Source organism: Schistocerca serialis, chromosome 6 (genome assembly GCF_023864345.2).
Source record: "Schistocerca serialis cubense isolate TAMUIC-IGC-003099 chromosome 6, iqSchSeri2.2, whole genome shotgun sequence".
Taxonomy (NCBI): domain Eukaryota; kingdom Metazoa; phylum Arthropoda; class Insecta; order Orthoptera; family Acrididae; genus Schistocerca; species Schistocerca serialis.
In genome coordinates, this window is record NC_064643.1 from 143,166,525 (window position 1) to 143,454,882 (window position 288,358).

General features: G+C 44.2%; 1 protein-coding gene across 1 annotated transcript; it reads right to left on the reverse strand.

Moving 5' to 3' along the window:
- Window positions 1-73,522: 73,522 nt before the first annotated feature.
- On the reverse strand, window positions 73,523-226,799 carry LOC126484695 (uncharacterized). Its single transcript, XM_050108291.1, has 5 exons — window positions 226,583-226,799; window positions 87,867-88,256; window positions 85,252-85,629; window positions 76,682-76,842; window positions 73,523-74,038 (listed from the first exon to the last, which is right to left on the reverse strand). Exons 1-5 carry the CDS (start codon window positions 226,797-226,799, stop codon window positions 73,727-73,729), a joined length of 1,458 nt encoding a protein of 485 aa, XP_049964248.1. The 3' UTR covers window positions 73,523-73,726.
- Between the last annotated feature and the right edge of the window lie 61,559 nt (window positions 226,800-288,358).

Here is a 288,358-nt window from a genome sequence, read left to right on the forward strand (position 1 = left end):
TTGGAGGAACCCTCTGATAGGCACATAAGTGTGAGTTGCAGCGCATCCATGTAGATTTAGATAGGTTTCCATAACGTACGCGGCGCATGCGCCGCCTATCACAATTGCTGCCCACCAAGGTTGCCGCCTTTGTAGGACCCCGGCGGCATCAATATTTCGCACTCAAAAACTATTTTCAGATACTCGGGCTAGCCGCAGAGAAGATCTGTTCTGATGCGGGATAGTACACGATTCCACGTCGTGCTAAGAGGAAAACCATTAACTCTATTAATTAAATTGTCTCTCAGCCTAATTTCAACTATCTGTTTATAACCACTGTTCCCAAAACCGAAGGTGTTGGCACCTATCTCAGACCGTGCCCTCATTTAAGCGATGTTCTGCTACCGGCGATTTTGACGGCTATTGTATCCTCGTATGAAGGCGACGTTTCACGCACTAGTCCTGAACTATGCGAATCGAACGGCCGACGTAACACATCCCACACAATGACACGGAATTTCATTTGTGCCGGGCTCCCTAAGCCTTAAATCGCCTTTCACAAAGTCAGTATTGCCCTAATCTTGAATGGTAAATGGAGCACATTCCTAATGTTAAAACTCATTAAAATTCCTCCAGTCTTAAAGGATATATCTCACGTACTATGCTGTTTAGTTACATGTACATTCGTTATTCGCAGCAAGGAAACATAGAGGACGAGACTGATTACAAGAAAGTCATGATGAAGGTTTTGATTACTTTGATTGTCCATAAGGCATCTCTGTCCCATGACAGAACGTGCTACGAATCACTGACAGATCGACTCATTACTCAGTGCTATCCAGAGACGTACAGTACAATACGATGGAGCAGTACCGGTACAGTTTCACAGACGTCATCGACATGGACCTCGCTGCTGAACGGCTGTACACGGAACGATTTGCTAACAGGAATCATCCGTAACGGCAAGTGTTTATTTCACTCGATGGACGGATGCGGGAGATCGGTTCTTCGAAAAGAAGAATGAGGGACCTGGCAACGTGAGGTCCATTCGCACACCCAATTTTGAAGAGGAGGTGCTGGAAGATGTTTTAGCGGACCCCTCTTCATCTAATCGTGAAATGGGCGCAGGACATACTAGCGTGTGGATGGTACTCCGAGATCACAGTTACGCACACATCACCAGCAATGAATTCATGCAATGCTTGTGACTGACTTTGCACCAAGGGTCGCATTGTGTCAGTGGTTTCTTCAACAATGGATTGGTCGACCAGATTTCCTCCAATCGGGCTATTTAATGACGAGGCCTCATTTGATGGTGATTCTATTTCGAGCAGCAGGAATAGCCATGTATGAGATGAGGAAAAACTTTACGCTATAGTAGGGTCACACCTTCAAGTACGTTTGACTGTGAATATCCGGATTGGTATTGTAGGCGACAGACTCATAGGGCCATATCTTTAAGCTGTTCCTCTGAATGGCCACCTAGACTTTAGGTTCGTGCAAAGAGTTCTAAATGAGTTGCAGGAGAAGGTACCACTGGCTGATTGTAAGAGGATGTGGCTACAACAAGACGGCGCACAGTCTCTCTTAAGGGTTGATGTCCGAAACCGTCTCAATGCTGTATTTCCTGGTCGCTGGACTAGGAGGAGACATCCTGTTCCGTGGCCTGCGAGGTCACGTGACCTCAATCTCTTTGATTGATTACTACGGGGGTGTCTAAAGTCACTCGTGTATGAGACCCCCGTGGATACGGAGATGGAATTAGTTGTCAGAATTGTAGCTGCCTGTGGTGTGATTCAAAACGCACCAAGGATATTTGATAGCGTGCGTCAGAATCTTGTTCGCCGTTGTCGTGCTTGCATTGAGGTTGATGGCCATCATTTTTAGCACATTTTTTTAAGATACGGTACAAATGGTACGTTGACTGCGCCAATAATGGTGTTGGCATTTAACTGTAACTAATGAAACTACTGACACCTTTGGGAGAGCCAGTCCTGACAAAACTCTACCGTCTGGTGAGCAAGATGTATGAAACAGACGAAATACCCTCAGACTTCTAGAAGAATATAATAATTCCAATCCCAAAGAAAGCAGGTGTTGACAGATGTGAAAATTACCGAACTATCAGTTTAATAAGTCACAGCTGCAAAATACCAACGCGAATTCTTTACAGACGAATGGAAAAACTGGTAGAAGGCGACTTCGGGGAAGATCAGTTTGCATTCCGTAGAAGTGTTGGAACACGTGAGGCAATACTGACCCTACGACTTATCTTAGAAGAAACATTAAGGAAAGGCAAACCTACGTTTCTAGCATTTGTAGACTTAGAGAAAGCTTTTGACAATGTTAAATGGAATACTCTCTTTCAAATTCTGAAGGTGGCAGGGGTAAAATACAGGGAGCGAAAGGTTATTTACAATTTGTACAGAAAGCAGATGGCAGTTATAAGAGTCGAGGGGTATGAAAGGGAAGCAGTGGTTGGGAAGGGAGTGAGACAGGGTTGTAGCCTATCCCCGATGTTATTCAATCTGTATATTGAGCAAGCAATAATGGAAACAAAAGAAAAGTTCGGAGTAGGTATTAAAATCCATGGAGAAGAAATAAAAACTTTGAGGTATTGTAATTCTGTCAGAGACAGCAAGGAATTTGGAACAGCAGTTGAGCGGAATGGACAGTGTCTTGAAACGAGGGTATAAGATGAACATCAACAAAAGCAAAACGAGGATAATGGATGATGCTGAGGGAATTAGATTAGGAAATAAGACACTTAAAGTAGTAAAGGAGTTTTTCTATTTGGGGAGCAAAATAACTGATGATGGTCGAAGTAGAGAGGATATAAAATGTAGACTGGCAATGGCAAGGAAAGCGTTTCTGAAGAAGAAAAATTTGTTAACATCGAGTATAGATTTAAATGTCAGGAAGTCGTTTCTAAAAGTATTTGTATGGAGTGTAGCCATGTATGGAAGTGAAACATGGACGATAAATAGTTTGGACAAGAAAAGAATAGAAGCTTTCGAAATGTGGTGCTACAGAAGAATGCTGAAGATTAGATGGGTAGATCACATAACTAATGAGGAGGTATTGAATAGAATTGGGGAGAAGAGGAGCTTGTGGCACAACTTGACTAGAAGAAGGGATCGGTTGGTAGGACATGTTCTGAGCCATCGATGGATAACCAATTTAGTATTGGAGGGCAGCGTGGAGTGTAAAAGTTGTAGAGGGAGACCAAGAGATGAATACACTAAGCAGATTCAGAAAAATGTAGGCTGCAGTAGGTACTGGGAGATAAAGAAGCTTCCACAGGATAGAATAACATGGAGAGCTGCATCAAACCAGTCTCAGGACTGAAGACCACAACAACAACAATGTAAATAAATAAGTTCACAGTAATGTGACTTTATTCCGATTATCTCGTTAAACTGGCTTCTCCGGTCCCAGGTTCCCTAAGACTCCCGCTCACCAGCTGATAGGACATCCGGTCGTGAAAGCCTTCGTTGTATGATTATGACTGCAGTGTTTTGTGACCGAGACTCCTGGTCTTTTGTACGTGTCCATGGTCACCATGGTAACGCTGTGTTGTTGTTGCTCCTGCGCCACCGGAGAATATTGGAGAGAGAAGGTAACGCTAGCGGTGAGAGTGCCAGGCATTACCTGAGAGCGTCCGCTCATGTGCGGTGGAGGTCGTGCAGCACGCGACGCTCGGCGCCGCGACGCTCCGCCACTCGGCCGGTGGTAATAGAGTCCACGGCCCATCCAGACACGCCGTGAATGCTAATGGCCGCCGGACGGCCGAATAAATTACCGCCGACGCTGTTGTCAACCGGCATGCGACCGGCGCGGCGACTGCACTGCGCGGCTGCCCACTACACGCCCGCCTGCATAATTCCGGCAAAACGGCGTCCCTGGGCAGGCGCCAGAACTGAACCACCCCCCACAGGCGACTCGTGGCTGTGGCTATCTCCTCGTCCGCGTCTCACTAGCTGTTACGGCCCACTCTTGCGAAACTTCTTCAGCATCCCATCACGCGGCTGGACAAACCCACCGTCGCCGGCACATATTGCTGGGCTTTTTAATTTGGTTTGGCATGGAACCAGAGTAGTCAGCACGTCTGACTGCCACACTGTGATCCAGGCTTCGATACCGTTGCTTGGTGATGATTTTGGAACGGGATCTAGTCATTGTAGTGATATCTATCAAGGACCTATCTGAATGACAAATGTTGGCTCAAAGCTATGGATAACTGACATGGGCCGGGAGGGCGCTGTGCTGATTACATGCCCGTCCATACCGCATCCTAGTGAGCCATATGGCACAAGAGTACAGAGCGGTCGGACGACATTACAGAGTCTCAAACATCTTGAAAAATCCCCTGCTAACATGCAGGGTCCTCGGATTTATGAGGTTGTCTCCACACACGTATATCGATATAACTAAAACGAGACTCGTTCGACCAGTTCTAACAATACCACCACTTCCAAAGTAGGTTATAAATCAGATTAATAATCAAAATATCCACGGGTGTACTGCCGGTCTACAGTGTCCAACGGGCACAATATTTCGGCGATCATACATGTCGCCATCATCAGGTGAACTGACAGACTGAGCTCCTGTGAACGTGCCGGCACGGAGATCCGTACGCTATGGCTGCTCAGAGGGAACTGGGTTCGGTTGCGGCGGCGGCCGATTTAAATACCCTCCGCCCGCGGCGCGCTCTCTCCGCTGTCCGCGCCACGGTCGCACGGTGGAACAGATTGCGACGGCGTCTGTGATGACGTCGGAGTGATGGCTCTGTCCGCCGTGGTCGTCGCAACTATACGTTTGCTCGATTTACTCTTGATTAACCTAATCGCTGGTTCCCAAGCCGTGCTAAGTTTATAGCCACAGTCACGGTTTATGAGGTCGTCATTGGTGCGAATTTCGATGGCCTCTCTAACAACGCTGTCCCAGTATCTCGACGTCTGTACCAGAATCCTCGTGCGTTCATACTCCATAGCGTGATTTTCCGACAAACAATGTTTAGCGACCGCCGACTTGCTCGGATACATCAGTCGAGTGTGCCTCTAGCGTTCACGGCATCGATCCTCGACGGTACGCATCGTCTGACGAATATACGACTTGCCACATTGACACGGGATCTGGTACACGCCGGCCTTCCTCAAACCGAGGTCATCTTTGGCGCTCCCCACCAGTGCACGAGTTTTATTCGGAGGACAAACCACAGTTCCGACCCGGTGTTTCTTCAAAATGCGGGCGATTTTCCCCGAGAGTGCGTATGTATATGGAATAAACGCAGTGCCTACCTCCTCCCTCGTGATTTCATCCATCTCCACAGGTTGTGCTGTAGTGGTTGGGCGGAGAGCACGTTGAATCTGCCACTCTAAGTACCCATTTTTTGGAAATACAGTTCTCAGATGTACCAATTCCTGGGGTAGACCCTCTGCGTCAGTGCGCGCCATATGTACTAGAGTTTTAAGTACCCCATTCCTCTGTGAAGGTTGGTGGCAGCTGTCTGCGTGCAAATACAGATCAGTGTGCGTTGTCTTCCGATACACCCCATGACCTAGGGTGCCGTCAGCCCTTCTCTTGACCAAGATGTCAAGGAAAGGTAATTTACCCTCCGTTTCAGTCTCCATAGTGAATTTGATGCTGGAGCTCAGGAGGTCAGTCCGTCAGTTCACCTGATGATGGCGACATGTATGATCGCCGAACTATTGTGCCCGTTGGACACTGTAGACCGGCAGTACACCCGTAGATATTTTGATTATCAAATACGCCAGGAGAAACTGTAGAATCTGATTAATAATGTTGCTCACGCAGCATAGTTTCGCTTTATCGGGCAACAACAAAATTATTGACAGTGGATGGTATCGTCAGAATGGAAATAATGAAGTCACTGTAAAAAAGTCATTAATTTTGGCACTTATCTTGAATGGATTGCCACGTAGATTTGGTCGAAGTTGTTATGGCTCATCTTGTTGATTCTACGGTGATTCCACTTTGACTGCTAGAAGGTTCAAATATGTATTTTAGCAATATTTGAAGACCTAAGAAATGCGTTTTTCAGGAAATTCTTAATGATCAAACAATCCCAGATCAGAACAATGGAATGGTAGAAATAATTTTTGACTTGGTGTTCACGATCCACATTTTTATTAAACTTCTTGTAAATTCACATATACTTCTTCTTAATTGTCACATCATCAAGAAAACAGTTTTGTATCAATCTTCATATATTTAATTTCCTATTTAACCAAACACAAGACTTGACTCTTCTTTTACAAAGCGAAATAACAACTTAGCTTCAGCAAAGTGAAATAAAGACTGCTCTGTGCGCATTCGCGCCAGAACGGTTACAAGTAAGTCAAAGATTATGACAGTCTCACAGAAATGAATACACACAAGAATCATATCACTGTAATATATCGATACATCGGAGTACCTACACATTAATAAAACCAAATGTGAATATTGTCACAAAAATATGTCTGTTACTTCGCAGAAAAGTGGTACGATATTACTGGTATCGAGAACTGGGGTTGGAGTGCCGTAATGGTGACGTAAAGAAAGAACCATTACACAGTCGACACGTTTCTCGTCATCAACAGTCCAAGATCAGTGTCGACAGGCTCAGACGAGGCGTAAAGCTTTGTGTCGTGCAGTCATCAAGGGTGCACGAATGGGCCTTTGCCCTTGAAAGCTGATAACTATGAAATTTCATTGAATGGTTCGCACACTGACACTTGTTGATGGCCCAGCATTGAAATCTGCAGCGATTTGCGGAAGGGTTGAACTTCTGGCACGCTGAACGATTCTCTTCGGTCGCCGTTGGTCACCCTTTCTTGCAGGATCTTTTTCCGGCCGCAGCTACACCGCCGATTTGATGTTTTACCGGAGTCCTGATATTCGCGGTACACTCGTGAAATGGTCGCACGGGAATATCCCCACGGGAATATCCCCACTTCATCGCTGTCTTTGAGATACTGTCCCCATCTCACGGTACACACGTAAAATGGTCGTACGCGAAGATCCCCACGTCATCGATACCCCATCGGTCATGCACCTACTGCAGCACCACGTTGAAACTCACTTAAATCTTGATAACCTGCCACTGTAGCAGCAGTAACCGATCTAAGAACTGGGGTAAACAGAATGTTCGTGAAATTATTTTCAAGTTCACGTTTCTTAATTCCGCAACTGTCAGGGTGGGACTGATTATTAACTCGAAGACACAGCATACTTACATGGAAGGCTGTATTATTCTTAATAGTTTATCGATACCTTTTCAGAATAAATAGTGATACAGAAAGTTCTAAGTCCTTTTGGCAATGCAATGGTTCTAACCATTATTCTGCCTGCTCACGAAAAAGGCAACTATCAGTGCTGAGGCGAGTATCGATATTACGGTATACTTTCAAGTTCTCCTATTGCGATTGGAGCACGGTGTCGGTTAAAGGTAGACTATGTGATCCATAATATGTGGATCCCTGTGTAATGCGGAATTGACCACTAGATGTGACGAGAGGCTGACTCGGCAGTACAAAAGGAGGCGGGGAGTACTGTGTTGTCAGTAGAGGAGCAGTAACACCAAAGTAGGTCGATCAGGAAAGCTCCATGACTTTGAACGTTGGCTAATCACTGAATGTCACCTGAGTAACGCATCGAATGGAACATCTGAAGGCTTCTAAAGCGCTCAAGTTGATTGTTGTTGACGTGACTGTAAAGTGGAAACGCTCAACGAAGACATGGAACATCTCAGGAACTGACGGCCCGGGAGGAGGGTGGTTGTAAAACAAGGCACGAAGTTAGAGGAAAGAACAACTCGTGAGTTCGAAAGTGCTGCCAGCAGTCTATTGTATTGTATTGTGTTGTATGTTAACCGGGGACCTAGAAACGACGGAGAGGCTCCGTCCCCGCCGCAGCCGCAGTGGTCCACAACCCCACGACGACTACCGCAGTCCACTTCACCCCTCCGCCACCCCACACCGAACCCAGGGTTATTATGTGGTTCGGGCCACCCCCTAGGGAACGTCTCACACCAGACGAGTATAACCCCTATGTTTGCGTGGTAGAGTATGGGTGGTGTACGCGTACGTGGAGAACTTGTTTGCGCAGCAATCGCCAACATAGTGTAACCGAGGCGGAATAAGGGGAACCAGCCCGCATTCACCGAGGCAGATGGAAAACCGCCTAAAAACCATACACAGATTGGCCGTTTCACCGGACCTCGATACAAAACCGCCGGGATGATTCGTGCCGGGGACCAGGCGCTCCTTCCCGCCCGGAAAGCCGTGCGTAAGACCGCACGGCCAACCGGGCGGGCGCTAGCAGTCTAACTAACACAATGACTGTGCATAGCGGGTTACAAAGAATGGCGTACAACGGTCTATCACAACCTCATCAGCCACACATTTCTGTAGCCGATGCCAAGGACGCTGGACGTGGTGCAAAGAGCGACGGCACTGGACAGTGGATGATTGGAAATGAGTTATTTAGAATGATGGATCACCCCCTATACCCTGCAGCAATCCCATAGAAGGGTTTGGGTTTGGCTAATGCCTGGAGAAAACTACTTGTCATGATGTGTATTGCAAACAGTGAGGCGTGGAGGAGGTGGTGCTTCGGCGTGAGGGTATCTTTCGTAGTTAGAATTTTTTTTCTTTTTTTTCTTGAAATTTGTACTATTGGGCCAGACTGCTGAGATCATCGGTCCCTTGCCTCACACACTACTTAATCTGGCTTAAACTAACTTACGCTAAGGACACCACACACACCCACGCCCGAGGAAGAACAAGAACCTCCGACGGGGCAACCGCGCGAACTCTGGTAAGGCGCCTCAGACCGCGGGCTGCCCGAAGCGCCGTAGTTAGGGTGTGGTCCGGATATTGCGCTGAAGAAAACGCTGGATTAGAAAGGATATTACCACGTCTTGCAGCACTGTAAACTGCGTACAGCAGAGGAACAGTTCGAGGGCGATGATTGTTTCTATAAGCATAACAATGCACCCCATCATAAATCAGTACGTGTTAGGTAATGATTTGTGGATAATTACACTACTGAAATGGACTGGCCTGCCTAGAGTCCCGACATTTAGCCAATGGCACACGTTTGGTAGGGATAACAACGTTAACTTTGATATGAAACTTCCTGGCAGATAAAAACTGTGTGCCAGACCGAGACTCGAACTCGGGACCTTGGCCTTTCGCTGGCAAGTGCTCTGCCAACTGAGCTACCCAAGCACGACTCACGACCCGTCCTCAAAGCTTTAATTCCACCAGTACCTCGTCTCCTACCTTCCAAACTTCACAGATGCTCTCCTCCATGCCCTGCAGAACTAGCACTCCTGGCAGAAAGGATATTGCGATGACTTAGCCACAGCCTGCAAGGTATGCAGGAGAGCTTATATGAAGTTTGGAAGGTAGGAGACGAGGTATTGGTGGAATTAAAGCTGTGAGGACGGGTCGTGAGTCGTGCTTGGGTAGCTCAGTTGGCAGAGCACTTTCCCGCGAGAGGCAAAGGTCCCGAGTTCGAGTCTCGGTCCGGCACACAGTTTTAATCTGCCAGGAAGTTTCATATGAGCGTACACTCCGCTGCAGAGTGAAAATATCACTGTGGAAACTAACTTTGCTCTAGACCCTAGCGTCCAATATCATTACCTTCTGTAGTCTCGGCTCTTGAGGAAGAACGGGCCGCCACTCCTCCACAGACATTCTGACACCTCAGTAAATAGGTCTCCTGCAGTGTTCATGAAGCCGTCATGTAGTCGAACGGTAGTCGGGATACTTTTCATCAGGTAGAGTATTTTTATTTCTGTTGCTACTTCGTTACTTGTCCATAAGGGTTTGAGCGCCGTATCCAAAACTCATCAACTTAAATTCCGCAACGATACACCCGTACGTCAGGGGACCAGAAAGGGAGGAAGTGTGTGAGGCGGTCGAAGCAAGCGTTTGCAGTGCGTATGCAGACGCGCCGCTCCTGCTGACTCGGTTTTCCGCGCGCGGGCACCTCATGGGCTGTTAGCGCCAGAGGTCCGGCGATGCAATTACGGTAATAAAGTCAGCAGGGCGCTGTTGGGGTAATAAAGTCAGCGCGCCGGCAGGTGGCCGGGTCAGCGGCGGGCCACGCGAGGGCGCAAACCGCTCCACTGTGTGGGCAGCGCCAACGGCGGCGGTGTTTCCGGCGCGTTGCCGGCGAGCGGCAACACTGACATGCATCGCAGTCAGTGAATTGAACCGATGGCATACTGGATGGCGCGAGGTTATTCCGCGAATATCTACAGAGGGGAGAGGCGTGTATTTGTTACCGCTTCATATTCAATAGGCGGTATAGTGTATCGTCCTTTTTCTTCTTCCTCAGTGTTTGTCCCGCAAAGTCGTTCTTTTGGCTCTCTCTACACTTGGCGCGATCTTGTGCTTGGTAAGGGTGGAGACCCGCTGTACTGAGATCTCTATACATTGACAGCAGATGCGTCTTAGTGAAATGGAGGGATGTCCCTGTGGCGAGAGATTTTCCCCAGAGCACGTCGTTAAATACCGCAAACTTTTCACACAGGCCAGGTGACTAGAGCACACGTACGAGGAGTTGTACAACGCTAATAGAGGCGAAACAGCATGGAAAGAAATAGAGAATACGGAAGAGTCCATCACAAGGGCCTAACACTTCTACGAGTTGCATTCAAGTTCCAAGGCCTACAATTTTTTTTCTTATTAACTACTCACCCGAAATCGATGAAACTGGCGTTACTTCTCGACGTAATCGCCCTGCAGACGTACACATTTTTCACAACGCTGACGCCATGATTCCATGGCAGCGGCAAAGGCTTCTTTAGGAGTCTGTTTTGACCACTGGAAAATCGCTGAGGCAATAGCAGCACGGCTGATGAATGTGCGGCCACGGAGAGTGTCTTTCATTGTTGGAAAAAGCCAAAAGTCACTAGGAGCGAGGTCAGGTGAGTAGGGAGCATGAGGAATCACTTCAAAGTTGTTATCACGAAGAAACTGTTGCGTAACGTTAGCTCGATGTGCGGCAACACTGACATGCATCGCAGTCAGTGAATTGAACCGATGGCATACTGGATGGCGCGAGGTTATTCCGCGAATATCTACAGAGGGGAGAGGCGTGTATTTGTTACCGCTTCATATTCAATAGGCGGTATAGTGTATCGTCCTTTTTCTTCTTCCTCAGTGTTTGTCCCGCAAAGTCGCTCTTTTGGCTCTCTCTACACTTGGCGCGATCTTGTGCTTGGTAAGGGTGGAGACCCGCTGTACTGAGATCTCTATACATTGACAGCAGATGCGTCTTAGTGAAATGGAGGGATGTCCCTGTGGCGAGAGATTTTCCCCAGAGCACGTCGTTAAATACCGCAAACTTTTCACACAGGCCAGGTGACTAGAGCACACGTACGAGGAGTTGTACAACGCTAATAGAGGCGAAACAGCATGGAAAGAAATAGAGAATACGGAAGAGTCCATCACAAGGGCCTAACACTTCTACGAGTTGCATTCAAGTTCCAAGGCCTACAATTTTTTTTCTTATTAACTACTCACCCGAAATCGATGAAACTGGCGTTACTTCTCGACGTAATCGCCCTGCAGACGTACACATTTTTCACAACGCTGACGCCATGATTCCATGGCAGCGGCGAAGGCTTCTTTAGGAGTCTGTTTTGACCACTGGAAAATCGCTGAGGCAATAGCAGCACGGCTGATGAATGTGCGGCCACGGAGAGTGTCTTTCATTGTTGGAAAAAGCCAAAAGTCACTAGGAGCGAGGTCAGGTGAGTAGGGAGCATGAGGAATCACTTCAAAGTTGTTATCACGAAGAAACTGTTGCGTAACGTTAGCTCGATGTGCGGGTGCGTTGTCTTGGTGAAACAGCAAACGCGCAGCCCTTCCCGGACGTTTTTGTTGCAGTGCAGGAAGGAATTTGTTCTTCAAAACATTTTCGTAGGATGCACCTGTTACCGTAGTGCCCTTTGGAACGCAATTGGTAAGGATTACGCTCTCGCTGTCCCAGAACATGGACACCATCATTTTTTCAGCACTGGCAGTTACCCGAAATTTTTTTGGTGGCGGTGAATCTGTGTGCTTCCATTGAGCTGACTGCCGCTTTGTTTCTGGATTGAAAAATGGCATCCACGTCTCATCCATTGTCACAACCGACGAAAAGAAAGTCCCATTCGTGCTGTCGTTGCGCGTCAACATTGCTTGGCAACATGCCACACGGCCAGCCATGTGGTCGTCCGTCAGCATTCGTGGCACCCACCTGGATGACACTTTTCGCATTTTCAGGTCGTCATGCAGGATTGTGTGCACAGAACCCACAGAAATGCCAACTCTGGAGGCGATCTGTTCAACAGTCATTCGGCGATCCCGCAAAACAATTCTCCCCACTTTCTCGATCATGTCGTCAGACCGGCTTGCGCGAGCCCGAGGTTGTTTCGGTTTGTTGTCACACGATGTTCTGCCTTCATTAAATTGTCGCACCCATGAATGCACTTTCGACACATCCATAACTCCATCACCACATGTCTCCTTCAACTGTCGATGAATTTCAATTGGTTTCACACCACGCAAATTCAGAAAACGAATGATTGCACGCTGTTCAAGTAAGGAAAACGTCGCCATTTTAAGTATTTAAAACAGTTCTCATTCTCGCCGCTGGCGGTAAAATTCCATCTACCGTACGGTGCTGCCATCTCTGGGACGTATTGACAATGAATGCGGTCTCATTTTAAAACAATGCACATGTTTCTATCTCTTTCCAGTCCGGAGAAAAAAAATCGAAGGCCTTAGAACTTGAATGCACCTCGTAGTACATAAAAGAACGACAAAATAGACTTGACATGCGACTCAGGACACAACAAATAATCAGCATGTCAGGTACCTAAGGAGGTGATGGCTATACTGACTCTAGCAACAACACAGCCGTTAATGACGACTTTCATTGGGCAAATCATCCAATGTACAGACCGTAACAACTGTATCGTACTTACAGCTATGTGAAGTGTATACAACAGATACGGACACATAACTTACTAATAACAAGAATCAGTGAAAGTTGCATGGCTCAGTGCCATTCCAGTGTGTCTCTTCACGACTCACCTCTAACTTCCCTATTCTCTTCAAATTTCCGTCAGTTTCAACGAATTAATGACATTCTTGTTCAACATCCGTTTCTGTAAACTAATTTAATTTTCCTTTGTAACTCAGTATTATCATTCTTTTTTTACTGAGAACAATTTTTGTTTGGAATTGGGACAAGTAACGTTATCACATGAAAAACTGTAAAATGTACGACTGTCTTTAAAATCCTAGGACTAGCCAACGGAAAAAGAAACAGGGAAGTGCGAGTAAGACTCACGCACTGAAGGTCCCGTACAAGTTTAATTATGTATATAGATACTCACCTCTAGCATTTGATGAGTGAATTTGCGAGTATCAGAGTATATGACATACACTGTCGTATCTCCTGATTGCATTGACTTAGAACTTTAAATTTGTTGCATCGCTAAAAGACCATAGACCGTAGACCTTAGCATTTGACACAAATTTATACTTGGTACCTTCAACTTTTCCAAAGAAAAAGGGGTCTCAACATACTGACAGTAAGACCAACGGACAAAAAACGGGCAAAAATACATTTCTATGTAATATTACTACAGATTAAAAATTTTCAGATGTTTCCTTTACTTTTTCTGTGAAACTCTCCTTCCAGCCAGACTTCATGATTTAAGGTCACTGGGAAGTACCCTATAGGTTTTGATGAATGAGCTTGCAAGTGTCAAAATATGTAACATAAATGGCCTTATCATTTATTTCATTGACTTAGAAGCTTTAATTTCTTACACCGCCAAGGGATCGTAGACCTTAGCATTAAACGTGTATTTCAACTTCGTACCTCTAACCGTTCCCGGGTAAACGACATTTTAACAGATGGATAGTTTTGTATCCCGCCTACTCGTCAAATGTGGAGTGCCTAGGAAACTTGATTTCTCGGATCGCTAGACAACAACTCAAGAAAATCGTATTAATGAGTTTTTATTACAATAAGATAAATGACAATACCTAACTTTGAGAAAGACTTGGATGTGTCGCAAGCAAAGGACGACATGTAATATAATCAATGTCCTTCAGTATAACGATTCCAAGACAAGTGGATGCTTCTATGCAGGTCGCTAGTCTTGACGATTCTGTAGAACTGGGCCACGATGAGTCGGGAGAGGCGCTTTTGTTGTCCCGCGTAGAGACCGCTGCCGTCGCTTTGTCGTCCTAAGGAGGGGTCGGTCAGCATGCTATTGGCCGACGTCTTCTTCATAGCCCTCTCTGTTCTAACGCTCCCGGCTGGCTTGCCAGCGTTTGACCTTATGCCCTGACAGATGGACAAGAAAATAATCCTTTAAAGCTTCCGTTGTTACAAATGGTTCAAATGGCTCTGAGCACTATGGGACTTAACTTCTGAGGTCATCAGTCGCCTAGGACCTAGAACTACTTAAACCTAACTAACCTAAGGACGTCACACACATCCATGCCCGAGACAGGATTCGAACGTGCGACCTTAGCTGTCGCGCGGTTACAGACTGTAGCGCCTAGAACCACTCGGCCTCCGTTGTTACAGACTGAAGTAGAGAACCCTAAACATAAAAGAATGAATGATGTAGCCAACTTTACGTCGCTCTTTCGGTAGGTACTATAAAGATTCAACGAAGACCCGCGTTTTCCCATCGTACCTCTGTTTGCTCCAAGTATTTGTCCAGGTCACCGTAGGCGGTTTCCCCTCATCTTGCCAACGATAGCTGTCTCACAGTACCGCATGCGTATTTGGTTACTGATTACCTTACCTTGAAGTGTTAGGCTACATGTGCACCCAAGCATTTTGGTTTCCATTTACTGTCAGTCATTGCTCTGCTTCTTTTATTGCGGGCCAACATTCTGCACCATGCAAGGCATCTGGGGATATTTTCTGTTTGAACCACAAAGCACGCCAGTCGTTGTCCGCCATTTAAGCTGTACATTGACGACGCGGTTTGTGATTTCATGAACGAGTATGCCATCTGGAATGCTTTTCGAGCCAAGGTACTCAAATTGTTTTATCTTTGGCAGACCTATACCGTCGATCTTGATTGTATCCGGGTTTTTTTTTTTTTGCATCTGCAGACAGATATTCAGTTTTCTTTATGTTAAATCCTATTCCGAGGTGCTATGAGTGCATCTTCCATGTTGGGAATTGCCGCTGTGGCTCTGTCTTTGCTTCAATAGCCGGTAGAGCACCATCAGCATACAATAGGATATGAGGTGCTAATTTCTGAAGATTTCTTCCCTAACCGTGTCCACTATTACGATGAACTGAAGGAGAGAAATAGCAGACTCCTGACACATACCCCTGGAAACAGCAAAGCCGTCTAATACCCTAGAAAAAGAAAGTACAGTACTTATTTCAGAGCAATTTCTGCAGAAAAACGCGAAAAACTTTCGCATCGTCCAGTGAACAGAATGAAGAGAATGTTACGTTTCACATATGTAGTAATCAATGGTAAGTAATTTCCCACACTTTTCTCAGCTTCAGTGAGGCCGGCTATCCAAGAGAACAACTAAGGTTACACTGATTTGAAAGACCGACGTAAATGCGGATCGAGATGGTCCGAATTTTTTAATCATCAGTAAGTTGCTAAGGAGACAGTGAAAACGCACTGTAGAAGATCAGCAGTCGTAAGTTGCTCATAACGACAACAATATTAACAAGCCTTACAGTCAGAACAAAAGTTTTTGCGCTGTAGCTTGGAAAAAACAAATGACGTTTGAGTGCTTAACGATATGCATATGCCGGCCGAAGTGGCCGTGCGGTTAAAGGCGCTGCAGTCTGGAACCGCAAGACCGCTACGGTCGCAGGTTCGAATCCTGCCTCGGGCATGGATGTTTGTGATGTCCTTAGGTTAGTTAGGTTTAACTAGTTCTAAGTTCTAGGGGACTAATGACCTCAGCAGTTGAGTCCCATAGTGCTCAGAGCCATTTGAACCATTTTTTTTTGATATGCATATTTTAGTTTTCACAAAAACGAAGTGAATCAAAGCTCCAATATTCGTTCCATTGACCACAACATTCACAGTTAACTATTAGCTTCTCAACATAACACAACAAGGCCTAATAAGAGCGATGTTGGTCTCGAATCTGTAGTTTTATGGGTCACTAGGATGATGAAAGACAGTTTGGACGAAGTTACACCCGAGAAGTGTAGGTAGGGATGAAAAGTAGAAGGAAATGACAATAAGAATAATCGAAAGCGACCGATGTTAGTGCCAGAGCGATAGTTTTCGTGACCACTAGTCTGAACTGTGAAAGCACTGATATCACTTGATTCTACGTTTAGTTTCTGTCGACCGTCCCTACATCTTAGCTAAAATTTAACTTGTATTTTGGTACTGTAAAAGTGTCCATCTTTCCATCCACTGTCATACAAATATGCACTTTCTTCGGGGGATTCTTTTGTAGCATACGGAACGGCGCCTAGACAAAGAGCAGATCATACAGAGTCGCAGACCCATTTTTACGTTTGGTCACCAGTAAAGTTTTCGGTTAAAAGGAATGTCCGCTGGAAACAGACTACAGCTGGAACAACAGCCAAGATTTATTGTCGGAACGAAAAAGAGCATAGGAGACTTCCTTGGCTCATACTGATAGTACTTGGTGGATACACAGGGTAAACAGAAAACTTTCGCACGCGGTCACTAAAGCGTGATTCCATGCAAGCTAGCAGTGCAAATACGTCCGTAACAAAATTTCATTACGGGCATATTTTTGATAGAAAATGAACATCAAAGAAGGGCAGTTCGCCAACATTATAATCAAAAGAACGTCAAGTTCCTCAATTCAATGCAGAGTAGCTTTGCTGCCCGGTTAGTGAACTGAGTACTGCTTTTATTTGGTAAGTTTGACTTTGAGAGTTCGATTCCAGGTTAGATGTAACTTTTTTTTATTCCAGACTGTATTATATGGTAGCTTGCTTTTTAATCGTCACGGTACACTTTATACAAAACACGTGGAATTGTTTAATACTGGCACAGAAGAGAATGTGCAATAGTTTCTTTCTATTATTCCGCTCTTAAAGAAGACTTTGAATGTTTGTTGACTTCCAAATACTGCAACTCCCCTCCCCCCCCCCCCCCGCCCCCCACGCCCCCCCTGTTTTCCTGTCGATTGTTAGTCTTGCTTCCCTTTTCTTCAATTACATCCCTTCCCCCCATAGAAGAATAAAAATATTTCGACTCCACGCCCGTCTTTCTTGTTCTATCCCTGTTTCTTTTACCCTGCATAGATCCTCTGCAACCATGCAATTAGCATCTTAATCGAACACTACTTCACTTGCACTTGAACCCATTTTCCGGTATGAATTTCTATAGTTAACTACTTCATAAACAACATTTCAACCCAATTTCCACTATGCACTCGTGCTATTAGCTCAGGCGATCAGCACCAGTTGCCATGTTTCCTATTTTTATGTTCATTACATTTCTGTAGTACATCTCATCAGCAGTAGGGCTTGCAACGCGCATGAAAGGTAATCACGAAATTCTGCCACTATTTTTATCGATATCGTTATCGTTATCCGCTGGATAGGTCAGGAGTCCACTACACGCAACAAGCGGCTACACGGGTAGCAGGGGTTGTGTGGCGTGGGCTGGGCGGTTTTTTAGGTTAGATGGCCTTGGGCAAGTACAGAAAGGGCAACAGCCTCAACGGGTGCAGGGCAAAATCAGGAAATGCGGGGACCAAGCAGCAATCGGTATTGTAATTGTAAACTGCCGAAGCTGCGTTGGTAAAGTATCGGAACTTCAAGCGCTGATAGAAAGCACCGAAGCCAAAATCGTTATAGGTACAGAAAGATGGTTGAAGCCAGAGATAAATTCTGCTGAAATTTTTACAAAGGTACAGACGATGTTTAGAAAGGATAGATTGCATACAACCGGTGGTGGAGTGTTCGTCACTGTTAGTAGTAGTTTATCCTGTAGTGAAGTAGAAGTGGATAGTTCCTGTGAATTATTATGGGTGGAGGTTACACTCAACAACCGAGCTAGGTTAATAATTGGCTCCTTTTACCGACCTCCCGACTCAGCAGCATTAGTGGCAGAACAACTGAGAGAAAATTTGGAATACATTCCACATAAATTTTCTCAGCATGTTATAGTCTTAGGTGGAGATTTCAATTTACCAGATATAGACTGGGACACTCAGATGTTTAGGACGGGTGGTAGAGACAGAGCATCGAGTGACATTATACTGAGTGCACTATCCGAAAATTACCTCGAGCAATTAAACAGAGAACCGACTCGTGGAGATAACATCTTGGACCTACTGATAACAAACAGACCCGAACTTTTCGACTCCGTATGTACAGAACAGGGAATAAGTGATCATAAGGCCGTTGCAGCATCCCTGAATATGGAAGTTAGTAGGAATATAAAAAAAGGGAGGAAGGTTTATCTGTTTAGCAAGAGAAATAGAAAGCAGATTTCAGACTACCTAACAGATCAAAACGAAAATTTCTGTTCCGACACTGACAATGTTGAGCGTTTATGGAAAAAGTTCAAGGCAATCGTAAAATGCGTTTTAGACAGGTAGGTGCCGAGTAAAACTGTGAGGGACGGGAAAAACCCACCGTGGTACAACAACAAAGTTAGGAAACTACTGCGAAAGCAAAGAGAGCTTCACTGCAAGTTTAAACGCAGCCAAAACCTCTCAGACAAACAGAAGCTAAACGATGTCAAAGTTAGCGTAAGGACGGCTATGCGTGAAGCGTTCAGTGAATTCGAAAGTAAAATTCTATGTACCGACTTGACAGAAAATCCTAGGAAGTTCTGGTCTTACGTTAAATCAGTAAGTGGCTCGAAACAGCATATCCAGACACTCCGGGATGATAATGGCATTGAAACAGAGGATGACACGCGTAAAGCTGAAATACTAAACACCTTTTTCCAAAGCTGTTTCACAGAGGAAGACCGCACTGCAGTTCCTTCTCTAAATCCTCGCACAAACGAAAAAATGGCTGACATCGAAATAAGTGTCCAAGGAATAGAAAAGCAACTGGAATCACTCAACAGAGGAAAGTCCACTGGACCTGACGGGATACCAATTCGATTCTACACAGAGTACGCGAAAGAACTTGCCCCCCTTCTAACAGCCGTGTACCGCAAGTCTCTAGAGGAACGGAAGGTTCCAAATGAGTGGAAAAGAGCACAGGTAGTCCCAGTCTTCAAGAAGGGTCGTCGAGCAGATGCGCAAAACTATAGACCTATATCTCTGACGTCGATCTGTTGTAGAATTTTAGAACATGTTTTTTGCTCGAGTATCATGTCGTTTTTGGAAACCCAGAATCTACTATGTAGAAATCAACATGGATTCCGGAAACAGCGATCGTGTGAGACCCAACTCGCTTTATTTGTTCATGAGGCCCAGAAAATATTAGATACAGGCTCCCAGGTAGATGCTATTTTTCTTGACTTCCGGAAGGCGTTCGATACAGTTCCGCACTGTCGCCTGATAAACAAAGTAAGAGCCTACGGAATATCAGACCAGCTGTGTGGCTGGATTGAAGAGTTTTTAGCAAACAGAGCACAGAATGTTGTTATCAATGGAGAGACGTCTACAGACGTTAAAGTAACCTCTGGCGTGCCACAGGGGAGTGTTATGGGACCATTGCTTTTCACAATATATATAAATGACCTAGTAGATAGTGTCGGAAGTCCCATGCGGCTTTTCGCGGATGATGCTGTAGTATACAGAGAAGTTGCAGCATTAGAAAATTGTAGCGAAATGCAGGAAGTTCTGCAGCGGATAGGCACTTGGTGCAGGAGTGGCAACTGACCCCTAACATAGACAAATGTAATGTATTGCGAATACATAGAAAGAAGGATCCTTAATTGTATGATTATATTATAGCAGAACAAACACTGGTAGCAGTTACTTCTGTAAAATATCTGGGAGTATGCTTGCGGAACGATTTGAAGTGGAATGATCATATAAAATTAATTGTTGGTAAGGCGGGTACCAGGTTGAGATTCATTGGGAGAGTCCTTAGAATGTGTAGTCCATCAGCGAGTGAGGTGGCTTACAAAACACTCGTTCGACCTATACTTGAGTATTGCTCATCAGTGTGGGATCCGTACCAGATCGGGTTGACGGAGGAGATAGAGAAGATCCAAAGAAGAGCGGCGCGTTTCGTCACAGGGTTATTTGGTAACCGTGATAGCGTTACGTAGATGTTTAACAAACTCAAGTGACAGACTCTGCAAGAGAGGCGCTCTGCATCGCGGTGTAGCTTGCTCGCCAGGTTTCGAGAGGGTGCGTTTCTGGATGAGGTATCGAATATATTGCTTCCCCCTACTTATACCTCCCGAGGAGATCACGAATGTAAAATTAGAGAGATTAGAGCGCGCACGGAGGCTTTCAGACAGTCGTTCTTCCCGCGAACCATACGCGACTGGAACAGGAAAGTGCCCTCCGCCACACACCGTTGGGTGGCTTGCGGGGTGTGGGTGTAGATGTGCAGATGAAACGACTAATTATGTCTTCCACCTTTCAGTCAACTGGCCACTCTTTCTGAATGTAGTGTGTATGGTAACATCTCGAGGTTTTTAGATTATTCATTTTAACTGATTATAATTAGTAGTCTTTTTGAATATTTCTGACATGTGTGAACAATAGTTGTTGTTTTCAACGTTAAAATTACTGTGTTGTAGTGTAAGGATCATTTAAGATGGGGCGGACCAAAATTAGAAAAAATAAACAAAGACCCGGAATCGAATTAAACGTGCAGCGTAGCAGATGGGTACCGATTTACGATATTTGTTGTACATATTATTACAGCATTGCTAAATTCCACTTCTTTGTCATAAGCCTTATATCGAAATTATGCAAAGGTCGAAACTTTGTCAGAGACAACTTCGTACTGTTATTATGCACGGCATCAAGCAGTGACGTCTCGTTACACCAATTTTGTGTTAGCCTGTATACAGTGGAAGCATGTCACACGAGTGCGATATTACTCATCGTGTAGCTCTGCCAGGCGATCCTAGAGAATGGGTTATCATTTTTAAACTTCCGGCCCTCTTTCTCTTGGTTCACTAGTATGATGCGACCAACGTGCGTCATTTAGACGAAGCAGCGCCATTAAGTATTTACAACGTAGTTATCTGATGTGTGAATTAGTTTTAGATTTTTTAAATTTGTCGTTTGTGGGCCAGAGAAAACTAAAAATTGTTACGTAAATATCGGTTTGCGTGAAAAATGGTATTTAACATTTCGATTACAGAAATGTCTGTAAATTGTTTGATGTTCACCACACACCGAAAAGTAGTGCTGTATATGCGAGTAGTACTCGAGAGTGTATGGTGGACAGTTGGTTACGCGGTTGTACACGCAGATGCTCATGGATTCATTATTGTTCACCCAACAACTACTGTATTTTTTTTCCACAGTAAACTTTTGATTATCTCACCGTCAACTTCAGTGCATTTGTGCACTCTTTGGAGAACATAGTGTGTTGCTAGTCTGAGTGCCTCATAACGTTATCTAATGAGGGGAGTAGCGTCCATGATGCGATCGAGTACTTCATTTCGCGCGTTCACCTTTCGTTTGTACGCCTGTTCATCCAACACAGTAAACAGTAATCCCTTGTAGTAAGGTCTAGCGATCTTCATGGCCAGTTGTACTACCAATACCAATCCAGTGATCAGGGGAAATGAAGCTGAAATGTTTCCTTACACGTCTAGTAAAATGTGGAGGGGAATCGTGATGCTGGAAGTACATTGCAGCCCTTGCGGCCCAAGGAACACCCTCAAGGTGGTCAAGAAGCTCATTTCCCAAAAAATTCAAATAATTCTGTTCCGTCATTTGATCTTCTAAAATGAGTGAAGCAGTCAATATGTTACCGATCATACCGCACAAATCATTTATCGAAAAACGAACTTCGAAATTGTTTTCCACTGTAGAGGTAGGACTTTCCTGCGACCATAGGTTATTATTACGTGTGTTGTTGACCCATTCCGTATAGATATGACTTCGTCAATGAACAATATTAACGGAAGCAAATGACACTTGACATTTAACCAGTGACAAAATTCAGGCCGTGTGGCAATACCGCCAATGTGAAGGTCGTGAATACGATGTATGTGAATGGGTACAAGTTATCCGCATGTAGTATTCGCCATGCACCTGTTGCTGGGGCACTGATACGTGCATAAAATAGCCATCTGCTGGCAGTAGGACTACGCTGCACCATTTCTATAGTATGAAATTACAATGAAATCCAGACCATTAATTCCTTACAGGCGTTGCGTTGATAAATATCAACGGGGACAGTTGTGTGTTCCCTACCGGGACTCGAACCTAGGAGATCCAGTTTACGTGGCAGGCGCTCTATCCGACTGAGCATCGAGGACACAGAGTATAGCGTGACTGCAGGGACTTACCTCAGGCACGCTTCCCCTGAGACCCACACTTCGAACTTACTGTCCACACAGTACATTTGTAGTGCCCGTGCCCACTATACTCATTACTCACGGCAATCTACCGATTCCCATAAGAGTTTGAGCAATGTGAGTTCATCCACACTGAAGATCATTGGCCGGTAAGTAATATCTATATGAAGATGATTTCTGTTCTTTCGACATGTCCGAAAGATCAGATACTATCTTCACGTATTTCTATAGTAGGTTGCTGTGCCTGCACAGTCTGTTCGACCATACCTTCGGGAGACAAATACGAACTTGGTGGTCACGATGATAAACTCTCAGTCCCTCCTACCACTTTACTCACAGCACACTATGGGGACAACTTCGCGTTAGGCTAGCTACTTGAATGGCTGAAAGACATCCTGAGCAAAGAGATTGAAAGTACCGAGAGAAGTTGGGCTAGAATAAAACGTGAACTGTGGGAAAAACGGAACGGAAGAGAATCGAACCGGATGAGATGTGTTACTACCGAAGAATGTTGAAAATTAGGGGAACAAACAAGATGAGGAATGAGGAGGTTCTCCGCAGAATGGGTGAGGAAAGGAATATATGGAAAAGACTAACACGAAGAAGGGACAGGATGACAGTACGTGTGTTACGACATCAGAGAATAACTTTTGTGGTACTAGAGGAAGCTGTAGAGGGTAAAAACTATAGAGGAAGACAGAGATTGGATTACATCCAGCAAATAATCGAGGATTTAAGTTGCAAGTGGGACTCTGGGATGAAAAGGTTGACCTAGGAGAGGAATTCTTGTCGGGTGGCATCAAACCAGTCAGAAGACTGATGACTCAAAAAATAAAACGCCTAAGCGGCGAGTGGGTAAGATACATACGAGGTGTGATTGGAAAGTTTGTATCCGCTACTGCTTACTGGCGGGCAGGTAGACGGAGGGTGGGGAGTGAGCTATTGCCTTGTCCTTGGACGTCTTCTGACAGGAAACTGCATTTCCTTGATTCAGTTCGTTGTGGCTGCTGGTTGCGTGCGGGTCTGATAGAGCTTGTTGTCGGATTCTGTCTGCGTGAAAATGGACGTAAGCACGGAGCGAAGAGTTTGTGTGAAATTTTGTTTTAAAACCGGGAAATCAGCTTCTGAGACGTACCAACTATTGAAAACTGCTTTTGCAGATAATTGTAAAAGCCATTCAAATGTTTTTGTCCGGTTCAACAGATTTAAAAATGGGCGCGAATCAGCAGAAGATGAACCACGGCCCGGCCGTCCTTCCACCTCAAAAACGAAGGAAAATGTAAAAGTTCGCGACTTAATGCGCTCTGATCATAGACTTGCAATTAGGGAGATGGCTGATGAAATTAATTTAAATTTCTATGCAGTTCAGTCAGTTTTAACTGAAGATATGACCATGCGTCGAGTGTCCACAAAATTCATTCCAAAGTGTATGTCAAATGACCGGAGACAGTACCTGCTTGAAGTGTGCCAAGAACCGATTAATCGGGCTAAAAATGACCCATATTTGTTAAATACGGTAATTACAGGTGACGAATTGTGGGTATGTGGATATGATCCTGAAACCAAAGTGCAGTCTTCGCAGTGGAAGACTCCAGGTTCACCACGACCGAAAAAACACGGCATAGTTGGTCGAAACGGAAGACAGCGTTGGTGATTTTTTTCCCTGTTCTACCTGTATTGTACATCATGAATTTACCTCTGGAGGACAGACAATTAACCAGGAAAACTATAAATTTGTCCTTGAGCGTTTGCGCTAAAAGGTGTGGAACAAAAGGTCAGCATTGTGGAAAGACATGGATTGGATGCTACACCATGACAATGCTCCGGTTCATCGACCCTTTCCATCGTTGAATTTTTGACAAAATTCAAAATTCCTGTGCTTCCACAACCGCCATATTCCCCTGATATGGCCCCTGTGGACTTCTCCCCATTTCCTAAACTGAAGTTTTCACTGAAATGGAAGCGATTTGACTCGATTGAAGTCATCCCGGCAAATACGGAGAGCGTCCTTAACACACTTTAGGAAAAAAAATGTCCAGGAATGTTCCCAAACGTGGAAACACTGTTGGAGTCGGTGTGTTCAGTCAGAAGGGGACTATTTTGAAGGAGATCCATCACAGTAACACCACTGTACAATTACAAGCACATTCTTAAAACTTTACAATCACACCTCGTATGTGCGTGCCTCTAGCCCAAAGACAAAAATACAATAAAAGTGTTCTCTCTCGGAAGACATTCGAAATAGTGCAGATGTTCTTAGGAGCGTCCGTGTCATATCCCTGAATTCAGGCCATTCCTCCCGCGACACCGTGTATAGCCGCCGCTGTACGGGAGGCAGCGCTAGGAATTGTCGGACTGATGCAGAGCGTGCGATGTCGGCCGCCCCCCAAACGCAGCCGCCAGACTGCTAATGCAAGTCGCCGCTCGGCGAGGTCAGGTGCGCCAACGGGCCATTTCGGCGCCATTTTCCGCGGCTGCAGTTTTATTCCCTCACCGCGGGACCCGGCAGATGCCGCAAGTGCGCAGTTTAAGCAATAAAGTGGCGGGGATTGCGATAAAACTGCGCCGCACACTCGAGCACTCCGCGCTTTTATAGCTTTTACCTCGTCTTTTACCCCGTCACCCTCTCTCCCCGTGCTTTTTTTTTCTAGTGAAAGAGAAACAAGGCCGTAGAACAAAAGCGACAGAACTAAATACTCCTTTGAAACCAGAAATGGAGATCTGCGCGCTTCTCCTGTCCCCCCCCCCCCCCCCCCTACATCCATCCCAACTTATCTCAACTGGTACCCCCTTACACACGTTCAAGTGACAATAATGGGAAAGAAGAGGCGAGGCGGGGGGGGGGGGGGGGAGGAGTATACGGACCTACAAAGAGAGCGCACTGTTTTGGTCATTGCCCTCAGAGGGACTGTAAAGCTGGCGCCGCTTTCCAGCAAGACATGAGAGATGGCGAGGTTTCGACACAGGCAGGTACTCCGCCTTAGTTGTCAGCCCTACATATTCGTGAGGAATGAATGGTCAAGCTCGCAAACAGCCTGACCGAGTTTTAGCAACCGACTGGATTTTACCTGTTTCCACCACATTCGTCTTAGACTATTTCAGCAAGATTACAAATCAGCGATGATGAGCATCTCTCTCTCTCTCTCTCTCTCTCTCTCTCTCTCTCTCTCTCTCTGTCTGTCACACACACACACACACACACACACACACACACACACGTACGCACGCAAACACACACACACATACACACACTAGATATTCGAGAACGAAACAAATAATTTACCTTTTGGCGTCAAGACCAACAGTAGGAACTACTGCAGTTTGTAGAAAAAACTCCGTACGCCCTGTTGAGCGTACACACTTTGGTATCCACCTACGACCAAACAAGCCACAGTACCTCAAAGTAAAGCGTGGCAGAGTTCGTGGAAACTGTTGGACCACTGAACAAAAAGACAAAAGTCGCTCAATATACATAACGTGATTACAATGACGTTACGCCTGCAATGAAGAGAACAGAAGCTACGTGAAAACACAAGGCTCTCAGTAAAACGATGTTTCTGCGATTTATTGTGTGTTGTTCACTGCTTACACTAACGGGAGTAAAAAAGTGAGGAAAAAACAGGGTGTTCAGAACGCCACAGATAGCTTTTGTGAGGCACAGTAAACGCCACACTAAAAGCGGTAGTTTCTTTTTTTTATTTGGGTAGAAAAATAACCAACCATATCCGAAGTAGGGAGGATATAAAATGTATACTGCCAATAGAAAAACAACGCGTTTCTGAAAAGAAGAATTTGATTACACTGAACACAAATTTAAGTTGGGTAGAAAAATAACTAATCGTACTTGAAGTAGGGAGGATATAAAATGTAGACTGCCAATAGAAAAACAACGCGTTTCTGAAAAGAAGAATTTGATTACACTGAACGGAAATTTAAGTATTAGGAATCCTTTTCTCAAGAAAATGAAACGTGGACGAGAAACAGTACACACAAGGAGCGTTTGAAATCTCGTGCTTCAGAAGAATACCGAAGATTAGATGAGTAGCTTAAATAACTGGCAAGGAGGTACTCAGTCCAACCGGAGAGAAAGAAATTAGTGACACAATTTGACTAAAAAAAACAATGAATTAATATGGCACATCCTGAGGCCCCATGAAGGTGTCAGATTATTAATAGAGGGAAGCATGCAGATGGTAAAAATTGTAAAGAGCGACGAGGGATTGAATACATGAAACAGGCACAAACGGACGTAGATTTCAATGCTTAAGAAGTGGTGAAGAGTCTTCCGTGGGGTAGACTAGCGTGGAGAGCTGCCTCAAACCGTTCAGAGTAACAACAGCAACAAGAACAAACACAGTTACAGTCGCAATCGGCTGCAACAATTATTCTCTGATAGGCTAAAGAGCTTGATCGTACGAAATGGGTTAAGGTATTTGCCCAGAAGAGGAGGAGCGGAGAAAGGGAACTGTTGACTGGGAGATGCCAAAGGCCAATTTCAGCCACATAACCGGACAGGGCTATCTCTCCCTGTGCTCAGTAAGGCTCTGAGCACTATGGGACTTAACATCTGAAGTCATCGGTCCCCTATAACTTAGGGCTACTTAAACGTAACTAACCTAAAGACATCACACACAATCATGCCCGAGGCAGGATTCAAACCTGCGACCGTAGCAGACGCGCGGTTCCGGACTGAAGCGCCTAGAACGCTCGGCCACCGCGGCCGGTCCTATCGGTGTCTGAGTTCTATTTTAAGTGTGCTGAGTGCAGGCATCTCTAATGTATGCAGCCGGCCAGAGTGGCCGAGCGGTTCTAGGCGCTACAGTCTGGAACCGAGCGACCGCTACGGTCGCAGATTCGAATCCTGCCTTGGGCATGGATGTGTGTGATGTCCTTAGGTTAGTTAGGTTTAAGTAGTTCTAAGTTCTAGGGGACTGATGACCTCAGAAATTAAGTTCCATATTGCTCAAAGCCGTTTGAACCATTTTGTAATAAATGCAGGTTCTTGGGTGTCCAGGCATCTCAGATTGAACCAAAGCGATTTTGTTCGGACATGGAAAGAGGTACAGAGAGACAGGAACTGTCGATGACATGCCTCGCTCAGGCCGCCCAAGGGCTACTAATACAGTGGATGACCGCTACCTACGGATTATGGCTCGGAGGAACCCTGACAGCAACGCCACCATGTTCAATAATGCTTTTCATGCAGCCACAGGACGTCGTGTTACGACTCAAACGGTGCGTAATAGGCTGCACGACGGGCAACTTCATTCCTGACGACGATGACGAGGTCCATCTTTACAACCACGACACCATGCAGCGTGGTACAGATGGGCCCAACGACATGCCGAATGGAACGCACAAGATTGGCGTCACCGATCACTGTCACATATGCCATCAACCTAACCAGACAGTCGTCGGAGACGTGTTTGGAAGCAACCCTGTCCGGCTGAATGCCTCAGTCACACTGTCCAGCGAGTGCAGCAAGGTGGAGGTTCCCTGATGTTTTGGGGTGGCATAATGTGGGTCCGACGTAGGCCGCTGCTGGTCATGGAGGACGCCGTATCGGCTGTATGATACGTGAATGCCATCCTCCGACCGATAGTGCAACCATATCGACAGCATATTGCGAGGCATTCGTCTTCGGTGACGACAATTCGCGCTTGCATCGTGCACATCTTGTGAATGACTTCCTTCAGGATAATGACATCGCTCGATTAGAGTGGCCAGCATGGTCTCCGGGCATGAACGCTATCGAACATGCCTGGGATAGATTGAAAAGGGCTGTTTATGGACGACGTGACCCACCAACCACTCTGAGGGATCTACGCCGTATCGCCTTTGAGGAGAGGGAGAATCTGCACCAAAAATGCCTTGATGAACTTGTGGATAGTGTGCCACGACGAATACAGGCATGCATCAATGCAAGAGGAAGTGCTACTGGGCATTACAGGTACCGGTATGTACAGTAACCGCCTCTGAAGGTCTCGCAGTATGGTGATACAACATGCAATACGTGGTTTTCATGAGCAATGAATTGGACGGAAATGATACTTATGTTGATCTCTCTTCCAATTTTCTGTACAGGTTGCGGAATTGTTTGAATCGAGATAATGCAGAACTTTTTTCGATGTGTGTACTAACCAACCTAAAAAGTACTACGATAATAGCTCCTGGTATTAGTCTGCAAATGAAGCAAATACTGCTCATGCGTTGTTATTTACATCTTTGAGTGGGTTCAGTAACATCTCTGAGCAGAGGGACTGTGTCTGTGATACAGTATCCACAGTCGACGTCTATCTTCAGGAGTTCTGGGAACTGGTGTGACGCAAAACTTTTTTTGATTTGTGTACCTACAAGTACATGTGGTAATAGCAAACCATTAATACTTATATTCTCGTGGGCAGCAGGTCAGGTGTTGAAATGTGGACGCTCTAACGCAGAATGGTTAGTCTACACTGACAGGCGTAGTCCACTTAGTAGTGGAAATTGAAATGAGCGTTTGGCGACATTGGTCCGGTCGCCTTGGCGCAGGTCTTATTACATTCGACGCCACATTGGGCCACCTGCGCGCCGGATGGGGATGAAATGATGACGAAGATAGCACAACACCCAGTCCCTAAGCGGAGAAAATCCACGACCCAGCAGGGAATCGAACCCGGGCCCTTAGGACCGCAATCCGTCAAGCAGACCACTTAGCTATCGGGGCAGACCACTTAGTAGTGATGTTACGACTGTGCAGAAAACATCAGATAGTAAACTATGTGATGTGTTTTTGGGAAGAATGTTAACACACTGTAATGAGTACATATTAAGGTACCAATAATCGCAATATCTATACTTGTACCCCTAACACGCTGTATAGTGTGGGGCTATGATGTACGACGATGAGAGAAGGGAAAGAGTGGAATCCGGTCCTGCCATACAGCATATCTCTTTAGTATCGCTGGAAAGCGGCGGCCTCAGGGTATACATCTCTCTCTGATGGACAGGTCGCCTTCAACCGTGTGATATGTTCGAAAAGTTTTCGGGATTGCAGCCGATCGTCGTGGAGTGAAGTTAACGACTACCGCCTGCAAGCCCGAAATCTCTTCGAACATTAAATCGCCGCGAAAGTTTTCAATTTACAACCGCGCCATATATCTTCAGTCCATGGGAAACGGAGGAGAGGTTTGAAATTTAATTCTGGATATTAGCGCGAAGCCTACTTCTGGCTGTATACTGGCGGCAAAATTTTCTTCTGCTTCCATTATTTGAAGCGGCTTTCTCCCGAGTGGTTTGCCTCCACATAGGCGTGGTTTGGCGAGCTCGTCTATGGAGGCGGATGGAAGAAGGAAGGGTAAGAAGTCGCAAGAGGTACAAAAACCGGTGACGATGTCTGTAGTAGAGTTCAAGAAACTAGTAGAAGCGAGATTCTGGAGGTGCGTCGTCGTACACCACTAAACGTTTTAAGACGTACGTCGCCCATTTATCAGAGGTGCGAGGAGCATTCAGACTGACCAGAGCAGTTTGCTCGGTACTTGCGAGCCCGTTCCAGGTACTAGGGCGGCAGTTGTACTGCGTCGGCTGTGACAGGTTCGCGGAACTGGAGACGTCACGCTTTCCGAGGCCTTCCTGGAATATTGGAAACCGTCCCTCATTCGTTATCGGCTCTGCACAAAACCCATCACCGTGAGTTTCCTGCTGATGCCACCCTTAATGTTTCGCAACCGAATTCTCCACTTACCGGAGCTGTGCGCTCTCAGTAAACACATTTACTGTACGCGATGAACTCTTTTTATAAACTGACCCGCTTCGCAATTCCTAAATATGTATGCATCACATCCTCCCCCACCCTCTGTCCCTTTCTTCCCCGCCCCAGCCCTCCCTCCCTCTCTCTCTCTCTCTCTCTCTCTGACCTAGAATCTGTTTCCTTTATCGTAGCACACAAAACTTTGACTGGGACTGAAGTCACTTACAATGAATGGGTAAATCAGTTCGGAAAGCTGGAATACGGGACGTGAAAGGGACTTCTTCCGCTGTTGAATCTTTGGGGACAGCTTCTTTATTTTGTGTACTTTAATTCTTAACGATTCAGGTTCCGTTGTAGTATTCTAAACATAAGCCAGCCAATAGGCTATAAATAGAGCTTCCCTGTTTTCTGAAAAATCAGTGGCGAGGAAGACAACAAAGCAGCACATTGCTGTGTATGCAACTTTTATTTGAAGTTATATGTAAATAGAATGACTGTTTAGGGCAGAAATAATTTACCTAGAGGTTTACAAGCCCTACTATCGTAATTGAAACTGAGTGCGAGCACAACGTTTTCCTTCCCGCTGTCGATTTTACGGGAAGCCTGTACATCATCGTTTAAAAAAATATGTGGCCGATGTCCGTCGGAATGTTTATTAGTGCATCGTACAAATATTTAAAGTAAATCGGTCAAAGGCTTTTCAAGATCTTTTCTAACAACTTTTCCCTTTTCTATAGTAAATATAAATTTTTTATTGCATACAGCAGAAACATATAGCCTGACTCCCTCTGTATTATCATTAGACGATGATGTAAAAATGTGTAGGAAATCGGCCAAGAACCTTTCGAGATCTTTGGCAACAACCCTTTCCATTTATATATTGCATATAAATTTATAGATTATATACATTAAAATATATAATCTAAGTCTGTCCCAATAGTCTTTAGTGTCTGTAAAATTTAGAAGTAAGTCTGTCAAATTTTACAAATCTTTGGTAACAGCATTTCTGTTCTACATATTACATATATATTATACATTAAAATATATAACTTATGTTCGTTCGTAAGTTCAATAGAGTATTGCTTAAAAATCTTAAACATATCAGTTAAGAACTATTCGAGATTTTGGTGACAACCTTAAACAACGACTTGGCGTTATGTACGAGAGTTGCCCAGAAAATAATGCACCCTGTTTTTTTCACCAACAATTCTTTATTGAACATAATGAGAATTACACACACGAAATGGTTCAAATGGCTCTGAGCACTATGGGACCCAACATCTTAGGTCATAAGTCCCCTAGAACTTAGAACTACTTAAACCTAACTAACATAAGGACATCACACACACCTATGCCCGAGGCAGGATTCGAACCTGCGACCGTAGCAGTCCCACGGTTCCGGACTGCAGCGCCAGAACCGCTAGACCACCGCGGCCGGCACACACGAAAGAATGGTGTTTTATCTACACACCCTATTTATCCTGGTAATATCCATCCCGTTCTGTGGCCTTCCTCCAGCGCGAAACAAGGCGTGTATGCCCTGTCAGTACCAATCCTCGTCCCGGTGACGGCGCCAGCGCTTCACTATGGCAGTCATCTCCTCATCGTCCTAAAAATGTCTTCCACGAATGGCATCCTCTATTGGCCTAAACAAGTGGAAGCTAGCTGCAACATGTCAGGTGTGACAGCCATGGATGGTGTCCCCGACCACTGCAAATCGCGGAGCTCCACCGAACCGCCTTCTGGTAACCTCACCATCCGTGCTCAGCGGCTAACTGTACTTCTGTCGACAGCAGATGCTCCATAGACTTCTCACAAGCGTTTGTGAATATTTCCCACAGTTTCTTTCTCTGCAGTGAGAAATTCAATGACGGCACATTGCTTGTAACGCGCATCACCTGCAGTCGCCATTTTGAAACTGTCCTGCAGCTACACTAACCGTCGTAAGTGACGGAAACTTGGCGCGTTCACGCAGGAGACTTCAGCTAATACATACGCATCGTTTAGCATTCGTAGCCGGCCGGACTGGCCGTGCGGTTCTAGGTGCTACAGTCTGGAACCGTGAGCCCGCTACGGTCGCAGGTTCGAATCCTGCCTCGGGCGTGGATGTGTATGATGTCCTTAGGTTAGTTAGGTTTACGTAGTTCTAAGTTCTAGGGGACTGATGACCTCAGAAGTTCAGTCGTGCTGAGAACCATTTGAACCATTTTCAGCAATGGTAGCATTGTTTTTGGCTGAGAAAAAAATGCGGTTCATTACTTTCTATGGAACCGTCGTAGAACTGTAGTATTGATGTCCATTTTAGAATAACTTTTGTATCTTTGTAATACATTGTAAGGATTGGAAAATGATCACCTGAGGCGGACTGTGAGCCTATTAAATGGCTGAAGTTCGCCGGCTGCCCGACAGACACACTGCGAAAATTTGTTGAACTGAAACTAGACTAAATCTGTTAACCAACCCATGAAACTCTTTCGTCTTTAGCTTTGTGTTCTACTCCATCACAATTAAATCATAACCATATGAGAATGCCGGCTTTCTCGGCGAATCTAGATGATAAAATTTTCGGGGTTGACAGCCGAGTCAGTGTGTTGTTCTCCAGCAACGTTTTAGCAAGTATCTTACTTGCCATCTTCGCCTGAAGATGGCAAGTAAGAAACTTGCTGAAACGTTGCTGAAGAACAACACATTGACTCGGCTGTCAACCCGAGAAGATTTTATCATAATCATAACCATTGTTACAGGAACGTATTGTCTTTTTATCAAAAGCCACAGAAGCACACAATTTGTTGAGAACAGAGTGTAGACAGCTTTAGATTTGTCATTTGTTTCATAGCCCCTGTATTCCACCCTTTACACTGTTGAATCACGCTATTACATTAACTCAAAATCAGGCGGCATCACTTAATGCGTATATCACGTGGCTATCATCAGATTTCTAGGAATGTGTTACCATCGCTATAGGAAAAAGGCACGTGAGGCTAAAAATAAAAATTATTAAATTATGTAGCAGAAAGTCATATTTCCAAACTGCTGATGAGAATAGTAAACATGAGAAGAGACAGAAAACTGAAGATGTCCTGGATTAAGATGAAAGATCTATGAGCATCAATTCTGAAGTTGTGCTTTATGGAAGGAGGCATATGAAGAAAAATTACGATATCTTCCTAGCGTTTGTGGACTTAGAGATAATCTTCAACAGTGGAAGGCGGAATATATAAGCGTAGGCTTCCGCGACCATTGCCACAGCCAATAAAATTTTTCTTTGGTTTTTAGCGCATTGTCGATATGTAACTGAGTAAACAAAAACACTCTGAAGAAGGTCACCAGCAACAGTGATCGAAACATCGGTAGTTTTACCAAACATAGAAAAATTTTACTAACGAACGCAGAATATGTTTAATCCTTAGAAGATTAGAGCTAATGTAGACGGGCAGATGGATAATCTACATCTACAAAACCCAAATGAGAATTATGTAAGGTCAAGAACGACATCCTCATGTCAAAGAGGACGTAAAGCAGGGTTGCAGCTTGCCACTACTGACAACTGCTGTTAAACTATTACGTTGAAGTAGTGATGAAGGAAGTGAGAGAATACTTTTCAGAGGAACAGAGCTTCAAGAAGAAAATATATGTTTTGCAAAGTGTATGTATAGAGAGAATATAGTTTTTCAGAATATAAGTTTTGCCAACTACATGGCCCTTCTGATCGGAAATAAGGAAGAATAAAATCAGTTGAAAAGTCTGGAAAGAATGTTGCTACAGAATAAGCAAAGCAAAGAGATATTGGATGAATAGCACTGAAGGAGGAATAGCGAGTTACTTAACGTCTATACTTCGAGCGACACAGAAAGAAAGAAACGATGAAATTCTCCTGTCTACGAAGCACGATTACGAAGGATGGCCGAAAAATGATGATATCGGAAGGAGGCGGGTGCAGGAGAAAAAAATTTGGTTCAGAGAACGCATATCAGATACTGATATGGAACTGGAGAAGAAGTTAGTGAAACTTCCCTTCTGAGGCAGAAGATTTGTGGTAGTGAAACATGGACCATCTGAAATCTGGAGAGGAATAAACTGGAAGCATTTAAAATGTGGTACTACAGTAAAATGTTGAACAGCAAGTTGACAGGCATAGTGTGAAAAACAGAAATACTAAAAAGAGTGGGCGGGGGAAAATTGGTGGAAGACACCAACCAGCAAAAGGGTCACATTAGTAGTACATCTGCCATGGCAGCCAGGAGGAGTTAACTTGGTGCTGGATAGAGCAGTACAGGGGGAAATAGCAGTGTCTGATAAAAAGAGTGAAGCACCCAGAAGGAGACGAGAAAACGAAACATCACGAGCTGAGAGGGTGCGTGATGTTATATTAGCGATTACGTAATCGAGTCAAGTAGAAAAAGAACTTAGCAGTCTGAACTCGCTATTGAATATGACATTGTACTCCCCTCCCAACTCCCTTCCCCAAGGCCTGTAAGCACGCATTGATGCGGTTAGGTAGGGTGGCATAAAGCCGTTGTTTATCCTCCTGAGGCAAACTGACCAACAAGTGTTTAACTGGTCCTTTATATTCTGGGTACTAGCACTAGGAAGGACGTCCGAGCAGGTCGCACACATGTTCTATCGGGGACAGATTTGGAGATCTTGCTGGCCACGAGAGTACTTCAACATCACGCAGACAATTAATAGAGGCGCGTCTCACGTGTAGACGAGTATTGTCCTGTTGAAACATGGCAATGTGAGACTGTCACGTGAGACGTAACACGAAACGACCTAGTTTGTCCGTGCCGCACTTTTGTGCTGTCAGAGTTCCCACAAACACAACCAACCGCGACATGAAGTCGTAACCTACATTTGGGTCGTCTCGTTGTCACTATAGACCTATACCACGGGAAGCAAGGAGAGGGTGTTTTTTGGTGGCCGGTATCCTCTTTCTGTAACACAACTGCATGCATGATTGACTGGGTCCCTTATTAACATAAACAGAGAGCAACTTATCTTAAGCTGGTTCAAGATCTTCTGTAACAGTCCACGTTAGCCTCCCTGCTGGTGAAGTACAAGTCCCACTATGTACACTACTGTGGTAGCTATCTGCTGCCTGAGACTGACACTCTGATTGCGACTGCGACTGTCTGAAACTACAAGTGAGTCGACTCAGTGACTGACTGGACGACTGACTGACTTGACCGTCCAGTCTTCAGTGGTGATCTAAATACTGACTGTCGAGAGGGTGTTGGCGGCACGTTTCTTGCGACTTTGTCGTTGGCCTCTCTCCTGATAGGCTCGCTTGCTCAGCGATTTTCTCGCAATCTCTTTGCCGCCTAGAGTGCTGGCGCCAGCTTACGCTAGCACACCTATGGCCTCTCACACCAAGACGCGAGGAATAACACCTCTCTGCTACCCCCAAAACACTGGAAGGAAGAGTCCTCTTCCCAGGCTACCACCATGCTCGGCGACGATGGTCGTCATGGGTAGTGTAGGACCGCTAGTCATCACTAAACACTATGCATTGCCATTCATGAGTACTCCATGCTTCCCTATCAGGGCACCACTTCAAATGCAGTCGTTACTTTTGTAGTGCAAACGGCAGTCTACACATGGGACGGCTATTTTCACGATCCAGCTGTTGCCTGTCTCCTACCAAAGGTGCGGGATGACACACAACGTTGCAGGGAGGCCATACTTGGACGGTAGGTGCAGTTGTAAGTAGGCTGTTTAGGTTTTTTTATTGGTAACGCCACCTCTGTATGAAAATCACTGGCTGTGCTGTGTGCAGTCTGTGGCTGCTTTGCATTGTTGTAATACTCGCCATTGTAGTGTTAGGCAGCTGGCTGTGAACAGCGCGTAGCGTTGCGCAGTTGGAGGTGAGCCGCCAGCAGTGGTGGATGTGGGGAGAGAGATGGCGGAGTTTTGAAATTTGTCATGAACTGCTATATTTGTATATGATGATATCAAGGTAAATACATTGTTTGTTCTCTATTAATATCTTTCATTTGCTAACTATCCCTATCAGTAGTTAGTGCCTTCCATAGTTTGAATCTTTTATTTAGCTGTCAGTAGTGGCGCTCGCTGTATTGCAGTAGCTTGAGCAGCGAAGATTTTTGTGAGGTAAGTGATTTGTGAAAGGTATAGTTTAATGTTAGTCAGGGCCATTCTTTTGTAGGGAATTTTGAAAGTCAGATTGCGTTGCGCTAACAAAATATTGTGTGTCAGTTTAAGCACAGTCATTTGTAATTGTTCAAAAAGGGGATGTTTCACAGTGAAGAGCTAACCATGTGTTTGGTGCATGGTACTCCTTTGTGGTGGTCGGGCGTGGCCGATCACAACTTTGGTGACGAGTGTGCCACCCCTCATGTTCACATTCTGCCCAACATTGGGCCACCATCACGTCCGAGTGCCTCATAAATGTGCATATTGCACGATCGACCAACTGGCCAAATGAACAAACGCCTCAGAACTCACTGATCGCATCATTTCCGTGTACTTTACAATGATCACTCAGTATCTGATTTTGTTCACACCTATTATATGCTCTATCAGATCTGGAAACTACACTAAATACGAAGAGCACTTAGGCTGTCCAATGTCCGCTCTACCTGTCAAGCGGAACTGGCAATTCTCAATCATTTACATCCGCACCGATTGTGTGTACATGTATGAAGTTACATTGTCATCCGACAACGTCCTCTGTATGCTTCACTATTTTTATCAGGTACTGCAGCAGAAGCGGACCAATACTAGAAGTGCAAAAGAGATTAGAGAGTATGTTGATTGTAGAAGTTACGTATGGATGCAAGGATGAGCAGAAGACGGGTAATTATGAGAGGGCAGCATCAAACCAGTCGAAATACGAATGGCACAAAAAGCAAAAATTAATTTGCTGACAGGCGGATAGTTTCAGCAGAGCTTGGCTGATTTCGCTATCGCCGTACACGTACAACAAGTACTCCGTGATAACCGTGTCGAGCGCATCTGATCAACCGAACGCCTATCAGCAACGGAGATGCGAAAGTTAGCCGCTCACGTTTTCTGCAAGTGTCAATTGTGCTGTCGCCGCTTGACTTCCGGCGTTTAATGAGGAGGTAGTGAGGCGCGAAAAGACAATACCTCTCAAGGTCAAGGCCAGGCTACAAATACCAGCAGCCTTCAAATGCCCTACCAAGGGTAGGGAAAACGTTATGTCTTCCACCGTGTAACCTTAATTGGTTTTTGCAACGCCCCAAGCCGTTCCTGGTAACTCGTCTCGGCGCCCGTAAAAGAAGAAATCATTACTGTTAACGTAGTAAGAGATCACATGAATACCAATAAAACGAGATGTTGTTAAAATTTATAATCTCTCCAAACTGTGAATCCTGTATCACTGAAGAGAATCTTAATAGAAAGTGGTAAAACCATCATCCTTGACCAACAACCCTGTACAATGTTTTGAAAATTAAAAATGGATTTTCTCTTAAAGTAGCTCCTAGTTGATGAATAGATCTGTTGCCAAACGAGTTTGCCATTTTATCCGTATTGCCAAAAGTGAAGCTTTTAAGCTAATTATATCATACAGTTATTCCCTTGTCTTCATATAGTTAGGTTATATAATACACTCCTGGAAATTGAAATAAGAACACCGTGAATTCATTGTCCCAGGAAGGGGAAACTTTATTGACACATTCCTGGGGTCAGATACATCACATGATCACACTGACAGAACCACAGGCACATAGACACAGGCAACAGAGCATGCACAATGTCGGCACTAGTACAGTGTATATCCACCTTTCGCAGCAATGCAGGCTGCTATTCTCCCATGGAGACGATCGTAGAGATGCTGGATGTAGTCCTGTGGAACGGCTTGCCATGCCATTTCCACCTGGCACCTCAGTTGGACCAGCGTTCGTGCTGGACGTGCAGACCGCGTGAGACGACGCTTCATCCAGTCCCAAACATGCTCAATGGGGGACAGATCCGGAGATCTTGCTGGCCAGGGTAGTTGACTTACACCTTCTAGAGCACGTTGGGTGGCACGGGATACATGCGGACGTGCATTGTCCTGTTGGAACAGCAAGTTCCCTTGCCGGTCTAGGAATGGTAGAAGGATGGGTTCGATGACGGTTTGGATGTACCGTGCACTATTCAGTGTCCCCTCGACGATCACCAGTGGCGTACGGCCAGTGTAGGAGATCGCTCCCCACACCATCATGCCGGGTGTTGGCCCTGTGTGCCTCGGTCGTATGCAGTCCTGATTGTGGCGCTCACCTGCGTTGCGGCAAACACGCATACGACCATCATTGGCACCAAGGCAGAAGCGACTCTCATCGCTGAAGACGACACGTCTCCATTCGTCCCTCCATTCACGCCTGTCGCGACACCACTGGAGGCGGGCTGCACGATGTTGGGGCGTGAGCGGAAGACGGCCTAACGGTGTGCGGGACCGTAGCCCAGCTTCATGGAGACGGTTGCGAATGGTCCTCGCCGATACCCCAGGAGCAACAGTGTCCCTAATTTGCTGGGAAGTGGCGGTGCGGTCCCCTACGGCACTGCGTAGGATCCTACGGTCTTGGCGTGCATCCGTGCGTCGCTGCGGTCCGGTCCCAGGTCGACGGGCACGTGCACCTTCCGCCGACCACTGGCGACAACATCGATGTACTGTGGAGACCTCACGCCCCACGTGTTGAGCAATTCGGCGGTACGTCCACCCGGCCTCCCGCATGCCCACTATACGCCCTCGCTCAAAGTCCGTCAACTGCACATACGGTTCACGTCCACGCTGTCGCGTCATGCTACCAGTGTTAAAGACTGCGATGGAGCTCCGTATGCCCCGGCAAACTGGCTGACACTGACGGCGGCGGTGCACAAATGCTGCGCAGCTAGCGCCATTCGACGGCCAACACCGCGGTTCCTGGTGTGTCCGCTGTGCCGTGCGTGTGATCATTGCTTGTACAGCCCTCTCGCAGTGTCCGGAGCAAGTATGGTGGGTCTGACACACCGGTGTCAATGTGTTCATTTTTCCATTTCCAGGAGTGTAGAATGTTTTATATTTTATAACGAAGTCCGACAAATACGCTGTTTGTTTCATCATGTATCATTACGATGTATGTTAAAATGGGCTTTTCCTGAAACCAATTACAAAGAGAGCAAGTAAGTAGCTATGAAAGATTCGCATATTTTGTTTCCTTAAAATGTTGACAGCCAGTGTGCCTTGTGTAGAAATATTTCACGTTTTTCATCTGCCATACATCACAGTTGTTTTTAGTGAAAGGAAATAGCACTGAAAATTCTTCTAGACATTTATTTTACAGGATTAAAGAGCCGTATTTAATTTTTGTGTTTTGAAACGAACGCTCAAAATCGAACTTCGTACGTGAATGGAAAAACGTGAATTGAAAAGAAAGGCAGTAGACATTTTTTTCCCTACGAAATGGTCGTCTAAGAGGAGAATAACTGGCTACGATTATCATCTTGTATTTTCTACAGGCGTGAAAGTTATGGTGCTGAAATGCACACGAAGTTTCTGAAAAAACAGATATAACAAATTTAGATCCTTCTCGTAGGAATAAAAGCTTCTGTTACAACACAGAGTTAACGTTCTTTTCATTTTAACACGAGTAAAAATTGCACAGTAATTATTATCTGTGACAGAACATGTTGATAGTTCTTACAAACATTACATTCACTCACTGCTGCTGAAATACTGCGAGTATGATAGTTACGTGATGGAGTGGAATCGGAAATTTCTTTTATAAGTAAAAGTCAGTTAAAATTTTTGAAAGCGTACAGAAATTTATTGGTGCATTTTGACTGCGATTTCCTGCTCGATCAAAGTAATTAAGAGTTGTCTTAATTTCAATTAGAATGATAGCAGTAATAAGAGTAAATGCCACGCTGTGGTTTTGTACGTTGTGGAAAGACTGTCAGAAAAAAAAACAAATATTTTTACTGGCCGTAATCACTCATAATGTGATCCCATTACAAATTGTTGGAGAACCAATACATCCAGAGCTAGCATATTAGCAAATAAACTGTTATTTAAACGGCAGTCGGCCAAACACAGCATCATTTTTATCTGCATCCATAGAAATATGAATTACTGTTGGATGCATTGCGACAGCCACGATTTACGTGGTGTGCCTTAGTGATTTAATTACGCGCACAACCGAGCAGATGTTTCCACATTATCCAATGTATAACAAAATATACTTTGCCATGGCTGAACACACATGCAAGGTACAGTTTTGCAAACTCGCACAGAGGCAACCGCAGCGCCGTGTTTGTATATTGTGGGCAACCACGACGTTAAAATTTCTGTTTGTCCAATCTCCAATTTTTTTATTTACTACACTGTAAATGGGTAAGAAAATCTTAAATATTCTCTTACTGTAGGAGTTCATACATTCTCTTAGTACGAAAGTTACTCAATTTTAAAAGTCTATCACACGATGTTGTGTGAACTGTTTTGAGTGCCACAGCTTTCACAGAGTTTTCCTTATTTGTAGTTGATTCTGTCATGGGGACTACTATGCCTGCTCGTTTCCAATTTATGAATTACTCAGCTAGTGCAAAAATTGCTTTATCATGTAAATTGTCTCTCTTGAAAGAGATAAGTTTTTCATTGGTCAGTCAGGCAGACATATGGCAACTAGATTGTCCGAAAGTAAACGCACCTGGAGGTTGCTGGACTTTGACTCCACATTTGATGAGCGTCTGTACTGAATGAGGACTGTTGCTACCATACACTGACCCATTCCTCCACTTACCAAAGAGAGGAAAAAAACTTAAAATTTCGGAAGCCTTGCAAATCAGTCAACATATGGCACACAGTTCTGACTTAATACTAAAAAATTAAACACAGCTCACTATTTCTTCTTAACTAAACTTCGCTGAAGCCCCACATTTTTCCGTTTCTTTGCCGGCCGATGTGGCCGCGCGGTTCTAGGCGCTTCAGTCGGGAACCGCGCTGCTGCAACGGTCGCAGATTCGAATCCTGCTTCGGGCATGGATATGTGTGATGTCCTTAGGCGTCGTGTTTGAGTCTCTTCCTCCTTTTTCCTATATTTATTTATTTGTTTTACTGTGACTGTCTATGTACTCTACGTAATCTTCTGTTCTGTTATATGTACATCTTCCCCACAGGAAGAGAAATTCCAATGATATATAGTTTAGTTCAAGCACTACCTGTACGATTCTCAGTTTCCTCTTATACATATTTTCTGCATTATCTTACGTATGTACTACTTCATCAAGCTATTCCTCAGTATATTTGCATTGCACTATTTTATTGTGCTTAATAATATAATTTAAATTCCTATATAATCTATCAGGTTGTGTTTTCTGTTCAGAGTAATTCTTTGACAATGTTACACTCCACCTCTCCCACTCCTCCTCTCCCACCTCACATTCACACACACGCACGCACGCACGCACACACACACACACACACACACACACACACACACACACACACACAGTGACAGTCTTTTTTATGTTTAGTGTTCATGGTTTTCTAGTTTCTGCCCATTATATTTGTTTACTATTTAACATTTTGAACTTGGAAATTTGTGGTAAGATCCTTTGGGACCAAGCTGCTGAGGTCATCGGTCCCTAAGCTAACACACTACTTTAATCTAAATTAAACTAACTTACGCTAAGGACAATACACACCCATGACCGAGGGACGACTCGAACCTGCGACGGGGCGAGCCGCGCGAACGATGACAAGGAGCCCCCCTAGACCGCGCGGCTACCCAGCGCGGCGACATTTTGAATTATGTAATTATTACTCTGTCAGAAATGACATTCATTGTCCACGTGTAGTATCTCTTGCAATGTTGTTAACCAGTATTGCATCCTCTTTGACGACGATAGTCTGCGTCGCCTGGTCACCAACAGCTGTTGCATGACGATTTGATTCACGGATCCAGTTATATGACTCATTCCGTGTATAGCGAATTTACATCCATGACGTGTGGGGCCTGAAGATGGCATCAATGTAATGCCGAAACTGGTAGTACATAAGAAGTTCATAAAATAAATTTCTACAATACATATACCTGTTGGTAAATTATTGCATCAAGAAATACATGCCAGCCGTTGTCCGATGGTCCATAAAGGATCAACGAAGATAGTCGGACAATGTCCTTGAGAACCGAAAACGAAATAATGTAGAACATGCACAACTTCCTTCTCTTCACTTACATCAAAATTTTTTGGGGATTTCCGACATACGTAGTGACTAATCGTGCGCTGGTTCTTGAATCCATTTTATACACAATATTTCGATGAGCGACACAATTGTATTCTTCAGGTGCTGTTAGCTATATGGTTTACGCATACCCGCTCCCTAGACTGCAGTACAGCTAACAACTCGCCTGTGCAATGGAAAGTGCTGGATTAATTAATCGCACCGAGATAACCTGAATAATCATGTTAGAACCAATAATTTAACCCTTGCATAGAATGTTAGTGGTGTGCAATAATTGCAATAATTTAACCTCTTTATAGAATATCGTTCGTGTTAGTCGTTAGCAGTTACTCTCTGTTGTTGAAAAATCTCTTGAGTAAATACTTTTCTTTCGTCTAAAAATGGTTCAAATGGCTCTGAGCTCTACGGGACTCAACTGCTGCGGTCATCAGTCCCCTAGAACTTAGAACTACTTAAACCTAACTAACCTAAGGACATCACACACAGCCATGCCCGAGGAAGGATTCGAACCTGCGACCGTAGCAGTCACGCGGTTCCAGACTGTAGCGCCTAGAACCGCTCGACCACTCCGGCCGGCCCTTGTTTCTTCTGTCGAAACATTTTTCAAGTCTGAAAATATTTTCACGTAGTTACGTAACTTCAGAGACAGTATCGTTAATGCTCCAGTGTTGCTATGAGTGTACTTTAAAAAATTATTGTCTAATTTTCTCGGCAAAACAAAAGGTAAACTCGTGTTTCTTTATTTCACGTTCCTGGTTTTTACGAAAATCACCACATCTTCATGGGAAGGGTTCGTTTATTACCAGAAGAGACGTCTAGGAATCAACATCTACATCTATACTACAAAAGCCATGTTGTGGTGTGTGGTACAGGGTGCTTTGTTTACCGATATCACTTTGCACTCCCTTGTTTCATTCGCATCCGGCACGCGAGAAGATCTGTTCTTGGTAAGCCTCCATAAGATCTCGAATCTCTGTGGATCATGATCCTTAAGCGAAATACACTATCTGATCAAAAGTATCCGGACACCTGACTGAAAATGACTTATAAGTTCGAGTCGCTCTCCATCGGTAATTTTGGAATTCAGTATGGTGTTGGCCCGCAGCCAGGTTTCTTCGGGAATGGTAGCCCATTCTTCACGGAGTGCTGCACTGAGGAGAGGTATCGATGTCGGTCGGTGATGCCTAGCACGAAGTCGGCGTTCCAAAACATCGCAAAGGTGTTCTATAGGATTCAGCTCAGGAATCTGTGCAGGCCAGTCCATTACAGGGATGTTGTTGTCGTGTAACCATTCCGCCACAGGCCGTGCCTGATAATCAGGTGCTCGATCGTGTTGAAAGATGCAATCGCCATACCCGAATTGCTCTTCAACAGTGGGAAGCAAGAAGGTGCTTAAAACATCAATCTAGGCCTGTGCTGTGATAGTGTCACGGAAAACGACAAGGGATGCAAGCCGTGAGAAACTCTATCACACCATAACACCACCGCCTCCGAGTTTTACTGTTGGCACTACAAACGCTGGAAAATGATGTTCACCGAGCATTCGCCATACCCACATCCTGCCATCGTATCGCCACATTGTGTAACGTGATTCTTCACTCCACACAATATTTTTCCACTGTTTAATCGTTCAATGTCTACGCTCCTTACACCAAGCGAGGCGTCCTTTCGCATTTACCGGCGTGATGTGTGGCTTCTGAGCAGCCGCTCGACCGTGAAATCCAAGTTTTCTCACCTCCCGCCTGTCATAGTACTTGCAGTGGATCCTGATGCAGTTTGGAATGGTCTGGATAGATGTCTGCCTATTACACATTACGACCCTCTTTAACTGTTAGCTGTCCCTGTCAGTCAACAGACGAGTTCGGCCTTTTTGCTGTACGCGTCCCTTCACGTTTCCACTTCACTATCACATCGGAAACGGTGGACCTAGAGATGAAGAGGAGTGTGGAAATCTCGCGCACAGACGTGTGAAACAAGTGACACCAAATCACCTGACCGCGTTCGAAGTCAGTGAGTTCCGCGGAGCGCCCCATTCTGCTCTCTCACGATGTCTAATGACTACTGAGGTCGCTGACACGGAGTACCTGGCAGTAGGTGGCAGCACAATGCACCTAATATGAGAAACGTGTGTTTTTCAGAGCGTCCGGATACTTTTGAGGCCGGCTGGAGTGGCGGTTCTAGGCGCTGCAGTCTGGAACCGCGCGACCACTACGGTCGCAGGTTCGAATCCTGCCTCGGGCATGGATGTGTGTGATGTCCTTAGGTTAGTTGGGTTTAAGTAGTTCTCAGTTCTAGGGGACTGATGACCTCAGATGTTAAGTCCCATAGTGCTCAGAGCCATTTGAACCATTTGATACTTTTGATCACATAGTGCACATAGGAGGAAGCAGTGTATTGGTTAGCTCTTACAGGAATGCACGCTCTCGGAATTTCAAGGGTAAATCGCATTACGATGCGCAACGTCTGTCTTCTACCATCTGCCGCTGGAGTTCCGTTAGCATCTCCGTGACACTTTCATGTTTACTTAACGAACATGTGGCGAATCGCGCTGCTCTTCTTTGGATCTTCTTTGGAACCATCCAAACAAGTCCTCCTCCATTCACTGTCTTACTGCTGAAGTGTGATTTAATGTATAAAGCTTCGCTTCGGATTCTTGTTACCCAACATGTTTCAATAGCAATCTGGGTGGTGCAAGATTTCTCTGGATTCGCGTCTTTGTTGCCAGTGTGTTCTGGGATTCCGATTCATGGAAAGCAGATTTTGCGATGTGTAAACGATACCTATAGAATGAGTGCTCAAGCAATACTGTATCGTTTCGATTATATATAACAATTTATGCGCCTGTTGCCATTCGTACCTACACTTAATAAAACCTCTGAAAATGATGGTGCAAGCCCGAAACGTAATGCTCTAAATATCAACACTGATAGGCTCGAGTGGCGTGGCACAGTGGTTGCAACAAGAGAGTGGAATCCAACCATGTAGACTTAAGTGCAGGAGTGGCTCCTTTGAAAAATACACACGCAGTTCCTTTCGTTATCCGTCCTAAAAACCGAAGAGTTGCTCTGATGACCCTGTCGTCTACTGTCTACACTTCCTTTATACTGTAATAAATACTTCTTTTTCCAGTCATCGTATTAATGAACATTAAATATTAATGTGTGCTAGCCTGACCAGGATTTTGCCACGAGTCAAAATCACTCGAACTGAATTACGAAATTTACCCTGACCGTCCCATATAATTATTTGGTGGAAGGCTGAACATGCCGAGTCAGATGACCAAGAACCTTGGTGAAGGGCCTACGTTTGTGAAGTGGCCTGAAGGTGCGCACATCGAAACAAGGAGAAAGGAAGTTTGTCAGCGTTTACCACGGGTTCTGATGCGTGGACCTAACCGTCGCACATCATTCCACGATGCCAGGAGGACCTACATTTGTTTCGGTGTGTCTCACTAAGAGGACGACATCTCTTGGAAGAGATGGCAAGTGCTCTGAGCACTATGGGACTTAACACGTGAGGTCATCAGTCTCCTAGAACTTAGAACTTAACTACTTAAACGTAACTAACCTAAGGACATCACACACATCCAACCCCGAGGCAGGATTCGAACCTGGGATCGTAACGGTCACGCGGTTCCAGACTGAAGCGTCTAGAACTGCTCAGCAACATCGGCCGACAGGATGTAGTGAGAGGGGGGGGGGGGGTAACAATGGAAGTGAAGATACCATTAGGTCCAGATTTTTCAAATGCAGCAATCTTTGACCCCTTCTGCAGATCACATCCTGGAGTGAATGTTTGTCTGGGACCCATACAGATTGGTTTAGGCTCATTTTTGAATAGTAAGCAGTGGGACGAGTCTCCCAGTTGTAAAGCGTTTAGTGAGTAACACAACACATTAATTTCCAATGGTAATCGGTGCCAAGAAAGTGTGGTTGTTGTCCTGATTTAATAGCTGGTTCAATTAATTAAACATTATTTCCCTTCATTAACAATATTGAGAGGTGGCCTTCAGAGGATTAGCCTGAAATAAATTGAAGTATACGTGCCTACTATAAATGATTCATTTGTTTTCGCTGGCGGGAGTGGCCGAGCGGTTCTAGGCACTTCAGTCTGGAACCGCGCAACCGCTACAGTCGCAGGTTCGGATCCCTCCTCGGGCACGGATGTGTGTGCTGTCCTTAGGTTACTTAGGTTTAAGTAGTTCTAAGTTATAGGGGACTGATGACCTCAGATGTTAAGTCCCATAGTGCTCAGAGCCATTTCATTTATTTTCAAAGAACCACATTTTCCAAAGTATTCCGTGTGCAATTATGATTCATGCACTAATAGCAACGTAAACTCGCCAAGCTAGCATTTTGCCTTCTACAGTGACTATGCGTCGCTGAGCTATTCGAGTACTCTTGGTAGTGATGTACGTCACACGGTCCTCAATCTATCCTTAAAGGAAAAGTCACAAGACGTTAGATCAATCAAACTGGGGACCAAAGGCAACAGAGCCACATGATCTTCACCGCTACATCGAATCGTCATAATCTTTAGGTTGTAAATGTTTTACGATCACCAGGCGGTACTGTTTTAAACCGCCGTCTGACAAAAAGAAAATCAAGTCAGCATTCGATGGTAAGTTGGTAATTATATTACTAATACTGTGCTGGATTCTCACTAGGATGCAATATCGTATAGGCAAACTAACTCCGGCGCAAGAACAGTGTAAGCAAACTCACAATGCTGGGAACATACACCAGCTACAGAGAGTGCCGACATGGTTAAGCAAACTGTGCATGTCAAAATGACGCTGCGCGACGCACCAAGTGTCGTAGATGACAGAGAGGAACGACGGCTGCGGTGATGTGTACGGGCGAATAGACGTGCAACTGTTGAGCAACTCACCGTATAGATGAGCCAAATATGTGAGATAGTGTGACAGAAATGATACAGGATTTGGGCTGGAAATCATTGAAAGAAAGGCGTTTTTTGTTGCGAGGGAATCTTCTCACGAAATTCCAATCACAAACTTTCTCCTCCGTATGCGAAAATATTTTGTTGCCACCGACCTAAATTGGGAGGAGCGATCACCACGATAAAATAAGGGAAATCAGAGCTCGTACGGAAAGATATAGGTGTTCATTCTTTCAGCGCGCTATACGAGATTGGAGTAATTGAGAAGTGTGAAGGTGGTTCGATGGACACTGTACCAGGCACTTAAATGTGATTTGCAGAGTATCCATGTAGAGATGTAGATATGAAGATAATCCTTTAGTCAGAGATTGTGGCAGGTCCTGGACAAAATGGACAGAGCTACTTCAAGAAAAGTTTGGATAGTACGCTACCTTATCAACCGACTCCCGCCCACTGCGTTACGCAAGCGTTGTGACAGGACATGGAGCAACAACGTAGCGAAGACAGCTGAGGTCAACTTTTGGGGTGACGAGCAGTTAACAGCCCATGCATGGCGATCATAGCAACACAACAACGGCAGCGCGTCCGTGGGGTGTGTCTCGCCTCCAAAGGTATTACGGGGGTTACTGGAAAACAATTTCTCCAAATTCTTTTAAATACAGTCACATTAAGGTGGCCAATTGTCAGAAGCCTAAATAGCCACCTTTTGCTAAGCGGACGTGTCTCGCCACCAAAGATACTACGAGGGTGAACTGAAGAACAAAGTCTCCAAATTCTTTATGTGAAACACTTAAAACTCATCAAATACACAGTCACATTAATGTGACCACCCGTCAGCCGCATGAATAACCGGACCGATGCGAGACGTGTAGGAAGAGAGTCCACGACCTTCAGCAAAGCACCGATAGGGGTGTGGAGCCAAGACGACTCCAGTGCTGTGGCCTTCTACCCTAAGTTTCTCGACTGAGGATCCATTACACGAACAGCCTGATCGAGGTGGTCCCACAGATTCTCGATTTCGTTTAAACATGGGGAGTTTGGGGGCCAGGAAAATGGAAATTAGCGTTTGGCGTCATTGGTCGGGAGGCCCCTTGCGGGGCAGGTCCGGCCGCCTCCAATGGACATGGTCCATAGGGTAGATAAATATTTATTTCGATCCACTGAGCCTTCTGTTCTAGAATGACGAGATCACCTAGGGAATGGCAAGAAAACATTCCTCCAGACCGTAATGCTTCCTCCTGGATGCAGGGTTTTTGGTTTCAGACGTTTCCCGCCGTACACGCCAATGGCCATCTGTGCGAATGAGCTTAAAACGTGATTAATCTGAGAAGGTGAACACTTTGGACGTCCTGTTACGTTACTGGCGTGAAAATTCAAGCCTTCGTCGCCGATGAACAGCAGTCTGCATGGGTGCATGAGCCGGGCATCTGCTGCATATCAAAAAAATGGCTCTGAGCACTATGGGACTTAACATCTGTGGTCATCAGACCCCTAGAACTTAGAACTACTTAAACCTAGTTAACATAAGGACATGTGGCCTGTAATTGAAAAAGTGTCATGATGATCTCTCCATTGGCAAAAGATTCCTGAATAGTCCCCCATTCGGATCTCCGGGAGGGGACTGCCAAGGGGGAGGTTACCATGAGAAAAAGATTGAATAATCAACGAAAGGATAACGTTCTACGAGTCGGGGCGTGGAATGTCAGAAGCTTGAACGTGGTAGGGAAACTAGAAAATCTGAAAAGGGAAATGCAAAGGCTCAATCTAGATATAGTAGGGGTCAGTGAAGTGAAGTGGAAGGAAGACAAGGATTTCTGGTCAGATGAGTATCGGGTAATATCAACAGCAGCAGAAAATGGTATAACAGGTGTAGGATTCGTTATGAATAGGAAGGTAGGGCAGAGGGTGTGTTACTGTGAACAGTTCAGTGACCGGGTTGTTCTAATCAGAATCGACAGCAGACCAACACCGACACCGATAGTTCAGGTATACATGCCGACGTCGCAAGCTGAAGATGAACAGATAGAGAAAGTGTATGAGGATATTGAAAGGGTAATGCAGTATGTAAAGGGGGACGAAAATCTAATAGACATGGGCGACTGGAACGCAGTTGTAGGGGAAGGAGTAGAAGAAAAGGTTACAGGAGAATATGGGCTTGGGACGAGGAATGAAAGAGGAGAAAGACTAATTGAGTTCTGTAACAAGTTTCAGCTAGTAATAGCGAATACCCTGTTCAAGAATCACAAGAGGAGGAGGTATACTAGGAAAAGGCCGGGAGATACGGGAAGATTTCAATTACATTACATCATGGTCAGACAGAGATTCCGAAATCAGATACTGGATTGTAAGGCGTACCCAGGAGCAGAAATAGACTCAGATCACAATATAGTAGTGATGAAGAGTAAGCTGAAGTTCAAGACATTAGTCAGGAAGAATCAATACGCAAAGAAGTGGGATACGGAAGTACTAAGGAATGACGAAATACGTTTGAAGTTATCTAACGCTATAGATACAGCAATAAGGAATAGCGCAGTAGGCAGTACAGTTGAAGAGGAATGGACATCTCTAAAAAGGGCCATCACAGAAGTTGGGAAGGAAAACATAGGTACAAAGAAGGTAGCTGCGAAGAAACCATGGGTAACAGAAGAAATACTTCAGTTGATTGATGAAAGGAGGAAGTACAAACATGTTCCGGGAAAATCAGGAATACAGAAATACAAGTCGCTGAGGAATGAAATAAATAGGAAGTGCAGGGAAGCTAAGACGAAATGGCTGCAGGAAAAATGTGAAGACATCGAAAAAGATATGATTGTCGGAAGGACTGACTCAGCATACAGGAAAGTCAAAACAACCTTTGGTGACGTTAAAAGCAACGGTGGTAACATTAAGAGTGCAACGGGAATTCCACTGTTAAATGCAGAGGAGAGAGCAGATAGGTGGAAAGAATACATTGAAAGCCTCTATGAGGGTGAAGATTTGTCTGATGTGATAGAAGAAGAAATAGGAGTCGATTTAGAAGAGATAGGGGATCCAGTATTAGAATCGGAATGTAAAACAGCTTTGGAGGACGTACGGTCGAATAAGGCAGAAGGGATAGATAACATTCCATCAGAATTTCTAAAATCATTGGGGGAAGTGGCAACAAAACGACTATTCACGTTGGTGTGTAGAATATATGAGTCTGGCGACGTACCATCTGACTTTCGGAAAAGCATCATCCACACAATTCCGAAGACGGCAAGAGCTGACAAGTGCGAGAATTATCGCACAATCAGCTTAACAGCTCAAGCATCGAAGCTGCTTACAAGAATAATATACAAAAGAATAGAAAAGAAAATTGAGAATGCGCTAGGTGACGATCAGTTTGGCTTTAGGAAAAGTAAAGGGACGAGAGAGGCAATTCTGACGTTACGGCTAATAATGGAAGCAAGGCTAAAGAAAGATCAAGACACTATCATAGGATTTGTCGACCTGGAAAAAGCGTTCGACAATATAAAATGGTGCAAGCTGTTCGAGATTCTGAAAAAAGTAGGGGTAAGTTATAGGGAGAGACGGGTCATATACAATATGTACAACAACCAAGAGGGAATAATAAGAGTGGACGATCAAGAACGAAGTGCTCGTATTAAGAAGGGTGTACGACAAGGCTGTAGCCTTTCGCCCCTACTCTTCAATCTGTACATCGAGGAAGCAATGATGGAAGTAAAAGAAAGGTTCAGGAGTGGAATTAAAATACAAGGTGAAAGGATATCAATGATACGATTCGCTGATGACATTGCTATCCTGAGTGAAAGTGAAGAAGAATTAAATGATCTGCTGAACGGAATGAACAGTCTAATGAGTACACAGTATGGTTTGAGAGTAAATCGGAGAAAGACGAAGGTAATGAGAAGTAGTAGAAATGAGAACCGCGAGAAACTTAACATCAGGATTGATGGTCACGAAGTCAATGAAGTTAAGGAATTCTTCTACCTAGGTAGTAAAATAACCAATGACGGACGGAGCAAGGAGGACATCAAAAGCAGATTCGCTATGGCAAAAAAGGCATTTCTGGCAAAGAGAAGTCTACTAATATCAAATACCGGCCTTAATTTGAGGAAGAAATTTCTGAGGATGTACGTCTGGAGTACAGAATTGTATGGTAGTGAAACATGGACTGTGGGAAAACCGGAACAGAAGAGAATCGAAGCATTTGAGATGTGGTGCTATAGACGAATGTTGAAAATTAGGTTGATTGAAAAGGTAAGGAATGAGGAGGTTCTACGCAGAATCGGAGAGGAAAGGAATATGTGGAAAACACTGATAAGGAGAAGGGACAGGATGATAGGACATCTGCTAAGACATGAGGGAATGACTTCCATGGTACTAGAGGGAGCTGTAGAGGGCAAAAACTGTAGAGGAAGACAGAGATTGGAATACGTCAAGCAAATAATTGAGGACGTAGGTTGCAAGTGCTACTCTGAGATGAAGAGGTTAGCACAGGAAAGGAATTCGTGGCGGGCCGCATCAAACCAGTCAGTAGACTGATGAAAAAAAAAAAAAAAAAAGAAACCTAAGGACATCACACACATCCATGCCCGAGGCAGGATTCGAACCTGCGACCGTAGCGGTACCGCAGTTCCAGACTGAAGCGCGTAGAGCCGCACGGCCACACCGGCCGGCCTTTTTGCATATCATTCGCGACTCAAACGCGATTCTGTGCAAGAGAAAGTGGTATGCAGAGTACCCTTTGCACATACCATAACATGACTTGCGGGGTATAGAAGCGGATTTAGTGCTAATTATTACCTGTCTACCCTCGCCGTCGACTTTTTCAGGACAAATTTGACCAAGCGATGCATCACAAAAGATTTTTCTAGAAACTCAAATATCGCAGAGTGCTTCCGATTGCGATAGGAATCACGGTGCGAGGTTTTTACCTGCTCCGCACGTCGCACATAAAGACCGCGTTCGAAAAACGCCCGATTTCGAAGTAATTCTTGCCGCGCGCAGTGTGTTCGGGCGTAAGCGTTACAAAGTAGGTCGTAATATCAAACGAGATAAATAGCCGCGATGCAGTATTGTGCGCCGGCTGGCGATTTTATCTGTCGGAATTTACGCCCCGATAGAGGACGGGCGTTATTGCGGCCGCTCTCTCATTATTCTTCGGCCTGTTAACTGTTGCGCGCATACCGCGCTAGACTCCGGGCGGGAGGGCGCGCGCCCGGTTACGTTTTTTGTTTAGAGAATCCTGACCGACCGGCCGCGGCCGGTCAGCAAAAGGGTCGGCCGGATGACAGATTTCCCGATTTGGAACGGGACAGCGCGAATAAATCACTCCGTCTGCGTGGCGCTGCGTGCCCGCCGGCGGATGCGTCGGCGTGACAGGTATTCAAAAGCTGGCTGGCGCGCGGGCGTTCGGCGCGCCGATTTACATTAAAACGTGAGCACGCGACCTGGCGACGCCACAGTAACACCTTGCTGCAGCTGCGGGTGCAATGACCCACACACTGCGCTTTCTGTCGCATTACTGCAAATCAGTCGCGGTTTTTTTTTGGACCGGCATTTCCATCAGCCATCTCACGCCCACGACAGGTAATGTCTGTGCTTAGGATTAGCGGGTAAAACACGCACAGAGGTCTATCAGTTTTCGGGCGCACTGCTCGACAGTAATTAATTTTACTTCCAATATTTCGTATGGAAATCGTGACAGGTATTGCCGAGGCTAATAGCTAACTGTTTAATGACAGGAAAATTTATTCCCATTTATACACTGAGACGGCAGTGAGCGTCGTTCAAAGAGGACACAGGGACGACTCACAGACGACAGTAGCACAACAGTCAGAGGTAGCATCAGAGGTGAAATGGTGAAAGCTGAACCACTACCACCAGCTTTCTGACTGGTGTGATGGGGCCCGTCATATATTCCACACCTTTGCTAATGTCTTCATCTCAGACTAGCCCTTGAACACTACGTCCTCGATTATTTGTTGGATGTATTCCAATATCTGTCTTCACCTAGGGTTCTTACCCTCTACAGTTCTCTCTAGTACCATGAAAGTAATACCTGACGTCATTTTCTTTCGTCCTGTATCTTCAGTGTTTCCCGTATGTTCCGTTCTTCGCTAATTCTGCCTAGAAATCCGTCATACCTTACCTTACCAATCCATTTAACTACCAAGCAAGGTGGTGCAGTGGTTAGTACACTGGATTCGCATTTGGTGGGACGACTGTTTGTATCTGCGTCCGACCACCCAGGTTTAGGTTTTCCTTGATTTCACTAAGTCACTCCAAGCAAATGCTGGTATGGTTCATTTGGAAGGGCATCCTCCAATCATTCTGGAGTTCCGCTCTAATGACATCCACGTCCACAGGACGTCAAACCCTAATTGTTCCTTCCTTCCTACGACCTCACTTTCAACGTACTTTTGTATCACTACACATCAGCTGTTTCGATTCTCTCCTTTTCTGGTTTTCCTGGAGTCCATGATTAGCTACCATAAACGCTAGGCTCCAGACGTACATTCAAAGAAATTTTTTTCCTTAAATTTACGTCTGTGTGTGATACTAGCAGACTTCTTTTGGCCAGGAATGCCCTCTTTGCCTGTGTTAGAGAACATTTTAGGTCCTACTTCTTTCGTCTTCTTCCAGGGTCGTAGAACTGCTGAACTTCGTCCACTTTGTGAGCACAAACTTTTATATTAAGTTCTCCACAATTCTTATTTCATCTGCTTCTCATTATTTATGTCTTTCCAGAATGTAATTTCCGCTCTGTATCGGAGCGTACTCTGGTATGATACTTTCTAACATTAAAACTGTGTGCCGGACCGAGACTTGAGCTTGGGACCTTCGCCTTTCTCAGGCACGTACTCTTCCATCTGAGCTGCCAAAGCACGACTCACGACCAGTCCCCACAGCTTTATTTCCACCACTACCTCAACTACGCCCTTTCAAACTTCACAGAAGCTCACCTCTGAAACTTTTAAGTCCAGCCCTTGTGGAAGAAACGGTAATGCTGAGATTTGGCTTAGCCAGTGCCTGGGGTATGTTTCCAGGAGAGATTCTGTGAAGTTTGGAAGGTAGGAGATGAGGTGCTGGCAGAAACAAAGCTGCGAGGGAGGGTCGTGAGTCGTGTTTGGGTAGCTCAGACGGTAAAGCACTTGGCTGCAAGAAGCAAAGGTAACGAGTTCGAGTCCCTTTCCGGTACACAGTTTTTATCTGCCTGCCAGAAAGATTCACTTTTGCCTTTCTTTGGTTTACTCTCAGTCTATATTCTGTTGTCAATAGACTTCATTCCATTCAATAAATCCTGTAATTCTCCTTCATATTCGCTGAGGACAGCAACGCCATCAGTGAATCTTATCACTGATATCCTTTCCCCTAAATTTTAATCGCACTCTTCCACCTGTCTTTTATTCACGTCATTGTTTCTCCGACGTATAGATTGAACAATAACACCTCATTAGAAGCAGAGTGGGCGTTCTCTCTCTCTCTCTCTTTTCTTTTTTTCTTTTTTTTTTCTTCTTCGTAATAAGGCAGAGTGGTTCTAGTTCCAGTTCTATCTCAAGCTAAAGTCCCTCGCAGTCCAGAGAACTGAGCCACATGACAGTCAGACACGTTGACCACCCATCTACGGAGGTCGACTTCGTCCCGTATTGCGCCTCAAAAACCTCACAGGCATTATCGAGGATAATAGGTGCTTGTTTACTGACTGACATGTTATTAACGTCCGAGCACACTTCATTCAAAGATAATTTACTCTGTGATTTGAAGCATGTTCGTTAAAGATGAGAGGGTAGCGCCACAATGACAGATAAGGTTACGCAGATTAATAAGGAATGCTTGAAAGGTTAAACAGAACGAGGACCATATATAGACACAGATTTAAATTCTTAACTACACTATGTGATCAAAAGTACAGTGACACATAAACGCAAACTCCGCCCACAGGCCCTAGCGGGGCAATCGGCATTGACCGACCGTCGTGTCATTCTCCGCCAATGGCGTCACTGGATACGGTATGAAGGTACGTGTTGTCAGCACCCCACTCTCCCGGCCGTTGTCAGGTTTCGTGACACCTGTCAGTGGGCATTAACATGCGATGTGTCCACCCTCCGCCTATATGACGGCGTGAACTCTGCTGCTGAAACTTTCAGTGAGATGGCAGCCCATTCTTCAGTAGCCGAAACAAGAGAAGATAGTCATGTTGGACGCTGGCGTCTCCAGGAAGTGGACGTTCCCACTCATCGCAAAGGTGTCCCAAAGCGTCCGCCGGCGGGAGTGGCCGAGCGGTTCTGGAACCGCGCGACCGCTACGGTCGCAAGTTCGAATCCTGCCTCGGGCATGGATGCGTGTGATGTCCTTAGGTTAGTTAGGTTTAAGTAGTTCTAAGTTCTAGGGGACTGATGACCTCAGAAGTTAAGTCCCATAGTGCTCAGAGCCATTTGAACCCAAAGGGTCCAGGTCAGGACTCGGGGCAGGCCACACCATTTGGAGAATTTTACAGTTCAGAAACGGTTGCCCTTCAGACGCTGCTTTGTGAGAAGGTGCACTGTCATGCTGATACAGAAAACCACCGTCTGCGAACTCTTGCTCTACTGTACGCTGTACACGAGGCTGTAAAATGGTTTCATATAGTTTTTGTTACGCACAATAGGGGACCGCACCCCAACAATTAAAAACCCCTCTATACCGTAAAACCAGCCCCTATGTAGTTCTCTGTTGCTACTACACATAATGCCAGGTAAAACACTTCCTCTGGATTGCCACAGAATATAAGGGATCACAACAAATCGCTCGTTTCTAGTAGTCCACTGTCCAGTGAATCTTTTTCTACGTCATCCTGCTTCGCTTAGTATTGACTTTAGGACTGTATGACTGATGAGGAGCTGCACAACCATTGTACCACATTCTTTGTATCTCCCCATGCACAGTCATTGTGCTAGCAGGACTGTTGGTAGCACTTGGGAACTCAAGAGTGATTCCTTCTGCTGATTTCACACATTTTTTACAGCCCTCCTCCGTAAAGCTCGACTCTCCCAGTTCGCCAGTACATGAGGTTTGTCTCGTCTTTGTATAGCTGTCTGAGCCGCGCTCTCTCCCAACTATGCGTTTTAGTGAACTTCGCTGTTTGTCTGTGTTTGCTTTCCCGCCCTTGTCGCGGTTACGTCGTGGTTCTTCTCCCTTCTACGTGTAGCAGCAGTGAAGTGTATCGATATTTGAGCCGTATACCATCTTTGGTTTGGTGCATATAGTTTCTGGCAAGGGAGCCTGGAGTAAGTCGGTCGGTTGTTGCGGATGAGGGAAGTTCTCCGCGCGGTGCAGTCGGCTGGGGCCGCTGGCAGTCCCTTCGCAGTGTCGGAGCGTGTGTGGAGCTGTCCGATCGCTACGAGCTTCGTGGTTCCCCGACTCAGGACGTCAAAGTTGAGTAGTGTTTCTGATGTGTTGGTAAATGTGCCAACACCTTGTAGATAGAGGGGGGGCCGAAATCTAACGCAGACGGGCGTGAATTCTGGAACAGGATAAGTATTGAATTCTAATAAGAAAAGTATGCAGCTCCTCGAATACTTAACTTTATTCTATCCTTGTGGTACATCGCTCTTGATAATACAAATAAGACTATCTTCAGATACGGTTAATGGCGCCTTGCTAGGTCGTAGTCATGGACTTAGCTGAAGGCTATTCCAACTGTCTCTCGGCAAATGAGAGAAAGGCTTCGTCAGTGTAGTCGCTAGCAAAGTCGTCGCACAACTGGGGTCGAGTGCCAGTCCGTAACTCGAGACCTGCCTTGTGGTGGCGCTCGGTCTGCGATCACACAGTGGCGACACGCGGGTCCAACATGTACTAAATGGACCGCGGCCGATTTAAGCTACCACCTAGCAAGTGTGGTGTCTGGCGGTGACACCACATTTTCAACTACCCAAGCCACGTATATTCATGTTGTGGTGGTTCGCTTCGGTGGTTTTCTGTTGAGGAGGTTTTCCGGTGAGCAACACCGAGTGGTTCTACTGCCGAGATTTAGCCGTCATACGGTGCAATTAACTATTTTGGTCGACTACGATTTGAGTGCACCAGTGGAATTTTCTGTCTTGTGGCCGTTAGTGATCTGGTTACCTGCCTTGGCACTGACGTAAATTCAGGCAGTGTTCTTTTGAGCGAGTTAACTATTACCGTCTTTCAAATTCAAGTGTGCCAGCGGAATTTTCTGCCTAGTGGTCCTTAATGTTCCGGTTACCTGCCCTGGCCACTAACGTAATTTCAGGCAGCGTCCTTTCCTCACCTGTTGTCGCTGTCCAACATGGTGTTTAATTTTGACAGCTAATACGTACTCCATTGTGGATTGTCATGTTTGTAAGATTGCCGGTTGGGGTTCTCATGTACTGTTCGACGGGAAGCAAGTTGTTGTGTCGGTAGGTCTGTGGCTGCCCCCTGGTTGGGCTCCGACGGATCACGTATAGCTGGGCTCACCACCTGTCTCACCTAAGTGAACAAGGGCAGGCCGACCTACCTGGAGGCCTTCTGAGTGACACCAGTGTTTAATTACCTGTTGTCAGCTATTTTAATTTTTAGGCTTATCATTATTGTTTGTTTCTTAAAATCTTGAAAATTAATTTTTAAATTTATCTTTCAAGCTTAAACACTGTGGCCTACCTGCCATTAAAGGTTATGGTAATATATTTTGAAATTTTGAAGTTTGATTGTGGCCCTCAGCCATTGGTATTGCACCTCGCGTATGTTGTTTCTTTACATTATTTTATTGCTTTATTAATTGGATTTTTATCTTGTTGATTTTTAAGATTTCTTGTTGTTAAACATGCTGGCCTTCTGCCTTTAAAGGTCTATGGTAATATATTTCTGAAGTTTTGAAATTTAGTTGTGGCCCTTAGCCATTTGTGTTGCATCTTGTATATGTTGCCTTTTGGGTTTTAAATTGCTATCTTAATGGAATTTTTGATTTTTTTTTAAGATTTCTTGTTGGCCTTCGGCCTTTAAAGGTCTATGGTAATATATTCTAAAATTTTGGAAATTAATTTTTGCCTTCAGCCATTTGTATTGCGCATCGCATATGTTGTTTTTTGAATGATATTATTGCTATCTTAATTGAACTTTTATCTTGTTAAGATTTCTTGTTGGAGGCCTTCAGCCGTGAAAGAGTTGCTAAATCACAACAAATGACAATTAGAAGCAGAAACTGACTTCAACCCTTGGCCCTTTCCACAATCCTATTATTCGTTCTGCCCAGCGTGTTTAGCGGGCGTTTCACCGTCGTTGTTCCTCCACATTTCCGCATCACAGCTGAAACACCACCAGTCGACTTGGGCAGCTTTCGAAAGGAGTAAATGTCCCTGATCTACTTGTTCTCCAAATGACATCCAACGACCAGTCCACATTCTAAGTCTCTGACCTTTCCTGACCAACCCATACCGCTGTTACCGATTCTCTACTGACAACGCAATATTCCTCGTCTTCTTCTGTGTTGGTAGGCCCGTCTCTCGTGACATCTACTGTTCAATTTCGCATAAGATACGAGTATCCGCTTACTTTCAATCACGTGGTGTTTTCCTATGTTGAATAATTCATCCTAGAAATGCGTTTGATGTAACGGGAGGGAAATTTGCCAAATTGGTGTAAAGCTGGAGGGTGAACGCGCGTCGCAATATTCGTGGAATGCAGTTGCCGGCGGCCGTTTAATTAGAGCTTAGCTGGTAGAGCCGCTGATCGCTGGATCAGCGGGCTGCTTTTTCACACGCATTTGGGCGCCCACTGACATCTGGTCGCTCGGATAGGCAAGTTCGGGGCGTCGTCATTCTTCGCAGCGGTCGTTTTGCAGAGGCGATGAGGGAAGAGGCGCGACTGAAGGACGCAGCTAGGTTAAGGACGGGACACCGACATCCGTTCGTGAAATGTGCTGTCTTGCAGAGGAGTGACTCGTTTCAACTGTGGATGTGTTTGAACTAACAATTGATGAGCTTACAACTAAAGTAGCCCGGCTTAAACTGTTACAATCGAAGAAAAATTATAGGATGGCGCAGAGCAGCTTGCTTATATAGAAATGCGTTTTACAAAAGTAATTTAGCTATATATTTAATTCTTTGAAGAGCATCAAGTACGACACTTAAATTTTATGTTTATACAGTTTTAAAGATGGTATCAGGCAGGAGCAGTCCATTATTCGTAACGTATTGCCTCAATCGACCTCGGAACTTCCCTTTATCTCTTTCCAGTACATCGAGGGGTATGTTGGCGACATGTTGACGAATGTTGTTCTTCGGGTGAGCCAGGGACCTAGGACGATCGAAGTGTTGCCGCAAGACGGTGATTGACGCATGACTGTGTGTGTCGCGACACTGTCCTACTGGAATCACACCTCCCTCCACATGCATCTCATTGACTGTTGGCAGGAAACGCTCTTGAATCACATGAACATAACAGTCAGAAGCCACAGACATTTCCCATTCGTTTTCTTCAATAAACATAGACCATTTATTCCAAATCGCTATGCTACGCACTTTTACGGCGTTTAGTCAGCGCTGGAACGCCAATCGGGAACTACAGAGAAGAGACGGCTGCGAGAAGAGGTCAGCCAGTCGCACGCTGACTGACCTCCCTCCAGGACGACAACGCAACAGCAGCGGCCACTAGGTGAAGAGGGCGTAAACGCCGCGCCTGACTGGTAGCGCCCACTTCGATAGCAGCTTCACTTCGTTAGCCGAAGCATTGTAGCCTCCACCATTAGCTATCTCTACGTAGCACAGACTTGAGTTTGTCTGTACTGAAGAAAGCTGATTTTTTGTATGTCGACCTTTGCTTGCGACACATCTATCGAAGTTAAGTATTGTATTTGTCTTGTTATAATAAGACTCATTAATACGAGCTGTTTGATTGTTTGTCTAGCGTTCCGAGTATGCAGGATTCCTAGACACAACTTGCACCGGACAGCTGGAACTTCGTGAATATAGGGAGCACTGGTGAAGTTGACTTGGGGGGGGGGGGGGGGGGGGGGTTCAGGGGTCCAATAGCGCATGTTCTGCTTAATTACAAATCAAAAAAGATGGAAGTGAGCCTCATCAATGAAGAATACGAATGTGTCCTGAGGCACGCCAAGAAGTGCCTCACAAGCATTTTCTCGAGCAAAAAAATCGCATGGATTAACTTCCTGCACCACAGTCAATTTTGTAGAAACGTAATGTTAGTTCTTCTTAAGAATTCACCCAACACAACGCGCTAACCCAGCAGCAGCTGCTTGTTTGCGGTTCGCATAACTTGAAGCCTTACCACGTCAATGTTTTGGAGTGCCCTTACTGTTCGTGGAAGCCCAGGCTTGATTTCTTCACATTTCTTGAAGTTGTTTTCACGCAATACAGTCGACTGCTGGCCAGGAACACTTTCAGGTGGTGCAGTATTGAAATGGGTACGGAATGCACGTTGCGTGGCAACGATTGGGCGACCTTGACGACGAATGCGCGCTCCACCTTCGTCCACTCCAAAGATAATATCTAAACCAAGCGGACCTGCCACTCTACGCTCCACTCTCTCGGGGCGACCGTCACCTCAAGCCGCCATATCCAAACAACCACGCTGCTCTGCACAACACCGCATTTTATAAAAACCGATGTTCTACCAAGCGTAAAGATCGTTTCACTCTGGATTTGTGTACAATCGATGATTGAAAATAGGACTCTGGTGAGCTGCAATTTGCCTACAGAAGTGATTATATATAGAGTGGACAAAATAATGTTGGTCCGTATTTCATGTATCTCAAGATACGCAACACAACGTACATCATCCATCCCAGGTGGCGGTAATACTCTTTGGGTTGTCCGGCTTAAAGAGCGTGAAATGTTTTATGGGCCAGTTTTACTTCGCCTGACCCGAAGAAACATAGTTACAGACCATATTAGCATATTAGAATTATGCTCATGGCTACGGAACTCATATCAGTTTGCACTAGCGGGAGGAGCATGTCATGTAGAACGGCTTGTTAGATCTTGGTGCGACAGGGTATAACATGCAAATCGGGCGAGAACTTGCTCGTAATTCTGCAAGGAGCATCCCTTCTTCAGCTGCCTGTATCCATCCCTCAGCGATCAAGAAGAGAAAATGAGACAAATAACATCTTGCACAGAGGTTTACAACTACTTGCTTTGAAATAGGATTTTAGAACATACAATGTGTACGAACGTTATGAAGCATCTCGAAGGGAACGACCTGATGTCACGTAGCATGGATTTAGACAATATCGTTCTTGTAAAACAACTGGCTCCTTATTCGCGTGGTGTGATAAGTCCTATCGCCAGGGTTTCTCAAATCGATTCCATATTTCCAGAATTCCAGAAGGTTTTGATGCCGTTCCTCACAAGCTACTCATAATAAAACTGTATTGTCGTATCTCGAAAGACATCATGTTTACGCCAGTGACTGTTAAACTTTTTTATTTCCACTATTGCAATTTCGGCCTTAGGCCATTATCAAGGGCAGTTGTTTTGGCTTTAAGCCATGTCTACTTTACATTTATATGTCGTTGTCATTTGCTATATACTAATGACAACGACACATAAATGTGTCAGCTTGTGTAAAGTAGACATGGCTTAAAGTCCAAAACAACTGCCCTTGATAATGGCCTAAAGCCGAAATTGGAATAGTGGAAATAAAAAGTTTAAAAGTCAGTGGTGTAAACATGATGTCTTTCAAGAAATTTCACATGACTGTGAATCCCAGTTATGAATAGTTAATGTATTGTCGTAGTTGTGTGACTGGATCGCGATTTCCTGGCAGAAGGGTCCCAGTTAGTAGCAACTGACGGTAATCCATCGCGTAAAACAGAAATGATATCTAGCGTTCCGTAAACAGACGTCACAGGCAGTATGTTGTTGCTAATCTATGTAAACTATTTACGGGATAATCCGAGCAGCCCTCTTAAATTTTTTGCAGAGGATTCTTTATTTGTGACTATCACAAAATTGCACTGTGTCACAGAGGGGGTCTAATCTCGATAACGTCGTATATCACAGTTAACGCTAATTTTAACGATTAATGAAAACCACCTCCGTTGTGTTATTACAAACTTACTGAGCTACAACCGGATTCGTTCTTAGAATATCTTCAAGCTGCCAAGTTGTGCTAAAATCATGTAATAAATGGTCTGGTTGTCGTAAGTAACGTTAAAGACCAAAGCTAGAAACAATGATCACGAACATTCTGCCGACTACCTGGCTGAAATATGGCGAGCATGTACGGCATATTGCTGCGTACAGTAAACCGCCCAGACAGCGGCTGTTCTCGAGAGAGGTAAACATGTAAACATAGTACTTAGCGGCCTCTGTCGAGTGCAGTGTGACAGTCGACTATCGCACCCGACAGAGGCTGCCAGAGTACTGTGTTTACATGTTTGCCTCTCTCGTGGACCGGCCCTTGTCTGGACAGTTAACTTAACGCAGCACGCCGTGCCTGCTAGCCATACTTTAGCCAGGGGGTCTGCAGAATGTTCGTGATCATTGTTTCTAGTTTTGATCTTTAACATCTCGTACGATAACCAGTCCATTTATACCATGACTTTAGCACAGCTCGGCAACCTGAAAATGTTCTCGTAACAAAACAGATTGGAGCACAAAAGGTGTGTAACAACACAATGGGTGTGGTTTTCATTAAATGCAAAAAAAGTAAGTGACTTTGTAATTCCGCAATCTGCATCGCCACCTCGCAGAAATGGGTTCGCGTTAATCTCGTTGCCTTTGTGTGTGCACCTCGCCGATGTCCACCAGTTATCATCACCGCGCGCCGAATCTCCAGCGCTCAGCTGGAACGAGAAACTCTTGTTTGCGCAGCTAGAGCGATCCGACCCAGTGCAAATTAGGCGGTCACTCGTTTAATTGGATGAACAGCAGATTAATTTTATAATTAAAGCTATAATGATTTAATTGAAGCCTACAGATAATTAATACGAGAACTGCGGGCGGGGGTGCGTGTGAGTTGCGTTTTGGACGTGCGCCGGTTCGTTCAAACACGCATTGCACAGTGGGTGGCGAATGTTGCCGCCAAGCGAAGGGAATTTCATGTTGCGTCATGGTGGCTGCAGCAATACTGAATACAGATTATTGAAAAATTCGGCCGTAGCTCGAGGGGACGCAGTTTACAGTGGAAGGAGAAAAGAAACAGTAAAGGAGATGTGTGTCTCATTAACAAGCATGAACAAGTGCTCATAGCTCCTCAGGTATGCATTTTAGAGCACATGTTCAATGGACATTTTTTGTTGTTTTGTACGGTACTACCACCTCTGAAAGTTGGCTACCCAACAGTCTTAACAACAAAGTACCAGTACATGTACTTCACTGTCAGAGGTGTCAGAACGATTTTCGCTTTTTGTGCTTTCAACATTGCAGCCCAGTCCGCAATCGTGATAATCTAATATATACGAAACTATCAGCCTCGATTGTGGTAATGAAACCAACCTTTACCTAGGTTTCAGAGCAAATAATTGTGCTTTCTTCAGAAGGTATACCTGAATCTAAAATGTGTCTAAGAGGGTATGATCTAGAAATAGGCTGTTTTACTTTTATTCCTAGACCATGCCCTCTTAGACAAATTGTAGATTCAGGTATATCTTCTGAAGGAGTCTCAATTATTTGGGCTTAAACCTAAGTAAAGGTTGGTGTCATTACCGCAATCGAGGCTGATAGTTTCTTATACATTTTCGCTTTTAACTTTCGGCTCGTTCGTTTCCTGTACAGGGACCCTTACCTCAGTTTGGTACATTTATGTCTCATCCGAGAAAGTTTGTAACATCATCACATTATCCTATATACGCATATATTTACAAGCGTCGGAGCCTATAGCTTTGACGCTCTGTATCGTCGATGGATGACGTTTCTGGACGTGGGTTCCTATGTGTAAGTTGATCTACTAAGTCCCCTCTACAACCTCCTGAAATGTGTAACATAAATTGTAAAACACCCTGTACAAGTGCTTTCAACGTTGGTGAGAACAGTTAGATGTTAAGCCTATCGTTATTTTATCAGTACTGCTGTTTGCAAAATGTGTTATGAATAAAGTTAGTAGTAAAGAAATAATGAATTAAAAGTCATCCGTCGTGCTGAAAGTTTATTGCATGAACAACGAAAATACAATAAGCGATAGACTTTTGCCCTTAAAGTATTTCTGGAGGAGTTCAACGACAAAAACTTTCGAAAACGTTTGAAAATGGAAGTCGTAAAATTCTCTCATTCTCAAATAATGGACGAATTTAGTCTGAGTGATTTGCGCATTGTGACCTGTGATTACTTCACTTTTTGTGTTAAATCTCTAACGAAAGATTGTGCCTTTTTATATATTGAGTATAAAAATATTTCAATTTTTTTTAAATCGGACAATAATTAGATGAGATACTTGAAACAAAAAATTTCGACGAATTTGGAAGCCGTACGAAAGGCAACCTGCAACGGTCTGGGTGACCAGGTTACTGTTTCAGCTCTTTATTAATATAGACAATTATGTCTGTGTCTGACGTGTCAGAGCTTTATGTCTACTTATTTCTGGAAATGTTGTAGTCAATTGTTAATTTAGAGGTTTACTAGCTGAGCACCTGGCGTTGCGTGGGCACTTATCCTAGTTTTCTGTTAGAAAGGAGTCAGATGATTTCGCTATACCATCTTCTGTGTTCTTCCTCACACACCGTCCTCCTTCCACCTGCCTCCTCATATCCTGTTTCTCTTCGACCTGCCTCCCCACACTCTGTCCTTCTTCCATCTGCCTCTTCACACCCTGTCACTCATCTAGCTGTCCCCTTTCCACCTGCCTCTTCATTCCCTGTCCCTCTTCCTCATGCCTGCTCCCACCCTGTCTTCTTCCTATCACCTTATCACACCTTGCTCCCCATCCACTTGCCTCCTCAAAAACTGTCCCTTTTCGACCTGCATGCTCACAACCTCATACCCTCTCGACCTGCCTCCTCACACTATCTCTCTTTTGTACCTGCCCACTACCCCTCTCCATTTCCCACACGCCTACAATACTTTCTCAAGCTCACACTTCTATCTACTTCTCCCCCCTCTCTCTATCTCTTTCCTCTCTCTCTGGCCATTCTCTTCTCCTACACTCTCTCTGGTTATCTCCTCCTCCCATCTCCCTGCCCCTCTTTCCCCACGTCCTCTATTCTACTGTTCCTCCTGTCTCTTTCCATCTGCTTCTATTCCCTCTTACTGTACATTTCCACCTCACACTCTGTCTGTCCATTTCCACACGTATTTGTCACCCTTTTTCAACCTTTCACACACACCCCCTCTCTCCTATGAGAGATAAGTGGCTCCTACACCACAGTATGTATTTGAATACAATAAGTAGTATGTGTACCATTTTTTGTTGAAATCAATCCAGTGGTTTAGGAGTTGGGGAACATACACAGAATATGTATTACATTTTTAACATTTGTTTTGAAAGGGTTTTTACGTGTTGTGAGATTTTTCCACAGTTTGCCGTGGACCACTTAGTGCAACCCAACATGACGTGGCTTATACAGGGTGTTTCAAAAATGACCGGTATATTTGAAACGGCAATAAAAACTAAACGAGCAGCGATAGAAATACACCGTTTGTTGCAATATGCTTGGGACAACAGTACATTTTCAGGCGGACAAACTTTCGAAATTACAGTAGTTACAATTTTCAACAACAGATGGCGCTGCAAGTGATGTGAAAGATATAGAAGACAACGCAGTCTGTGGGTGCGCCATTCTGACGAAGTTTTCAACGGAGGTTTAATGTAACCAAAGGACCGAAAAGCGATACAATAAAGGATCTGTTTGAAAAATTTCAACGGACTGGGAACGTGACGGATGAACGTGCTGGAAAGGTAGGGCGACCGCGTTCGGCAACCACAGAGGGCAACGCGCAGCTAGTGCAGCAGGTGATCCAACAGCGGCCTCACGTTTCCGTTCGCCGTGTTGCAGCTGCGGTCCAAATGACGCCAACGTCCACGTATCGTCTCATGCGCCAGAGTTTACGCCTCTATTCATACAAAATGCAAACGCGGCAACCCCTCAGCGCCGCTACCATTGCTGCACGAGAGACATTCGCTAACGATATAGTGCACAGGATTGATGACGGCGATATGCATGTGGGCAGCATTTGGTTTACTGACGAAGCTTATTTTTACCTTGACGGCTTCGTCAATAAACAGAACTGGCGCATATGGGGAACCGAAAAGCCCCATGTTCCAGTCCCATCGTCCCTGCATCCTCAAAAAGTGCTGGTCTGGGCCGCCATTTCTTCCAAAGGAATCATTGGCCCATTTTTCAGATCCTAAACGATTACTGCATCACGCTATCTGGACATTCTTCGTGAATTTGTGGCGGTACAAACTGCCTTAGACGACACTGCGAACACCTCGTGGTTTATGCAAGATGGTACCCGGCCACATCGCACGGCCGACGGCTTTAATTTCCTGAATGAATATTTCGATGATCGTGTGATTGCTTTGGGCTATCCGAAACATACAGGAGGCGGCGTGGATTGGCCTCCCTATTCGCCAGACATGAACCCCTGTGTCTTCTTTCTGTGGGGACACTTGAAAGACCAGGTGTACCGCCAGAATCCAGAAACAATTGAACAGCTGAAGCAGTACATCTCATCTGCATGTGAAGCCATTCCGCCAGACACGTTGTCAAAGGTTTCGGGTAATTTCATTGAGAGACTACGCCATATTATTGCTACGCATGGTGTATATGTGGAAAATATCGTACTATAGAGTTTCCCAGACCGCAGCGCCATCTGTTGTTGAAAATTGTAACTACTGTAATTTCGAAAGATTGTCTGCCTGAAAATGTACTGTCGTCCCAAGCATATTGCAACAAACGGCGTATTTCTATCGCTGCTCGTTTAGTTTTTATTGCCGTTTCAAATATACCGGTCATTTTTGAAACACCCTGTATCTCCACTACCTTTTATGCGTTCACTGCATGTGGACTGTCCCTTCCTATTGAGGCTCCATCTTAATTCGAATAACTGACGCCACATACTTCCTCAGCGGATCCTTCTGGTTGCCCCACGGTATTGTTATTATAATGTGCTGGATCGCAACGTACATAAAACACTTATCCTCCTGCGATTTATGCCGCTGCTGTTCCACTACAAACTTCTCTCTTTTCTTCAAACGTGGTGAAAGTAGGATATCTGCAAACGCAGACCTTATCACTGCCGTTACATTCTTTCTTCGTGTAATACTCATAATATACGGAGCTCTTGTTGACATGAAATGTCCTGTAAAGTACAACCGAGCCACTTCTGCACGATCACCGTACCGTTCAGACGAAAGTGGTCGCACCGAATGCCACAATCAGGGCTGGTTTAACCCTTTCGTTGGGGCACATATTTTTCACCAAAATAATACGCAGTTTTGAACGTTGGAACGACTGTATCTCACATCTGTCATGTAGCGAGACACTTTCGGAAGGTAGAGAAAAATGCCACAGACCATGGAGTGGATGTATTTAGGGCTGTGAGAGTTCAAATGGGTGACGTGTGTTTACAGTATGTGTATTTCATGAAAATGAAATCACCGTGTTCTCCACGTCAAGAATGTGTGAAGTGATTAATTGTTTTCTTAAATATCTTACACGTTGTTTTGAAACACTACTCCACGCGCCTGTAATAATGGTTCAAATGGCTCTGAGCACTATGGGACTTAACATCTATGGTCATCAGTCCCCTAGAACTTAGAACTACTTAAACCTAACTAACCTAAGGACAGCACACAACACCCAGTCGTCACGAGGCAGAGAAAATCCCTGACCCCGCCGGGAATCGAACTCGGGCGCGGGAAACGAGAACGCTACCGCACGACCACGAGCTGCGGACTGATAATGCTGGTTTGTGCATAATTTGCATGTAGTGGACGTATATGTGCCGGAGAACTTCATAGAATGTAGAAAACGATGGTGTGTGGTATGTCAAAGACATCTCCAAATGTTGTGTAGAAAACTTGTGTGCAATATTTAGTGTTTATTCATTGTCAGGAGAATTAATGTGTTTCGGTACTGATTTGTTATACTGTTTCCATAATTGCCTTCCTGATGAAATCATTGTAAAATTAAGATTTAGCTCTGAAAATCGTAGGTTAGGTGAAAACATGGGTGTAGTTAGGTTCGTAAGACACATGTTGTCCCACTTCACCTGTTTATGTCCGTATCTAATGGGCTCATATTGCACCCAAGCACCTCGGTATCTTAACAAGCATGTTAGACATCACAATTTACTGGAGAGTTTTCGTCACATGTGACATACAACTTACAAAGCTTAAGAAGAGAGTGCTAATATAGTGATGGTAGATTTTAATGCACAGATAGGCAAAGACAGAAAGGGATTTGAGCAAGTGTTGGGATGTTTTTGATACGGAGGCAGAAATGAAGAAGGGGAAAGACTCCTGGATTTGTGCCAGAGGAATGGAAGAAAGTAGCAAACAGCTGGTTTCTGAAGAGAGAAAGTCATGTTATCACCAGATACAGTTGGGATGGAAGAACCAAGAATGTAATTGATTATATTCTAGTAGATATGGAATAGGGAAAGAAAGTAACAAATGCGAAGGTAATTCCAAGTGTGAGTGCAGATGGAGACCATGGATTACTGGTGGGACAATGGAAAAGAATCAGTGTGTGAAAAACACAAAACAGGAGAACGTGATGAGGATACGGGATTGGAAACTGCTGAGAAGTATAGAGATTTAATCACAAAAAAAATTCTGAAAGAAGTTTTCCGCGATGTAGAAAAAAAATGGAGTTTATTCAAAGACATTTTAGGCGAAGCAGCACAAAAGGTATGTAGTAGAACATCTGGAAAGGAAAAAGTAAGGTAGACAAGTTGGGGCATGGAGAAAGTGGTGGAAAACTAAAAATGACGAGGACCATAAAAGATATATAGAGGAAAAGAAGTGCAAAGAAATAGTGGAAACAGCAAAGAAAAAGGCATGGGCAGAGTTTACAAAAAAACTTGAAAAAGATGTGAAAAGCAATAAGAAATGTTCTATAAAATGATGAAAAATAAAAGGAAGGCTTCTGAAGTACCAATAAAGATGGAAACAGGGGATGGTACTGTGATGGAACATCCAGGGAATATAAAAGATCTCTGGAAAGAACATTTTAAGAAACTGATTAACGTTGAGGAACAGGTACTCGAGGAAACAACAAATAATGGAGAAACTAAGATAATTTGGGAAGCAGAATTAGTACAAATTACACAGGAAGAAATGGAAATAGCTCGAAGAAGATGAATGGGGGGAAAGCCCCAGGAGCTGATGAAGTATCAGTGGACGTGATATGAGCAGCAGGTCCTGTGGAAATGCAGTGGCTGTATAGAGTACTATCAAGTGTGTGGAGAAATAGTACAATACTTGACGATTGGATGAGACATTGTTCATATCTTAAAAAAAGGCAATAAAAAACTTTGTAAAAACTACAGAGGAATAACCCTAATGAGTTATAAAGCCAAGATTTTTGAAAGAATTTTACTAAATCGAATAAGTGAAAAGATAAAAAAAGGAGCTGAATGAAGAACAGCATGGGATAAGGAAAGGAAGAAGCACAATCGACTTGATATTTTCTATGTGTCAACTGATGGAAAAAAGTTGGGAGTATAACAAAAGGATGATGGTTTTTATAGACATAGAAAAGGTATATGACTGAGTTAACAGGGAAAGACCCCGGGAAGAAATGAAGAAAATAGATGTAGAAGATGGATACATTAATGTAATGAAGACAGTGTACAAAGGACACAATTGTAGAATTAGAACATCATTGGGGAACTCTGAATACCTCGAAATAAGACAAGGACTTAAACAAGGAAGTATTCTATCTCCTGCACATTTTAACGTTGTGGTGGAGGGAGTGAATAGGGCAGTTAAAGATATAGTAAAGGAAAAAGACAAAAAGATGATTTTTGCAGATGGTATGGTATATGTACAGGTACAACTTGATGCGTTGAAGGAAATAATTAAAAGGTATGGATAAAAAATAAATAAAGATAAGAGTGAAGTAATGGTATTTGGAAGAGACAAAGGGATCAACGGAAATATTACTCTGAATAGAGGACCCCTCAAAGTGGTAGACAGTTTCACATACTTCGGGAGTGAAATATCTAGTGATGGAAGGATAACCAACGGAATTTGCAGGTGGTTGCAGAGGGGAGGCAATTTCTACCAAACAATAAAGCACCTGATTTGGAATAAGGAAGTTTCTGAAAAGCAAAACTCCTTATGTATAAGATTTATTACTTCCCTATTGTCACCTATGCAGGAGAAACATGGACATTGACAGAAAGGGACTGGAGCAGATTGCAAGCAGGGGGGAAATGAAATTTCTCAGAGGAGTTAAGGGAAAAACAAGAATGGTCAGAGTAAGGAACACAGATATCAGAAAGGACCTTATACAAGAAAGTATGAGAGAAGAAATTGGAAAAAAGAGATTAAGATGGTACGGGCATGTTAAGAAGATGTGTGGGCAGAGACTCCCCAAAATTATGGAAGAACCAAAGATGGATGGAAAAAGACCTGGAGAGCGCCCAAGAACAGAGTGGAAAACGGGAGTGACAATATCTGTGGAAAGGAGAGGTGTGACCTGGCAGTAAGAGGAAGAAGAAAAGTGGTTGGAGGACCGAGCCAAATGGAGAGGACTCGTCTGCACCTAGCCCCGGCAGTAGCTGGAGCGGGATCTGGATGTAGATAAATAGACACATAGCCACACTAGCAATAAAATCAATGGTCTCTCATGCAACGTTCATCCGTGGAGAAGGCTAACGTTACGGAAGCTTGTAATGTATGTATTACGATAAGACTGCAGACGGGTGAAGTTGAGTGAGCGATGGTGATCAAGCTACACGCATGGCTGCAATTAAACTCTCCAACAGTGATATTGTAGTCTATTAATTGTTTTGGTATATTGCTGCGTAAACTCTCAGCGCACTGAAATTCTACTTCGCCTAGAAATCATCGCCGGATTTTTTGGTGTCTCTGTTCGGACATACTAATGTTTTTTTCAGTTCTTTAGCAAGTCTCCATTGTTACGAAGCAGCAATACACGAATCATCCATTACAGTTTGGCGACTCCTTTCATCTACTTAGTAAAACATGAGATGAACATATTTCCGATACAGTTATGTCTCTGAAATTGTTCGAGTGAAATATGTGTGGACTGACTTCGTAAGTGTATTTGACTTCCAGCCTATTTACGGAATGAGGTAAGACAGTGTTCAAGATACTTAATTGGCTTTGGGTAGAAAATGAGTCAAATCTCCATCGGACATCCAAAATTGAGTTTTCTATGGTTTTTTTTCGAATGCCGCCATCGTGCTTTTAAAGAAACCACGTCCAATTGATTTTCTCATCGTAATGAAATCGACTTTTGTCCAAACTGTCTCGCTGTAGACTAGACGTTAAACCTAATAATTCCGTACTTATAACCTTTAAAAACCATAAAGATCGTTTCGAAAGTATTTTATATAAGGTTAGGAAACTTTCTTCAGTGACTCTTGTTCCCTATTGTTACGCCTGATTCCGCATGAAGCCGATGTGCTGGAATGTGTGTTCGATAGAGGTAAATCCGCGGCACCTGCAAACGATAACAACATGACATGGGTGCGGCCAACCAGGTGCCGCTATAGCTTTTTTGCATCGTACCATGTCGTTACGATATACGGGCATTGTGTGCGCCTTTAAAGTCTGATAATTGAATAATTTTTCATAGATCCAACTGCGGGCACCAGATGCAAATGCAATTATTGGTGAAAGCCATCACGTTCAGGGTTTCAATTATTTTCTGCAGCGTCACACGGGCAAAAAGTGTAATCACGGGCAATTCCGTTCGCAATCGCGGTTATATAAAACACGATAGATAGGATAACAGAAAGCACACCATGAGACGTTATTGTTTCTGTGGGTACTGGAATAGGTAGTGATTAATTGAAGCAAACTTTTCTTCTGTTGTTCAAAATCGTTCTTTATTCTTTGTCATTCACTTGCATTATTTTAACAAATTTACAGAAAGATTCCTCTTCACATCAAGCACAAGTCTGTAGGGAATACGACGACGTCTTTAATTCAGAAACGATAGTCAACAGAAAAATATGTTTGAGAATTTGCATCGGTTGTTGCTCTCAAATCATGTGAGACCAGTTGTATATGATCTTCTGCCTGTCACAACTTCATTTATCCTTACGCCGAGTGATATACACATGTTAGTATATGAATGGGATGAATATCACCCGATGGAAGACAGCCCGACCAAGCAAAGTGTGTGTTGTTTAGAAAGGCGTTGGTTGTCTATAAAAGTACATAACACGCACTACCCCAGCGAAGTATTCGTTCTCCAGTAATATATATTTTCCTGTAAGAAAATAATAAGGCGAAATGAAAACTTTATACTCAGTGTTGTAATTTTTTTACGGAAGTCATTTTGTTCCGTACATAATTCATTTACTATGAAACGGACACTTTGTTTAACAATCAGTTACTTTAGCACCCTTGGACATTATCAAGCTAAATAAAAATAAAAATTGGCATACTGAATCACTGTTCCACACAACGGTACAGGGAATTGCAACATGTGATAGCCTCACTAAAATGCATTATCGTAAATATTGAAGTGGCAACACACATGGCCTGATCAGCGTTTTAAAATCAAGTAGGATGCAAATCAAGGAACTTAGCGGCACTACTCCACTCCGTTCAAACACGCCTCGGAAGGCCTAACAGTACCATCCGACCGCCGTGTCATCCTCAACCGACGAGCATCAGCTGATGCGGATACGGAGAGGCATGTAGTTAGCGCACAACTCTCCCGGTCGGTGTTAGTTTTCGTGAACGGAGCAGCTACGTCTCAAGCAAGTAGCTCCTCAATTTCTGAGTGCACCCCGCTTGCCAGAGCCGGACGGTCACCCATCCATGTGCTAGCCAAACCCGACAGTGCTTAGCTTTTGTGATGTGACGGAAACAGGTGTTACCACTGCGGCAAGACCGCTGGCGCACGAACTCAGCAGCACTATAATTTTTCTTGCGGTATTACTCAATAGTGCCCAAGGGAGCAGCAATATTGCTTCATTTAAGAGATTTACACTGGCTGTGGATCCAGAGGTACGTAAGATCGTTTTCGTTTGCCCCGAGTACATGAACGCATAAAGTGGCTCGACAATCCACAGTGCTGTTACGATTTCGAGACACTACTTTGCGTGATCGGCCTATAGAATTTCATTTGCTCGGACTGACGGAAGCTAATCTTTGTAGTGGAGGCAGTGAGAGAATGGACAAATTGTTAATAGATCTGAAGAATGTATATTTGGGCAAGACTTGTTAAGCTTAGTGCAGTGCACTAAAGACGTCTAGCACCTCAAACAGTAGAGAAGACTGTGTGGACTGGAACAGACCACAGTCTAGACAGCGTGATGCGAAGAGTGCCTCTGGCGGGGTTCCGCTGTATGTACACGTTTTCCGCGGCAGCAGGTAACTGCCGGCCCTAGTAGTAACCTCCGACCCCGCCGTAACCGCCCTTGGAGAAGCCCTGGCCGTACGAGGCGCCGTGCTGGCCGCCGAACTGCTGTCCCTGCTGCGCCACCTTCTTGCCGAAGTCGTCGTAGGCGGCGCTCTGCCCGTAGCCCTGCTCGCCGCCGTAGAAGGCCTGCTGGCCGCGCGACCCCTTGTGGCCGGAGGCGTCGTCGACGGCGAAGCCGTGGCCGAAGCCGCCCTTGCGCGCAGCCTGCTCGGCCGCGAAGCGCGCGTCCTCCAGCTTGCCGCCGTACTGCGACCCGTCCTGCACGCCGAAGCCGCCCTGTCGACATGCGAGACGCGCCACCTTTTACACTGCTGAAGATGAGTCACCGGCCGAAACGTTTCTGCACTTCTTAAGGAGGCAGCCGGGGAGTGGACTAGAGTAAGGGGACAGCAGATTGATTATTTTGTTCATCTGCATTTTGTAGTGTACGAGGCGTGTTAGTTGAGCAACGGCGATTTCATAATTCTACATTCTGTGTTATTTTCGCGCGATTTTTTTGTTGTTCCGTTGGTAAACGCCTGGAAAATATCTACATCGTTAACCATATCGGGTACTTAGCCTGTTGTTGGGTGTCCGAAATGTTACATGTGTTTTGACAGTTTCGGCATGTGTTTTGACGGTTTCGGCGATTATTTTCTACAAAAATGGATCAGTGATTTATTAGAAATGTAAAAATTGCTTTTTGTGAGTCTGCTATCAGTAAAACAAGGATTTGTGAGTGATATAAGCGTTTCGAAAAAATGGTCATGAACAATCAGCAAGGGACTGATGACATTTGCGTATCAACTGGCTCAAACCATGACATTTTTTGTGATGTTTTGTGTACGGAACGTGTCACATCATAATATGTTAAAAAATTGTTGACTTTGAACAAAAAAGCGGCGAAAGCAAGATGTTCATGAGTACCTATGTGAAGTGAACAGCAGTGCAGACCTACTGAAGTGTCGTAACAGAAGATGGAACATGCGTTTATGACGTCGAAACTATGGCCATAGCTGGCAAACAATCATGCTTCCCTTGCTCACCAGTCGAATGCCAAACTAGGGACTCCGGAGGGTTCCGTAACCTACTGGGATGTTTGGCCGAAAATGGCGAAATTTTGCAACAGTCCACCCTAGTCTCATGAGCTATCATTCAAAGATGTAATAATATAATATCTTTATCATTGCTTTGTGAACTGTATTGCTGATTTAGTGCAAAGGAGGTGGTATGAAGTAATAGAATTTTTAAAAAGAACAAACCTCCAGGTTAGGTTAATGCGGACAGTGCTACTGGCAGTAGCGAAGTTGTGTGCGGAAACATATCAGCACCAACAATAGCCGCAAAGGAACTTCATGAATCTGAACATTATGTCAAATCACATTGTTCACAGTTCCATTTTGACTTTGTATGATTGTAAAGTTGTGTGCGGAAACATATCAGCACCAACAATAGCCGCAAAGGAACTTCATGAATCTGAACATTATGTCAAATCACATTGTTCACAGTTCCATTCTGACTTTGTATGATTATAAAGTTGTGTGCGGAAACATATCAGCACCAACAATAGCCGCAAAGGAACTTCATGAATCTGAACATTATGTCAAATCACATTGTTCACAGTTCCATTCTGACTTTGTATGATTATAAAGACATTTCTTCGTGAAATGTAGTGTAGCAAATACGTCTGAAAATTGGCTTTATACCGTCCATGACAAATTATTGTGGAATGTGGCATTGTGTATAAACATGGGCTGATCGTTGCTATGTTATTGTATTTCCTCCAAGTTTTTCACCCCTTCGGTCATATTCCATCTATAAGTAAATGCAGGAATTCTGTAGATGGAGTATATTATGCTCTGCATACTGGACAATATGATGCTGTTGTCATCAACACCAAAGTAAATATTAAGTGTCATGCGCTCTGGAATCGATTAGTGCGTGCAAAGACGGGAGGAAGAAGGATGGTAAAATGAAGCAGAAGTATTTGAAGAGGCAACCGAGCAAAATACGAAAGCTGTTAAAAGAATAGGTGAGGAGTTGTCTAGTGACACAGACAAATTCTTTCATAGTCAGGGATTTCATTAAAATGTTGTTGAAACTTCAAACACCACTTCAGGTAATGTGATTTCTTGCTATTTTCAAGTGAACTGTTAGAGATATAAACTTAAAATTTTCAGTGTACGTACTACTTATCGCTTTATGTATTTTATCATAGCCTCCTCAAAATATATGAAAAATAAAATATCGGTGCCAACAGAGAGTGGAGAAAAAGACGTTACAATTTATTCAGCAATAAAAAATTAACAATTATGTTTGAAGAATAATTTCCAATATACTGAACTCACTTTGACAAATTATGTCATATTTACCCACCACGACAGTCCCAAGAAATATCTTAATAGGCAGATGGTGTAAGAGAAAACGTTCCTTAAATTGATCGCGGCAGGTATAGGAGGGTGCGGGTCCCCTTAATCAGTGTACTGGATTTTGTATCGAAATATATATCGTATAAAAGACACACAGGTGGAGTCTCCTCCCGTATCTTTAATTGCATCCTTAAATTGCGAGTAGGGAATGGCGACGAGAAATGAAAGGAGTGATGGAGACAAGAGAATTGCAAGCGGACAGTGTGGCATTTGCGTACGGTACTTCAATGTCGCCGACATAATTGGAAGAGGAGACTAATTGAACAACCCAGCACCAGATATGAGGGGCTATAAAGTAAGTTATCCGTTTCAGATTGCTGTATGTTTTTAGCGTAAATATTCTTTTCGAGAAGAGCCAGTTAAGCGAAAAGATACCTCTCGGGAAACGAAAGAGCAGAGAATGTGTAGTTCCACGTAACATTCAAATGGATCAGACGTAGCCTCTGAGTGGAGCCCTTCAGAACCGCAGCGCAGACTACGAGACTACTGTACGGGTGGCGCCGGTACTCACCTGCTGGCCTGTGTACTTGAAGTGGTCACCCTCATCGCTGGCCTCGTCGAAGAAGGTGGAGGTTTGACCCGACTCGTCCTTGTGGTGGTAGTTCTGGAAGCCCTTGCTGCTGTGGCCCTTGCGATGGCCACCTCCGGCCTTCACCGCGCCAGCGGTGAGGGCTGAAAATAAAAGTGAGCCCACTAGTTACAAGATTGTGAGATACGCATGTCGCTTCAGCAAAGCACGATTGTGTAAATAGCTTTCCTGAATTACCTGCGGAAGTTACGTCCACTGTCAAAGCGTTTCAGGGGGAGGCACTTGTAAAAACAGTTCTTAGCAGTTTCTAACGAATCCCAAATTTCCTCCACACTATTTAACATATTTTTTTTTAAAAATGTATGGATCTATTCAGTAGGTTACTAGGGTACATAAGCAAGGTTATTACAAACAGTACAGACAGACTGCTTATTTCCTATCCCTCGGTCTTGTAGCATTATCAGTCAAATCATTTCACACTAACTCCATTTCTTTTTCTCCCCTTGAATCACTGTTTCATCGTACAATCACTATGCAACGGTTTCAGTGAAATAATCGAGCTAAGCCGGCATGTGGCCGAGTGGTTCTAGGCGCTTCAGTCCGGAACCGCGCTGCTGCTACGGTCGCATGTTCGAATCCTGCCTGGTATGGCTGTGTATGATATCCTTGGGTTAGACAGGTTTAAGTAGTTCTAAGTCTAGGGGACTGATGACTTCAGATGTTAAGTCCCATAGTGCTTAGAGCCATTTGAATCGAGCTAAATATTACGAAACAGCCATTCCCATAACTTCACGCGTTACTGTTATCATTAAGATGTGTTAGACCCGCCTCAGCATTTCAAAGGTTATCTACCCTGAAAGTTTCTGAGCTCCTGTGATCCTACAATAAAAATAAATACGAGTATATTAAAGATTGTCTGTTCCGCGCGTTGCCTGACGTAGACCTCACGCTCCTCGGTTTCTCTTTCAACTTGAGTAATTTTTCCGCCGTGTTACAAGAAATACTTAGCATCTTGTGCTGAATCTCCCCCATATTTTGTATTCCAGTCGGTCTTATTCTTTTCCTTGGCGTTCTTCATAAGCCCCTTAGCTATCTTAAAAAAAAGAGGATTACTCACTGAGGAGCTTGTGATGCCACGTAACCAAAAGCAAAAAAAAAAAAAAAAAAAAAAAAAAAAACGAATAACGACTATGCTGGTTGTACGCGAAGGGCCGTCTTTTCAAAATAATGAGTTGCATTGTTTACTACAAAACTAAAAATATGATGTCTGTTTTAATAACTGTGCGCTACCTAATTCTGTTTCTTTGTTATCGTCATACCAGTCTCGAATCTTAGACATGACATCCTCTTCTAGAGCTTCCTACATTTTCCTCTACACATACGGGTATATTGCGCAACGCACTGAACGTCAGCCACTGTATATCAGCCACAGTCTGACCAGTTGCTTTGGCGAACATAGCGAGTTTGTATTTTCATTTTATCCTCCCGCCATTTCAGTTGCAGCACTGGCGTGCAAATTCCAGTCGTTTCCGGCAAACAGCAGTCAGCATAGGTGCATGAATCAGGCGCCCGGCGCTGAGGCCCATACACAGCAACATTCGCTGAATAGTCGTTCAGGAGAAACTGTTGGTAGCCCCTTTGGTTCATCGGGCAGTCAGTGGCTCAACGGTTGCGCGTCTATTAGCCCATACGCCTCTCTGCAACCGTCATTCACACCTGTCATCAATGGTCTGCAGTGCACCACATTTACGTCAGTTTGGATACCGCCATTCCACCGTACACGGTATACTTTAATCACGGCGGCAGGCGAAATGTTTACAGACTTAGACGTTTCAGAAATGTTTACATCCTTGGCCCGAAAACCAATGATCATTTTCGCTCCGCTTCCGCATTATGAAAACAACTGCACTGTTATCTGCATCCCCTCGACAGCTATTATATACCCTCCACGGCTTGTGATGCCACAACCAGCCTGGTTAGCCGAGCGCGCTAACGCGCTGCTTCCTGGACTCGGGTAGGCGCGTTGGCCCCGGATCGAATCCGCCCGGCGGATTAGCGACGAGGGCTGGTGACCCGGCCATCCTGGATGTGGTTTTTAGGCGGTTTTCCACATCCCCCTAGGTGAATACCGGGCTGTTCCCGCCTCAGTCACACGGCTCGCAGACATCTGAACACTTTCGCACTATTCCGTGGATTTCACTCGTCACAGACAGTTGCAGTACACTAATTACTTCCCGGCGAGTACGGGGTGGCGGCAGGACGGGAATCCGGCCATCCCTTCAACTAACATTGCCACATCCGATTAACCATGCCGACCATGCGTATCCGCGGGCAATAAGGCACAAGTAAAAGAAGAAGTAAGACTGCTAGTGCTGCCATCTCCCGCCTGTGTTCGAGTGATCGCTGCTCGTTGACGTCGACCATAGGGGAGGTCACATTAATGTGACTGGAGCGAGTAGACTACCGGATGATCTGCGAAATTTTTGAAGTTGTTGGTAATTGTACGCCAGGTGACATACTGAGTAAGACCAGGAGTAATCGCACTTACACCCTTGTTTAATCAAATGATCGTACTTTGGTTAATGAGTATCGGTGTGTTGTAGACTCGACAGCTTTTTGGAAGGCAAGCAATACTGGGTGCATACGCTTGCCTTGACCAGGTAGTCAGACTGACAGCGATGCCTCCTGCTGTGCTGACGTGACCATCCCCACTGCCGCTGTTGGGTGACAATCCGCTGGACGAGACGTCTACTTTTCCCGGCCCGTGCTGTGCTGTGCTGTGCTGCAATATAGCCCCTGGCCCGGGGCGGCGCCGCCCAGAGATAGGGCGCGCGCCCCCACTCCATCACCGCCGGACGTTCCCCAAGAATAGGCGAGTCCGGCGCTATCGTTAATATTCGGGCGCCGCCCGGACCGCCACGTAATTTGCCGCCAGATGAGTTACGTGAGGTGTTACCACAAGCGCCGCGCGCTAACTAGTTTGTTATGCGCGTTCTTGCCGCCGGCCGGGGGCCGCGACGCTCCCGAAAGCGGAGGCCAGCGCCTTAAAAACCGCGTCCGTCTGGAGCAATGTTTTCACCTGGTGGCTGTTCTTTTATCTCGCAGATGTAAATCTTGAATTTGCTCCCGAGATGGCTCTGTATATGCGAACCTTTAAAAACTTGGCGCGAAGCGAAAATACAGGGTGAATCATATCTCTGCCGACAAACTTTCAGAGATGCTAGTATGGATCAAAACAAGAAAAACATGTCCGGTAACCATGGAATCTAAAATGCTTACCTTAAGAGTTATGAGTACTTGTTCATCTTTGATAGTGTAACGTCTTTCCTTTCCATGTTTTCAGACGAGCTAGTATGGACAAAACCAAGAAAATAAGTCTACTAAACATGGGCTCTAACGTGCATACCTTATGAGTTAGAACCACGTTCAAATGGCTCTGAGCACTATGGGACTCAACTTCTGAAGTCATTAGTCCCCTAGAACTTGGAACTAGTTAAACCTAACTAACCCAAGGACATAACAAACATCCATGCCCGAGGCAGGATTCGAACCTGCGACCGTAGCGGTCTTGCGGTTCCAGACTGCAGCGCCTTTAACCGCACGGCCACTTCGGCCGGCTTTAGAACCACGTGTTCACAGTAGTGAACAAGTGATTGTAGCTCGTAACGTATGTGCGTTAGCGTCCATGTTAACTTGATAGTTTTCTCCTGTTTCCGTCTACGCCATCACCTCTAAAGACAAGGAAAGTAAGGAGCTTTGCATAGAATGGATCCGTTTCACAGTAACGAAGAAGAACAAGTACTCACAGCTCTTACGATATGCACTTTGCACAACTCTTCTGTCTTGTTTTAGTCCATATTGCCGTCTCTGAAAGTTTGTCGGTGGTGGTCTGGTTCAGACTGTGTACTGGCCACAGGTATGCGGTGACAGAGCTGTAGTTGTGCTCAACTGTACCGGAAATTTAAGTTTCCGTACTAGCGTGAAAAGTTACAGCAACTCTCTGTACTTTCTGGGAGTAAGAGTTGTGAGGAAGGACTGATTCAGACAGAAATACTCAGCATCAGCTCCAGATGGCGTTCGCGAGATAATTGCGGAAGTGTGGGTAGAAGGCGAAATCGGCTAGTACTAGTTCGTACAAATGTGTTTGAAATGTAAACTTCCTATTAAGCCCACATCTAATTGAGCTCAAAACCAGTCGCAAGTAATCGTATTTTGAAGAGTGAAACGCCGTTGAATTTTTTTGGGATTGCGGTACTAGCACCAGAAACTCCATTTGAAAAATCTTAAGTTGATCCCAATATCTCTGTAAAGAGACTAGTCATTTGGTCCCCACTTTTTCGCAATTCGTTTTGGTGAAAATGGAATTCTAACACCTTAAACGGTTCTGGGAAAACGCGAGGTAAACAGCTTTGCTGACTCAGTCTGTTTGTATATGGCTATCTTTGACAGGGATCACCATTTCACGTGTCCTGCCGACGTGGAAATGCGTTAGCTTGTTCATTGGCTTATTACAAGGGGCTTCAGGTCCACCAGATTTACAAACTGAAGACCATGAATACGAAGTAGAAGAGGAAAAATTAGTAGAAAACACTCATTTTTAATAAGACTCCAAAAAAAGAATCTTTTTATAATTTCTTCTCCAACATTGCATTGTGCCGCACGCTGTCCATAGTGGTCAGTATTTGGCTGTTCTTGGTTCAAATGGCTCTGAGCACTATGGGACTTAACATTTAGCAGGCCGAAGTGGCCGTGCGGTTAAAGGCGCTGCAGCCTGGAACCGCGAGACCGCTACGGTCGCAGTTTCGAATCCTGCCTCGGGCATGGATGTTTGTGATGTCATTAGGTTAGTTACGTTTAACTAGTTCTAAGTTCTAGGGGACTAATGACCTCAGCAGTTGAGTCCCATAGTGCTCAGAACCATTTGAACCATTTTGAACTTAACATCTGTGATCATCAGTCCCCTAGAACTTAGAACTACTTAAACCTAACTAACCTAAGGACATCACACACATCCATGCCCGAGGCAGGATTCGAACCTGCGACCGTAGCAGTCGCGCAGTTCCGGACCGGCTGTTCTTACTACGGAGGACCGTGGAAATGATCCTATAAGGGGAAGGTACCATTTGTAATGAAATTATTTTTGGTACTATCCTTCGTCATTACAGAACAGTAAAAGCAACTGACATTTCGACCGTCTTTGCAGCGGTTCTCTACAGGACGACTAACTGAAGGGGTCAAAACTTCAAAATTTTATATACTTGGGAAGACGGGTACCGCCAGACGTTTTTCGCTCTCTGGCTCATAATAACGTACCCAGGTTCTGTCAACTGTTAGAACACATGTCACCAAGCCGCCCACGTTCGGCCTGAGTTTAACTATACTGAATAGACTGTGGAATGTAATATACACACACGCTTCGTCTTTTTTCATCGAAGACGTCTGCGAAGCTGACTGTTTACAGAGATCGTGATTCTTCACACCAGCGATATGAGCAAATCCGATACTGATAGTCGGTTTCGTGACCCAAACCAGTTAAAGAAACAGGTCGATAGTTAGCCATCATGGCGTCAGGCCAGATCCACAGTCTCATGTGGCGCAAACTTCTAGAGAAGACACATCCATGGCTTGTCAACATGTACGTCCGCTGATAAATCAGTCTCTTGCTAATGAGACTGTGATCATGTCTTTGTAACATTCTCCTATGAATTACTTGAAATTTTAGGTCCCCTCACCACATAAATCTTACTTTGAGTTTCAACTCTCCTAGTCAACATGCAGGTGTTTCCATGTGCTGTCACACTGTCAAACGTTTCCCGCACTGGATTTTGAAATTGAGATGTCCGTCTCGTGTACTACTGTAAATTTGCTGTCACTGTCACACCTACGTACTTGCGCGATGGCTGTTAACTGAAACGTTAGCTAATTATAACGCATTCTGTTTCGAAAGTAACAGGACCTTAACGTCCAATCCGTCACTGTCGGCGTTGGTCTCGTTCCGAACACATGTTTCCCGTTACGATACTGGAAAATCACTTACGTTACTAGTTTCTGCGCTGCTGTCATTCTCACGTGACAAATGATGCTAGCCATACACCTGAAGCCATATGATGTAGGCAATTTGTCTGACGGTATCCGAGCTTGCCATTACATATTGGCCTCTGTATCGAAGCTTCCGTGAAATGTGACACGCTTCACTAAATGAGTTTCTCGTATATTTATGAATATGTGGTTCAACGACATCATGCAGAATACGTAATAATAGCCAGAACCAAACATTGTGCGGGTGTTTGAAAAGTTTCACTGAAGCTATCGACATACCTTCAAACCACCCTCATGTATAGGAGTAAAATAGCAGCTACTTTACTTTGGAGTCTGAAGTAAATGTATGGCATCGCGTATAAAGGCAATAATCAGAACCAGGGGGCTACTGGCATTCTTAAAATATCATATATTACACTTCCACACAAATATGCCAAACGATATTGCGCGGAATTTTTTTCCTCGTAGCTCAACGCTCTGTTGCTTCACAACCGGTCTACGGAGGAAAAGGGACCCACACTTCAATGCGGAGTCCTAGCTACGTGTCGTTCCTGGCCAATTTTCTCGTGATTGGCAGGTGAACGCTAGTTTGAAAGCAAACTGAAAATTCCATGGTCCGGCCGGGATTCGACCCCCACAATATTTCAGTTTTTAGACTCACGGTTTACCACTTTCTTTGCTCTTTTGTTCTATCCGCTATTTTCGTCATTTTTCTTCAGCAATTCTGTGTGTGTGTTACATGAAATCTGTCAGATCCAATCGATGGAAAGTTCAGAACTGTTATTACAAAAATCACGACTCGTTGGACCATATTAAACACTTCCATCCAGCTACTGTCAAATCTCTGTGTGTTGTGGCCCATTGAAGGCGTGCAGCTTCGTGTCCCAATTTGGGAAATGGCGTACTGCGAAATAACCGACTCGAAATGTCTGTTACATTCTGTTACTCTGGAAACTTTCGCTCAGAAACTTGTGAAGGTAGACTTGCAGTTACTGACAGCACCAGTTCCTGTCACGGTTGAAACCTGCTGCCGTCGACAAGATATGAAACTGCTCGGCGGTCCCTGTCGGTTAAGTTCTGTTTACGTACAGATCTCTTACGCCATGTTAGCTGGCTGCGATTGGTACATGATTCGATGTAGACACGTAACAAATAGTGCAGTTTTACTAACTTTCGAACACTATAGCTCCTTTCTTCCATACGAAATCATATTCACATTTGCGAATATTGCTAAAATTTAGCTGCACTATGCATTGGTGACAACGAAAATAGGTGCACGAGGCGGGACTCGAACGCGGAACGCGGATCTTCCACTTAACGCATGTTTTCGCTTTGATCGCCTCGGCCACCCGCACACGCTCCTCATATCGGCCCAAACTTCCATACGTCACCTCTTTAGTCTAAATCCTACACTCGCACAGATGCTAAGAGTCCCTTACAGGAACAGACATATAATTAGAGATGAAGCCCAGTTATTTGGCGTGAAATACTCCGTGCCTTTTTTGTTCTTATGTACTTTGCATGTATGTCAGAAGGACACGGCGAAGTGCATTAGAACAATACAAGGACAGCAGTACGATATCCATCCTGCCATTTTGTGACGTCTCCATGTCGATCCAAAGTACTGCAGTAGTTCCATGCAACCACCTGCCTGACTCAACCCACTTACCTTCCATGGCTTAAGGTTCAAATGGCTCTGAGCACTATGCGACTTAACTTCTGAGGTCATCAGTCGCCTAGAACTTAGAACTAATTAAACCTAACTAACCTAAGGACATCACACACATCCACGCCCGAGGCAGGATTCGAACCTGCGACCGTAGCGGTGACGCGGTTCCAGACTGAAGCGCCTTTAACCGCACGGCCACACTGGCCGGCATTCCATGGCTTAGGTCAGTAGGTCAGTAGTGGGGGGGGGGGGGGGGGTGACATGACGGCCAAGTAGCAGTTTAGGGGTCTGCCTTGGTTAGTAGCGCTTTTTTAAGTTCGTTTTGTGTAATTTCTGTTCCATACCTCAATAGGTATTCAAACGCCTTGCCGCAGTGGTAACGCCGGTTCCCGTCGTATCGACGAAGTTCAGCGCTGTCGGGCTTGGCTAGTGCTTGGATGGGTGAGTGTTCGAGTCTGACGAACGCTGCTGGCAAGTGGAGTGTACTCACCTTTGTGACGCCAATTGAAGTGCTATTTGCTTAAGAAATAGCGGCTCCTGTCAAGAGAACTGGCAGCGGCCGAAAGAACGGTCTCTTGACCACATGCCCATATTAGCATGTGGTGACGCCTGTCAGCTGAATATGACTTGGCGGTCAATCGTTATCGTTCGACCTTCCGACGCCTATTCAAACCGAATCTAGTGTAGCCTATCCTATGCCAACAGCCTATCCCTTGCCATTTGACGTTCAGCCAACTATCGGGCGAGGTGATGGTGGGGCGTAGAGACTCCCAGCTGGGAACATTTGGCAGTGGTTTTGCAGCGTGCTGTTAATAACCTGCCAGAGGCCTGTGTGAGGACTCACCCTGCTGGCCGCGAGCCAGGCCGTGCTGGAAGGCGCCGCCCTGGTTGTAGTTGTTGAGCCCGCCGGCGGCGCCGCCGTAGAATCCCTGGTCGGCCTTGTTGACGGCGCGCGCGCCCTGCCCGCCGGAGAAGGCGACGCTGGACAGCGCGCCCGCCTCGCCCTTCTTACCGCCGCCGGCCGCGTAGCCGCCGCTCTGCGCCAGGCCGCCGCCCCCGGACAGGCCCCCGGCGTAGCCGCCGCCCCCGTAGCTGTTGAGCGCCTTGCCGGACACGAAGCCGCCGCCGCCGCCCACGCCGCCCAGGCCGCCGACGCCGCCGACGCCGACGCCGCCCAGACCGCCGACGCCGTAGGCTGCTACGGGGTAGTAGCTGCCCAGACCTGCGACCGAGCGGTTCTGACAACTTGCCACAGCCAGCCACATAACTACAAAATAGTCTGTGATTCCATTACTTCACAGCTTTCTATCACTTTACATCTTCTGAAAAAAAAGGAAGCAAGTGTATGAATTTCAAGATGTGCAGGTGGCAAGCAAAGAATAGAATGCAGAAGGCTATTAGAAATACGCAGAAGGTAAAAGAAACGAACTTGAGAACAGTTTTGTAGATAGAGAAGTACGTGAAGATGACATGGAAGATACGTGAAGTCAACGATATACCCCCAGAAATATTGAGATGTTTGGGAGACCCAGCCTGATAGGCGTGAATTTCACCGGACTATCAGCTTAACACGTCATGGTTGGAAAATACTGACACGAATTACTTATCAATGAACTGAGAAACTAGAGGAGGCATGACAGGTAGATCAGTTTAAGTTCCAGGGAAAGGTGGGAACACACGTGGCAATGCTGACGGTTCCACTTATCATAGAAGATAAGTTAAAAAAAGCTAAACCTGTATATATATTTAGACTAATCCTTTGACAACATGTCAACAGCAGTTCTGCAGTGGTAACACCGGTTTGCTTCGGATCACCAAAGCTATGCGCAGTCGGGTTTGGCTAGCAGTTGGATTGTCCAGGTCTGCCGAGAGCTGTTGACAGATGTGGTGCCAGTTGAGGAGCTACTTGACTGATAGTGCCTCCCGTAGCTAAAACTGACGACAGCTGGGAGAGCGGTATACTGACCACATGCTTTATCCATATCCACATCCACTGAGTACAAGAAATGAGATTAGTGATAAGCTTAACATGATATGCAGGGACCACGAAGTAGATGATGTATGGAATTACAGTACCGTGGAAGCTAAATATCTTGTAACAGCAGGAGGTAGGTCATAAAAAGAACACTACCAGAGGTAAGGAGGACATTACTGCTCAAGAGAAGTCTACTATTATCAAATATGGACTTAATTTAGGAATGAATTTGTGACAATGAATTTTGTGAGCGCAATATTGTGTTGGGAGCAGAAGAGAATACAAGCGTTTGAGATATAGTACGATGGAAAGATGTTGAAAATTAGGTGGCGTGATTAAGAAACGCGGAGGCTCTCCGCAAAATCGTCGAAAAAATAGCTCGTGGAAAATACTGAAAAGATCAACGGACAGTTTTATGCGACATCAGGGAATGAATTCGGTGGTACTAGAGGGAACTGCACAACGTAAAGCTGTGGAGAGGAAAGTGGTTGAATTGTTAATTACGGGAGCTAGGGTAGATTCAGATGAAGAGGTTGGCAGTTCGTACGGACCACGTCAAACAAGTCAGACGACTGATGAATTAAAAATATAGAAATTGAAAAGGCAGTACAGTTGAATGGCATGCATGCATACATGCGAATACTGTAACTGAAAAATTTCAGTCGCCTGATGTAGACAATTGTAATGTGCTGCGAATAAATAGAAAGAAAGATCCTTTATCACTTAGCTACAATATAGCCGGCCAGCAACGGAAAGCAGTTAATTCCATAAATTATCTGGGAGTAGGCATTAGGAGTGATTTAATATGGAATGATCATATAAAGTTAATCGTCGGTAAAGAAGATGCCAGACTGAGATTCATTGGAAGAATCCTAAGGAAAGGCAATCCGAAAACAAAGGAAGTAGGTTACAGTACGGTTGTTCGCCCACTGCTTGAATACTTCTCAGCAGTGTGGGATCCGTACCAGATGGGGTTGATAGAAGAGATAGAGAAGATCCAACGGAGAGCAGTGCGCTTCGTTACAGGATCATTTAGTAACTGCGAAAGCGTTACGGAGATGATAGATAAACTCCAGTGGAAGACTCTGCAGGAGAGACGCTCAGTAGCTCGGTACGGGCTTTTGTTGAAGTTTCGAGAACATACCTTCACCGAGGAGTCAAGCAGTGTATTGCTCCCTCCTACGTACATCTCGCGAAGAGACCATGAGGATAAAATCAGAGAGATTAGAGCCCACACGGAGGCATACCGACAATCTTTCTTTCCACGAACAATACGAGACTGGAATAGGAGGGAGAACCGATAGAGGTCCTCAGGGTACCCTCCGCCACACACCGTCCGGTGGCTTGCGGAGTATGGATGTAGATATAGATGATTTGCACAACCGAAACAGGCAGGTGTAATAAACATTTCTTTTCACGGCACCTGATGGTTCAGTGTGTCAGTAATCCTGCAGCGCCAGAACATCGGCCCCACACTGACTCACCTGCTCCTCCCAGTCCTCCCCCGTAACCTAAGCCGAGCCCGCCGACGCCGACCCCGACGCCCACGGGGTAGCTCTGTGCGGTGGCGATGGCCTCGCCCTTGTCGGGCACCTCGTGGATCTCGTAGACGATGCCGCGGCCGTTGGTGGTGGCCCAGGAGGGAGCGACCAGCGCCAGCAGGAGGGCGCTGAGGGCAGAGAGTGGCTGCATGTCTGGAGGCTGCTGGCTGGAAGCTGAACTCTGGCGGCTGGAGGCGCGCCGCGCCCTCTTATAGTGGCGCGGAGGCGACGCGCTGTGAGCCGGAAGGCCGGCGCGGCTGGCACGGCGCGGCCGGCCTTGGAGGCGGCGGATGTCTGCGCGGGGAGCGGCCCGCAAAAACGCCGGCGTGTCACCTGGTGGCACCCACCAGCCGACAGCCGACAGCCGCAGGACCCTACACCCGCGGCGCGACCTTCGGTTTCGGTGCCGTGCTCGCGTTGCGACAGTTGCGTCTCAAGGACTCTCCAGCTTACTTGCTACATCTAGATCACACCTACAGAACAAAGGCTGAATCTTTCGAAGTGGTGTTCCTAGTTTACCACAGTTAAGGCTCTATGAAACTTACTCACCGGTTCGATACGATCCGTACGATTTACCCCTCTTCAACAGAACCTCCCACTTACACCCTACGTAATTGATTAATCATTCATCCACTGTCATTCCCCACAGCAATACTCTGTAGTTGCCTCTGCTACCATGGAATTCGTTCCTTGTCACATAAACCTGTCCCTTGTTTTTGTCAGTGTTTTCAAGTGGCTCTGAGCACTATGGGACTTAACTTCTAAGGTCATCAGTCCCCTAGAATTTAGAACTACTTAAACATAACTGACCTAAGGACATCACACACATCCATGCCCGAGGCAGGATTCGAACCTGTGGCCGTAGTGGTCACGCGGTTCCAGACTGTAGCGCCTAGAACGGCTTGGCCACCCCGGTCGGCTCAGTGTTTTTCATGGGCTCTTTCTTCGTCGATTCTGCGGAGAACCTCCACATTCCCTTTGTCACACAACCAAATTTTCATCATTAGCAGCATCAGGGACTAGGCCAAGCACAATTGTGCTCCAACGTTCCGCCGGCCGTTGCGTCCGAGCGGTTCTAGGCGCTTTATACTGGAACCGCGCGACCGCTACGGTGGCAGGTTCGAACCCTGCCCCGGGCATGGATGTTTGTGATGTCCTTAGGTTAGTTAGGTTTAAGTAGTTCTAAGTTCTAGGGGACTGATGTTCTCAGATGTTAAGTGACAGTGCTCAGAGTCATTCGAACCATTCTAACGTTCCTTAGTAGCTCTTCGATCTTTTTGAGGAGCCTCCCAGTCTTCCTAAAATTTCTTCCCCTTCCGTTACGGCCAGCTAGCTACCGCGTGATAATTTCATTACTTGCGAACATTCGCCTTGCAGTAGATCGGGGAACGACAGCTTTTAGGAGAGCTTGGCATAACTAGGAACATGTGCTTTTTTGTTCGATACTTCAGTCCGGTGACTGATTCTACACTACTGGCCATTAAAATTGCTACACCACGAAGATGACGTGCTACAGACGCGAGACTTAACCGGTAGGAAGAAGATGCTGTGATATGCAAATGATTAGCTTTTCACACAAGTTTGGCGCCGGTGGCGACATCTACAACAAGCTGACATGAGGAAAGCTGCCAACCGATTTCTCATACACAAACAGCAGTTGACCGGCGGTGCCTGGTGAAACGTTGTTGTGATGCCTCGTGTAAGCGGGAGAAATGTGTACCATCACGTTTCAGACTTTCATAAAGGTCGGATCGTAGCCCATCGCGATTGCGGTTTATCGTATCGCGACATTGCTGCTCGCGTTGGTCGAGATACAATGACTGTTAGCAGAATATGGAATCGGTGGGTTCAGGACGGTAATACGAAACGCCGTGCTGGATCCCAACGGCCTCGTATCACTAGCAGTGGAGATGACAGGCATCTTATCCGCATGGCTGTAACGGATCGTAGAGCCACGTCTCGATCCCTGAGTCAACAGAGGGGGACGATTGCAAGATGACAACCATCTGCACGAACAGTTCGACAACGTTTGCAGCAGCATGGACTATCAGCTCGGAGACCATGGCTGCGGTTACCCTTGAGGCTGCATCACAGACAGGAGCGGTTGCGATGGTGTACTCAACGACGAACCTGGGTGCACGAATGGCAAAACGTCGTTTTTTCGGATGAATCCAGGTTCTGTTTACAGCATCATGATGGTCGCATCCGTGTTTGGCAACATCGGGGTGAACGCACATTGGAAGCGTGTATTCGTCATTGCCATACTGGCGTATCACCCGGCGTGATGGTATGGGGTGTCATTGGTTACACGTCTCGGTCACCATTGTTCGCATTGACGGCACTTTGAACAGTGGACGTTACATTTCAGATGTGTTACGACCCATGGCTCTACCTTTCATTCTATACCTCCGAAACCTTACATTTCAGAAGGATAATGCACGACCGCTTGTTGCAGGTCCTGTACGGGCCTTTCTGGATACAGAAAATGTTCGACTGCTGCCCTGGCCAGCACATTCTCCAGATCTCTCACCAATTGAAAACGTCTGGTCAATGGTGGCCGAGCAACTGGCTCGTCACAATACGCCAGTCACTACTCTTGATGAACTGTGGTATCGTGTTGAAGATGCATGGGCAGCTGTACCTGTACACGCTATCCAAGTTCTGTTTGACTCAATGCCCACGCGTATCAGGGCCGTTATTACGGCCAGATGTGGTTGTTCTGGGTACTGATTTCTCAGGATAGATGCACCCAAATTGCGTGAAAATGTAATCACATGTCAGTTCTAGTATAATACATTTGGCTAATGAATACCCGTTTATCATCTGCATTTCTTCTTGGCGTAGCAATTTTAATGGCCAGCAGTGTAGAATCACACGAAGTAACGTATACTAGAAAATGTCAGAAGCAGTTACCGCTTTTTTTGCAGTTTTCGTTGTTGTTAGACAATATGTTATGTTTTGTGCAGTACTTGTAAATACGTCGCGTTCAGCAATTTAAGTGCTGTGTAGTACATTAAAGCTATTTGAAATTTTTTGTTAATTCTTCAGGTTCAGAATTTTATAGTGAGTAAAATGCTATAATTTACGGAAATGTTGATGTAACATGTGGACGCTTAAGTCATATTTCATCGACCGTGAACCACCTTGTATGTTGAAACAGAATAGTCTTCTACCATGCGTTAATTCCAAGTGAACTGAGTTACTTTAATTTCTTAACAACTTAACTATCTCGAAAAAGGCAATATGTATTGATTCCCGACGCCTTATATTTCAGAACGTGTTTAACATGTAACTGGTTTCTGATAATATTTTCCTTAATTTTATTTCTCTTACTGATGATTGGTGTGTAGTAGGGTGATAACGTTACAGACAGGCGATTAATCAATCACAGTTCCGACAAAAATTTCTCCAATGCGAAGCTTTCTAATTTCAGTGCGACATTTTCTCACAGGTACATGACCATGCTAACCTTGCAAAATGTTTTGACATTTGGAAAAATTTTAATTTTACGGAGTAAATTTTATAATTTTGGTGAAATATTGCAGCACATAAAAATGATTGCTATCATTTAAAAATGCAATATCAAAAGACGTGTAACTTCTGTTACTGGGCTGGCTAGAGGCGAAAGTCTAAAATGTGAGCCACAGTACAATACACACTCGCACTATATCTTTATGCAGGTGGAATGGTACGTTCAGCTGTATTTACGACGTCGTATTTTATTTGCAGTCAATTTCTGTCCCCTGAATACAAGAAACAAATCTTTGTGAAAACTGTCTAAAATTTAGTACCGTACTATGTGTAGCTATTTTAAACATGCAGGGAGGAGCCAAAACATTATAACATTATAACCACATGCTTAATAGCAGAATGCATAATGGAGGTATGTGGTTTTGGATATCTACGCACGGGTCATGTAATTCGCGTAAATAACGAGCCGCTGATTTGCGTACGCGATGATGCCGCCCGATAGCGACCTAGATGGGTTCCATAGCATTACGTCAGGCGAATTTGGTCGCGGAGATAAGTTCACTAAAACGCTCCTCAAACAACTGTAGCACGGTTCTGGCTCCGAGTAAGGAACAATTAGACTGCTGAAAAATGACGTCGCAGTCGGAGAAGACGTCAAGCGTGAGTGGTTCTCAGATGTCAGCATGTCTTGGATTACTATTTTACGTCCCATGCAAGGTACAGCTTCCACCACCCTACATCTGCGGCGCATTGCGCGTTTAGAGCCACCGTACATCACTGTTCAAATGGTTCAAATGGCTCTGAGCACTATGGGACTTAATATCTGAGGTTATCAGTCCCCTAGAACTTACAACTACTTAAACCTAACTAACCTAAGGACATCACACACATCCATGCCCGAGGCAGGAATCGAACCTGCGCCGTAGCGGTCGCGCGGTTCCAGACTGTAGCTCCTAGAACCGCTCGGCCATCCCGGTCGGCCCTTTCATCACTGTCGCAGCGTTTGTGGCCACTACCATCGACCCACTTTAGCGAAAATGCGATTTACGCAAAGAGCCGATGCGTTTCAATTGATCGACGGTCAAATTCCGGTGCACACTGTAATCTTACTTGACGATGCCATAGAGTCAACATGTCAACACGAAGGGGTGATCTGCTGCTGAGCTCCATGTTCAACAATTTACGATGAACGGTGTCCTCCGAAACACCTGTGCGTGCACCCACATTGTGCTCCTTCGGCAGAGATGCCGCAGATAACCGTCTATCCTACTTTACAGAGCAGATAAGTCTTCGAACGCCACGTTCTGAGCCGCGCGGGATTAGCCGAGCGGTCTCAGGCGCTGCAGTCGTGGACTGTGCGGCTGGTCCCGGCGGAGGTTCGAGTCCTCCGTCGGGCATGGGTGTGCGTGTTTGTCCTTAGGATAACTTAGGTTAAGTAGTATGTAAGCCTCGGGACTGATAAGATTTCACACACATTTGAACATTTTTGCCACGTTCTGTGAAGACTCGTGGACGTCCAAACATTTAGCGCCTAGTGGTAGTTTCACTGCCTTTCTACCTCTTTCCGTAGATGCTCACGACAGTAGCACTTCAACATTCGACCGTTGTCGAAACACTCGTTCACAGGCTTTGCGTAATAATAATCCACGCTTTGTCAAAGTCGCTTATCTCAACGGATTGCCCCATCTACAGCCCATATCTTTGCTAGGGTGATCCCCGTCCGTGTCTTCTCTGACTACGTACTGATGTTACCGCGTAACGTGCCCGCAACACCACGAGGCGACATCGAACGTCGTGGTGGGCAGTGATCGTAATGTTTTTGCTGCTCAGTGTAGGGCCTGCTGAAAATAATAATTTTAATAAGACATCTTTATTCATGCCTTTTGTTCCACATAGTTGCCCTAGAGACGAACATTTGAATGTCTGACTTTGTTGACGGATCCACAACCACGCCTCAGCCTGTACCGCTTCATCACTATCAGAGTCAAGTCCTTGGAGGTGTTCTTCAAGTTTTGGAAACAGATGAAAATCGGATAGGGGCAAGTCGGGACTGTATCGAAGATGATTGATGACAGTGAACCCAAGGCGCCGAATTGATGTCGCAGTGCTCGTGTGTGGTCTGCTGAAGAAGAGGATGCTCCATGTGTGGATGAGGTCCTCGAACCCGTGAAGTTTGGGTTACAGTATGCTCTTTATCACGCGCTGACATTATTGCGTTACACATCACTATATTACGGGCTATAGTTTGGAGGTCTTCAGCGACAGAACGCTGCAACTTGCGTCAGCGAAACTGGGAAGTCTACTGAATAATATGCATGCGTATAATATCGCAACTGATACTGAGAACAGAACAAAGACTTCGATGACATTATTTTTCAGTTCATCCCCATAATTCCACTAAACTAACACAATTTCAGTTGTAATATGTGACCACCAAGCGTTAAAACGTTAACATGACATGAGGTAAGAGCTATGCACTAAAATGAGAAACCTTACGGCAAACAGTTACGAGCAGACAAGGCACACAAATTGAATGAATGTTCATGAGATTATTCAGTAGGGTGTAGAACTATAATGGGCTTCATATACTTTACGAAGGGGGCTGTAGTAGTTTCTTGTCAGTGGGTAAAACTGTTCAGATGGTGAGGCGCATACTGAGGCACTTACATGAGGTAGCACATAAACACATCATAAAACACAAATGTTGTGCACACCCAAGGTAGCTAAATCATGTAATAGTATGGTAAAACCATTAATATAGAACATTTAGAATTTCTTCTTGATGCAATAATTTTCCATCACCCGTATATATTGTAGAAATTTATTTTATTTTATGAACTTCTATGTGGTACCAGTTTCGGCATTACATTGATGCCATCTTCAGGCCCCACTCGTCATAGTCGTAAAATCGCTGTACACGGAAGGAGCCATATAAGAGTCTGTGTCGCCTGGCCACCAAGGGCTGTTGCAGGACGATTTGATTCACGGATTCAGTTATATGGCTCCTTCCGTGTGTAGCGATTTTACGACTATGACGAGTGAGGCTGAAGATGGCATCAATGTAATGCCGAAACTGGTAGCACATAGAAGTTCATAAAATAAAATAAATTTTTACAATACACACGGGTGCTGGAAAATTATTCCATCAATATGTTCATGCCAGCCGTCGTCCCACGATCCATAATGGATCAACGAAGATTTAGAATTTCAGTTCCTTTTCCGAGGTCTAAGTTTAGGTTTGATCATGATGATCTGGACGTGCAATGGCAAAACTAACCAATGTACATGCGAAATCTTAGCTTTGGTGAGCTTCTGACGTTTAGCGAAGCCCGACATCTATGTTAGGTTGATTAGCGTTTACACGGCTTTGAGTTAGAGTAGCCAACGAACGTAATGTCATGAGACTAACTATGATTTTTATTATGGATCTAATGATTTAAGGGAGGACAAAAGAAGACGAGCGATAGCGGCAGATTAAGTATATTCCCCACTACGACCGCAGGAAGTTTCACTCCTGCTGCCTCTATTTGTTTCACTTTGACACATGTTACGGTCCACTCTTGCTGCATCTAGATCAAACCTATGATACAAATGCTGGCGAGAACGTAGCAGTGGCCCTAGAGTATCACAGCTGCAGTCCTTTTAACGATCCTGAATGTGTTGCTCATCATTCTCAGCGTCCGGGCTGAGGGCAGGCGTGTAGTCGTGTCCGGCTCATTGCTTCTTTCATCTTTTCCAGGGGCGTCCCTGTCTTCTTCGACTATTTTTCATCACTGTTTTGGCCATATAGGAACCACGTTATAATTTTAGTTCCTTTCCATGATCGACGTTCGGTTGGAAATTGACAATTTAGAAGTTTGTTGCCGAAGAAGTGAATAGGATATCTTAATTGTTGTAATATCTTTACCTGACATCTACATCTACATCTACACTCCGCAAGACACTTTACTGCGTGTGGTGGAGGGTACTTTCTGTGTCAGCTGTCACTTCCCATTTTTCCTATTATAGCTTAACGGTAAGAAATATTGGTAAGACATCGTGTGAGCTCGAATCGCTCCGATTTTAGGTTCATGGTAATTTCGTGAGATGTACGTAGGAGGAAATATGTTGGTTGAGGAATGCCCCTCTCGCAATTTAAACAGTAAACCATACCCTGATGTGTAACGCCTCCCTTGAAACGTCTGCCACTAGAATTTGTTGGGCATCTGCGTAACGCTCTCGTGCTTACCAAGTGAACCTGTTACGAACGCGCTGGTTTTTCTTGGACCTTCCGTTTCCTCTATCAACCCTGTGTCAGCAGAAAAGTGTTGTCGGCGTGGTTTGTCGTTCGGCGTCAGATGTTGCAGAATTTACTCTTTCTAAGCACACATACGAAGACACTGGTGAACTATACGATGCAGTCTTGATCGAGGTACATCAAATTGCCTAGATGCTTGACGAACTGACGTACGAGGGCTTCTGAGAAACGTTTGTCTGATGTCTCTACTGTCTCATCTAAAAACTCCGTAACGTGCACCGCCAGAATGTTTCAGAACACTTCCTGTTGCCCGAAACTTCCTGTACAATTTCTTAATTGTTTTCACATCAGATGGATCACATTCATACACACGAAGATAACTTCTTTTCACAGTAATCGGCGATTTTGCTTCTGCAAACCACACTGCTGCTTGCGCGGTGCTGTGGAGTCGCCATTTTCACTTCATGCGACCATGCTGCACTCTGGCGACGATACTTGGCACTTCTGATGCTGGAGTATAAATTCTTTGAGGTGCTGTACAATGTGGTCCATTTTTCGTTGTCGTTTCTACTGGTGTTTTTCTCTCCTGGGTCCTTCAAATCAGGGAGGTTTGAGTGGGACACCCTGTATTTTATGCTCCACCGGACAGATGGCCATTTGTGTGTAAGGCTCTGCAAGAATCGTCGGAAGGGCCCGGGACGGAGAAGTGAGCGATATAGTCTGGGGAATGTTTTCGTGGCATTCTGTGGGTGATGTCAGCATTGTGGAAGGCACACTGGATCAACACAAGTATGCGTCTATCCTTGGGAACCATGTCCACCCCTACACGCAGTTTGTTTTTCCTCAGCACGATAGTATCTACCGGAAGGACAACGCAACGTGTCACACAGCTCATGACGTACGTGCGTGGTTCGAAGAGCACCAGGATAAGTTTACCGTGTTCCCCTGGCTGCCAGCGTCTCCGGATTTTTCCCCAGATTTCAACCGATTCGAGAAACTGTGGGGCCACATCTATCGGGCTGCTCACGTGGTGTGTCCTCATCCAAGAAACCCTATTGCAGCTGGACACAGTTCTGCAGTCTACATGGCTACATATGCATAAACGGTACGTTCCAGAACGTTGCTGACTCCCTTTCTGCACGTCCGCGCTGCAAAATGTGGTTATCCGGGATTCTGACAGATGGTCACATTAATATGACTGGACCATGTACAAGCTTACGATATTTAAGACAGCATTACACTAACTATAAATAAGCATACACTGGAGTGGTACTGTGTGCACAGAGATAGTTAAATTGTGTAATTAACAATTTATGAATTAAAACATTAAGGTTCTCCACCTACATACATGCTGTAAGATTGTCTAAAAGAGGTGCGTAATTGAGTTCGCTCATTCAGTAGTAAATGTGGGGGTACACACACATTTTTTTATTTATAATATTTGTGAATCAGCGAGCTTTGCGCCCTCTCCTATCTAACAATACCACCACTTGCAAAGTAGGTTAGAAATCAGATTAATAATATTGCTCACGCAGCATATGTTCGCTCTATCGGTCAACAGCAAAGTTATTGACTGTGGATGGTATCGTCAGAATAGAAATAATGAAGTCACTGTAACAAAGTCATTAATTTTGGCACTTATCTTGAATGGATTCCCACATCGATTCCGTCGAAGTTATGGCTCATCTTGTTGATTCTAGGGTGATTCCACTTTGACTGCTAGAAGGTCCAGATTTGAATTTTAGCAATATTTGAAGACCTAACAAATGCGTTTTTCAGGAAATTCTTAATGATCAAACAATCCCAGGTCAGAACAATGGTATGGTAGAAATAATTTTTGACTTGGTGTTCAAGATCCACATTTTTATTAAACTTCTTGTAAATTCATATATACTTCTTCTTAATTGTCACATCATCAAGAAAACAGTTTTGTATCAATCTTCATATATTTAATTTCCACTTTAACCAAACACAAGACTTGACTGTTCTTTTACAAAGCGAAATGACAAAGTGAAACAAAGCCTGCTCTCTGTGGGCATTCGTGCCAAAACGGTTACAAGTAATTCAAAGATTATGAGAGTCTCAGAGAAATGAATACACACAAGAACCATATCACTGTAATATATCGATACATAGGAGTACCTATACATAATTAAAACCAAATGTGAATATTGTCACAAAAATATGTCTGTTACTTCGCAGAAAAGTAGTACGGTATTACTGGTATCGAGAACTGGGGTTGGAGCGCCGTAATGGTCACGTAAATAAAGAACCATTGCACCTACAACTATACGTAGTAACTCTACATGTATTCTTTAGTACTTCGTAAGTTGTGAGTGAAATTAACAGAATATTTTTGGAATGTCGGGAGCTGTCCGCTGGTGAAAGAAGTGTGTGTGTGTGTGTGTGTGTGTGTGTGTGTGTTTGAGAGAGAGAGAGGGGGGGGACGGGGTGAGCGGTTAATGGCTAGTGAGTCAGTGATTGTGTCTGCGGTTGGGTGCAGGTGGTAGCGGGGGGTTCACTATCGAGAGCACAGTGCTGAGAGGGAGAGAGAGTGAGAATGGGGACAGAAAGGGGATTGGAGGAACGGCTGGACAGAGGGCGAGTGTACACAGGCCTGCCGCAGGTTGAGCAAATGAGCCTGAAACGCTGCCAGTGAAAGGCCGGCCGTCCAGGCAGCCAGCCAGTCCGCCGGCCGGTCAGCTGCCAGCGGCGGAGACTTTTTCCGCCCTCGCGGTGACGGCTGTACAGTGCACAAAGCGCGCCGTGACGCGCCACCGGCCTGACAGATCAATTATTGCCCACTGTGTGCCGCCGGCAGCGGCTGTGGCGGCCACGTTTGCAGAGCTCCGTTCCGCTCGCGCCAGCCTGCCGCCAGATTGCCGCGGCCATCTTAACCCGTGCCAAAGTGTCCCCGACTGAAAATCCACAGCCCAGTTAGCAGCGCCACCTGCGAAAAGTACTGCAGTCGGAGAGCAATGTGGCAATTTTTCCTTTTCGAGTTTCCGTAGAAAGGTCGTGGTGTCATAACAGTGACTACATGTCCGGGGCTGCAGCAGGGCTGCTGTTGCGCACGTGGAACAAGTCTCAGCTAGAACTGAAAGTAAAATATCGATACATCGATACTTTTTCCATAAATGTCGATATAAAAACATACATTTTTTTACACTATCTATCGATGTATCGACCCGATTGCCGCGGTCCTCTTAACCTGTGCGAAAGTGTCCCCGACAGAAAGTCCTCAGCCCAGTTAGCAGCGCCACCTGCGAAAAATACTACAGTCTGAGAGCACTGTGGCAATTTCTCTTTTTCGAGTTTCCGTAGAAAGTTCATGGTGTCATGACAGTGACTACATATACGTGGAGCAAGTCTCAGCTAGTGCCGAAAGTAAAATATCGATACATTGATACTTTTTCCAAGAAATATCGATATATATAACATCGATCCAGAATTGGCGATGCCTAGTGCCGATCTTTTTATTTTATTTTAAATTTTTTTCGCAATTTTCGGAAAATATTTGAAATTGTAATAGAACATAATTGTATTTTCACTGTTTGGAGGAGTCTTAGTACTTTTTGAGCTTTCATGCCGTCCAGTCTTTCTCTCTGACAGTGTGAAACAAATATAGGTGCCACAAAAGAGGTAGCCCGATTGCACTGGAGGGTGGCGGTGTGAAAGGAATAACAAGATTTCCGATGTGAAGAAACTGCGCATCAGTTGTGTTACAAAACAATTTTTACGCAACTAGTGTGCCATTTCTTCACATTGGTATTCTTCAAAAACAGTTACTGAAAGTGGTGAGCAAAAATCTAAATTACAAACCTGGTCTTTGCCCTGGGCGGAGGTGTGTGACAGGAAACGCTCAAGGAATCGGCACTCGGCGCTACCAACAGAAACTGAAACGTTTGACTCCACCACGCAATTTTGAAACTACAGTTGCTGGGTCGCTGGCGTTTGCATAAATAATAAAATAAAACGGAGGTTGACATGAAGTGTTCCAGACAAATCCGGCATGTGATGAAATCTAACATTGGACCCATCAGACACCTTTTATTGTGCCATTTACATGCAGTTACCATTGATAGCAAAATAGTTATGGTCAGGCGTGAACCTGCATCGTTTTACTTTCAATTCTTGCTATAACGGGGATACGCAGGGTTCTAGCTTGTTTATGTACAGAATATGGTTCAAATGGCTCTGAGCACTATGGGACTCAACTGCTGAGGTCATTAGTCACCTAGAACTTAGAACTAGTTAAACCTAACTAACCTAAGGACATCACAAACATCCATGCCCGAGGCAGGATTCGAACCTGCGACCGTATCGGTCTTGCGGTTCCAGACTGCAGCGCCTTTAACCGCACGGCCACTTCGGCCGGCATGTACAGAATATCTAATAGTAAATCAGTACAACTTTGAACATGGCTGTCGTTTGCGGCAACCGTATACACAAATTTGAAAAATATGTAAAAATCAGCCAACCGGTTGCATAGGTTATCTATATTCCTTGACCAGGTTTCGTCACCTCTAAGGGTGACTTCATTAGAAGGTAAGGTAATTACCTGAAGAACATATCGTCAAAGATGTAGGGTTACACCCGGACCGCCGTACTAGGTAAGGTCTTAATGTAGGTGGTTTGCCATTGCCTTCCTATGACCGTAACGGGGATGAATGATGATGATGGAAACGACATAAGAACATCCAGTCATCTCGGGGCAGGTGAAAAATCCCTGACCCCGCCGGGAATGGAACCCGGGACCCCATGCTCAGGCAGCAAGAACGCTACCGCGAGACCACGAGCGACGGACGTTCTTAAATATGGAGCTCTAAAATTGCTGTACAACGTGCAGGCGATATTTATATAGGCCTGTACGTCGATACCTTTTCTCTCGATACATCGATATTTTTCCTCGATATATCGAGGGACGATACAGGTATGTTTTTAAATATCGATGTATCGGATTCTCAATATTTTTAAAAATATCAACAGGTCTTTCAACTGCATTTTTGAGCACGCTGCTGGCCTTCAAAACCGCAAGACGGAATGTAACAAACGTGAATTTGGCGTGAAGTGTACTACATCTCAGATATCCAAATATTTAGCATTTCAGTATAACCCCACCCAGTAGGTATCAGCAATGCCATCAACACTGCTGAACAACTGCTGAAGAGCAACTGACACTGGCTACGGAACACCAGACATTTCCTACCGAACAACCGACAGTTTCTGCGCAACTACCGACAAATGCTGCGGAACATCCGACCAATGATAGTAAAAGGAAATGTATAGGGCGGGACCTTCTAACCGCAACGAAGCCTGTAGACGAACACTCTAAATGCGTTCGACAGATCATGCAGCACATTGTCAGACGAAGGTGGTTGTGGAACCAATTAGCGCGACATTCCGTGTGACACGGCAACATTTGTGCCACAACAATCGATGTGTCCGAAAGTGTCATCTCGCGATTAAAGGGGACCATTGAAGGCTGAAAGGCAGTTTGAATGAATGCCGCTGGTCGTAGACCCACGGACACACCGCATCGATACGTAGCTAGTGGCGAAAAGGACCAGAACCAGTTCGTGGTGATTAAATCGGGCTGGTTTGTACATTTGGTAGCCTGTTAAATGCATCCCACTTCAAATGCGCCCTCGCCGAGGAAGAGTTCTTGCTGCATGGAGCATGTCGGTTGGGGGTCAGCAGCAGTGGTCCAGAGTGATGTTCTCTGACGAACCCCGCTTCACACTGGCAAGTGATTCTGACCACCAGTTAGTGTGATGAATGTTCATGAACGACATCGGTTTGGCCTAGGCCTTATGGTGTGAGCAGGCATTATAAACAAAAGTCGAAAACCACTGCACATCTTTGCACGAGGCACCGTTGCAGGGACATTATCTGGTAACGTGTCCCTCTGTTCCGGGGTGCGGTAGGATCCGACTTCCCGTTTATAGGCGACAGTGCCCACTCACATAAGACTGCTGTGATGTCGGACACACTGAATATACTGAACAGATAGAATGGCCTGCGTACTCCCCGGATTTAAACCCTGTAGAACATGACTGGGATGCTCTTTGCTCATGTGTTTCTCAACGAATACTTCCTCCCGGAGCGGTTTTAAGAAATGAAAACTGGCTTGACAGAGATGTGAGACAATGGCACTCAAGGACTCCGCAACTGTTTGGTACCAGAGTGAATAACGGATGCTAAATGTGCATTAGTATCCGAGGAGGGCATATTCCTTACTGAGACTCCGATATCAGCCTTTACGTTGGGAGTCTGATCTGTGTCAAACATGAACGTTATTTATATCTGTTGTACTGTTTTTTCCATGTGGTGTAATCTGTACCACTGTATGTATACCAATCAACCTGTGTTACGTATGAACTGAATTTCATGTCTTCCATCATTTCCTTTGATTAATCATGTCCAAGAATGTCTCCGTCCCTTAGCAGCTGCCAAGTAGCGTGTATTCTCTATATGAGGAAAGATTATGCTGCTAGTCTCTTTGCCGGCCGGTGTGGCCGTGCGATTCTAGGCGCTTCTGTCTGGAACCGCGTGGCCGCTACGGTCGCAGGTTCGAATCCTGCTTGGGGCATGGATGTTTGTGATGTCCTTAGCTTAGTTAGGTTTAAGTAGTTCTAAGTTCTAGGGGACTGATGACCTCAGATGTTAAGTCCCATAGTGCTCAGAGCCATTTGAACCATTTTTTGCTAGTCTCTTTGTGGTATCGATAGCTACGATGCCACTGCTTAGGTTGGCACTACGAGAGACACAGACGACAGCGCCCTCTAGCCGGCACTGTCGAGGTCTACGAGCTCCGCGACTGCTTCAGCCCATTTGATCAGGTGTAGCCAGCCAGAACACTTTGCTTCAGCATCTCACCTACGTACAAAGTTATGTAATCGTTTACCACCTTGTTTTTGCACCAGTAAACCACGTTCTAGCAGTACCGACGTCTATTAACTTTTCCCGTTCTTACCCACGCGCCGCCTCCCAGGCGGGATACAAAACTCTTATTCAGAAATTTGTATTTTAATGTTGTTTGTTTCTGAGAAGATCGTTAGCGCTATACGGATTTGGTAATGGTTCATGCGTCCACGTGAGCTTTCAAAATTATTTTGTAGGCAGGCATGTTATATCTGAACACACCGGTTATTAGGGACAGCCTGACATTCATGTTTTATGAAAGCTTGACAGGATGTCAAATGCAGATAAATGCGCGATAACTGAATTATATGTGGTATTTGTTTTTATAGTGATTAACCCCAAACCATTGCTGGGCTGAAAACAGCCACTCAGAGGCCAATGATAGCATCGATGTTCCGTCTCTTCAGTGGATCATGCAGAATTTCGCTATTCGTCTGCGCCACATCATCGTCAATGATGACAGTCACATCGAACATATCATAACCTAAATCCGAATATCTGGAGCGACGTTTACATGTTGAATAAAGTGTGTGCGCGCCTTAGTTTGTAATTAATTGTTTCATGTAGTTCAATAACTGCCACGCTGTAGAACAGAAACGGCAGTTATGAAGCATATTTTGCCCCTGCCCTCTGGAGCAGAGTTCAGAAAAGAGCGCCCTCGTCGGCAATGGTCACCCACCATCCAAGATCGAGAGGGAATGGCTGATTCTGTCAAAGAGACATTGCTTTCGCCAATCTGTACCAACTGTTTTCCTAGGTATCCTACAAAGCACTTCTGCCCCGTCCATGTAGCCCGTAACTTATAACATTGGAATTGCCTTCTTTTTTTCCAAAACTGGAGGTTTGCGAACGTACAGTTGCAATATCCCGCCGTGTGGGAGATTTTGAAACCGATCTGAGTAATGAACCTACCCAGACTCGTTCACACTCCTCTTAAGACCCCACGTTAACTGTAAATTACGCAAAGGAATAGCTATCTTGAAATTCCCTAAAATAGATTCATAAGGTGGACAAATGCAATAATCCTACTTTATAAGTATCCATTCAGTCAATAGAATAAATCAGTGAACTGAAGGGAACTACGCGCTCTTTCAAATAAAAATGAAGCAGAAACATATTTATTATTATTAGTTATATATTTATTGTATTAATCAGTTACAAAGTATCACCATCAGCGGTCTACGAAAAAAGAAACGAAATTAATTGTTGACGGCAACTAAACGGAGGAATGGTTAATGTGTTCTGGCTGCACATTAAATCATTATTCCAATACAATCCAACGATTAAGTTAGAAATTCCAGTTGTCGATTGGATAGCAAATGAAACGATAATAAGGCATGAATTGGGTTTAGCGGAGCTGTAGTGACGGTACGCTACATGTGTAAACATTGACCCCTATCTAATGAGTAGTCCTCCTGTATACTCTCACCTGTCTGTTGTGACGGTAAGTCGTAGGTCCGTGCTCGTAGAGGAGAATCGGAATCTCTCTCGTTAGGACTCGGATACTTCCAAGCGCCACGAAGTCTCGAACCAGCGACCTGGCTCCATCGACCAACAAACCAAGAGGGCAGCTTCCTCTTCCACCAGCTCCCGATTCGGCGATTTGCGCCAGTCTGACCGGGAACGCCAATCAGGAAACTGTTACTCTTTTCCACCAATAGCGTGTCAGTGCCACAGTCAACAAATCCCCACGCTGGAGTGTCAGTCATGGGCCAATCCTCGCTAGTTCGTCCTAGGAATTTCCTTCTGATGTTAGCCGGCGATGGGCGAATCAGAGTATAGTTTAAAACTTCTGATTTTCCTTAGGCCAAACCATATTCCCAGACTTCTGCCATAAATTGTAGTGTCCCAGCAATCACTTGAAACTGTAGCCATCGACCATCTCAAGAGACGAGTCGTGCCATAGGCCGCTAACCCCGACTTAGTGAAAAGGCCGGTAGGTTGATTGAGCTTCCGTCGGTGGTCACTGGACACGCACAAGCCAGCACAAAGCTTTGAATGCCTACGACGCACCTGCCGCATCCAGAGCAGTGTGCAACCTGTGCATTTTTCACGTATTCACAGACTGGAACTATTAGCTGCCTCACCGAGGACCATTGAAATTTTATAAATTCATGTGTCTGTAATAAATCAACATAATGAGACGGTAAGTAGATATAAATAAAGTGTCCCGTCTACCTTCAGTGGTGACAACGGGCAGATAAACTTTATACAAATAGAAGGAGGCAAGCCAGACGCCTTGTAACCTTCCACGGTGACTTCCTGTACATACTAATCATACCTACTTGACAGAAAAATGAAAAATATCTGAATGTCTTTGCAGGATAAATGTAATTAGTGGGTAGTGCTCCGTTTTTATAAATGACGATACACTGGACTGATTTTAAAATTTTGCTTGCATAGTTTTGCTGTGAGCGGCGCCTAGTATTTTGGTGTGAGATAAACATGTTTCACACCGAAATACAGAGTTTCTAGAAGTCAGAGTTGTTAATAACATGAATAAAATGCCTTAGGTAAGTTATTTCTGCGTTTCTCGCTATTTAAACGAATATAATAAACGCTCTTGTTTGAAATAACACGGTGTAAACACGTGTAACGCAGCTACACATAATGGAATGAAGCAACCGCTCGTAACACAAAGGTAGAAAAGGTCACCAGACAATTACCCGCCAACTGCGTGCAAATAACCTTGTGATAACAGCGAATTTCATCGCTGCTCTGTCGCAGAATATACTACGACTGTCTCGCTGGAGGGTAAAAACTGTTGGCTATAAATTTGCTTCTATTGAGGAAATGGTGTGTAAATTTGTATAGTGACATCAAGTGGTAATGGCACAAAATATCATGGGAGCCCCTGAGGCCGAATGACGCTAATGATTAATAAATTACATGGTGAGTAAGCAAAAATTAGGGGTGAAATATGGTGCCTGGTGAGCTTCATTTATTCAGAACCCACAATGTAGTCATCCCTTGAACATTAGTGCGATGGCGTGATGCCAGTTTCTGCATAGCCTATGAGCCTCTTATAAAAAATGGGTCAAATGGCTCTGAGCACTATGGGACTTAACTTCTAAGGTCATCAGTCCCCTAGAACTTAGAACTACTTAAACCTAACTAGCCTAAGGACATCACACACATCCATGCCCGAGGCAGGATTCGAACCTGCGACCGTAGCGGTCACGCGGTTCCAGACTGTAGCGCCTTTTACCGCTTGGCCACACCGGCCGGCCGAGCCTCTTATATTCTGGATCATTACCGACACAGTTATATTCATATTTAGGCCACTATCTAACAAAATCCATTTTATTACCAGTGATCTGGAGTCTCCAACGACTTGAATCACTACCGTAGAACACTCATTCCACATAGAAATTGCAAAACCAGCTATGATTTGTGTGCTTGGGGACCCATACAATAAAGGGGAAGCCACCCATATTCGGTGTAGGCACTGAATTCTCTGGATATTTATCCGTTGCGCGGTCTCACAAGGGAATGGGTTCAGTAACTTATTGTAGTAGCAAAACATGTCACTGCTGTTTACATGTTACTGAAATATCAAGATCGTAAATCTCAGGGAAGGTGCTTTATTTCACCCTCGTTTGCATGAAACCAGTTTTAAACATTTATTAACGTGGGAACTGGTTCTTAATCATCTTGGAATACGTAATTTGTGATGTCTTCTGCGCTGTTCAGTCAACCTGCGCACCTGCAATGGTTTCGGGACAGTATCAACAAGCTTTTAGATGACCATATGGTCCACCGAAAACACCGAATGACGGTCTAAAAAAATTGAACAGCTAAATCATTCTTCATAGTTGCATAACGAATTTTTGGACTGGATGACTTCCGATGTAAGACACGAAAAACACTCGTCGCGTCACATTAGGAGTTTACATTGTTTAGTACTCCACTCCGCGTTGTAAGGGATAGCCATATGAAAACCAGACAGATGGAAAAAAGTAAGGAATCTGTCGTTATGAATCTGTCGTTATTTCAAAATTAATTCCGTAACTGTAAACACATTTATCCCACTGTGAGAGGAAAAAAGAAGGAAAAATGTTTGCTATTGCCTATGGAACTATGATTGTACCCAGGCGTGCGTCTCATCGCCCGAAGCAATTTGACGTCCACGAATGTCTTTCTTCAGGCTTGTAAAAGTACGAAGATCACATGGGAAATGATCGGAAGTCAATGGAGGACGTGTAAGGGGTTCCCAGCGAAACTTCTGCAGAGTAGTCGACACAACTTTAACAACACATGCGCCCATTTAGTTGCTTGCAGACGCTTTGCTGGGAAGCCCTTACACATCATCCACACGGTCCCGATTTCCCCCAACGTGATATCCATATTTTGGGCAACCTGAAGAAAGACGTTCGTGGCCGCCGTTTTGCTTCGGACTAAGAGGTACACGCCTAGCTAGAATCACGTTTCCGTAGGGAGCCACAAACATTTTTCCATGAAGGCACTGGTCGTCTTATCTCACAATGGTATAAATGCCAGTAGCGCGCTGGTCCACCTCTTGCACTCATGCAAGCAGTTATTCGACCTGGTACTGATTGACAGAGTTGACGGATGCCCTCCTGAGAGATGTTCTGCCAAATTCTGTCCAATTAACGCGTTAGATTATCAAAATCTCGAACTGGATGAAGCGCCCTGCCCATAATGCCACAAACGTTCTCAATTGGGGAGAGATCGGGCGACCTTGCACGCAGTAATTCCTCGGTTCAGTTTACAGTGATAAAAGCTATAGAAAGAATAATTTAAAATTAAGAATAGCATTTTTAGAGGGGAAAATAGCGTAGAATCAGAGTTCGGTAATTGCAGATCAACGTTATAGTATATCAGCAAGTAGTTTAACGTCTAAGTACAGCAAAGCCACGGAAGCTCCGTCATGGAGAAGGCAGTGACGTTAAACTCTTGTGATGACAAACTTATAAAAAGGCCTGATCGTCATTAATGCCGCCTTTTTTCCTTGATTGTTTCGTTAAAGGGCGGGGAACCCGTGTCAGTCAGCGAGACAATAATTAGATTGGACTTTATCGTGTTAAGATTCACGATAAACTGTTAGAATATTACGGAGATTAAAAGTGATGTAGTGTACGATCTCTGACTGTTGGTAGCAACGGAGTATTAAGAGGATTTTAGGACTTAAGTGCTAGATTGGCGCTTTACGGACATGTAGACGACAGAAACTCAAATTATCTGCTGATACGAGTGAATTCAGAGGTCCCGGTATTCATATATTAACGTGTGGACTTTTGAAAGTGTCGTGTGCCGTTAGTTACGAATCTGGACGTAGAGCGCGTGCATATCGGCATTTGCGGACTATTTAGATTCCTCGAGGCTAGGAACCTTCTAAATAGACCATCATCCATCACCATCTTAATCCTTGAATATAGAGTGAAAGTGAAACACAAGAGTGTTGTACTTATTTCATTTACCTAGTACTAATCAGTGAAGGTTTTACGGAACCAAAGCTATTCAGCAGTAAGTCAACACCATCTAGCAGAAAGCACAGGCATTAACTAACACGCTAACTGAAGTGAACGTTTACGTGTTTTACGGACTGCTTAATATGATCTTTTGTGACTCTTTGACGTCCCCACTCCCTCCGAAAGGTGGCGCAGGCCGTCTTAATCATAAAAGGGGTGAGTTTTAGCCGGGCAAATTACTAAATAAAAGCGATATGTACAAGACTCGCAGTAATAGCAAAACGCAAGGCCCGCACCTCATCGGAGAGTCATCGCTGTCACGTCGGGAAGTAAAGCCTAAAAACCTACCGACGATACGTATCTACGACCAGACGTCGACGTGGAGTACCTAAAAAGGGAACGACAAGAGAGTTGGGGATGCTTCAACGCCAAGGGAGGAGTTACCAAGTACGAAGACAAGCAGTAGAAATTCTCGACGTGTGTGGCCGGGCATTGTCTTACTGAAATGTAGACTCAGGATGGCTTGCCATAAACGGCAACAAAACAGGATGTATAATATCGTCCAATGAAATGAAATGCCATCCTGATTTCAGTCAGTATAACCGCCGCAGTCAGGTTGGTACCCCATAGCTTGCCGAGGCGTCTCCAGACACGTCTGTGCTGGTCATTGTGGCTCAATTCAAAGCGGGGCTCATCGCTGAAGACAATTCCGCTCCAGTCAATGAGATTCCAGGCCGAATGTGCCCAACACCGCTGCAGAAGGTGTTGTTGCTGTACAGAGGTCAGTGGCAGTCGGCGCAAGGAGCGTCGGGAGCTCCCGTTTCTGTGAGCCGCCTGTTACGGGGAGTTGGAACACTCTGTCCCGACAATGTTGAATTTAGTGACTTGGCTACCCTGTATTTCAGGAACTACTCTAGCCATTGAGAAACATTTACAGGACATTAAACTGTATTTTTGAGTCTATTGAAGTACAATAATTGCATTTCAGCCACTGCTTTCGGAAATACAATTTTTTAATTACACAGTTAATTTTTTTTTTGCACGTTATCCTAAATAATTCTAATTGTACATGACATTATGTTCTTCCTTTAGTTCAGTAGACATAGGATATGTATGTTATTACTCCCTGAAAATCTGAATACGCCGCTCGAAGTGGTTTCTGAGATTTAGGGAAAATGCAACAGAAAATTTTCAGGAATGGCTTCCAAAGTTTCAAAAGAATGTAACTCACTTATAATATGTTTTTTTTTTTTTTACTTTTAGTCACTCAGAAGCACCCTGCACCATACTGTATATTACCCTTTTGATCTTTTTCCAAGTTTTTTCTTCTTTTCTTCTTTCTGGAGTCCTTAGTGGCGAACTGTGCTGCATACTCTGCTTTATCAATGCGAACCTTGTCCCTCCATTAAAGTTCTCTGATGCAGTTTTCTCCACCAGTACACTTTCCTCGAGGTTTGTTTTATCAGAAGTAGCCTTATTCGTTTTCATATTACCTAGTGCAACTACCTAATTACGAAATCTTTCTGCAAGTACACTCATAATTCTTTGATAGTTACATTCCTTTATTTTCGTATTATATATTCATCGGTGGGAAACGGGTAGTTCAAGTATTCCACTTACGAACGTGCTTACAAAACATGGCCCAGTATGCTGACGGTGAACCTGCACTATGGGTCTGTTGTGTTTATCACTGTTCTATAACCACTTTTCATCTGTTGCCGTTACTTGTGTTGGATATAAGTTCTCTATGTTTTATAAATTACTTTGGGAAGACAGACATATCTACTAATTTGCGTAATCATATTTTCACGGCGCAATGATTGTTCCATAAAATTTCGGGCACGCAGCAGCACAAATTTCATTTGTTCTTCTAACATTTAGGCTGCATATAGTGCAGCCATCTTCGGAGTGAGCCGAGGTGACTGACGCTCCAACACTTGGTCCGTCCTTTTACACACGCGGTCCGCCTACTGTGCATGAGGCCTCAGATACAGTGGCACCAGAGACGCTGATTGGCGGCAAAGAGGTATAACATATGTCTGAAATTATATCTATGGCTGCGCTGTCGCTCCACACGTGATACCGCTATATCACTGCGAGCTACACCGTCGCGACGTCTTCGTGTCTTATAAAAAATGCCAGATTGCATGATTTGTCCAAGCTGAAGCCTCTATCTCTATTAATTAAATTCGCCGCCAACCGAATTTCAATTGATTCTTTCACTACTGAGCCCAGAGGCAGTTGAAATTACGTTGGCGACAAATTTAACTGTCGGGGGCAGCGGCTTCAGCTTGGACAAATCTTGGAATCTGGCACTTTCTGTAATAAATTCAAAAGACGTCGCGACGGTGCAGCCCGCAGTGACACATCGATATCGCCGTGTGGATCGACAGCGCGGCCATGGATCTAATTTCAGGCGTGTGTTACACCACAATTGAAAGAAAATCAGCCCTCGGTCACTATTTTTAACAAATTAACCTTGTTTCGACACTGCTAGGAGTGTCTTACTCCGAATTTAAAACAAAGAATGGTCTATATTCTATAACATGGTCACATAATTATGACTAAAAATGTATGATTATAAGTACGGAAAAACTGGCAGTACTTATATGTCATTTATTAAATAATAAATATGCCAAAAGGGCATTAGTCACAAAGATATTTAAGATAAAGAAAACTGTGATGGCGAACCAAAGGGCTGCTCGTTACGTTTCGCAACCTCCACCACGCAATGTAACGTGCAGCCCTTAGTCGCTCGCCATAACAGTTTTCTTTATCTTAAATATCTTTGTGACTAATGCCCTTTTGGCATATTTATTATTTTATAAATGGCATATAAGTATTGCCTGTCTTTCCGTACTTATACTCTATCATACATTTTTAGTCATAATTCTGTGACCACGTTGTAGAATATAGACCATTCTTTGTTTTAAATTCTGAGGACGACACTTCCTAGCAGTGTCGAAACCAGGTTAATTTGTTAAAAATAGTGACCGAGGGCTGATTTTCTTTCAATTGTAACTATTCACGGTCTCTGAACGTGCAGCCATGCAAAAGATTTTGTGATATGTTACACCTCTTTGCCGCCAATCAACGTCTCTGGCGCCGTTGCCTTTGAGGCCTCGTGCACAGAAGCCCAGTTGGCGGGTTTAAAAGGACGGAGCAAGTGCTGGAGCGTCAGTCACCTCGGCATAATCTGAAGATAGCTGGATGATCTACAGCCGAAACATTAGAAGAAGAAGAAATTTATGCGGCTGTACGCCCGTAGTTTCATGGAACATATCTAGAGATTGTCAGATAGATGGAAGCTGTCATAATAAAAAGGAAAAAAAGGTTTTCTGCAGAAATTACTACTACTGGTTTCCCACACTATTCGTTACCACCGATAATTAAACTCAAATATTTCGTAATTCATTATGAAATTATCGAAAACTTCATTCCCAGATTGGTAGCATAAGCATTAAAACGGAAGCATGGATACTTCATTGTTTCAGTGACATCGGAACGTGCCCGCTTACCTGAGGTGTCTCTTACTGGCAGAACGTGCACGCACGGCTCAGAGCGGGCAGTTCGGAACAAAAGCGAGTGGGCAGACTTGGGTGCATACAGCACGGTATCCGGGCCGCGTGTATCACGAGTGGCCGGTGTTTGCCGATGGCGAGTGAAAACAGCACGCAGCGGCTGCGCGGGTCTGGCTATGCATTTCAAGTAGAGTAGCGGAGGCAGAGTCGGCGGTGGCACCGGCGGTCGCTGGTGGGTGATCGGCGACGAGTCGCCAGCTCGTACTGTGCGGATAGCAACGCGCCACTCTGCTGGACGGCAGCTGTGACTGCGCCGCGATGAACTGCCGTCAGCCCGCCGATGGGCTACGAGGACTGCAGGACGTTCGGACGCCGTATTATTACCTATATGAAGATGGCATCTGTTCTTTCCGACATGCCCCAAAGAACAGATGCCTTCTTCATATCGTTGAAGGGGGGTAGGACGTCAAACGGGCCGACTTGCAGCAGAAGAGGCACCACAGGACATTTTAATTTCCACTGTCTATACTTCTACAAATAAATTCATAAAACTTTGTCAGCATGACCAGGAAGGATTCAGAATTCACACTCATAGCAGTGGAAGTTCGAAAACATAACGAAGTAATTTTTTTTACATGTGAAATTTCATCTTTTTTTTCCACTTACTAATGGCAGCATTTGTTGCTATAAATACACTTTTCTTCATAAGTAAGAGAGATGCTTCGATGAAGTTTGCACAGCATACAAACCATACTTAAAGGTGTACGAAACTCTAGAATTTTCGAAATCTATTTGTTATGTACATATTTCCGCGTAGACAGCGCGTACACAACTTTCCCACTAGAGCGCGCCCCGCTAAGCACAACAGCGCAGGCGCAGCGCTCGTCCGTGTCCGCACTACGAGATGGCGCTGCCATAGAGACGGACCAAATTCTGCTTCCGCCGATACGCGTATTAATATGTAACGCAGCCAATGAGAGTGCTGCTAACGTAGAACCTTTTCTCCTCGCGGATCACACTCGCGCAGTGGTACCTGAACGCGTGAGGTATTATAATGAGTGTACAGGCCTCCGATTAGTCAGTCTGCATTTGTCTGCAGCAGTCTCTACCAGTCTACATTAGTCTGTACCAGTCTATAGTCAAGTTTCAGTCTGCGCCTAATAAGATTACCATATTCCCCATGAAGATAAATGACTAGACACATTGTCAAGTATCAGAGAGATGTGAGAATAAGATTAACGTACCAAGACCAAAGGAACTTCAGATTGTCAATTGTAAACAGCATCCAGAATCAAGTTACGTAATGTCTACGCTTTTTATTATTTTAATAAATGTGTGTGAAAATTAATCAAGTTCTGTTTAAAGTTGGTCACCGGCAATCTGCTACTCTAAGCGTGCAAGTGGCATTTCTATCGTCTGACCTAACGGCAGAAGATTAAACACGCCACGATAAGACCACGACACATACTGCTGACACTCGCCTACTTCGTTAGAGCGACAAGTCAAATAATCTGATGGTGTGTGTGCCGAAGGTCTTACAGCACGCACACCACTGTGGTAAAAATTGAGGTAACTAACTATAAAATTTGTGTTTTTTTTATCATGAAGTTTAAAATATAACAGCTCATTTGTTTTTTCATAAATGAAATAAATTCTAGAGTTTCATTCACCTGTAAATATGGTACGTATGCTGCGCAAAATTCATCGAAAATCTCTCTAACTTATGAAGAAAAGTGTACCTATAGCAACAAATGCAGCCGTTAGTAAGTGAAAAAATGATGAAATTTCACACGTAAAAAAATGTTTTCGAACTTCCACTGCAATGAGTGTGAATCCTAAATCCTTCCTGGTGATGCTGACAAAGTTTTATGAATTTATTTGTAAAAGTATAGACACTGGAAATTAAAATATCCTGTAATGCCTCTCCTGCTCCAAGTCGGCCCGTTTGACGTCCTACCCCCCTTAAGGCTAACGGGCCGATGACCTTCTTCAGTGCGGAAGCACACGAATTTCCTGAACTCTTACGGAACTCGGTGGATTGTCTGCCGCGAGTAATGGGCATAATGGCAGGGACACTACGAATGTAGTGTGTGGACAATAAGTTGAGAATGTGGGTCTCACGGGGAGCGCACTGGTGATAAGTCCCTGCAGTCGCACTATCCTCTGTGCCCTCGGTGGCTCAGATAGATAGAGCGTTTGCCATGTAAGCAGGAGATCCCGGGTTCGAGTCCCGCTCGGGGCACACATTTCCCAACTGTCCCCGTTGATTTATATCAACGCCCGTCAGCAGCTAATGGTGTTGATTTAATTGTAATTTCATATTATTACCTTTCTCTGAAATCTGAAGGAAGAAGGAGAGAAAGAAGGAAGGAAGAAAGGAGGAAGACTGGGTTTAACGTCCCGTCATTACAGAGGAGAGTCTCGGATTGTGTCAAGAATGGGGAACGAAATCGGTCGCTCCCTTACAAAGAAAGGCCGGCCGAAGTGGCCGTGCGGTTAAAGGCGCTGCAGTCTGGAACCGCAAGACCGCTACGGTCGCAGGTTCGAATCCTGCCTCGGGCATGGATGTTTGTGATGTCCTTATGTTAATTAGGTTTAACTAGTTCTAAGTTCTAGGGGACTAATGACCTCAGCAGTTGAGTCCCATAGTGCTCAGAGCCATTTGAACCATTATTACGTACTAATACCTAATCGGATAAACAATCAAAATTAGCTAGAATGCTATGCCGCATTACTTCTGGCTATTCAACGTGAGCTTTGCATTTTCTTTTTTGTACCTAAAAATTTCTGTTTCCTGTCATATATTCAGAATGTGCGTTTTTTCGGTTTTATGAAACATTTTTTAAAACTGTGATGCTGTGCCCACCTTCACGTAAGTGCCCTGTTAATGCAGATCAGGTATTTTTTATGTTAAGGTTTTCCTCAAATCTTATTCGAAATGACCTACCGGTTTGCCTTACATATTTCTTAGGGCAATCATTACATGTAATGCAGTATACGCCCGCTTCATTATATTTATTTACCACAGCATTTTCCTTGTGGCTGAGTTTTCAACGTAGTTCCTAAAAAGTGAATTAAGCTTGAATAATGTCTGTTGGTCTCATACGTCTGTCTAGTTTTTTTCGGGTACTGTATCCAGGTACAGTGTTGGACAGCGTATCTACATCTAGTATAACTGGAGTGGGTTTATTAAATATTGCCATGAAATAATGTAGATTAGTTCAAAATGTTTTCTTAATTCGCCTTTTTATTTGCTTCTTTGCAGTTTTCTCATGTCACGCTGCTTATTATGGTGTTGTAGGTCTTCTTGCCCTTAAAAACATTTTCTCGTAGCTTCTCTTTCTTCCTCTGTTGATGACAAATGAAACAAAAGCAGCAGCAGAAATATAACTTCTAAATCTACTTCCTAATCGCTCGAAAAATATACCAAAATGAAAAAAAATATAAGCGATACTGCAAATCATGATATTTAATGAGTTAATTTTCGTCCCTACAGGGGGGGGATAATATGACAATACCCAATCACTCCAATTATGCTAATCATGTAACTAGTAGCATATCGTATAAGATTATTTTTTAATTGTTACTGCTTTGAAGTGTTTAATCTTCGGACCAATCTGTCCCCTACGTTTTGATACATTGCAGGCCGAAGTTCTTTACGTTATTTCTGAAGGACCCCAATTCTGGAAGAAGTTATCTGCTATGAAACCTCCGCTTTGTTTCATCTCAGTTGTGGGATCAGCTTTGGTGGTTATGAGTCACCTCTACATTTTATTCGTCTTACTTCTTGCTAAGCCTCGTCGTAGATCATGACTGTAATTTATCCAAAATCATTGTTTTTCTTTTTCTGATGACACCACACTGTATCTGCGATACTGCAATAACAGTAGATCCATTGCAGCGTTTCTTGCTTGTCTAGCAATGAGATTTTTCAACCAAAAATTTCTCAAAGGGTGACAATAGGTGACAATTCACAAGATAAGTGATCTTTACCAGAACTAACTGTTGCGACATGGCGGCAAGCCACGTTGTTGATGGAAAATAATTTCTTTTAAACGCATTGTATGGTGCAGCTCACAGAAACTTCTGTAACTCTGACTGACAATTTATTCTACTGGTCCATCATCTAATCACTTTTGTTTTATAGCCGGGGCCGCATCAGGCCATTGAGTAGGTTTGTAGTTCTTTGACGGTGGTAACCGATCAAACCCACACGACACTCGCGATGAAATGTTAGGCACTGCAAGGGAAATGATCGAATAAAATATCCCAGGGGCGTTCTAATACAGAGGCAGTTAACGAAAGAGCACGATTAATGTTAGACCGTTGTCCCCTGAACAGTTCGCTTCCATCCTCTCAGATTTCGCTGCTGAAAAACGTTAACAATGCAGTTCAAATTATGTACAAGTGTACAATATTAGGAGACACGATGGTTGTTCTCTTTAAACAACAAACTCGACAAATTACTGTGAAACAGGTAATTACCAAGCCAGCACATGATAATTGATACTAGCTTCATGTTGACGGCACAAATTCGCTCGAATGCAAGTAGTGGTGACAGATCGATGACAAATGAATGAGCCTCTTTTACTTTTCTCAGCGACATTAGTTTAACATTTCTTCAGCTTCTGGAAGTTTCGATTTATTTAGTACAATTATAAAAGTGTTCGTTGATTGTAGAGAAGTACTAACTTTATCAAATAACTTTTATGAATAAATTGTCCGCCTATAGAATATCATTACAGACATCAGTTAAATGAGGAGAAACTAAATTAAAAAGGGGAAACACTTCACCATTACGCTTTCCTTACACATGTTTACTGTGATGACATCAGAGAGGTACACCAGTAGATGAAGACGTAACGTCAACGGTGCCTAAGGAAAGTGTGTTGGGAATCTTGCTGTTCATTTTGCATTTTAATGGCATGACAGACTATGTTAATAGTGACCTCATATGTTCTGGAGATAAGGTATTTATCTACAGTGAAGTAACAGCGGAAAAGAGCTGTACAAATACTTAGACAAAAGTTGATAAGATTTCAAAGTTGCGCGAAGATTGGCAGCGTGCCTTAAATACGTGGAAACTTAAAGCTTTGTGCTTCACAAATTACAAAGAAAATGGTATCTTATGACTGTGCCACTGACTCACAAATCAATCAACTCATAGAAAGAGCCGCTTGGAGCAGTTTCTGGGAAGATGAAATTTGAGGACCACAGTTGTAGGTACCGTAAAGCAGGTAGCTGACTTTAGTTCCTTAATGGGATATTAGCAAAGTGCAGTGAGTCAGCTAGAGAGGTTGCTTAAAAAACATTCGTGCGAACCATATCAGAATACTAACTACTAAATCGTGTGGGACCCTTAGCTTGGATTAACTGGAGATGATGTACGTATACAAAGAAGAGCAGCACGGGTGGTCACATGTTTGTTTGGCCCACTGCACAGAGTCAAGGAAAAATTGAGAAACCTGAACTCGTAGATACTAGAAGATGGACGTCAACTATCACGCGAAAGCGTAGTTACAGAGTCTATTGAGTGTAGAATCTAAGAATATATTACAACTTCTTATGTATTACACCCGTAGGGACACTAAGCAGTTTGTTATCCCCACGCTACAAACTCAAATGGAAAGGGATGAAACCGTACTTTCCGTCGTGCGCTATTAGTATTTGTTTGCAGATTGTGGATATACACTCCTGGAAATTGAAATAAGAACACCATGAATTCATTGTCCCAGGAAGGGGAAACTTTATTGACACATTCCTGGGGTCAGATACATCACATGATCACACTGACAGAACCACAGGCACATAGACACAGGCAACAGAGCATGCACAATGTCGGCACTAGTACAGTGTATATCCACCTTTCGCAGCAATGCAGGCTGCTATTCTCCCACGGAGACGATCGTAGAGATGCTGGATGTAGTCCTGTGGAACGGCTTGCCATGCCATTTCCACCTGGCGCCTCAGTTGGACCAGCGTTCGTGCTGGACGTGCAGACCGCGTGAGACGACGCTTCATCCAGTCCCAAACATGCTCAATGGGGGACAGATCCGGAGATCTTGCTGGCCAGGGTAGTTGACTTACACCTTCTAGAGCACGTTGGGTGGCACGGGATACATGCGGACGTGCATTGTGCTGTTGGAACAGCAAGTTCCCTTGCCGGTCTAGGAATGGTAGAACGATGGGTTCGATGACGGTTTGGATGTACCGTGCACTATTCAGTGTCCCCTCGACGATCACCAGTGGTGTACGGACAGTGTAGGAGATCGCTCCCCACACCATGATGCCGGGTGTTGGCCCTGTGTGCCTCGATCGTACGCAGTCCTGATTGTGGCGCTCACCTGCGCGGCGCCAAACACGCATACGACCATCATTGGCACCAAGGCAGAAGCGACTCTCATCGCTGAAGACGACACGTCTCCATTCGTCACTCCATTCACGCCTGTCGCGACACCACTGGAGGCGGGCTGCACGATGTTGGGGCGTGAGCGGAAGACGGCCTAACGGTGTGCGGGACCGTAGCCCAGCTTAATGGAGACGGTTGCGAATGGTCCTCACCGATACCCCAGGAGCAACAGTGTCCCTAATTTGCTGGGAAGTGGCGGTGCGGTCCCCTACGGCACTGCGTAGGATCCTACGGTCTTGGCGTACATCTGTGCGTCGCTGCGGTCCGGTCCCAGGTCGACGGGCACGTGCACCTTCCGTCGACCACTGGCGACAACATCGATGTACTGTGGAGACCTCACGCCCCACGTGTTGAGCAATTCGGCGGTACGTCCACCCGGCCTCCCGCATGTCCACTATACGCCCTCGCTCAAAGTCCGTCAACTGCACATACGGTTCACGTCCACGCTGTCGCGGCATGCTACCAGTGTTAAAGACTGCGATGGAGCTCCGTATGCCACGGCAAACTGGCTGACACTGACGGCGGCGGTGCACAAATGCTGCGCAGCTAGCGCCATTCGACGGCCAACACCGCGGTTCCTGGTGTGTCCGCTGTGCCGTGCGTGTGATCATTGCTTGTACAGCCCTCTCGCAGTGTCCGGAGCAAGTATGGTGGGTCTGACACACCGGTGTCAATGTGTTCTTTTTTCCATTTCCAGGAGTGTAGATTAGTGGTGGTGGTAAGTTCCTATGGGACCGAACTGCTGAGATCATCGGTCCCTATGCTTCCGCACCACTTAATTTAACTTACGCTAAGGACAACACACACACCCATGCCCGGGGGAGGACTCGAACCTCCGACTGGGGAGCCGCACGAACTGTGGCAAGGCGACCTAGACCACACGGCTACAATGTACGGCACTAGATTAGTGAAGTTCCCGCTGCATTTAGTATGTGAATCGGGAACCGTGGTATTCTCGCTCGCTATTTTGGTATTCTGTGCAGTAAACCTCTCGTTGCGCGTCTACACTTTCCTTAGCTAATTTATAATATTTGGCAGTATAGTTTCTTGAACAAATGTACGAAATAGTCTTTCTCTTTCGACGTAAATCTCTTCCAGTGGTCCGTCTCCAGGCAGCACGATGTCGGCGCCACTCCAGCCCCCTTCGTCATCCTAATTGAGATTTTGCATGTCACTCTAGCAGGAAACGGAACTGGCTCTGAAAAAGAATACCCAATCAGTTAGGGAGATGCAGAATTTCACAGTCATAACTTGATTTCACGTTTATTGTTAGGACACTGTGCTACGGGTCTCTCTGGTTGCGTAGAAGACTCACTCTGCTGACTAAGCGAAAACAAGCACAAACGGGCACGTCACTGCTTCCTCCCCCTTCTATCCCCCTCCCCCCCTTTTTCCCACCGGTCCATGACGCCATCTCGCGCCACTTGTTACCCCACTCTCTCTCAGCCACGTTAGCAAATGCACGAACGTTGTTCGCCACACTGGTACTATGTGTTGGCCTAAGGCGTTAGTGCGAGGTGGATTGGCGTTGTAACACATGAAGTGCATACCTGTGGCGTTTGTGACGTAGTTTCTCTTCTATTTGTGACAGTTCCATATCCAGTTTTCTTGCAAGTCATTAAAAATAACTTTGGACACAGAATACTGTTAACGTGGCTGAAACTGGTCCTCGACTGGCTTCAAAAGTGAGCAGCTATTTTCAGTGCAGAGCCAGGTTTCAAACATGAAATGGTAAGCCATCGCTATTTTATTCTGGAGGTGTATAAGCAGCCTATAAGCGGGAAAGATACTACTCGTGTGAGAAAGAAGAATGCGACGTGTTTATTACATTCAAATGAAAAAGTAATCTTTCAAGTGTTCTCGTTAAGATTAATCGTCTCCAGAATTTGGAGAAGTGAGCCACGTACATCATATTTCATCAGCTAGGCAGCTGTCTAGTTGAGGTATTTCTAGCTCAAAGCTAGATCGGTTGCACTGGCACTTGCTAATGTCTAGTGCAAATCGACATGAACTTATTTGTATCTCTAAAATCTCGAGATTAATAAAATCAAGCATGTTACTATCTCTAGTTTCCTCGCTTAAGATCTTTGTACATCTGCTGTTTATCTGAAGTTCTTATTCTGACGACGTTCCTGCGGATGTTTCTTCTTTCACTGTTACTAAGATGTTATTTAATACAAATGTTTTTCCTACCTCTAAGCTCACAGCGAAAATTTATCCTACAGTTGTACGAATAGACTGTAAATACTGTGCTATAAATTAATGAATCCACGGAGTCTTCAAATGGTTACTATTTTTCATTGAAGAGATATCCTTTTAACACAATTTTTTCTGTTGTGCTGCGAGTTCTTACTTAACATTAGATTTCATGGATAAAAATTTTACATTGCTCATCTAGTAAACTAAATTCTTCATTAAGGTGTTGCCAGTCGCCCCCTCATTTTTCACGGTTCAAACAGAAAATGGGATAAAGCAAAATGGTGACAAAAGTACTCTCCATTGTTTAACATATTTTTGATAATATGAAATGGGAAAAGTGAAAACATTTCTTTAATTGTTTATTCCTCTTAATAAGTCGTGCTTTAAACACCTGCGCCAAATGGGGACATCAACGTGAGAAAGGCACTAATGAATCGGCGCTTTGCACTTAAGATTAACCTTACCTTTTTCGAACTGATTCAGTAGAAAAGGAACGTCTGAAAGTTGCCTGTGCCATTCTTTGAATTTCTTATGATGAAAATGGTTATAGTTCTTTCTGAAACTGTTGTTGATAATTTATGTGATAGTTTTTCAATGAAAATAATAAACTGTAGACAACAACGTACTTGCTTTAAATTGTTGAATATCTGTATTCTCGTAGGCCCATTCTGTACTGCGGTCTCTCGTTCACAGCGTCAGAGGATTTTGCGCAACAACTTGCAATATTCAGTCATCCAAAAACTATGCAGAGAATTTGTCAGTGCAGTAATAGTTGTCTTGTGCTGATTGGGGACGTGGGACAAGATTTCTCAAAGTGAAGTGTATATTATTTTTTTCATCGAAAGTTTATGTAATAAAAGTTGATAGTGTAAAGTTTGCAAGTTCGTATCCCTGTACCCTATACACACTGGCAACTCCTTTTAGGCAAAAGCAAAATAAACTACAGCGATTTACTTAAAATTCTCTTTACATCTGCTTTTCCCCTCTTGCTAGTAATTACAACTCCAGTTCTTAGGTCCACAAAAATTGAAGATGGCTGAGCCACAACAAAGGATTTTAAAGTTATGTCTCCCAAATCGCAAACTCGACTCTGCTCCACACCGTCTGACTATCCCGAGACGCAAAGAGTATCTAGTGTTCCACAGAGTAACTATTCGCGCTTGCATTCAAAAATAATCGTGATCCGCTACACGTAGCCGTCCCACTGTTTCTTCAGCGTTCACAATTAATTCGATGGCTGACCCCACGGAAAGCCTCTTTTCTGTTTACTCCCAGTGAATGTGATATACGACAACGGCACACTAAAAGATTGCTTTCTGAGAGTACTTACTGATGTAGATGAGTTCTCAGATGCTCTGAGCTGAGTTAAAATGTAATTCGTGACCTGAATTTGAAGCAAAAAATTTAATCATTTGAATGTGACGGTAATAGTGCACTAGCGGCTGGCTCATCTGATGCGACGTCGAAGAATCTGTGCACTGGCTTTTGAGTATTGGCAGATTCGTACAAAAGATATGCAAGGCTAAAGATTTCATTTAAAAACATTAATTTATTTATATTCATAATTTGCTACTAGTCATTTACAAGCAACATGTTTCCGAAAACTGTAAAGCGTGTGTTCCTCAGTGTTAAGTGTGAGGCTTACAACGGTAATGTGATTCAGTAGGAAAGTCTCGTATGACGCGGACCCTACGGCGTGTATAGAATCTCGATCTATGGTTCCCAGTTTCTTTTCCTTCTTGTAACTGTCGATCCATTCACTCCCCTCGTACAGCCTGAGAAGCTACAGACAGCAAATGTTTTGCGGTTACACTCATAAGTGATATTTTGCCATCATTAATATTTCATGTTGTTGTTGTTGTTGTTGTTGTGGTCTTTAGTCCTGAGACTGGTTTGATGCAGCTCTCCATGCTACTCTATCCTGTGCAAGCTTCTTCATCTCCCAGTAACTACTGCAACCTACATCCTTCTGAATCTGTTTAGTGTATTCATCTCTTGGTCTCCCTCTACGATTTTTACCCTCCACCCTGCCCTCCAACAATAAATTGCTGATCCCTTGATGCCTCAGAACATGTCCTACCAACCGATCCCTTCTTCTAGTCAAGTTGTACCAAAAACTCCTCTTCTCCCCAATCCTATTCTATACCTCCTCATTAGTTATGTGATCTACCTATCTACTCTTCAGCATTCTTCTGTAGCACCACATTTCGAAAGCTTCTATTCTTTTCTTGTCCAAACTATTTATCGTCCACGTTTCACTTCCATACATGGCTACACTCCATACAAATACAAAAATATTTCATATAACAACGTAATTAAAATGAGTGTTTCCTTCTGAAAGTTGTTATTTTCTAGCGGCCTGAGGACACTCATACGTTTCGCGGCATGCAGTTCGTCGTTCCCACGAAATAAACGAGGTTTCATTCAGAATAAACAGTTTTGTTATTTGACAGTGAGCTCTGCACAAGTAAAAACAGTAATCTTCGTTTACTCAGTGTATCTTTTTATTTGCATATTTATTCGAAACTTTTTAACGCAAATGAATTTAATTAGCAGATGTAATATCACTGTTGTTTACCTAAAATCAAATGGTCGGTTCAAATGGCTCTGAGCACTATGCGACTTAACTTCTGAGGTCATCAGTCGCCTAGAACTTAGAACTAATTAAACCTAACCAACCTAAGGATATCACACACATCCATGCCCGAGGCAGGATTCGAACCTGCGACCGTAGCGGTCGCTCAGTTCCAGACTGTAGCTCCTAGAACCGTACCTAAAATCTTTGCTACGTTCTTCTCCTCAGGTTTTATTACATCTAGCTTAAAACCTTTCCGTGAATCGATGATTGTCAATTAGAATTCCTTTACATCAGCCTAGCGTTAGTCCCCTTTCATCAGTCAAGGATTAGTTATAATGCGGCTACAAATTTCGGTCGCATTTTCCTAAGCGTGTTGGCTGTCTTTGCATGATTTGGGAGATTTTATTTTCGTCCCCTTGTACTTAATTTCTACCCTGTCTCATCGTGTAATAATTCAAGTTTATTACAGTGTACTCTTTTATTCTTATATTTGTAATATATTTTTCAGATTTATTAGTTTCGAGCTCTTAGTAAGAATTTTACCGGAAGCAGCGGTGCATGTAAACAAAAGACTCACTTAAAGCTAGAGGTAAAGGAATAACTTCACACATCCGTTCTTCGCTGAGCGTTACTTCCAGTGTTTTACAGAAGCCTCACCAAGAGAAGACAATTGGCGAGAACTGTTACGTAGACTTTACTGTAATATCTGCAGTATAAGAGCACAGGGACCCGTTGCTTACTTTAGCATTCATACGAAATGGTAAAGAGTGGTCTAAAAAATACTGCCTAGAAAAATATTTCTTCATTTACGTCAACATACATATTCTGTAAAACAGTGTGAACTGCGTTCACTTTCCATTTCTTCTTCCCGTTACATTCACGTACGCAGCTCCAGAAGAATCGCTGATTAAACGTCTCTGTGCCCCTGCGAGAACGATACATAGGCGGTTATAGTATATTTCTAAATGTATCATTTAAAGCTAGTTCTTGCAACTTTGTAAGTAGGCATTTACGGGATAGTTTGCGTGTCTTTTCAAGATTCTTCCAGTTCAGTTTCTTCAGTATCTGTACGACACTCTCCAACGGGTCAAACAAACCTGTGACCATTCGTGGTGTCCTTTCCTGTATATGTTCAATATTGTCAATTAGTCCTATCCGTTACGGGACCCACACAGTTGGGCAATATCCTTGGATGTGTCGCAGGAGAGTTTTGTAAACAATCTCCTTTGTAGACTGTGTTTTCCTAATTTTCTACCAATAAACTGAAGCGGACCACCTGCTTCGACAACGACTATTCCTGTGTGATCATTGCATTTCATATACATATGAACAGTTACACCCAGGTTGATACTGAATCATAGGATAATACGTCTTCTCGTAATGTGAAGAACCGAGCGAGGTGGCGCAGTGGTTAGACACTGGACTCGCATTCGGGAGGACGACGGTTCAATCCCGCGTCCGGCCATCCTGATTCAGGTTTCCGTGATTTCCCTAAATCGCTCCAGGCAAATGGCGGGATGGTTCCTTTCAAAGGGCACGGCCGACTTCCTTCCCCGTCCTTACCTAATCCGATGAGACCGATGACCTCGCTGTCCTTCCCCAAAACAACGCAACGTAATGTGAAGAGCACAAATTTACGTTTGTGAAGATGTGAAACAATTTGTCAATCTTTTCGGTGCTGTAAGATCTTGTCAAGATCTAATTGAATATTTATACAGTTTTCTTTGAGACAGTACTTTATTATATATCACTGCACTATCCGCGAATCGACTCAGGTTACCATTAATGTTGTTTGCAACATCATCAATATGCTACATACACAGCTAGGATCCCAAAAAATTTCCTGGGTGACGTCTGATGTAATTTCTACATCTGTCGATGAGTCTCCAGCTAATACGCCGCGATGTTCCTACTAAGAGATCCTCAATTCAGTGACAAAGTTTTCTTGATGCGCCATATAAGTTGGTTTCACGTGATCGATGTTTCCGGAGTCCATGCTGGTTGTTATGCAGGAGGTATTTCTGTACGAGATACCTCATTGCCTTTGAGCTCACACGTTTCGTAGTCTAAACAGCAATGACATCATGTGTCAACCATGGCCAGTCTCAGTAACTTCTAAAGAGCGTATCTTACACCTCTCTTTATTGTACTAACTTTCAATGTTACACTCCCAGAAAACATACAAACCTCAAATGTGTGACAAAATAATAGGCCTACGGTAAACATTTACGAGGAATAGCTTTACATCTGCCCAAATGAGCAAGAGATGGCAGTAATCTTGTTACCAGTCAGGTGGCGCAGGAACGGTAACAGCAGAACCGCAGCCCACATAAATAAATGTACTATTTTCTTCTTCCGCGTGATCTGAATGCATCCACCTTCATCACGACAAAAAACTTAATGATAAAAATCCGTCATGTGTTTATGATGTAAGGTAGTGACTCGCAGATTACTGTGTGGCGAGATGACTGCTGGTTCTGATGCTGCTGATTTGTTAGACGCAAAATTATTTTAAACAAGGGTCAGCCTGTTATTACAACACGTGGTAAGCTCTTTATTGTGTGTCGTCGGTTTATTACTTCGCACAGAGTAGAGGCCTACAGTGGCTGGGCAAAAATACGGAAATATCACAAACCCAACACTTTATAATGCCTATTGCGGTGTAAGAAAACCTTTCGTATTCAAAGCTGCTTCCTGTCTCCTCTGAATGTATAAATATAGGTCATGTTTGGTTTTCAAAATGGCTCTGAGCACTATGGGACTTAACTTCTAAGGTCATCAGTCCCCTAGAACTTAGAACTAATTAAACCTAACTAACTTAAGGACATCACACACATCCATGCCCGAGGCAGGATTCGAACCTGCGAGCGTAGCGGTCGCGCGGTTCCAGACTGTAGCATCTAGAACCACTCGGCCACCGTGGCCGGCTTGGTTTTCAAGGGAAATGGTCACAAGTTCAGGTAATGATAATGGAGGTGGCTCGGGATCGCGCTGCTTCCCTTCCAATGCGGCCACAGAGGCCCCACAATAATGAGATTTGGTGACTGCAACTGAGTCTGATTGAAATGTACACTTGGGAAATCGAAAGCAGCATTCCCTGTCGGGTTTCGAAACGTTTTCCATTGACAACACGAGACAATCCTCAGCGGTCCCTGCACGCTAGGAATCTTTTTACCTTCACTGTTCTTACGCCGTCATGCATGGATGCCAGTGGTACACGGTTTCTTGTACACGAATTGAAAAGTCCACGTTGTTGTTTGTTTGGTTTTCAGTCCAAAGACTGGTTTGATGCTGTTCTCCGCGCTACTCTGATTTCTGAATAACCGCTGCAATCTGCGTCCATTTGAGCCTCCTCCTTTTACTCGTGTCTTGGTCTGCCTCTACAGCTTAACCATGAAGCAGAGCTGCACGTCCTCGGTAAAATGTCAGCTATCATTTCTGCTTGGTTTCAGTCGTTTGCAGTACCACTACAGTGGCAAATGTAACAAGCCCACGTCAGTAACTCATCTACCATAGAGCGTTTGCCGGTGAAACTGCTGGGAATGCTGCTGCCCCTCTTCAGCCTGACCTCTCCACAAACACCCCTCCGTTGTGTATGTCTATTTGTATCGCATAGGCACGCAAGCAAACCCAGTTCCGCTAAATCCCTGGTTCATGGTGGTAGTCCGCGTTGATACACCAAGAAGTAGCGCAACTTCATTCACTGTGTGGCCATGGGCAAAGGCAAGCTGTAGTTCCTTTGAGCCGCTCAGTCGTTCATGCCAACCCAGGCATATCACTTCACTGTCGTGCATCAGCTCTATTCCAACCTTAGTGCTGCAAAGCGAGCAATGTACTGATACGACACAGAATAGTAAAAAGCAGAGATTATAAACCTTTTTATTAAAACTTATTCACACTGCCACAGGGAAAGTCAAGTCATACCAGATACAGAGGCGAAAGTAGGAAGTGAGACAAGCATATTTCTTAACTCGTGATAAATGTTGCAAGAGACTCTTTCATAAGAGCACATAGCGAGAGACAGACACAGCAGTTAACAGCTTGTTCATTGAATATAGCAAAATAACGACACATTCGGTCATTACGAGCCGAGCCTTGTGTCAACAGCCTCTTGCTAGCTCCGTTTAAAAACTCGTCGTAAGCTGTTCATAGGGAAGCAAAGAAGGAAGATTGTTATTAATGTCCTATCGAGATCGAAGACACTGGATACGGAGCACAAGCTCAAATTGAGTCAAGAATGGGAAAGAAAATCAGCCGTGCCTTTCCAAAGGAATCATTCTGGCATTTCTGTGGGGCGATTTAGGGAAATTACGGAAAATCTAAATCTGGATGGCCGGACGTAAGTTTTAATCGGCGTCCTCCCGAATGCGAGTCCAGTGTGCTAACCATTGCGCAACCTCGCTCGGTGTTCATTGGGATCGATAGCAGTCACTGTAATAACAGTCGATTCAGTTCCTATGATATTGCTGTGAATCTGTGTCCAAGATATTCCTGCTCAGCCTATGAAATAGCGAACGGTGTGCTGAGGGTGATGGCCTTCGCCTGATAAACTTCATGCTGTTCGTCGCCTACCATTTACTGACGGAGAAACTGTCTTTCGACAACGCCCCATCTTAGGGGGCTGCACGTGCTGCACTTCAAAACGGAAGTCAGAAATAGGGCCTCTTGAGGGCCACGTTATTGTTCAATAGTCGGTGCCTTCGGGTGCTGATACTTAGCCGGGATAGCAAGGAGACGAACCGACCACGCGGCTACCGACACCATCTACATCACGGATGGGCCGTCAGTGGTCATCGTAGAAATCGATGTGGGACGGAGTACACTCCAGCAGCTGGTCCGAATCGGCCGCGTCTGCTCGCCGGCAGTCCGCCATGGCGCCATAGTCGCAGACATCATCTCTTGGGGGTGAAACCGCTAAGCTCACTTGACGGATATCGGCTAGAATCCAACACGCCGCTGAATGAGCAGCAGCCGAAGCTGGCGCGAAAGAACGACGAGTTGTAAATATTGTGAGTAAATAACTGAACTCTAACAATGTTTTACGAACGTCGTTGAAGCTTCACAGGTTCCCTGACTACATGCACAGCTGTCTCCGCTCGGCCCTCTGTAATGCTCTCTTAACGCGGTTTACGAAGATTGTTGTCCGGTGAGCTGATTGCTTAGGATGCACTGACACGCCCGCTAAACCCGCTGGGCAGAACAAGTAATAAGGTTGTGGAAAGGGCCAAAGGTTGAGGCCAGTTTCTCCTTCCAGTTGTCATTTACTCGTGCGGTTCTGGGCGCTACAGTCTGGAGCCGAGCGACCGCTACGGTCGCAGGTTCGAATCCTGCCTCGGGCATGGATGTTTGTGATGTCCTTAGGTTAGTTAGGTTTAATTAGTTCTAAGTTCTAGGCGACTGATGACCTCAGAAGTTAAGTCGCATAGTGCTCAGAGCCATTTGAACCATTTTTTTGTCATTTACTGTAATTTAATAACCTTCACAACCAAAGCGGCACATAGCCAGACCTTTACCGAATGCAACTCTTTCGCGGCTGAAGGCCTCCAAACAAGAAATCTTGACGATCAACAAGATAGAAATCCAAACAAGATAGAAATAAAATAATTTAAAAAAAAGAAACCGGAAAACATATGCAAAGTGCAATACCAGTGGCTGAGGGCCACAATTAAATATCAGAATTTTAGAAATTACTACCATAGACTTTTAAAGGCAGAAGTCCAGAATGTTTAGCAGCAAGAAACGTTAAAAATCAACAATATTAAAACGCAATTAAAGAAGCAAATCAAATCAAATAAAATTAAAAAACGTAGCACGGCTACGTGGAAAGCCTTAAGGCTAAGCATATAGAACATACATGTGCAAGGTGCAATACCAATGGCCGAAGGCCACAATTAAGTTTCAAATTTTAAAATATATTACCATAATCTTTTAAAGGAAGAAAGCCGCAATGTTTAAGCTTGGAGATAAATTTAAAAACTAATTTTGCAAAATTTTTAAGAAAATAAAAACAAATAATCATAAGCCTTAAAATTAAAGTAGCTAATAACAGATAATTAAACACTGGTTGCACTCAGAAGCCTCCAGGGAGGTCGGTCTGCCCTCGTTCACTTAGGCGAGACAGGTGGTGAGCCCAACGACACTTGATCTGTCGGAACCCAACCAGGGGACAGCCACGGACCGACCGACACATCAACTTGCTTCCCATCAATCAGTACATGAGAACTCAAGCAGAAAATGTTACGGACTTAATTATCCACAATCGAATATGTACAAACATTCGGTGTTTGTCACAGGAAAACCTCCCGAACAGCGAACCACAACATGAATGCACGAGGCTTGGATACTTAAGCCACACTCAACTTTGACGTCTTGGGTCGGCGAACCGTGAGCTCGTAGCGATCGTGGAGCTCCACACACGCTCCGACACTGCGCAGGGACCGGTAGTGGACCCAGCGACTGCACCGCACGGAGATACTTCCCTGGTCCGCAGCAACCGACCGACTGCCTGCTGGTCCGTCGCGACTGCTGCTCCGTCGCAACTGCACTACTGGTGCGTCTCCCGTTCGCTTCCAGACACACGACGGTAGAAACACTGGCTCGGACCCAACCATGCAGAGGAAACACGCCCACTGGCTAAACGACACCCCTGCACCAGGAAAGCACCGACCCAAGTTCCACAAGACGGTAATTGAACGGGCCCAGAAGCACTCGGAGAACCAGTTACACGTCGCCCGATGACACGACCGACCTCTCAGAGGCAGTACGTCGACAACATTTAAGATAATTTGTGAAGGAAATAACGCCAACTACACACACAACTTGAAAAACACTTGGAAGAATACTTGAACGATACCCAACAGTAACTAACAAGGGAACCTCCCCATCGCACCCCATTCGGAAGGACGACGGTTCAATCCCGCGTCCGGCCATCCTGATTTAGGTTTTCCGTGATTTCCCTAAATCACTCCAGGCAAATGCCGGGATGGTACCTCTGGAAGGGCACGGCCGACTTCCTTCCCCATCCTTCCCTAATCCGATGAGACCGATGACCACGCTGTCTGGTCTCCTTCCCCAAACCAACCAACCAACCAACCATCGCACCCCCCTCAGATGTAGTTATAAGTTGGCACAGTGGATAGGCCTTGAAAAACTGAACACAGACCAATCGAGAAAACAGGAGGAAGTTGTGTGGAACTATGAAAAAAATCAGCAAAATATACAAACTGAGTAGTTCATGTGCAGGATATGCAACATCAAGGACAATCTCTCCACAGGAGCGCCGTGGTCTCGCGGTTACAGTGAGCAGTTGCAGAACGATAGGTCCTTGGTTCCAATCTTCCCGCGAGTGAAGATTTTAATTTTTTATTTTCAGACAATTATGTGACGTACATGCCGTCACCAGTGTCGTATAGAATATATCAGACGTGTTTTCCTTTGGAGGAATCGGTTGACCTATGACCTTGCGATCAAATGTTATCGGTTCCCATTGGAGAGGCACGTCCTTTCGTCTACTAATCCCACGGTTTTGCGGTGCGGTCACAAAATACAGACACTAAACTTATTACAGTGAACAGAGACGTCAATGAACGAACGGACATAACTTTGCGAAAAAAAAGAAGTAACTTTTTCACTCTAGGGAAGACTTGAACCAAGGACGTTTTGTTCCGCAGCTGCTCACGCTAACCACGGGACCACGTCCCTCCTGAGCTCACATTGTCCTTGAAGTTTCTTATCTTGCGCTTGTATATTTTGCTTATTTTTTTCACAGTTCCACACAATTTCTTCCTGTTTTCTCGATTGATCTGTGTTCAGTTTTTCAAGGACTATCCACTGTGCCAACTTATAACCAAATCTGAGGGGGTGCGATGGGGAGGTTCCCTTGTAAGCACGCACGAAGACAAATCGGGAGTCGATGCAAACACACACAGCTGACTCACGAACGATCGGCGAGCCAAAACGCGTCGTCCGGTTGGACGACCGACTGACGATTCACCGAGACCGCTGCTCGGCTCAAGGGATGCGTGGGGGCAAAGGTCGGGCGAGCCAAGTCGACGCAGACCTCACTACTGCTCCAACCTGACTGCACTAGTGCCGCATTGCAACTCACCGACTGGCAGGTCCGGACTGCGCTCTAGACGCCTTCCAACTGACTGGGAGACCCGAGCTCGCTATCCGAACACGCAACCCGAACTGACCATCCGAACTCCCGACGAACTGGTTTATGACAGTCAACGACCGGGAAGTAATAGCAGACGAGCAGATACTACGAGAGGGGATATACGCGCTGCTAGCGCCGGTCACGGCCAGGCAAAGCAGCAACTCAGTGACGGCACTAATTTAAATTAACGTAGTGAGGTGGAATTATGTTAAAATAGGGTCTGAAATAATTGATGGTGGGAACACGAGCCACGCACGGCTCACGCACCGTTACACGACCTCGCTGTGAAACACATTAGAAGCTGGAAACAGCACGGCAGCGGGTCAGAGACCTGCAGACGGCCGCGCCTGCTCGCGACACGCCTAATTACCGAGTGGCGATTGCTCCGGGGCTCCCGACTGCCCGCTGCCTAATGAGACAAGCCGTGGAGCTGTCCAGGTGCCGCCCACAACCGGAGCGCCACCTGCGAATCGCGCCCTGGTAATGGCGGCCGTACGTGTTGATGCGAGTGTCCGGCGCTGGGTCAACGGCGCAGCAGTGGCGGGCGGTGTACACCGCCAGAATGTCTAGCGAATCGTCGCCAGAGGGGAAGCACCTGCTTCTGCTAATGCTGGACTGAAGTGGGATAGAGGATTCTGGAGAGTACGGTCCAGCGTCCTGATGATGGCTAGGTCCATGAACACAAACTGAGACTGGTTAAATATGCGTACCGAGATATACAGTCTGGGCAAAATAACACTGTTCTGGAAAACATTTTATGCACCTTAAGTCAAGCAACACAATTTATGAAACTTCCTGGCAGATTAAAACTGTGTGCCGGACGAAGACGAACTCGGGACCTTTGCCCCCCAAAGGCAAAGGTCCCGAGTTCGAGTCTCCGTCCGGCACACAGTTTTAATTTTCCAGGAAGTTTCATATCAGCGAACACTCCGCTGCTGAGTGAAAATCTCATTCTGAACACAATTTATATCATCCACATGTGGGCCGTAGGATGTAAGTTGGGTTGCCTATCTTAAGGTTCATGAAATATTTCCCCAACCCAACAGCTGTCCCTATTCGCCCTTGACGTCGTTTAGTGTGTGTGTGAAATCTTATGGGACTTAACTGCTAAGGTCATCAGTCCCTAAGCTTACACACTATATAACCTAAATTATCCTAAGGAAAAACACACACACCCATGCCCGAGGGAGGACTCGAACCTCCGCCGGGACCAGCCGCACAGTCCGTGACTGCAGTGTCTGAGACCGCTCGGCTAATCCCGCGCGGCGACGTCGTTTAGAAACATTTTAAGTTCTGTTGCATATAAACTGATGGCATTTTTATGTTATATCGAATGCATAATTTATATTGGCTAAATTTGATCCATTGTTGCTATATACAATACATACTTGGAGGAAAATCGGCTTATTGAGAACGACTGGCACGGGTTTTCAAGTATATGACTAAACGTTGTGTGTTCAAAAAATATAGGGAATTTCGTAATTTCGCGGGTTTATTAGTTCGATTCGCGGGATTTTTCGTTTTTATGTTGGCAAACATCTCTGAGACGCATTGTACGCAGGTAAACGTATTGGATGTTTAGCCTGTTGTCAAGAAGGTTATACGTGTTTGCCTAAGAGTCGCCAATGTTTATTTGTTTCAAAAATGGATCAGAGAAATTGCATTAAATTTTTCAAAAGATTGTATAAAATGAAAGAAAGTTTTAGAAATGTTGAATATTGCTTTTGGTGAGTTTTTTATGTGTAAAATAAGGGTTTGGGAGTGGTATAAGGGTTTAGAATAAGGCCGGGAAGAAGCCGAAGATGACGAACGTTCTGGCCGCCCAGCACATGAGCAACCGATGGAAACGTGAAAAAAATGAAAGGAGTGAATATGAACGATCGACGAATCACTATCAGAGCACTTGCTGATGGTGTTGGTATATCATCTGGCTCATACCATGAAATGGTTTCAGTTGTTTTGGGTGTGAAACGTGCGACAGTCAAATTTATACCAAAAACACAGCGACTGGAATTTTCTCAAGAGTCGCTAAATGAAGACAACTAATATTCAGAGCTATTGGAACGTATGATAACAGGTGGCGAAACTTGCGTGTATACGTATGACCTTGAAGCTCAGTCGTGTAGGTAGTCTGGATCACCAAGAAGGAAAAAAGCTTGGCAAGTGCGGTCGAATGCGAAAGTTCTGCTTACTGTTTTCTTCGGTTTTAACAACGTAGTACATCATGAATTCTTATCAGACGATCAATAAAGATGACTATCTACATGTTCAACAGCATTTGCAGTAAGCAATACAAAGAAAACCTTCGTTTTTGGCGAAACAATTCATGGTTTTTGCACCGCGACAACGCACCTCCTCACACTTAATTGCTTGTTCGTGAATTTTTAGCAAAAGCAATAATGTAAGGACGCCCCCGCCTCCTTATTCGCCAGATGCTGTTCCACGTGTCACTTTTGATTTTTCCAGAAGTAAAGAGAGCCTTAAAGGGCCGTCGTTTTAGAAGCTTGGGTGAGATTGAAAGCGTACATGTCAAAGAGCTAAGTGCTATCCCAAATATCACGTTCTAGGAGTGTTTCGGGGACTGAAAAAAGCGCTGGCGTGAGTGTGTAATATCTAATGGGGACTACATTGATGAAGACAACATTAGTGTCAGGGATAAATAAATTTGTATCCAAGAAATGAAAATTCCCGATAATTTTTGAAGTGACCTCGTACAAAATGTTAAACGTACGTTCATCTCAATTTCCTTACCAATAGATGGTGTGCAACAATATTTATTCAGTAAATTTCAGCTTATTGACAGCTACAGAATAACTAAGTTCCAGTTATTGTAGGTGTCTATCGACGGGTCGCATTGTCAGGCAGGTTAAGCTTGCAGTTGGCAGAAATCGAGGCTGGCTGATCCTTAGGATTTCGATAATTATGAAATCGGGAGAAGCAAATCGTTTTTCCCGAGTATAGCGCAATCTCTTTCGGACTCTTGAGATAATTATTCTGACGCTTTAGCGTCATATGACACGTTAAAAAAAAGAGCCTAAGTCAAAACGAAACTTCGTTAATTAGAGGAATCTAACATCAGTGCCCAACTTTATTACAATAACTACGAACTACTTGCAACAAAAGTAGCGCCTTCAGTTTCGAAGTTTAATATTACCGGTAGGGAAAGCAGCGCGCTTCTCAATTTGTATGGCAATACTGCCACAGTCATTAAAAAACAGTACTGTTCGTCCTGACTGCTTAGTGCTATAAACTGGTAATGCAAATGAATTTCAAACTATATTATTTTTCTCTCTATTCATTAAAGTCTTTTAATTAACCACATTATTATCTCCAGTTACATAAGGCATTATTCTTGTTTGTTAGAGGAAAACCTGTTATAATCTTTTATTTAATGCCGGCCGGTGTGGCCGTGCGGTTCTAGGCACTCCAGTCTGGAACCGCGTGACCGCTACGGTCACAGGTTCGAATCCTGCCTCAGGCATGGATGTGTGTGATGTCCTTAGGTTACTTAGGTTTAAATAGTTCTAAGTTCTAGGGGATTGATGACCACAGATGTTAAGTCCTATAGTGCTCAGAGCCATTTGAACCATTTTTTTAATTTAATATCTGCATTACAAAACTCCTCTCTACAAGACTCCTCTCTAACAGCTTTTAGTGGAAACAAAAATTTGATTTTAAGAATTGCATACAAAATTGAAAAATTTCAAACGGGATAATTTATCTACACAACATTCATTCAATATTTGACCATGAAAGCACCCCGCGGCTTTCAACAAACTGTACGCACAGTTTTAAAATTATTTCCCGCTGATACCCACCAATGAAAGAAAAAAAAAAATGGCTTACTACATTTTTGCTATTCATGGAGTAGAACTTAAGTATCATGCACTACGTTCTGATTTATTACTTCTTTACTGCTAAATATATTTGCAACAAATTTTTCAGACATTATACACGTATACCTCTGAATGTACCTGCAGAATTGTATCATTTTATGACAGGCATTTCAGAAACTAGAACGCCATTAACGTTGAGACGTGTTAAAAATTACCTTTTCTTAAATGGAACGCAAATTACTTCGACCGTAAAGGTTTTACGTGCTTAACAACATATTTAACAGATTAACTCATTTGTAAATTAATTAGACGTTTGAAGGTGTTTCATACATGAGACTTTGTTTCTTCAAAGAATGGCAACTGGCAGATGGGGCCGGCGGCATGTGGATGAAACACTAAATGATAATTTCATTTTCTTTCCTACAGCACTAAAAAGTTATGTCATTCGGCGAATTTCAAATGACTGTAATGAGATAAGGGAGGAATTAATTATTCTAATAGATAAGGGAGGACTCTATACACAGTGGAACACTGTCGCCGACTCGGAGATTTCGGCCTCTGACCCATGATGCGCTTCGTGTCGGTCAGTGTCTCCATCTCGAGATCGGCCTTTCAAGGCGAACCCTTTGCAAAATCTTTGAGCAGCTACGGTGCTAGGACGGGAGTCTGTGAATCGAGCGTAGGTATCTGACGGGCCCATTTCATTACATCGTCGTCTGTGTCACAGCCGGTGTCGTCTGCATTCAGCGCTGCTACCTGAGTTATCGCCTCAAAAGTCGGCAGGTGGCGCGAAAGGAGGAGCTAAGACGCTCTGCCTCTCTCTAACATTTTCTGCTTTCTGATCATTTTACAGAGCACGCAGGACTTGCGTCAAAAAGCGAAGTGTAATCAACAAGAGAGGGTACGTCCGCTCAAAAGGATTTGAGAGTTGGTTGAGATGAAACAACAGTTATGTCGCCAGTCATCTAGCACATAACATGTGCCTTAATAGAAGATAAACGTACGTAAAAATAAACAGAGAAAAAAGGAAAATGTCTTTAACACAGGGATGCTGTCTATGAAGAAATCGTCAATTAACAGTCGCTGCCATGCCATACCAAGGAGCTGGAAGAGTCGTTAAATGATGGCTTCAAATTCATCTTCTAGAGCATACCCGAAAAATTCTACACCACTGAATTCCAGGATTCACGCTGGTCAGTACGAATGGTACGCTTTTTCGACGGAGTAGTCGGTGCCGACTTGCATTAGAAGAAAGTAAGGACAGTTACCCCCACGAAAAGAGCAATCTATGTAAACTGCCTTCCAAAATTGTGCCTATCTGATGAAAAGTATACGGATTCCCGTTAGTGAACACTAATATGGAGTATCCGCGCCCTTAGCCTTAATGACGGTTTGAACTTTTCTGGGGACACTTGTAATGAAATGACTGAATGTCTCCGGAAGAATCACAGTCCAGTCGTCCACAAGAGCCGGAGCCAAACAATGCTGTGATGTTGGCCACTGGGATCTCGATATTCTGACTCATTCACAAAGTGCTTCATTGGACTTAGAACGGCACTCTATTTTCGGTAATGTCACTGTCTACACAGAATTGTCTCACAAATGTTCCTTTACGGAACGGTGCATCCTCATCATCGCCTCCAAAATTTTCCGCTACTGCACGCCGTGCACAATGCTGCAACATGTGTTCATATCTTTATGAATTCAGATTTTTCTTAAGCAGAATAATGGGACCACATCCTAAACTCGAAAAAGATCTCCATATTGTAACACTACCTTTCCCGTACTTCACACTTGGTGGTATTAATGTTGGCACGTAACGTTCTCCAGGCTCCACCAAACTCAAAACATTCATCGTATTTTGGCAGAGTATAGCGTGATTAATTGTACCAAATCACTCATTTCCAGCCATCTACTATCTATGGGTATCGTTCTGTGCACCATCAAAGTAGTTTCTTAGTACTGACTATAGAAATGCGCGGTTGACAAGGATTCGCTCCACCACTGCACTCCATTCGTTTTAGCTCTAAATACAGGGTTATTACAAATGATTGAAGCGATTTCACAGCTCTACAATAACTTTATTATTTGAGATATTTTCACAATGCTTTGCACACACATACAAAAACTTAGTTTTTTTAGGCATTCACAAATGTTCGATATGTGCCGCTTTAGTGATTCGGCAGACATCAAGCCGATAATCAAGTTCCTCCCACACCCGGCGCAGCATGTCCCCATCAATGAGTTCGAAAGCATCGTTGATGCGAGCTCGTAGTTCTGGCACGTTTCTTGGTAGAGGAGGTTTAAACACTGAATCTTTCACATAACCCCACAGAAAGAAATCGCATGGGGCTAAGTCGGGAGAGCGTGGAGGCCATGACATGAATTGCTGATCATGATCTCCACCACGACCGACATGACTTCGTCATCGGGTGTCAGGGCTTGTAGCAATTGTAAACGGTAAGGCTTCTGCTTTAGCCTTTTCCGTAAGATTTTCCAAACCGTCGGCTGTGGTACGTTTAGCTCCCTGCTTGCTTTATTCGTCGACTTCCGCGGGCTACGCGTGAAACTTGCCCGCACGCGTTCAACCGTTTCTTCGCTCACTGCAGGCCGACCCGTTGATTTCCCCTTACAGAGGCATCCAGAAGCTTTAAACTGCGCATACCATCGCCGAATGGAGTTGGCAGTTGGTGGATCTTTGTTGAACTTCGTCCTGAAGTGTCGTTTCACTGTTATGACTGACTGATGTGAGTGCATTTCAAGCACGACATACGCTTTCTCGGCTCCTGTCGCCATTTTGTCTCACTGCGCTCTCGAACGCTCTGGCGGCAGAAACCTGAAGTGCGGCTTCAGCCGAACAAAACTTTATGAGTTTTTCTACGTATCTTTAGTGTGTCGTGACCATATGTCAATGAATGGAGCTACAGTGAATTTATGAAATCGCTTCAATCATTTGTAATAGCCCTGTACAGTCAGTCCCTGTCCCTCAGCACACGTGATCTCCCCGTTATTGGCTTAGCTCTGATCGTTCCTTCGCATTTTCATTTCATAGTCACAGCACGAGAACTCGACTTTCGCAGTCTTAGAACAGTCACAATGGAAATCAGCGTATGGCTTCGTTGGCTGGGAGTCCCCTATTCGAGGAAGTTCGGTCGTCAAGCGCAAGTCGTATTTCATTCGACGTCACATTGGGCGACATGCGCGCAAGTGATGAGGATGAAATGATGATGAGGACAAAACAACACCTAGTACCCGAGAGGAGAAAATCTCCATCCCAGCCGGGACTCGAATGCGGATGCGCTTGCCTGGTAGGCGAGCGCGTTACCACCCAGCTAAGCAGGCGGTTACAATGTCCTCGGTGGATTAGTTACTCATGTGACACCCAATAACTACTCCACGTTTGTAGTCACTCAGATCCATGACATATTCTGTTGTTACTGCTTCTCTCCTGACAACACAATCACCTCTTGTTATATTGGCAGCTGACATCAGCTGATCATTTCCGCATTGCATGGGTGTCTCCATTTAATTTCATTCAGATATTCTATATGTTATATGTTGTGGTGATATCTTTAACTCTGGACCTCTAATAGAACGAAATACAATTACTAATGCCGCAACTATTTTGTTACCTGAAGTCGAATATAAGTTAGTATGTCGCCTTTGAGAACACGTGCTCCTGGAGCAGTACTAACACTATACAGTGACTTTCTTACAGAAGTGTTGATAACACGACACACTAAATTCACTGAGAATTACGTGTGAATTAAGTTCCAAAATAATATTACATTCTCACAACGAATTTTCACTCTGCAACTGGGTGTGCGCTGGTACGAAAATTCCTGGCAAATTAAAGCAATGTGCTTGTTTCAACTCGAACCCAGGAACTCTGCCAGTTGCTGGCAAGTGGTCTTATCGACTGGGCTGCACAGGCACTACACACAGATATGCTTTCACCAATACCTCTGTCGTACTTTCCGTGAGAGGCGAAAATGACGGTTTCCAGTCCCATTCTGCACACAGTTCTAATCCTACAGGAAGTTTCAGTATTTTTTGATGAATTTTTGATTAACAGTGCAGGACTAGTAATACTAATTGTTTGAAGGCAAACAAAAATTGCGCCAACACATACACAAGCACATGTGACTATTCGTGATGCACTGTAGATTAGATTAATTGCAGTTCACCCGCTCAGTACTCCACTCAATTATCTTTCTTCATAGAATTACAGTCCAATTAAATTGTCGGCACGAAAATAGGTTTTTCGTATTACATCAGTTAATGGAATCTCAATGTCGTACTTTAGAGAAAGATTGTTTAAAACGCTGCTTGAATTACTCATCAAACAGTAAGTGAGAGCAGACACACCCGTCAACCAATTTCTATCTGCCCGAAGGACAGAAACGTCAATACTCGCGCCTGCTGGCTGCATGCGAAGTGTTGGACGGGGTGGGGGGCGTCGAATGGCCTACCTATCCCGCTGGCGGGTAGGTATCAGTGGATGGGTGTGTCTGCACAGAGACATTTTTAAAGTGCTGGATAAAAGCATGCTGTTGGCTCCGCGAATGTAGCCTAATTTGGCGTGGTTGGCGGCAGGGGGGAGGGAGGAGGGGGAGGGAGAGGGGTAGTGGAATCTGAGGGACGCACAGGTGTTTTATTCACGCGTCAGTGGCCCACTCCCACCGTGCAGACTCCAAAGGAGGGCGCTAAGAAGGAGGGATGAAAAAGCGTAACACCTTTTTCTGACGCGGATCGTGTACAAAATTCGTCAAATAATTCTGAACGTATAACAACGCAAAACATTGCGATCACGCTGCACTCCAAAACCACGTTGTCCATAGAGAGGGTTTGAATGGTTGGGGGCCTGCCAGCAGTGTCAAAGGTTTCCGCGGACGTCGCACTGCTAACTGTCGTTTTCGAGGTTGAAATGTGTGAAACAAAGGCCCCCAGGGGAACGGTGGTTGCATTCACGAACTTTAGGACACCTCTGTTCCGCGTCGATTCTGAGTTGCAGTGTGGCCGATATGTTTTGCTAGGCCACTCAAGAAAATCGGCTGATTTCAACCCTAGCCGTCGCGATTGTGACCTCCTCCGCAGAGGTTTCAAGAGGAGGGATAGGATGTGGGTAAGGAGAGATGTGACTACGATCCCATCGTGTGACATGTCTAGGATGACCAGACGTCCGGATAAATCCGGACGTCTCCTCTTTTTATCTGCTTTTCAGGAGTCCGGGCGGATTTGTACACTGTCCTCCTTTTTCTCAAAGCTCACCGTGATAAAATTATATTTGCAATTATTCCCGCTGTGTTGCTCTTTTCTTAAATACCTTATCTACAGATGGCAGCAAGATCGTCGATTTTATCTATTTTTCATTACTGATCATAGATCTATAAGTGAATGCAAATATCGTTTATTTAAAATTTCCGTTCCGTATTTTCAGTTCCAGGTTCAGATTGTCTTGGATTGGCGTTATATGTTTCACGTGACGTATTCAGTACTGTTTATTGACAGTCTTTCTATTGATTTGGAGTGTCTCCGTGAGAAAGAAGTTAAACTAGAAAGCAGAGTCGCTCTATCTATCATGCCATGCATATTTAAAAGATGGATCTGCATGTTTAACGACATTTACCGTTTCATATGGATGTCTCTTAAAAAAGATCTTAACTACAGTGATGCTGAAAAACGCCTTTTGTGTTTGCAAGGTGAATGTAAAGTTTTTTATATTGAAAATGTAAAATGTTTTGACCAATTTTGAAATTTTAGGCAATTTCTGAAACAGAATTTAGTGGCTCTTGGCTCTGAGCACTATGGGACTTAACTTCTGAGGCCATCAGTCCCCTAGAACTTAGAACTACTTAAACCTAACTAACCTAAGAGCATCACACACATCCATGCCGTAGGCAGGATTCGAATCTGCAACCGTAGCGGTAGCGCGGTTCCAGACTGCAGCGCCTAGAACCACTTGGCCACTCAGAATTTAGTGGGTTTTCTTGTAGCAAAAATTGGGCCGATTATGGTTGTGAAGGTATGTCTGTTGATTGTCGCCGGCCGGAGTGGCCGTGCGGTTATAGGCGCTACAGTCTGGAGCCGATTGACCGCTACGGTCGCAGGTTCGAATCCTGCCTCGGGCATGGATGTGTGTGATGTCCTTAGGTTAATTAGGTTTAATTAGTTCTAAGTTCTAGGCGACTGATGACCTCAGAAGTTAAGTCGCATAGTGCTCAGAGCCATTTGTTGATTGTCACTCAGCCGGCCGTGGGGGCCGTGCGGTTCTAGCGCTGCAGTCCGGAACCGCGGGGCTGCTACGGTCGCAGGTTCGAATCCTGCCTCGGGCATGGATGTGTGTGATGTCCTTAGGTTAGTTAGGTTTAGGTAGTTTTAAGTTCTAGGGGACTTATGACCACAGAAGTTGAGTCCCATAGTGCTCAGAGCCATTTGAACCATTTTTTTTTTATTGTCACTGAGAATTGTTAAAACTTGACGAATAATTTTTCAGTACATCAGGACACAGCGAAAATGCAGAAAGAGTATTTTCGCTCATTACAACTTAGTGGACTAATGAAAGGAATAGGCTGAACCTAGAAACTGTTAACGGTTCACTCGTGGTCCAGTATAATTTAAAACAATTTTCATGTCTATCTTTTTACAACTGTCTTCTAAGCAATTCCACACTTGTACAGAAAATTTGATCTTAAGAGAAGTACCAGTAAAAGTTAAGGAATGTATATTAAGTCTGTTAATTAATTCATTTACTAAATTTGAACGTCTGTTTCCGAGTATTCTCTTTTTTCCAACTTTGTTCCGCATTTTATATATATAAAGTCTGCCTCTCGTTCTTAGTCATCCTAGATATGTCCCCTGTGGCGACGGCCATAATTGTAGTGAAACCTGCCGCCATTCTGACATCATTTTCCCGTCTTACACCTCACATGAACTTCTGAGCAGTGAGCTTTTACCGGGTGATAAAAAAGTCAGTATAAATTTTAAAACTCGATAAACCACGGAATAATGTAGATAGTGAGGTAAAAATTGACACACATGCTTAGGATGACATGGGTTTTTATTAGAACAAAAAAAATTCACAAAATGTCCAACAGATGGCGCTGAACAGCAAAACTGCTACAGTGACTGGTGAGATTCACGCCGATATGTTACAGAATCGCATCGCTTCATCCCCAGCCTGGCTGATAAACACCTGCTGGAACATACGATGTTTATGCAGGATGGCGCTCCATCCCATATTGCTAGACGCGTGAAAGATATATTGCGCGCGTCGTTTGGTGATGATCGTGTCCCCAGCCGCCACTTTCGTAATGCTTGGTCTCCCAGGTACCCAGACCTCAGTGCATGCGAGTATTGGCTTTGGGGTTACCTGAAGTCCCAAGTGTTTCGTGATCGACCGACATCTCTAGGGATGCTGAAAGACAACATCCGATGCCAATGCCTCACCATAACTCCGGACATGCTTTACAGTGTTGTTCACAATATTATTCCTCGACTACAGCTATTGTTGAGGAATGATGGTGGACATATTGAGCATTTCCTGTAAAGAACATTGTGGTGTGCGCACTGTAAGACCTTCGGTACACACACCATCAGATCATTTGACTTGTCGCTCCAACGAAGTAGGCGAGTGTCAGCAATATGTCTCGTGGTCGTATCGTGGCGTGTTTATCTTCTGCCGGTAGGCCAGACGATAGAAATGCCACTTGCACGCTTAGAGTAGCAGATTGACGGTGACCAACTTTAAACAGAACTTGATTAATTTTCACACACATTTATTAAAATAATAAAAAGCATAAAAATAACTTAACTTGGTTCTGGGTGCTGTTTACAATTGACAATCTGAAGTTCCTTTGGTCTTGGTACGTTAATCTTATTCTGACATATCTCTGATACTTGACAATGCGTCTATACATTTATCTTCATGGGTATGTACAGGAATATGATAATCTTATTAGCCGCAGACTGAAACTTGACTACAGACTAATGCAGACTGATGCAGACAAATGCAGATTGACTAATGGGAGGTCTGTACACTAGTTATAATACCTCACGCGTTCAGGTATCACTGCGCGAGTGTGATCCGCGAGGAGAAAAGGTTCTGCGTTAGCAACACTCTCATTGCCTGCGTTACGTATTAATACGCGGATCGGCGGAAGTAGAATTTGGTCCGTGTCTAAGACAGTGCCATCTCGTAGTGCGGAGATGGACGAGCGCTGCACCTGCGCTGTTGTGCTTAGCGAGGCGCGCTCTATTGGGAAAATTGTGTACGCACTGATTACACGGAACTATGTACACAAAGAACATCATCTTTGCTTTGTCTTACTTTGTTGTGCTAATTATTGATATTCTGATCAGATGAAGCGCCATCTGTCGGATATTTTTTGAACTTTTGTATTTTTTTGTTCTAATAAAATCCCATGTCATTCCAAGCATGTGTGCCAATTTGTACCCCTCTATCTACATTATTCCGTGATTTATCCAGTTTTCAAATTTATATTGACTTTTTGATCACCCGGTATTTTTTGTACGTGCCGACACCTCTGCTTGAAGCGTCTCCGACGCAGAGGCTGTCTTAACAAGATGCCACGTTATTGCAGCACAACAGTCAGCTTGTAGACACCGAATGTAGAAGTTCTGTGCTGCAATGGGAGGAAATGACAGGGTTTCAAAAAAAATGACTCCACAGTGTTTTGCGCAGTGTAATATAAATTACGCGTCTACCTGTATAAATCGTCTGAATTCCGGGGACTGTGCGGCGTCCAGTAAGATGTTTGAGGTTTCCCGTGGCCACTGGCTGGCTTGTCTGCACCCAGCGCGTCGATCCGCCCCGAACTCTGCCCGGTAATTGTGTTAGGCGTGCCTTCCCTGGCCTACCTGTCACCTGAGCGACCGCAGCGCCGCCGCCCGCCGTGGCTGCGGCTGCAACTCGGCTCACTAACGCAGCCCAAACTTGTGCTCGGCTCTCAAGTCACTGGCCGCTGTCCGGCTTTACCCCTCTGCGACGTCCCAGAGAGCACCCCTGATTCCCTCCCTCCATCACCCCCCCCCCCTTGGTACTCACATTGTCACCCCTCTCCCCCTCCCCACTACACTGACCAACTCGGAAATTCGCGACTGGGGGTGAGCTTATAATTATATCATAGGCGCCAACTTCGCTTTCTCGCCGACGCCTCCACAACGTAGAAATTTCGCTGCTTTCTCTGGCCTGCTAATTTACGTATCTTGCATGCCGACTGATCAACGACTCCCAAAATTCCATTTCGCGAGAGCATCTGTAACTTGTCATCTTTGTGACATTTGCACCTGTAATCGGCAAGACAAACTGCGAAAGCCTGCCACTCATTTTCAAATAGGATCTTCACCCAAGATTATGAACCTGGTTTCTGCCGTGAAATATTCCGCAAGACACTGAACATGATCCATTTTTAAATGAATTTGACTACTATTGCGAACTTTTGGAGATGGCAAAACTTTTGCAAAGAGCAAAAAGAGGTAGTTAGTCGTAAGAAACACAGCTGAGATTTACATCAGAACACTGACTGCAGAACTCGTATTATACTGTCTCAGAGTGCCCTATCGGCTCATTGTTGCTTGGGGGGGAAGAGACCAAACAGCGAGGTCATCGGTCTCATCGGATTAGGGAAGGACGGGGAAGGAAGTCGGCCGTGCCCTTTGAAAGGAACCATCCCGGCATTTGCCTGGAGCGATTTAGGGAAATCACGGAAAACCTAAATGAGGATGGCCATACGCGCGATTGAACCGTCGCCCTCCCGAATGCGACTCTAGTGTGCTAACCACTGCGCCACCTCGCTCGGTTTTATCGGCTCATTTTACGAGTGCAGGAAGAATGAGTATGTCATTTGTGACTTTATGACGTACGTTGCTTAATAACGTGAAATACGAGGTTAAGTCAATTGTTATCCACAAAGTAGTTATAACATTTTTTTGTAATCAAATAAGAAACTTAAAAGAACAACATTTTTCGACATACTCTCCTTGCGTATCAACACACTTGGTCCTGATGCCCTCATAAAAGAAGGTTCTCGGTTGAGCTGCGAGGCAGGAATGCACCGCTTCTTTCACTGCTTCGTCCGAGGCAATTCGACGGCCCCTTAGTGCCTGTTTGAGGGACCAAGTGATAGTCAGAAGGGGCAAGATCGAGACTATATGGAGGATGGCCCAGTACTTCAAATTTGAGTTTCTGGAGCGTTTCAGCAGTGTAGGCAGCAGTTTGCGGACGGGCATTGTCGTGCAACAACACAACACCTTTTGACAGCAGTCCTCGGTGTTTGCTTCGAATTGCATGCTTTAGCCTGGCAGTAAGCATTTTACTGTAATATACACTGTTTATTGTTGTGCCCGTTTTCCCTTAATGTTCCAGTACTGGACTTGCGTCCCAAAAAACCGTAAGCATCAGTTTTCGTGCCGACGGCTGGGTCTAGAACTTTTTCTTGCACGGCGAAATTTGGATGTTTCCATTCAATACTCTGCCGTTCACTCTCCAGCTCGTAATGATGGATCAAGCGCGTTTGTTGCTGCAACTGTCTGGGTTGTTTTGGGACCCATCTTGCACAAACTTTATGAAACACAAGTCTGTTGTGGATGATTTGGTAGGCAGAACCGTGACTAATTTTCAGACGATGTGCCGCTTCGTCAATAGTTGACCATCTGTCTAAGAGAATCATTTCACGTGAACGCTCAATGGTTTCTTCATTTGTGGTGGTAAACGGTCGTCCGGCTCCTTCATCGTGTGCAATACTTGTGCGACCATTTCGGAATTTTTCAATCCATTCGTAGACACTCCGTTGTGGCAAAACACTGTTCCCGTACTGTACCGAAACTCTTCGAGTAATTTCGGCCCCTGATACGCCTTCTGACCACAAAAAACGGATCACTGACCGTTGCTCTTCTGTGGTGCAAATAAACAGCGGAGCAGCCATGATTAACAGCACGGCAGCTATAACAAAACTAACCTAGCAGTTAGAAAATTCCAAAGATGTAACAACAAATAAACAAAGCGTGCGCCACCAATCTAAAACGACAGTACTACTAAAATAAACAAAAATACAAATAAATTGCGGATAATAACTGACTTACACTCGTACTATGCGCTTGTGTGATGGAACAAAGGTTTCGATGACGCCTTGTGTCTAGAAATACTGCTCTTACCTGAAATGCCCTAAGCTTTTGCATGAGATAATCATAAGTACTGCTTTTTAATAGCCGCTCAGCAATTTGTCATAGAAGTAAGTGGAGCACGTTTTATAAACCGAATTCTTGAACAAAATAAGTAGCACAAGACAATAAATTCGCGAAGACTGAACATCTGTACAGTGCAATATAATGTTTGAACATACACGAGGGTACTCTGGTGAGTAAATAAAACTATTGGATCAAACCGTTTAGTATCCCCAACGGACATCATATTAACTGCACTGTTTAATGAAATTCTCGCAACAGGAAGACTGCCAAATCTTTTTAAGAAAACCAAAATAATTGCCATCCTGAAACCGTCAAAATCTGGTAACAATCCGGAAGACTATAGACCCATTGCACTTCTAAGTGTCTGCTATAAGCTGCTGGAGAGAGTACTCTATAATAGAATTGCACCAACTATCCTGAAACACATTCCTGTAGAACAGGCTGGCTTCAGACGAGACCGCAGTTGTAGCGATCAAGTGCTAGCGTTGGCAACATACATAGAGAAGGGCTTCGAAGACCTGAAGAAAACAATGGCCGTGTTTATTGACCTAACATCAGCATATGATACAGTGTGGCGGAAAGGCATGCTTCTTAAGTTCTTAAGAATAATTCCACGTAAAAGAATTGCACAACTACTCAGTAACATGCTGTCCAACAGGAAATTCCAAGTTCACCTAAAAGGTCAAGTAAGCAAGGTATACCATTTAAATGACGGACTACCACAAGGATCAGTATTGGCCCCCCCTACTTTTCAATTTATATGTCGCTGACTTGCCAGAAACGAAAGCAAGAACATTTATCTATGCTGATGACATAGCCTTGGTGACGCAGGCTAACGATTTTACAACTTCAGAAATGAATCTCACTCAGGATCTGCGAATTCTAGATGAATTTTTTAATGGATGGCGACTCAAAGTAAACAGAAATAAAACTGAATCCTCCACCTCCCATCTGAGTAATAGGCATGCTCGCTATAAACCGCAAATTTCCTTTAGAAATCAGTTGCTGTTGTATAACCCATTCCCAAAATATCTCGGCGTGACCTTGGATCGTTCGCTAACATATAGAAAACACCTAACTGAAACAGCTTTAAAAATGAGAACCAGAAACAATATATTACACAAACTCTCCGGAACAAGGTGGGGAGCTAAGGCATCAGTACTCAAAACAACTGCCCCCTCACTTGTATACTCTGTTGGGGAATATTGTAGCCCAGTATGGCTGAACAGCGCACATACAGCCATGGTAGACACGCAGCTGAATGTAGCCATGAGAAGCGTATCCGGGACAATAAAATCCACACCCACAGAATAGCTACCTGTTCTGTCTAATATTGCACCACCGAAGTTACGACGTCAAGCAGCGTTGAAAAGGGAATGGGAGAAATGCTCCAAGAATCCCGAGGTACCGCTACACCAGGACTGTGATGCCACTCAAAGGCAACGTCTTAAGTCCAGGAAACCCTCCTGGAGACTTGGAAAAAGGCTTACTTCTGGGATTCCAACCAGAAACAGCATGGCGGGAAGAATGGTTCGCAGCCAATCCCGATTCTGCAGGTCTCATTGCTCATCCTACACGAGTCCTTCCTGGATTCCACTTACCTAGGAGGTCGTGGACCACCTTAAATCGCATACGCACCAAGCACGGAAGATGCCAGGACTTGAAGCATAAGTGGGGAATCGCTGAAAGTGCCAAGTGTGACTGCGGACACCAACGACAAACAATACACCACATAGTCACAGAGTGTCCCCTACGGAAATATGCTGGAACTCTGACCAGCATACATGAGGTCTCTGAGGAAGCAATCTCCTGGCTGGATACTTTAGATATTAATCTATAGTTTTTATTACAACTTGAAGCTCTGTTTGTCAATATTACTGTTTATAAAAACCACATTTTCTCTTTTACATGTAACTCATCCTAGTGTTTTTATCCATATGTACACTCCTGGAAATTGAAATAAGAACACCGTGAATTCATTGTCCCAGGAAGGGGAAACTTTATTGACACATTCCTGGGGTCAGATACATCACATGATCACACTGACAGAACCACAGGCACATAGACACAGGCAACAGAGCATGCACAATGTCGGCACTAGTACAGTGTATATCCACCTTTCGCAGCAATGCAGGCTGCTATTTTCCCATGGAGACGATCGTAGAGATGCTGGATGTAGTCCTGTGGAACGGCTTGCCATGCCATTTCCACCTGGCGCCTCAGCTGGACCAGCGTTCGTGCTGGACGTGCAGACCGCGTGAGACGACGCTTCATCCAGTCCCAAACATGCTCAATGGGGGACAGATCCGGAGATCTTGCTGGCCAGGGTAGTTGACTTACACCATCTAGAGCACGTTGGGTGGCACGGGATACATGCGGAGGTGCATTGTCCTGTTGGAACAGCAAGTTCCCTTGCCGGTCTAGGAATGGTAGAACGATGGGTTCGATGACGGTTTGGATGTACCGTGCACTATTCAGTGTCCCCTCGACGATCACCAGTGGTGTACGGCCAGTGTAGGAGATCGCTCCCCACACCATGATGCCGGGTGTTGGCCCTGTGTGCCTCGGTCGTATGCAGTCCTGATTGTGGCGCTCACCTACACGGCGCCAAACACGCATACGACCATCATTGGCACCAAGGCAGAAGCGACTCTCATCGCTGAAGACGACACGTCTCCATTCGTCCCTCCATTCACGCCTGTCGCGACACCACTGGAGGCGGGCTGCACGATGTTGGGGCGTGAGCGGAAGACGGCCTAACGGTGTGCGGGACCGTAGCCCAGCTTCATGGAGACGGTTGCGAATGGTCCTCGCCGATACCCCAGGAGCAACAGTGTCCCTAATTTGCTGGGAAGTGGCGGTGCGGTCCCCTACGGCACTGCGTAGGATCCTACGGTCTTGGCGTGCATCCGTGCGTCGCTGCGGTCCGGTCCCAGGTCGACGGGCACGTGCACCTTCCGCTGACCACTGGCGACAACATCGATGTGCTGTGGAGACCTCACGCCCCACGTGTTGAGCAATTCGGCGGTACGTCCACCCGGCCTCCCGCATGCCCACTATACGCCCTCGCTCAAAGTCCGTCAACTGCACATACGGTTCACGTCCACGCTGTCGCAGCATGCTACCAGTGTTAAAGACTGCGGTGGAGCTCCGTATGCCACGGCAAACTGGCTGACACTGACGGCGGCGGTGCACAAATGCTGCGCAGTTAGCGCCATTCGACGGCCAACACCGCGGTTCCTGGTGTGTCCGCTGTGCCGTGCGTGTGATCATTGCTTGTACAGCCCTCTCGCAGTGTCCGGAGCAAGTATGGTGGGTCTGACACACCGGTGTCAATGTGTTCTTTTTTCCACTTCCAGGAGTGTATATTATTGATTTATCGATCTAATCTAAGACTTTTATTACCATAAATGAATGTAATCTATTTTATTTGTAGTATATGCATATTGTGTTACCAGTAACATCATTGCTGTTCAATTCAAGTAATGTATCCTTGATGCCAAACGAAATAATAATAAAAATCATATTAAAAAATAAATTAATAAACAGGTTTCTGGAACCTGATCTTGCAAGTAAAAGCAATTGTAAATCACATAAATTTAGGAGTGGTGATTTGAGAAACAGACACCGATCATCATGACGCCTCACACCGCAAGACATGAAAAGGCAATGCGAAAACGATACAATTCTAATTAACACCGAACTAGCGTGAATTCCAACCACGTAAATGCAACCCCAATACTCGTCACTTACTGCAGTCTTACCGTATTAGCTGGGCATTCCTCTGAACCATGGGAATGTTCGCTTTCTTATAAAAAGGGCTTTCTTGATGGTTTGTAAAGTACAGTCATTTGTAATACTTGTGCCATAATGAACGTACCACAGTTATGCGTAACACGAGGGCTACATTATTTTTCAGTTTTCGGTCGGTCGTGAAATGCAAACCAGACGAAAATAATAAATGTTTCATTTGAAACACTTACCTACACCTTCCAGCTGCTTCTCTACATAGCAGTCGCTTCGATTTAGACATTTCTGTTATATCATATTTCCAATACCCTCGTCAGAGAAGGCAGCCGTGTGTGCATTCTGAAAGTCCCTTCGCTGGTCTGCAGGTCGTTGTCTGTGACAAAATGCCGTCCTCATAGCCAGCGGATCACGTGAGCGAAGAGATGAAAATAAGAGGGAGCCACGTACGGACTGTATGGTCGCTGATCAAATACTTCCCATCAAAAATGCTGCAGGACCATCTTCACTGCCCCTGCAGCATGCGGCCGCGAGTTTTCATGAAGAAGGAAACCCATGACTGTTACGTTGTATGGCCTACACGAACTCGGGTGAAATTTTTACGTGTTCGCTATGTGCTCAGAACTGAAAAGTGCGACACGATGCGAAAGACGGGCAGACGAGAGAGAGACGGCGCAGCATTTCAGTGCAAAGGTTCACTGAATTTTCACTGGATTTTCACTGGATTTTTAACTTCCCGATGGATCGGACGCTGAAAAAAAATAGCCTTCATGCAAGAACGAACGTAATACAAGCAACTTGTTACTGACACTGAGCACACTGTTGGTCTATAGAATTCGCACCCGCCCCCCTCTCCTTTTCCCCTTCTTTCAAGAGGCCAACATCTTTATGATCTCTTTTCTAAAATTATTGATGGTATTTCAAATTCATCTTTACAACTGCAAGAAAACGCGTATTTTTATCGCAAAAGACGTTTAGTTTTACAGACATAAAACATCTCAGAGGTTTCTTGTGAAACAAGTTTAAAATTCGGGTTGCTTACTAGACCTAAAGCCTGCCGGGGTGGCCGAGCGGTTCTAGGCGCTACAGTCCGGAACCGCGCGACCGCTACGGTCGCAGGTTCGAATCCTGCCTCGGGTATGGATGTGTGTGATGTCCTTAGGTTAGTTCTAGGGGACTGATGACCTCAGATGATGACTTCAGAAGTTAAGTCCCATAATGCTCAGAGCCATTTGAACCATTTTGAACTAGACCTAAAAACAGTTCGTTATGAAAGATGTTGTTTTCACTTACGGTACTTTATATCCGATTTTCGCTAGTATCAGGAACACCTTCTGTTTGCACATTTGGCACTGTTCTTTCCCGCCTAATCCCAGTTTCCTCTGCAGAATTGTACATTTAGTGAGTTCAAACACGGCGTGCAAGCACACGGCATTTCCCGATATGAACGGAAAGTGGATATAAAATATCGTAAATAAAATCAATATCCTTTTGTAATGAAGTGGTTTTAGATTTGGAAAGCAAGCCACATCATAAATATGTTTCGTTACGCACCACTGCTAACGTTTTATTTTATACAACGAAATGCATTTAATGACAAAATTACGAATTTTTTTGCAGTAGCGAAGACGGAGTGAAAATACGTTTAATAATTATGAAGCAACTATAGACAATAAGGTCACACAAAGTGCAGGGCGGTGGGTTGAAATAATTTTGTTTTCTATTGATTTATTCACGCGATCCTGGCAACTAATTTAGTGGTCAGTCAGAAAGCGAAGGGAAACACTCTCCTTAGTTTCCAGTCTGCACAGCCACATCCTGGTCCAGTTCACTGAAAGAAAAGTTTCTATTCTCCTATTTCCTTGCGGGATCTGGACCATAATTTAAATAAAAGTATATAGTTTCACTTAAAAATTATATAACGTAAAGTTCCTCAAGTACAACACTAGGAAATTCACTATGTTCAATTGAAAACAAGTCTTTCTATTCTAACAGCAAATTTAGCAGTTCAGAGGCGACTTCTACGTACGTTTCTACCAGACTGTCTTTCGCCCTGACTAAAAATACTCAACTGAAAGTTTGCAATAAATGTTCAAACAGAATTCTCGCCATAAAAGTGGAAATAAAGTCACCACTTGCCACGCGGAATTGTAATTCGCACGGACGACACACTAACAGTTACTCTGGCAGATTCTAAGCGATCCAGGACGGTGGACAGTCCTCGCGAGTTGACTATCCGTTTTTACCGCAGAATACGCGCTTCGTCACGGTTCGGCTGTGACGTCATCCGAGGCAGAGCGCGATCCAACGTCTGACAGACGTGGATCTTACCGTAGGTGAGTGCGAAGTGAACCTTCCTACTGCCTCTCGGGCTGTATTTGTATACTGTCGGTGCCGGATCGGACGACCGAGGGAAAATGTTTACGGCTATCTGCATACTGCAGCAGCCTCCGAACGACCGCTATCCAGAGTTCAAAATGGCTCTGAGCACTATGCGACTCAACTGCTGTGGTCATCAGTCCCCTAGAACTTCGAAGTACTTAAACCTAACTAACCTAAGGACATCACACACACCCATGCCCGAGGCAGGATTCGAACCTGCGACCATAGCAGCAGCGCGGCTCCGGACTGGAGCGCCTAGAACCGCACGGCCACCGCGGCCGGCGCTATCCAGAGCACGTAATCTTTAATAACATATTTACAAATTACCCAGAAACTTCTTAATTTTTTACTTGTATTCAATTAAGTTGTTTGAAAGCACAGAAAAAGTTTCAGCTCGCTTGAATGAAAACTTTGCCTTCTAGAATTTTTATAGTGGAACTAATGGTAGATAGTTACCTCTGTACCAGATCTTTACCAGAACTTATGTGAGCAGTTATTAATACTACAACTCTCAATTTTGGTATAGCTCTATCATTTGGTGTGTTTTATCATCCACTTTAACGAAAATTCTCTATCATGAAAATTACAGGTACTTAATCCACAACAGTTGAGTACATTTCAGTTCCAAAAGTGGTTTTTACTTAATTACTGAAAAATTATAAAAGGTAGCTTAACGTGGTCGCTCTGTTATAATTTTTGGGGTGAACTGAAGCATAAAACAAATTTTCATTTTTCTAAGTCCAATATTTAGCACCGATGATTTTTCCTAAAAATATGGATTCTGGTGTCAATTTTTGTTCTACGGTTTTTGAAACCTTGTAAGACGTCATGGTCTCCTGACCTTCATTGCTTATATACTCCGCCCACACAATCATATTCCGCACATCAAGACGCTTCATTCGAACCCAAACTCGATAAGATAAAGTCAATGTTGTATGAATTCATGTAAATGATACGCAAATAACTAGTAAATCGCAAGTGCGCACCGAGATTGAAATACTCGAGGCTGGCGTACACACACACACATTCCAGACACGACGGTCGCAGGGGCTTTTAGCTTGGGAGAGGCAAACCGCACACTGGGGGGCCGGTCCCATCAGAGGACGAGTCAACCTATCTATGTCGGCCGGCGACCGCCCCTAGAGCAGACACACTTTGCCCGAGTGAAAGGGGAGAACGACCCCGTGTTCGGCTTAAAAGTGAATTCCGCTACATTGTGTGGGAGCGCCCAGCCTACGCATTCTTTACAAACATAGCAAGCAGTTTCAGAGGTTTTCACAGGGAGACAGCGAACGCCAAACACCGATGCTACAGATTTCGGGATTGGTCGCCTTAAACGAAACGTCATTCTCCCGTTTTAGAAGAGCAATGCTGATTGGCAGACGATATTCCTGACGCCTTGAGCTGAAGGTGTAATGGAAGAGACTGAAAGATATACCCCTTCACGTCTGGCATGGAGAGGGGCCGTTCCGTTGTCACTCTTGGAGCGAGAGCACGTAACGAGAGCGTGTGCGCTCGTACGTGTACTCAAAGACCGAGGAACAAGTTTCTCCTCAGTTCTTCATTGGGAGAGCTACTCTGTCGAGAGCGAATCCGAGTGCGACTCTCGAGTCCTTGCGATTAAGCGATGTTCACTGTGTTGGCCGCCACACTTACTGTGCGGTGTGAACGGACAGAGTTAAACGCCTGCGAGCGAATTTTTGAGTGGCATCGCGGTGGACTGGTTATCTGACCGGTGTACCACGCCAGTAGTTAGACTAGGGGCGAGTAGGAATCCTTGACTTCATCAAGGCGTAGGGAGAGCTTGAAGGTCAATCCAGATAGAACGAAAGTTATCTTATTTGTCAGCAGCGAACGGCGCAGACAGCAGTCATCGCAGATTACGGTATTGGGCGGTACAGCTCTTGCAAGCCCCATATTTCCTCCACAACAGTACACTTCACTGCATTTCACACGCGACAGCCTTGACCATACCTAGCAACATTCGAACGGATAATTATTCAAGTTGAGCAGGCGCGGCTCTCAGCCATTCTGGCAAGTCAATTAAAATCTTAAACTTTGTATAGAAATTTAATTAGCGAATCCTATCCTCGAGAGGTAACTTCACATTCCGAAAAGAACCCGGAAATAGCTTGTTCAGTTCATAATTAAAAGTGTCCTTGTGATTTCTCAGAATTTTTACAAAATAAATAATAATTTTCGTTAGTTTCACGTTTTTCTTGCTCTAACTAGCACTACTCCAGTACCCAAGAATCCCACTAGTTACGTAAGAAATTTTGTGAATTTTTTTGTCATTTCCTTACAGCGGACGACTCCAGAAAATATTTATTGCTGAAAGTTTTTCAGGCATTTCTCTTTAGAACGTTAGGGGCGTCTGTCTGACTTCTGTAGTAGTGTGTGGGTGGAAATTGCATCTTGCAGGAGCCACAGGGTAAAGGGTACATTTCAGATTAATCCGTTGTGCAGAATGACAGAATAGCACCCACACGTCGTTCACAACCCGCACCACTTATTTATGAGCTCTAAAGACACCTTCTAACCAAATTCTGGCTTTCTAGCTGTATTATTTAGCGCCACTTATTTTTCTCTTAAAACGGAATTTTTACGTAAGCTGTTAAGTCTGGAACATTAAGACGTGATATTTAAAACATTATAACACTAAACTATATTTTAACAAAGTTCTAAGCGTAAATTTTGATTTTTAATTTCATACTTAATTGTGGTGCAATTCTTGTGCGCTACGCGCAGGCGCGTTGTGGTGACGTGGCGCTACTACCAGTGAACTGGAGTTTAGTCCCGGCACACTCGCTCGCCTCTCTGTCTCACACATGGTGCAGCGCTTGCTTTGCTTCAAAATGAAGAGCTTCTTTTCTGCATTTTTATTTCAAATTTTGTACAGTAGATTTTATTACACGCCCCAACACAGTAAAATATTTCAACCATATCCTTTTACACATTGTTCTTCGCTTAACGTCCATGTATCAATTTCCACTAACAGATTTCGTGGTGGACTTGTAAAAGTTTTCTATATGGCTACTGGTTCATTCTTTCACAACTAAATCTTGCTGTCTCTTGAAAGCCGCCGGAAAACTCGAGGACTCAGCCCACCGCAGAAGTACGCACGTGTGTGGCGGGATAGCCAGTTAGGATAACTGTGTGTACGGGCCTCCACTAACGCACAGTTGCCGTCTGCAGGTTTCCCAGAATCCATCGGAAATGTCAGTGGCGCGCCCTTAACATACGCTCGTGTGTGGCCATCTATGAAGACCTACTCCAGTCAATGAGGTTCCCGACCGAAACGTGTGTGGAGACGCCACGGGCAGCAGTGGTATTCCAACCTGACTGTCGCCCGCCAAACGGACCGACAGCAAAAGCTATGGTTCGGGGTGCCCTCTGATTGTCATCCACGGCACCATTACAGCACAGCGAAACGTCGACAGTGTTCTACGCCCAGATGTGTTACCCTTCATGGCAAGCTGTCATGAGCTTACATTTCAGCAAGATAATGCCCGCCCTCGTGTGGCGACAGTATCTACCTTACCTTGGCCAGTAAGGTCGCGGGATGTCTCCCCAATTGAGAACGTGTGGAACTTTATGGTCTTATCTTACGCGCCAGTTGAACAGGATTTGGTACAACATGCCTAGGGAGGACATCCAACAACTCTGTCAACCAATGTCAAGCCCAACAAATGCTTGAATAAAGGCCAGAGGTGGGCCTACACATTATTGACTTGCTTAATTTGTGAAGCTCTCTTTCCTAAATTATTATGCCAATTTTTCTGAAGTTTCAACCATTTGTTAGTCTGTACATGTACATCACAACTTCCAATTTATGTCCCATTCCGATGATTCTTTCGTGGTGCGTCTTTTTCTTGGTCATAGAGTATATATTCATGTATTTGCATGAGCAATGTATGCAGTTCGTCATATTGCAGAAAGGCGAGATTGTCACCTTGTGAGCGATAGGGCGCGAGCTACGAAAACCTGCAGTCGGGGTATGCAAAAACGTAACTAACAATTCTGAGCGAATGAGTGTCCAAGAATATATGTTAATCTTACCAAACGTAACCAACAGCTGACAGCTCGTATTGTATGAACAATCTTCAGATATTCAACATTTGCCGAGAAAAGACACGAAGAGATACATGTTATAAAGAAAGTAGGTGAGAACCCATTTTATGCAAGTGACGAAATACCAGTCATCCTATGAACGACGAACAAGTTGCGAACTTGATACAGGACGTGAGGTCACCAATTACTTACAAATCTGCAACATTAATTCAGTCAAACGGTGAGCTCAGTTTCTTTTTCTGATTTTCACAAGGAATAAGGATAATGAGGCAGACAGAGAGCAGAGAAACTTGTACTAGCTCCATAGCACAGCCACAGATAGGATGGCGGTTGTCACTGAAACAACCGGTTTTCGATTATACCAGTTTTTTTCCACGTCAGTTTAGCCTGACTGTTAAAATCGCTCAAAAAGTTTTCGAACAAAGAAAGAAGAATTTTGACTCTGAGTTTAAAGGCATATACAATCAAAATATTAAATTTTATAGGCAAATAAAAGGAAACTTAGTGCGTCCGCCCTTCTCAGCTTTCCTCGAAAAGTGATAAGTGGTTGAATACTACAAGAAATCACCAGTAAGTACTCTTCTATCGATTGCAACTGTTTAAAAATCTGCTCAAAATTCATGTTGTAATCGGGGATCATGCCACTGTTTGATGGTTACGAGTAGTCTTTGCTAAAGGGGTGAAACCTGAGGTTGCTGAACTGTGGTGTACTTCCTTTCAGCCCCATCCACGGGACGAGGTTCTCCTCACTTGGCTTTGAATAGGCCACAGCCCTATGACCCACGGCTTCCTGCTCCGGCGAGAGGACCCTCCAATGTGTGGTGCTTGCGGCGTCCAGGTCACTGTGCGCCACGTTTTATTGGATTGCGTTTTATTTTCTGACCAGCGGGTCGCGGCTGACTTGCCAGCGGACCTGCCATCTCTTTTAGGCAACACTCGGACGAATGTGGTTAAAGTTTTAAAGTTCTGTGCCCTGTCAAATGTTTTTACAAAGATTTTAGGAAGAGAATTTTAATTTGCTCACTGTGTGACAAGCTCGCCCATATTTTATGTAAGTGGCCAGTCAATAACAATTTCCTGTGACGTTCTTGTTGCTATGTTTCCCCTTTCCTTAGGTTTTACTTTTTTATGTAGCATTTTCCATCTTTTCCTGCTTTCTTTGAGTGTGTGCTTTAGTTTTCTTAGGTCTGTCCACATTCGTTCCTTTTAATGTGTGTCAGGGCGCTGATGACCTCGATGTTGAGCGCCCATAAGCCCCAACACACCACCACCACCACCGAGTTAATGTGCCTGCTTTCAAGAGTTACAAGCAGATAAAGGCATAACCCTTTCCATTCGGAAAGTGGGTGCAGTCAGCGACTGTTATGTAACTTATAAAGTATAGAGTGCAGCAATCAGTTGTCCTTTTTAGATTTTATTACACAAATCCAGATTTCGGCTAGTAGCTAGCCATTCTCAGTGCATTATTTTCTATTTTCAGTGCATATAATTCCCTGTTGTTCTGGCGTCAGTCAGTTCTTTGAATCAAAGAACTGTGACTGACGCCCGATAACAGGGACGTAAATGCATTGACAATAGAAAATAATGCCTTGAGAATGGCTAGCTACTAGCCGAAATCTGGATTTGTTAATAAAGTCTAAAAAGGACGACTGATTGCTGCACTACATAATTTATAAGATAAAGACACGTTATGTAGACACTGTCAGCACATCAGCTATTTTCAATTTTCATTGCATACTTTTAATGAATCGTTAAGTTTTTAATTAGTACTGTTACCATAATTTCCCTCCTTTTTTATTACTTCATATACATGGCAGTTAAAAAATCTTTTAAAGCAAATAATGCATTGTACTTCATCGCTGAATCGCTATGGCAAAGTGTTTCAGCATTGCTGTACCGGTTCTGTTATGTGTGTGTTACTCGTTTCTGCCGGCATCGCTATTTAATTTTCTATAATAATCCAATATTTGAAACCAACGAAAATTTTAAGAATAAAGTTCTATTTAAAAGCAAAAAATTTTACACTGCTGATATGGATAATTCATATTTCGGTTTTTTATTCTGTTGTTAGTGAAAAATAACACCTGCTGTAACCGAGACCAATCAAGTACCGAAAAATGCTTGTTATTCAAGACTAAAATACCGGTATCGGCTTCAACCAGTCGGTTATCACCATACCCAACAATACATGCTTGCTGGTAAGTAGCTTGATAACTCTGTATGTAGTCGCTGCAAGCTCCTATTACAAGGAAGCACAACATTTACACGCACCTGTTACACGAGAGAGAGGCTTAAGTCCTTCCTAAATTTGCGTATTAGTAATTAAAGTATTTATTTCCAACTCCAGTACACTCAGCATGTCCCATTTCACGCGCTTGACAGCTGTTCCATGTACAACTGGCACGAGCATACAGTGCGCTATTCACGAAGAATTTATCTCCCTGGCAGTCATTCGAATCTGACGTCACGTGCCCTGCTTACGGACAAAGTGACGCAGGCTGCGAGTCTCAGTTCAAAGCCAGTTTCCGTCTCTACACGTCGATCAGCCAACGGAAACTGCATATAACGATGGTAGGCTGCGAAAACATTGCTCCCCTTTTTAATTCGATGAATTCACGTTCTTGCACTATAGTTAAACCATACAGCCACACGAGTGGTATTTTTGGTAGCTCTTATATTCATACATGTGTGCGCATTATGGGAAGCAGTGATACTTCTTGCATAACACGGCATTTATTAGAAGAACTGGTGAAAGATGTACTCGAATGCTTCAAATAGGAGCATGTAAGAGAAAGGTGCGGAATTTTCTATCACACGATATTCACGCAGGCAGCTCCAAATTGGTAGATACCTCTTCTGCCTCGTACACATAGCTGGTATAAAGGATGTAATAGGCATAAGTGCAGATATTTCTATTGGTGTCTAATGACGATGTACTGAACAACTTTAAATCAAACGAAACTTCCTGACAGATTAAAACTGTGTGCCGGACCGAGACTCGAACTCGGGACCTTTGCCTTTCGCGGGCAAGTGGTCTACCAACTGAGCTACCCAAGCACGACTCACGCCCCGTCCTCACAGCTTTACTTCTGCCAGTACCTTGTCTCCTACCTTCCAGACTTTACAGAAGCTCTCCTGCGAATCTTGCAGAACTAGCACTCCTGAAAGAAAGGATACTGCGGAGACATGGCTTAGCCACAGCCTGGGGGATGTTTCCAGAACGAGATTTTCACTCTGCAGCGGAGTGTGCGCTGATATGAAACTTCCTGGCAGATTAGAACTGTGTGCCGGACCGAGACTCGAACTCGGGACCTTTGCCTTTCGCGGTTGGCTCAGTTGGTAGAGCACTTGCCCGCGAAAGGTAAAGGTCCCAAGTTTGAGTCACGGTCCGGCACACAGTTTTAATCTGCCAGGAAGTTTCATATCAGCGCACACTCCGCTGCAGAGTGAAAATCTCATTCTGGAAACTTCACATCAGTCTATACGCCCTTTGTAGACTAGTGATCATAGCTATTACAAGTCGTACATCCCTATGTTAGTTAGTACCTCCAAGTACATGTGGCAAGAGCATGCCATTAATGCTTATTTTCACATGGGCAGCAGCTTAGCTATTGAAGTGTGGATGCATGGCCGAAGGCGGTTAGCCTATACAGACAGGCGTAGTAAATTAACGGGGCAGTTACGACTGTACAGAAAACATCACGTCATAAAATTTGTGATGTGTTTCTGGGAAGATTCGTGGACGCCGAGAAAGAACAACCAACACAGTGATGGGTGTACATATTAAGATACCACTTATAAAAGTATCTCCACTTATACCCGTTGCCACCTGTATATATGCATGATAATGTCATACTTATTCTGCCAGAAAAGTGATGTTCGTAGGCAGGAGTGCTTCTGGCACATCTCGTTTTCGGTATTGTCGAAACTCATTAAACTTGTGGGAAGACACGAATCTGCCTTCCGTCGCGAAATAACGATGCACCCTTTCACGGAAAATGTATTGGCGTCTGTCGCAGAGAAAAGGACGGCTGTATCCTCAGCGATAGCACCCCGTAAGTTTTCCTTTGACGTAATGCCGAGGTGGCATACGCGACAACTCAACGTATCACTTCTCCGACGCGGAGAAAACATCAAAGAGATGGTTCGAGAGAGAGAGAGAGGGGGGGGGGGGGGGGAGGGGGCGAGAAAGAAAGAGAGAGAGAACGCGATGTATAGGGCCATCGGAAAAGGCATCGGCCCCCAGAACGGAGCATTTCCATTCGACGAAAAAATACAGCGGAACAGACTGGAAGCGGAAAATAAACTTTTGAGCCGACGAGAGGGTGAGAAGGCCGGCGCGTCGCGGCTGCCCCAGATTTGTCGAGGTAGTGTGAGCTGCCAGGGCGCACATCAGCGCACGGCGGAATCGATAGTTAATTGCGGTAATTACGTTGGCGAGTTATAAACTGAGAGCGCGTTGGGAAATTTAGTTTACGCAAATTTGGGCGCCGGTATTTCGCGGAGGGCGCACGAGTTCTATTACGCTAATGCGCGCACACTCGCTTCTAATGCGGGCCGCCGTTGTTCGGCGTGACGGACCGCGGCGGGACACAGATAAATTCGCTCAGTTCTCCCCCCTTCCACACAACAGGGAACAGCGCCGGCGCCAACTTTGTGCGCCTGAGTGTGACCTTTATCCGGTCGTGTGCTGTTTGTCCCAGAGAGAGCGACGGAGAGACACTAGGGGCTGGAGATTTAACAGACACCCACAATTTCTCTGGTCTCACTTACACTAGAAATTCTCATAGTGCCTAAAGGTTCACACATGACACTGTACTGCTCACCATTGGTAAGACGTACTTGACCCCGTGAAAGGAATAGCCAATATACGTATCATAGATATGGCCCAAGTGTGACATAACAGTTCGTCAGTCGCATATAAATGAACAAATAGCTTTGCATGTTCTAAAACAGTTACTATAAATTCTCATAACGAATGGTAGAATAGCAGAATAACGTAGGGCACGAAAATTGACAGTAGCCAGGAGAGTCCGTACATACCACACCCATTGCCTGAGAATGACCGGCGGTCGATCGGTATCTATGGGCCCGCCAGAGCCAGTGGACGGCGGTTACGTGTACGTTGCCACCCTTTCATATATACAGGTTTAAAAAAAAATATCGAAAGACAAACTTTAGGGACAGCTTCCTTATAGAGAAATAAGTAAAAGTAGTCTAGTAAATGTGTACCTCAAGAGCTATGAGTCCTTGCTTCGCAAGTGTGGAGACCATCTGTGCTACTGGCCCTTAACGTATGCTCTTTAGAAGACCTCATTTACTAGAAATTTTTTCTTGTTTTGGACGCCGCACTCACATATACCGGCTGTCTCTTGTTAGAGGCGTATTTTATCTGTTATTTGCCAGATGTTCGCAATTTCTTGCTTACTGGGTGTAATTGACGCCTTGATTATTGTTCGTCGTGAAGACGATTGTTCTGTGGTGCTCACCTAAGTTCATATTTCAGTTTCTGTGTGCAGGAATGGCGTTTAAGTAAATTAGAAACGACCAAAACGCTAGGAGAATTACAGCAAGGACGACGGTTTTAGGTTAACCTGTCGTCAAGAAAATTCCAATATCATAATCGCTACTGAGCTACGCAGAATATCTACACAATCTACGGAATTATTTAGCTCCTCCTTACTGCACGCAAAAAATGGTTCAAATGGCTCTGAGCACTATGGGACTTAACTTCTGAGGTCATCAGTCCCCTAGTACTTAGAACTTCTTAAACCTAACCTAAGGACAACACACACATCCATGCACGAGGCAGGATTCGAGCCCGCGACCGTAGCAGTCGCACGGTTCCAGACTGTGGCGCCTAGAACCGCTCAGCCACCCCGGCCGGCTACTGCACGCAAATAAAGTTTTCACCCGTCCAATAATCATCACTTCAGCACTAATAGGCTGTGCATATCTTAACTTTCTTCTCTCAGTATAAAATTAAAATATATTTCCTGAAACACAGGAATACCAAGGTGGCTTTCGACCAAAAATATCTTCAATAGATCGAGAGAATTGTTTCAGAAGCACAGGGAATATAACAAAGAAATTTACACACTGCTGGTCATTATCAACGTGCGTCCTACAGTGGACTGCGTGACTTCAAAATTCATGACTAGCTAGTAAGAGTTGTGCAGACTTGTGTGGATGGGACAGGCCACTAGTGCGTTTCCGAGGGGTCACGTCAGAAATTTTCGAGGCCTCAGATAAGGAGAGGCGCTCTCGGTGTCGCCCTGTACAAGGCAACAGGAATATGCTGGAGTACAGGTGGACGGTAATTTCCATTTTCTCGCATATGCAGATGATGTAGTACTGCTATGTGACATAAGTTGAAAGAAATGGACAAGAAAACGGACAACTGTGCACAGAAGGTTGGACTAATGGCGAATCAAGACGAAACGAAGTTTAACCAGTTAAGAAGAAGAAGAAGACAAGAGCAGCAGGAATTTCTTGAGATAGATGGCATGAGGTTGAAGAGAGTTCACCAGATCAAACACTTGGGTTGTTGGTTTACCAGCTACGACAGAAGAAACGTGGCCATCAAAGAAAAAATACCAGTGAGAGATGCTCAGCTCAAAATCAGTATCAGCAAATACCTAGATGGGAATATATAATACAGTGATACACACAGCCCTCATTTACAGTTGAGAAACCTGGAGCATGACTAAACGAGAAAATTATAAGATAAAAAATAGTTAATATGGAATAATATGTGCCAGCCTCAACTGATGTAGTGTGATGTCACAATATCTTCCAAAACAACAAAGAAAATTCGCCTGTTAGGAGGCTCATCAATAATTTGTAGATTATAATGAATATCGTGCTAATCGTGTCTACATTCTAGAATTTTGGACTAGGATATTACGTGTTAAACATACACTTGCACTAGAATAAGTCTAAAATGCGAAATGAAATATTTCATTATGTTTGTTACAACAATTCCATACATGTTACTTTATTTAGATCCACTGATGATACCACATAGCTACATAGTTTAGAAAAGCACCGAAGATAAAAGACTGTAGTTTAATAAAGGTGGATAACCTAAAAGTAAAATTACTTTATACACGGAGTAAGAAGTGTTACATATAAAGTATCGCATTCAAGTGGTCAGCTTCGAAAATGGTCCAGACAGAAAATCTTCCAAGTAGCTTATTAAGAGCAGCGATGTTGTTTACGTTATACAACTGTTGCACAACATTCTGATATATCAACGTCTGTCACAGAATATAAAGGCTGTTTAACAGGTAGAGGGCGATAAAAAAAGGAAACAATCCCAATAAAGTAGGCCTGAAAACCAGTAGTTTCCCCTATAAGACATATTACGAATGTGTGCAAGAACATCGTATGACAGAGTGCCTGAGGACCAAACTGAAGACATGCAATCGAGGGCAAACACATTACAGCAAGTGCTCCACATGACCACCATTCATGTGATGGCTGGCTAGTGCACATCTCTACACTCATGCCCGTATACGTTCAAATATCCTGAATGCATTGAAAACAACCCACATTGCGTTTCCAGAGTCCATCGATAATGTCAACTGGGTTGGAATGCACCAAAGATTTTAAATAACTCCACAGAATAAAATACAAAGGGTTGAAATCGGGACATCTAAGACGCCATGGTACTGGAAAGGTGCTAATTTGTCTCAAATGATGGTAAAAATCAAATGAGGAAAGCTTAGCACTTTGTAATTTACACATTACCTGCAGTGTTTCGAAATAAACTCCGCCTTAGACATCAACTATGTTGTAACACTTGCATGATTGCACTTGTTCATATGTCGCATCGGAAACACCACTGATTTCGTAACCCATGTTTATTACATTATTTGATTGCTTTCTTGCCCTCTACTCTCCACTTTGTACCTATAACGGAGAAACGTCCAGTATGTGATACAGTACGATATTGGCGAATTTTAACTTCGGTGCTCCATTCTTATATGTAGTCTTCACACGCGTACTTAATAAAAATTGAATTACAAATTATCACCTTTTTAAGAAAAGACAATGTTTCATTTTTATTTATTAATTAAAGTTTTGTGAATCTAACAACCATTAACAATTTTAAATAGATGATATCAAACAATACTTACAAATGTGATCATTTTTCACATTGAGACTTTCTTTTATAGCGAAACTTTAAATGTGAAAAAATCTGAAACACATTTTTGTTGTCTGGGTACAATCGAAACTACAACAGGTATGTTTCAATTCTTTTACAGGTAGGCTGCGTGTCTGAGCGAGCTCTGACGCTTATTTTGGTCGCTTTATGCTGTGGATGTTTCACTTATGAGATAGAAGGTACGTGAAGAAATCTTTTACATTAACGTCAGAATGTATTTATCTTAAGTAGCAAACTGTACATAGATTTTAAAACACCATAATTACTACAATGTATTTGATCATCTCAATAACTGCTACAGCACCACCTGTCCAGCACCTACATTACATTACATGAAACACGGTTTATATGGCTGAATGATGTTGGAAGTAAGTCATGGGTCCGTCGAATTACCTCATATCCTTTCTAAATAGAAAAAAATCACTGAGTACTTGCATTGTAGACAAAATATTGATCGGTGCATTGGGGGAAAAATATAACAAGATTTCTCTTACCTACATGTAGAGATCGAAATAAAATTATGACAATGCTCGATAAAAAGAAAAATATTGTATAAAGCGATAATCAGAAACTGACATATGAACTTCCATTTGAAACGTCACATTTCCTTTAAATACTGTTAATTCAAAAAGTACTTCAGAATTATTAACACGCGTGAGAACTGAGCTAAATGCTTATCAAAATATGTGCGCGTGTAGGAAATTGCAGTAATTAAACATTTTGATATAACGGTACGCTCGTACGGTGTTTAATCTACCATCAGAAGATTTCCTCCATGCAAATCTGCAATATGCAGAGAAAATTATTAATGATAACAGATTAAGTTGTCAGAAAAATGTACCCAACAAATGATGATTCTTTGAGGGTCGTATTACTCATTCTATTTATTTTATGCAAGTCAGATTTTCACCTCCTGGTATGCAGTGGCAGAACCTCTCGCTTAATCAAAATGATGTCCATTTTTAAATCATATTCGAAGGCTCTTTTCAAGATTAGAAACCATGACACTAATTAATAACTACTGTGATATTTTTTCCAAAATATAGTAGAAAGTATGCTAAACAAGAATATCGCTACTGGTAACATGGCATACTTTCCCTCGTTTTCCAGTGTAAACATCTCGTAACGGTTCTCAGACCGATGCTTAAAGTTCAAAGGTACGAAAGCTGATGGGTGTTTCAGTGAAACTTCAACTTCGATCTCTTTCATTTTGTATCTACACACATCAAAAAAAGATTTGCATCACCTCAGTTCCGTGAGTTCGGGAACCTGCGCAGAAAATTGGAATAGAGATCGACATAAAAATCATAACCGCCCTTTTTATTGCTCACGAAAACCACACATCGCATGTTATACCACCATACAGCAAGACCTTCAGAGGTGGTGGTCCAGATTGTTGTATACACCGGTACCTCCTTTTGAATTGATGCGTGCCTGTATTCGTCGTCTCATACTATCCACAAGTTCATCAAGGCACTGTTGGTCCACATTGCCCCACTTCTCAACGTCGATTTGCCGTAGATCCCTCAGAGTGGTTGGTGGGTCACGTTGCCCATAAACAGCTCTTTTAAATCCATCCCAGCCATGTTCGGTAGGGTTCATCTCTGGAGAACATGATGGCTATTTTAGTCAAGCGACGTCGTTATCCTGAAGAAAGTCATTCGCAAGATGTGCACGATGGGGGTGCGAATTGTCGTCCATGAAGACGAATGCCTCGCCAATATGCTGGCGATATGGTTGCACTATCGGTCGGAGGATGGCATTCACGTATCGTACAGCCATTACGGCGCATTCCATTACCACCAGCGGCGTACGTCGGACCCATATAATGCCACCCGAAAACAGCAGGGAACTTCCACCTTGCTGCACTCGCTGTATACTGTGTATAAGGCGTTCAGCCTGACCGGGTTGCCTCCAAACACGTCTCCGACGATTGTCTGGTTGAAGGCATGTGCAACACTCATCGGTGAAGAGAACGTGAGCGGTCCGTTCGGCATGTTGTTGAGCCCATCTTAACCGCGCTGCATGGTGTGGTTGCAAAGATGGACCTGGCCATGGACGTCGGGAGTGAAGTTGCGCATCATGCAGGCTATTGCGCACAGTTTGAGTCGTAACACGACGTCCTGTGGCTGTACGTAAAGCATTATTCAGCATGGTGGCGTTGCTGTCAGGTTTCAAAATGGTTCAAACGGCTCTGAGCACTATGGACATAACTTCTGAGGTCATCATTCCCCTAGAACCTAGAACTACTTGAACCTAACATCACACACATCCATGCCCGAGGCAGAATTCGAACCGGCGACCGTAGCGGCCACGCGGTTCCAGACTGTAGCGCCTAGAACCGCTCGGCCACTCCGGTCGACGCTGTCAGGGTTTCTCCGTGCCATAATCCGTAGGTAGCAGTCATCCACTTCAGTAGTAGCCCTTGGGTGGCCTGAGCGAGGCATGTCATCGACTGTTCCTATCTCTCTGTATCTCCTCCATGACCAAACAACATCGCTTTGGTTCACTCCGAGACACCTGGACACTTCCCTTGTTGGCAGCCCTTCCTGGCAGAAACTAACAATGCGGACGCCATCGAACCGTGGTATTGACCGTCTAGGCGTGGTTAACTGATCGGTTGTCGGACCTCCTCCGTCTAATAGACGCTGCTCATGCATGGTTGTTTATATCTGTGGGCGGTTTTAGTGCCATCTCTGAACAGTCAAAGGGACTGTGTCTGTGATAGAATATCCATGCTCAACGTCTGTCTTCAGCAGATCTTGGAACAGGGGTGTTGTGCGTATCTATTTAAATGCTCGTCCACAAATTTCCTTCAGTGGATACAAAACATGTCAGTATGTTGACAGGAGGAAAAAAAATGTAATTGGAACAGCATTTAGATAAGATCACTCTGTTGGCAGCTCCTGCTGTAGTGGTGGGACTGCTGCCTCTAGATTCTGAGGTTCCCTGTTCGAGTGCCCGTCGCGTGAGAGCTTTTCTCCGCGCGGGGACTGGGAGTTTGTGTTGTCATCATTTCGTCTCACAATCATAGACGCGGAAGTCGTTTTAAGTGTCGTCAAATTGAAAGAATTCCACAAGACGACGGAACTACCCCAGACAGTGTCTCCCGGTCAATAATACCATATACGCTCGCTTCATTTCATCGAAAACTGGTTTCAAAATCTTGAACGTTTTATGAAATATACGGGCGGTAAAAAAGTTTACTTTCGAAGGCCGTACAGTCCATAATCTGAATGTCAATCAGCAAAACCACAGTGAACATTCAGGCAATCACTCCAAAGATACGTTTGGTAAAACACCACGTCCTGCTGCGTGAGGAAGTCAGTAACTGTCGGCTGCACATTCTCGTCCGACAGGAGTGGTCAAGCCTTTCAAGTGGACGAAGGGATTATAATCGCATGGGTAGGGATCAGGACTCTAGGGTGGTTGCTTGAATCTCTCTCACTTGACTTGGCTGAACTTCTGCAGCACATGTGCTTTAAGGTGGCGTGTGTTTTCATGAAGCAGCAGCACACGTTGTCACATCATTCCACAGCGGTGGTTTCCGACGAACATGCTGACCTATACACCATCTTCATTCTCCAATGGATGTCTACCGTTGTTTGTGCTTCCACAGCCAAGAAAAGAGCAACAGCATGATGGTCTTGTTTGGACGCAGTTTGTAATAATGTCTCCATACTTCACGTTTCCACTTTTACCACGCACATGTCAGAAGAACCCTAACGGCGCACTAATCCATCACCTACATGTCTGTGCTTATACATGCGCATCGGAGTCGTGCTGCATTCCTTATGCACTGTAGCAAAACCCTCAAACCGAACCCTTCTGTTCGACCCTCGTATTAGTGGTATTACTGCATATTTGCCAATATCGTGGTTCTAACTAATATTATAATAAAAAATACACAATTCCAAAACATGGATAGTTGAATAATAATGTAGATGCGATATAAAAATTTAACTTAATAACTAAATAGTACAGCCACATACACTACTGGCCATTAAAATTGCTACACCAAAAAGAAATGCCGATGATAAACGGGTATTCATTGGACAAATATATTATACTAGAACTGACATGTGATTACATTTTCACGCAATTCGGGTGCATAGATCCCGAGAAATCAGTACCCACAACAGCCACCTCTGGCCGTAATAACGGCCTTGATACGCCTGGGGATTTAGTCAAACAGAGCTTGGATGGCGTGTACAGGTACAGCTGCCCATGCAGCTTCAACACGATACCACATTTCATCAATAGTAGTGACTCGCGTATTCTGACGAGCCAGTTGCTCGGCCACCATTGACCAGACGTTTTCAATTGGTGAGAGATCTGGAGAATGTGCTGGCCAGGGCAGCAGTCGAACATTTTCTGTATCCAGAAAGGCCCGTACAGGACCTGCAATATGCGGTCGTGCATTATCCTGCTGAAATGTAGGATTTCGCAGGGATCGAATGAAGGGTAGAGCCACGGGTCGTAACACATCTGAAATGTAACGTTCACTGTTCAAAGTGCCGTCTATGCGAACAAGAGGTGACCGAGACATGTAACCAATGGCACCCCATACCATCACGCCGAGTGATACACCAGTATGGCGATGACGAATACACGCTTCCAATGTGCTTTCACCGCGATGTCGCCAAACACGGATGCGACCATCATGATGCTGTAAATAGAACCTGGATTCATACGAAAAAATGACGTTTTTCAATTCGTGCAACCAGGTTCGTCGTTGAGTACACCATCGCAGGCGCTCCTGTCTATTAGTGCAGTGTCAAAGGTAGCCACAGCCGAGCTGATTGTCGATGCTGCTGCAAACGTCGTCGAACTGTTCGTGCAGATGGTTGTTGTCTTGCAAACGTCCCAATCTGTTGACTCACAGATCGAGACGTGGCTGCACGATCCATTACAGCCATGCGGATAAGATGCCTGTCATCTCGACTGCTAGTGATACGTGGCCGTTGGGATCCAGCACGACGTTCCGTATTACCCTCCTGAACCCACGGATTCCATATTCTGCTAACAGTCATTGTATCTCGACCAACACGAGCAGCAATGTCGCGATACGATAAACCGCAATCGCGATAGGCTACAATCCGACCTTTATCAAAGTCGGAAACGTGATGGTACGCATTTCTCCTCCTTACAACGTTTCACCAGGCAGCGCCCGTCAACTGCTGTTTGTGTATGAGAAATCGGTTGGAAACTTTCCTCGTGTCAGCACGTTGTAGGTGTCGCCACCGGCTCCAACCTTGTGTGAGTGCTCTGAAAAGCTAATCATTGCATATCACAGCATCTTCTTCCTGTCGGTTAAATTTCGCATCTGTAGCACGTCGTGGTGTAGTAATTTTAATGGCCAGCAGTGTAATAGCACCACCACTACCTGTCACACACCCCCTCCACCTCCCCACCACTCCCGCCGTCCCCCGCACCCTAGGTTTAGGTTGATGCGGCCATCGATCATATATACCCAGTTAATCAGCATCTTCGATACTGTGGAAGGTATCTCTCCTGCTTCAAGCACTTTGCTTCCCATGTTTCGGGAGGACATAGTATGAACCAAAACAAGAAAAAAAGTCCAGTCAACATTGGCTTTAAAATGTATACCTTAAGAGCTGTGAAGAGTTGTACAGTAGGCGAGATGTGTTTCACAATATCTAAGACGAACATGCGCTCATAGTTCTCAGAGCCTATGTTTAATGGACATTACTTCTAGAATGAGATTTTCACTCTGCAATGGAGTGTGCGCTGATATGAAACTTCCTGGCAGATTAAAACTGTGTGCCCGGCCGAGACTCGAACTCGGAACCTTTGCCTTTCTTCTTATTTCTTCTTATTTTGGTCCATACCACCATCTCTGAAAGTTTGTTGCTGGAGTTGTCGTTAACCGCATATATAGGACGCCCGCGTAATCTCGACATTTCGTCAGAAAATGGAGAGAGTAATACTCATCGAAACGTCGTGGAATTTCAACGCAACCACCCCCGTGGAAACCGAAGAACATTTCGGAAGCTATATTTCTCTTCCTGTGCAGATCATACAGCTGTCGCCGCATCCCACATATCTGCCGTCATCGTTTCTGTCTTCCCTTGGTTCCTCGTCTTCTTCTATTTCCCTTTTTTCCCTCGCCTCCTCTACAGCAACTAGCCAGGCAATCTTCGGTTTTCCTCCCCCCTTTCTTCTCTTAGTATGGTGAATCACAGACTGCATTGGCCATCTGTCACATGTGATTCGCATTTTACGTCCAAACCGGGCAATCTGTCATTCTTCTGTTCCATCTGTGATGCTTTCCTGAGTTTGAAACATTTTCGTAATCTTTTTGTTTCTTACGTGGCAACACAGAAGTGTTCTTCCCGGTTTTATGAGATCGTAATCCATTGCTACAACACTCTCTCTCTCTCTCTCTCTCTCTCTCTCTCTCTCTCTCTCACACACACACACACACACACACACACACACACACACACACACACACACACACACTCTCTCTTTCTTTCTTTCTTTTTTCAGCAACTCGCATCCATAATATGGTACAGACTCTACCATATGTCTATAGAGTTCTTTTTTCTTTTTTTATGTTTCACCTCATCTTAGAAGAACATAAGAGTGGTTTTGCTTGTAGATTGCTGTTTTCCAATGAGCTACTCGCTACTTTATTTCCGTTACCTCTGCCGTCTCCCGGTAGGATGCTACCTAAATATTGAATTTTCTTACATGTCTTCTGCTGTCCATCTACTATTATGCTGCCTGCATTTTCTGAACTCCAGAGTTATTATGGCATTTGCAAATTTAATTTCAATCCGCACTTATCATATTCTTCTAATTATTTTCTTAGCATAGTGCACATACCAGCCTCTTCACTGGACACCACTACCCCATTTGCATACTTGCATATGCTGCATATATTTCTAACATATCATCCCTCTCAGGACTTCAGTCTCTTCAACGGCACACTGCCGTACGCCTTCTCGAGATCTGTAAAGGCTGCATGGCTGTCAAGACTCCGTACCAGAAGGTATTTATTGATTTCTTTTGCAGCTCGCTGCTTTTCCATTCAGAGTGAGAAGGAGATGAAGACAGTAATTAAAACAAAATCGCTCTGAGCACTATGCGACTTAACTTCTGTGGTCATCAGTCGCCTAGAACTTAGAACTAATAAACCTAACTAACCTAAGGGGTTGGGTTGTGTTGGGGAAGGAGACCAGACAGCGAGGTCATCGGTCTCATCGGATTGGGGAAGGATGGGGAAGGAAGTCGGCCGTGCCCTTTCAAAGGAACCATCCCGGCATTTGCCTGGAGCGCTTTAGGGACATCACAGAAAACCTAAATCTGGATGGCCGGACGCGGGATTGAACCGTCGTCCTCCCGAATGCGAGTCCAGTGTCTTATCACTGCGCCACCTTGCTCCGTCAACTAACCTACGGACATCACACACATCCATGCCCGAGGCAGGATTCGAACCTGCGACCGTAGCGGTCACTCGGTTCCCGACTGTAGCGCCTAGAACCGCACGGCTACTCCGGCCGGCGTAATTAAAACATTAACGACCGTAGGGATGATAAGTATAGTCCATAAAGCAGCCGTCTGCGTACAGAAATTCAGGTCTTGTTACACAAAAGCGTAACCGCCAGCATGAAATGCAGACATGCTTTGTAGTGCCAAGAGCATCATTCCTGAGAGGACAAAGAGGACGCACCCCTCGCCCGCAAGACAATTAATGGCGGGAGGGGAGCGGATCAGAGCACGTTTACAACCCCCCAGATTTAACTGCCGCCTCAAAATTGTTACCACGCTGTTACGTCCGCTTAAGAGAATCATTTCCTAGCACGCTTGCGCCCAGAGCGGGTCTAAACCAATTCCACCCCCTACCCATAGCCCCCCATCCTCAGCACCGGGCGGGCCACACCAAAGAAGGAGCGCCCCGGGGTGCGATATTACGGGGTGGGCCCGGCGCTGGATAACGTAATATCCCGTGCCACTCACCCCTGCCACACACCAGAGGCTCCACCTGTCTGGCACCGGCTGGCTCTTTGCGAGACGGCAACCAGCTTCACAGCTTCTGCTCGCCAGGGTGCGCGTGAGACCTGTTCCCACACGCTACGGTTTCCGCTTTACGGCGTACTGTCTTGTGCCGTGGCTACTGTTTGCTTTTCATACCTTCCAGCTATGTGTCGGATCTATAGCTAGACATTGGCGTATCCGATTTCAGTGCGGTAAAACATTTTCAACAAACTATCGTCAAGGATACAGAAAATGTTATTCTTGTGAAACACAATTTGCTCTCCATCCATACACGAAGTAATGAGCGCTGACGAAATGGGAACCCACGTGGATTCCACATTTATAGATTTCCAGAAGACTTTTAATACCATTCCTATCGAACGGCTTGTAATCAGACTTCGTGAGTACGGTGTATGGTCTCAGTTCTGCGACTGTATTCGTGACTTCTTGTCAAAAAGTCAAGTACACTGATGACCCACGGCTGCGAAGCCCTGGATGGAATTATACTGTTGATTCGTCACCACTAGTGACGACATTAGTTAAATGAAAAGCTGAGGTACGATCGGTCATATACCTACCTGCCACTCTGCCACGCCCTCCTGCCATTTTACAGATAAATTAGGTCCTGCCTGCATAACCGCCGGGCTGCGTAACCATTCAACATCGAATCTCTAAGAAAAGCAGGTATTTCAGCTGTGACACGTTCACATTAATTAATTAATTAGGGAAATGGGGAAGTATGGTTTCTAAGAAACATAGGGCTTCACAATGGGCGAAAAGCCTTGACTACGCAATTGACGTGATCACTTCGTTTGTATCAATCTGCAGAGACCCGTTACAGTATTGTGCCTCCTACAGTGACTATTAGCAGTTGGATTTCATCCGATCTACTTTTGTCAAGGAGCCTGTTGATAATTTAATGCAGCATCGAAATCAGTAGCTTAGTAAAGAGTTCTAAATTTACTGCTAAAAGTGTACTATAGTCAATTCAAATTGACTAGCCGATGTCCCAATCACCGTCTTCCACGAAGGACGGAATATAGTGACTAATTCACGGGAAGCCATCGACTGAAACCGAAGTGTTCCCCGGGGATCCGCAAGGAAATTCTTTGAGCAATCTACAGTTCATAATGTATATAAACGATTCAGGAGATATTCTGAGCAGTGTTGTTAGCTTGTTTGCAGTTAGTGATGTCGTTTTCTGTCTAGTGGATTCATCAGAAGGATATAGCGAATTGTAAAATGACTTACGCAGATTACCTGTTTTGTGAGAAAAGTGGCATTTTCTCTAAGTTGAAAATTGTCAGGAGATCATCCACATGAGTACGAAAAAAATACGTTAAATTTCTGTTACATGATAAATCACACGTATTTAAGATTTTAGAATCGACTAAATAATTAGGAATTACAATTACGAAAAATGCTAATTGATTTAATCTCATAAGAAACGTTGTAGGGAAGACGAACCAAAGAGAGCTTTTTATTGGCAGGAAACTTGGAAAATACAAAAAATATACTCTAAGAATGCCTACACTGCTTGACGTCGTCTTCTGGAGTAATGCTGCGTGGTAGGAGAGCATTATCCTGTAGGGTTGAGGAGTACATCTAAAACGTTTAAAGACGAACAGCTTGTATTGTATTACCACAAAATACGAGAGATAATGCCGTGGTTATGATACGCAAATCTGAATGGCAGTCAAGAAAACAAAGACTTTTTTCATTGTGGCAAGACCTTTTCGCAAATTTCAATCTCGAACTACTCCTGCGAATGCGAAAATATTTGTCCTGTTCTACTTAAATATGGAGAAATGACTGTCGTAATAAAGGAAGGGAAATCAGATCTCCCGCGGAAAGAATCAGGTGTTGTTTTCCAGGTGCTATACGGAAGTGAAATGGTCGAAAAATTGCCTGAGAACGATTCTGTGAAATGTCGGCCAACCACTTGCACATTATTCTCGTAGGTACAGAGGTAAAGAATATTCCATATGTTACTGAAATTTTTAATAATTGCAATATTTTCCGTATGATAAACAAAAACTTCAGTTTTCATTTTGTGTGATTTTTTCACTTCACTGCGATTTCACTCTAATTTAAAAGAAACATTATCTAGAATATCTATTTTTTTTCACGTGATACTGTAGAACTCTGACGTCATGGTGAACACCGTAACTTATTTTTCATCCTCGTTACAAAATCCAATCATTAGTCAAGCACGCACACTTCATTCACAAATGTTGTATTGATCACGTGTGATTGCGCGTAGCTTACCGTTCACTACATTTACATAGTACATTACAGTGTACGAAATACAGCTAGAGGTCGAAAAAGTTTCCATACTTAGAAAGTGTGGCGACGTCACGTAAAAGCGGTGAGCGCCACTCGCTACTGTAGGTCGGGTTTGGACGGCGTGCAGAACCTCTGTTTGCTTTTGCTTTCCACAACAACTTCCTGTTGCGACAGTCGTAGCTGACCACTCGTGGAATACCGATAGAACGCATTTACTTGCTTTGTGTGTTCTTCATCGACAACAGCGCTAGAGAATCCACTGAGTACATTCGATTACTCAGAATAGGGAAGGGGTAGAGGCTTTCCGGCTCTTGGTTGAATAAGTAGAAGCTAAAAGTAAAAGTGTCTCAATTTTTTTTTTTTTTAATTGCTCTGTCTACGAGTTTCGAGGAGCTGCATTCTCGCTTGAACAAAAATATGGGACGCTATTTTGAAAAGCAATGTATGCCACTTTTTGACGAACAGAGAAAAGTTTTTGCCTCTGGAAGACATGTACTGAATCTGAATGAGGAACATATGTCGTAGTTTAATGTTGTAGATAACGAACAGGCAATGTTAATCGATATGCTACTGTCTTTTTGCACAGCGTATGGGGCTTCAAACACACTAATACGTCTGTCCGATGTCAGAGAGCTTTCCTGTACTAAAGCAGCTAAATTCTTCGCGTCCACTTCAGAATCCACTTTTCCCAAAACACCATAAACACACATTAAAGACCGCTGGTAATAACGCAGCACGCAATATGTTGAACGACATCTGGCTTTCTCGACATTGTGCGAAGACAGTCGGTGGTTTTGAGACAACAACGTCGCAATTCTTGGAAATATTTCTGCTTGTGATCCCTCAGCATCTTTGTTAGATGTTATTACAAGATGAGTTAAGCAACGAAGTTCCTGACGATAGGCTTCTCAATTCGTTCGATGTCCAGAGTCATGCATATTTGATAAAAACTCTAGAGATCTGTAAATAATATATTTCAGCTATCAGTCGTCCTCTGGAATATTTATTAGCAGATCTAGATTTCGGCTAGCAACTAGCCATTCTCAATGCACTGTCCTATTCTGGTCAACTCATGTAATGCCTATTGGTCTGGCTTTGTACACAGTTCATCGAATACTGAGTATTCCATGAACTGTTTGACATCTACGAATTTTCGGGCCGATTTCGCAGCTTGCTGTCCATCGTCAAGTTGACGCTTTGTTTGAATCATTGTCTTAAGTCTTCCAATCCTGTAGCACAATTTGAAGTTATGCAACAATCACTGCTGCACTTTACATTATTGGAATCTTTGTCGCGCGAAATTTGATGTGCATAACGTAGTAGGCCACTATCGTGCACATTCTGTAACTGTATCTAGCGTCCGTGAAATGTGCAAACAGCAAGTTTTGTAAGAAGTGTGCTTCGTCCTTCCTTGAATATCCGTAGGTTTTTTATGCACTGAACCATCATATTGCTCCGGACTTATTCGAAGCCTATTCATAATTGTTTTTTCCATGGTGCGGATGATCTTTCATGTACGTAATTATGTCTAGTATCCTCTCCTTTTACAGCCATTGTCCCTTCAAACGTTTCACACGAGAGGGGATTTGTCGCTCCCTTTCCGACAAGGATGATGAACTGCATGGCTCGACAGCTGTTTCATGATCACTTTCACTTGTTAAGCACGTATCGACGTCATTGTACTCCTCATTTACATCGTCCGCTCAATTGGGCGTATACGACACTTCACATTCCACCTACTTTGTTCGCAGAAACCCTTAATATTTCATATGCCACTTTCGTCTCACTCTGAAATTCCTTGGGTTCCTTTCTCACAAAATTTCAACTTTAGCAAGTGTTGTTGTAGGTATATTGCAGTGTTTTCTTTGTTTGTCATTGCCATTGCTCCGTTTTGTATCAACACCACTACCACTGCGGCACTTTTGTGATTTACTCGTCGACCAAGGAGGTCAACAACGCTCAGTAGCCTCACGCTCACCAGTGGATACCTTCTTCAGTCCCGCGTTGTTGCCATTAGCAACCAATATTGTGGTTGCATGTTTAATGCCGTGACCATCATAGGCCTTCGGCGACTCGCACTCAAGGCGTTCCTTGTAACTCTTTCTGTATCTCATTGGTGTCATCCTGGGACGATAGTTTGCTATACACCTTTAAAGCAGTTTGAGGATGCTATCCTGGAAAAAAACACGAAGAGTTCTAGGCTTTCATATATACTCATGCTTGTTTTGGTGCTGTTGCGACGTAATACGAGTCGTAATTGTACAAGGAGGTGATAAACTGGAACATATTTTATTTTCATTTTGAGCACGGTTTCATTTCCCACAGCCAGTGTTCCTTGCGGGGCAGACTCCTCCACCTTGAGGGGAAAGAAGCAGAACGCCTCCGGCGACAAACATCTTGTAAACTCCCGGGAGACGGCGTTCATTAGAGGAGCTAACGCGATTCTTTAGTCGCAGCGGCACGCACCCCCGTAAATATTCATTATGGGCTCCGGGGGTTGGGGTCTGCTTCCTAGAAGTGATGGCAGCCTGAGGGGATGGGGAGAGGGGTGGGTTCGGTGGGGCAGGCAGGGCGAACTTCCCCCACGGAGGGGAAATGAGTTGCGTGATGGGCCGATGTCGCCGGCGAATAATGACCCGCTGGACGATTGCGAAATGAAATCCCTATTTGCCCAACCCTCGGCCGTATTAAGTCTGGACAAACTGCGATCCGTCGGCCTTGCAGCCTTCCACGGGCTCGCGCCCGCATACTTCTGCGCCGCGCCGTGCCGTCTGCAAGCGGAATCCAATTATTTTCCTCGCGTTCTGTCCGCTGGACGCCCAGCTCTTACTACAAAATGAAAATCTCCTGACAGCCAGAGCCTCGTTGCTGGCCAGAAAAAAAATTATAATTAAAACGTGCTTTGCCCCAAACCCGTTCCTCCAGAAGGCAGTGAAATATTGGTTTACCCCGTCCTAGGATAATGCCTCATTGTAAAAACGACAGCCGATTGTCCGCTAAGGGAATATCCTTAATTTGCTTCGAACGTAGACCGCCAAATTCCACATGTATATATGTATCTGCAAATATACTTCGAAAGCCATCATACAGTGTGTGCTGGACATTTTTTGTGCTAATATTACCCATTATCTTTCTTATTGCTACTAGAGAAACGACGAATTGACTTTCTGGATGCCATTAGCTTGCATTAATTCTCATTTACATAGAACTTCCTCTCAGAAGTGTAGCGTTTTTCCTTTGTTTTCGAAAAAGGCATTTCACAGTTTTGACATGAAAGCGCTGTCTGTCAATTATTTGAGTTCTTCTCAAAAATATCACTGTTCTTGCTGGCTACACAAGAGGCGTTCAATGACTAAAGAAACAATTTTCTTTCTCTGCCAGTTTCGGTTGAAAAGTGAGGAATTTCTTGTGAGACATCGTGGGACTTTGCAGCTTCAACCCCTATAAATTTAGGAAGTACCGACTGGTGGTGGTGCTGTACGTAGCCTCCAAAATCGCGTCTGTAAAGGTGGGACGCTTCAGGCAGAGAGCTTTCACCGAGTTTCTTTTCGCCGAAAACCAGAGCATTGCAATTATTCGTAGTCGCTTCCGGACTGGCCACGGAGACCTGGCAGATAACAAAAGCATGGTGGGTCGTTGGGCGAAGCGTGGCGGCCGGCCACACACACCTGTGGCTGCCGCAATGTTGGAACGTGCGGACACTCTTATTTGTGGTGATCGACGGATTGCAATCGAACGCTTTGCTACTCAGTTGGTTGCCCCTGTTGGTAGTGCTGACACTCTAATTCATCAGCTGGTGTACTCAAATGTTAGTGCCCCCTGGGCACCCCGCCGACTCACGGAGACTAATAAGTTGACCTTCATATCTCTGACACGACCCCACCTAGCAAAAAAGAAAAATCAACGTCATATTATGGGCTCCATTGTCCCATGCAACATTAGTTCAACAAGCTTCTCAGCTACCATCATACTTTCGGTGTTATTCCAGGTGGCAATAGTTAGTGACTCACCCTGTATAATGGGCAGTCAAATGATGTAAGTAAACTGTTTATTATTATAGAAGTAGTCACCACAAACCTCAGTATATTTATCTCACGGTAAGATAAGACGTTCAGTGCCTCCATGGAAAAGTATTTGCTGTTGCCGGCGGAAACATGAGTGTTCCCAGGTGTGCTCCTCTTCGTCCGAACCACATTGTCGGCCACGAATGTCTTTCTTCAGGACTCTGAAAGTATGTAAATCACATGGAATAGGTATCAGACCTCTATGGAGGACGTGTAAGGGCTTCCTAGCGAAACTCTTGAACCGTAGTCGAAATAACAGCCACGCCAGCTCCAGGGAAGCCATGATAAACTATTTCTTTGACTGCATTGCTCATTGACAATCGGGAACACGGTACCACAATTAACGCATAGCAGTAAATGAACACTTTGAAACAGTTCAAGCCCACCATCAAGCCCAAACGCACAGGGATGTTGACAGACGACGACATTATGTTGCAGGAAAATTTCTGCTCCCGTGCTGGCAAGGTTGTTCCGACTATGCTGCTGAAGCTTCTCTGGGAAGTCCTTACACATTCTCCATACAGTCCGAATTTCTCCCAACGGATTTCAATGTTTTTGTAGCCATGAAGTAAGGTATTCTGGGTTGTCTCTTTGGTTTGGATGAAGAGATGCATATCGGGATACAATTTTGGTTCCCTAGGAAAGAACAAACGTTTCTCTATGAAGGTAATGACCGTCTTGTCTCTCAGTGCGATAAATGTATTAACAGTTAAGGCGATTAGTTTTAAAATAATAAAGTTTCCTTATTTTTTCCAATCTGTCTCCTTTTCATTTCACTGCCCCTTATGTGGGGTGATTCAGTTGCTTCTACCGATAGACGTTATGCAACCCGCAACGCCTTCAAAACTCATGAGAGAAATTTTCGCATTCTCTCACTTGCTGCGCACTAACTATTAGTCTCACAGAAAAAAATGAACAGGACATTTTTGTATAAGCGTGAAAATATGAACATCCTACATGTGGTATTTAAAGGCATTGTGCATTGCATAGAATCCATGAATAGTGGCAGCTGAATCACACTTTATATAAAGTTCCTTCTTTCTTTCGTTTCCCTAGCATTTATCGTGTCGAGTACTGGGTCTGCTTCTTTAGGACTGTGAAAATTTTATTTTCTGACTTTAACTGTTTGGTTGGATGCCCGCCCTGACACCATGGTCATCAAGGTAACTTATAGGAGGACGTCGTGTGCACCATCTGTCTGTGAATGGTCTACACTTTGTTCTATGTGTTTTGTATTTTAACTGTTTGCATATCGAAGCCTCTCAGGTGGGATATGGGAGTCAGCCAAGCACTTGCCTAAACGAACATGGGAAACTGCCTAAAACCATAATCAGGGTGGTCTGTTTACCAGTCACGGTCTTTAATTTGTCATGAATCCTCGTCTGGATCACTCTCTCTGTGTCGCAAATTAGCAGACGGTTCACGCGGATGTCCTGTGAAGTACACTGATCGAAAAAAATTCTGTTCATGAATGTCACCATAACAGGTCGAATCACCAGACTGAGGTACAAATTTGCAATCAGTGGCCTTGGGATAAGCGCCGCCCGGAGTGGCCGAGCGGTTCTAGGCGCTACAGTCTGGAATAGCGCGACCGCTACGGTCGCAGGTTCGATTCCTGCCTCGGGCATGGATGTGTGTGATATCCTTAGGTTAGTTAGGTTTAAGTAGTTCTAAGTTCTAGGGGACTGATGACCTCAGATGTTAAGTCCCATAGTGCTCAGAGCCTTGGGATAAGCACGAGAATGCTCCTGCTATCATCTGGCATCGCACCCCAGACCATAAATCCAGGTGTAGGTCCAGTGCATCTAGCACACAGCCAAGTTGCTTACAGGCCCTCAACTGGCCTCCTTCTAACCAACAGAGTCACTTTCATCATAAAACACAACAGATTTTCACCTTCTCCTCCAATGAGATCTCGATTGACACCAACGAAGTCGCAGATGGTGGTGGTTTGGGCTCAGTGGAACGCACACTACAGGGTGTCTGGCTCGGAACTGTCCTTGAAGTAACTGATTTGTAACTGTTGCTTGTGTCAGTGTCGTGCCAACTGCTGCTGACATTTCTGCTGCAGATGCAGTACGGTGGGGCAGAACCATACACTGAACACGAAGATCTTCTCTCTCGGTAGTGCCACGTGTCCGCCCAAAGACCGTACTTCTTGTGACCGTAAATTCTGATGACCACTACTGCCAGCAATCATGTACAGTGCCTACATTCTTTCCAAGTCGATCTACAGTATCGCAAAAGGAACATCCAAATTCTCGTAGCCCTATTACACTATCTACTTCAAACTCTGTGAGGTGTCGCCTAAGGGCGTCTTTGTCACCTTAAAGTCATTCTTGACTAACATAAACTCACCATGTCCTGTGTCACAGGTAACTAACGCTCACGACTGTTACAGCGCGTATTTAAACCACATCCGATTTGCGTCATCACTGTAGTTCACCTAGTGCCTGCCACTCTTAAGCGACTGGCGCGAAATTTCAATAGACATCATGTTTCAGGTCTAGAAACACGTCTACAACTTCCCTTTACATTGCACAACTCCTTCTTGGGCGGCCGCTGTGGCCGAGCGGCTCTAGGCGCTTCAGTTTGGAACCTCGCAACCGCTACGGTCGCAGGTTCGAATCCTGCCTCGGGCATTAATTTGCGTGATGTCCTTAGGTTAGTTAGGTTTAAGTAGTTCTAAGTTCTAGCGGTCTGATGACCTCAATTGTAAAGTCACATAGTGCTCAGAGCCATTTGAACTCCTTCTTGGTTTTGCGATTATTTTCTGTCAGTGTATATAAACACATGTCACTGAAAGGATAGTTCCGTTTGTGCAGTGTATGACGGCAGAATGTTGCGGCTGGGCATTGCCTATAATGCGAGTGTAGGCACCCCGTTCGAGCAGTCTGTTATAGACATGAATGTAAGGAAATTGGAAGCACACTGCGAGTTAACCGACTTTGAACGTGGTATAATGATAAATGCAAGGCGAATAGGTGACTGCATATCGGAGATTACACAAGAGTGGGGTTCTGGTGGACAACAGTGAGTAGGGTACTTTTTCAGTATCGAAGAGACAATGGTTTCACACGCGGAGACCTCCTCACTGGAAGATAAATCATTGACGAATGGACCATTGTGCCTCGGCAGAGTCACACGGAAAAATGTACGATCTGATGTGAATCAGATCACTGTCGATTTGAATGGGGACTGTGAGGAACCGATTTCTAGCATGACTATACTGCGACAAATGCACCGCGTGCGCCTCAGCATGTTGCAACCGACTCATGTTGCAATGCTTTTCCAAGACTTTTTGACTGCTCAGTCATGGGCATGGTGTTCTCGGTGAAGCATTCACCGGATGGAGGACATCAACTACGACAGCCTCATAGATGTCGTTTTTGAAGTGGATGACATGTACTGGAACATGGTTGCTTTCATTGTTCTGATTAGTGAGATCTTACCCAAAACATCATTTCCAATCAGCGCTAAGGTTATATGAAGAGCGCAAATGGAAAACGACCTGAAAACCATTTTCGCACAAAAACCGTTTTCAGTGCTGACGGTGTCTCGATACAATCTTCCATATCCCTAGTAAATCGCTCATGGCCTTTGTGCCAAGCCCTCTGTAGTTCCAAAAATTAAAGTATTTGAGCAGTAATTTTTGGTGATTACAGTTCCACTAGTGAAAAATCTAGCGTTGTATTTCCATAACTGTATTACAACAAGTAAAACGTAGTGCCTCAGTATTAATGGCACTTGGAACAAAATGTTTCCTCCTGCTGTTTTGTCAAAAACTTATATTTTTCAGACCTTGGCTGTGTACAAAATATAAATTAATCCTTGCAAAGAATAAGACGCCAACCAACGTCCGTTAATAACGTAATTTATTTAAAGTAATAGCGTCGTTACCGGTTGCGAACAGACGTTTTCGTCTTCAGACGGGTGTTAGCGTTTATATTGCTTTTGTTGTTGTTAACATTAGTTCTTTGAGGTAAACGAAGCCAATAACTAATATAAACAAACATCTTCTTTTTTCATTTCACTGACAAGTGTCAGATTTGACACATCATTTTCCGCGTCCACTCTTCGTATGACGGCCCTAAGGCTATCCCTATATTTAAAATAAACAACGCCCATGAAACGATCACTGTATTCATGTTTGAACCACTAGTTTGCTAGTCGAGGAAGGCAGAGGATAAGAGAGATACCTAAGACATGTGTACATGTGGCCCGAAAGACTTCTCCCTCGCAGAAAAAAGTGATCCAAACATTTTCCTAAATTTTTTCTTCGCCTTTCAAATTTCAGTATTGCTAATAACACACTTGTTTTTAAAAGCTAGCGCGTGAAAGGAGAACGCACGTATTAAAATTCCGCTGAACAGGTAGACCCAGTCGGCGCATTAAAGACAGACAAAAGAGCTTTTTGTTGAAGAAAGTTTGGTTATAGTCTTGTAACTTGCGGCGAATTAACAAAAGGCTAAAAGGGAAGGGCGACGCTACTTAAGAGCACGGAACAAAATTATCGTATCTAGAGCTCAATGTAAGGAGAGTGAGGGGATGATGGAGAAGGCAGAAACTGTTTTTTTTTTCTTTTTTTTCCAGCCAAGAGCCGCCTTTATGGTGAACATTATTCGTCTTGTGTCTCACCAGAAGCGTCATTCTTAATTCAGTATGCATGCTATCACTATAGTGGTGATCATGCTATTCACTACACGTCGAGAGTATTTGTGTTGCTTGCAATTACGTGAGAACAGGCAAAGGGTAAAATCCGGCGCCTGTTCATAGGCTACTCCACTACAAAAGTACGAAAGCAGAATCACTAAGCGGTGTGAAGTCTCCATGCGTATCAACAATGGTCTCGCTCCAACAGACGTTGCAAAAAAGTCGACGTTTAATTCGACTCATTTGTGCACATTAAGGTGATCACTAAACTTCTCTGGTATTGCTCACTTAACTACTAGCGATGAGAATTACCTCTTCCCACGCACGGACCTGACACATCGGCATCGGTTGCGGAAACTGGGCGTTCTAAGTATGAAATGTGCTACCTGGTTTTGTTTTGTGTTTACGTTTGATATAATTTGGTATGAAAAATGGTTCAAATGGCTCTCAGCACTATGGGACTTAACATCTGAGGTCATCAGTCCCCTTGACTTAAAACTACTTTAAACTAACCAACGTAAGGACATCACACACATCCATGCCCGAGGCAGGATTCGAACCTGCGACCATAGCAGCAGCGCGGTTCCGGACTGAAGCGCCTAGAACCGCTCGACCACAGCGGTCGGCTAATTTGGCGTGATTCGACTAAGCGAACCATCTGTCTGTCCGTAGTGGGAAGTGAGATCGTGACATGGTTGGATACAGCGATGATCCAGTTCAAAGCAGTGCACCTTGTCATGTCGAAGTGCAAACACGGACAGAGTTAACGGAAAAGGGTTTCGCGGGCAGTAGTGGACCCTTATTGTTGGAGTCACGACATTTGCTGACAATGAGGTGGTACCAGTACCGACGATAGAGGTCACGAAACATCCAAGGAAAATGGTGCAATGAAGTCAATAGACGGTGTGTGAATTACGAGAGAAGTGATACATTGATGAAGGGAACGGAATTCACGTATTCACGTCTCTGCAACAGCCAATAAAAAGAACGAAAGTTCACACAATCAAATCAAACTCCCACTCATGATACTTACAAATATGAAATGAAACAGAAATTTCTGCGACATTTTGACCAAAGAACAATTTTACGCAAAATTTAAAGTTTATATTGTGCAGAACTTGAAGGTTAGCATGGAAACTATGGGAAAAACTACTCCGTCTACTGAATTTTTTGTTTTAAAATATGTCAAAATGAACGCGTTATGTGCTAACAAGACGATATAGTTTAAAAAAAGGCGTACTACATTTTTACGTAAATCCGAACCATTAGAATTGAAGTGGTTTATTCAGACGAAACGTGGTATCATACATAGTGCACTGTGAATAGGTGTCAGATTATGCAAGGAGCATTATCACAACAAATGTGCAGATGTACGTTTAATTGTAGTGTAATGTAGGGCACCGGCGTATGGGTGCATGTGTTCAACTTCTACGAATACCGGACTGTACGCTACTATTGTCTCCCCCCCCCCCCTCTTCCCCGTATCTCGGATGTAAACACAACGGTGCTGCCATCGTGACCAGTACTTGGCTTCGACGTTTGACGAAGTGTGTGTGTGTGTGTGTGTGTGTGTGTGTGTGTGTGTGTGTGTGTGAAGGAGCGGGTGGGTATAATGGCCTGCAGTATGCTTCCTGTTGTACATATGTAAGGCAGACGACTGGCTACGTCCAGGAGAAGACGTACCCAAGTAAACAGATGTACCCATTGAAAATGAGAGAGTAAAATCTCGAAACGCATCGTGGAAGAAAGTTAATATCGCAGATAATTATTTCAGTTTCTCGTGGGAACACCTTGACAAGTGTGCTGCTGATGTGCGATATTGTAGGATCGCAATAGCGTTATCGCATTTCTGTGCAGTCATGCTGCCTAAACGAAAATGCATCGCAACAATAATGATGGCGACCACGACAGTGTGCAGTAAGTGACACCTGTGGCAGAAGAGCGATGTGGCAGTGGTGAAGGGAATAGAGAGAGTGGCCGTTCTCCTTTTGTGATTGGTTGTTGTTATGTGAATTGTCCTGTCTTTCAGTCACGTTGTCATTCTGATCCAAATATAAGCATCAACATTTAGCAGTGCACTTGCAAAGAACTATCTATTTAGGGAACAAAGAGGAACGGTTGGGTAAAAAATTTAACACAAGTAAGTAATAGTGATAATTACATTAACTGAATTTTCCGCCGATGTTTGTCAGAACACGATAATAATATTAAAAAAGAAAATACTACCTAATTTTCTGCAAGATTATATTTATTTGGTCACGAATCGACTTTTCGGTTTCTCAGGCCATCTCATGGTGACAACTGAATGTCGCAAACATAGATAAATAGGATGAGCAGCTTGCACAGATATTTTTACATAAGTTAAAAAAATGGCATAAAATTCTTACACAGGAAAAAATTATATTTTCGTCACATACAAATATTTTCATTAACTAGAAATGGGGATGAACAAAGCGCAATTAACAACTGAGTTTGAATATTTAATTTAACAAAGGTGAAAATGGAAATTACGTCCACCCATTTAAACCTAGGATGGTGTTCTGTGTGAAATGTTTGTTCATTTCCGGTATTTCCAATAGGGTCATATTTCTACTTCTCTTAACAGAATCAAAAATTTTGCGTTTTACATGAAAAGTTTTCCGGTCTCCGACCCGGCCGGTTATCGAAACCGGGACCCTGCGATCTAGGGGCAGCGATGCTAACAGTAAAAGTATTTTGTTCCTAGGAGGATACGTCAGCTCGGTTGGGATACGACGTTCAAGTCGATGGTGGTAGGGGTCGTTCTGGCAGTAAAATTTCTTCCTTGCCCATGAGCAAATTGCGTTTTGATCTGAACGAATGAATCTATGTGCAAGGCTATCCTGTACATCTACATCTACGTGCAAGGGTATCCTGTAACGGACACTTTCTGCAGGAAGGATTTGGTGTAAGATTAATGTTGTGTAAGTTCAATCCAGTTGGATCCTTCTCACTGACTACGTCCAACGAAGTGGATTTGACATGTGACAGAATTAATTTTCGACAAACATTTTGCGAATCTGTGCTCCAACCTGTAAAGTTGGCCTACTGTCGGGAGCTCATACGGTTGTTGGTATAAAAAAGCCTTAGAACGGTAGAGAGAGTCCTTCCACATTTAACTTGCCATAATGCAATACGTTTGCACAATCGGTGGGAGGGGGCTTATATTTCAGGTGTGAATATTTGCGGAGACAATTCGACTGGCCTACAGGCTTCAAACAAAGTTTTTTCTAGTAGCCCACAAGAGACGGAAAATACACTCGGGCGGAAATAATACTGGAGTCGACTAGAGTATTGCGCAGATCCAAACCGCCTCTGGAAATTGGTTCAAATGGCTCTGAGCACTATGGGACTCAACTTCTGAGGTCATTAGTCCCCTAGAACTTAGAACTAGTTAAACCTAACTAACCTAAGGACATCACAAACATCCATGCCCGAGGCAGGATTCGAACCTGCGACCGTAGCGGTCTTGCGGTTCCAGACTGCAGCGCCTTTAACCGCACGGCCACTTCGGCCGGCTGGAAATTGGTATGGCTGTTGTTAGAAAGGGTAACTTAGACGACCATATCTCCCAAGCAGCAGCTGTCAGATTTTGTTCCGCTGTGTTGACCGGGATTGGCTAAACTGGTGTGGCGTGGTGGAGTTCAGGTAAAGCATAGGTGTTAACGAAATTAGCGATCTTCAGTCTGTCAGAATGCCGAAATCGATGATCTGCGGACTTCGGTCTGCAGCTTAGTGTGCGCTGTTTTTAAACTTCCTGGCAGATTAGAACTTCGTGTCGGACTGGGACATGAATCCGGAATCTGGCTGCTAGAAGGTAGCACAAAGGTGCTGGCAGGTATAATTACGTGATGGTGGCAGTGTCTCGTGGCTGGACAGCTCAGCTGATATGATCATTTTACCGCCAAAGGCGAGGTTTCGGGTTCGTTTTAAACTGACAGCAAATTTCAGTGTTCAGTAGTTACTGATTGCAGCGCGATAACGCAAAAAAAAGAAAAAAAAAGATGGTAGTGCCGTGCCTTTCCAACGACACAGTTACAACAAGCCTACCATATACGATAATTTCCTATTAGGTGACCTACTAACACATATCCTCCAGTATGGCCCCGAAATTCGGAAGCACGCTTCATTTATAAACTGTCACAAAGAATGAACGGAAGTAAAGTAATAAAAATAAAACATGAAATGGACACTCGTACAGAAAACAAAACAGCCTACACACAAAGCGTCTGAAAGAGGAGGAGGAATGAATTATTCAGAGAGGCAGGTTCATAATAACCAACACACAAAAACGGCAACGCATTCAGAAAATGCGAGCTATGCGTGACGCGGAAAGCAAACAACAATACGAGGAGGTCATTTGTGATGAGGATGACAGGAAACGCAATGCAAACAGGACGAATGCAGAGGAGCAAATCGGTTACGTTCCAACCAGAATAACGGGAACGCTTTATAAATGGGCGTCGCTAGCGTGGCGACGTTTCAGAACAGTAATGAAGAATTCACGGAGTTCAGAATGCACCCTGCACCCCCTTTCACTGGCTGCTCCGCCCACAGTGCGCCACGGAAGCGGACTGACTTAGCTGGTTATACACTGAATCGGAGAATCCAATGCATTTCACTTCACAGTGACGCCTAGTGTTCATAATTCACTTTCGCTCTCTCTACTCACGTAGGAATTTTGCTATCTTTCTATCTCACATCTACATATACAGTGAAGAGAGAAAGAAACTGATACACCTGTCTAATATAGCGTAGGACCACCGTGAGCACGCAGAAGTGCGCAACACGTCGTGGCATGGACTCGACTAAAGTCTGAGGTACTGCTGAATTGACATCATGAATTCTCCCGGGCTGTCCACAAATCCGTAACAATATGAGGGGATTGAGATATCTTCTGAACAGCAAGTTGCAAGGCATCCCACGTAAGCCTACTAATGTTCATGTCTGAGGAGTTTGGTGGCAGCAGGAGTGTTTAAACTCAGAAGAGTGTTCCTGGAGCCACTCTGTAGCAATTATGGACGTGTAGGGTGTTGCATTGTCCAGCGGAAATTGACCAAGTCCTTCGGAAAGCACAATAGACTTGAATGGATACAGGCGATCAAACAGGATGCTTATGTACGTGTCACCTGTCAGAGTCGTATCTAGACGTGTTAGGGGTCCCATATCACTCCAGCTGCACACGACCCACACCATTACAGAGCCTCCACCAGCTTGAATAGTCCCCTGCTGACTTTCAGGTTCCATGGACTCATTAGGTTGTTTCCATGCTCGTACACGTCCATCGGCTCGATACAAGTTGAAACGAGACGTCCGACTAGGCAACATGTTTCCAGTCGTCAACAGCCCAACGTCGGGGTTGGCGGGTCCAGGAGAGCAGTCATCAAGGGTACACAAGTGGGCCTTCGGCTCCGAAAGCCCGTATCGATGATATTTCGTTGGATGATTCGCACGCTGACACTTGTTGATGGCCCAGCATTGAAATCTGCAACAATTTGCGGAAAGGTTGCGCTTCCGTCACGTTGAACGATTCGTTTCAGTCGTCGTTGGTCTCATTCTTGCAGGATCTTTTCTCGGCCGCAGCGATGTCGGAGATTTTATGTTTTACCGGATTCCTGACATTCACGATACATTCATGAAATGGTCGTACTGGAAAATCCCCACTTCATCGCTACCTGTGTCCCAACGCTGGTGCGCCTACTATAACACCACTTTCAAACCCACTTAAATCTTCTTATCTGCCGTTGTATCAGCAGTAACCGATCTAAAAATTGCGCCAGACACTTGTTGTCTTATTTAGGGGTTGCTGACTGCTACGCGTATTCTGCCGGTTCACATATCTATGTATTTGACTACGCATGTCTATACCAGTTTCTTTAGCGCTTCAGTGTATATGTATACTCCGTAAGCCACCTTTTGGTGTTCGGCGGCGTGAAGCTCTGGTACTACAGTCATTTCCCCCCTTCCCTGTTCTATTCTCGAATGGTAACTGGGAAGAACGACAGTCCATAAACTTCCGTACGAGTTCTGATTTCTCGTGGTGGTTTTGTCGTGGTGGTTATTTAGCCAATCATCGTAATTATTACCTCAGCCATTTCTTTCATTCTACAATGTAGCCTCGCGAAGCACTGAATTCAGTTATGTTTATAGCTTCTTCTTGCATGGAGAAACGGTTGTGGGCCATATTTAGCCAGTTGACTCCAGCGGTCTTCCACAGGTCTTTAACCCATCGATATGTCGTTTTTCCTCGCTGTCTGCCTGTGTAGCTTGGACTCCAGTCCACCACCGCTTTTGTACATCGGTCATCACTCCTTCTCGCAGGATGGCCGCACAGTTGTCACTGCATAATGAGTGCTCTCTCCAGGATGTCCTTGCCGAAACATACATTGCCGGAAAAAATTGTAACACGTAAAATAACTGTGTTCACTGTTCCCAAGGCATGATACGTGCATTTGTCATCACGACTGGCGTTGAGATGGCGCTCAGGAGGCCTGTTCTCGGACCCCCTGACTGAGCAGGCAGTAACTGTGCTGAATTTAAAGGTGAATAATGAAACTTCCTGGCAGATTAAAACTGTCTGCCGGACCGAGACTCGAACTCGGGACCTTTGCCATTCTCGGGTAAGTGCTCTACCAACTAAGCTACCCCAGCACGTCTCACGCCCCGTGCTCACAGCTTTACTTTCACCTCTACCTCGTATCCTACCTTCGAAACTTTACAGAAGCTCTCATTTCTTTCAGGAGTGCTTGTCCTACAAGGTTCGCAGGAGAGCTTCTGTAAAGTTTGGAAGGTAGGAGACGAGGTACTGGCGGAAGTAAAGCTGTGAGGACGGGGCGTGAGTCGTGCTGGGGTAGCTCAGTTTGTAGAGCACTTTCCCGCGAATGGCAAAGGTCCCGAGTTCGAGTCTCGGTCCGGCACACAATCTGCCAGGAAGTTTCATATCAGCGCACACTCCGCTGCAGAATGAAAATCTCAATCTTAAAGGTGAATAATGTTTGCAACATTGCTCCTAGGGTACAACCATGCCCGACCGACGATAACATATTTTTGTTGAACAGGTTCAGCCATTTGAACGGGCTCTCATTGTGGCCCTGCAGGAAGCTGGATGAACGTATCGACGGAGTGTTACATACGTTGCGGACAATGTATCGCTGATGTGTCACTACTTCCAACAGTAGTCTGTGGAACATTCCCACTCCTGTACGTTACATGCTGAATATCCGCGTAGTACAGACACGCGTCAAATCGGCACCAGGAGCGTAGCAGTACCGACCGAACATCATCAATGGGACATGTGGGCACATGTTCCTTCTCATGTGTCACCAAGGACCATTGGGAACCATTGCTTGTAGCACATCTCATGTGCCTCTGGGCACGCTGCTACTGGCACCACGACACAGCCAAGCATGGTTGTTGAAGAGTTGAATGGAGAACCGGTGACGCTCCGATGTCGTCATTGATGAGAGTAGGTGATGGACGTACACGTGTATGCCGTAGATCTGGTGAGCTGCCTATTCCAGAGTGCGTTCGCCCACGACACACAGGTTCCATCCTATCTTTCATGACTTGGCGGCCATCAGTTACAACTCGGGGTCACACTTCGTGTTTCTTCTGGGTATAGTCACCAATATACGCAACACAGCACAGGATATTGCCCCGTGCTACTGCAGTTTATTGGTAAACAAAGGATCATGATGATGTGCATTTCCAGCAGGACAATGCACGTCTACGTACGGCTGCTGCGACGCAGCCTGCTACCTGTGGTGTACAATTGCCCATGTCAGTAATATCACCAGATCCCCCGCCAACTGACCACGGAAGGGGCATGATGAAGTGGGAACTCATTCATTCTGCAGGGCGTTCGGAATTGTAACAAGTGGCGCAAGATGCTTGGGACAGTTCATCGCAAGTCATTCGGCGCCGCTGTGATCGTGGGTATGCGAGAGTGCACGCATACGTTGCCGCCAGAGATGGGTAGATTGTGTACTGGTACGAATTTTGGACCCCATCTACTGTAACGTGTGTTTCATTTGGACTGAATTTGCTATCCACACTCCTACAATGATGATTCCTGTGTCACCTAGCTTGTCAGTAAAATTGACTTAATCTTGAGGGTGTAGCTGTTTTTCTTTGGCACTGTATGTGTGAGGACGTTATATGTTCCCTGACTCTCCTTAGAATTAACACTCTCTGAATTTCAACAGTATGCCCCTCCGTTACTGATTTGTCACCAATAGCGATTTCTAACAGAAATACTTATTTTTGTCTATTTGGGAGAGACAGATCACTTGCTATAATGTGAGAGATGGAGCGCAATTAAATTTAGCTTCAGAGTACGTGGTATAACCCTAGACTATGCATATTCGTCAGAAAATATGTCTGTTTCAACAAGTGGAAGAACAGAATCTCACCTACATTAAATTGCAGTGCCTTAATAATACACACACCAAACAAAGTTTAGCATCGCCCTGTTTCCCAGAACTCCTGAAGACAGACGTTGACTGTCGATATTGTATCACAGACATAGTCCCTTTGACTGTTCAGAGATGTCACTAAACCCGCCCAAAGATGTAAACAACCATGTATGAGAAGCGCCTTTTAGATGGAGGGGGTCCGACAGCCGATCAGTTCCAGTCATTCCACCAGGAAGGAGGTACATGACTCGTGTTGTATGCCTAGACGGTCAGTGCCGAGGTTCGATCACGTCCGCATTGTTACTTTGTGCCAGGAAGGGCTCTCAACAAGGGCACTGTACAGGCGTCTTGGAGTGAACCAAAGCGATGTTGTTCGGACATGGTAGAGGTAAAGAGAGACAGGATCTGTCGATGACATGCTTCGCTCAGGCCGTCCAAGGGCTCCTACTGCAGTGGATAACCGCTACCTACGGATTATGGTTCGGTGGAAACCTGACAGCAACGCCGCCATGGTGAATAATGCTTTTCATATAGCCACAGGACGTCGTGTTACGACTCAAACTGTGCGCAGTAGGCTGCATGATACGCAATTTCACTACCGACGTCGATGGCGAGGTCCATCTTCGCAACCACGACGCCATGCAGTGCGGTTCAGATGGACCCAACAACATGCCGAATAGACCGCTCAGGAGTGGCATCACATTCTCTTCACCGATGAGTGTCGCATATACCTTCAACCAGACAATCGTCGGAGACGTGTTTGGAGGCAACCCGGTCACACAGAACGCCTTAGACACAGTCTCCAGCAAGTGCAGCAAGGGGGAGGTTCCCTGCTGTTTTGGGGTGACATTATGTGGGGCCGACGTACGCCACCGGCGGTCACGGAAGACGCCATACTAGCTGTACGATAAGTGAACACCATCGTCTGATTGATAGTGCAACCATATCGCCAGCAATTTGGAGAGGCATTCGTCTTCATGGACGACAATTCGCGTCCCCATCGTGCACATCTTGTGAATGTCTTCCTTCAGGATAACGACATCGCTCGACTAGAGAGGCCAGCATGTTCACCAGACATGAACCCTATCGCACATGCCTGGGATAGATTGAAAAGGGCTGTTTATGGACGACGTGACCCACCAACCACCGAATCGCCGTTGAGGAGTGGGACAATCTGGATCAACAGTGTCTTGATGAACTTGTGGATAGTATGCGACGACGAATACAGGCATGAATTAGTGCAAGAGGATGTGTTACTGGGTACCAGAGGTACCGGTGTGTACAGCGCCTCTGAAGGTCTCGCTGTATCGTGGTACAACGTGCAATGTGTGGTTTTCATGAGCAATAAAAATGGCGGAAATGATGTTTATGTTGATCTCTATTCCAATTCTCAAATGGTTCAAATGGCTCTGAGCACTATGCGACTTAACTTCTGAGGTCATCAGTCGCCTAGAACTTAGAACTACTTAAGCCTAACTAACCTAAGGACATCACACACATCCATTCCCGAGGCAGGATTCGAACCTGCGACCGTAGCAGTCCCGCGGTTCCGGACTGCGCGCCTAGAACCACTAGACCACCGCGGCCGACGTTATTCCAATTCTCCGTACAGTTCCCGCATCTCTCGGAACCGAGGTGTTGCAAAACTGTTATATTGTTGTTAATTTTGTATGACCCTCTGAAAAAATTGGTTCAGCTATCACAGACTTGCATAATTTTTTTAAAAAATGTAATACCAGCTATTACTACTTCGCCAGGCTGTAATGTTGCTTACGGTGTCATCATCACCATCGTTATCATCGTCATCAGCTGCAGGAACAGCCATTTGACACGCATTATTAGATAAGTCTTCACTAGACTGTTGCATTATTACCGAAAAAGCCTTAAGAGTAACAGTTCATTTCGGAGATATGGAAGTAAAATTTTGCTTGTGATAGCAACGAAAACAGGAACGAAATGAACTTGTGATGATCAAATGCCGACATCAAACCCGACGTAGAAAGAATACAAGAACGTGCTGAAAAGTAATTCCTCCGAAGTTTTAATTGTGTTCTAAATATCGGTTTAGATGTTACAGGTCATGCGTATTACTTGGTCGACTTTCCGGCTTCGCTGACGTTAGCTACATGTCTCTGCCGCTTTAGGGTACAGAACTGTAGCGTGTAGCACGGCGGTGTGTAACATAGCTACATATGTGAGTGCGAAATAGCGTGCTGTAATCGACTTTATAACCGCAGAAAACGAGCATCCAATTGAAACCCATAGAAGAATGAATACACTGTACGGTTAGGATTGTATCCTCATCAGTAACGTGAAACGTTGCGTTGTTCGTGTTCATAATGAAGGAAACGTTGGTGTTACATCGACGTATGTGAGAGATCTTGGACTGTGTCCAAAACGCCTTCGAGAACTTGGCTTTGAGAGTGATAAGGCGATGAGGTGAGGTTGTGGCTCCGTCGAATCAAACATTCTGTAGTGACAGCATCGATAAACTGGCCTCTAGTTGTGCGACATGTGGTCTTTGCCAGGTTGACTACTTTCAGACGTAAATATGTATTCCCGAAGGATATAGATGCAGATTGTTAATTAAGTTTATTTTGTCTGAAAAGCTGCAAGATTTTCACATAAAAATTCGGAGGCTTTAAATTTTAACACGGCCTCGTAATTAAAAAGAAGTAGTTCCAACCACCTATATTTCTTGGTTTAATAGAAACAGCAACAAAATCTCGTGAGTTTCATTTGTTTGAATATTAGCAAACTCGTATCGGTCTTCCATCACTTATTACTGCTTATTAGTCTGTATTCTCATTAGGCACTAAATTTAGTGGGTGCTATTTGCTTACCTCAAGATAAATAAACCATAATATTAGACAGATGGGTAGAAAGATCCGTTATTGTATGATTACATGACTGCAAAAAAATCAGTGGAAGCAGTCATGTCCATCAAAGATCTAGGGCTCTGCCTATAGGACGATTTAAAGTACAACGACCACATATAATTAATCGCAGGTAGACGGATGCCACACTGAACATCATTTTTAAGGAAAAGAACTTTTTCAGGCGGTGAGTCATATTGTAATACGAATATGCAGTAGATTAGGTTGATAGGGACAGACTGAAAGTCAGCCTCAGGTAGAACACATTCTGTGGCAGAGGAGACGACGGAAATGTGTGGTCGTCCCGAGGGCGCTTACCTTACCCTCTGTGACACCGGCTTTCCAGTGCGTGACAGAGACACGGAAATGAGCTAGGAGGAGCCATCAGGGATACTGCGTCACTCAGGGCGTGATAGCCACGTGTACTGAGGGTGGGACGGAGCCGAGTCCCTGCGGTAGAGCGGGAACTCTGCCACACGTCAGGACTGTTGGAGGATGGAAGATTGACTTCCTCACAAATTGCGTGCGTCCGTGCGTGCGTGCGCGCGCGCGCGCGCCTGTGTGTGTGTGTGTGTGTGTGTGTGTGTATGTGTGTGTGTGTCATAAAAAGACACAACATGGCTAAATCACATATTACCGGTTTTAGGTATTAGATAAGTATGGCCTTCTAACCTACCGAATTCACACATATAAGATTTCACACAATTCGTAATATTTAAGCTCGAAAAAGGAACAGTTTCATTAGAGAGGGTTAACGTGCACAAAAAAAATTCTTGCTTTCTGCGTTATGTACTTGGGACTTGCTGAGTATTTGTATATATAAGTAAAAAATTACAGTGAAAATGTTAATTTCCTGTTATTTCGCCGGCCGAAGTGGCCGTGCGGTTAAAGGCGCTGCAGTCTGGAACCGCAAGACCGCTACGGTCGCAGGTTCGAATCCTGCCTCGGGCATGGATGTTTGTGATGTCCTTAGGTTAGTTAGGTTTAACTAGTTCTAAGTTCTAGGGGACTAATGACCTCAGCAGTTGAGTCCCATAGTGCTCAGAGCCATTTGAACCATTATTCTCATGGAACAAAGGTGCATGGCTCAAATACTAAAAGCGCATATTATAACATTACCCTTAAATGTTATAGGAAAAGGTGTTAGTTTAAGAGGACCATATATAAGCTATTCCACAAAGAGCCTTACTCAGATAAAAATGTGTACCTAAAGTACATCAAAGGGAATTTAAAAAAATCTAAAAATCTCTTATCACTTAGGTCCGTATGTTCACTGAGAATCTGTTTCAGTCGCTCTTTGCACGTGCTATTAACCTTCGTCTAGTAATCTAACCTTCCCCACCCAATTCAGTACCTTCAAAGGTCCATAACCGAGCGTTTACAATTTGCCCTTGTTTTTGCGTGTTCTCTAAATCTGGTGCAGAAACTTCTGTCCTTTCCCCCACACAAAGTCTCTGACATTCACAACATTTGACATTCGATTCTGTAAATTCTCGACTGCGAAATGGTGTTTTTTTTGGTTCTTGTTCCAGACTATTTCTCCTGTCGTCTTGTTAGTGCGTAAACGGACCCCTTCATTAGTTTTAAGAAAAATAACGTTGTATATTGTCTCTGATATGGCAGCAATAAGGCAAAGTAATACAATTAATTTTTTCCGAGTCCATTTTAGTGTCAGTGTGATTCCTTTACTTACTCTGCCTTATTTTGTAGCATACATTTTATCTAAAACATCAATAATGGAAACGTTATGAGTTAATACAAATTTCAGCGTTATATAAATTCAGTAATTTCGTTTTGTTCTGCACAGAGGTTATTGATGCTTGGACTCACTGACATTTAGGTACAGAGAATATATGGAAGCAGAACAGCAGGAGCAGGATGGTTAGTTATTCCCGATCGTACACAAATATTTACTTTCCATCCTATTCATGTAGAACCACGTACCTCACATGAGAGCTTTCATGGTGAGAGGTGAACAGTACGGAAAAACAGAGAATTCCATACTTTACTGCGACTGAGCAGTCTCATTTGAAATATAATACGTCGTTCAGAACTTTATAATTTCCACACACATCCGGATAAACATTTTTGGACCTGCCGATCAACTTTTTCAAACCTGGTCGTCGTCGCCGTCACCGTATGATGAATCATGTCTCACTACGATTAACAAAAGAGAAAAACGGTCAACACCGAGCCGGCGTAGATTGTGCTATATCTCCGACTACCACATCAATTTGTCGTGCTAATTACCTACACGCGCCAGGTTAATCCAGTTATCAGAAAACGGAGCAGTAAAATTCAATTTTAGGAGACATACTAATGGTGTTATCGCTGTTTCAATAAATAGACAGTAGAAATCAAACTCGCGACAGAGCTTGTAGCCAATATAAACAACAAGCACGCCGTGACATGTGTTCACGTGATTCTAAAAACTAGTTTTATGTAATTTTTTTCTTTGCATTTTTCTTTCCTTTCCTTTCAAATAATTTAAGAGACTCGGCTTTTGCGTGTTCAAGTAATTCCTACTGTTTTTGAGGTCTTTCAATATTTATTTTATTTGCTAGTTTGTTCTAGTCAATTGTTTTGATATCTTGTTATTCTCTGTCGTGTGTAAATAGCTTTTTGCGTTATTGCAACGCCCCGGCTTCGCACGGTTGGCACTAACAAAGGAAACTCCCCACTGCATCCCCCGTCAGATATAGTGGTAAGATGGCCAAGTGGACACCCCATCAGAAACTGAACACAGATCAAGCACGAAAACAAGAAGAAGGTGTGCAGAACAGTGAAAAAAAATAGAAACTGCAAACGGTCCTAGCGTAACAAGTGCAACACCGGGTGAAGTGGAAGAGCCACGGCTCGTGGTTAAGTGGTGACGGTGTTGGGCTGCAAAGCGGACGATTCGTATTCAAAACTGTTTTGTGCCATTTATTTATTTATTTTTTGTCGCAACATTATGAACAGTCTGCACGGTCATTGAAATGTCGATTCGCTTTCTGTAGTCTTGGCAGTTTTCTTATTACACATTGGTCATAGAATATGAGTCATGTGGTAAAAATACATTATCGTCGCAAGTAAATGTGATTAATAGTGATAGCAGGTGAGATACCACATAAACGTCACACAGAAATGAAAATAACAAATAAACGGGTGTGAACATAGTTACAACAAAGGGATTCAAGGGTAAAATCTTCCAAAACGAAACACGCCTCCGAAAACGTTAAAAACATATGTTTTGACAGAGCAGACGGAAACTGTGTGATTTTGAAACTGTTCATTTTTTGCAGCTTGTGCGACAGTTTGCATCATTTCCTTGGGAGTGATCACATTGACGTTCATGTGAACACCTAAATCGGACAAGGAGCATATCTCACTCACTCACCAGGCGTACAAATTAGGTGCGTCGATGTGAAATTCCTATCATACGACACACGTACTGTCACTGTTACCGTGTATGTGACACGAGACGTGTTTTCCAGTGGAGCATTCGGCTGATTTGTCGCCTTCCAATCAAACGTTTGCGGTTACCATTCGAAATCCACTTTCTCTCGGCTACTAATAGTGTAGCTGTGCAGAATCGTCATTGTAGGTATCCTTACTTACACCTCGCTTTTGCAAACGGTCATTACACCACGACACAGACTCAAATTTGAATACAGCGAACAGCGGAAAAAAAGAACGAACGAGCTCTGAACACGGCTGGCCCTCTTTGTAGTGTAACATTCTGACCACCTGACCACGACGACGTGGCTGTTTCAGACTGCTGTATGTTGCACTTCTTGTGCTTGGCCCTGTCGTTGTTTCCATTTTGGTTTTGTTTCCACAGTTCAGTACACCTACTTCCTGTTTTCATGCTTGATCTGTGTTCAGTTTTTGATGGGGTGTCCACTGGACCCTCTTATCTCTAAATCTGAGGGTGGGATGGAGATTTCCTTGTAAGTACAGGGTTATTACAAATGATTGAAGCGATTTCACAGCTCTACAATAACTTTATTATTTGAGATATTTTCACAATGCTTTGCACACACACAAAAATTCAAAAAGTTTTTTTAGGCATTCACAAATGTTCGATATGTGCCCCTTTAGTGATTCGGCAGACATCAAGCCGATAATCAAGTTCCTCCCACACTCGGCGCAGCATGTCCCCATCAATGAGTTCGAAAGCATCGATGATGCGAGCTCGCAGTTCTGGCACGTTTCTTGGTAGAGGAGGTTTAAACACTGAATCTTTCACATAACCCCACAGAAAGAAATCGCGTGGGGTTAAGTCGGGAGAGCGTGGAGGCCATGACATGAATTGCTGATCATGATCTCCACCACGACCGATCCATCGGTTTTCCAATCTCCTGTTTAAGAAATGCCGAACATCATGCTGGAAGTGCGGTGGAGCACCATCCTGTTGAAAGATGAAGTCGGCGCTGTCGGTCTCTAGTTGTGGCATGAGCCAATTTTCCGGCATGTCCAGATACACGTGTCCTGTAACGTTTTTTTCACAGAAGAAAAAGGGGCCGTAAACTTTAAACCATGAGATTGCACAAAACACGTTAACTTTTGGTGAATTGCGAATTTACTGCACGAATGCGTGAGGATTCCCTACCGCCCAGATTCGCACATTGTGTCTGTTCACTTCACCATTAAGAAAAAATGTTGCTTCATCACTGAAAACAAGTTTCGCACTGAACGCATCCTCTTCCATGAGTTGTTGCAACCGCGCCGAAAATTCAAAGCGTTTGACTTTGTCATCGGGTGTCAGGGCTTATAGCAATTGTAAACGGTAAGGCTTCTGATTTAGCCTTTTCCGTAAGATTTTCCAAACCGTCGGCTGTGGTACGTTTAGCTCCCTGCTTGCTTTATTCGTCGACTTCCGCGGCTACCCGTGAAACTTGCCCGCACGCGTTCAACCGTTTCTTCGCTCACTGCACGCCGACCCGTTGCTTTCTCCTTACAGAGGCATCCAGAAGCTTTAAACTGCGCATGCCATCGCCGAATGGAGTTAGCAGTTGGTGGATCTTTGTTGAACTTCGTCCTGTCTTGTCGTTGCAGTGTTGTGACTGACTGATGTGAGTGCATTTCAAGCACGACATATGCTTTCTCGGCTCCTGTCGCCATTTTGTCTCACTGCGCTCTCGAGCGCTCTGGCGGCAGAAACCTGAAGTGCGGCTTCAGCCGAACAAAACTTCATGAGTTTTTCTACGTATCTGTAGTGTGTCGTGACCATATGTCAATGAATGGAGCTACAGTGAATTTATGAAATCGTTTTAATCATTTGTAATAGCCCTGTATCTACGGCCGGTGACTTGTTTGTAGTAAGTAGCAATCGTGAATCAGTCTACCTATTAGTGAAAACAATGTAAAAACCCCTATAGTAGTTCCAGTGATCAACCGTCACATACAGAAAGAGAAACGTGGCAGAGGACTTTAATATATTATATATAACATATACACTATGTAAACGAGTTTCTCCTAATAATGTAGCATGTACAGTTTCGTACGCAGATAACTCATGATTATCGTCGCAATTATTGGTACAAACCATGGAGACCGATCATAGACAGATGCTGTGTTGCGGCTCAAGCTCTGTCTCTGGTTTTTGTCACAGTGCTCATGCATATGACGCATCTGAACAACATTGACTGACGGATATAACCGGCTACCAACCGTTCAGTGAACCTCCCATTAAACTATAAAATATCAGCTTTTTCAGGAAAGACAAAGTGAAAAACATACTTTTATTTTGGGTGCAATGTTTCACTTGTCAGAAGAACCTTCGATGACATGAAGCTGTAATACTGTGCCGACAAAAGAAAACGGTCCGGGAAAATATGTGAAGACGGAATACAGACAGAGTCGATGCAGGCAGGTGGCGAGAAACTAGTAGAAAGATTACATCGGCCGATATAAGCAATCTGGACTAAGAAGAACAATCAACAGAATGGAAAACGGCTCTCATCTGCCGAATCCATAAGGAGAACATGAAATATGATGACTATCGAGGAATTGCCCTCCTTAATGTAAGCTACAAGTTCCTGTAAAATTGCCTCGTACTTAGAACTCGACTCTCGGGTGCATCAATAACTGGTGAATATCAGGGAGGTTTTCGGCCAGTGCTATCAACAGGCAATCACATCTTCGTTCTCCTTCAGTTCACTGGACACGGTAAAGAACTAGGCATTTTGTTTGTGGATTTCAAGAAGGAATATATCCGCATACACCGCAAGAGGCTGTTGTTTTGTCTAAGAGAGTGCGGGATGTTACAGGACTCATCAACCCGGCAAAGATCTGACAGAGTAAAACACGCGGTAAGGTGACCATGGAAAACCGCGTAACAGGTGACTTCGAATTATGACTGGCCTCAGGAAGGGAGATGTTTCATTTCGTACTCTGTTCAGTTTCGACCTTGAGAAGAACATACGTGAGACTTTTAAAAAGAGCTTCGAAGATCCAAGTCGAAGGGTTGAACCTACTAAATTTACCCTACGCTGATGATATCTGCTTAATCAGGAGCTGTGAAGAGAAATTGAAACAAATGGCCACAGCAATGGAGGTGGCAGCTAATTTGGTATAATCATAAATGAAAACCAAGACAAAAATGGTTCAAATGGCTCTGGGCACTATGGGACTCAGCATCTGAGGTCATCAGTCCCCTAGACTTACAACTACTTATACCTAACTAACCTAAAGACATCACACACATCCTTGCCCGAGGCAGGATTCGAATCTGCGACCGTAGCAGCAGCGAGGTTCCAGACCGAAGCGTTTAGAACTGCTCGGCCACAACGGCCTCGTTATGACTTTTCGGAAAGGTCAAGATACTGGACTAGGACAGTCACTTCGGGTGGGGGATCGGTCCTACAAGAGTGTCCGCGAATTTGAATATCTGGGAGAGCTTTTCACGGAGAAGATCGTCGTACGAAGTAGCGCTCAACAATAGGATCCAGACAGGAAATCGGTCCTTCTAAAGCCTGAAATAACTACTTCGGTCCAGGTGTCTCTCGAGACAGTTCAAGATTCGGCTATATGAAACCTTGTTCCAACCCGTGGTACTATACGTTTGTGAGACGTGGAGTATCCGAAAGCAGGAGATTCATGGTCTTCTAGTATTAGAGGGAAAAGTGCTGCGGAAGATCTTTGGCCGCAGTCACGGGTGAATGGAAGATCAGAAACAGCTATGAGTGGCCGAATTGTACAGAGATGCCAGTATAGCAGGAATCATCACATGTAAGCTACTACAGTAGGCTGGACATGTGATTCGGACGGAAGACGGCAGGTGGCCAAGGATTTCACCCAGCCCCCCACCTCCCCGGAAAGACTAAGGAAGAGGTGGAGCGATGGCCTCCATGGCCTGGAACAGTAAGCGATAGGTGGGGACGGTTGGTGAATGGCAGGGTTGGACAGAAGACATAGAAGAAGTAATCTTGTAGGAATATGGGCTCCGTTGGCCTGATCGCGTAAAAGTAACTACGAGGGGCGTCCAATAAATAATGCAACACTTTTTTAAAATCAGGTTGGTTTTATTCAGGATTCCATTGCACCACATTATTCCCCACTCTTCTGGCTGCAAAACCATATCTTTCAACATAATCTGTGTTCGGTGCAACAGCCTTAAGCCATGTCACTGGAAGGGCACGTATATCCGCATGGTGCCACTCTACTGGTCGACACTGGTGACAATGTCTTACGGCATCAGTATCCTCCCCATCATCCACGTGTTTTTCCTGTGGAGTGCGTCGTTCATTGTGCCAAACGGACGGAAGTCGGAAGGTGCGAGATCCGAGCTGTAGGGTGGGCAAGGACAAACAACCAAATGAAGTTCTCTGAGCACTTCTCGTGTGCGCAGACTTGTGTGAGGCCCAGCGTTGTTGTGAAGAAGGAGAAGATCGTTCGGAATTTTGTGGCGACGAACACACTGAGGTCGTTTCTTCAATTTCCTGACGGTAGACAATACATTTCAGAATTTATCTTTGCAACATGAGGGAGGACATCAAACAGAATAGCTCCATCAGTGTCCCATAAGCCCGTGGCCATGACATTACCGGCTGAGGGTGTGGTTTGTAGCTTTTTCTTCGGAAGAGAGGTGTTGTGGCGTCACTCCATGGATTGCCGTTTCGTTTCTGGTTCGAAATAATGAAATCGTATTTTATGGGCTGGCGATGTTCGAAAAAAAGTGTAGCGATCAACTTCTTAACACACAAACAACTCCGCATAGATAGTTCTTCATTACTCTGTATGGTCTTCTGCACACATTTATGAGTACCCCATCTAGTGGACGAGTGTGTCATCACTACCAACGGAGACGTCGTTTAGCGAGGCGTTTGATTGTCATCCGTCGACCACATTGAGTTGGAGTATCCGCACGTGTTGTGCCGGCCGCCACGCGGGAGATGGGACACATTGTGCGCAGCTTTGTTGGAATGATAACAGACCTCGCCCAATGATTCACCGTGCTTTTGTTCACTGCCAAGTGTCTATAGACATTCTGCAAGCCCCTATGAATTCCTTCGATGCTCTTGTTTTCTACCAAAAGAAACTCAATGAGAGCCCTCTGCTTGGAACGCACCCCTTTTACAGACGCTATTTTCAAGGCAACGTACAGCGCCACATTCAATCGGAACGTGATGAAACTATAGAGTCTGTAGTGAAAATATTCCACGATGGCCGGCCGGAGTGGCCGAGCGGTTCTAGGCGCTACAGTCTGAAACCGAGCCACCTCTACGGTCGCAGGTTCGAATCCTGCCTCGGGCATGGATGTGTGTGATGTCCTTAGGTTAGTTAGGTTTAAGTAGTTCTAAGTTCTAGGGGACTGATGACCTCAGCAGTTAAGGCCCATAGTGCTCAGAGCCATTTGAACCATTTTTATTCCACGATGTCCCACTACTAGTTTCTCACTTTTTCATCCGAAATTGGTCAAGAAAAAAATATATTGCGTTACTTACTGAATGCCTCTCGTAAGGTAAGACTTGCTTCATCCGCCGCAGTTGCTGAAGATGTAAGCTGGGTTGGCTATATTACGGCGCATAAAGTATTTCCTGGACCAGTTTTATTTTACTCATCCTGTAGAACACTTAAGTGCTCAAAATATTCTAATATGGCACAGTTCAGCCCGACACAAATGCACTGTGCAAATGACATGAGCTGTGGGATTCCAGATTTTCATTCCCTGCGGTGTGCTCTCTGTTTGCATTACAGCAATACTCGACGCGCTAGATGGACGCTACAGACTATTTACGCCAGATCTCCTGTCATGGACAGTCGGATTTCAACACATTATCACCCGAATCTGGAGGCTAGAGTTGAAAGCTGTCGAAAAACCGCCAGGAACTTCCTGGAATACATCCAGCAGCGTCGGAAAGGGGACGAGAGCTGGAGAGTGGCGTAGTTGGAAAAATACCGTGGAAACGGCGAAGTTTTCATTATGGGATATGCACGAACATTCCTAGAAAAGCAATTACCGTTGGATATTTCCCTCTCCAGGAACGGGAGTTTGTCGAAAGGGACGAGGGGGCGGGGTGATAACATGATATTTAAGTTAATAACGTTTTGGTAGCCAGACTAGATGCGTCCGTAGAACGATAAAGATTACAGAAATCTCGCCAGCATCAAAGCAGGCTGTCACATGCCGTTTCGATGTACGTAAACTCCGTCCGAACTCACCTCTGAAGGCTCAACGGTATCGACCGACCGCCGTGTCATCCTCAGGCAGTGTGTGTCATCAGAAGTGTACTACATGGAGGGGCACGTGGCCAGCACAACGGTCTCCCGGCTGTTGGTAGTTTCCGTAGCCACAGCCGCTACTTCTCAATCAAGTTGCTCCTCAGTTGGCCTCACAAGGGCTGAGTTCATACAGATTGCCGATAGCGCTCAGTGGACCCGGACGGTCACCAGTCCAAGTGCTAGCCCAGCCCGATAGCTCTTAACTTCTGGGATCTGACGGAAACTGGTATTACCACTGCGGAAAGGCGGTTGACTTGATGTACCTGGGTGCACTTCGAATCTTACTTCTGACGCAAAGTTCCAAAATACGCGCCAGACGCTACACGGTGAAATGGTTTACACACAAGTGCCATTGCTTGAATTTTTGTGGAACGTGAAGAAGCTAAGCTCAGTCAATCTGCATTCCTCAGTTTTGTTTTCATATGTGTGAATGTGTGGGGATTCCTAAGGGACCAAGCTGAGGTCATCGGTCCCTAGTCTTGCACACTACTTAAACTAACTTGTGCTAAGAAAAACACGAACACCCATGCCCGAGGGAGGTCTCGAACCTCCGGCGGGAGGGACCACGCCGTCCGTGACATGGCGCCTCTAGCCCCGGGTCCAATCCACGCGGCTTGTTTTCATGGTTTACGTCCAGTCCCTTTCATTCAATTCACTGCGGTGTGTGCAGTTGACTCGCGGAAATACAAAGATACATGCAGTATTTTGTGAACTATTAAATTATTGTATCATCCAAGTTGATAACTTCCATTCGTTTAAAATAATGAAAATAATTGACAGCAGAATTTCGGCCTCCAACACACCAAAGTAAAAAGGCAGTGCTTTATTAGAAGAGTATCTGCTGAAGGTCGAGATAACAGTTCGAAACCCGACCAGGCACATATATTTATTCAGCCACTAGGGTTTTTATCACGCTAAGAAAATAATGACTTTCACACACATTACAGTAAGGTGCGGCACAATGGTGCGGATAACAGAACTCACTAACATTAAATACAAATGCCGGACCACTTTCATTCGAAACTCGGGCTGTTATAACTAACTAAAGTCTCATGACCTTACTCGTAATAACACGACCTGCAACCTTGCCTTTCGCTCAAGACTAGTAGTCCAGCGAGGAGGTGCTCTGTGAAAATGGGAAAGTGGGAGAGTTGTGTCAGGATGGATTTTGAAGTTCTTCATATTCGTGAATAACAATACATTTTCTTTCTTTATAATGTGGTAACCGCACCGTACTTATGTGGGGGAAGACAAGGATATCGTAGGCACATATATAGTTCTCGGAATGTAATACAAGAACTTTTTTTTTTAACTTCCGACCGGTCACGAAATTTTTGGTTGAACAAAGTAGCCTATTTATAAAGAGCCATAATCGTTCCCTATCTGTTAAGCCAAATCATTACGTCCACATGTCTAATAGTATCTTTGTAAGGCAATACAGAAGCGATTCTGCTTGGCACGAATTCGGCTAGCCACTGATAGGTTTACGGAGGTATGTGGCACCAGGTGACTAGGCACGGCTCGTGCACAGGAGTGCTCTGTCGTTCTCCTCACCCCAGTGCCACGTGCCTTTGCCCTTATAACATAGACCGTTGCCCTACTGGAAGATGCCATCGTCGACAGAGAAGATCGAAGGGACGCAGGTGGCCTTAACAGTATTCCCGTTAGCGACAGCTGTCGTGGTGACTGCTACCACACGACCAATGGAAACCGAAGTGAAAGCCCCTCATTCTAAAACTTGTGTCTGTTTATCAAACAATGCGCGACCACAGCTGTTTCTTCAACTTTTCTGTATCTAACGTGCCAACCTTCAACACAACGATTTACGAAAGACCTTACGGACTGCCTCTTATAAATTCTTCTACACTCACAATAAATATTATAAATAGGTACTTTCACCCCGTGTTTTGTTTAAAGAGAGGGCAACATTTATTTTTAATTTTCCTGGTTAGCCGGAAGTCCGCTCTAGTTCTTTAACTCTTAAGAATTCTACCTATCCTACTCGTTGCTGCACTGCAGAATGAAATCCGAGTTGTATTTGGTCGTTCTGGTTTGGTTGATTGACATTGCGTACTGGTTTCCTCAACAAAGTTTACCTAACGTCATGGACTGAAAACCCGTTCCTTCTGAATACCGTCGACAAACGATTAATCTCATAGCCTAAGTGGTCCTTAGTCCAAATAGTCTTGGTTCTGTACCTTGCTGTGTTCAAAATAGCTGTCTCATCTGTATGATAAAAGCTACGCCCATTGACATATAGGTCCGTAAGCGCTGGTTTTCCATACACAGAGTGCTCGAATGGTCACCTGCTTTCTGCCTGACGAACACGTGTAAGGAAAGCAGCTTCCCGTCCTTCTCCAACATAGCTTCAAATCCTTCTTTTATGTATATACCGTTGATAATACCAATGACTGCCGCAGCACCTCACTGACGTGCTGTCAGATTAAAAATACATCGTCAACATATCTGAAGAAGCAGTATCGGTGGAGGGGGTCAGCGTTCAACACTCGTTCTTCGAAACATTCCATGAAAAAATTAGCCATGACTGGTGACAGCGGCGAACCGACGGCTGTATCGTCAGTCACTCCATAATAATTTCCACTACACTAAAAGAGCTATCACACTGCCGTGTAGCAGCCTCGCATCAAAGAAATCAGTGCGCCAACGATCTATTGGCCACGCTCAGAGAGGGACAAACTTATAAAAACACTATTTTTGGCGGTCTAGATGGCACATATTTCCGAAATTATGACCGGTTATGGCTTCATCGAGCCATCTTCAAGATGGCTTCAAGAGTAACCCATCAGATTCTCTGAGCAATATGCATGCTGTATCATAGAGCAATAGTCAGATGTTAATATGGCTCAATAGAACCAAAATCGGTCTTAAATTTATAAATATATGCTATATAGATATATAATATATATAGGCTGTTCTAAAATTTCCCTTAAAATCTCCTAGGACTAGTTCAGGGGACTGAGTAAGCAATAATTTGATTGGGAACCCACGTCCGGAAATGAACCGCTTCAGTGCTACAGCCGTTTGAAAACTTGTTTGTTAGGTCGATGTGCAACAGGATAGTCATGGTGGGGGATGCTTACGTCGGACCGGCTGATGTAATTTGACGTCTATTCTACCTCTCTGAACCTGTTCGAGCCTCATTCACGTGTCTGTGAGTGTTAGAGCAACTTCGTTTGAGTACACGTTTGCAAATTACACCTACAAGATCCTCCTGTATGGCAAACCACCGTAATGGAAAAGCTGCTCGTCGCCTCTGTGTACCACACCATTCGCAGGTACAATGCTTGGTGGTCGGCACATCGAACCTTATTTGCTAACCCCCCTCTGAAAAGGACAAAAACGGTTGATGACTGAGAACAATGTACTAAACAACGTTGCGTCAGTATTTACTTAATTTGCAGACTAAGAATTATAGCTGTTACGAGTACTGTGTTTTTAGGTTGGGTAGTACCTCAAAGCATGCGTGGGATGGGAAAGCCATTAATGTTTATTTTAACCAAGGCATCAGATCAGTTATTGAAGTGTGGGCATGTGGAAGCAAAACAGTTAGTCTATCCTGTGTCCAGTTACTACAGTGCAAAAAACAAGTGCTAAATCATGTGATATGTTTGCAGGAATACGCACTAAAGTGGATTCATACTAAAGTACCCATGATGAGAATGTTAGTACCTATACTCCTAACACAATATATTTTAGAACCATTGATTGCTGATTTTCTTGAGAATAAGACAATACATCAACTTTTGTGAAACTGATGAAGGTGCAGTTATACGGGACGAAGATTCTGAATGAAGACTAAGTAAATTCTTCTGAACGCAATGGCCGTTGTCTACAGTGCATACGCTGAACATTTTTTCAAAGACACCTTGTATTCCTTTTTAACATAAACAGTCATACAAAGATACGTGGTAATGAACTTGCTAAAAGCCAAACGCACACCTTACGTAGGTTTCATGGAAAACGATGTAACTGAATCGCTGGCCCGCAGATTTTGGCAGTAATTCTGGCGGAACCCTTTGCTCAGAGAGACGGCCCGTTTCGGGTGACAGAGGCAGGCAGCTACAGAATTCCATCCGATCTGCCGGGCTGTCGGCCTGATATGCGGACATGTCAGCTGACAATCTCACCGCCCACCCGTGAATTATATTGCGACTGATTAGATCGCGGCTGTCACGACGCCAAACTAGATTCGTGCGCGGCCGCGGCGGCTAATTTTTCGAATAAGATTAAATTATAACACATGTTTTATTCATTAATTTGAGGGGATAAAGGGCACGGTGCGTGTCACACCGGCGCGGGTGCAGCGGTATCAGTGTTTGAAAAATGGCCGATTCATTAGTCGTATCGCTGTGAATTAAGCATATATATCGGCGCGCCGCGCGGCGGATGAATAATGTATGTCCGGGCCCAGAGGTAGAGGTGTGTCTGGGTTGCCTACGAGTCAGGGGCAGGCGAACGATGTTCACCTCGGCGCTCTCATATTCAGGAATGTGTCTCTCTGTTAATTCTTTAATGTTGCATTGATTTCCCACTACTTTTCATTCATAGCCCCTCGTCATTTGCTACCTTTCTTTCAGCAAATTTTCCTGTGCCTGTCATAGATAGTTTTCATGTCATATGCAAGCGTTTTCTCTGGTGTTAGGTGGGAAACAGTAACCTGTCCTCAGTCATCAACACAAATAGATACACTTACGTGCCTAACACCCTATATATATGAAGTGTCTATCTAGATGGCATATACTTCTAAAGTTAAGACCGATTTTGGTTCTAGTGAGCCACATTGATTTCTGAATACTGTTGTAAGATGCAGCGTGGAAATTGCTGATGCATTCTGATTGGTTACTTTTGTAGCCTACATACCGTTCATTGTTCGACGCTCGACGCGATACTCAGAGGGTGTGGGAGGTGGAATATCGGATTTTATGGTTTTTAAAGACTTTTATCCGTTTTGATGAGCGGTCTTGGCTAGTGGCCTGAGAAAATTTAATACAGATGTTAAAAAAAATCTATAAACTTTGCAAAGTAGCGGTAGTGCATCGACAGACCAATTCGGATTCAGTTTGAAAGCTAAAATGCAGGCTCCACCCACACACATCGCAGAAGCACTAGTTTAAGTCGTTTCATCATTAGAACTATTTTACCCACAAGAATCTTCACTGCATGGAATATATTTACAAATGTTCATCCACGCCACGTCCTCACTGTGGTGCCTTTTTAGTATAACAAGTAAGGAAGATAAACACATACAAAAGACAGTAACAACTTCGCAGTCACTTACCTTGTAACCATGTCGTCCTTTTAAAACGTGGCATGTTAGCATCAGTATTTCACCAAAACTAAACCAGTATATACTGAGCGCAAATATTAGTAGCGACACAGTCTTGTAAGTACGTATGCCAGGCCACTGCTCCGCAATGAAAACCCGTCCAAACGTCAAAACATGTGCTAAAAAATGTTTCAAATGGCTCTGAGCACTGTGGGACTTAACTTCTGAGGTCATCAGTCCCCTAGAACTTAGAACTACTTAAACCTAACTAACCTAAGGACATCACACACATCCATGCCCGAGGCAGGATTCGAACCTGCGACCGTAGTGGTAGCGCGGTTCCAGACTGTAGCGCCTAGAACCGCTTGGCCACCCAGGCCGGCAAACATGTACTATACAAGCAATGGTATCCGGACTCCCCTATGTACAATGGAACTGACATTCAGATTTCACAGCCGGCCGGAGTGGCCGTGCGGTTATAGGCGCTACAGTCTAGAACCGCGTGATCGCTACGGTCGCAGGTTCGAATCCTGCCTCGGGCATGGATGTGTGTGATGTCCTTAGGTTAGTTAGGTTTAAGTAGTTCTAAGTTCTAGGGGACTGATGACCACAGTAGTTAAGTCCCATAGTGCTCAGAGCCATTCCGATTTCACGAGAAGTGGCTCTATCCGTACAAACGGGGGCGAGGAATATTGTGTTGTCAGTATAGAAGTCATAACAGCATAATGGATGGGACAGGAGAACTCAGTGACTTCGGACGTTGACTTGTCACTATCGGTCATCTGAGTAACAAATCCATAGCGGATATTTCAGCCTTTCCGACTCTGCCCAAGCCGACTGTTGGTGATGTGACTGTGAAGTGGATACGCGGAGGAATAACCACAGCTAAAAAGACCAGGCAGAACTGACGTACTGACGTACAGGGACAGTCGAACGTAGCGGAGGGTGGTTGTAAAATTCCAATGAAATCAGCAGAAGGAATCGCTCGTGTGGCCCAAAGTGCTACCAGTTTTCCAGCTAGCACAGTGAAGGTGAGAGTGTGATAAAAAGAATGACGTACAACGGTCGAGCACCATACATTGCTGTAGTCAGTGCTAAACGACGGTTGAGGTAACGTCACCAGACAGTCTATGACTGGAAATGATTGATTTGTAGTAATGTACTACGCTATACACTGTGTTAATCCGATGGAACGGTTTGTGTTTGGCCAATACCTGGAGAACACTGCCTACCATCATGTGTAATTCCAACTGTAAAGTACGGAGGATGTGGTCTTGCGGTAAGGGCGTGTTTTTCGTGGGTAGGGTGTAGTCACTTTAAACGCTAAATTATGGTGGATATGAACACACTTTACAAAACTGTGTATTGGATACAGCAGAAGAACAATTCGGAGACGAAGATAATCTGGACGGCAGCCGTATTCTGTGAGGCAGTGGTTTGTGGACAGTAACATTCCTGAAATTGACTAGCCTGCCCAGAGGATCTTGCTTTACCGAATGTCGCCTTTGCAGTGAATTAGAACATTGACTTCATTCCAGGCCTCAACGTCCAACTGTTCTCTAGTTTCGGCTCTTTTGAAATAATGGGCTGCCACTTTCCACAGACATTTACACACATTCAGTGATGCTGTCCCCAAAAGAATTCAAGCGGTCACAAAGCCGATGGGTACACATACCCGATATTAATGTCAACTAACAAGTGTCCGGATACTTTTGATCATATATCATACGCAGCACTACTGGGCATCCCGAGTACGTTATCTGGCAATCAAATGTATTACCAAGGATCAAAAGAATGAAATATCCTGTTAATTCGTCAGGCTTGGCCAGGAGGGGAAAGCAGTAGGCACCAGTTGAGGTGAAGAATAAAACATAGTTTAAACTGTATGAGCTCTTAATGCCGTAAAGAAAGGCAGGCCTTTAGAAGGCGCCGAGGCTGAATGGGCAGCCGCCCTAGAGAGTAAGTAGGTGAGGAGGGCGTCTGATCGGTTTGGAAGCTGCCAGCAGAAGAGAGCGAACGGCGTGTCCACTCCCGGCAACCGGCCGCTGTTCCACCCCCACTTGACCACCTCCAAGCCTCCCTATTGGTCGCTCAGATCGTAAGACGCGTAGTTCGGTAGCGTTACCTCATCAGCCATGAGTTGCTGATAGTTCAACACGTAAGTTTCAGGGTGGTTGTATCCGGTTCTGGGCAACGTGACCAGGCAGAAAGCACTGACGAACATCTAATAAAAAAATAAAAATCAGACTTTATACTAATAAATCCATTCAGTATCGGCCCTCACTGTACAATCCTCTAGGGAAATCTCAGAAATCAAAACATTATTTTTTCTTACCACGTAACTGAACTTTGAATTTATCTGTAATTGGATTAAAGCTCATAGCTTATCTATCTCTGGATGATCGTTCGAACTGTGTACCTTTCTTTGGCGGTGTTCCATACCCGTGATTCCTTTGATGATTGTGATTCCTTTGATTCGTCGATACAGTACGCGAATTACCTAGTGATGCTGCGTGTCTTTTGACGTTCGGACGTGTCTCCTGGTTGAGGAGTGGCAGAGTAAACTAAGCTTTCACTCTCTGCACGCAGTTATTTATTTTTGCTGAAGTACAGATGGAGATGAAAAACGTTGTAAGAAGAGGTCACAACACGACAAACATTCTAAACGTGCACTTTTGCATTCAATATCGCCCATTTTAAATTTTAGCTTTCAAGATGAGCATATTCACCACCTCACGTGTCAAAGTTCATATTATTTTGGTCGATGTACGTACTGCAGCTGCCCACTGTAGTCTGTGTATGATGAAGCATGGCTGAGTGCATTGCCGTAGGTATACTGGCACCGCTGTGGACGTTGAAGTTCTCGAAATCCTCACCTGTTACGTTACTAACCTCTACACGACGTGAAAACAGTAGTTTGGTTTGCAGTTAGCACAACATGGATTACTGGACCGAACTTTTTCCATCAGTTTATAGCTTCTATTAGATATACACGGGTATGGTGTGCAGTTAATGTGACATCGTTAACAAACCGCACTTTCTCCATCAAACCATATTTCTTTATCCATATATGTGCTGTGAACATACTGCAACCATTTTCAGAGAATTAACAACTTACAAAAAAACAAGGTATTATTTCACGCAGGATAATGTAAGAGACACACAATCAATGCTTCATCGGCAATATTTCAAGGGTATTTTTATGCCAGGACAGTTATATGACCTCTTTGTTCTCCAAACGATGTGACATTTAAAAAAAATGGTTCAAATGGCTCTGAGCACTATGGGACTTAACATCGGAGGCCATCAGTCCCCTAGAGCTTAGAACTACTTAACCCTAACTAACCTAAGGACATCACACACATCCATGCCCGAGGTAGGATTCGAACATGCGACTGTAGCGGTCGCGCGGTTCCAGACTGTAGCGCCTAGAACCGCTCGGTCACTCAGGCCGTCGATGTGACATTTATTTCTGAGTGATGTCATAAGAGAAGACGAGCGAAAATAATCTCCATACTCTCGATGAGTTACAAGACACTATTCCGCTTTTTGATTAAATGATTTTTGCATCCGAAATCTGAGTGTTTGAGAACATGTTCAGAAGATAACCTTGCCACTGAAGGTACGTTAACTTAGTGAAACTACTGTGAACACAAGTAGGCTTAATTTAGTCGTACTGTGCCTCAGGCCCCCATCATGGGCCGACCAGCTGGCAGAATCACCCCCCCCCCCCCCCCTCCCCTGCCGAGTAGGTCACCCCGACCCATTCCCCTTTACATATCAAATGAATTCGCAGTTGCCAATAAGAGCTACCGTCAGCTGTAGAATTGAATGACGACGATGAAAATTTGTGCCGAACCGGAACTCGAACCCGAATATCCCGCTTATCGCGAGAGGTCGCCTTACCACTTGGCTATCAGCATTCGACTCACGGCCAGACCCAAACTTCCATATGTCATCAAGCAAGCGTCTACGTCCTTAACTCGTGCATCCATTATGTATATTCCCGTACAGGTCAAACGTTATAATTGAAAGTCGCTTGTCTTGTGTTCACAGATAAAAACGATATTGCTGTACATGCATTATTCTGAGTACGATGGAATGTTCCTCGGGACATGCATACAAAGGTCGAAGACCCATAGTTTTCATTGCCGTCATTCCATTCTATAACTGATGGTAGTCATTATTCGAAATTGCGAATTCATTTTATGGGTTTCGTAACAGCTGTGGTCGCCGCAGTGCCTGTTCCTTTGGGCATGCATGCATGTGGGCGATTTTAAAGTGGTTGGGTCTGTGGTGTGGGTACATCGGTTTGCTAGCGGTGCTCCACCTGCTTGCCCCCACCGCTAGCCCTGAGGGGCGGTGGTGAAGTTTGCCGACCAGTTGGGCTGTGAATGGTAGGCTCTAGTTTATAACACAACTCGCCGAACCATCATGTGGCAGTTTCCGAGGGAACTACTGTATAATAGCCATACATATCCCGTGTCAACTGTGGGCTTTCGCTTATCTTACTTGAAATACCATGTGCATTTTGGTCCTAAAAAACACTAAAACGAGTAGTCTTTCCTCTTTGTCTTGTGTGCAAAACCTGCCGACTAATGTACATAAAAACACAGCTTAACCCTCTTCTAACTTTAAGTGTTTTTTATTTTTAATTTACGACGGATTTCGGATGTGTTGTTCCATTTTCTGGTGGCAGTTCTGGTGTTTAAATCAGGTGCATTGTTCCTAGGAACACGTTGTGTGTACGAAACACTGCAGATATTTCGACGTCGTTGGTTTCTCATTAATGCCGCATCTGAGCTAAACAGTGGAATCAGCTCCTGAAAACGAAGCAAAGCGTCTGAAAAACGCAGTAAATAAAACAAAATACATGTTTTTTTTAAATATTTTACAGTCATAGAAAGCTCTTACGAAACACGTGTAAGTGTAAGACCAACTAATGATTTTATATTTTTGGATGTGAGGTCCGCCAGTTATGCTGAACACCGTTTTTCTCAGTACCCAAACATGTTTCGGCACCACTGTGCCATCATCAGTGGGTTTTCGTTTTTTTTAATTTATTCTGCAATGTGAACATTTTGTTAAATGATTATAAAATTATGTGCATTTTTACTTCAAACAACAGAACATTTCTTTTTGTAAATACCTTTACATCTGGTGTGCATGAGCTTTCTGGATCACTTTTGTGTTAATTACTACAGGTAGCTTGTCATCTGCAACCAAACGATGTTGATGAGATAGTTTTTTTGCTGGAAGTTGACCTATCTTCTAGAATGTAATTTAGATTTTCGCGATTTTTTCGCGCCTATTTTCGTATTTACTTACGTTTTCGTGTGGCAAGCGCTTCCAACCTCCACATCATGCTGAGATGTTGTGATGCATTTGTAACTATAACAAGTATTTTCCACAAATAACGTAGTAAGATACTTTTTCACTACCCCAGAACACAGTGTGATTGTGGTTTGTTATGTGTTCAAAAATGGTTCAAATGGCTCTGAGCACTATGGGACTTAACTTCTCAGGTCATCAGTCCCCTAGAACTTAGAACTACTTAAACCTAATTAACCTAAGGACATCACACACATCCATGCCCGAGGCAGGATTCGAACCTGCGACCGTAGCAGTCGCTCGGCTCCAGACTGTAGCGCCTAGAACCGCACGGCCACTCCGGCCGGCTTGCAAAGTTCCTGTAATGTTTTAAATAGTGTGCCCTTGCAGAGTGTAGTGTATTCGCTTAAGACCTGTTTTCCTTCCGCTATTGCCTTCTGTATATGGAAGTTTTCCTCAATGGTCAGTTTCCTGTATAGGCTGTGGCTGGGTTTTAGTATACTTGCGTCTGTTTCTATTGTGGTTGGGTGGTGATTGTTGGCTACAAGGTGGTCAGCAAATGTGCCATGGGAGCTGCTGCTTTTCAAAGCTCTGAGATGTTCCGAACATCTTGTTTTGAAGTTTCTGCATGTTTGTCCAATGTGTACTGACTGACAAGTGTTGCATGTGAGTTCATATATTCCTGATCTGTTAAATTTATCCATGGGTGTTTCTTGTGTTCTGATCTTTTTCTGTGTTGTGTACTCCATCTTGTATCCTGTTTGGATTCGCTGTTTCTTTAATATGTCGCCTATTCTGTGAAAAATCTTATTATCGTAGGTGAGTATGTGCCATTTCGTTTTGTGTGTGTGTGTTGCTGCTCTGTTGTGTCTTATGTGTGGTCATTGTTTGTGTTTTGTGTTGTTCTGTGCTGGGTGATTTTAACATGAGTTGAGTAGTGCCATTGAAGGGAATGGGCCCTCTGTAAGTAGGCCGCAGTGAAAGAGGATGAGGATGAGGAGGAGGAGGAGGAGAGACCAAAAGAGGCCACGGGAGGGTCCGCTGTGGGTGCAGGAGCTGAGCTCAAAGTGGATCCCGGCGGGGCCGGGCCAGCTAATGACCGCCTCGCGTGCGCCGCCGCGGCCTCTGCTCCCGGAACACCTCGCAGCCGGCCAACACCGGCCACTCCAGAGCCCGGGGCACTGTACGCGGCGCCGCTGATTAATTATTGGCTCTCACCAGGCGCCACCGAGCCGACTTTTAAGCTTCTTAAGGCCCAACCTCTGGCCGGAAACGGCGACACGGAAGCCTTTCTGTGATACCTCCGCTCGGTCGCTGGTGTTACTTAACAATTCGTTTGCCTATCCGAGACTTCCGCTTTCTGTGTTCCCTCTCAGGCAACGCAAAGCGAGTCTTGAGTTCCTAATCAACCGAAGAAACGCGCCGTTCCCGATACAAAGCTATTGGAAAGACCTAATTCCGTTTCTTGCTTCTCTTGAGTTCACTTTTTTTCTATGCTCCTCAGGCCACGTTATTGGATGCGGTGGAGAATGCTTTGCGTACCAATGTCACTTCCCGTCTTCTCTGTTCTAGTCACGGCATGAACGACTGCTGTAAGCACCCATGTGAACACGAACCTCTCAAACTTTTTCTTCATAGTCTCTTCCGGAGGTGTAATATATTGATTCACTCATCATCAATAAAGCACACCACGATGGACAGCACCTCTTGAAACCTTCCCGTCTCCTCTGTATCTCTTTTGTTATTGATAACCTTCCCTTTTACAATAAACTATGAAACCTTTCCTTAGGATTTCTATCTCTTGCTTAATAATAACAAATGAATTCTTCCCTTTGAAATTCATTCTCTTTGTCTTATCTTCGCATACAAATTTAATTGCTGCTTATTAAAAGTGATTTTCTGATTATTTCGACGAAACATAGAATGTGTCCTCGTCGTGGCCCTCAGTCGTTATCTGCAATAACCCAAAACTGTTCCTCACCTTTTGTACTGTTACTGGATCGCCATCTGACTGCTACATCGAACTGCGACATGAATATACTTACTCTGTTTTACTATACTCTATTAGCTGCTGGTGGGCTTTCATAATAAGTGGCTGTATTTATTACCAAAGCTGACGTTATTCTTTAATAGCAAAGATGACGTTATTCTTTAATTAATTTGACTGAAGTTACGTAATCATAGTTAAACTTTTTCTTGACAACAATAAAATTTAGAATAGTTTTACGTTGATGGTTTTGGGATGTATTATAATTAGAAATGCAATATTGCTGGCAAAAATTAATTATATTCTGAATGAAATTATTTTACAAACGTTCAAATGGGACTTCATTTTTACAGTAATCTTACAACTAGCAATGCGCAAAAATACCTTCAGTAGTCTTGAGTTTCTCAAAAAATTACTTCAATACTATTAGTTCCTCTTATTATAATAGTCAGCTGATGTGTCTGTACATCCGTTTCTAACCTCTTGTAAATCATAGCTGGTGGCTGGCAGGCACACCGCTCCTCTCAACCTCTCGCTTCAGACCTGCTACCGACCCGCTTCGCATCTCGCTTACTACCGACTTCCTATGAACACTGAAGTGCGGTCTCACCTGCCAACAATGCTTTCTGGTGCAGACAATCCCTGCTAGCATTACAAATGTATCAATGCGCGGTCTTTCCCGCTCTTTTCTTAAAATATATCCATACGCGGTCTCTCCCGCCCTTTTTAAAATTATATCAATTTGCCGTCTCTCTTGCCAATAATACTTTGGTGCAGACATTCCCTGCTACCACAATTATTTCCAACATGACAAATATTAATTATTCCTACTTAATCATATTAATAAAATATAAACATCTTTAAAAAATTGTGGTTTGACAATAGACAATAGAAATATACACGTCTTACACTCTCTTGCAACCGCTGCCAGAGGGGTTGACTGAGCATCGCCGTGACGCCTTCCTGCATACCAAATGAAACTATAATGAAACCCGCTGCACTTCTTCATATCTTCTCCATTTCCTTTATCAGTCAAAGAGTGTCGAGGAATATTCAAGTATTAGTCATGTAAGGATTTTGTAAGCTACCTCCTTCGAATATATTTTTTGTGAAAGCCAAGATCGCTTAAGTTTAAGACCTTTTTTCTAATTTTGACAAAATCGGGCTTTCATCTTCAGATTAGCATTACACTTTGCGTAATGTTGACATGCACGTGCCGTCGACATTTTGAGAACAAAGTGTACATACATTAAAAATCCACATAGTTTGTCATTTATAATAGTTTCTTAATGTATTTACACTTTGTTCTCAAAATGTCGACGACATATGTATAGGAACATACAACCAAAGTGTACTGCCGATGGCCGGCCGCGGTGCCCGAGCGGTTCTAGGCGCTCAGTCCGGAACCGCGCGACTGCTACGGTCGCAGGTTCGAATCCTGCCTCGGGCATGGACGTGTGTGATGTCCTTAGGTTAGTTAGGTTTAAGTAGTTCTAAGTTCTAGGGGACTGATGACCACAGATGTTAAGTCCCATAGTGCTGAGAGCCGTTTGAACCATTTGTACTGCCGATCTGAAGATGACAGCGAGATTCTGTCGAAACAAGTAACCGGAATGAAGGTCTTAAAAGTCAAACGATCTTGGCTTTCACACACACACGCACGCACGCACACACACACACACACACACACACACACACACACACACACACTAATATATATGAGATCGCCCCAACAACAAGTTATATATCTCCTTTGCGGTGGATTACTGGTCCTACGGATTCCTCAGATGAATCTGTCTTGCGTCTGCCTTACCTTCGGTCAGTTTTATATGGCTCCATACACATGCTCCCAGATATTTAACAGACGCGACTGCCCTCATCGACTGTTAGCCAGTCGTGTAAGCAAACAGGTGTTGTTGCCTATTTATACAAAATACGCAATGCTGCTTCATGTTAGATGTAAACTGCCAATCTCCATCCAAGCATCTACTGATACAACAGCGTAATCCAGGCTTCCGAAATTGTCGGCAATGTCTTACAAATATTGAGATTCCTCTCGTTATAGAATAATAAATAGATTGGCGACAGAGAAACAAATACTTGGTAACATCGGATATAAATTTAAATGTTTCGTGAGGGTACTGTTATTGAGTGTAGCTGTGTACGGAAGTGAAAGGTGAACTACAAATAGTTGAGACTAGAAGAGAAATTTGAAATTTTGTGCTATAGGAAAATGTTCCAAGTTAGATCGAATATTCAAGAACTAGGCCAGCGGCGTTGTCGCAATGGTAACACCGATTCCCGTCAGATCACAAAAGCGGTGTCGGACTGGGTTAGCACTTCGATAGGTGACCATCCCTTCTGGTGAGCGCTGTTGGCAAGAGGGGTGCACTCAGCCCCCGTGAGGCCACGTGAGGAGCTACTTGACAGAGAAGTAGCGGCTTCGGTCTCGTGAACTGTCATAGACCGAAAGAGCGGTGTGATGACCTCATGGCCCCTGCATATCCGCATCCAGTGACGCCTGTGGGCTGAGGATGATACGGCGGCCGGTCGGTACCGTTAGACCTCCACGGCCTGTTTGCGCTGAGTTTTAGTTTTTACTTAAGAAGCACGAGGTATATATGAGTCCTTGCCCCTCTAGCTACCCCAATGCACGATGACATGGCACGCATACAGCGTTACTGCCGAGCAGTGCACGTGGATGGCTGTGGACTGATCCACGCATCTACGCACAGTGCTATTGAAGTTAGTATACGTTATACCGTGTGTACAGTATGTAACAAGTTTAACAATTTTTAAAAATTGGTTATGTTCGCAGATGTAAGAAATGTGTTCCATCTCTGCTTCACACTGAAGTGTCGACTTCTTTTGTTTTTAGAATCGCTCACCGTTCAATGTGTCTCCATACCGAATTTCATCGAAAATAGTTCAGCTGCTCAGCCGTGAAAACGTAACTGAGTTACTTTTCACGCACCCAGCTTTGCCCGAGATTTATTGAAAGTAATGGCTGAGACTTGGTATGGGTGGAGATAATTTTTTGCTTATAAAGCTTCTTTGTATATAACATTTGAGTAGTATTATTGGGGACATGGATCAAGAGCTTGTTTGATTCAAAAACATGCCACTTGAAGCTGGCTGAGCGGAAGGCAATTGGCACTAATGTCCACGCCCGCAACACACAGCGTCTGGCCTTGTGTCTTGTTTATGGTCATGGCATAAGATACACTATGTGATGAAAAGTATCTGGACACGCCTAAAAACATTCGTTTTTGGTATTAGGTACATTTTGCTGCCACCTACTGCCAGGTACTCCGTATCAGCGACCTCAGTAGTCATTAGACATAGTGAGAGAGCAGAATGGGGCGCTCCGCCGAACTCACGGACTTCGAATGTGGTCAGGTGGTTTGGCGTCACTTGTGTCATATGTCTGTACGCGAAATTTCCACAGTCCTAAACATCCCTAGGTCCACTGTTTCCGATGTGATAGTGAAGTAGAAACGTGGAAGGACACGTACAGCACAAAAGTGTAGTGGCCGACCTCGTCTGTTGATTGGCAGAGACCGCCGACAGTTGAAGAGGTTCGTAATGTGGTTCAAATGGCTCTGAGCACTATGGGACTTAACATCTGTGGTCATCAGTCCCCTAGAACTTAGAACTACTTAAACCTAACTAACCTAAGGACATTACACACATCCATGCCCGAGGCAGGATTCGAACCTGCGACCGTAGCAGTCGCGCGGTTCCAGACTGAAGCGCCTAGAACCGCACGGCCACACCGGCCGGCTCGTAATGTGTAATAGGCAGATATCTTTCCAGACCATCACACAGGAATTCCAAACTTCATCAGGATCCACTACAAGTACTATGACAGTTACGCGGAAGGTGACAATTCTTGTATTTCATAGTTGAGCGGCTGCTCATAAGCCCCACATCACGCCGGTAAATGCCACGCTTGGTGTAAGGAGCGTGTACATTGAGCGATCGAACAGTGGACAAACTTTGTGTGGAGTGACGACTCACGATACGCATTGTGATGATCCGATGGCAGAGTGTGGGTATGGCGAATCTCCTGTGAACGTCATCTACCACCGTGTGTAGTGCCAACAGTAAAACTCGGAGGCGGTGGTGTTATGTTGAGGTCGTGTTCATCATGGAGGGGGCTTGCCTCCCTCGTTGTTTTGCGTAGTACTATCACCACATAGGCCTACATTGATGTTTTAAGCACCTTCTTGCTTCCCACTGTCGAAGAGCAATTCGGGGATGGCGATTGCATCATTCAACATGATCGAGCACCTGCTCATAATGCACGGCCTGTGGCGGAGTGGTTACACGACAGTAACATCCCTGTAATGGACTGGCCTGCTCAGAGTCCTGACCTGAATCCTATAGAACACCTTTGGGATGTTTTGGAACGCCGAATTCGTTCCAGGCCTCCCCGACCGACATCGGTATATCTCCTCAGTGCAGTGCTCCGTGAAGAATGGGCTGCCATTCCCCACCAAACATTCCAGCACCTGACTGAACGTACGCCTGCGACAGTGGAAACTGCCATCAAGGCTAATGTTGGGCCAACACCATATTGAATTCTAGCATTACCGATGGAGCGCGCTACGAACTCGTAAGTCATCATTGATCACATAGTGTAAGTACTGTGTGAAATGTGCATGTCTAAAGCGAAATGGTAAATTGTTAAAAATAAGAGGTATTCATGGTAAAAAAAACTCGCTCACCTGCACCATTTCCCATCAAAATTTCCAGTTGTACCATGTTGCGTTGGAGAGGAAGTAACATCAAGACTCTATCAGTGAAGGGTTCTAAGGATCGAGGTAATGCATGAAGCTCTCTATCGGAGTTTCTAAAGAGCTAGTTAAAGTCTGATGTTCCTGAGCCTCAGAAAGTCTCGCCTCATTATCTTCATTTCATTCTTGACCCCACTTAGTCATTCTTTTAGCCATTCTAGCGTATTCAGAAAGACTTGACCGTGTTATAGCTATTTTTATTTGTAAACAAAATGGAATGAAAATGTGATGAGCAGCCCCACAAATCACAAAGCAACTATAACAAAATCTTCCTACCAAAGAATATAAATCAAACCTACCGAAAGAAGCAAAACAATTTCATTAAATTTTTAATGCACAAAGCGAAATCAATAAACCTATGTATGCCAGCCAGTAAATTCAGTGTTGGTGAAGGTAAGATGGCGCCACGTAATTTTTTTCAGTGATGTGAGGTTTCGAAAATACATCTATCACTTTATTAATGAAGCTAACTGCGCTATCTATTGGGTCTTTGGAGTACTGCGACACCTACAGCGCCGTATATTGGTTTTTCGCAATAATACGCTTTGACGATTAAACAGCCGAACTACTAATCTGAGCAGACAATTTTCGATAAACTTTAAATTACGATATCTTTTTTTCCGTGATCCGATTTTGGCGAAATGAAGTTTACACTTCGCCTCAAGTAACGTTTTGAAAATCCCATAAAAACTCGTCTAGTACTTTTCGACATTACCGTGTTCAAATAGACTACAGACACGACTATTTTACATTTTTACTATTAGTACAGATATAGACTGAAGTATAGTTTAAACACGTCGAGTATTGTATAAGCATTGTATTCATTATATTGAATCGTATTATGTACTACCTATCAATCAGTAACAGCAATTTCTAAATATGATAAAGTTCAAAAGTCAAAGAATAAATAGTTTTTGAAAGAATAAATATTTTCCTCAATTCGTGTGATACTCTTCAAATAGATAAATATCTTGTACTACACACTTTCTAAAGTAGCCTATGTTCTTCCTCATCGTACAATCTCTCCATACCAAATTTCATCAAAATCGTTTCAGCTGTTTAACCGTGAAAGTGTGACAGACAAAAGCACTTTCGCATCCATAAAACTTTAAATTACGGTATCATTTTTCTCCATGGTCGGTCAGATTTCGCTGAAATAAAACTCCCTTGTGTTTCCCTAAGCTACGCTCACGTTATCTGTGAAAAACCCTTGAAAATTCGTCTAAGGGTTTTGGAGAGTGGCGTGGTCAGACAGACATTCAGACACGGCGGTTTTACTGTTTCTTGATTGATACAGATATACATACAGAATAGAAGAATAGAAGAAGAGGAAACTATTTTTCAATATGAAGATTTTATCTGAGTATCGAAGGAAACATATATCTGTTACCTGGCAGTTATATGTCTGTTGGCATGTATTTCATTTCTGACTTCTCCTTAAGTATTTGACATAGCTTTTTAGCCTATGAATTGCGTGTAGTACGTTTTGGTGAACTGACCAACATTAGATGAATACTTTCGGCAGGAAAATAGAAACGGAAACCACTGATGAAGCTATAGGCCAAATATATTTAGAATTCCTTGACAGGTTTGTGACTGACAGTGACAAGTAATCCATTTGGTTCTTGTGTATCCCTTGCTGACGGCTGTCGGGGCCTATAGCTGACCATTCATCAGCTTCGACGCAGAACACACGCTGAATAACAGAGCTGGCAGTCATCAGCTTGTCATCGCGTCATCAATATTCGACTGACAGCCTGTTGTTGCTTTTTGGTCCATGCAAGCAGCGTGCATAATATGCTACCTCCCTGTACAGATACTGCCCTATACTAACCAAGATTTGGTGCCTGGGAGACAGATGACATTACTAGCGCACCGAAATTCTTTATAATGGGCACAGTTTTTTTCATTCTGTAACCGATCTTTGCTATTTCGTCATAGAAGTAGAGATACGTAGAATCATACTGTACCACGGCCTCGTGTATGTTTTTGGAAAGTAATATTAGCATTATCACTGTATGATTTTATTTCGTGAAATTACTGAAAATGTCTGAAAATAGTTTCGTATCAGCCTCTTAAATGAGGTTAGACATCCTTCAAATGTATTTATTGACGTTACGTTTGATAAAGCGTGTCATTTCCAAAACAAACTGTACAAAGCCCATTAGTTAATGAGTATGATGGAATCAGAACTGCCAGTATAGCCTTCATGACGCTATAATTCAAACACCGTGAAAATTAAATATGCATACGTAAATAAATAAAGACATAAAATTTATTGAGTGCTAAAGACTGAAAATTATCCTGATTTATTTCGTAAGACGGTTCTTCGTCAGTAGATAAGTCCTATTTCTAAAGACTTGTCTGGCCACTGAGATTCTTTTTTTGATACCAGTTTGCTTCCAATTATCTTCAGTCACTGTTCGTTCTCCTCAAATAGCAGTCTTCTTTCACCTACCTCTAATAGGAGTACAAAATTTACCTCCCTCGGTTAAGGCATGCATTGCACGCGAACACGAAAGCACATGTATCGGGTAAGACCGAAACGAAATATCAATCCTAATGGATACTCGATTTGTATAAACTCGTTTTTTACAGTATTTGTTCTCCACCCCTAGAGGCTTAGCGGGCTCTTCGAGCTCTTGTTAAATTCCAGAAGAGATGGTAGTGGGAAAGAGAGATTCCTAATTCGTACTATCTCAGATGGAGTTTCTAACTCCAGGAGTTGATTCAAAACCATCGCAAAGCTCCCGAAAAACCTTGGACAGATACAGGAAAAGAAAGGTGCTCTACTGGATATTAAAATTGCAATGCCAGGAAGGATATTGTACAATGAAATTCTACTTATTGTGCGTATGCAGATAATAGGAATAATATGTGATTTAATTAAGTGATTTGGCGGTACACTGGACGGGAACTTCATTACACAGGATTGCCCCATCTAGAACCAACAATGGCCCAAACATCGGGATCCGCAAGGGGAGCAGGAGTAATCACTTGACCCCTTTCCACTTTGTTACAAAATTTCGTATAATTCTAGAAGCGGTGGGCAACATCACTTCTCTGAGATATAATAGATTTTTTGTTTCAGCTGAAAAATTTATTTCTTATAGTGTGCCACATCTTGAAAATCGACCAGCTCATTTATATCACTCATGTCAATTTTGGAGAGTAAACTGCCCCCACCCCCAATAAAAAAGTATTCTAAGGACACCCATTGTCTCTAAATTGGCTGAGCATCTAGAGTTCATCAGCTCATCAGTAGAAGTGGCTGAGAAATGGTGACACGGCCCTCTGTCGGCAATCCATTAACATATGTTTTCAGTGGGAATGTGCTGGCCACGCCAACAATCGACAACTTCTGTATCGAGGAAGGTTAGGGGAGCATGTTCAAGATAATAACGTAGTGGAGACCTTAAAGATAGGGCAGAGCCACCAGCCTTCACAATCAGAAAAGTAACGAACCCTGTTTAAATTACACGATCAGAGGTAATTGTGTTATGTAGCCATTGACACCCCATACCTTCGCACAAGGTGTTTGATTTGTGCGATGACGAATTCAGTTTCAGAACGGTATTCATCTCAGAGTCTACACACAAGGATCTGTTCATCGAAATGCTATATACACAACTGGAATTGTAATGGAAATAAAATATGGTACCACTCCTGCAGTCAGTGTCGTTGTTAGCGCTCTATTATCAGCGTGGTGCTCTCTGAAACACCAAGGCACAGAAAAATTTAAGTGCTTGTTTTTCCAGCGTGCCGTTCGAGAGTAGAACGTTAGAGAGACAGCATGAAGGTGGTTCATTGAACCCTCTGCCAGCGCTTTATTGTGAATAGCAGAGTAATCACTTAGATGTAGATGTAGGGCAAACCGCAATGATGGTCGCCGCGCTGACTGTCCGTGATGATCCAGCCACTGTTGCACTGTCCACGTGTTTAAATTATATGATATGGCTGTACGACTCTCGAGCGCTGCTCACATGGAACTATTGTGAGGCTGCATGCCCCTCCAGAGTCAAATTATATAACGTGGCTGTACGACCCTGCACGGTTGACTGAAAGGAAAAAAACTGTGCGTCATCTCAGGCGCTACTCAAATGGTTCAAATGGATCTAAGCACGATGGGACCTAACATCTGAGGTCATCAGTCCCCTAGACTTAGAACTACTTTAACCTAACTAACCTAAGGACCACACACACATCCATGCCCGAGGCATGATTAGAACCTGAGAACGTAGGAGCAGCGCAGTTTCGGACTGAAGCGCCTAGAACCACTCGGCCACAGCGGTCGGCAGGCGCTACTCCTATGAAACTATTGCGACGCTGCATAGCCCTCCTGAGTCCATAGATTTCATATTAGCACGAGAGACGTGGGATCCTGACCAATGCGAACAGTCAAATTTCCACAGACATTGACCTGTCGGCATCATGCATAGCAGGATATTGGTGCAAACACAAAAATCCAAATGTGATCGATGAATGACTGATCCAGTGTATAATCTTTCCTTACATATTCTTGGATGAGTTCACTCCCACCCGCACCATGTGGCTGTATTGAAGTGTTATTCGTATATCCAAGCATGTAGTACACTCCATACCAATTTGACATTTGCTGACTACCGTCTTGTTAGTGTTGCAGTTTTAATGAGCAGTGGCGTATTTTTATTTTGCTCTACATTGCCAGAGATGGCGACAGCAGGCGATCAGATCGAGAGCTGTGACCTGACCCGCAAGCTGTTAACCCGAGACTCTCTTATAAAGGAGTCAGGTATATTGTGGTACTTCAGATGGTGGACCTTCTTTTGTTTATGGAACCTCCTCGATTTGAGATCTGTTTTGGCGCCGCCCCCTCCAGCAGACGCAGAACTTGTATTTAATTAGCTTGCCGGGGCTGCCCGTCCCGTCCCGGCGAGGCCGCAGGTAATCGCCGTCGGTTGATTGAGGCGCGGCTCCCAGGGGCCGTCTATCTCCAGGAAGCGCCTCCAGGCGCAGCCGAGTCTGCCGCCGCAGCGGACTTCCCCAGTTGGCGGGGGCGGCGCGGGGGCGGAGCAGTTTTCGCGAACGCCCGCGGCGGTCGCTCTGACTGACTGTAATGCGCGCCATTTCCCTGGAAATCGACATTCTGATTGCACATCCGCCCCTCCGAAATATAATTATCCTCCACAAATAAAACGTGCTCTATCACGTACTCTTCGTCAATTTGCTTCTGATTCTCCAGTCGCAGTCCCACCACCGTTGGGTTCATATTCGTAAGCTGACACTCTGTGTCAGATAGTGTACCTTAAGGAAGCAGTCATATCCAGCTCTTATTCTCTGGAATTTCCACTATTATTCCCGTGTTCAGCAATATCACTATACTAAAGATCCGGCAGGACTGAAGATTGCACTAGATTTTGTTTGATTTTTGTCCAACACTTGAATAAACATTAAAGAGTCGTACCGTCCGCCACTTGTACGGGGTGGTTCCAAAGTAACCGTACACATTTCATGGGTGCGATGTGTAGACCAAAATAAGAGTAACAAAGCCTTGTCTGACGCCTTTATTTTCAAGCTATGATGCATTATGTCATTTGAGGTGAGCGTTACATCATAGTTAAGCACAGTTTTTGGCCTGTCGCGTTCGCCTGCATATCGGCTGATGTCGTTTTGTCGACGGTGACCTGCACACTTAGTCAGTCGATAGGCAAGAGAGTATTTCAATGTTGCTCATCCCGTTAAGTGGACAGGTCGTGCAGGCCTTGCTTGTCCCACCAGATCCCCGTATCTTAACTTCTGGACTTCCACCTTTGGGGCTGTCTCAAGGAGCTCGTGCATGGTGTTGCAATTGCAATATACTCGTAGAATGTAGCAGAACTACAGTATTGAAATGATAATAACTGTGCAGAATGAGATTCCGAGAGCGATAAGAAATGGAGAGCGTCACTGTCTTCATCTATATGGACATCATTTTAGAACTTTCCTAGGGTAAATGTGCAGTACGTAGTTGAGTTGAATTTCAGGTGCCTTCGTGCCCTTACTATCTGAGAAGAATTAATTTTGTGGTTTTTTTTGTTACACTTGTGATCCCTACTCTACTGCATAACTCTGAAATAAAGCAATTTCGGACAAAACATTATCTGATGATTTTCTATTATTTTGATGCATACGTATGTGTGCAGTTCCTTTTGAATCACCCTATATATATTCTCGCTTCTCAACTTTATAGTTTATGATCCTTAGAAGCTCCATCTAAGAAATTTCTGAGTTAGCTTCCATGACATCTGTTATGCATCTTCTAGGCAGTCAACGCTGTTTCCTTTTTACCCTCAGAGTTCCACCTCCAAACCTTCTTTGGCTGTGTATTATCGTCCATATTATGTAAATATGGATGTTATAATATGCTTCACATTCCAATAGCTTCTGATATGTTCGTTCCTACTTCCACCTTCTTCTCATTTCTTCATTTCGAATGCGGTATAATCTTGAGACACCAATACTTAATTTCCAGTAACTGGTTTCGATGGCTCTTTTGCGTTTCTTTATTTCGCAAACTTCTAGCACATTATTAGAAATAATATTGGACGAGTGAAACATGTTATTCTGTAATTACACTCAATCCATGGAAGTAATAAGATCACTAACGAAACTAAAAGTAATATATGCAAAATAGCAGTAGAAAGCATGTATGTATATGGGTTGACATCATCGTCTTGGTGCACATTTTCCCACCACTAGCAGCGTCTTCTTGAAGCACAGGCCTCCATCTTCTCCTGTTTTCCCACCATCTCTCTAACGCTACTCTGTTCCTGTCTTCTCCTCTCTTCTGCAGGCTGTCTTCACTACTCTCAGACACTTGTCACTTGGCCTACCGTCGATCTTTTCTCGTTCATCTCGTGCGTCTTCCTAGGCATCCTTGTCTCCTCCTTTCTCTTCACACGGACACACCTTTTTAACCTTTTACGTCACTATCTTCTCTTATTGACGTTTATCATGTATTATCTCCCTAACCCTTTTTCGTCTCACCTGTTCCATGTCTATTACATCAATCCTATTTCTCACAAATTTAACCTCACTTCCATCCTTCAACTTACCTTTTTCCCTTCCCTACCTAAATAAGGTTTCTGCAGCATACAGTAGAACTGGTATTAATATCTCCTTACTTTTCTGGTGGATGTTCCGTATCATTCCTATCTCAATTCCCGTATAGCTTGAAATTGCCTGGCCTGGAAAGAGTTCTCATTTCTTCCATGTTCCTGAATTATTCTTCCCAGGTACTTAAAGCTTTCCATCGTTTTCAGCTATTTCCCATCCAGTGTCATTTCTGTTTTTGGGACCGCCAGCTCTCTCTTCTTTGTGTTAAAGTGTAGGACATACTCTTGTACAATTTCTTCTGAAACATGTGACTCCTTCTGTACTTCCTCATTGTTGTTTCTCCCACACCATCACATCGTCAACAAACAACGTTGATGTCCTCCTATTTCTTTTGTCAACCATCCATAACTAGCGGAAATCGTTTTTTTTTCTTTCAGACCCTTTTGTCTGTCTCAGCAATGCTGTTATCTCCCTGCCCACTCTCACACAACTCACTGGCACTTTTATTTATCATTAGTGCAGTTTTCTTCGTATGATTAAAAAACTCTAGTCTTTGAAAACTTTCCTTAAACCTAGGAAAACTACGAGTATACAGCCGCTTAAAATTCACGGAAAATATGTACGAACCACGCTCCACACACGTAAGTGCTGACTTCTCGTTTGTTCAGTACACACAGACCGTGGCAGTTGCCGCTGAGAGATCCCCTAGCTTCTCTCGCTAGTCTTCAGGTCAGTTTACCAGAAACTGCGTTACGTAGACGTGTTTGAGAGAGGTGTACGTTACTTGTGGCACTCTGTCGGTCGGTTTCCTTGTCGGAAAGCCGATCAGTAGCGAGCTTGCGGTCGAGAGACCCGACCGACGCCGGGGAGCCTGTGGTTTGCAAGGCAAATCGGCGGCGATGGTTCGTCGGAGCGCCGGCGAGAAGTCCCTCGCAGCCCGGCCGTTTCAAAGGGCGCAGGGCTCGCTTTGCGGCTGCCGCCTTTTGCCATCGGCCGAACAAGTGCCGGAGGCTGCCCGGCGTGGCGACTCTAATCGGAGCTGGACGCGTCGGAGCTGAGAGGCCAGTCGACTAACTTCCCTCTACAATTGCCTGCATCTCGCGCAGAGTGGCGCGTAGGTTGTCAGTATTATTGTTTTGTATTTCCAGATGTGTAATAACTCTGAGAGGCTGTGCAATAATATTGAACAGGTCAAAAAGTTTTGAAGTGTATTGAGCTACCCGAAAAATATTGCGCCGTCTGTCTCCTGTATTGACAACATTTTTCGCAGTCGACAACGTACTTCTTCGAAAAGTGGTTCTTCGTGTTTATTTAATAATTAAAAGCTTAAATATACAATGTTGACGTTGCCGAAGCGCCATGCGTGTTGAAATGCTGCGCCGGGGAGGTGCGCTGGTCATGGAACGAACCTGCCCGGTGGATTAAGGAGGAAAGACGGGCTGACAGACAAAAATATTGCTCAAATTCAGGATTTTTTTTTCTCCGTACTAGAATGTCGCAGACACATGGGGCTTGCTGCAATGAATGAAGCATACATTGAAGTTTTTATTGGTATTTTGTTACTGAAAAATATTAATTTATTCACTGTGTAATTGGGATTTTTCTCAGGCAATCTAAAAGGAGACAGATCCACTGCTGTCGTTGCAACTCCGCTTATGATTATCTGAAACATGAAATTAACACATCACCCTGATCCTTGCAAATATAATTTTAGTTCATTGTAGGGATTTGCAAAAAAAGCTTTTTGGCGATCTTATAGACATTTGAAAAAACGGCCGTTATTGTACCTCTATTTTTTTGGCCGAAAAAGTGCTAAAAACGACATTATAAAAAATCGGCTACGATGAACTAAAGAGAATTCAATTTGCTTCAAGGGGGACCAAAAATCATTAAAATAGAATGAAAATTGTAGCGTGGGCGACGAAAACCATGACGAAAAATATGGTTTTAAGAAAAACGAATTTAAATTTTGACAAGTATTTATGATATAAAAGAAAGGGACAAAGCTTGAAACTTACGGGATATCATCGATGTTTGGTACATAAGAACTATCGCGTCGGCTAGTGGATGGCCGCTTTCTGCTACTTTGACCTGATAAGCCTTCATTTTCGTCCTTCATCGCAGATTTTGAATTGAAGGGCATGTGCCTTGTGCATTAATACTGTCTGGCCTATACTGAATAGACATTCGGCAAATTTGTAGCAATGCTGGCAGTTTCGCATCGGCTGGATATTATTTTTGGAAGGTGGCTCCAAATGAGACTACTGTGTTCACATTTTGAGTAAAACCGCCCAAACAACGCTCCAGCAAAACAGGTTTTTCTCAAATCGGTATAAGTAGCGGTGATGCCATTAATAACGACTTGGGGCAAGCGGTTCTTTAACGCCGATTCGTGCCGTGCACGCTCAGTTTCAAACGCTCACAGTATCGTTACTTTCTGGAGTTAGCGCGTAATATATTGCAAATAATTCTTGAATATATATACATTCGAATTCTGCAATACAAAAAAATTCGAGGTTTTTGGATCGTCACCACGTGGCTTCCCCGTTAACCACGAGGATCGGTGTGTCGGGCAGCCGGGACATGATTTTTAGCCGGTTTCCCCCGTCTCACTAGGTGAATATCGTGCTCGTACCCAAGTCCCACGTCAGTTACACGATTCGAAAACGTTTAGTAAACTTTCGCTCACGTTCCCATGTATAACGCTACAAGTAGACAGTTGGGGTACACATTTTCGTCCCGAAGGTGTTGTAGGGTAGCGACAGGAAGGACGTCCGACCACCCCTTAAATTAATCATGATAAATACGTTAGCAACCACGCCGACCCCGAACCAAAAACGGAACAAAGGCCCAAGAAAAGGAAGAAAAAATCATTGTGTACCAGTTTTCGGCCTACTAACCAACTTTCAGATAACTTAAGACTAAACAGATAGTCTACACAACAGCAGCGAAAGTTTACTGTATAGCTGTACAAAGATCGTTTTTCCAGAGATTTGGGATGTGTTAAGACTATATAACTGTACGAAACACAAAATCATACTGAATTACACAACGAATCGGTGAACAGCTAAGACTATATAACTCATACGGCTATATAACAGTACGAAACGCAAAATCATACTGAATTACACAACGAATCTGTGAATAGATAAATATAATACGAGGGCCTTGCGGAAAGTAAGGAACGATCGTTCGCGAAATAAAATCCACAGTGAAAATCAAAACTGTTTTATTTGCAACAGTTAGCTACAACTTCCAACTGTTTCTCTACATAGTCGTAGCGTTGTACGATGTCTCTAATGCCCTCGTCATAGAAGGTAGCCCCCTGCACTTTCCGACAGGTTTCAGCGTTGGACAGAAACTCGTTGTCTGAGCCAAAAGACGGTTCATTTGAGCGGAGATGAATCTCAGACGGAGCCATCTCCAAGCTGTATGGTGGGTGATCAAACACTTCCCATCGGAAATGCTGCAGGAGACTCCTCATTCCCCCCGGAATGTGCACCCGAGAATTGTCTTGAAGAAAGAAGTGCCTCAAATGGCTCTAAGCACTATGGGACTTACCATCTGAGGTCATCAGTCCCCTAGACTTAGAACTGCTTCAACCTGACTAACCTAACGACATCACACACATCCATGCCCGAGACAGGATTCGAACCTGCGACAGTAGGAGCAGCGCGGTTCCGGACTAAAGCGCCCAGAACCGGAAGAAAGAAATGCATGACATTTAAGTTATGTGGGGTTGCATGACATCAGAATGAATCTCTGGGCAGCCACTCGTACCTGGTGACGGACGGTGATTTATAGCATCTTTATGCGTTCACTGTGCGCTCAGGAGCGAGAAAAGCGACGTGAAGCTGTCTACAGGCAAACTAGAAACACTGGCTAATGCATCTGTGCAAAGCTTCATCGGATTTTCACACTGGTTTCTATTTCGACGTCGATCATTCCTCACTTTTCGAATAACCGTGATATTATTTCATACTTATAGATGGAAAGTGTAATAATGTAAAGGCCAAAGCAGTCCACAAGTGAGTACTTGCACCGACTACTATCTTATACAGGTAGTAACTTCTACAAACACGTAAGTACATGCCAGTCCCCGCTATAATACACATAAATGAAGCTTTCTACTTCGTGGGACACTGCCTGCTGTCTACACTACAAATCAAATAGTGTTTTGAAAACGAATTAGAAATGATTAAAGAAATTTGTCACAGTAACGGTTGCAGTCCTACCCTAATTGATAACATGGGTAGTAAGAAGAGGAGACATAGGATAACAACCGGCCGGAGTGGCCGTGCGGTTCTAGGCGCTACAGCCTGGAACCGAGCGACCGCTACGGTCGCAGGTTTGAATCCTGCCTCGGGCATGGATGTGTGTGGTGTCCTTAGGTTAGTTAGGTTTAATTAGTTCTAAGTTCTAGGCGACTGATGACCTCAGAAGTTAAGTCGCATAGTGCTCAGAGCCATTCGAATCATTTTGAACATAGGATAACAACACTTCTGTATACTCCTCAGAATGCTCTAAATCACACTGAAAGCAATTGGGACCCCACATACTTCACGGGTACTTACTAGCAAACTAAAATCCAGAAAATATACACCAGCTTTCTGTACTAGGAATACTCTTGCCCACATTTTGTTCAACAATAAAGATAAATTTCGAGCTTTGGAAGAGAATGTTGTGGCAAGTTACGTACACTTATTTTATACTGTCTGTTCCTTTTGTAAAATAAAATATTACAAGCCTTAAGGGGCAAAAAGGACGATAATATCAGTGTCCTTGAATGCTTGTAGTCTCCTTCTCCCTGTTGTGAGAATCACGTAATGAGCGAGAATTAGGGAATGTGGACAATGTGGCGTATGGAGATTTCGATCTGTCCGGGAAGCGTGCACGAATAGCCGAAGAGGTTAAGGCGACAACGCGTGACAAGCGGGAAATCCGAGTTGGAGTTCTGGTACGGCACAGATTAGTGTCATAGGGAGCTAGTCTCTCTGTACCTAATACAACTGGTATTAAAGAATTCGCAATCAGTGAATAAATTTCGTAATCAGTTATATGCAGGTCAGTGAGGTAGAGGTATAACTACTAGACTGAACGTGAAAGACATTGGAGACTGATAAAGGAGGATTCCACCTTTTTCGAACATGCTCTAAACGAGTGTAATTGTTATTATATAAACATGATGTTATCCATAGAGCAAATAAAGGCAAAGACTAACATTACTTGAAATTCTACCTATCAATAAACACCAATCACAGACTCCTGAGTAAAAACCCCAATGATGAAATATAGTTCCATTATTCACTCTTACTAAAATAGCAGCAGTCAGTTAATAGTTTTGTCGCTGTAAGCTAAAACGCTTGCTGTAAACAGTATAGCTGTTCGTCACATACATTGTTGCACTGTCCCCTTCATTGCAACTGCCCTCTTTTTTTTCCATGTTCGTCATGTTCACCAGTTATCGTGTCCATAAAACATAGAAGTCTTGTGACAGTACTCACTTATTTAATTTTTTGCCCTGTATATTCTTAAAATTTTAATCTTTGATTATAATGTAATACAATGTTCTTCTGCCGGCCGCGGTGTTCTCGCGGATCTAGGCGCTCAGTCCCGAACCGCGGGACTGCTACGGTCGCAGGTTCGAATCCTGCCTCGCTCATGGATGAGTGTGATGTCCTTAGGTTAGTTAGGTTTAAGTAGTTCTAAGTCTAGGGGACTGATGACCTCAGAAGTTAAGTCCCATAGTGCTCAGAGCCATTTAAACCATTTGAACCAATGTTCTTCTTCGTAAACTCTCTGACCCTTTTAGTAAGCGAACTTCGTGAGGATCCCATACTGACGAGCACTAGGCAAGACAACAAGGAGCTCTTAGAGTTTGTTCTCCTCGTGTGTGACCAATATTAGATGTAAAATAATTAGAAACCTGAAATAAAAGTAGCTTAAAGTAAGCCGACGTCGGTGGCCGTGCGGTTCTAGGCGCTGCAGTCCGGAACCGCGTGACTGTTACGGTCGCATGTTCGAATCCTGCCTCGGGCGTGGATGTGTGTGATGTCCTTAGGATGGATAGGTTTAAATAGTTCTAAGTTCTAGGGGACTGATGACCTAACATGTTAAGTCCGATAGTGCTCAGAGCCAGAGCTTAATGTAATATTCTGGTCACCGTCGAAGATCTGTATCGATCCGCGCTCGTTTAGTGATGGCTTAGTTTTTTGGAAGTCTGGAGTGTACAACATGTCTAAGTCACAGTGGCCAGATCCACACACACAACATAATAAATACGTGTGGAGTTTGAATGCCGTACTCGACTAAACGAACTATAGAGAAACACTGTATCTCTACGGGACATTTCTTGGATTATTCTGCAACGAAAATCGTTACTAAGGCAGGATCTTTCTGTGATGTGATTACTTAAGGTTTGTATATACATAAGTATAGTGAAAACTCCTACTAATTGCAGTGATGGCTGTTGACTGGAAAACGAGTGGGTCTCTCTCATTTCTTTAACTTCCTCACAAAGATAAAACGTTACTCTTAATGCCACGTCTCCAGACACTTAAATCATCAGTTTCACCCTGAATATGAACTCCGCAGGCGCACAGCTCGATAACGATTGTGCGTGCAATAACACCATAACACGGTGGCGAATGCCCTGCGGCTCGGATGAAGTAATGTTTTTGAGAGTTGAACCAGCAAACTCTGATTGTGAGACTCACCTAAGTTCGCAACCTGCATGGCAAGCGAACTGTCGTGGAAGGAATTCGGCATTATCCGGCTGCAATCCAGAAGCACAATGGAAAACACTAAGGTTCCTGTGATGCGGTTCTCTATGAATATCTCTTGACAGGTTTCCTCTTTATTTCTGCATAACTGTTGCAGCATGTATCTTTGTTTGTACTATATATCTAATCTTCAACATCTTATCTATTATTATTTGTACTATTATGACTGTTTTAAGTGCACTATTCAAGATCCTTCAGAAATGCCTATGTGTCTGAAGGACATTGCATAGTACACCGTCAAACACAGACACCGCAAAATAGTATTACATTCGTATACAGACCGTGACAATAATAATTAAGTCGCTCCCTGTGCGGGAATCACACCAATGGTTCCAGTGGAGGGCATAGACACACGGTGGGAGATAGAGGTTTGTGTGAGTCTGGGACGCGTGCTCGGTTAGCCGAAGTTGTTAAGGTGACCGCTCGCGTAATGTGGGAAATCCTGGTGCGAGTTCCCATCCAGGTATAAATTTTTGTGTGTCGCTAATAAGATGCGCAGCTGATGTCTATTCGTAATATCAACTGCGAACACATTTCTCCTACTTCAACAATCTCGTGTGATACCACGCTGCAAAATCTGCTTTACTTTAGTCTATCACAGCGTTTACGTACCATGAAACGGCTCTTTCCTATCTTAAGTCTAGCCGAATGCGCAAAATTGCGCACTTATTGTCAGCTGTGAAGTCGGGACTCTAACTGCGTGTAACTAGAAAATGTCAGTGAATGTATTAAGGAAACCCGTGATAACGCAGGATTATGTAGAATTCTTCTGTAGAGTTGTGGTATACTTCTTCGTTAATTTTGCTGCGTAAGAGGCCTACAGTTTGCAAAGAACACCTACTGGTTGGATCGCGGTTGTGTCTTAATATTTAGATTCCATTACAACATGAAAAAAATAATCATTTGCGAAAAATATTACACTTTTCAACAACTCTGCAGAAATTACTTGATGTTAAACAACAAAAATTAGCAAAAAGAAAAAAAAAGAAACAAAAGAACAACTCTGCCCATTCAGTCGTGTCAGCACAATTACACAGCTAATCAGCATTCATACGCATGCATGCACATAAATCGCACAGCGTCGTAATTTTCATCACTAATTTCACATAATAATGATCCGTATCAGCAGTGCACTGTTACTGCTTCGTTATTCGATAAACTGCTACGTATAATATAGTGTAAAGTAATATTACATATTTTTCAAATGGAATGAATGAATAGATTCGTGTGTCACGCTAAACTGAAATTGAAGATGCTTTTTTAGCAGTTACTTATTTAGCCCATTATTCAGGATAGAGCCCTGGTAAAATAATTTACACGAGCCATTATTTAGTTAGTAACTTAATAATGCATATATTGTTCAAAGTTCATATGGATGAAGCGCGTTGCCAAGTTCACAATGCAAATATAATCCCTGTCCTGGAAACATAACTGTGTCGACGCATTAATGTGGCTATCATGTGAAGTTGTAGCACACACTGACAGCCACGAAACTGCAAGCACACCTCTCCACACAACCCATCTCCGTCTTCATTCGTCTGGACCTCTTCCTGAGACTATCAAGCTATTCATGTTGCCCATCGCATCATTCTGCTCGAAAGCGATTTCAGTATAGTCAATGGGAGGCGTTAAAACTCGGGATTTTTCATCACAAGCACTCTGCGGTGCTCAGTAGTCCAACATAAGACACCACTTGAGCACACACAGCACACTGACAACGAATTGTGTAAATCGAGAACACTACTTCACAACTTTGACAGATATTATAAACTAACACACATTTTCGGCCATTTGACACGTTTGCTTTATCCATATTTACGGCAAAAATACTAACAGATCATCTCTCGTGATTAATTACTTATTACGGATAATACATGATATTTTCATACTAATTTTCCTCTCAGCTGTGTCCGTTGTTTCCTGTATTTGCAGTCAATTCCGAAGCCCTTCATGGCTTTGTCATCAGGCGCTTAGGCGCAGTCATCTGAATGAAATGCGCCCACAAGTACAGCATGAGCGTAATATCACTTCCTCATTACAAAAAATTATTTCTGAGGAAAGATTTCACGCAGAAATGGCGAACACCTCGAGTGTGAGGGTTTACCGTCTTCTCGAAACACTGCACTTGGTTGAAATTTCTGTAACTCAGATACAACATAAAGTACCAACATGTCCAGGTAAACTGCTGCCGTAACGGTGGCCTCAGTGAAAAAAGAACGGCCCAGTAATTGTGTTGTGCATTAAACCACAACACATATTCTCTTTCGGGTTGATCCATATCTGCCGTGTCATCATACAGAGAGACAATTATTGAACTAAATAAAAAAAAAAGAAAAACGTAAATCAGTTACAAGCTACGGTGTGCATACGCTTTATTCAATATGTAAATGCCACTGCAGATATTCGTATTTAGGTTACGACATGTTCGATATACCTGCCATATCTGAATTTCGGTGCTGTCGATAACCCCCTGAGTGGCTGTTTTCAGCTCATCAATGGTTTTGAGGTTATTTCTGTATACTTTGCCTTTAGTAAAAGCCCACAAAAAAAGTCTCATGTGTTCAGATCCGGAGAATATGGCAGCCAATCGAGGCCAATGCCAGTGGCCTCTGGATACCCCACAGTCAGAATGCGGTCCCCAAAGTGCTACTCCAGGACATCAAACACACTCCTGCTTCGATGGCTTCTATGTGGCCGAGCTCCGTCTTGCGTGAACCACATCTTCTCAAACCATCGTCAGTTTGTATAGTGGGATGAAATCATCTTCCATAATCTTTACGTACCGTTCGGTAGTCGCCATCTCATCAAGGAATATCGCACCGACTACCCCGTGACTCGACATTGCACAGCACACAAGCACCCGTTGAGGGTGAAGCGACTTCTCGATCGCGAAATGAGTTTTCTCAGTCCCCTAAATGCCCCAATTTTGCTTATTCACACGAACCCTCCAAATGAATGTGGGCTTCGTCGCTAAACCAAACCATACTAATTCCCATCATGCACCGCCGCCAACCGCGCAATTTGAACGTCCTAATTCAAACCGTTCAGAAGTTATGGCGATGTTATTTCATGTAGTTCAAGAACTGTCATATGTGGAGTCTCCGGCCTCCAACTCCGTACATTATGCCTGCTTACTTTCCCGCATCGATTCGTTCCAGCATATTCGCAGAAAACTCAACACAACTGGGACTATATTCCGGGTGCAAAGCTTGCGGCAGTTCCTATCTTCTGTGAATGGAAACGTAGCCGTGTGTGTGACATCTTCTCCACGGTACTCTGCGGTATGCACACACCGTCAGGTGGCTTGCGGAGTATGGATGTAGATGTAGATGCCTGTTTCTCTGCAAAAACGACGCGCCGATTTCCGCGAACTGCATTGAAATGCTGTATGCGCACTATCAACAGTGTGGTTCACTCACTCCAGGTCTCTTTCAACTTTTCATACAGTCATTTGGTGCTATTCATATGTGGCGCATCTAGGCTATCGCCACTTCAGAACTGTCGCTGAAATGTAATAGGCGGTCGCATTTCATGAAACCAAAAAACACACTGCGTTTTTCCTGCATAGACGCGATTGTAACAACAGGTATTGTAAATTCTGCTGACTGCGGCAAGAAACAGACAAAAGAAGTCAAATGCTGTAATATCACGTGTAGGGGTGTATCCATAAAAAACTTCATGAGTTAAGCTACCATTTGCAATAAATCGTAAAGGTGTATCAAACACAGTTCCTTAGAAATCAATTCTTACAATCAGAGAAAGACATTATGCTCACCCTGTATTTGTAATCGGCTTCAAAATCGACTGAAAATAATGTAAACAATATGTGCAGCTTAGTGGAAAATTAGGATGAAAATAGCTTGTGTGCTCCATAATAATTTACAGCTGAAGTCTCTATTATCCATAATCATGGAAGCAACAGAGTAAATTACTTACTTACATGTTTATTAAAGAAACCAGACCGTGTAATAAATAACACACAGAAGCCAGGTATGAGAAATGGAAAATACCACAACAAATACAATATTAACAAGAAAGAATAACGAAATTACATGTATGGCTTATGCGCTCCACCACTCACTCTGACATGCCTGAGCGGTTTTTTTGGGCTGTGAGTTTATTTAATCGGATGCTGCTTTTTGTAGAAACCTCTATTTCCTAGCGCAGTGATTGTTGCTAGGTGTCTTGTTTCTTTCATCTTTATCTGTAGCATAATTCGTCCATCTCTTGTGAACGTTTAACTTTAACCATACAACGTGTCCGCCTGCTAAGTTAACCATTGTCTTATTTTTCTTTTCGTTTTCGTGCGTATTGTCGTCATCTACTGGCGTACGATCCTGGCGCATTTAATTTCTGTGGTGTATGTAAACACGTTTCGCGTTGTAGTAGTTCGACATAAAATTACTGTAATTAAAGATGTTCTCTCCTCTTTACTAAGGGGAAGAAGACAAAAAGATAATATTATTATGCGATGTGACTGGCTTTTCGGAATTACTCGATGCAGACACTCATACTTAACGCAGCGGGTATTCTTCCGCATCTGGGAAGATTTATTATTGTTAACTAAGCAAGTTTTGCTTACTAGGTGAGATCTGTACTGCATCATGGGTTTAACTGTACTTTGTAACACATGATTTTCTTAACTGGCAATACACCGTTATCCTCAAACGTCATATCAGTACGGCGAACGACTGCTACTCTGGAAGTGTCGAGCGAAACTACCGTCTGTGGCCTGAAAACTGATTGTAAAAATCAGGTTACCTTTCATTCAGTAGGCTGTTAAACTCAGCGACTGTTATATTGACTTGTAAAAAATAGATTTCAGCTATCACTCGACCTTTTTAAATTTTATTGGCAGATCTAGATTTCAGCTAGAAACTAGCCATTCTCAATGCTAAGAATACAAGAGGTACATCAGTAGATGATGTCATAAAAAGTTGCAATTAATGGCTTAACTCATATGGTTTGTGTATTACATACCAGTATCATTTTTGATCAATGCATGTAATGTCTGTTGGTTAGGCTTCATATACAGTTCATTGAATACTACTGTTTCCGGAAGGCGCGCTCCATTATGCTCTGGGGAACGTTGCCGTGGACATCCATTGGACCAGTGTTCTTGCAAGTGCGTGCTAGGTGCTGTGACGCCCAACGAGTATCGTACACTCGTTACAGACCACGTACGGCGCTTCATGGCGATCATTTTTCCCGACGGCAGTGGCATATTTCAACAAGACAATGCGCCATGTCCCATGGCCAGAACTGTGTTGGAGTGGTTTGACGAACACAGTGGCGACTTCTAGCTGATGTGGTGCCCCCTCCCCCCCAGTTCGCCAGATATGAACCCGATCGAACACATATGGTGGGATATGATTGAACGTGGCTCGGAGCTCATCGCCACGACGCCTCGCAGCTGTTAATGTGTGGCAGATGTGAATGTACCGACTATTAGGTGGGTGGTCATACATTTCGGCCAGATCAGTGTAGTAGTGTGCAGCCTAGCTGTAAAGCACACCATGTCATGCACAAGTGAAAACACGTCTTCACTCCAGAGCAGCCCAAGCGGAATGGAGATGAAGAATAACACCGTGGAACAGTGGGTTACGGTTTCTTCCAGATCCAACAGCGCCTGAACCGCGGGAAGGAATGACTGTATAAATGCCTGGCCATTTTCAGGGAACAGAGCTGTCATCAGAAAAACTTATGTATCTGGTCTACGTACAGTTAGTCCTTTTCTCCCTTCTGTGTACAAATTAAAAGTTTTTACTCCAGTGATGTGTGACACTTAATATATTTAAACCAGGTTTCTCTAAAGAAAGAGTTATGTCGAGAACAGAACATCATCTATTAAATATTACGTGATACTACGAAATTGAATATCTGAACTTAATTCGTAGATGGCTCTGAGCACTATGGGACTCAACTTCTGAGGTCATTAGTCCCCTAGAACTTAGAACTAGTTAAACCTAACTAACCTAAGGACATCATACACATCCATGCCCGAGGCAGGATTCGAACCTGCGACCGTAGCGGTCCCGCGGTCCCGCGGTTCCAGACTGCAGCGCCTAGAACCGCACGGCCACTTCGGCCGGCTAATTCGTTGATAATTTATATAAAAAGTAGGGAGAGAAATATTAGATAACTACTTATTTCACGTTTCGTGACGTATATTTCGAGCCGACAACGTACATTGTTGTAAGTCAAACGTCTTAGTCAGATCGATTGTCAAAATTTCACTTTCAGATTCAATTAAGGCTTTTCTCATTGCTGACCTTACGCTTATATTGTCCATGTTCAGATTTTGTTTGCCAGGTATGTTTTGACTTCCCTTAAATCTTTGATAAAGCTCTCTTAGGTTTCGTAACAATCTTCTGACATGGGTAGTAAACCAAGATGGGTCTTTCCCACCCGTCAAAACATTTATCAGCACAAACTTGTCTAAGGCGTGTACCATGTGTGCTATAAATTTTGTTGTCGTTGTCACAAACGCCAATAGTCAAAAGCTGCACTTCTTCAATTATAAGCCTTAGACAGTCACTAATGATGAGTCTAACGTTGAATACCATTTGTCCATAAACTCGAATATACTGCGGTGTAAAATGGGACTAACAGGGGTGCGCCATATGCATTTATGATTTTAAACTGCAAACATTTCTCTGCCTTCTATAATAATGGTGTTCATGTTGGATATTATCTTCCCGTCATCCTCCGCTGATATAAATCTACTTCGCGTACGGATCAAACACTTCATATAAGATTTTATCGGGACCCTTGACGTTTCTGAGTCGTTACCGAAATACAGTATTCATCCAGGAAGTCGACAACAGTCACTCTTTCATTGTGGTGCAGTGACGGCTTGAGAAAGAGCACAGTCGCCCATTTGCTTGTAAATACGAACGGTGCCGTTTCTGTACGATCAAAGTGCTTTTGAAGCTGAAAATGCCGAAGTTCGATCGGTTGTAATCCTCAAGTTCTATTTACCCAGGATTCCGCCACTGCATTTGAAAAATAAATGGAACTGCTGTCTACGTGCACACATCGATCGTTTGAATGGGGAGCACATCGGAAGCCTGCCTCGCTTATGCTGACAAATATGTCAACGAACGAGCCATACGTGTTTTCTATTTAGGTACACGTAACTGCGTGCCGATGATTTTGTATGCTATTATGTGTTTATTTCCCAATATCTTTGCGCGTTGTCCAGTTTACTTCCGATAAAAATTTACTCAACGACTTTCTTTGCTGCTTCTGTTGTTACCGTTACACAAATTTAAAAACTATCGAAAACCGTTTCCCTCTCATAGCTTCGTATATGACCACAGAACCTTTTCTACACTCAGCACATTAATTTCCCCGTAAGTCTGCCGACTTTTCAGAGTGCCCCTTTCAGAATTTAGCAACAAAAAATTTATTCATGGAAAATTCTGCCAGTACAAAGAACACTTTGCATTACTAAAAGACTAGCGTAAAAATTTGCTCATAAGCTATCATAAATTTGTTACGTCTGTTTCTTGTTACACTAAACGGCTTTTACGTACCATTACTTACTCATACTTTTTTTGTGTACAATGTAGAAGCATTACAGAATGGTTCTTGTAAGCAGACAATATATTCCTACGACTACTTATCACAACTGATTGCATGCCGTTTACATCTCCAAACAGGATCGTGCGCAAGTGTAGGCTCATTGGACTCCTGATAGCAACGTCTGTACGGAGCTAACAACGTGCGTACAGTCCGCTGCGCACTGGGGCAAGTTCGCACTAGAAATTTGCTGAACGTCAACGAAATGAATTCAGCCAATTTTGTGATTTATCCAAGTAAAGACCGTCGTGGCCTGTTGACAGTGTTCAATAACTCTCTAGTAATGTTCAGCTGTCGATCCATTATGGCAACGATATTCCTGAGTTAGTTTACTAAACGACAGCAGTCACAAGATTGACACACACCATGAGTGCATTGAGCTGTGCATTGCATCAATATTAAGACCTAAAAATAAAAAGGACTGCAATAAAAAGAAATATAACTACCATAAAACAATATCTTCGTTATTATGGCCATTGTTTTCCGTTACATTCATATCACATTTCTTTTTTATTATTTTTTGAAAATTTGTGGTAAGTTCCTGTGGGATCAAACTGCTGAGGACATTGGTCCCTAGACTTACACACTACTTAATCTAACTTAAACTAACTCATGCTAAGGACAACACACACACCTATGCCCGGCGGGGGACACGAACCTCAGACTGGGGGAGCCGCGCGAACCGCGAAAAGGCACCCCAGACCACGCGGCTACCCCGCGCGGCGTTTTATTATTCGGAGTGGAGATAGCTGCAATGGCCAGCTGTAGCCGATCATGGAGTGTGATGCCATTTACTTTAAAACGTCATTAGCATGTTCGAAACAATGGAGCACTCTATCGAAAAGTCAAATGCGATTTTCGCATCAGTTATTTAACGTCCAATGACTATCATGATAATCTCAATCTTTGTCTATGCTGTCCTTGGTCAGTGCCCCATGCAAATATGGTGTTTCTGCAACACGTGTATTGGGGAGTCTTCCTTCATTTTGTACTGGTGCAAAATTAAAAGCAGCTTGCCACATAGTATAAGGTATTTTCAGTTAGTACCGTTACCCTCTGCGCGAGCTGGGAAAGTAGTCTGCATTGATGAATATCTGTGGTCCAAAGATGTACATTGGCAAACAATACAAATTAGACAGCTATGGGGTGGATTTTGAAAATTCAGCCAAAGGGGTAACACATTGTTACCACTTCCTTCCATTTCATGACAGCATCACCAACAGAAACTGGCTCCCCAAGATGATAGACAAACATGGTAAATTGCCAAGAGAGAAAATCAGTGGGAGAATGATCCAGTGACATCAGGTCTCCATCCCAATCCCCCTCCACCCCCCTCTCTCTCCATCTCTCCCCCCCTCTCTCGCCCCCCTCTCCCCCTCTTTGCCCTCTCTCCCACCTTCTCTCACCCTTTCCTCTCCTCTTGCCCCCATCTCTCCCCCCTCACCCCCCTCTCTCTCTTCCCCTCTCTCCACCCCTCTCTTCCCCCTTTCCCCCTCGCTCTCTCCTCCACTCTCTCCCCCTTTCTCCCCCTACCTCCTCCCCAACCTCTCTCACCCCCACTTCTCTCACCCCTATCTCTCTCGCCACCCCCATCTCTCTCGCCACCCTCCTCTCTCGCCCCACCCTCCTCTCTCGCCCCACCCTCCTCTTTCGCCCCACCCTCCTCTCTCGCCCCATGCTCCTCTCTCGCCCCACCCTCCTCTCTCGCTCCACCCACTCCTCTCGCCCCACCCACTCCTCTCGCCCCACCCTCCCCTCTCACCCCACCCTCTCCTCTCGCCCCATCCTCCCCTCTCGCCCCACCCACCCTTCTCGCCCCACCCTCTCCTCTCGCCCCACCCTTTCCTCTCGCCCCACCCTCCCCTCTCCCCCCACCCTCCCCTCTCGCCCCACACTCCCCTCTCGCCCGACCCTCCCCTCTCACCCGACCCTCCCCTCTTGCCCCACCCTCCCCTCTCGCCCCACCCTTCTCTCTCTCTCTCTCTCTCTCTCTCTCTCTCTCTCTCTCTCTCTCTCTCTCCCTTTACCATGCATGTACACCACTTGCAAATCGTCACCAAATGTTGACGACTAAGACCTAACATATTATCAAGAGGAAAGAAGGCTGATTTTTAAGGCGTCCTTCATCCAGCCATGAGATCCAGAGCTCTGGAAGACTTGCATTGGCACAAGGCCGAAGGCATAGGTAACATTCTTCCGGTGAATATGAAATCATTCGAGGCGAAGAGGCAATCAAACGAGTGGTGTTCACAGTATATGAGACATACAATCAGCCTTTCGGAAAAACATCGTCCACACAATCTGAAAGACTGTGTTCTCTGATGTGGACACGCTGCTCTGATTTGCATTATGTGCTTACGTCTCCACCAGTTGTTTTATAATCTGCTCTTGGTGTTGGCAATATACGACTTAAACTGCTGGCATGGCATGTTGTTTAAGGGCCAAACATTTATTAAAGGCGAGATCCATAGAACACTACAGTGTGGTAGCTTCGGTCCCCTGTGGAGCCACCGACGCAATCAGGGCATGAGGGATGCTAAGCCCTGTCACGCTGTCGCTTCTAGATAAGCCGCTCACGAGTGCCGATCGTTACTTCAGTGCGTGTTGGGACCGCGACCCAGACGCTGCTAGTTGTTCTTTTGCAGCTTCAGATCTGCCGTCGGTTTTATTATCCGTCGTCGTCATTTTGTGGTGTATGACATTTGCCGTAATTATCTGTACGTGTTCAGTGGTCTGAAGCGTTGAAAACTGACCAACTCCCGTTTGTCTGTTTTTTTTTTTTTTTTCTAAGATTAATACATCTGTTGTGTGCTTGTTAGTTGTGTCTCTCTGCATTTTAGTGTGTATTTTTGTGAAAGACAGGTCTTTTTCAGTATAATATTAATAATTAGATGTATTTTGGCGCTTTTTAATTGCGTGATTACTTTGTTGGTAGCAGGATGTTTAGCGTCTGAGTTAGAGTTTATTTTGCGGCATCAGTCAGCTGCTATGTCAGAGCCCCAAAGGATGCCTATAGCAGCATATATGTCGCAGAAAGGATCAGTAAAATAACAATGTAAGTGTTCAAAGACGCCTTCTAATATTATAAGATGAATGACATCATTTGTAATTTTACTGTACATCAATTTTATTGTTTTGTGATAAATCAGCAGGACTCGTCCGCTAGCGCCGAGCGAGGTGGCGCTGTACTAAGACACTGGACATGCTTTTGGGATTGCCAGGCTTCAGTTCCCTGTTCAGCCATTGTGATGGTATAAAGCATGTGTATTAAGGATTTAAAATGATGTTGTATAGTGCTTGCACGTGCAGATTCCGCAAACTGTGGAAAGCGGAGAATCGATACATGCCCTCATACAACTCAAGCACAATTCCCACTATACTTTAACCTTCGTGTCCTGTGGCAAATCTGATACACCTAAAACTCTGCATACAGCATAACCAACCACACCAGCAGGGGCTAATACAATCATCAAGGTCGCGACATGTTTCCAACCCGGTATAAACACAGCTAACTCATTGATTAGGACACCTCAATGACAATACATTCTGATTAATCTTTCAGGGGCACTATTTATATCTTATCTAATTATTTATACGGAAAGAACTAGGCTACGAATTATTGCTGTTTAAGAAAAACCAACGTCAACAGAGCAAGCTAACCGGTACACTATTGCTGTGGACCACTGTAATGAAACCTGTTCACCATCTCACGAATGTCGAGGAAGAAATCTTGTGCATCTGCGGCTCAAGAGTGCCAGGACAAGTGCCTTTCGCGTTCGGTATCTTCTTTTGATCGGCCCGCACAATCCATGCTTGTGCGAGCCAAACAGGTGCCATTATCTCAGACGCTACTTTAGCTTTTAACGCCAGTTAATGTTAACTGTTGCTTTGAAAAGTGAATAATGTTTCCTGATGACTTGGTGGTAGACAATTGTCTTTTCCTATGACTTTATTTATTTATTAGTTTTCACTGACCAGATTAGGGAGTTGACGCCCTATCTTACATCTGACCAGAAACAACACATAACTAAAGATATTACAAATACAGTAACAGATAATTATAGTAATAATAACAGTAAAAATAATAGTGATTGAAACTAATAATGATGATAACAGTTGAAACTTATAATAATGATGATGATAACAGTAAAGTGCATTAAAAATAATATAGATTAGTTTTGCAAATTTCAATACATGGTGTTGTGTGAAGAAAGATTAAGGAAAGGCAAACCTACGTTTCCAGCATTTGTAGACTTAGAGAAAGCTTTTGGCAATGTTGACTGGAATACTCTCTTTCAAATTCTAAAGGTGGCAGGGGTAAAATACAGGGAGCGAAAGGCTATTTACAATTTGTACAGAAACCAGATGGCAGTTATAAGAGTCGAGGGACATGAAAGGGAAGCAGTGGTTCGGAAGGGAGTAGGACAGGGTTGTAGCCTATCCCGATGTTATTCAATCTGTATATTGAGCAAGCAGTAAAGGAAACAAAAGAAAAATTCGGAGTAGGTATTAAAATCCATGGAGAAGAAATAAAAACTTTGAGGTTTGCCGATGACATTGTAATTCTGTCAGAGACAGCAAAGGACTTGGAAGAGCAGTTGAATGGAATGGTCAGTGTCTTGAAAGGAGGATATAAGATGAACATCAACAAAAGCAAAACGAGAATAATGGAATGTAGTCGAATTAAGTCGGGTGATGCTGAGGGAATTAGATTAGGAAATGAGACACTTAAAGTAGTAAAGGAGTTTTGCTATTTGGGGAGCAAAATGACTGATGATGGTCGAAGTAGGGAGGATATAAAATGTAGACTGGCAATGGCAAGGAAAGCGTTTCTGAAGAAGAGAAATTTGTTAACATCGAGTATAGATATAAGTGTCAGGAAGTCATTTATGAATGTATTTGTATGGAGTGTTGCCATGTATGGAAGTGAAACATGGACGATAAATAGTTAGGACAAGAAGAGAATAGAAGCTTTCGAAATGTGGTGCTACAGAAGAATGCTGAAGATTAGATGGGTATATCACATAACTAATGAGGAGGTATTGAATAGAATTGGGGAGAAGAGAAGTTTGTGGCACAACTTGACCAGAAGAAGGGATCGGTTGGCAGGATATGTTCTGAGGCATCAAGGGATCACTAATTTAGTATTGGAGAGCTGCATGAAGAGTAAAAATCGTAGAGAGAGACCAAGAGATGAATACACTAAACAGATTAAGAAGGATGTAGGTTGCAGTAGGTACTGGGAGATGAAGAACCTTGCACACGATAGAGCAGCGTGGAGAGCTGCATCAAACCAGTCCCAGGACTGAAGACCACAACGACAACAACATAAACTCTAGCGTTCAATTGTTGCACCATGGATATTTTGTAGGGATGAAATCCTAAATAAATATGCAAAATACGCTGTACTGAACGATTACTGAGGCACACTTCAACAGAACGTCTCCTGTCAGATCGTCCTGCACTACTGGGTGTGGCTTGCTGAACTCTTTCAACATTTTCTGCAGTGCATACTAAGCGAGGAACCCACAGCGCTTTTCTGTGCATCACTGTTCTTCGTAAAAGAAATGATTCAGCCCAACGTGAAACGGTGTCACGAGCGGGAACACTATCATGTCTCGCAAGACTGAAATGGCGACGGTAGGCTCATTATTACGCTCAAACTATCGTGAGCAAACACACGATGTTGCACAGCCCACGCCTCCATGACCTCGACTCAACAAAGTGGTTGGAGCTACCAAACACGTCATCACATCAGTCCCCCCATTCCTAATACCTCAGCCTGATACGGTCTGTTCTAAAAACGTCGGTCCTTTCTGCCTCACCCTCCATTTGCATCAAGGATTCAGCCAAATGGTTCAAATGGCTCTGAGCACTATGGGACTCAACTGCTGAGGTCATTAGTCCCCTAGAACTTAGAACTAGTTAACCCTAACTAACCTAAGGACATGACAAACATCCATGCCCGAGGCAGGATTCGAACCTGCGACCGTAGCGGTCTTGCGGTTCCCGACTGCAGCGCCTTTAACCGCACGGCCACTTCGGCCGGCTCAGCCAAATGACATTCATTTTTATTGATCTGCAAACATTATATGAAAATGTTATTGTATATACACGATGGATCAGAATTAATTGCAAGAAACGATACGTTTGAAAGTATGCAATGAAAGAAGCAACAGCGTTCCGGTAAACAACATCCTCAAACTATCCATCTGCGAGGAAATTGCAAATCTTACGAGGCGCCACTGACAACTAGACCGCGCCTACTCGTCATCACGGCGTTCGTCGACATTTATAGTATACGTAACAACCGGCCAGCAATAAAAGTGACAGATTTGGGAGTTCCAGATGGCCAGGAATGAGGAAAAAAATAGAATTTTTGGCGCAATTTGGACGAGGCACGAGCCGTTTATGTTGTGCCAGCTAATGGTTTGCATAGAGGAAAGAATCTAGAACGGTAACTCGAGGGTCGCAGGGTCGAACGCCTGTGTGCGACCTTCTTTTTAAATTTCTTTTATTTTTAATTTTTACGTTACTTACGCTGCAAGTGAACCTAAGTAATGCTTAGTACATTCTGATTATTAATATTTTCATAAAAGGCGCAGGAAAATATGTGATTTCAAATAAAGTCCCGCGAAAGGTCTGTACTTACAGCATCCGCAAAGACTCTGCAAATAACTTTCCAGAAAAGGATTGTAATTAAAGGTCTCAAAGCCTCGTATTCCATGAGTTTCTTTTTGACTTTCCAGCAGCCATCGCCAGCAACACACAAATAATAGGTTGTGGGTGCTGGTAAAACTGGCCCCTCGAAAGAGAAAACGAGATTATATTCCGAGAAGACTTCATCAAAACACATCCCATTGTGCATTACCAACTGTCCTCCCCATTATTTGTCGAAACGAGGGTTGCGCGTGTTTTTCTGGCAAACTGTGGGACGAGAGAACCTTTAGTGAATGTAAACCAGGTTTGTTTTCTACAGAAACTTCATAAAACCATGTAGCTGTAAAAAACGCGACGTTTATAACGTGTGCAAGATTCCGACACAAATAATGGTTCTCTTGTTTTTTCGATGAACATGACCCCAGCGCGTGTAAATCATCAACTGTAACATAATGAAAGCATTTAATTTTACGCGTATGCAAGATGAATCGCCTAGAACTTGCACTGCGAATATTGAGGAAGTGGAAAGTGCTATTGATGTTGTAACGGAACATTCTCCTTTAGAATCATTTTTCCTCAACGGCAGTATTATTTTCCGAATTTTGGACAAGTCAATATCATCTCAGATATCATCTCAGTTGCTAATTTTATACACAGTTTGTTACATATCAAGCTAAAATTTATTAAAAAGGAATTACTTTATAAAATATTTTAGTTCCGATGTTATCAATAAGTACTAGTTCTGAATGTACAGTTAATTTTTTTTGAAACATATGAAATTACAAATTATTTGCACAATTAAAATTTCTATTATTAATTTAGAAATTAATACTGTAATGAAAACTACTAGGAATTCATTTGTTAAGAAAAATTATAAACCCTTTGGAATATTGTTAACTCCGCAGAGTGAGAGAGTCGTAAGCTTGCCTCTGATGTGATCAGACATATTTTTGTACGAACAATGTAATTCCGGCGTTGTTAATGTGAAAAACCAAAATACTGCTTGATATACTAAAATGAGAGAAAATCAGTGGAAAATATATTTGCTTAAAAAATTACACAACAAAAATCTTCCAATTTATGTAGTTCAAACCAACCGTGAGGACCTGATTTTAGATTTACAGCTTTAAGAATCAGACCCTAGACAAGAACAACGGGAACCATCTTAACATGACAAGCTAAGTAAACATAAAGTTTATGGTAACCTCAGCCCCTCTTAAATCTTTGTAAAAGACTTTGCTTATTAATTACTTGGACTGGGCACTCTTTGATGTGGACAATAGATGGAAGAAGGAAGGAGGAGAGAGATTCTAATGTACAGTTTTCACAGAATCGATTGGTAGCTAGGGGCTCGTATTCTCAGTCAGTCAACAGATTATAATTGACACGAGGGTAGTTACTGGAATTAAGGAAAACGTGGGAGGACCGAACAGTGTAGCTTTCTTTTCACACATGTTTATTTCACAATTATAACCATAATATTTTTTATAGAATGAACAGATTTGTAAAATAAATAAGCTTTGGCAAGAGAAATTAAACAGCAAACAACATGACAATAGATACCAGACGACCGGACCTGCAGCCCGCCAGTTATCGGGTGAAACAGCGATGTTTACTACCGCGCTGGACACAGTTTCTCTTATTGAATGCCCTTCTGCCACACATGAAAACTATATAAGCACCATTGGTGACAAGCGTCACTCAATTACTCAAAACAGATAACGTAACTTTTAATTTGAAAGCTGTATGTCCAGAGGTTCGGGGTTAAGATGCACACCTCTGCGTAAACGTTAGACATATTAGGAAACAATATGACAATGATAAGGCTTACTTCAAAACAACCAACCTCTTAATTTCAATCGGCAACCAATGTGTGACTGGATCCCAACCCGTCCCTTTTCACAATCGTATTTGACTAAAGCCCTGATGACAGTTGGCTGTTAATATTTTCAAAGTTAAACTGATTGTTAGTTATTAAGCACGCTCTGAAGGAACGTCTTAAAACATTACTTGTGAACACTTATTACAAGAGAACTCACTCGGTGGAACCACAAGCCACAAGATCCACCTAAAAATACACCAATAATGATCCGCTCTTTTAAAGACAGTAACGCACAGCTTAGTACAACAGGTTGTTCACATCATAACTAAAGCAATTACACTCAAAGGATTGAACCGGTTAACATCTAAATCTAACCACAAGACCCCTGTTTTGTTTAACGGCAACCTGTGCTTTAGCACAATTGTCGCGGCTGTGTTTACGACCAGGAGCTAATTTTATTTACGTAATTGTAAGGCTAGAATCAAATACGTTCTTTCTACACTCCATGCACCATTAGTATGTCGGCTTTTTCTGCGTTGGTACATAACCATTGTCCACTCATGCCCTACTCCTTGGATTGTCTCACACTAACTGACTAGAAAGGTGCCATGTACTTGAGGAGCACACAAGCACACTGAAAGCAAACATAACATAATACCTCGCAACTATGCCCGTTGAATGGCTGAGACAAATGTAGATGTGGGAATTTTTCAAAATACGATATCTCGTAAACGGCCCGCGTTATAATCCTGCCACAAACACCATTGACATTCTGATATACCCTACTTTTAACTTGTTAATGTCAGTAGGTTTAGATCCGATTAAAAAAAGTGTTTGTTTGCGCGAAAAATACACTTTCTAAATATAACTGCAATGTAGTTACTGACTAACAATAAGAGGCCCTGACTACCAATCCATTCCATGAAAACCGCACATCACTAGCACTTTCCATTTCCGCAATCTGTGCGGTGCAAATTTTGCGTGATTCTCCCGTATACAAATTTTAGTGTAAGCCTTCGTATTTTCAAGTACAAAATTTTCCTTTACCTTTTTCTTTATTACTTTTATCAATACACACTGAAGCGTCAAAGGAACTGGCATAGGCATGCGTATTCAAATACAGAGATATGTAAACAGGCAGAATATGGCGTGGCGGTCGGCAGCGCCTACGTAAGACAATAAGTGTCTGGTGCAGTTGTTAGATCGGCTACTGCTACTACAATAGCGAGTTGTCAAGATTTGAGTTTGAATGTGGTGTTATAGTCGGCGCACGAGCGATGGGACACAGCATCTCAGAGGAAGCGGTGAAGTGAGGATTTTCTCGTAAGACGATTTCGCGCGTGTACCGGGAATATCAGGAATCCGATGAAACATCGAATCTCCGACCTCGCTGCGGCTGGAAAAAGATCCTGCGAGAACGGGACCAACGACGACTGAAGGGAATCGTTCAACTCAGAATGTGGCAGAGTTCAATGCTGGGTCATCAACAAGTGTCAGCGTGCGAATCATTCGGGAAACATCATCGATATGGGCTTTCGGAGCCGAAGGCCCACACGTGTACTCTTGACGATGAGGGAGCGAAGTGGCGCTGTGGTTAGTACACTGGACTCGCATTCGGAAAGACGACGTTTCAAACCTGCGTCCGGCCATCCAGATTCAGATTTTCTGTGATTTCCCTAAATCGCTTCAGGCAAATTCCGGGATAGTTCGTTTGTAAAGTCACGGCGCACTTCCTTCCCAGTCCCCCCCTATCCCGATGGGACTGATGATCTCGCTGTTTGGTCCCCTCCCCAAAATGAGCCAACCAACCTTGATGACTGCACGACACAAAGCTTCACGCCTCGCCTGGGCCCATCAACACCGACATTGAACTGTTGATGACTGGACACATGTTGACTGGTCGCACGAATTTCGTTTCAAATTATATCGAGCGGAAGGTCGTGTAGGAGTACGGAGACAACCACATGAATCCATGGACCCTGTCCATTAGCAGGGTATTATCTGCAGCGCAAGTAAGGCGAAAATTGGAAATTTAAGATAAAACGGTTCAAATGGCTCTGAGCACTATGGGACTTAACATCTGTGGTCATCAGTCCCCTAGAACTTAGAACTACTTAAACCTAACTAACCTAAGGACATCACACACATCCATGCCCGAGGCAGGATTCGAACCTGCGACCGTAGCGGTCACGCGGTTCCAGACTGAAGCGCCTAGAACCGCACGGCCACACCGGCCGGCAAATTTAAGATACTAATACAATGTTTCCGCATAGGGTTTCGCTCCATTGATCCTCGGATTACCGCTCTCTACCCTTTCCGCTGCACCAACCGCTGCCTGGTAACTACTCTGCTATAAAAGGCTCATGTCTCATCCAACCCGTGGGAAAAATTCTTTTTTCTGTAAACGTTTGGCCACCTGGAGCTCTCACTTCGGTCACTTTCGTTTCTGTCCAAGCCGGTATATCATAAACGTGGATGCGATCAGTGATGACGTTCCCCTTGTGAGTTCAGCCACAAGTATTGTCCTAGTTAGTATAAATCCACTTAAAACTTAAATTTTAGCTGAATATTCTCTCAGCTTTGTGCCCCAATCGGCTGCTTGTGTCACCTGGGCCTTAAACCAGCCGTGGGTATTTAGCCCGCTGTGATGATGGCAGGCCAGCTTGTACCTGTGTGGGCAGCAGAGGTACGCCCCACCTCCGACCCCCATACGCGCTCCACGGTATGACGTCATGCCCAGCCGCCCAGCCGGCGAGGCTGGCCCCTAATGGAGCAGCCGCTCCCGCGCATCCTAATGCTTCCCGCTGGCGCTAATGGCTGCCCACACCGCTTACTAATTCCTCCGTCGCGTCACCTTCTTCCGCGGTGCGCCGTGATTGCGCCCGCAAGTGTTTGCAGGCTGCCGTCTAATCTCGCTTCCGAGCATTCCACTGATCCCAGGTCACGCGCGTAAGATTTTCTGACATTCTGGGGACAGTAAGACCCGCTGGTATGGACGGCGGGGACAGGTTACGGAGAAACAGTCACCTTGTAGGAATACTTTAAACTATGGGTACGTTCAGTTAATCACTATCTCTGGCGTTTCTAACTGAACTACTCGCAAGAGACAACAACACGTTTGATCTTGCTGTTTACAGATGATGTTACAACTGAGAGGTAGACGGAGATAGGTAAAGATACTCGCAAGAAGTTCTGTTTACCAATAGTACTTTTACTGCTTGATTACTCCGGGTTGCCTGGCTCCCTATTTCTTTCAATGTAAGCAACAATCTTTTCAAAATTGACTGCAGTATTTGCGTAACAAAAAAACTGATTACATACACCAACTCCTCAGTTATATTAAGCTGGTTTGCCTACCTTAAGATGTGAGTCAGTTTTATTTTGCCGCCAAGCAGATGAACTAGGCCTTCAACCATGAATGCTGTTTTAGGCGATTTTCCACGTTCGTTTATGGAAATGCTGATTCGTCCCCTATCTAACCCCCTCCCCCCTTATAATACGATACACAAACAGCTGAAATACTTTAACACACAGTTCAGAGTTAACATGAATCCAGACCGATGAGATACACGAATTTCCTCCTTTAGGCTATACTTACACATTATCTTCTTTCTCCCATTACCTGCACCCTCATCTTTCGAAGTGTTAATCGCGTCGTAGCCGTAAAGTTTCGTCCTCCCCCATCTACTAAGTAAACTGTGTCCTGGTGCGATCCAAACTGCTCCAAGCGTTCCTGAATTATACATACTTTTCATGACTCAACACTTCCTACTACCACCTATAACCATTGGCGTTTATATATCAGCAGTCAGTCACTATCCAGTACGGCGACTCGGAAAACAGTGGAATAGTTGCTATTATCGTACGATTGCCATTAGTTTTTTACGCTAACTTCTTCACGTCCGAACTTCTTCTGTATGGGCCTAGAGGTGTCTTATCCAAAAAGTGCTTTATTTTCCGGACAATATGTTTGTATATTGAGACTAATTTCAATTTCTCCATGCATTCATATAAACACATGCTGACACACACATTAAAAATATGGGAGGTATAGTTACTTTTGTGTCCTAGCGTATTTCCCTCCTTGCATCTCTGAAACGCTCAAACAAATTCGTTTGCTGTTTAAAACATTCAAGAGGTTATCATCTGATTGCATTTTCTGTAGTTTTGACGTTAGAAATCAGTTATGCATCAAATTTTATGTACAAATGTTCATCTAAGATCCTCTGGCAGAAAGCAACAGCATTAGGACGTCGGTTACAGGATGCAGCCCATGCAAAAAAGACGCCGTCTGAGTAGCGAAGGCATCACTCGACACGGAGTTGAGTAAAAAATCATGATGTTCATGTCTGCAGTCTGCGTAACGAAATTCCCACATCCCTGTACCGCAGCAAGCCGGGCAGCCAAAATAGGATGCTGTGCTCAAAAGTAAAGCTTCCAAATCTTTTATTCTGTTCTCAATATCGGTTCAGGTGTTACACGTGATGCATGTTACTCGGTCGACTTCCCCGCTTCGCTGACGCAAGTTACAACCCCCTGCCGCTAGAGGGCTTCGAATTGTAGCGCAAAACATGGTGATACGTAACGTAACTGCAACAATGGCAAATTATCAAGATTTGAATGAGTTTGAACGTGGTGTTACAGTCGGCGCACGAGCGATGGGACACGGCATCTCCGAGGCAGCGATGAAGTGGGGATTTTCCCGTACGACAGTTTCACCAGAGTACCGTGAATATCAGTAATCCGGTACAACATCAAATCTCCGACATCGCTGTGGCCGGAAAAAGATCTTGCAAGAACGGGACCAACGACGACTGAAGAGAATCGTTCATCGTGTCAGAAGTGCAACCCTTCCGCAAATTGTTGTAGATTTCAATGCTGGGCCATCAACAAGTGTCAGCGTGGGAACCATTCAATCTAACATCATCGATTTGGCTTGCGGAGCCGAAGGCCCACTCTTGTACCCTTGATGACTGCACGACACAAAGTTTTATGCAAGCCCTGGGCCCGTCAACACATTGTACTGTTGATGACTGAAAACATGTTGCCTGGTCGGACGAGTCTCGTTTCAAATTGTATCCATCGGAAGCAAGTGTATTTGTAAGAAGACAACCTCATAAATCCATGGACCTGCAGGGGAATATTCAAGATGGTGGAACCTCTGTGTTGGCTTGGGTCGTGTCCAGTTGGAATGATATGGAACCCCTGATATGTTTAGATACAACTGTGTTAGGTGACACGTACGTACGCATCCTGTCTGATCACCTGCATCCATTCATGTCCATTGTGCATCCCGACGGGCTTGAACAATTCCAGCAGGACAATGCGACACCCCACACATCCAGAACTGCTATGAAGTGGCTCCAGCAACACCCATCTGAGTTTAAACACTTCCGATGGTCACCAATCTCCCCAAACATCAATATTATTAAGCGTATATCGGATGCTTTCCAACGTTCTGTTGAGAAGAGATCTCCACCTCCCTCGTACTCTTACGGATTTATGGACAGCCCTACAGGATTCATGGTGTCATTTCCCTCCAGCACTACTTCATACATTACGTCGAGTCCATGCGACGTCGTGTTGCGGCATTTCTGCGTGCCCTCGAGGGACCTACACGATATTATGTAGGTGTACCAGTTTCTTTGGCTCTTGACTTTAGTTCGCTGTATTAGTGTCGTTGTAACTATGTCGGTGCAAACGAATTTGTTTGAGCGTTTCAGAGATACAAGAAGGGAAACACACTGGGCCAGAAAATTGGACTCACAAATGCGATTTTCGTCCATATTGTTCCATCTTGGCGACATTAGGTTCTCATCTGTTTCCAAAACTTAACGAACACCTTCGAGGACGTTATTATGTTACTGACTAAGCGGTGCAAGCAGAGATGAGGTTGTGGCTCCGTCAACAAAGTCAAATAGTCTACAGTGACGGAAGCAAAAAAGTGGACTCTCGTTGGGGAAATGTGTTCGTCGTCACGCCGAATATGTGGAGAAAAAAAAATTTAAACATGAAGAATAATGATGTAGAATGTTAATAAAGTTTGTTTTCTGCAAGAAGCTTTTTAGAGTGTTTGAATAAAAAATTCGGGTGCATTAGTTTTGAGGGCGACGTCGTGTAAAATGACACAGGCCATGTATGAAATTTACTGCCGGGCAGTAATTCGTTTTCTTTATTTGCAGGAGAACAATGCTGAAGCTGTCCATGGTCAGTTGGTGAAGTACAGGGCGACATCGCACCGCTGTATGACAGAGAGTTGATGTGACGAGTTCAACTTTTTGAGAGAATGGCATCTTGTGGCGCTGCAGTACTATGCTCCTAAGGCGCAAACCATCACAGGAGCATGCTATTGAAAAGTGTTAATGACCTGCTGTCAAGAGGTGCCCGCGTGAAGTTGTCCAAGGGGTTGTTTTTGCACCATGACAAATCTCCATCTCATTATGCACTCGACACACTCAAATACTGTGTCTTTGGGTTAACAAAATTCCCCTCTCTCCCCATTTTATCTTTACGTGGCAATCAGCGAATGACAAGTTCCTCATTCCTCGGATGAAGAAACTACACTCCTGGAAATGGAAAAAGAACACATTGACACCGGTGTGTCAGACCCACCATACTTGCTCCGGACACTGCGAGAGGGCTGTACAAGCAATGATCACACGCACGGCACAGCGGACACACCAGGAACCGCGGTGTTGGCCGTCGAATGGCGCTAGCTGCGCAACATTTGTGCACCGCCGCCGTCAGTGTCAGCCAGTTTGCCATGGCATACGGAGCTCCATCGCAGTCTTTAACACTGGTAGCATGCCGCGACAGCGTGGACGTGAACCGTATGTGCAGTTGACGGACTTTGAGCGAGGGCGTATAGTGGGCATGCGGGAGGCCGGGTGGACGTACCGCCGAATTGCTCAACACGTGGGGCGTGAGGTCTCCACAGTACATCGATGTTGTCACCAGTGGTCGGCGGAAGGTGCACGTGCCCGTCGACCTGGGACCGGACCGCAGCGACGCACGGATGCGCGCCAAGACCGTAGGATCCTACGCAGTGCCGTAGGGGACCGCACCGCCACTTCCCAGCAAATTAGGGACACTGTTGCTCCTGGGGTATCGGCGAGGACCATTCGCAACCGTCTCCATGAAGCTGGGCTACGGTCCCGCACACCGTTAGGCCGTCTTCCGCTCACGCCCCAACATCGTGCAGCCCGCCTCCAGTGGTGTCGCGACAGGCGTGAATGGAGGGACGAATGGAGACGTGTCGTCTTCAGCGATGAGAGTCGCTTCTGCCTTGGTGCCAACGATGGTCGTATGCGTGTTTGGCGCTGTGCAGGTGAGCGCCACAATCAGGACTGCATACGACCGAGGCACACAGGGCCAACAGCCGGCATCATGGTGTGGGGAGCGATCTCCTACACTGGCCGTACACCACTGGTGATCGTCGAGGGGACACTGAATAGTGCACGGTACATCCAAACCGTCATCGAACCCATCGTTCTACCATTCCTAGACCGGCAAGGGAACTTGCTGTTCCAACAGGACAATGCACGTCCGCATGTATCCCGTGCCACCCAACGTGCTCTAGAAGGTGTAAGTCAACTACCCTGGCCACCAAGATCTCAGGATCTGTCCCCCATTGAGCATGTCTGGGACTGGATGAAGCGTCGTCTCACGCGGTCTGCACGTCCAGCACGAACGTTGGTCCAACTGAGGCGCCAGGTGGAAATGGCATGGCAAGCCGTTCCACAGGACTACATCCAGCATCTCTACGATCGTCTCCATGGGATAATAGCAGCCTGCATTGCTGCGAAAGGTGGATATACACTGTACTAGTGTCGACATTGTGCATGCTCTGTTGACTGTGTCTATGTGCCTGTGGTTCTGTCAGTGTGATCATGTGATGTTTCTGACCCCAGGAATGTGTCAATAAAGTTTCCCCTTCCTGGGACAACGAATTCACGGTGTTCTTATTTCAATTTCCAGGAGTGTATTTCATGACACGCATTTATGGAATGATAACGAGGTGCGCGGCATTAGCCGATCGGTCTGGGGCGCTGCAGTCATGGACTGTGCGGCTGATCCCGGCGGAGGTTCGAGCCCTCCCACGGGCATGGGTGTGTGTGTTTGTCCTTCGGATAGTTTAAGTTAAGTAGTGTGTAAGGTTAGGGACTGATGACCTTAGTAGTTAAGTCCCATTTCACACAAATTTGAACATTTTTGATAACGAGGTGGTTTTGGATGGAGAACTTTCCTGATCAGCCAAAATGCACACTTCTGCAAGCAGGGTCTCCGTCAAGTCCTCTATCGTCGCAAAAAATGTACTGTATTTATTGTGAAGGAGGGCTATGGCAGCAGGTTAATTTCTTTTTTTTTGTGATGACAGAACATCATGACTGCCTCTCGTATAAAACAAAAGTTCAGAAAAATAATCGATGTGACTGCAACCGTCACGGGCAGCCCTGCGTTTCTGCAACTGTGGTCAGAAATTGACAGTTTTAAGTCATCGCTGGAACAACTAAACGGAGAGAGGGTAGGAAGTCCGCCTTTTTCTGCCGTTGTGACGTGCGTACCCCGGCCGGGCGTGGGTGGGTTGCCGTCCAGCGGCGGAATTGTACGGACCGGGGTACAAGCGTCGCGCCGTTGTATAGCCCGTGTTCCGCTGATCGCAGGACAACCGTGTCAGGTGATTGACCCGATTGTCGGCCGGACATCACGAGCACCTACATTCCCCATCCCTCCCCCGTCGCCCCTCCCCATTCCCGAAAGGAACAAAGCGGGAATAAAGCCAACAAAACCGTGCCGTACGCCCGGCCATGTTTTTGTAATCACGCATACGTGGCCACACGAGCACAAAAAAATCCTCTCTCTTTCAGAACAAATATGCGACGCCAGTTTCATCTCTCGCACAAATAACAACAGCTGCCAAAACCAACAGCAACGACTGCCCAGCACTATAATACTGGCGACCGCGACCCCCTGACCACCGTGCTGTAGGCAGGCCGCGCCGCTGCCTGTCCGTCTAGCAACCGTATTTAGTGCGGCCGCGGACACACCGATGGAGCTTATCGGAAGAGCGTGGCTGATAGTCTAACAACTTCAAGTCAGTCGCACAATGTCACTTCTACCGGCTTAGGAGTTCGAAAACAGAGAAAAATACAAGTAAATTAAACTGATTTACTATGTTAGCTGTAATTATACCTTGAAACCTTCCCGTCTCCTCCATATCTCTTTTGTTACGCAACCTTCCCGTCTACAATAAGCTATGAAACCTTCCATTAGGATTCCTATCTCTTGCTTAATAATAACAAATGAAATCTTCCCTTTGAAATTTATTTCTTTCTCAATCGTCGCATACAAATTTAATTGCTGCTTATTAAAAGTGATTTTCTGATGATTTCGACAAAATGTAGAATGTGTCGTCGCCGTGGCCCTGAGTCGTTACCTCCAATAACCCAAAATTGTTCCTTACCTTTTTTACTGTTATTGGATCGCCATCTGACTGCTACATCGAACTGCGACATGAATATACTTACTCTGTTTAGCTATACTCTGTTAGCTGCTGGTGGGCTGTCATAATAAGTGGCTGTATTTATTACCAAAGCTGACGTTGTTCCTTAATTAATTTGACTGAAGTTACGTAATTCATAGTTAAACTTTTTCTTGACAACAATAAAATTTAGCAAAGATTTACGTTGATGGTTTTTGGGATGCAGTATAATCAGTAATGCAATATTGCTGGCAAAAATTAATTATATTCTGAATGAAATGATTTTACAAACGTTCAAATGGGACTTACTTTTTACAATAATCTTACAACCAGCATTGCGCAAACATACCTTCAGTAGTCTTGAGTTTCTCAAAAAAAAAAAAAAAAAATTCAATAATATTAGTTCCTTTTATGATAATAGTTACCTGATGTCTCTGTACATCCGTTTATAATCTCTTGTAAATTATAGCTGGTGGCTCGCAGGCACACCGCTCCTCTCAACCTCTCACTTCAGATCTGCTACCGACTCGCTTCACTTCTCGCTTACTATTGACTTCCTACGAACGCTAAAGTGCGGTCTCTCTCCCGCCAACAATGCTTTCTGGTGCAGACAATCCCTGCTACCATTACAAAATGTATCAATGCCCGGTCTTTCCCGCTCTTTTCTTAAAATGTATCCATACGCGGTATCTCCCGCCCTTTTTAAAATTATATCAATGTGCGGTCTCTCCTGCCAAAAATACTTTGGTGCAGACATTCCCTGCTACCACAATTGTTTCCAACGTGACAAATATTAATTATTCTTACTTCATCCTATTAATAAAATGTAAACATCTTTCATAAATTGTGGTTTGACAACAGACAATAGAAATATACTCGTCTTACAACCTTTACTTAAATTTTTCGGTAAGTGGTTTTTCCTGACATATCTCGACGTTGTTACTTGATATCTGGATCCACCAATAGCAATTATTCTATCATTTATCCAAACATCGAGACATATCAAGACCTCAGCTTTAAGCAGTGGTAAGGGACACATTGTACTTAAAACAAAGTATGTTGTTTGCTTTGTTCATATTAGATGATAGCTCCACAATAAACTGAGAAGCGGCAACCGTCTATAATTTCATATTGCCACTAACGGCAAATTTGTCAGGGTGTTTGCATGTGGACACTGCTAAGTGCCATAAGCGTGACTGCTGTTAACAGTAACGCTCCCAGCGCTCGTGCCAGAAAAATGCTCTCCGCATTATTTGGGTGACTATGACCCAGATAAAGAACCTAAATATTTTCCTGAACGCAAATGCGGTTCAAAATTTCTTCCTAATCACGTGCATGCGAATAATTCTTAAAGCAAGCCGATTTATGTTAAATTGTGTCCCTTACCATTGTTTACGTGAGTTTACGTTACACAACGATGGCAGAAAAGTTAAGGGCCATCCTTAACACTGAAACTTCTTGGCAGATTAAAACTGTGTGCCGGACCGAGACTCTAACTCGGGACCTTTGCCTTTCGCGGGCAAATGCTCTTTCTTCCAGGAGTGCTAGTTCTGCAAGGTTCGCTGGAGAGCTTCTGTGAAGTTTGGAAGGTAGCAGACGAGGTACTTGCTGAAGTAAAGGTGTGCGGACGGGGCGTGAGTCGTGCTTGGGTAGCTCAGATAGAGTACTTGCCCGCGAAAGGCAAAGGTCCCGAGTTCGAATCTCAGTCCGGCACACAGTTTTTATCTGCCAGGAAGTTTCATATCAGCGCACACTCAGCTGCAGAGTGAAAATCTCATTCTGGATCCTTAACACTGTTTACTTGGTGTAGTGAGCCAAAGTAAAATTATTTTTATATTGTACTTCAAATTAGATTAATTTTCGAGGTTGTTATACTTCATTGCTTCAAAAATTAGTAATACAAATCGTAGTATCAGAAACTTAAACAATGTGGAGCTTTCAAATTTGTATTCTTCAGTAGTTCCACAGTACTGTTTCGTCAACTAGCACAGTGGTAAGTGACTGGTATGTGAGTTTAAGTGCACTCAGTTTGCAAGTAGACAATGTTAAATAACCATTAACGTATTTTTAAGAATAAAATTTTGGATAGAGTTTACGATTTTAAAAATGTGTCACTACTAAAGAAATATTAAAAAACAATGACTTATCTGAATATACAGTCACGATGGACATACTTGAAATATCTTATTTACGAGAATTAATAGAAACTTTACTGCGCAATTTTTCCAAACAGCCTACTTGTCCTTTACCACCGTTTGCAGCCAAGGCCTACATCCTGCCTTTTGCCCTGCAACCAAAGACGCAGCTTTCAAAAAGCATCCTCAAATCAATATGAGGTTGCAAAATTGTCTGCACCACAGATTCAGAAAAGCCACAGATCTCATGTGCACCTATCTGTTTGCTTAACAAACAGCTGCTTTTCACACATACTTCCTGTATTGTATGAATGCTTTGGCCACCTGCTCAGACAGTATATCACACAGGGCACTAGGTAGTGAGAAGTACAAGTGAGCCAGCTCCGTACTGAATCCACGTGACAGCCTGGTAAAACAGTGTGATTTTTAGACGGTTTCCCACGCTTGTTTAAGGAAATTCTGACCTGGTATACGAACGCTGCCTCAGAGAATACGGTACACAAGCAGTTGAAACATGGAAACACACAGAACACAGTTCAAATGGTTTGCAGACAGATGGCACACATGACTTCTCTCCTATAGGTTATTGTTTTAACGTGATGTCATGAAACACTTTCAGCCACAGAGTTAAATCTGTTGTATATATAAAGCAGAGTGTATGTCCAATATCTCTTCCAAACTGCTGGATCGATTTCAACCAAATCTGGAACAGGGACAAGTGACCCCATGAGTATGAGCATTGTGGGGTTTATAATCTCCTAGCCGCAACTGCACCAGAGATAGGTGCGAAAACGTGTTCCTTCTAACGGCTAGGATATAGGCTGTTGTGCATGACGGGGATGTTGTGTCGGAACAGTACTGGGCAGCCAGAGCAACCTGCTTTGAAGGGCAGCCCACATGTCTGTGGCAAGAAAAGTTTTCCAAACCCTAAACCTAAGGCTGCAATCCATGACAAGAGTATGGTATTGGAGTAGTATCAGCCATTTTCATCGATCTGCTTAGTACGACGGCAAGTACAAAAAAAATTGCTCTGAGCACTATGGGACTTAACATCTATGGTCATCAGTCCCCTAGAACTTAGAACTACTTAAACCTAACTAACCTAATGACATCACACACATCCATGCCCGAGGCACGATTCGAACCTGCGACCGTAGTGGTCACGCGGTTCCGGACTGAAGCGCCTAGAACCGCACGGCCACACCGGCCGGCCGGCAAGTATATCAGGAGCAAGTAAATTATTTTTAAGCATGTGATGTGCATCCTGCTCTGCATGACAAGCGCGATATGGGAGTAGTGTCTGCCTGTTTTAATGAACTGTATTGCATGGGCTACACGCGCTGATGACTTTGTCTTTGGCCAGTTTGAGGTGGATAGTGGAAGGGATGGGCAGAACGAGGGGGGAGGATAAAGTGGACAAGAGAGAGGGAAGAAGGGAGAGACACATAAGGCTGGTGGAATGTGTAGAGGAGTAGTGAGCAGGTGGAAAAGGAAGAGGGCGGCAGAGATGGAGGGGGATGTCCAGAGGAACAAGGGAGAAAGGCAGGGTCAGAGAGGGAGGGAAAGGAAATGGACAAAGAAAGGGAGGAAAAGAGATGGAAAGACAGAGAAAATAGGGAGGAGATAGATGGAGATGGGAGGATGAGTCAGACAGAGGTAGGAAAACGGAGACGCAGAGAGAGGGAGCGGGAGGTGTGTGCTCTCTCTCTCTCTCTCTCTCTCTCTCTCTCTATACACTCTATATATATATATATATATATATATATATATATATATATATAACTCATAGGTGAAGCCACAGGTATAAGACTAGTAATTCAATAAAATTTGCAAAATCGACGAAAATCAGATCGCGTACTAGCAGGCATAAAGGCTAGAAAAAGAAGAAAGGAAGTAACATTTCAGTCAGAGGTAGCTTAAAATTTCCTGAGAGGTCAATGCCTTAATGCCTTGAGTCCTTGCATTGCTCCTCCACATCTCTTTAGACCATTTTAATACTGCGGACAATCTTTTGTTGTTCCTTCGGACTCTTAGCCACCATTGGTCATCGCGAAATAATGCATTGCTAAACAACAAGAGGTCGTCTCGCCATATATCGTTAGATTTGTATTGTGTCCTTGTGTGTGTTGAATAGAATTATACAAAATACAGCTAATCACTACCAGATTCCAGAGCAGCAGGATGGATGTAATTTTGCCGAGTTGCTCCCGTAATGACATCACGGTCGCCAGTGTTGTTCAGCAGGCGCGCATCTCCGGCAATTAGGGCGACGTGAAAGCGATAGACCGGGCTTGGAAGTTGAGCGCTCCGCCTTAAAACATAATTATCTTAAGCCGGCAACCCAAGCCAAGCGCCGCGCCCCTCTGCGTGACACTGAAGCTAGCGCAGAGCCCCGCGGCGAGCAACCAGCCGTGATTAGAGGGCTTGTTTAGTGGGGGAGGGGCAGGGGGCCTAGAGAGGTGCACGAGGAGAAGCGGCCGCTGATAAGGTATGGCTACAGGTACGCAAGATGTTTGGTCTCCACTGCAAAAAGTCCTGGGTGTGATTTCTCAAAGTTCTATTGCACGATGATATACGTCTACTGGTATTTCAGTTTCTGAAACCTGTCTGCAGTCATCAGTGACACAGATCTGACGTAAATCGTCAGAAGAATGAGTTGCAAAGTAGTGTAAATCACTGTGAAATGAAGAAAATTCTTAACCATACCTGCATACTGTTATACAGGGTGGGAAAAATAGGAGGAGTGATCGAAAACTTACCGTTCGAAGACCATATTAACTCCTCACCTGTGCAGCTGGTCCTGGCGGAGGTTCGAGTGCTCCGTCGGGCATGGGTGTGTGTGTTTGTCCTTCGGATAATTTAGGTTAAGTAGTGTGTAAGCTTCGGGACTGATGACCTTAGCAGTTAAGTCCCATAAGATTTCACACGCATTTTTTTAACAGTTCACCAATATATTCGTGGTTATACACCCGCATTGGAGACGGGCTCGGTTACATACATGCGTGTATGTATTCCGAGCTTGTGCTCCATCTCTAATGACATCCATGCCGACAGCACGTTAAACTCTAATCTTCGTCTTTTTCTAGGAATTATATACCCTTCATTCTACTTCAAATGTCGTAACAACACTGCATTCATCAACACAACTGCACAAGGTCCAACGGCTAGAATCAGTCCTATTCAGTGTTAGGCCCATTATAGTAAGACAATTATACAGCCAAAGTTTAGAGGAATGCGAATATTGCGGCCACATCCATGGTCACTGACTCGTTTCACATAAGGTACGCGTGCAACAGGGATTTATTCTCCTGTTCCTTTGTTTCAACTTCGCTCTACCTCATAGCCGTGTAGCATCGACGTCTTGCTGCAGAATAACACTGCCAATTTACTCGTGCGTGCGTCTGCTGCAAGAATAGATCAGACCATATCGTACCAAGCAGCCACCCCTCCACACCCGTCTTGACTTCCGACTGTCCAGTGACATACTATAAAGGTTACAGAGCAGTGTCCGAGACACTATGTTCACTATCAACAGCAGCGCTGAATTACGAATGAACTCGTATATTGCTATTATAATTCTTCATCAGCTGCAGAATATTTCAGATAAAAAATGGAAAATTTTTGCCTGACCGGAATTTGAAACCGGATTTCCTGCCTCTCGCGAGAAATCATCTTCACCACTTCGGCTGTTTGGGCACACTTCCAGGAGCTGCTCAAATCTCAATTTGTCTTTGTGTCTACTCTCCCTTGTGCTCGCACTAAAATACCGTAGCATACTGCAAGCACTAGATAACGTAGACAGCACGACAAATGGAGATTTGTGCTACTTTCAGAAGCGTGCTAGGATAGTCAAAGTCGTTAGGCGACCGCTAACGACAAGCGGGAAACGTGGGTTCGAGTCTCGGTCCAGCACAAATTTTCATTTGTTCTTAAAGATTTGATGCGGAACCGTAATGCGAGTTCATTCTTAAAATAGCACAATGTAGTGTAGGTTGTAACCTGATAAGCAATCAGAGACTGGTTTTATAGGGAACGCCTACCCAGGCGGCAGTAATTTAATTGGCCTGAATACCACTGCAAAGGCGATCGAAACGTCGGCTTTGTGTTTATTTAGGGTTTAGTAATGGCACGGCCTAACACTGGATTTCATTCGAACATTCGCCAATAATCCCATCTTAACGATCATCCACACTGTTCAATGGAGCAGTATAATCTAAGCAGTTTGTATGTTCTGAGAAGAGCACAGGAGATTCAGTTCACATAAAATGGATGGTCATTCCAGTTGCGCCGCTACGCATTACCAAGGAAAAGGATCGTTAACTGTCTTACAAGGTTCACATTAAACCACATTCATCGCTTAGAATTTTGTATATTGAGCCATTTTTGTGAGGAGACAATAAAAGCTTCTGGCACGGCAGTAAAGATCACACATTTGACGCCGAAGTCATTTTTCCAAACCTCATTTCATGATCCCAAATGTCAATAAATGCTCGTTAACAAAACTTTCGTCGTTTGCAAGTGATTACAGTCGTCTGTTAATACGCCTACTTCTTCTTTGAATACCACAAATATCCTCGAGAAACTTGTATTATTTCTTATGTGACCACTTGCATGTATCTTTACGTCGTAGTGAAATACTGAACTTGATTCAAAATTGTAAAAGTTCGTTAAATAATCTTTAACAAACTTTTTGAGACACGCAAAATTTCCAGCAGGGGTACGTTGCTTGGTGTTTATTTGGGCCAGTATCAGACTTCAAATGTAAAAGTTCGTGGGTCAGTCCTCAGTCGGCCATAGGATTCTTTTTGACATTTAAAGCTTCTGATTTTCACATCACGGAGCTCTGTCGTGTGGTAGTGAGTAGGTAAGCAGTCATTTTAAAGTTGTGCGTAAATGGATTTCTACTGTAGCACAAGATCTTAAATGATAATTATAATATGTAATACAACACCTTCGTCTTCCTTTTGTGTAGTTACGGGATTGTTCGTTACGAATTCTTAGTCCTTGAACAAACCGGATGATAGCTACAATATAGGGGAAATGATAATTCAACAAAATTGAATTAAATTCAGTATTTCACTACGACGTGAAGATATATGCAGATGGTCACATAAGTAATGATTTCTTTAATTTCAGTTTTCTTCTCCAGTGTTACCTAATTGTAGTGGTATTACGTTTCTTATAATAAAGACTCGACTTAAACTCTTCTTAAATTCCTTCCGCCCTCTTACTGAAGGAAAGAACCAGAAACACATATGGTGTACCTTAGGCCTACGAGAAATCGACGCTTATATTACTCTATGCTCATATACGAGCCCCCCTTTTAGAAATCAACGAAGTGAAAATTCGATGTTTTGCTAGTGCTCTGTGAACCGAAGTATCTGGACAGTAGAAATGAACTATCATTGTAAAGAGCGTACTTCCTATTGATCACATACATCCGGCAAGCGGACTGCAGTGACCAGGATCGGAGCGGAAAATTATGTGGGTGTCACGATTCGGCTGCTGTAACGACCGACGACTGTCTAATAACGTCGAAGTGTATTTGTAAATCAATGTTGACCCACTGGTAATGGCGCATTGTAATTCCTGCTACTTGCCAATTAGCTGGTTTAATTGCAAGTACACAAACACCACCCAACGATCCTCGGTCATTGTTATTTTCTCATACCGGCCCCATGACTGTCTGTTTATTTTGGGATGACAGTGGAAACCGCAGCACAGAACCGAGCGCAAGGGATTGTCCACGGCACCAGGTTCGAGCTCTGCCGGAGAATGACATGTCAACAAGAAAGGTAACTTTCACACACTAAGGAAATAAAACTCTGCAAACTCATCTCTCTTCCTTCCTTCCGAATAAGACATATTTGTAATTTGTAAGTTTTGTCGACGTTACATTCTTCGCAGTTATACATGACAGCGGTAGCAGAACCTCGGAGAAAAATAGTAGTCTTGTAGATTCAGTTTTTATAAATTGCTTCCAGCTTTTAAATTCTAAGGTGCAACCTCTCCAGTAGCAGAACAGGGAAAGTCTGATGCAGGCACCGAACAGTCGACAGCAGAGGCGCTGCAATTCTCTGTATGTGCATGTTTCGGATATTTTCAGGACATGTATCGAAATATTCCCACAACAAACTTCGGGATGAAATCATGTCCGCCCTATGACCGACATCACTAAATCACACTGATCCTGTCGCTAGTAATAACGGCTAATCCAAGCGGATGTCCACGGATGACAAAAATATTTATCGCTCACATTGTACGGCGGAGCAAAAACGTTGACAGCCTGTCGTTCGTGATAACCAGGCTGTGCCCCTGTGTCTCGTATTAACCAACATACACCTCTGCATGCCGCATGTAATTAGCTTATCATTATCTTGCTCGCGTACAGCTTTTCTACTCTTCAAAGCAAAAAACGTTGACAGTGTGACGTTCTTGATAACCAGTCTGTGTTCTTGCACCTCGTTTTAACTAACATTGGCTTCTTTAATGCTGCATATAATTATCATATTAACATATTGTTCATCAACAACTTTCCTAACCTTTGTTGTTTGCGATACGTGTTCTTCCATAAAACTAGGCGCCACGCAAATAATGTAACTATTTTTCTCTTATCCCATACACATTGTTAGCAATTTTAGCTGTAAACTCAAAAATGTGAAATAAAGGCACATTATTTTATTAATTCTATAAAGATCGGCAACTGATTTTACGTCCTAGGGGACCACAGTCACACCATTTAAATCATATCGTTGTCCCCATGTGCTACTAAGTTTTTGTTATTTATTTCACTGTCGTGATTTTGGTTGAAGAGCCATGTTCAAGCGCAAGAGGAAAAACAGCTGCTAAGTATCAGACATGTTTGGATGATATGCCTTTAATAATGCGACATAGCTTGTCCTGCCCAGTTCTGTGTAGTTGCCAGATCTCTGCAACAGACTGGCCCACTCTACATTGTTACTATATTTTCATTCCTCTCCCCTCACCCACTCGCCTTACACCTCTCCCTTCCCGCACTTCTTCAAGCCAATAGTGTGAGTCGTATTCATCAGCAAAGCTGGGTCAGCCAAAATGGCTGTCACATCACAACCCCCACCCCACAGTTCTCTAGGCATGCTAACCTTCAGTCACTTGCATTTTCTATGACTCAGTGTTGCAGTGAGTATATACCACTTGCTCTAGGCCAATTGGATTGTGTATAAATGGCACAAAATTAAAAGGGGCAAAGTCCTGATTATTATGATTTAATTACCGACTTTTTCTATTATAGCTGATTATTCAGTTTATTATTATCTCTATTTATTACTCAATTAGGACTGCTCAGGGGCTCCTTTTGCTATATTTTATCACATAATTAGTACAATTTATGACTCAGTATGACATCAGTATCAGTCTGTTTAAGATGAATGCTATACTATGACATTACAGTGGACACACAAAAATGATGGGAAATTAAATACATCCAAGTGACATCACATGCTCTGTTTACATAGGAAAGTTTCCCAGGACCTGTATCTACTAGTATCACATAAAGAAATCATGTAACTAACCAACTACCAAATGATTCTTGCTGTTAATGTGTTATCGCGAAATATCGGAGAGTGTGCCACGCATACTATACATCACTAAGGATGGCAATCTTTTTCCCTAAGTGGACAGGTATTTTTTTTACGTACACTGGATCTCTTAGCGAAGAAAAAAATGAGCTTCAGAATTGCGATATGCAGACGATATTGGCAGATGTAGTATTAATTTTGAGTCTAAGGATTTTTGTAAGGGTGTTACTTTTTGCAACAGATAACAACGAAAGCTCCTTAAAGCGTGTTGTGGAGAGTAACAAGATCATTCTACGCCGTCCCTGCTCCACTCTAGAATGGCATGTGGAGAGAATGATTGTTTGTAAGCTCCCGTATTAGTTCTAGCTTCTTATGGTAGTCGTTTCGTGAGACATATGTGGAAGGATATAATGTGTCACGCAGAAGATGCTCCCCAGGATGTCTCCAACATTAAAACTCCTCGTGGTATGCATATGGTCGTTACGAATAGGGTATACAAAGTCCAATTGCTACAACAGAGACGTTGCAGATCACGAGGAGTTTTTACTGTCGGAAAAATGCTAGAGAGTACTTTACAGATGACATAATACACAAGGAATGAGGATGTTCTCCGCAGAATCAGTGAGGAGTGAACCGTGTGGGAAACGCTGATAAGAAGGAGAAACAGAATGATAGTACATGTGTCAGGTCATCAAGGAATAACTTCCATGGTACTGGAGAGAGCTGTACGGAAGGAAATTTTCAGTGTAACAGCTACTCCGAGATGAAGGAAATGAAACAGGAGAATTCGTGAAATTTCTCATTAATATGAACTGATCTTGTGCCTCTATACAAAATAAAGAAAAATAGCCGTGTGAAGAACACCGTGGTCCATGTGCTTGAGTAAATATGGCGACGAAATGCGCTTAATTTCAGTACCCGGTTGGCAATAAGGACGTACGCTGATCTACTCATAGCTGAAACAGAGATAACGAGTAACTAATATAGTCGCACGGAAGTTGGGCATTCTCTCCAGATGCCATTCGTAAGTAGAACGGGTATAGTGAAATAGCACGCCGCACGCCACGCAGTACCCGGTGCAGTATCCGGATGTGAAGTGAACTGCCGCGTCGCGTGTTCTGCGGGTCAGCCTGCGTGTCAGGGGGACTACTGTGCTGGGGCTCTCCCGCGGCTACGGCGAACGCCGGAGGCCGGCGCCGCCGCTGTGCAAACAGCAATGTCCGCCCGCGTTTATTGTTACAGAGCCAACCACACGGTAGCCCCCGCTTTTTATTGCTCGTCCCACGCCCCCCTTTTCCGTGCTCTCTCCTGTCTAACGTTCTACATTGGCTGGCTACTTAACAGCCTTAGAGGCTCTGAGAATATTAATACAGGCCACTTCTGAGGGTAGAGACATCGTGGGTTTTCCTTCCTGTCTGCCCTACAGATTACACCACCATTATTGTCAACACACCTCTTCCGCAAGTTGTTAAAAACCCGTTACAGTGAGAGAGATTTTCATCACAATGAGGAATTTTAATAAGAATTTTGTAGTTGGTCGAAGTTTTAGACCTTACTTCGATATTAAAGCATGGCGAGGAGAACCGATACACCTTAACTAATTTCAATTGAGGATTAAAGGTTGGCTATGCCGCGCCGTCTGAGGCGCCTCACGGTCCGTGAGGCTCCCCCCCCCCCCCCCCCCCCCCCATTGGAGATTCAAGTCCTGCCCTCGCGCATGGGTGTGTTAGTTTAAGTTAGATTAAGTAGTGTGTAGGCTTAGGGACCGATGACCTCAACAGTTTGCTCCCATAAGACCTTACCACTAAATTACAAAAAAGCGGTTGGCTATCTAGCAGCTTTAAGACCATATTTGATACGATCATTGATCAAATTTTACAAATTTAAAGTTCTGTCACCACCTATTCATTAAAAGGTGGAAAATTACATCAAAGGTTTAACAGGAGCAGAACTGAACGTACTCAGACATTTCGCTCTTTACTTATCCTGATCAACACTAAACTGACACACAATATTTTTAGCGCAACGCAATCTGACTTTCAAAAATCCCTACAAAAGAATGGCCCTGACTAACAGTAATCTATACCTTCCATGAATCACTTACCTCACAAAAATCTTCGTTACTCGAACTACTGCAATACAGCGAATGCCACTACTGCCAGCTAAATAAAAGATTCTAACTACTGAAGGGACTAACTACTGATAGGCATAGTTAGCAAATGAAAGATTTTGATAAAGAACAAACAATGTATTTACCTTAATAGTGTTCAAAAGTCATTATATATATATATATCAGTTCATGACATCCAGTCTTACAAATTCACTGTCTCTGATGGACACACGTCCAGATCATCCGCTCTCAAAATTCCGCCATCTCTCTCCTCACATCCACCACCACTGCTGGCGGCTCACCTCCAACTGCGCAACGCTACGCGCTGTTAACAGCCAACTGCCCAACGCTACAATAGCGAATATTACAACAATGCTAACCAGCCACAGACTGTACACTGCACAGACAGTGATTTTCATACAGAGCGCAACGGGGCGTTACCAATATAAAAACCTAAACAGCCTACTTGCACAGGATACGTCAAATATTACACCTAGAAACTTTGTATATATCTTTATGCTGTGTGACTCACGTCGCACAAATTAGTCTGAGTATATTCATGCAGTATTTGAGAATGAGAACACTTAGCGACATCCTACAAACTTTACACTTTATTTCAAACCTCTTCTAAACATTCTCTCACAGACTTCCTCCGCAGAACAAAGAATGTAACAAAGTTTATTGCTGATTACATTTTCGGTGTTCATGTAGTACAAATTAAGCATCACGCTTGGCGTTTTAATTTATTACTTATTTGCTACTAACTCTATTCGCAATATATTCCGCACATAGTTTACGTATACCAGTTAATGTACCTCCGAAGTTTATCATTGTACGACACATGATTCAGGAGAAATGACATCACAAGCATTGAGTTGCGAAAAGAGTTTTTCTTAAAACTGAACGCAAATTCCCGAGACTATTTACCAAAAAAGTCTCACATGATCGTATGAAAGGGTTATCTTTGTTTGGTTAAGCAGTTTCAATTTAGACCTTATTCATTAATCTCTGTGTGAATAAACTCAAACTAAACGAAAGCGACCCAATTAGGATTTTGCGTCTTCAATCGTAAAGGTTTTACTTACTTGACGTCAAATATTTAACACATTTGTAAATTAATCAGGCGTCTGAAGCTGTTTTCTATGTGGGAGTTAGATCCTTTAAAGAACTGGTGGTGGGAAGTTACTAATTAGAGTCTAAAAGTAAATATGATTAGATTAGCGACTGGACTTTAGTGAAATATATCTCTACAAAGTCGCTGACAGTACGAAATCATAGATCGTGATATAAAAAAACTGATGGACATGAAATGTGACTGCTACAGATAATATGACAAGCAGCCCATGATATTATCATGATCAATAGAACAAGCAATGTTTAAAAAATTAGGCACTGCCAACTACTCATCTCTGTGTGACCTATGAAGAGTTTGTGGTCTCTTACCTTCGAAGTACCTTGGGTCGGAATGTACACTCACCGGTGCATTATATTGAAGTTTTGCACAGAGTCAATAATAATTATCAAGAACAATAGACAAGAATTATTATGAACTGTAGAGGACCATGAAAGGTTTCCGTTTTATATAAACTGTTCAGGTGTTCCACAGTGAGACTAAAGCTCTCAGTAGCGGTAGTGGTACGGAACGCAATGATAATAATCAAAGTCCGAAAGCGTGTCTGTTTCTGCGTCTGATAGTGGTTTTGTATGTTACATGACTTTACTGGTGCATCAACAATATTAAAACGGTATTTCGTCAATTCTGAAATCCCGGCATTTCTGCGGTTTGATTAGTGGCAGCCACTGATGCTCCGCGAAAAAGCACGGGCTAGGTTTTAGCCGCTGACCACAACGAATCGCATACACATCCTGGCTTCGGTTGCGTCCCTAGCAGGCAGCACAGGTGCCGCACCTCGCTGCCACCTGTAAATCTCGCATATTTACAGCACTTCGGCCGTCTGCCGAGAATACCACCACCCTCCCTGTGGCAACAACTTGGCCACCTTTCCGTGTTGAATATGGGCTTGCTGCATGACAATGTTTAATAAAATATGTCAGTATTTCACTAAAGTAGTATCGACGACTAGCAAGACATTTATTTTACTAGTAAAACAGATTTTACAAAAAATATTTTCTTCTGCATCTCACACGATTAACGAAGGCACAGAGATGCAGTAAATTTCTGTAAAGTTGAAGCTAAGTGCTGGACCAAGATGCGAGTTCAGAACCTGACCGCAAAAGCCGAAGCTCTGCATTCGAATCCTAGTCTGGCATCCAGTTTTAATTCTCCTGGAAGATTCATCACAATGGGGTCTTGTAATCAACAAAAGAATTGTTAATTGTGCTCTTATCCGACAACTATCAACTGTTACTCGTTGATATCAGAACTGATTGAAATCCTGCAATAAAACAAAATTTTGCGAAGTTGATCTTCATTTACAAAAATCAAGTTTTGCTTTATTCGGAATGTGCCAAATAGTAGTATTTTATTGGTCTACTTAGCAGTTTGCTAATTTCTGCCACTGGCTGGTTCACAGGAACTCTGCAGACTTCCATCGTTGTTGTCTTTGAGGGTAAAATCGTCTGGATCGTTAGGTCGCGTCGTATTTTTTCTGTATGATCGACGTTTCAACCCCTCCGCTGGCACCTTTTTCGGGATCCCTTTGAGTCCATGACCTGCTGAACACCGTAAAAAACCAGCGTCGTGTTCTTCTCTTATAAAAGGGAGTTTTTCCGTGCTTATGTTGAACAAGTGGGGGTATTGGGTAAGTTTCCTATGGCTTCCATTGGTGGGCCAGCATCATTGGATAGAACCGAAACGGGCAGAGTAAGAGAGAGAGGAAGTTTGTCAAAAATATCATTGTACGTTGTTTGAACTACTCGCTCATCACGGCTGAATATTCAGTTCCTTGATGGTTGGAAACCTGATGCTTACAGGCATCCTCTGTATTAAAGTTACATTCGTTCTCGTAAATCGCAATCGCTTCTCGGACTATTCTTCTATAAATGTTGCTTTTTCTTAGCCAGCACACGTAAGGTTGTTGAAATCAATGCCGTAAGTACCTCCTGAAGTTCAAGTATCGCGAGTTTCAAACTTCGTTTTAACCGCGTGTGTCGTTAGTGTTCCTTAAAATGTTCTTTTACAGTCCTTCTCGTTTCGCCCGTATACACTCTGCCGTAGCCACTCTTCATTTCAGAGATTCCCATTGTGTGGAAGTAATCAGGTGCTTCGGTTTTGCGTCGGAAAAAGTCTTTTATTTTGTTTTGATTGATAAAAGGTGTCGGAATACAATTTTTTAGTTTCGACTCCAACGTCACTAAATGAAACCACATACTTTCTGTGGCACTGGAAAGAGCCTTGTAAGAGAACTTCAGCTACATGACATGTGTCAGGCTTGATAAACAATGTGACAACAGTGTCACAAACCACCGTCGCAAGAAGAGGTCCCACGAAGATTGTCCACCTGTACCAAACGTAAGCAGACACGTGACTTAGCGACTGAACTGTGACTGTCGTATCAAGTGCTCAGTTTGCTGGTACATGATATAAAGAGGGGTTTTGCTACGGTGCCTAGCGATCTTAAAATTAGGACCGTCGCGGCGGATTCATGAAAATGATTTGGTTTATTTGATTTCTGAGTAAAGGAACAACGAGTGCCCTAGTAGTGACATCTAGCCGGCTGGAAAGTAAGTGTTACTATGGTGGCCTGTTACATAGCAGTCGGATCGTACTACGTAACTCATCTGTTTTTAGTCAGTAACGGTCATTTTGCAGGTTAGTTTTTTCGAATGAAGATCGTTTTTGTTTGTTGTCTATCTTCTGTCATCTGTTTTCCTCTGCCACAATGAACGAATTTTTAAAAGTAAATCAATACGTGATATTTCAAATGTATGATGCAGTTCTAAAAACAGGAATAGAGTAAAATGCTGGAAGTGTGACGTCAGTTACTTAAATTGCAGTTTTGCATGTACTTCTGCTGAAAATGAAGAACGAACAAAGTGAGTCATATGTTTGCAGGTACTGAAACTGTAATGCCAAGTGACGGTAGTTTGGTAAACAGAAAACACCGTTAGTCCTTGGATACTAGACATGCTTGACGACATTAATGATCAGTTGGATGAGAAATTCGAAGGTCGTTGTGACTTCGCTATTCAGTTGAATGACTCTGCAGACAAACACAATGACGTACATCTGTTACCCATTTCTCTCCGAAACTTAAGTTCTACATCTACATCTGCATCTACATCCATACTCCGCAGGCCACCTGACGGTGTGTAGCGGAGGGTACCTTGAGTTCCTCTATCGGTTCTCCCTTCTAAGTTAAATGGGCATGGGCTCCTTCAGTCTACATCAGATATGGGCTGAAGCAGGACTACTGCCCCACTTCCACAAATGAAGCTGTGTATGGACATTTCAAGAATGGTCTTCAGTAAAAACTGCATCCCTTTACTACCCAGCTATGGGAACTGAAGCTATTGTTTTTCAACTGAAAACATATATCATAAGAAAATAGCACTATCAGGCAAAGACAAGAATAATCCTGAACTGCACTGTTCCAAAGTTATATGTATCACGCTTTACACAACTGTAGGGGACCAATTTGGCTTGCCGCATCCAATGACAAGCAGCGACAATTACAGGCCGTGACGGGACGTTCCACATGCTCCCGGAACCACTGAGCCATATGTCCAGCATGACCTCCATGGCGACATTTTTGACACCAAGTGAACCACGAAGAAAATTCCGTCAATTTTGCTAAACCTCCAGGGCAAGTGCCTGATGCTGTGCCCATACGCATGAGGCAAATAGCACATCGTGGTAATGGTTTACGACACTGAGAGCCTGCTGATATCTTCAGTTTCTGTGCTGTAGTACCCAGACGAGCAAATCGTCTATTTCTATTATGACCCTGCATCAGTGCTGATATGCTCTTACCACAAAAGTTGCATGAGACGAAAACTTGTTGTACTGGTAGTTTACTGGGACAGTACGTTCTAAACACAATGTCAAACTGTGCTCTTTGATTCCACTGCTACCAAGTGTCCAGTAAATCACGGTAACTTTCAATCCATGATTGTGTAGTATCGTTATCCAAGAGTTCTTGAGTGAAGGTCTGTATGGCTAAAAGGCTCACACTCTGAACATCTCCAGTGTTATTAACATAATTTTGCATAATTTTAATGATTTTGCCACTTGAACCTGTGAGCAGGAATCCAGAAAGTAAACCCTCTTCAGTTAATGAAACAGTTAGTTGCTGGAGATAAGTTTATTGATGGTAACAAAGGTTCCCGCTAGATCATCGAAGTTAAGCTCTGTCGGGCTTGGCTACTACTTGTTTGGGTCACCGGCTGGACCTGCGGAGTGCTGTTGGCATGCTACTTGATTGAGAAATAGCGGTACCGGCCACGAAAACTGACAACGGCTGGAAGAGCGGTGTGCTGACCGCAGGCCCCACCGTATGTGCATCCGACCGGGCGGTACGGTTGTTTGTCTATTGATCCCACACTTCGGGTCAGGTGTCTCGGGCGAAAGTAGCCACGGGTCTTTATTGTTGCGTCTAGGAATCCTGCCTACTGGGTTCGCTGGACAAACAAACAAACAACTCGTATTAATAAGTTTTATTACAATAAGATAAGGTACAATACTTTACTTTGATATGCTTCGCAAGCAAAGGGTGACGTAGCCGAGCGGCTCTAGGCGCTTCAGTCTGGAACCGATGCACCGCTACTGTCGCAGGTTCGAATCCTGCTTCGGGCATGGTTGTGTGTGATGTCCTTAGGTTAGTTAGATTTAATTAGTTCTAAGGTCTGGGGGACTGATGACCTCAGATATCTGCTATCCAAGTTGCTAACGTAGAAGCTCCTATCGGTGTGCCTAACGTTGACGCTGCTATCCAAGTGGGCCGCACCAGTCGGCAACCGCTGATGACGCGTTGTCGTCCTGGAAGGAAGGACGGTCAGCGTGCGATTGGCTGATTTCTTCTAGCAGCCTTCTCTTCCCTGTCGTTCCCGACTGGCATGCCGGCACTTGACTTCATGCCGTAACATTTATGTTCAGGTCAAGGGAGCCGTGGACCCAAAAAGTTACGAAATCAGTACTATAAAGCGGTTCTAGATAAATAACATTGTACGTTAAAAGCTCAGGATCACGCTGTATAGGTTTCAGTGCTGCAAAAATTAGATCTTGACTCTAACCCCAAACTTCTTGCAGATGTTGCAGTTATTTCTAATGAAGTACTGCCTGAAAGAAGCTGAATAAACATCCAGCCAGATCGATAATATTTCGAAGTGGCGCAAAGTTTGGCAACTTGTTTTAAATGTTAAGAAGTGTCCGATGACTATAATGTCAACGGGTCACAGCTGGAATCGCTCAATCATACAAATATCTGGGTCTGACAAGTTATAGGGATATTAAGTGGAATGATCACATACGCTGTCATGTATGAAGCAGGTGGTAGATTTCGATTTATTGGTAGAATGCTAGAGGAAATGCAACCAGTCTGACAAATCAAATGTGCTGCCAATCCTAGAATACTGTTCAAGTGTGTGGGATCTGTAGCAAATAGGACTAACAGGGAATATTGAGCGAATACAGAGAAACAGCAGCAGAAATGGTCAGACGTTTGCTGAATCTGCGGGAGGATGTCACAGAGATGCTGAAGAAACTAAATTGGCAGACTCTTGAAGATAGTCGTAAACTGAGACTTCCTGGCAGGCTAAAACTGTGTGCCGGACCGACACTCGAACTCGGGACCTTTGCCTATCGCGGGCAAGTGCTCTACCAACTGAGTTACCCAAGCACGACTCACGCCCCGTCCTCACAGCTTTACTTCTGCCAGTACCTCGTCTCCTACCTTCCAAACTTTACAGAAGCTCTCCTGCGAACCTTGCAGAGCTAGCTCACCTGAAAGAAATGATATTGCGGAGACATGGCTTAGCCACAACCTGGGGGATGTATCCAAAATGAGATATTCACTCTGCAGCGGAGTGTGCACTGATATGAAACTTCCTGGTGGATCAAACTCTGTTCCGGACCGAGACTCGAACTCGTAAACTATTATAAGAATGCGTACTTACAGAGTTTGAAGAAACGGTTTTAAATAATGACTCCAGGAATATCCTGCAACCCTCTGTGTACCGTTTCCGTAGCGATAGTGAGGACGAGATTGATGAATTGCAGCACACACGAAAGCATTTAAACTATAATACTTTCCGCGCACCATGCATGAATGGAACGAAAACAAACCTTAGTAACTGTTACAATGTGACTTCGAGCATTTCTCAGTGGTTTGCGGAATATAGATGTAGATGTAGAAACAGATTATGACACAGCATTCGGAAGGGGTCTTGGGATTCTCCACCACTGATCGCAGACTTCAGAAGTTCTTTGTTTTCTTTTTTTATTTGTCTGCGCCCATGCATATATCGTTGCAGTACGGTTATCAGTAATCTAATTGTTTTCACTAAAACAGCTGCAGTGTTAATTCAGCCGTATATTCAAGGTTGTGTCGCTGTACCCATTGCAAAGTCCCTTTCGCCAAGGCCGTGTGGAAACATGCCTCAGTAAGTTCGTAGCCGTGCGCAAGACAATGGGGCGGTGTGTATTCGCAGCCTTTTAATGACCTCGGTAACACGGTGCCCTGCCGATAACTGGCGATGCTCATTTGTCGCGAAACGCGATTAAGCGATTACGAGCCCGGAATGTGCGGCAACAATGGGACACAGCGGCGAGGGGGGAAGTAAATTTACAATTGTAGCGAAAGACCCATATATATCCCGAAATTGTTTTATGGTCCGTGAAAACATTACCCGAAGAAATATGAGGGCGCGTTTTGCGAAACAAAAGAGAGGAAAAAAGGTGCGGGGGGGGGGGGGGGGGGTGGGAGAGGTCTACACACGCGCGCCTGCCGGCGGAAGGTTTTGCTGGACGACATGGACTCGCAGCATGACGCGAGAGACAAAGACGGGTGCATTGCCTAACCTCCCGCGTGACACGTTCAGTAGGGACTGAGGCTGCATTGACAGCTTTTCGATTTTTACTCCATCGATTTCTTTGTCCTATAACGATTAGCGCCATTACGTCAAACCACGTATTTTGCATATTTACCTAAGATTCAATTCGACAACCGTGTTGTCAGATATTCTTTGAAGTCCGGATCACAATTGTCATGAATTTCTTAAAACATTACATTCCCATTTCAGATACAGAATTTTAGTTTGTTTATGCACTATTGGCACAATTTCGGCACTACGCCATTATCAAATGTCATTCGTTCGCTCTTTGGCTACAACTAGCACCCCTACATCTCACTAGGTTACAACAACATACGATAGTAATATCTCATAGCTGCATTCGACGAGCAGGCTAGGCTATACAACATATCAGTATGCCAGTATTTGTCATCACAGAATTGTGATGGCCAAACAGTAATGATGGTAAATTTTCTCGATTTATTGGCTTTCGATACGTGCCCATACATTCATCTCAATACTGGAAATGTTGTACTACAGTTTATTCTGACAGTTCAGAGTATACATTGCTTTGTCGTACCCTGGTGTGAAGTTACATAGGCTTAACAAAGGACAGATTTCGACATAAAACAAATTTTGCATGTGCAGTACACTGAAACGAGTGTAAAAATCCTACTGGTAACACAATGAGGAACGGTAAATCGTCGTTGGTACACATTTGAGATATTCTCAATTCCACCCATACAATGTCTGTGTATATAAATTAGCAATAAATGTTCTTTTGTATGTCCTGTAAGAATTGTTTCAAACCCTGCGAATAGAGAATTGAATATCTGGGCAGATCTAAAAGTAACATCTACACAGAACATGAGAACAGTATACAAGAACAACATTTGGATATTGCAGCCATCTGTTTAGATACACCAGTATTCAGATACATACATATATGACATACATACTGACATACATTTACAGGCTGAGAGTTCCACATCCTGCTGAGTAGCAAGTGGTGGTATAGTCAGTTAATCGAGGTTTGAACTTCGCCTGGGATTCCATTTACAAAGCCATTAGAGTATCAGCGCAGAGAGCTATATCCGGATGTTGGCACTGTTGATGAACTCGTACAGTATTTTATACGTTGCTATATAGTTGGATGCTAACAAGGATTGCGGGCTGCTTGGGAACTAAAGACCAAGAGATCGACAATTACTTTCAAGTACGTTTATGTGTTATGGACTTTGTAGGAGTATATGGTTTGATTTTCTTCCTCTCCGCAGACACATAAAAGAGTGGCGTTTAAGTAGAGCTGATAGAGGTGTTTTTTGGATTTACATTGATTTAATTTCATACCATTATTATGATGGTTTCTAATCAGTTGTAGTGTTGACATACTATCCGAATGAAATGAAATTTCGTGTGGCGAGGGCCCCACGTCGGGTACATCGCTCACCTGGTGCAAGTCTTTTTAGTTGACGCCACTTCGGCGACCTGCCTGTCGATGAGAATAATGCGATGATGAGGACAACACAATACCCAGTCCCAGAGCGGGGAAAGATCTCTGACCCAGCCGGTAATAAAACCCGGGTCCTGCGAATGGCATTCTGCCGCGCTGACCACTCAGATATGGAGGCAGGTCATACTGTCAGACATTATGACTACTGTATCTGCTGTGGTCATCTGTGCGAATAGCAGGGCTTCCGAAATGGCTCTCAGCTCGAGTGTGATACTGGTGGAGTGTCGTTCCAACTTGTATAGGCCTTATCGTTTGCTTCGGGATACCCAATAGGTTCCCTTGGCGTCGCCACTAGACTTTGACCCATCTGTGTACAGCACGCACGCATCCTCGCAATGAGACAGGAATTCCATTGCCGTTGCGTTAGATGCGTCCTGGATTTGAAACGTTAAACTGGTCCTGGCATCTGTCTGCAGGGTCGACGTTTACTGTACAGTGCGGTAGAAGAGAACCTCTACACACCTTTCGGCTTCAAATCCGAGTCTCCATATATTCAGCAGCGAGGGGTGGAAATTACTTACTTAGCCAAATATCCTGTGCCCACACAGTAGGATGTTAATTTCCAGATGTTTTCGTGAAGGGCCGCAGGAGGAATTTGTTTCAGAGGTATATTCGTCGCAACTTCAACGGTGGTTCATTAGCTTCAACCAGTAATGCGTCGTTTGAGGTTGACATGAACGCCCCATGGAACTTAAAATTGCCCCTGATATCGCTCTATAGGGCATAAATAAACTAAAACAGAAAGCTGAAGGCGGCACAGAGTCGTTAAAGAAAAAGTAAGATTTCCACACCTAATGCAGAATACCACATTTAGAAATCACTGTTACGTAAGCAGAGGCAAAAGTAGAAGCAGTATGAGAGGAGAACAAGACAAACTACACAAAAGCCGGCCGGAGTGGCCTTGCGGTTCTAGGCGCTACAGTCTGGAACGGAGCGACCGCTACGGTTCGAATCCTGCCTCGGGTATGGATGTGTGTGATGTCCTTAGGTTAGTTAGGTTTAAGTAGTTCTAAGTTCTAGGCGACTGATGACCTCAGAAGTTAAGTCGCATAGTGCTCAGAGCCATTTGAATCACTTTGATCTACACCGAAATTCATTTCAAATTAAGAGCTCTGACAGTTGCGAGGGTGAGAGTGGGGAAGAAAGAAGAGGTACGTGATGAAACGAGAATGGAAAAAGAAAGAAGCATAAATAATAGAACGGGAGCTTTTTTTTTTACCAACTGTTCGTCTAAAATTGCGGGCCATACGTTTGTGACTATTACAGCGCCATCTATCACAAAGCGAAAAATGTGGTCCAACTATTACATTCATATTTCTTTACGTACTACACGAATATGTAATAAAAATGGGGGTTCCTATTTAAAATAACGCAGTTGATATCCGTTTGACCTATGGCAGCGCCATCTAGCGGGCCAACCATAGCGCCATCTGGTTTCCCCCTTCAAGCTAGACGAGTTTCGTTCTTTGTAGTTTTTTCGTTTGATGCTTATTTCTTGAGATATTTGGCCCGGTCACTATCAATGGAGCACCCTGTACACGACGTTAATGTTTCGGATGTAAAGTTATGAGACGGTTACAAGGAAGTGCTTCAGATAATTCTTAAATACAACAGGGCAAAGAACCGTATCCTGAGTGCAGTGTAGCTTTTTCGAGAGGGCAGCGGCAACAACAGTAGGATTTCGGGATTACGTAGAACTTTTCAAGGCGATCACGCTACTCGACGTTCTTCTTTCCAGATGGAGGTGTGAATTATACTTCAGAAACTGAGTTCCAAAGCAGGAAACATTCTTAAGAGGAGTCAGGAACGACTCCAGTAATATTGCCGTGAAGCAGTTAAGAAATAAGTCCTTTCATGCAGATGTCTCGCTGTTTCAACTTGCAATCACAACTTCTACGTTGCCATCATAAGGAACAACCATTTCTTTAACACGCACAGACACTGCACCACCTGACGGTAGAGAACGTCAAAACTTCATTTGCACTGTGGCATCTTTCGAAGGATAACACAGTGCAGAAAGAATCCGCACCTGAACCGAAGAATTTACCTCGCGAAGTAAGCAATCTCCGTTCACCACTTCACAGATATTGGACACGTCTCTCGAAAAGATGTCAGTTGCTTTGCCGAATCGATGCCGCTGTTAACCAAAAAGTCGGAACGCGAGTACGCCGCCCTCTGAAGGGAAATGAGTTTCGCTGAGAATACTCTTATCCACCACACACAGTAATAACCGAACGCCGAGTGCTGCCGGTTCGAGGCAACGAGAAGACCCGTCGCCGACGTCGTCTGCTTTCTGTCTCGCCTCCTTCTTTTCCACACCTCCGACACACAGGCGCGCGCCCGCTCGCTCACACACACACACACACACGCACACACACACACACGCGTCCGCGCGCCGAGCAGATCGCAGAAGGATGGTACGGCGCTACGGCGAGACGAGCGCGCTCAGCTCTGGCAAAGCGAGGCAGCGGCAGCTCCGGCGGTCCGGGGTGTGGGGCACACTTGGCAGCTTGTTGCTGGGCGCCTAAGCTCGACTAGAGATTGGCCCGGCTTTCGCCGCACACGCGTGGGAAATTCCGGGAAGAGCGGCGCGGCTGTGTACTCGGAGCTCTCGCGCCGTCGTTGAGGAGGAGGGAGGAGGGGGCGAGAGGGGGTGAGCGAAGAGAGATGAGCAGAGAGGATGCGCAGTTTTGAGGGAGGGCGGCTCGCCAGAGGCGGGCGACCGGATTAACCCCGGAGCTCGCAACTCACCTGCGACAGGGGTCGGGGCTGAGCCGGGCCGTTAGCGGTGGAGGCACGCCGCTTCTCCGGGGCGCAGCGCGCCGCTTACACCACACCACACCACCCACCCCCACCCCCGTACCCCGGCCGGTCCGGACGTACATCTCCAGCGTGCCAGCGTGGCCCGGCCCGCGTCTCCGAACCTGCAACGGTGTATGCATACAGTTACACGACGCCGCCACCTCTCGCGTGGATTATACGGGGTGGAAGAAAACATCCTGATAAAAAGAGCAGGGAAGCGCAACTCGCATCGACTTAAACTTTCCAGATAGCCGTGTAGATTTTCATCTCTGTTGATCCACACTGGGTAAAGGACAACGGCCGGCCAAATATTTAATACAGAAAAAACGCGTAATAGCCGTATGTTTCCAGTTCCGGCGTATCATTTATGCCTCCCTCAGGCCGCTATGAACAGTTCGTATAGACCAGAGGTTCGCAACAGCATTTTCTTGAGAACCCCCTCATCGAGCATGATTGATACCTTGTCATATCATAGTATCAAGTACCTGTTGTTGTTGTTGTGGTCTTCAGTCCAGAGACTAGTTTGATGCAGCTCTCCATGCTACTCTATCCTGTGCAAGCTTCTTCATCTCCCGGTACCTACTGCAGCCTACATCCTTCTGAATCTGCTTAGTGTATTCATCTCTTGTTCCCCCTCTACGGTTTTTACCCTCCACGCTGCCCTCGAGTACTAAATTTGTGATCACTTGACGCCTCAGAACATGTCCTACCAACCGATCCTTTCTTCTAGTCAAGTTGTGCCACAAACTTCTCTTCTCCCAAATCCTATTCAATACCTCCTCATTAGTTATGTGATCTACCCAAATAATCTTCAGCATTCTTCTGTAGCACCACATTTCGTAAGCTTCTATTCTCTTCTTGTCTAAACTATTTATCGTCCATGTTTCACTTCCATACATGGCTACACTCCATACAAATACTTTCACAAACGACTTCCTGACACTTAAATCAATACTCGATGTTAACAAATTTCTCTTCTTCAGAAACGCTTTCCGTTGCCATTGCCAGTCTACATTTTATATCCTCTCTCCTTCGACCATCATCAGTTATTTTGCTCCCCAAATAGCAAAACTCCTTTACTACTTTAAGTGTCTCACTTCCTAATCTAATTCCCTCAGCATCACCCGATTTAATTCGACTACATTCCATTATCCTCGTTTTGCTTTTGTTGATGTTCATCTTATACCCTCCTTTCAAGACACTGTCCATTCCGTTCAAATGCTCTTTCAAGTCCTTTGCTGTCTCTGACAGAATTACAATGTCATCGGCAAACCTCAAAGTTTTTGTTTCTTCTCCATAGATTTTAATACCTACTCCGAACTTTTCTTTTGCTTCCTTCATTGCTTGCTCAATATACAGATTGAATAACATCGGGGAGAGACTACAACCCTGTCTCACTCCCTTCCCAACCACTGTTTCCCTTTCATGTCCTTCGACTGTTAGAACTGCCACCTGGTTTCTGTACAAATTGTAAATAGCCTCTCGCTCCCTGTATTTTACCCCTGCCAACCTTCAGAATTTGAAAGTACCTAAAAAAGCCAAATTAAGAGTCTTTTTATACGTTTTCTATTATTGGTACATAGAAAAAACATTGACATATTCATTATTGAAAAAATATTGAGCTTAAAACTGCTCCTGCAGGAAGCGGCCAAAACAAAAATCTGTTATCATACAAAATATATTTAATATATTTTTTATTCTAATAACATGCTGCGGACCCCTCTGGCATAGGTCGCTGACACCTGGGGGTCCGCGGCCCACCTGTTGGGAACCACTGGTGTAGACAATTCAACATTTTGATACTTGCGTAACTGGAGCCATCAGTATCTGAATTAAGTGAATTTGTTTTCGGAGTTTTCACTTCAAGCCAACGGCTTTCTTGCAGTGGTACGACCGGTTCCTGTCAGATCACCGATGTTAAGCGCTGTCGGGCTGGGCTAACACTTGGATGGGTGACCATCTGGTCTGCCGAGCTCTGTTGGCAAGCGGGGTGCAGTCAACGAGCCCTTGTGAGGCAAACTGAGGAGCTACTTGATTGAGAAGTAGCGCCTCCGGTCTCGTAAACTGACATACGGCCGGGAAAGCGGTGTGCTTACCACATGATCCTCCATATCCGCATCCAGTGATGCCTGTGTGCTGAAGATGATACGGCGGCCGGTCAGTACCGTTGGACCTTCATAGCCTGTTCTGATGGAGCTTAATTTAGTTTAGTTTTACTGTTCACTTAGAAGACTTCACAAGTAAGCACTTCAAAAAGAAATTCACAGAATCCAGATACTGACGGCTCCAGTTATGCAAGTATCGATATGTTTGTCCGCACATAGAGAGCATAAGGTCCTGAAGACTGCATTGATCACATGCCGAATCTGGTGGTCTAAATAAAATATCTTCTCAAAACATATGCCTGTTTAGCGATTTTTCTGTGTTGAAAATGTAGCTTTCTGGCACCCTATGTATGTAGTCGGTGGGTGCCAGTTATTACAAAGCATGTGTAAACGAATATTCAATGAAGAGCAAATGGTCAATTAATATTTATGTTGAACTATTGGACATGCAATTCTAACTGCTACTTCTTCCGTAATCTCCAGAAAAACGGTAACTTATCTGAAGATCTTAATGTGTCTTTGTTCGTGGCATCATCGGACATCGAATGTACAGCAGGTGTTTCAACCAGGAAATATTACAGAACAAAGGACAAAGGGAACACCACAAACGCATAACAGAAGGTCAATATGTACCTGTTCAGGGTGTTTGTTTAAAGTTGAGACAACTAAAAATCTCGAAAACGACGTATCATACGAAAAAAGTGTTTTAAGCGAAAAATTTTATACTGCTATTTATCTGTGCTACATCTGGCCACTTGCTAACCACCTCTCCTGCATGGACGCGGCAACTTTGTATTTTCATACAGGAAACCCATATTCTTATTGCATTCTACGCCAAAAATTACGCACGATTGACTCAAACTATTGTGTGTCATTCGTGGTAGATGGCGCTGTAATCGACAAATATCGAGTGTGGCTATTCTTGCCATGAAAAACCGACGCATTCCATTCTACATTTCATTTACAATGTAAATGTAAAGTCTTTTGTTCCGACGGTTGACGTTTATCTTCGAAATTTACTTTTCTGTTGTAAATTTGATTGTACAATAAAATATAATTAGACGTTTCAATAT

Coding starts and splice junctions, on each gene's coding strand:
- LOC126484695 (XM_050108291.1), bottom strand. CDS start 226,799: ATGGCGCGCATTACAGTCAGTCAGAGCGACCGCCGCGGGCGTTCGCGA. Junction 88,257..226,582: donor GGACGGGACGGGCAGCCCCG/GCAAGCTAATTA, acceptor GGGTGCCACCAG/GTGACACGCCGGCGTTTTTG. Junction 74,039..76,681: donor TCAAGTACACAGGCCAGCAG/GTGAGTACCGGC, acceptor GCATGTCGACAG/GGCGGCTTCGGCGTGCAGGA.